Genomic DNA, 217,790 nt, shown 5'->3' with positions numbered 1-217,790 from the left:
GCCAAGAGTGGCAGTGTGATGGCAAGGACGGGCATACTGACCCCTAGGAGAGCTCTCCAGGTGCTCCAAAACCGGGACAAGCAGCCGGTGTCTGCCCTCCCATTGCACTCAAGGGTTTGTGGCAAGGGTGTGGGACAGTCCCGCAGCCATGTTCTACTGTGGGAAGGGACAATGTCCTTGTCACTGCCCCCAAAACAAACAGCTGGCTCCCCGCACGCTGGCCAGAATCTGCCCAGGCTGACACCTGCAGCCGCTGGACGGGGTGGACGGGGACCAGTGGCCCCCAGCACTGGGAGCCTGTTGAGCACCCAGCGTGCTGTGAAAACCCATCACGCTGGTTATGAAACTCCGGTGACCTACTTTACACTCCCTGCTTTTGTTCTTAATTCCCAGATATGGCTGCTCTCCAGATTTTGCCCATCAAGGCAAATTAATTGGAGTAGATCCTAATTTGCTCTCTGCTATTCTTTGGGCAGAAGATTAAATGCTCTGCAGACATTATCTCCCTCTCTCTTTTCTAAGAGACAAACCTGAATTATTAAAAAAAAAAAAAAATAAAAGAAAGAAAAGGGGATAAAGGAAGGCCAAGTTAGGTTGAGTTGATGTTTGAATTCACTTTTTGTAATCACAGAAGAGGCCAGGGAGGCCTCTGCATCCCCAGGCAGCTGGAAGCAGATGGTGACACTATTCTGGGCAGCTGTGTGAGCAAGATGGTGCACGTGGCACAGCGACACGAGGGCCAATCTCCCGGTCACGCAGCCTGCTGCCTCCACCATGCAGTGGTTGCTGAATCCTCCATTCCTTTGCCTAGGGAAATTCCTCCTGGTGAAGCTGCTGGCTGGGGAATGACTCCTCATCTGTGAGGATGTACTTGGGTTTCTCCGGCAGGATGGGCTGGAGCTGTGCCGGGGCCATCAGTGGTGGTGGGATGGCTCTGTGCTCTCCTACAGTCCCCAGTGCCACCATTCCAGTCTGGTGTCCCCACAGAGGAACGTGCCCAGGCACCAGCCTTGCTGGGCAGAGCTGCCTCCAGCATCGCTGGCACCCCAGCACGCTGTGGGGAGAGGGAGAGTCAGGAGCCTTGTGTAGGCTGGAGGACACTGTGTCACAGGGCTGGCAGCTCTCCGAGCTCGTGTGGGGATTTCTGCAGAGCCAAATGTCCAACTTTCCATAAGGAATGCCAAAAGGCAACCTCAATCTCCATGGATCAGATGCAGTGGGAACGGCTGAGCCGGAGTCACCTCTGCCACTGGGGCCGTGCTCAGCCCATGGCCTGGCACCCCGTCTGCACCCAGCTTTGGGGCTTTTTTTCTCCAGAGAGGCATATGGAAAGTTGGATTTCTTTTTTAAGCAGCTTTAATTGAACATCCTCCTCCTCCAACCTCTGCTTAGCCTTGCCGGGACAACCTCTGGCCCAGCATGGCTGCGGAGGGATGGCCTTATAGCTGCATGGGGCTGGGATGCGGCTCAGAGGACATTCAGGTTTCCCGCTTCACCGCATGCCCATTCAATGGCAGATGAGGGACCTCGTCCTCCTCTTCTGGCTTGCTATGGCCTGGCACAGCAGGGAGCCCGGGGCTCCCCGAATTGCCCTGTGCCCTGGACATGCAGCCATGTCCCAGGCAGCTTTGGGGTGCCGGGACATACTGGGGGTGGTGCTGGTCGTTTCCATCTCTCTGCAGGCAACTGCAGCTCGTTGTGCCCCAGTAAGGCTCTGGATTCAGATGGCAGCACTGCAGGCGGCTGTTGGGTGCAAAGGGAGCTCTGGAGTTCCATTGGCTGAGCTCCTGCTCCGAGCACAGTGTGCCCTGGCGCTGGAGCAGGCTGCTCAGGGCTGTTTCTGGGGGAGCTGTGCATCTCCAAGGAGGGAGGATTCTCCACCTCTCCAGATATGCAGCATTGCCCCAGGGGTCCCAGCCTGCCTTTAGCAGCTTTCACAGGAGAAGCTGTGAGGAAGCCACTGGCAGGAGATGCAAAACCCTAAGGGGAATCCATCCTGCCAGAAGGATGGTGGCTCCCAGGAGGGAGCAGCCAGGCTGTGGGGCCATGCCTGCTGCTGCCCCTTTGTGGAGATCCCTGACACTATGGGCTGGATCCTTCCCACAGCACCAGAGGCAGGCTGTGGGTCTTGGAGGGTAGGAGTTGGCGGGGATTTCTGAAGGGGCAAGCAAGGAGGAGCAGGATGCGGCTCCTCTCTCAGGAGAGCAGCATCCTGGAAGGGAGGAGGCAGAACCAGGTGTAAGTCAATCAAGAAACAACGAGAAGGCAACCCATCTGGCTACAAAACAAGCTGTTAGACTGTGCTCTAACAACACTGCTGTATGAGTGCATCAAACACCTGGTATCAGTCCCTTCTTGTAGGAGGGAGAAAAGAACAGCAGGGCTTGGCTGGAGCAGTGCAGGTGGGAGCCCAGTGCCTGGCGGGGCGAGGGGCTGCAGAGCCTGCCCAGCACCTAGGGCTTCGCAGCCCACAGCTGGTGCCCCCAGCAGCAGGATACTTACTGGGCTCATAAACTTCTTGCTGTAACTGGAGAGATGACTCTGAAACGAGTAACAGGTTTCAGGGTTCAACTGACACTGGCCCCAAACTCAAAACAGGTGCCCAAACCAGCAGGCAGTGGATCATGTGGATGGGAGGACAGTTCTGCAAGGTCCCTGCCCACTCTCAAGCTCTGTCCCAGGTGTCACACTTGCCCCCAACCTTCCACAGTGAGCTACGGGTCCTTCCCGGCCTTGTCCCTGGGCAGTCTGCCGGGCGGATATGTTGGTTTTGTGCAGATGTCTGGTGTGATGTTCCCTTGGCTCTGGTGGGTCTCAGAGCACTACCATGGTATAAATAATACAAGAAAGAGCTGCTCTGATTGAAATTCTCAGAAGTCTGTGGTTCTGCCTCAAGAGTTCAATCCATGTTGGCTCTTTGGTATTTTTGTACTGACAATTAGCAGTGGTGATGGACCTGTAACTGCCTCATTTGGTGTTCTCATGAGCCAGGCAGGAAACAAAGCTGTGAGGAAGCAACTAATGGAAGACACAAAACCCTGAGGGAAACTCATCCTCGCAGAGCAGTTAGCCCTGTCCCAGCAGCTGTGGCCGAGGAGAGGCAGCCCACGGCTGTATGCCCATCCATAGCAGCTGGGCTGACGAGGAGAGGCACAAGCTTTTTAATTTGCTGGTGGTATCAAGCTGGGGTGACCTTGAGAAACAGCCTAAAGTAACGGGATCAGCTTTAATAGGGCCACGTGCAAGATTTTACATGTCGGGCACAGGCTAAGCCACCTTCCAGGGACAGTGCAGGGGACATGTGGCTGTGGAAGCACCTCCAGAAACAAAATGTAGGGGTTGTAGGGATGAAAATGTACCAGCAGTGTCATTACTGTGTGGGATGCCAAGAACCGGTTGATTTCCCTCATACAACTCAGCAGATTTGCTGAGCACAGTACAAGCAGCCCCTTCTCAGACCTGTCACACGTTTCTGTACCTTATCTAGAATTACACGGGAAAGAAGCTGATGACGATAGCATGCATCAGCAGCTATAACTTTCATTATGCTATGACGTACTAAGCATTTTAAACAGTTGAAGAGCCCAGGAGTGTTAAAATAAAACCAGCTATTTTTAAAAGCATGGTAGGACTGTGAAAATAGCCCCTCTCCACCTGAACCATCTCGGGAATGACGTGACAGCCAGGCTGGAAAACAAGCCCGACAGTGTCGTGTTTCTGTCTTCCCTGGAGAAAGAAGTGCCGTCAGCGTCTTTGCAAGAAGGTGTCATCCTTCATCCTGCTGCTCTCAGGTCATCTAGGGCTGAAATGTGGAGTGTTTGGTTTAAGGTTGGGGAAAGGGTATGAGGAAGAAAGTCCACCAGCAGTTACCAAGCAAGCCTTGTGGGTTTTGTGGCACTTAGTAGCTGGGGAAAAGAAAGCAGAAAGGAATGTGCCTCGTTATTCTGTTGTGCACAAGAGCTAGCCCACAGGGACCAGGTTTTCCCTGCCAAGGGAAAGGGCTGATGCTTCCGGGCAATTTTCTTGCAAAGGGAGTGTTCTTCCAGAGCCCCGAAGCCCAGCGGGGAGCAGCTCTCCCAGGCGCCGCTGGGGATCCATTTGGGCTGGGCTTGGTTCCAAAAGGGCGGCGAGGAGTTGTCCCTCCTTGGGCAGCGGGTCACTGTGGCTGCCCCTCAGAGGCAGGAACGTGGAGAGCAGGAACACCGTGCCCGTCGGGGGGCCTCCTGCTCAGCCCCTGGGGCTGGGGAGGTCCTGGGGCCCACGGGGCTGAGGGGGGTCCCAGGCCCTGTGGGGTGAGAGGGTGTCCCAGAGTGTGTGGGGCTGAGGGGGATCCTGGACCCTGTGGGACTGAGGGGGGATCCCAGGGCCTGTGAGGGTGCCTGGGCCTATAGAGCTGAGAGGATCCAGGGCCCCTGGGGCTGAGGGGGGATCCTGGGGTGTGTAGGGCTGAGGGGGGTCCCGGGGGCCCATGGGGATGAGGGGATTCCGGGGGGCCTGTGGGGTTGAGGGGGTCCTGGGGCCTGTGGCGCTGAGGGGGGGTCCCAGGGGTATGTGGGGCTGAGGAGGGCCCATGGGGCTAAGGGGTCCTGGGCCCTGAGGCTGAGGGGTGCCTGTGGAGCTCCCAGGGGCCCGTGGGGCTGAGGGGGGTCCCAGACCCCTGGCGCTGAGGCGGTCCGGGGGAAGGGGGCGATGGCCGGGGCTGGTGTTCCCGGCGGTCCCGGCAGGGGGCAGTATTGTGCGGGGCCGCCGACCAGCGCCCCATCCGCCTCGCCGCGGCCCTGCCCACCGCCGCCTCCGCCAATCGCCGCGCGCGGTGTCCCCGCCCCCTCGTCCGTCCGCGGCGCCGGCGGATGACGTCAGGAGGCGGCGCCGAGCTGTGGGCCGAGGTGAGTAGGGGGTCGACTGCCTCGGGGGGCCGCCCGCTCCGCTCCCCCCGGTCCGGCCCGACCTGGCCCGGCCGCTGCTCCCCCCGGCTCGCTCCCGGGGCGCTGGCGGCTCGGCGCCGCGGCGCAGCCGCGGTGCGGCCCTGGGGGGGCGGGCGCGGCGGGCCCCGGCGCCTCAGCCCTGCCGCTGGGCCGCGGGGGCGGGTGGGCTGGGAGGGGGCCCTGGCCGCCTCCCAGAGCGGTCCTCAGACGGGGCGGGCCGGGCCGGGCCGGGCCGGTGCTGGCTGGGCCGGGGGGCGAGCCTGCCGCAGGACGAGCTGCCGGCGCTGGCCCGGCGTCCCCACCCGGGGCCCGAACGGCCTGCTGCGGGATGAGTTAAGAGAAACAATCAAGAGTTCTGCAGATCCCGGTTGGTTTGACGGGTTCTGGCCGGCCACCGGCTCCGGCACAGCTGTCTGCGGTGCTGCAGCAGCCTCAGCCCCGGGTTTACCCTTGGAAACCCACCAAAGGCTTCCACTGCCCACCAGGTGACCGGTAGTACCAAATCTTTGTCAGGCAGTAAGAGGCATGTTTGGGATTTGTTAGTGAAAGCAAAGGTAAGGTGCTTTCAGCAATGCTGCATTGGTGGAGGTGTGGTGTGGAGGTTGCAATGTGTGAGCATTTCTTAACGCAGTTAGGAGCTGGCATCTTCAGATTGCCTTACTGGCATCTCACAGAAAAGCAAAATCAAGTAGCCTCAAGTCATGAGATATTTAATGGGCGGTGGAAGGCCTGCTAGGCCTCGGGTGGGTCAGTCAGGCGACTGACAGCCCTTATCCACAGGGATGCCCCCAAGTATTAAACTGTTCAGGCCCTGATATTTCCAGAGAGGTGGAGGATCCTTCTGAATCAGCAGGAGTTGAGGTGTTGCCCTGCTGAGCCCCAGGATGCAGTGGGCAGGTTGTCCAAGGAGAGAAGTGCGTAGACACTGAAGCATAAACTCATGTTCCTTGCTATCACTTACAACTGCAGCCCAGGCATGCTGTCCTCCCTCAAACAGATTGGCACCTGCCCTGTGTGTGATTTCCTGCTCAGGGGGCTTGTAATGCCCCATTTCTCTAATGCATTAGTTCCTTCTCACAAACTCTGGGGGAATATTACACAGGAGCATTTCCACCTGCACTGACATGGTGTTAAGCATTTTGTTGCTGGCTGTGGCATGGAGTTCTGGGCCTCTGTAGGCTTCGCTGAGACCCTTAGGCATAAGAGGAAGAGCCACTGGCATACTGGTGGTTGATGCCTGATGTCAGTTGATGTTATTAGTGGATTTATATACAATGTTTTAAAGCTCAACATTTGATCCTTCTCATTGGTTTTATCTATGGGTGTGAGATTTTACACAAGTGCTTCTCTATGCATGGAATTACTCTGTAATGATCTCCTTTGTGGATGCTCTCATTCCGTTTCTCTGTTAATACATTGTAAGGTACAATAATGCTGGGGAAACTGTCTGTGGTGGGCATTATTCAGGACTTGCTGTAGATTTTTTTGTCATGGTACTTTCATCTGAATGAATGCCCAGTTACAGGACAGCCCCTGTTGAAAGTCAGTTAAGCTTTCTACGAAGCTGGTTTTTGTTTCTGCTTGCTTGCAACCTAGTATAGGCATGTTTGTACATGGTTGGTGTGCTTGACTTCATGGCACTGCCAGGAGGTCTTCCGTAAGAAGTTACTTTGATGTCGGATTTAAATATTGAATCTTAACTAAAGCCTTGTTTTCTTTCCAGTTCAGATGTAGAGTCTAAACAACTTCTGGGTGTCTCTCTGAAACGTTTCTTATTTCTCCACATAATTCTCCTTATGGAAGACCAGCTGGGGTTCCCTTTCTGCTGTTCATGCTGAATAGTTGCTTGGTGAATGAGCAAAGATACACTTGGTGATGGTAAGGCATACAATTACGTTTTAAGGCTAACAGCTTTTCTGTAGCCTTCTGTGAAGGTTCAGGAACTATATTGAGGGCCTCTGAGCCAAGGAGTAGAAATGTAAAACTGCCCAGCTAACTGCCAGGGCGCATGCAGGCAGTTTCTCCATCTCCTAGCTAGTCATATTGTTTTAATCAGCAGATAAAGACTTGCTGAAATGCAGCTGATTTTGTTCTGTTGGAATACAGTGTGGTGAGCAAGACAAGACCTCCTGGTCTGGAACAGCTGGTAGAAATTCTTTTGCTTCCTACACCCAGCTCCATACAGAAAGCCAGACTTGGTACCTGAAGATGTAAAATAAAGCAACACTGAGTCAGGATGTTAAAAGATGTCATAGCCCACCTTGATTTCTTAGGCTTTGGAGGGTGAAGGATTTGCTGACTAAGAGCTGCTCTGGTTCAGTAAGGCCTGCCCTTTTGCGTGGGATGCAGTGAGTTACACATCTTAAAACTAGCCTGTGTCTGTCTCTGTATTCCCTGCCTCCTGTGCAGTTTCACTGATCCCCAGGAGCCAAGTAACGAGAGGTTTAAGACACCAGTACAAGTTCGATATAAAGAAAATCTTGGATTTGTTAAGTGAATAAGTTGCTGAGATACTTTGTAGAGTTTCTAGTGAGAAATTTCAAAACAGTAAGATTCGGAGTGGCTGCTGTCTTATGAAGTTGAACAGATTAAACAAAATTAAGGAAAATGCTCAACTCTTTCCTTAATTTGATTTTTTTATTAAGCAGTTATGCCTGGACAAGAAGACCTTCAGAGGTCTTTTCCGACTTCAACCACTCTGATTCAGTGCTCAGCTGAGAGCAGTAAACAAACTATGTTTAATAAAAAGAGGTACTGTGTGATTTCCACAGACATCTGTTCTGCCCATGACTGTGTTTTTATGGTGCTACCTTCACTTGCTTGTGATGAAAGCAGCAAAGCACCGTGCGTACTCTGTAGGAAAAGTACAGTGAAAATCCCAGATTCTTAATTTGTGGTAGCATGGCTCTTACCGCTTTTCTTTTGGGTTTTTTTTTCCCTTCCCATTTGAAACTTTACTACCTTGATTACTGTTTGTTTCTTCTCATTCTTTTCCTAAGGTTCAAATGTGGGAATTGCCCCAGATGTGGTTGCTTCTGATGTTGCCCTGGGAAAATGCCTTGATAGGGAATTAACACCATTCAGTGATGGGCTGTGGGACAAGCAAGGTGCTTCCCGAGCCCCCCAAAGATGTGCAGCTAGACCTGGTTAAAAAAATTGAACCTTACACAGGCCACAATGACATATACAAGCATTTCATCAAAGATGACTGTGGGACTGTCATCAAAGCTGGCTCTCCCTCACCTCCACATTACGCTAACCCGTATTCTGGGAACCACCTGCCTGCCCACGTGGACCAGCCTGAGCCCCGCAAGAACAAAGTGGCTAAGTACCGCGCCAAATTTGATCCCAGAGTGACAGCCAAGTATGACATCAAAGCTCTTATTGGGAGAGGGAGTTTTAGTCGTGTTGTACGGGTGGAACACAAGGCTACCAAGCAGCCCTATGCAATCAAGATGATAGAGACCAAATATCGGGAGGGGAGGGAAGTGTGTGAGTCGGAGCTTAGTGTGCTAAGGCGGGTTCGCCACACCAATATCATCCAGCTTATTGAGGTGTTTGAGACCCAGGACCGTGTGTACATGGTGATGGAATTGGCAACTGGAGGGGAACTGTTTGATCGCATCATTGCTAAAGGTTCCTTCACAGAGAGGGATGCTACGCGTGTGCTGCAGATGGTGTTAGATGGTGTGAGGTATTTGCATACACTGGGTATCACACACCGGGACTTAAAACCAGAGAATCTGCTGTACTACCATCCAGGAACAGATTCCAAAATCATGATTACGGACTTTGGACTGGCAAGTGCTCGAAAGAAGGGAGATGACTGCCTGATGAAAACCACGTGTGGGACCCCGGAGTACATTGCTCCAGAGATCCTGGTCAGGAAGCCGTACACAAACTCTGTGGACATGTGGGCGCTGGGTGTTATCTCGTACATTCTCCTGAGTGGCACTATGCCCTTTGAAGATGACAACCGCACCCGCTTGTATCGGCAGATCCTGAAAGGAAAATACAGTTACTCAGGCGAGGTGAGTGTGCCAAGGGTTATGGGGAGGGGAGGTCAAGCAAGAAGCTCTCTGTAGGTGGGTCTTTGTGATAACCAGAAGCTGGCTGTTGTGTGCAGGGTGGTAACATGATCAGAGTTAAAAAAATCTGTAATTCACAGCACTGTCAGGGTTGGGAGGGACCCCTGGAGCCCCCCCAGCCCAGCCCCTGCTGAAGCAGCTCTCCCAGAGTGGGCTGCACAGAGCTGCATCCAGGCAGGTTTGAATGCCTCCAGAGAAGCAGACCCCACAGCCTCTCTGGGCAGCCTGTGCCAGGGCTCCATCACCCTCAAGGTAAAGTTCTTCTTCCTCGTATTCAGAAGGAACTTCTTGTGTTGCCGTTTGTGCCTGCTGCCCCTTGTCCTGTCGCTGGGTGCCACTGAAAAGAGCCTGGCCCCGTCCTCCTGACACTGGCCCTTGAGATATTTGCAGGCATTGATGAGGTCCCCTCTCAGCCTTCTCTTCCCCAGGCTGAACAGCCCCAGCTCTCTCAGCCTTTCCTCATCAGGGAGATTCTCCTGTCCCCTCATCATCTTTGTAGCCTCCCCTGCCCCCCTCCAGCAGTTCCCCATCTCTCCTGAACTGAGGAGCCCAGCACTGGACCCAGCACTCCAGACGCAGCCTCCCCAGGGCAGAGCAGGGCGGGAGGATCCCCTCCCTCGGCCTGCTGGCCACTCTCCTCCTCATGCACCCCAGGATCCCGTTGGCCCCTTGGCCACGAGGTCACCCTGCTGGCCCACGGGCAACTTGCTGTCCCCCAGCACACTCCCGGGTCCTTCTCCGCAGAGCTGCCTCCCAGCAGGTCAGCCCCAGCTGGTACTGGTGCGTGGGGCTGTCCCTCCCCAGGGGCATGACCTTATGCTTGTCTTTGTTGAACTTCATGAAGTTCCTCTCTGCTCAGCTCTCCAGCCTGCCCAGATCTCACTGAAGAGCAGTGCAGCCTTCTGTGGTGTTAGCCACTCCCCCCGTTATGTCCCATCAGCAGCTTGCTGAGGGCATGCTCAGGCCCTTCATCCAGGTCAGTGATGAAGTTGAACAGGACTGGACCAGTCCTGACCCTGGGGAGCACCAGGAGCTACAGGCCTCCAGCTCGACTCTGCCACAGATCACAGCCCTCTGAGCTCTGCCGTTCAGCCAGTTCTCAATCCACCTTTGGACTGAGTCCTTTCCTGTTTTCTGTCTGCTTTCCAAAACTGTTTCTAGTGCAGCATGGTGAGCTCCTTTAAAAAAAAAAATCTGTGCGTGAAGAAAGATGAGATCTCTTCCCATAAAGCAGAACTGGGATGATTGTGGGTTTCTAGCTGGGGAGACCTCAGCCATGGTAAGCTGCTGTTTGATCCTTTGCTGTTGAAACTTGTGCCAGGGTGAGTGTTTGAAATGTAGCGTGTACATACCTAGTTTGATTCTGATACAAATCCAACTGTAGTCTGAAGAGTACCTTTGCTGAAAGACAAGGTTATGGCAAAGGGGCACTTGCTTCTTCAATCTGGAGGCATGAAAGTTTCTGAAATGGATCCCTGATGTCTCCTGAGCTTAGTATGTGACAAAATTGAGGATTGATGGATAGTTTTCTTGGATAACTACGGAACGAGGACCCTCAGGGGATAGACTTTAGGCAGAAGATGGGTGCCCCCACCTTCCCAGAGTCCCATCGCTCTGCAGAACAGTTGGGTGCCAGGCTGACACAGCTCCTGCTAACTTGCTTCTGGTCGTGGTGGGAGATCTCAGTTATCAGCCAGCTCCTCTACTAGCACAGTTGCCAAGTGTTGGCATAACCTCACTAAGAATCACACCTATAGAAAGTGGAGGCATCCTCATTTGCGAGTTGCGTTTCTGTCTATATTCGTCCCTGGAAATATTAAAAAAACCGAAGGTTTTATAACCTCTCAAGCGTTTCGGTTCTAGAACGCCATGACTTTGTGAGATGAAGCCCACTGGGAAAGTGTTAATGAGTGGCTAAGTTTATGATTCTGAAATGACAGTAAAATAACTGTCAAAAAACCCAAGAGTAAATTCTTGATTACTTTTGTATTTTTAGGTATGCCAAGTATGTTGGCATTTTAATGATGGATGGAAGGAGTCTAACATTTTAAGTTTTTAAATGTATTAAACCACTTTAGGATTGTGTTTAAACAAAAATAAATCACTCTGAAGGGTTTTTAGAGGTGTCAGTAAGTCTTTTATACTTTAAAGCTGTCAGGCTAGCTTGTGTTAATAGTTGGAATCTCCAAGTTAAATGAAACTGAGAGGAATATTGGCATTTGCGTAGGAGGCCACTGAGGAGAGCCCAGACTAGGGCCACCGGGTGCTTGTAGGTTGTATACACAAAGGTAGCATGTGCACCGCAGAGAAAGCATTAGAGTATGTTTTGAAAGTGCCAGTGCACAAGCCTGAAGCGTTTCACTTGTTATCCCACCACAAATTACATACTTGAGGAAGCTGTTATGACAGCTATGCATGACGTGAGTGGTTGTTCTGGAAAGCTGTAGATGTTTTACTGCCTGGAAAACAAGTATGTGTCAGCCAGTAGCCTGTATCTTTTGCCCAGATGCTTTCTGTTCTTCTGAAGCCAGGGAACATGGATGCTTTAATTTACCAGTGTAATTAAGCCTATGGCCCTAAATTGCAGGCATGTTTGACTGTAGCCAGGTATTGGCAGGAGATGCAGGAACAGGCTGCCGGCTTTGTGAATAAATTCTAGGTGAAAACAAAGTGAGCCAGAGATTTAGAGGTATCTGGCATGGTTCCTACAACTGTGCCAGCTTTCTTAATGGTGTCTTTTGGACCTTTAAATGCTTCCAAGTTTCTGATGTTCACAGAAAATTGCTCTTCTGTTTTTTGTGGAACACTGGAAGAAGTGGGAAGAGATAAGGCTGTTGATAAGTTCATCAGACTGATGGAAATGGCAGGAGCAGTACGTCCTGGTTTGTTTGGAACAAGAATGGGCAGAGTACTTGACTGTGTTGCAGAAGGTGTCTGTCTTGGATAGATGCAGAAGCAGAGAGCTCGTGGGAACAACTGCGTTTCTTCTCTGTAATGTGAACTTTGATGATGTGAAGTGGAAGAGGAAATGTTAAAAGAAGCCTGCGAAGTGAAGCGCCCAGAGCTGACAGCTTGAGCTGTGCAGCTCAGGCAAGTTTCAGTGGGGAAGGAGGGAGCCGTCTTCCGAGCTGTGTTGCTGTACCATGTCTCACAGCGGCAGTGCTGTGAATTTGCTGAGAATTGGTGCAGAGTCCCACTTTTTGAAAGGTCTGGCCTCAAAACCTGGTCAGAGAGGACAAAGCTGTATTGAGAGAGGAATAAAAGCCAAGACGCATGCTGACCTGAGAAGTAGCTCCGTCTTCTTGAAAAACAAGTGAGCTCATGCCCAGCTAATGTATTGCTTTCTGACTGGGACCCTCTTACCACCACTCCCCTGTTCCTGGAGTGTGAGGTCTGTTTGAAGAGGCTATTAGCAGATCGATAGAAGAGGTCTCCCATAATAGGTTATTCAGGTACAGCTGACATCACTGCTCTGATTATCTCTTGTATCTCCTTCTGTACTTTCTCAGCTGCTTGGAGTGATGGGTAGGGTGAGGAATGAAGAAAAGCTGGCTTTGTAACTTGGCATACTTTTTTTCCCCGAGCATCTCTTGAGTAAGGGTTACGTGGGCTATTGAGATTGCATTTGATATAGCCTGCTACAAAGTCATTCTCTTTCACTTGTTTTGTTAGAACTCGCTAGAAAGAAGATTTGGCAATATTTTAATTGAAGTCTTGGGGATAAAACTGATTTCTGGGGATCTCTTTGTAGCTTAAAAAGTTGTCTGAGGAATAAAGCTGGAATTCCATTCACGGTTTTTTCCTTTGAATTTGAAAGTGCAGAGATGAACATCAGGCCATCGTTATCCTGCTAGGACAGGCTTGCTCTGGTTCTTTTTCAAAGCTTGTCCTTCTGTTGAATACTGATACTTTTATGTTGCTTTAAACACCTGAGAAAATTGCTGGAAGATGTGGAAGATAATATAAGTTATGGTTAAATAGGGAAACTGAGCTAGGGTGTATGTATTGTTCTGGTTTTGATACCTGATCTGGGCAAATAATTTACCCTTTGTGGTCTGTTTTCCTATTCGTAAAACAGGATCAGCTTTTTGTGGTACTTTCTTCATGGGTGGGGTTGTTGTGGGTACATCTCTTAATCAAACAACCAAAAAACTTGTTCTAAATAATGGTGCTAGTGGATACACTGATAAATGTGACGTAAGGAGAGACATATTTGATATATGAAGGAAACTGGTCATTGCAAGGCTGTAGGAGCTCTGCAAGGGACTTAGCCATCATGCAGAGACACGATTGGTTTTTGTGTGGCTTGCTTAGATTTTCCAGTGGTGTTTATTAAAGTTCCTCACCAAGGGCTCTTGAAGGGACTTTGCAGCTCTAATGCGATAGTGGCCTTTGCACAGATCAGCAATTTGCTGAATGTAAGCACAAAGTTGAAATATGTGGTCAGGTCCATGGTGGGGGAAAAAGCAGTGAAGTTGGAAGGATCTGTCCCCTTCTGCCCAAAAGCGATCAGGATGAAGTTTGCTAATGATGTTGCACAGGGGCTAATGATGATGAAAATGAGGTTTCATTTCGTGGTGAAAACGAGGGCTGTGGACTGTAGAAATTTGCCTGAGTTCGAAGAGTAACTGGACAAATCAATGGAGAGAATGACACTAAAAAGTCCCAAGTATGGATAAAGAGGTCCCTAAGCCACAAGTTTTTGAGACTTGGGAGTATAGGGGGAGGGGGTTTGTGTTAATTGCAACATAAGGACTGTTTTCTTGGGCTCTCCCTCTGTATCTGCTGTCGACTGATGTTGGAGACACTATACTGGACTGGTTAGATCTTTGATCCAGTAACCTTCAGTCCTAGGTTAGTCTTGCCTTCTCTCATTTCATCCCTCAGGTGGGTGCTTCATCCCCTCCCAAGAGTTATTGAGCTGAGTAACAGGCAGGCTGCCTGCAGAGCAGGGAGTGCTCCGAGGCTGTGCATGCAGCGTTTGGGACACCTGCCTGTGTGCTGGGGGTGTTCGGTGATCCCATCTGACACTGATGGAGCAGGTACCATGTCTTGTGTGGTTTTAACTTGTGGTTTGGAGGCAGCGTTATTTCAACCAAGTTTGAGAATTGGAAATCAATCCCAAGGCTTATCAACTCCCATGGGCTAATTTTACTTGCTGTATAATAGTTCTTTGGAAAAGCTAGACATGTAAAAAGTGAGGAAGGCAAACATTTCCTGTTAAATGAAAATGCTTTTGAACTCTTAGATTTCAGCCCAGTGCTGGAGTTCCTCTGTAGGTAGGTGGAAAAGCAGGCAACGTATACAGACTACATGGTAATAAGAAGTGCATTTTTGCAGATGATAAAGTTAGTTTAACTTCCCACCCTCCTGCAGGAACATGTTTGTTTGTGGGTTTTGGTTTTTTTTCCCCTTGGGAGAAATGAGTCTTTCTTGACATTATAAATCTATAAAGGAAAGTGTGGTGTGAATTGCATTCTTCTTCTGACTCTATCCTTCTCTGTTTGGTGACTCATTCAGATTTGAAACACGAACACAGAACCTATCTCATTGTCCTGCCTGGCTAGCTTGCTACCTGGTACACTTTCTATGATGGCTTCATTCTGTGACAGCTCCCCTTGCTAGTTAGTGTTGCTGTTTAGAGTTCTGCTTGCTTACTTTCTTTGCACTCCCAACAACACCCCAAGATGCTGTCTTCCCTGTTGCTTCTACATCAGATGTGCAAGGGTGACAGCAATTTTGGGGATGGCTGGTAACACCTCATGTCTAAGTGTTTAAGTGGTTCTTTCTGATCCCATGAGCGTGTGGTGCCTTTCCCTACTGACTTCACACAGAATATAAACCCTTCTGTTTGTTGAGAAACTTGAGTGCCTTTCATGGGAAGTCATGTTTGGAAACATGTCCCCTTCAAATCAAGGATTCTTGAGGGTCTTCACCAAAGTCTAGTTTATAAGGCTTCCTTGGTCTTCATTTAAAAACTGGCCTTTTCTCTCCATCTAAAGAGCTTACCCTGCAGCCTGGCTCTCATTCTAAGTTTGAACCGTTGTAGCATTGCTTTCTCCTGACTTGACAAGTACTTTCTTGCTCTGTTCTTGCACATGTAGATCTGTGCTGCACATTTTTGTATAGCTTGTTTCCTTGTCCATGTCCACCCAGATTTCTTCTTCTCCACTTTTTTTTTTTTTTTACAGTTGGACTTGAGGATCTTAGAGGTCTTTACCAACATGAATGAATCTATGATTCTGTGATTTGGGTTGCCTTCACTTTCTACCTGGGTTCCTTTGCAGTCTTGGTTCACTGGGTCTGTGGATGCTTGTTTGCAGAGATCCTAATGCTGAGAAGGGAGTGCTGTGGTCTGTTAGACTGTCCCTGACATAGATGGCAGCTTCCTAGGATAACCAACAATACTGGAGACTTGTTCATATACATAGGCTTCAAGCAGTTATAATATGGGAAAATAACTAAGATGCACATAAAAATATTGTAAGTAAAATTTTATAATTTTTGTAGTCTTGTCACCTTTTGAAGTTATGTCAAGTCAAAGGAAGGGCACCTATTTCTAAATCTATATGCTTTTATTTATGATAACTTAAGAAACTGATGGCATTCATGAATTGGTTCTGCTTTTTATTTTGCAACAGAGTGGCAAGTGCCAGTCCAGACAGCATCAGCAAAACAGTTGGTCTGGCTTCCTGCAGTACACTGTTGCAATGCATACCACTGAATTTAAACATTACAGGAAAATTTAGGCACAAAGGGACCTCAGGAAGTCTCTGGTCCAAACCTCTGTTCAGGGCAGGGCTAAAGCTAGATGAGGTTGCTTAGCGCCTTTTTCAATCAAGCTTTGAAAATTTATAAGGATGGAGAAGTCACCACCTCTCTGGTCCTTGTCCCAGGGCAGCCCCAGTCTCGTGGGAGAAGTTTTTCCTTTACATCCAGGCAGAATTTACCTGGTTGCAGCTTGACAGTCATCGTTTCCCTTTTCACTGAGCATCTCAGATGTCTGGTGCGGTGTCATCCTCTTTGTAACTGCCCTGACAGTACCAGCTGGTGCAGTTTGATCCCATCCCATTTCTCCAGCTAGCTGAGGTCCTTCTGGATGGCAGTCCTTCCTTTTTGCGTATCAACTCCTCCTCCAAATCTTGGTCAAAAGCAACAGAGAAACGAGTACTAAAAATTTTAATGGTAAAGAGGGATTTGCAGCTCAAATGGCTTCAGAGGAAAGCCAAAGGAGAGGCTTAACATGCAGATTGTGTGGGCATAGCATTTCTTTTTTCTCTTCTTGAGCATTCAGCATCTTAGTGATTATCTGCCCTAGCTTGACGTTGAAAGTGCCAAGTTAAATGCAGGTATTGAGTAAACAGTGCAGGTGCTGCTATGGATAGATTCAGGCTGAAAGAATGAATTGCCATTAATTACATGAACTACCCTAGTAGATAAGTGGAGTAATGTGAGTGGTGTTCCCACAATAACTCAGTCTACGTAAGTAAAGAAACAAAACGCTCTCCTCAGTTTTCCCTGCCTGCAGGTGATCCCAGAAGCAGGAAAAAAGAAGAGTGCTGGCAGTGCATTGGCAAAGGAACTGTGGCCCTATGTTGTTAGGTGCTGCCTGATAGCAAGATTAAAAATATGAAAAGCCATTTTAAACCAGCTGCTGCATGCTTACATGAGTCCTTACCCCAGCTACATCAGTATGACCACAGAGGGTTTCCAAAGTGTTCTTGTAGTTGTCCTCATTGTGCTGGCTGGTAAGAAGACTTGTAACCCCCCAAATCTCTTGTGACACTAATGCAGTCTTACCAACTTTTAATATTAATTTCCTGCATTTATTCAACTTTCTGAAAGACAATGGGGTACAGCTTGAACCCAGGCTTCTTCTGACTCCATGGGGAAACTAGTTACTGAAATGCCTGTCCCTTTGCAAAGGGACTGATCAGTGATTGTGTTATGAGTGGCCAGATTTCCTATCAAATGACAAACTTGTTCTAAAAGAGGCACAAACAATAAAAAAGTAATTATTCTTGGTAACCTCCTTCCCGTAAAAGTTGCAGATGGAGATGTGTAGTGGCAGAGATCCACAGCAAAAAAAAAAAAAACCAACCCAACTTTGTTTTGCATGCTTGTATTTTAGTGTAGAAAATAATTTCCTGTAGGAGAGGAAAGAAAATTGTACTTGCATATCACAAAAAACACCTCTTCACAATCCCTATCATTTTGCAGGAGAGTTCCAACAGTATAGGACAAACATTCTCAAATTTTGGAGGTGGCTTTTTAAAGAACTGTAAGTTTTGCATTGATGCTGCAGCAGGTGGGATCCTTGACTGTCCAGCTGCCAGTCCCGGAATTGCTTCTGCATGTTTGCACTTCTGGTCACTTAGAATTAATTACATAAGCCTAGGTAATTAAAATAAATAAATCTATTTTTTGTTTTGGTGACAAGTATAACCACTTTAGAAAAAAATACCAGTTCAGAAAAAAAATCAAGTTAATGTTAGCTTTACTTTCTATTTTATACTTTGTTTGCCCCAGAAATTTGTCCAGATTTTTTCCTGCAGTTCATACCTATAGCTTTGTTATACCTCATAAAGCTTTGTATAATATGTTATATGCTAATTAAATTGGTTATAGGGTCACAACTGCCTTGAAAGGGGGAAAACTCTCCCTCTGGTGATTTCCCCCTGGTACATGTCTCCTGTTTAAGAATGGCAGTAAGGCAGCCTGTCTTCCCTAGGTTTGGGCTGGAGTATGTGTCCTGGAAAACATTCAAAGCAGATTTAAAAAACTGCCCGGAACAGAGAAGCACCACTGCCTTCTGATGGTCCTGTTGGTTCTGTTTTGTTGGTTTGGTTTTTTTTTCTGATACAGGAGATAGTCATGTATCTACAAGAGGCCAGGAAAGCTAGTATGTGTGTTTCATTTATTGAAGATTTACCTTTGCACGGTGTCCTGTGCTGCCCTTTGCTCTCAGAGGAGCTCCTTGGAAAGCCACCTTATTCTTCTGGAAGTTCTTCATTGCTGAGTGCCTTGGGAGAGTCTGGATGAAGTGAGACCCTTCGCTCGGGGGGGACCTGGGCCAGTCGTGCTGACCGATGGCGTTGACCTCCCTGGCTGTACCAGCCCCAGTCTTTAGAGCCATTAGAAGCTTTTGCAAGACAGTCGTCACCTTGGCCTCTTGTCTTCATGCCAGAAGAGAGAGGAGGTTTCAAACCAGCAGGGTGGCTAATTTTTTCAGTTGTCTTGGAGTTTCAGTGTCCCAGGCAGCTGAAATATAGCATAAGAAGGAAAACAGGGACAGGGCAGCTGAAGGCACAGTTTTAAACCGTATCTGTGGTATTCATTTGCATGATCATACAAGTCTCTGGGACCACGTTTAAGCCTCCTTGGGGCAAGAAAGTTTTTTACTTACAGCAGCTGCTCTGTTTTTTTCCTGTGAGCCATGTTAGATGAGGTGGTAAAAGTGTTTTACAATAGTCCTATTGTTAGAGAAATGCATGCATTTTTTTCTAAAAATTAGGGATTTTTTTTCTATGTAAGGAAGTTTTTTATATAAATTGCTGAGCCCTTTGCCTGGAAAAAGAAAAAAAAATCAATTTACAGAGGAATGTGCTTTTGCATTTCAGATGGCTGTGAGAACACAGTGATTTTTAAGTAGAGCAACAAGAGTGTTGGTGAGATGCAGTCAGATGGCTCTCTGTTGAAAAGGGCACTATACTCTGCTTTGAAGAGCTGAAACACTTGAACAGGATGAAAGCGTGCCTCTCCTAGCCTGGCACAGAACACCGAGGCCAGCCATGTAAATGTACTTCTCTTAGCTTCTGCTCTTTTCTTTTAATGCACTGGGTTAGTGGGTGTGAGTATATGTGGGTTTGTGTCGCACCGTATGTATCTGAGAGCTGAAGTGTTTGTCCAGATCTTTCCTGCTGCAGGAGTGGACATCTTAGGCTCTCTGAAACATGATAAGCTCAGTTAAGCCCTGGAAAATCCTTCAACCTCCTGCATGTGTCATTGACCATGCTGCTGCAATAATTGTGTGCTGTATTAGAAAATACTTTATTTACAAGTAAAGCAACGCCTTTTCCAGTAAAAGGACATTGAAACCTATGTATGCATTTAGAAATTGGTTCCCCTTTGCTTTGGCTGCTTCTTGAGTTGTTTTTTTTAATGTTGTTTCCTCTGCTGGAATTGGTGTCTCAAGGATCTCTCTCAAAATCATTCCTTTTGCCTTTTTACTGTACACTTTAGCTTATGTCACAACTCAGCCATGAAGATAATACCAAATCCCAGGGCAGAGTTAGCAAGGAGAGGGGTGACCTTTCTCTGCATATGTCTTTCATCTCCATACAGCTGCAGTCTGCAACACCCCATTTAGAGTATATTTCACAGAATCTGGCATGTCATCAGGTCAGTGAATTTTCTGACTGGCTATAGTGGCAGGTGAGTTGGCTGGGCTTTCCCTTCCTTTGGGTTTGTGGTTTCTGTGGCTGGAAGCATCTATTAAAACAACAGGGTGGAGACACCACCTGCCTCACAGTGGTGACTTGTTTGCACTGTAATGCTTGGATTTATTCTGGTGTGTCAGGTGGAGGAGCCCAGGCTGGAAGCTCTGTCTAAGCCTTGAACCTCGAAGGCCCTAGAAACAAAGCAAGCAGGAGAGTCTCCATGGAGAAGGGGAGTGTGGTTTTTTCCCAGTAGTTTCATTCACAGCCCCTTTTCCCTAGGGCTGCTCTCCATACCAGTAGCACCTGTGAGTTCAAGGCAGGAGGAGGGGCAGCAGCTGAGCATTTTGGTTAGGATTTTTGGGTGAATTGACAGGGTTTGGAAAAGTGATGCACAGCATGTGGCACGTAATTATTGTGAGGATGGAGGAAGGCAGGAGCCACATCTGAAGCAAAAGGTCTTGCAATAATGCTGTGATTTGACATACTGTATTTCATTCCTGCATTTCTGGGCCCTATAAAATCCTATTAATGGCAGAATAGTATTTCTGCAGAATCAGGGATGTAGGGATAAAGGTTCTGGTAGGGTAGAAACAGAATATTAAGCTCCCTCTATGCAGAATATACATTATTAACAGAAGGGATTTGAACTATCAACTGCCATTGGTGTCTTTGACTCCTTTGCAGTCCCTAAAAACAGACTAGGCAGTTTCCTCTTTTACCTTTTGCTTTCTACCTGTGCCTCAGATGTGTTGTTTTTCCAATACCTTAGTAGGGGTTTGTTTTGAGTGGCAAGGCACGCTGCTGCATGCTTACTTGCTACAGACCAAGGTTTAGCGAGTGAGAACGTCAATTCTGCATCGGAAGAAGCTGTGATCTGCAAGAAATGACTCTTAGCTGCAGGGAGGATGGGGTTTGCTTGACCATGCTACCTCATCTGCATCCAGTGTTTCACTGGGGCTGGCAGATGGGCTATGTTGTATTGAGAGTGCAGGAGGTTTTTACCTTGCTGCCGCCTTGCATTTCCACCAGTGAATGTGGTAGAAACATTGAGTTTCCTAAAAGACCATGGGAAGGAGAAAGAGTAACCGCTTTTACTGCAGCTCTGCAAGCTTTGAGAGGTGATCTGTGCAAACCTGGCCTGTTCTAAATGCAACAGCTGTCCTCTCCTCCCTTTGGGAGATGATGGCTGTGGGGTAGGAGCCTGTGCTTCTGGGCAGAGGTGGGTTTGAAGTTCAGCTGCTCCTGAAGATGGGCTTGTGCTAGGTGCAGCCCTTGAGCTGCAAGCACTCGTCTGGTTCTGTGTCGTCAGTGCTGTGACATGCACAGGAGTTTATCATGGCAGGTTGTGGGGTGAGTGGATGGACATAATATCTTAAACTGCTTCAGCTGAATTTGCTAAATCTGGCCTGCCAAGGACCTAAGGGTGGTATGGCTCCAGTCCATCCTATGGAAATACAAAAGTAGAACAGTGGTACTACTCTAGAGGCACAGGGAGCCCTGACCGACACCTGTAAAACATTTTTAAAGTGAGCTTTCAGGTGGGTGCTGTAAACGTGTTCCACTCTGGAGAAAATTACAGCACCTTCCTTCCTAGCTCCCATCGGAGCCACCAGGCGGAGCACCAGACTCGGAGGCTTTGCAGAGCTGGCACATGGCTGTAGTTCCAGCTGCTGTCCCTGCTGCCCAAAAGCTAGTTTTATTTAATCAAAGCTGAGGTCTGCAAAGAAGGGCTGTGAACATGCACCTTGTGGCAAATCATTTTGCGGCCTGTAATTGACCCTGCCTTAGAGAGAGGCAGTTGAACCTGATATACTTGGAACAACCTGCTATTGAAAGATGTGTCCGTTTTCCTCTGTCCAGCATTTGTGACTTCCCTAGCAGTTGCAGTGTGCTCCTGCCCTAGGATGATACAAAAGAGGAGTCAACCAGCATACATAATGGCATAGGTAGGAAGTCAAGATTTTGTTTTCAAATAGTTAAGATCTCTCTTCAGCTGCAAAACCTGTTTTGGGGAGCTTCTGTTGGTACTGAGCCCGGCAGGGCTAAAAAGGTGCTTCCTAAACCTGGAGTTTTTCTTGGAAGTCTCTTTACCTAATCCCTGAAATCCCTAAATCTGATGAGATTGCAATTGAAGCTTTTGGGCTGGTAGACACAAGGGAACTGGGTTAGTTGTTCTGCACTGGAAGGGGCGGCTCACCCCAACAGCAGCGCATCAGAGCTCCCTGGTTTGGAGCGTGAGCTTCAGGGCTGACGCTTCTGCTGTCTCCATTCTCACCACTCTGCTGCTTTGCCCTCCTGCTGCCCTGAGTGAGTGCTAAGATAGAAATCTGAGGCACGTTTTCCAATACATTTGTTATTTTAAGTGGATGCTTTTATGGATTTTCCTGAAAACTGAGCTTTTACTGATACACCAGATTAGTGCTGATTGGTAAAATGGGAGCCATGCGGACAAGTTGAGGAGAGGCAGAACGTTCTGCTGGTGGCAATTGAGAGATACCCGCTGTTACTGCAGCATATGCTTAACTGCTGGTGCGGACGTATGCCTGGCTGTGTGCCTATAGCTTGTGAGCTTCCATCAGCATGATACACCCTACATATCAAATGCACCCAGCATTTCAGGCACTTTTGAGTGAATAACTGATGAATTTGATTTTTGTACCTAACAAAAGGTAGAATTGAGCTGTCTAAGAGGGGAAGTATTCACATGTTTCCTATCTTTGTCCGTGTCTAAAGAATAATTTCTAAGGGATTCTTTCAGTCTGGTGAGTTTGAGAATGGTTATGTACCTCAGACGTAAGAAAAGTTTCTTGTTATAGTTGTAATGACTCAAAAGACTTCATATACTGTTATATCGGCTGCTGATAGGAATACCTGAGTTACAGTTTCTTATCTCTTTCCACTTAGTCCTTCATATTTTTTTCATTTGCTTTTAGCTTTCCAAGGAAATCTTGATAGCTTTCTTAAGCTACCGTTTTGCTCAAGAGGCAGATATTGCAAAATTAAGGAAAAGTAGCTTGGCTCTTAGATGAGAATGTAAAATCGTTTTATGGCATACACATCTTCCAGAATTCATAGGAGTTCCTGTACCTCTAGTGTTTGGCACAGGGGCTTGGCAAGGCTAGACCTGACATTGGACTTAGCTATTTCATGAAAGTGTTCCACGGTGTCTGAAAAATCCCTGTTTGGAAACCCACAGTAGCACTTGATAGCCTTGCTTTGGAAACCTTCTGTGTGCGCTGGATGTATGCCAGGCACATGGAGCTCCCAAACAGTCAGTATGGGTAAATCCAATGAGTAAGCATGATAACCGTTGTTAACAGAGAATCTGAATTACCCATGTCTGCAGGCAAAGGAGAGGCAGAATTTGAAATATTCCTCATCTTCTGGAAGCAGGGAGCCTTCTCCTGTCCCTTGCTTTGGGCAACCAGCGTTGCCTCACATGTCTTCTGCATCAGCTGATACCTTCTGTGTCAGTGGGTGAGAAGTACTGTGGGGAAAAGGGGGAAACTGTGTTCTCCACTTACTGCTACAAATCATTTTGTCCTCGTCTGCCCTTCATGCTGAGCAAAACTTCTTTGCCTAGAAGCTAGGAAAATAATGTTCTCCAGTCTTCCTGGGGGCAGAAGCCAGCGGACAGATTCTGCTATACGGCACTTTCAAAATCTGCCACGCCACAGGTGAAGCAGGGAGAGCATGGGGACCAAATATTCTATTTCCCCAAACCTGTTGTGTTAAAAAGTGGCTCGTCAACAAAGTAGAATATGTAGTGACCATGGTTCTCTAGAAATTGCCAAAGATCCAGTGGTACTTGGGGGTTTATTGACCAAGCCCAGTGAGGGAGGGGGAGGTATGTTCTTCATATTTGCAGGTGACATTGAATTGGAAGGGCTGTGAAGTGCATTGAATTCCAGATGGCCCTAATGAATTTGAGCAATTCAATAGCAGGTGCAAATGTTTTAAAGTAAGAGTAAATTAGTGCACAAAAATGGGTGAAGAACAGAAGATTAGAAGGTGGTGGCCTGTCAGAAGAGGATCTGCCTATGAATCACAAACTATTATGCCAGACAGCAATATCATACTTGTGGAAAAACACAAATGTACTGAGGTGTATGGACAGAAAGACAGGCTGTGTGTGGTGTAATCCTGCTGTGTTTAGTGGTGGCTGCAGCGTGCCAAGCTCCAGCTCAGACACTTCTAGGCAGTGACCTTCAAAAACACTGCAGGGTAAGCGGAGAGACTTGACAGAAGATCAACAAAAACAATTGTGAGTCAAAAAATCCACACTCTTTGGAAGATTGAAACATTTTTGACTGTTTGACCTAAAGAAAGTGTTGTCATAGCGTTTGCAAATATACAAAAAGCGGCTTCAAAGAGGAAAAGGAATAATCTCTTTTCCAGATTAAGTCAAGCAAGAGCCTTAGATTGCACTTAGAAGGATTCACATTAGACATTTTACAATACTAATGTCTCCCACTCCTAAAAAAAATTTACCCAGAGGATTGCTGAAGCTGTCTTGAAGACCAAGTTAGGCAGTCATCTGTCAGGGATGATGCATCTGTGGTGGATCCTTTAGGGACTGTGGGATGGATTGAATGATCCCTGGATGTCCATTGCAGCCCTGTTTTTATCCTGATTTCCCAAGGAAGGAAAGTTTATGGAATTGTGCTCTTTGTCTTTGTCTCCCACAACTAACTATTTAACTTCTAAGGTCAGTTTCAGCGCAGTTTGAGCAATGTGGAGAATTCAAAGGCCTGAAATTTCTATGAATTTTACAAAATTCAGTGGCTCAGCAGGAGAGAGATCTAAATTCCTATCTTTGCTGCAGGAAAGGTAATTAAGTATCAGTCCAAATTTATCCAGAGAGCTGATCAGCACATGTTTATTTTCGAACGATTTGTGGCACACTTGACCCTGTTAAGTATGTGGGATGGAGCCTGGGCAGTGGTGCATGTAGAAAGGAGGGACATGCTGCTGCCATGGTGGGGGACATGACAGTGCTGTCCAGGGACAGGGAGGAGAAGCACTAGAATCATAGAAACCTCGGTTACAGGAGACCTTGAACCCCATTCAGCTTGAGATGGGACTGTTCCCCATAGTAGATCGTGTTGGCTGTTACTTTGTCTTCCTGAGTCTTGAAAAAGATCTCTGAGGATGGAGATCCCTCACCTTGGTGAGGACCTTTTCCAGGGCTGTACCACCTTTCCCTGGTATCTCCTGATACCAACCTTACAAAGCGCAGCTTCTCCTATTGCCCCTTGTATTGTTTGGACCTGCTGTGTGGCCCTGTAATCCTTGTAACTACTTTCAAATAAATGTAATCTGCTATTAGATTGCCCTTAGACTTCTCTTTGCCATACTGAACAAGCTGAGCTCTTTCCACCCCTTCTTGAAGGCTGTGTGTCACAGACCCCTGGCCATCTTGTCAACTCTCACCCAGATCTTCTCCACAGCCTTCTTCAAATGGGGGATGGCCAGGCTTGACAGTAGTTAGTGTGATTCCACATAGCAAACTGAAAACTTGAGCTTCTTTTTGAAAAAAACAAACAAAAAAAACCCAACCAAACAAAAAAACCCAACCCAAAACCCCAAAGCCAACCAATGCAGGAAAGAACAGGGTAAGATAGAACAGGGAGGAAAAATAAAATCCCATCAGTATAAGATTATAGATGCAGAATTAGGTATGTGTAGGCTAGGGATGTTTGAGGGGTCCCTACTATAATTTTTCCTTGTTGTGTATATGCAGTTCCAGTGACATACTTTGTTGTTCAGCAGGATCTGTCTCCTTCACTGAATAGTTCTGGATGCTGAAAGAGACTGAGAAGATAATAAGGAGAAATGCAGTGGAGCGGGATCCGGAACAGTTGTCCTGCTCTGGTTTCTAACAAAAACATCCCAAATAATGCTAGGAAAGACCACTGTAAACCAGTCACCCAGGACTGAAATGTGCTAAAACAAGTGAACCTACTTCTAGTGTCTCCTGTTGTTTTGTGCACTTAAAAATTTTCTAAGTGGCAATAGTTTATATCCACCTTGCCTACCCAAACCAGCACTTTCTGGGAGAGAAACAGGAATGTCATTAGATTGGGCCATACTGGCCTAACTTGGAAAGCACTTAGATACCTAAACGTGGGCTTTCAGGAAATGCTTGGATGGACAAAGGGACATTTTGCCACCTCTGACCCATGCCTGGGTTGGAATCTGATTAAAATTGAAACTGTGACTAAAGAAGAAAGGAAAGCCAAGCCAGGCAGCGGGGCAGGTGCTGCTCTTCTGCTGGAGCCTGGGCACTGCTGGTGGTTTCAGCCCAGCTCCACACCTGCATGGTGCATTTGGTGCTTGGGTTCAAGGAGCCTCCATGCTGTCCCAAGCAGTAGAGGAGAGCTGCTGCCAGCCAGGGAGCAGGGCACAGTTGGACTAACAGCTAAGACTGTCTTAAGATTTACTCCCCCTCATTCCTTCTCTTGTAAGCACCCAGGGCTTGTGCATCAACAGCTTGAAGCCTGTGGGAGTGTGTGTATGTGGAAGGTTATAAGCTTATCTGTTCACCCTCCTCCACTGCACTAATCGTCGTGATAAAAGATATTCTTCCTCCTGGGGGAAGATTTTTCCTCGGTATCGGACACCGCCGTTTCTTGCTTAAACTGTTACTCTGATTTGGTATGTAGAAACAAATGCGTATTAGCTTCAGTTCCAGTTCTTAGCCAATACATCTTTTTGCTGTGTGAACCTCAGGAAGTTCAACAAGGCCAAGTGCAAGGTCCTGCATGTGGGTTGGGGCAATCCCAGGCACAAATACAGTCTGGGCAGAGAGCGGGTTGGGGGTGTTGGCTGGTGAGAAGCTCAGCATGGCCCAGCAATGTGCGCTCGCAGCCCAGAAAGCCACCAGTATCCTGGGCTGCAGCGCCAGCAGGGTGACGGAGGGGATTCACCTCTGCTCTGCTCTGGTGAGACCCCCCTGCAGTGCTGCATCCACCTCTGGGGCCCCCAACATAAGGACGTGGACCTGATGGAGCAGGTCCAGAGGAGGCCAGACAGATGGTCCGAGGGCTGGAGCAGCTCTGCTGTGAGGACAGGCTGAGAGCGCTGGGGTTCTTCAGCTTGGAAAAGGCTCCAGGGAGACCCTAGAGCACCTTCCAGTACCTAAAGGGACCTACAAGAAAGCTGGAGAGGGGCTTTTTACAAGGGCATGTAGTGGCAGGACAGGGGGCAGTGGCTTTAAACTGGAAGAAGGGAGATTTACATGAGCTGTTGGGAAGAAATTCTTCACTGTGAGGGTGGCGAGGCACTGGCAGAGGCTGCCCGAGCAGCTGTGGCTGCCCCACTCAAGGCCAGGTTGGACGGGGCTTGGGGCAACCTGGGCTAGTGGAAGGTGTTCCTGCCCATGGCAGGGGGAGTTGAAATTAGATGACCTTTAAGGTCCCTTCCAACCCAAACTGTTCTATGATCTCTTAAGATAATTAAGAATGAGAGATCATAATCCAGATCAAATCTGAATTTTTCTTTGGAGAAAAAAAGCACTGAAGATGTCAGGATACCCAGATGTTACGAATAGATTGAGATAGGTGTTCCCAAGTTTAGTTACGGCAAATGCTATTGTGAACTGGTGCTATAGCAATACCGTTGGAAATTTCTGACTCCTTCCACTGCTTGCCTTTTTTGATGACTGTCTCCAGCAGTCTGTATTCGGTGATCTTGTCTTTTCACCTGTATTCTTTAGAGTCCAGGTCTCTTGACCCTGAGTTTTCTCAATATATGATTTCTCAGTCAAGGCAGTGGTTAAAGTCCCCTGTATCTAACTGTAACTTGCTGACATATTTTGAAGAGATGTGTCTGAAGTGATCCAAGCTAAAACCTGGTATTACCCTATTTTAACATACCAGTTATTTCCCTGGACATTACAGTTAGAAGAGCCATCCCTGGCTGTAGAGAAAAGCTTTGTGTTTTGTGGTTTTTTTGTAGCTGCTGTAATTTTATTGCATGTTTCTAGCTGAATACTCAGTGCTTGTACAGGGAAAATCAGCTGGCTATTTCCATTCAGAAAGCTGGGTTATGGAAGTTCACAGCACCAGATGGCTGCGCATACTTATAATGCTGTGGATTATTAAAGGGCTGTTGTATTTTTCCTCTTTCATCCTTCCTTTATTCCTCCTCCCCACATCAACAAATTAATGCTGAATGCTTGGGAATCCGTCCTGTGCAGACTTCAGCACATTACATCTTTTCATTGGAAACTTCTTGTTCCAGTTCTTTTGAAGTGCTTGGTTTTGATCACCTCTTTGCAACTGCTCGTGGGCTGAGCGATGCCCAGGACTGTGCAAGCCTGTCGTTGTTGGAGCCCCAGCACAGTCCTAGGCTGGTTTAGCACTTGACATCTCATAGTTGCTGTGCCCAGCTTGCACTTTCAGAGCCGACCCTTTCCATTTTCTGAAGTCATGTAAGAACCTCCTAAATTAGACAAAACTGCTACATTAGTGTGAGTGTGTGAAAGATGCAATGCAAAGAATACTTAGGGACCTTTAGTAAAAACTAACAGCCTGTCACTTCTCTACCACCAAAGACATCTGAATTTTAAAATGCAGCTATTCTGAGAAGTGGTAGAAAATGATGTGCCCTGCCTCCACCACCACAGATACATGTTGGATTGAGTTGTTTTTGTGGAGGGGGAAAAAAAGCAAGCCTTTGCTGTCCATATTGGTGATACCTGGCTGCCATCTGTGTCCAGATTGACTTTCTTGTTAATGTTTTTAATGGTCCAGATGTCTTCAGTGGGACTGTAAACAGCAGCAGTGGGTGAGCACAGAGTGGAGGTACGTACAGGGACACGTACACGGTTCTGAGCAGCGGTATGGCCAGGTGTGTCTAGAGGTAGAGCTGTTGCAAGCCTTGCATCCCACGTATGTTCTGCAGGGCAAGAAAGGCTTGTCCTGATGTGTGTAATTACCATCCAGAGCAAACTCCTCTTAAGAATTCTGCCTGCCCAGGTCGGGGTGGTCTTTGCAGCTTCTTGAAGCATGGTGTGTGCGTGGCCAGTCCTCACAGGGGTGCAACTGTGTATCTGGTGGAAGATGTACTGCTGACATCTAGAGACCTCTGAAATCTGATTTTAAAAAAATACTTGGGGCAGGGGGAAAGTAGCTTAGAAACCTGAATATAACAGAAATATTTTAAAGAACTAGTGTCCAACAGGAAAATGGGTTAGAAATGTCTTTGCCATGTATTTTAAGGTAAAAACAAGTAAAAAGCCAGCATAAAACAGTTGTCTTGTTATCTTGTGCAGTGGAAGTTTTGGTTACCGCTGGACAGCAGTGTACGCTCCCATCACAGGCAGGATAAAATTCAGGGACTCTGTTCTGGTATCTGAAATCAGCCCTGAAAGCTGCTCAGCCTGCAGGGTGCTGGTTCCCAGCCCCCCGGGTTAAGTTCAGTTGGACGAGAAGACCCCCGTTGGTCACGCAGGTCAGCGTTTCATTTCAGATGTGTGTGTTGGGAGGTCTCTGCGGTGTGCGCCAGGTTCGTGCTCACTTCAGCTGTAAGTGAAAGAGGCGGGTTGGTTGTTCAGACTGGAGAGTAACATGTTTGTTCCCTGCATGCTGGCATGGACAGCGCCTCAACAGCTTTTATGCTGATGTGAATAATAAGCAGCGGGGGGTGGCGGGATTTAGTCACAGAGGGCCTAGCACTGCACAAAATCACCTAGCCTAAGTGACACCTGGGGGGGATCTCTTGCTTTTCCTCCTCCCCCAGACTCGGAGCCTGAGTCTGAATAAAACAGCACACCTGAGAGCTCTTGAAGGCATTGTGAATGAGGCTGCTTTCCCCCGAGTGTATTATCTAGCAGGGCTGAATTCGTGGGTCAGCAGCGTGCCCTGTGTTTTATGCAGCTTATGAGTTCAGGGGATGCTTTTGTAGGAAATCCTGGTGCGCTTTGGAAGCAGCAGCTGTCATTCCTGGGGGGCCAGAGCTACAGATCTCCACCATGGGAGTTTCTCCCGTTGTCATTAAGGCCGTGAGACAGACTGTGGCATGAATTTTGTACTTGAAGTACTGCTAATTCTGGATTCTGTGCCAGTCACTCACCTGGGCTGATCTAGCTGCCTCTGCAGCCACCTGGTGAATCATGCCAAGGAACGGTGGCTGAGAGCCCCTGCAGCAAACTGACCAGAGGCTCCCTGGTTTGGCTCATTGTGGTTGCACAAACCAAACTGTGTTGGCATGGTGGAGACTGCAGCATCAAATGGGGGTGGTGTGCTTATCTTCTGTGGCATGGAGCGTTGCTGTTAACAGTGACAAGGGCACGATACGAGGGCAGTCCCTCCAACCAGGTGCACATGTTCAACCCAATGTATCTGCTGGGGCAGGCTCACTCCCAATAAATCTTTTTTGTCTTGTAAAACTTTAACGTATCCAACTGATGGTTTTCTGTAGTGAACCTGGCAGGAACCTGTCTGCTGCTATAGGGCTTCTCAGCCTCCCTGGTGCTTTGGGATTGGGATGCAGTATTTTTGACCGAAGAGCAATCTTTTGCAGCTGTGATAACATATTTTGTGCTTAATGTTGTTGTAAAGACCAACTGGCAAGGGAAATTCAGGCCTTTGCAGTTCTGGGTGTCCTCATCCTCCCATTAACATTGTCCTTAGAGCTCATGTCAGTTCTCCTGAAAACAACACGTAACTTGAGTACGAATCAGGAAATCAATATGTATTTTTCCTTCAGTGAGTACTGTCAAGACTAAAAGCAAAGCTTGGAAGTTAGAGGACTGATTCTTCTTTTATTTGCACAGGACTAACCAGAAGATCCCTCTGCGGCTTTGTGTCTCTGGAGAAAATGTCAAGAAGCTTCACTCTGTGTGTGTAGGCTTGTGCACCAAGGGCTGTGCCTGTGGAGTTGAGAAGACCTCTCGGATGACCAGGGAGGAGTTGCTGTTGGCTTGGAGAATGCTGTAGTCAGGCTGAAACAGGTCACCTGTTAGAAATGGATCTGTCTGAAATCTGCCAGGTTGCCATCTCCAACTTCATTCATGGTTTCACCAGGCAGTGAAAGAACTATGAGACTTTGGAGTCTGAGCATCAGTGACCCTGTGCCACATGAGTGACTATGTGGTCCCACTTTAGGTTGTCTATGGAGGTGTGGGGTGCTGAAAGGTGTCACCTGGGCCTGGAGGGATGCAAAGGGACAGGCACTCTGACGAGGAGGGAATTCTGCCAGTAACTGCAATTCTTAGATATATGATGTCCATGTACATCTTTACAGCCCATCTTCCTTCCCCTCTCCCTGAGAGGCCTCTTGGATTCAGTTTTTGCATTGGATAACTGCATGAAAGATAGAAGTGAGGAACGGATGACTGCACAGCTCATCTCAAAGATCATGAGTTACTAATTGCTGGTTTTCTGTTTCAAATATCCTCACAGTCACTAGAGAAAGTTCAGCAGGCTTTCCTGCCTCCTAGGGATCTCTGCATGCCTGAAAGTTTGTGCTAGTTACTAGGTAGGTTGTGGCTTTGTTGATTATTTTTTTTTTTTGTTTTGCTTTGGTTTGCTTTGTTTTTTCTGTAATGTAAGGTTATAGTAGTACTAGGCTTTACTGCATCTCATCTCTTCTGATCTCAGAAACCCAGCAGTCCTGCTCCCGTCTGGTGAACAGAGGGGAGAGTGCCTTAGAGCTGTTGTCCTGTAAGCATGAGCTGTTAAGTCTTCACCAGTGCTTCTTGATCATTAGATAAAGGATAGCAAGATGATGGTAAGATACCCTCCTTCACACCCTGCTGAGCCTGCACTGGAGGGTAAAGACAAACTGTTGTTTCCCTTGGTTGTTGCAGGGACCCTCATTATTTCTGCTGTAGGGTGAGCTGTTTGGGTTTACTTACTGCAGCTCTTTGCCCCACCCCCTTTTTTTTTTCCCTTTTTTTTAATTCTGCTGGATTGTGGTGTTAGCCACTCTGCTAAATTCTGGAGTTACAGACAGACATTACTTTCCAGGGGATGTTCAGTCCTCCAACATGAGGGCCAGTAGTCTCCAGCATTAAACTAGCTTGTCCAGTGTTTGTCTCCTGAGAAATGAGGTTTGTGAAATGGGTATTGCACCAGCTATCCCAGACAGAGGACCTGATTGCAGTTGATTGAAAAGCTGGTCACCTGTAGGAGGTCTCTGCTGGCACTCAGCAAGTACCACTGAGGGCCTGCTCAGAATATGGCTGTTTTGTTTTTTGTTTTGTTTTTTTTTTTATGATATGTAGGAAGAGAACAGAACTACTGTAGTACCTTACCCTCTGGAGGAGTGTAGTCTAACAGGGAACAGCACAGAAGTTACACTCAAACTGCATTACATTTGACATCAGTTCATAGAGGAACTGGAGTGCAAGGTGAACAAGTATTGGTGACTTCTCTTCATTTTTGTGGTATTTTTGTGCCACAAAAGAAAGGAACTTGTCAGTGCAGCAGTGAGATTAAAGGCAAGGCTCTCTGATGGGGTTTAGTTGATGCAGTGTTTCATGGCCACTGGATGGAAGCATTTTCCTTCCAAGCCATTCTCTCTTTCTCTTCAGAGGAGCAAAATCTCATCTAGATTGCTTCAGTCCTGTCATGTGAGTGCACCTCGTGTCTTGCACTCATGTCCTTCTTGGTGTTCCCCAAACACACCAGTGTCAGCCTTCCTCAGCTCTTACACAGCTCCTGCTGCTGCCTTGCAGTATTAGTTGGAAGGGGTCCTGGGGTCTTGCCAAGTTAAAACTGCTGTTTTGCCAACTGATGCAAGGTTTCTGGAGAGTGGATATGTTTCTCCAGGGACCAGGGTTGAAAATTGCTACATTCATTCCACTCAGTGCTTCAGTAGCATGCAGCCTCACTTATTTTTAAAGAAAAGGTTTCAGTGAAATAAAACCAAAGATGTGTATGGTGCAGCAGATAAAATCTCTGGCTGCATAAACAGATCAATAAACTGATTTATGTTTGCTGACCAGAAGAAAAATTTAATTGCAAGTACTCCATATTCAATGTTTCTGATGGAACTAGAGTAATTGGAATAATGAGAAATCCAATTTGCTCCTGTTTGGAGTTTATTGTTCTTTAGGTTTCATTAAACTGGGCTGGTGCAATGCACAGGCCGCTCAAGGCTCAGGCTGGTTATTTACAGTTTGTAGGTTTTCAGAATGATAAGTTCTTCATGGATTTCTTCAAATTCTATATTACCACATTGGCCATCTTTTAATATGACTTGGAATGATGGAAGTAATGTTGTTCCTGGTGTTTAGAGTCTCATTTCACCCTCCAGAATCTCCTGCTCTGTGTTGGACAGCCATTGCTTTACTGAAGGTTGAATGCATCTGGATGGCAAAGTAGCTCTCAGGTTGCCTCAAGGTCCAGGCCGGTGCCATTACTAACATGTGCAAGAGGAAATAATGCTTTCCTGCATGTCCTGGAGGTGTATTTCCCAGAAAAGTATTGTTCTGTCAGTCCTCATGTATTTTTCAATTGAGTGCATCTCTTGCATCTCTGTGGATTTAAGTAGAAAAAGAGAGGATGCAGATCCTGGCATGATTGTATCTCTGTGAGGGACAATATTCAGAAAGGTAAAAGGTTTTAGATAAGATGAGAAGAAACATCCCAGGAAAAACCAACAGGGTTGGAGTTGTGTAAATGTGTTTTCTCTATCTGAGTGGGACAAAAGCTGTTTCAAGGTATCTCAGTCATCTCAATCACTGGCAACAATAATGAAAATGGTGGTAAAGAGTTCTTAAATAGTTATTGCCAGGAGAGTAGAATTTTTCACCAGCATATAATACCACTTTGAGTTAAAGTCAGTAAACTGCATAGACATATGGTTAGCCTAGGCATCTCATTAGTGTTATTTGGGGAGTGGAAAACGAGTCCTCTGTGAAGGAGACAGAATGGGGTGAGCTTTCTGTTCTGCTAGGAGGACGAGGTAAGAAGTGATTGGAAATTAATGGGCTGTGGATGAGTCATGATGAATTTGTGGGTTTAACTGTGTGAGTAGCTGATAAATGAGTAAAAAAAAAAAAGCTACAGAACAGTGTTTTTTAAAAAAGTTTTTGAAGGCTAGCCTGGTAAAAGTGGGGGCAGAACCTCTTGTTGGGTGTTGATTGGCTGCGTCCATCTGTGGAAGAGAGAAGCCAAAGGCCGTCCGTAGCTGGAGGTGTGGAGTTTCATGTGCTGGCAGGTACGGCCCTGGTGTTACCTGAGGTTATGCCGATAAAGACCGAACACAGCAAGTTGATTCTCTTCACTGTTATTTAACAAAGGAAGTGCCTTATCCAGAAGTCTGGTAGGAAATCTATAGACTTGAAACACGATTTAGATCACCCCATGGCAGATTTGGCCCTTTGGTTCTGTTGCTATAAATAGCATAAAGGCTGAGCTCTTCAAAGGGTCCGTAGTTCTGCAAAACAGACCAGTGTGTTCAATTGCAATTGTAACCTTTATTGTAGTTTTTGCTACATTTGAAAAGGTTTTTTGCTATTTTATTTATCCTCTTTATAAATGAACACTATAACAAGTCTCTGATCAAAGATTGTCCCTTTTTAGGGACAAAGATTGTGCTATTCTAACAAGCGCCTGTTTTTTTCTTACATTCACTGTCCAAATGCATTTCGTCAGCTAAGAGAAAGTGATTTAATGCAGGTCATGACAAACTAGTTATATCTGAAAGCAGGAAACAGAAAAGCTTGAATTTTAAGGGTTTTTTTTTTTATTAACTGATTTTGTTCTTGAAACGTGGAGGGGAGTGGATTTTGGATGTGATTTCAAAGCGCAGAAGTGGTGTCTGATCTGCAGGAGAAGGCTGTGCTTCCTTCCTGAGCACTCTGGCTCAAAGTATTTCCATCTCTATCTTGAATACATTCAGGAACGCTTGCAGTTTTTTACTCATGTACCGGTATTTTCTTTATATCAAGTAGTTCATGTCATTTTCACTCTCTTCTCTTCCAGTTATTGACAGTGATTGTATAGCCCACTTTAGCTAAACTGAGTAAGCTGGGCTGTTTTAGTCATCGCTTGTAAAATAAGACTTTCTGTACCCTGGTCATTCTAGCAGCCGGTTCCTTAGCTGGAGTTTCAGTTCTTTTTTCCTGGCCATGCCACTGACTGTCCGGGGCCAGGAGCAGTGCTGTAACTGAGCACCTTGCCTTTCATTATAAAATCCTGCCGTGGATTGGCTCTCCTGCCTGGTGCCTCTGAGTCTTTTGGAAGAGAAAATTGCTTTCAGTAGCAATAAATTGCAAACCTCAAAAAAATCAGGACATACCTTTTTTGAACCTTATGCACAAGAAGAGGTAATCATATCTGACCGTACTGTTGGTGGACCCTGAATTTTAAAATAACTGGGTTCTTTTCTTCCTCAGAAAACGAAGAGAAGAAAGACAGAGAATAGCAGCCTTTTCCTTTTTTAACCACACATGCTGTTTCCGTTATTGTATTGAATCTTCACTTTGTTGCATGAATCTGCTCAGGCTTTTTTTAACGCTGCTTAGGATGTGTCAATAGTGGTGGTTTCAGGAGGGGTGAGACCCACACAACACGCAGCGACTGCAGAAACCTGCTCTTGCCAGTGTCCATTCGACACTTGGGGTTTGTATGCTAGCCATACCTGCCGCCTCCACTCCAGCCTTACTGTGGAGTTTGCCAGTTTTCTTCCTAGCTTTGTCCACAGCCCACCCTTCACCTCATGCTAAAGGTGATGTTCTCACGTTAGCACAAATATGGTATTTTGTCAGAAATTAAGCAATTGCAGCATGCGTGGCTGTAGGTGTTTGTCTTGTTTATGGCTATACTTTGGCGTACTGGGGGATATAGGAGAAATATATTATAGGGCTAATTAACTACTTTGAGCTTGTTTCTTTAAAGCTAGTATTTTGTAAAAAAATCCCTTCCCCTTTCCTTGGTAAGCATTCCTGGAAATTCCTTATCTCTAACATTTATATATACTCAGACTGTTCTATGGGACTGTTTCCAGCTGGGCAGAGTTGGCTGTTCCAGGACTGAGCAGTAGCAACATCTCCTAGATTTCCATGTGGGAGCGAGACAAGAGTACCACAGCAGAAAAATTCTCCCTAGTCTTTGCTTCAGGATTGATGCAGAGGTCGGTGCTGGCTCGCTAGATGTGCACCTTAAAGTGAAGGGTCAGAATAGAACCCCAGGGGTCTGGTGCGAGGATCCAGCCTCTGTGAGCAGTACAGCTAGCACTCCGGCAGTCATGGCCTCATCAGATACAGAGCACTTGGATTGGGGAGGGTCTTCAGTGGGATACAGTGACAGTTCTTTTTGTAATAGCTGGATGATTTTGGAAGGTGATGGGAGTGAGGTGGGAGGCCTCAGGGCCAGCACCTGGAGAGGGGTGTAGGTCTGGGAGCCTGTGTGTGTCTGTGGTACAGCAACGGGAGCAAGCACGGGCGTGCAAGCATGTGACTGAGTGTGTGACTGCTGGTGAAGGTGGAGCTGGACAAGGGGGTGAAGGGATGTGGGAGCTGGGGATATGTGTGTGTGTGTGTCTCTAAGGTCAAGGATGAGACTGCAGGAGGGTCTGGTGGCCAGAGGGACCAGGGAAATCCCAGCCAGCTGCTGCAGTGATGGTTGAGTCTTGGGATTGACTGAGATCGCATGTGTGTGTGTGGAGGTGTCTGTACACTTGAGGAACCTGGGGGGACTGGGATCCAAGGTCAGCTACTGGGTGGGCTGAGCGCCGCTGCTTGGAGGGACCCACCCTGCACCTATGCACCTGTAGTCATTTCCCACTAATTCAGCCTCTCCCTCTAACAGCCTTTTGAAGTAAGTATGTCTCATTTTCCTTGGGCAGAATCTGTTGGTTACACCTTGGAAATTTTGAGGGTGAAAGAGACAACAGAAGAACCAGAATGCCCTGAAGTGCCTTTTGGGCATGGGAGGAATTAATCAGCAGACCTGTGCTGGGATGTTTCTTTCTAATGATCTCTTTCATGTTTCAGCCCTGGCCCAGTGTGTCCAACCTGGCCAAGGATTTCATTGACCGTCTGCTCACGGTGGACCCCAGTGACAGGATGACAGCCCTTCAGGCCCTGAAGCACCCCTGGGTGGTCAGCATGGCAGCATCATCATCCATGAAGAATCTACACCGCTCCATCTCACAAAACCTTCTCAAGAGGGCATCTTCCCGCTGCCAGAGCACCAAATCCGCACAGTCCACCCGCTCCAGCCGCTCCACCAAATCCAACAAATCACGGCGGGTTCGGGAGCGGGAGCTGCGGGAGCTCAACCTGCGCTACCAGCAGCAGTACACTGGCTGAACACTGGGCTGGGACCTGCCAGGCGTCTTTTCAGATGTCTTCTCTGTGGTGTAGGTGTGCAGCATCCTTTGCTGTGCACACTCTCAGTGAGGAACATCCAGGTTCCTCCCTCCCTCCCTCCAGGTGCCCCCTGTATCCATGAGGAGGTGTCCCCCTGTGCAGAGGAAAGGGAACCTCATGGTGGCCATCCCACCCTGTGAGCTTGCCACAGGGTCTTGTGCCAGAAACAGGGGCACAGCTCAGAGCCTCAAGTAATACACAAATCAAGGAGCCACGTGGGGAGAAGAGCTCTTTCTGTAGCCCAGGAGCTTGGTTGTTCACAGTTATTTATTAATTCCAGAGCGCTATATTTCTCTCACTTGCAAACAAAAAAAAATCACTTTATGTGTATGTACATGCATGTGTGTGTGCACATACACGTGTGTGAGGGTGTGTATATGTATTTAAAAGTTGTATATACACAAATTTTGAGCTGCTTTAGTCAGACTCTGTGGTGCCTTTGCAGTGAAGCTGGTATGAGTCACAAACAGTTAGGAGTAGGATAGCTCTGACTCACCGGCGTGCTGCCCACCAGTTCCTCGCTGAAGTGATGCCAGGCAGCAGTTTTCCATGATGGCTGGGAAGCTGCGAGGCTTCCCCCAGGGGCTGCCACCCGCCTGGTGACATCAAGGGCTACTCAAGCTGTGCGAGAGCCGCCGTGCAAATTGGCAGCCATGCTGCAGTACTGTGAGCTCGGAGCTGTAGTCCAGTTCCTTTGAGTGCTCCTGAGGGAGGGGTGGGAGGAGGATTATTGTCCTGCAGGAACTTCACGCTATGCAGAGAGATGTCTTTGGCGGGGCAGGTTTTTCAGGGGTTCCTTGCTGTCCCTCTTGAATTATCCTTCCCTTATTTGTAGCAAGACCCGTGCTTCCCGTGCAGGGTTTGTTCTTGCTGTGCCGCACGGCCCTGTCATGCCTGTGACCTGTTACATGTCCTGTGCCCTTCAGACTAGCAATACCGACCACATCACTTCACCAGAACTTCAGTGGTTCCAGGTATTGTTCCCGGTCTGCAGATTTTACAGGGCTCCCCTGCTTTGCATGCCGGCTCTGCCCCAGTGCCACCATCCCTGTTCTGGGACAGCGAAGTGGTGGTGGGAGCAGTTGGGGTGGCTGCAGACGGCTCCATAGCGTCAGGGTGTCAGGGTCGGGGCTTGAGTAGTGGAGGTGCAATCCTAGAGTGTCAGCAGTGTCAGTACCCTGGAGACGTTGCACAGACACCTTAGAGCTGTTAGGTGTGCCTTAGATTCAACAGGAGAAAGCTGCCTTTCGGGTTTCTTTGTGCTGGATGGTGCCGTGGGGGCTTCTTGTAAAGGGGCTTCCCAGGGGAGGTGAGGGCTCTAGAGCCGGGCTTTATGCAAGCCTGCTGAGATACCTTCCCAACTAGTCAGAGCCATAAAGCGGGGCTGGTGGCACAGTCTCAGGGTGGGCTCAGCCTCTTGTGCCAGCAGAGACAAGAGCTGCAGTGAAGGAGAACGCTGGTTCTTGAAACTTCATATGAAGCCATATGGTTTGCTTCATGCTGTGTGCTTGGAAAGCGCTTGCTTAGCTCTGGGCTAGAGGTGAAGGCTGTGCAAGCTCAAGGGGCTGGCGAGCATGGCCTTTCCATCCAGGATTGATGTCTCTGCTGCTGTGGTTTAGTGTCAGCAAGGTTTTAAGTGGTTGGTCACATCTCCAGGGAGCTCTAACTGCACTAGCCACAGCCACTTCTGGTCAGCAAACAGCAGAGCAGTGCTGCTTCAGGGGGAGAAGACTTGAGTTTTCTGTGCTAAGAGAAAAGAAAGAATTTCTAGGGATGTGCTTCCCAGCCCAAAGCAGGGATGGGCTATAACCACCAAGAGCACAGCCTGGGGCGCCCAAGCGTGTGATAGGGAATACAGCAGAGGAAACCTGTGGACAGGCAGTGTATGTAGCAGGGGTGAATTCTAAATCCTTTGCGTCATTGCATATTATTTTGAAAACTGCATTCTTTTCAGGCTGCCCTTCCTCAAGTGGCCATCCTACTATGTCACACACAGTCTTTCTTCCATCAGCATTAAAGATCACAACAGAATTGCTAAAAACTGGGTTTTTTCAACTCTGTGGACTGCAAAAGAAGTTTCTTCAGCTTCTTTTACCTTCTCCTGTAGTTTTCCCTGGTTTGTTACCATGAACTATAAACTAGATGTGATTTCTGACAAAAGAGGCAGCTTGCCACATTTGCTGCGTAAACAGTTCAGTGCCCCTCATATTACTGCAAACAGCTCTCCAAAAGCAACAACTACTCTAAGAGAAATATCAACTGGAAAATTGTTCTTAGCTTGTACATTAAGAGATGGCAGGATGCTCTCTGAGGGATTCTGGTTTTGAGCCATTACTCAAAGTGTCTTCTACATGTTTGGAGCATCACACCCAGGCACTGTGATCTCTTACCTCCTGGATGCTTTCATGGCCCACCCCAGATTATCTTGCCTGTTTATCCTTAAAACAGGTATTTTGCCCACTCGAGGACATCAAACTGATGAACTGAGCCAAGACCTCTTGAACCTGAGACTTCCCTTTAACCACTAGACCATCAAAATGCACAGGCGTTGTGCAGGTGTCTACCCAAGCTGTTCCCTCCTGCATTCTCTTGGGGGGTGGGGGATAAATGAAGGTGGAGAGGAGGTCAGGATGCTGAGCTCTGGTCTGACCAGGGTGGTTTCTCCACCTTTACAAGGCAGAACAGGAATCCTCTCATCTGTGACAATTTTTGCTTTGTTGCTCTTTTCAGCAATTGGTTTTTCACCAGTAAAAGTTGGGAGCGATGTCATTCGTGGTGAGTTTGGGGTGAAATATATTTTGGGAAGCGAGATGTTGCTATATAGGTTCCAGCCAGCGTCAGGTTTTTGTGATGACACTGGCTGGGAAGTAATTTGGCACTTACCTACATGAGTGATGCTGGAGAGCTGCAGCTTGCCCCTTTGTGGTATGGAGATGTCTGTGGTCTTCAGGCATCCTGCTGCTAGGGAACTGCACCAAAGAGGACCGAGTCCATCCCATAAGGGGCTTTGGGTTTTCTAGAAAAAGAACTCTAGTTCTCTTCACAAATGCAATGTTTTTTTATTGGCATGGAAAAATCAGTGTAAACATGGGGAAAGTCTTTATGGGCTGTCCTTCCATCGTTTGGTTATAGCACTCTTGGCTCAATCGCTCTTCTTTTTCTAAATTCAGTATTTGCAGGAACTGTTACACCCAGACAATAACGTGTGGGCAGAGGAGAGATGAGCAGAGCTCCGTCCAGATGTCCCTCCCTTGGAGTCATCGGTGATCTTTCTGTTTTCACTCTGTCTGGAAGACTGTGATGGTCCAACTGCTGTGTTGCAAGGTCAGCTTAAGAACAGTTCCTGGGGTGCTTTTTATGCTTGCAATTGTGGCACCTTTGCAGCTGGGTCTGGGGTGTCTGGGGACAGGCAAAGTGCTGTAATTTTGAGCCATAGTTAGGTGCCTTCAATGTGTCCTCTAAGAAGCTCTTCACTGTGAATTATCTTGATCATCTGTCTTCATATATGTTCCACAGGAGCCTCTCAGTGCTTGATCTGTCTTAAGTCTCAGGAGTTTACATTTTTCAGGAGCGCCTTGTTTGGGGATTTTGGAAGTGAAAATGTCTGAAATGTTTTTTCTGCTCTTTCATTTAATTTTTAAAATCTCCTTCTTTGGCTTTTAACTGGTAATTCTTTATTTGGCTCACAGGGTTTTTTGGAAGACTTTCTCTGGTACTGAATTAGCCAGGAGAACACAGGTAACAAATGCCTGTTCCAGGGTTCGCTGAGCTGCAGACTTTTTATTAGCTGAGGTGCAAATCTCAGGGCGCTTTTGTTTTCCGTACTTTTGTTCATGCAATGAAAATGAAGTTGGAATGACACCTAGTGGCAAGTTGTAGGTGTCCTTGTTCAAGTACAGCCTTAGTTATGTTCCCACTTTCTGGGTGAGATGTTCTTACAAAGAGGAATCTGGTTTTGATGTACTGAGTGATGGTCTTGGAGCACACCTGCAATCCCTCCAATCCCAGGTGTTCAGCGTGGCACCATTTTCTCCTGTACTCATCCTGAAGAGCAGCATTTTAGCCCACAAAGGGATGAGCGTGATTCCGCAGGCACTCGCTGGAAGGGATGCTGATTGCTGGGGAAAAGACGCATGCAGTCAGCCCCCGGTGTCTCAGTGAGATGCTCGCCAGCACCCTGCCTTGGGGAGGCGTCTTAAGGGACACGAGGAGAAAGCAAAGCCTAAAGATGCCAAGGCTGGAATTGGTAGGTTTGGGATTTTATCCCAGCGTGAGACACAATGGTGCAGCTCAAGGTGTTGCTTCCTGGTGTGTTCTGTTTCAAGGAAATGCATTTTTGAGGAGTAAAGGGAATTATGGTTGGTTTTCTTTTGGAACTTAGCAGTACTGTGTAAAACAATCCCATTGTTTTGTCCTGGGAGTTTGGCTGCGCTCCTGGGGGAGAGAATTACAGCTTCAAAGAATGTGGCCTATTGATGCCTTAATTGTTTATTTTTATTTTTTTGAGGGTTATTGGAAATGAATGTGAAAAGGTTTTGCAGAAATAATGTTAGGTGGTCTACACACTTGCATCCAGATTTTTGAGCAAGTAAGGTATTTTTCTGTGTATTTTGCTCAACCAGCAATTACTTGTCCATGTTCGATTTACTTCTCACCCTTCTCAGGCTTCTAGAAAATTAACATGTCAGCCCAGTGGAGGTAGACACACACCCCCCCCCCTTCTTCAATCCAGAAGAAGTCTGTGCTATCACTGAGGTTGTGACAGCATCCAGATGCTCCTGACAGTTCCTGGACTGCATTGTTCTTGGAAACATACAACCGTACGTGAAGGGCAGCTTTATAGCCTTGTCAGGGGTGTAAGCCCAGACAAAAGGGCTCTGACCTTCTGGCTCCAGTGGTGATGTGGAAACCAGCTGCAGTGCAGGGCCTGCGCTATCTATTTGTTTTGGAAATGATGAACCCTCAAACTCTTAACTTCTTTGGAATTTGGATATTTTCTTCTTCTAGGTCAGATATTTTCTCCTCTGGTAATTCACGTTCTTTCTTACACCCTGCTCCATTTCTCAATCCTGTTTTCTACCTGGGTGTTTGGCTGAAGGACTAATATAGTCAACTTTTATATAATGCACAAACTGGAACAGGAGTCATGGTTAACTCGGCTACTGGGCAGCAACTCTGGACTTGGCTCTGCAGGAGCCATGGTGAGTCCCGTAGCAAGGTCAAAGCATCTGTTCGGTGCCTTGCAGGTGGGAGAAGGCTCCCTTTGAGGATCCTGCAGTGCAGGCTCAGCCCAAGGTGATCTGGCACCACGAAGGACAACTGGTGCACAGCTGTTACAGGCCTCTTATTAGACTGTGTGGGGCCATATTCTTCCTTTAAGTGGTGATACTAAAGATTCAGAAGGTTTGAGGTGGGGTAAATGAAAATCTCGATTGTTTGACTTAGTTTTCTAAACTATGAAAAGCAACACAGAGGTTGGCTTTTTGGGGGGATCACACCCTCTGGAGGGGTTGAAAACCATTCTCTGGCAGCAGTGTGAGCCCTGGGGTTTGCAGGGAGGCTGGCTGTGTCCTGGCCTCTCACCAGCTCGGCTTCATCCTGGAAAATATCACAAAGTGCCTGTACCACTTGGCACCAGATACCCAGCCCCAAGCTGCCTACGCCACTCTTGGGAGGTTTTTGGTGCTTTTTTTGACCACTTGGTTTCCTCTTTCAGCCTGGACTAAGAACACAGCTCTTGGGTGCTCCAGGGGCAGGTACCTGCATGTCAGCTGTGCCTTACTGTGTGGTAAATTTGCCAAAAAAAAATGTGAAGCAGCAGGGATGCGCAGTGGCAGTGGCATCATGGAGCTTGGTACCTTCCACCCTTGGTGTCCCTGGGGTGGAGGGAGCTCTGCCTGCCTGATGACAGAGCAGCTGTCCTTCCCCCGCTGTCCTCCCCTGCACGATGATACTGTAGAGCCCTCGTGTGTGACAAGCGAGCTACTCGCTGCTGTTGCAAATATTGTTGCACTGTGTTTGTCTGCTGAACGTGGGAGAGATCCACGGCCCCAGTGAGGTGTGTCGGAAACAAGCAGCTCCCATGTGGACGCCGAGATAACGTGAGTTTTCCTGTTGCCTTTCACTGCGGAAAGACACCTCCCGGGAAGCTCTTGGGGCCAGAGGTCTTCTGGCACTTGCTGTTATTTTTGGTCGCCAAATTTCCGGTGCTGGGTTGGAACAGTTTGGAATTGACTCCGATTGCATCCCGTTAATCTCTTAGCGGGTCTGCTTTGAGAAGCACCAAGTTCTGTGACTTGCCTTTGGAGTCTTGTTTTTTACACTAAGGTCTGGCTTGTAGGATGAGGTCTGAACCATTGTAATTAGCCTGTAACATTACGATTAGAGTGTACAGAATTATTTATTTTGTGTACTCAGTCTGCTAAACATGTAAATGTATTCTGTGTACCCCATCGCTCTGCTGTCATTCCTTCTGGTGCATGGATCGCCCGTGGGCCGGCTGCTGGCAGGCACCGCTTTCCAGGCCAGGAGTGATGGGCAGTGAACGCATCGACAGGATGCTGCTCACCCCTCTAATACAGTCTTGGAGCACAACAAGAAGGTACCAAAGTGCCCGTAAAAGAGTTTGCTGGTTTCTTTAACGCAGCTGCCTGGGGCAGACCTCATGCCGGGCTGTGGTGTCCACAGGGGTGCCCTGGGTGAGTGGGGTGCTCAGCCTCTGGCTGGAAGGCAGGGCTTGGAGGCAGAACAGGCGCTCTGGGACATTTTGTTCACTTTTCTTTGGCTGGAAGCCATAGAAAGCTGGGCCATAGAAATACCTTGGTTTGCCTACAGCAGCTCATCACCTCTCTGGTTTCACTCTGTGCATCCAGATGTGCATTTTATGGACCGTCAGGAAAACCTGTATCAAGTGAAAAACACATACCCCTTCTGAACCACCCTCTCCTGGAAAGGAGGTGATTTTGCAGGGACTGGGGGCCCCATCTCAGCAGTGGCAGGGATGACAGCGACCTGAACACAGTGAATGACCCATAGTGCTGCACTTGATCAGTTCCTGTTTGAAGCTCCACGTGGCCACCAGTTTCTTTTGCCCTTGTGGCCCATCCCCACATCACTGACATCCAGCTGTCTGTAAGGGCATTGAGGAGCTAACTAAAGCCAAAAAAGTGTGCTGCCTTCATGTGGTGGGTTTTATTTCAGGTACCACAGAGAGCAAGCACTCTAAATGTCAAGGCAGACCAGTAGGACCGGTGTGTACTGGTCCAACTGCTGCTGCTGGCCTTTGGGGAGGTTTGCAAGGAGCTCGCTCAGCCCTGTGCCCTTCTCCCCTACGTCCCAGAGGGGCTTTCCAGGGCAAAGGAGCCCGAGCCAGCAGCTTCACAGGTTTCTCTGCAAGCCCCAGGGCCCTGCTGTGAGTTTGCTCCAGTTGCTCTTGCTCCCTGCAGAGAAAACCACTACACGAAGCTAAATTTTACCCATCCAAAGTAAAACTTTGAGCCCTGGGCTGCACTTGAGAAGTTTTTGTTTGTGATTTTTTTTTTTTTTACTCAAGCATAGGGGCCAGACCGTTTGTCTGTACCCTCCATTCATAGTTTATATCCCTTCCCATGGGTATGTCTGTGTAGCATCATGCTTTCTCTGCAACTGCCTCATAGTGATGACAACATTTTGGGGGCTGTGATTAACACAGTAGAGCTTTTATATCACAATCACATCACTGATAAAGAAAAAAAAACCCACAACTTGTGTTGGGTCAGTCTGATCCTGCTCCTCTCCACGGTGTCCTCATGACCAGCTCTTATTTTGAGCTGCCAGGAACCAGGTGGTAATTCACTGACGTGTCTTTTTACTCGCATGTCACCTCGCAAGGTCTGCACCTGCCATTGCCTCAAGAATCTCTTTGGGTGAAAACTCAGCTTTCTTCTGAAAACCTGCCATGTGGCCTTGAATTTTGTTTCCTGCTTCACATTTTCCTTTGGGATGGCCTTCAGTTCCCCGCTCTGTTACCTGGCAGATCTGCACACATGAAGCAGCGTGCTGTTCTCCAGCCGCTGCCTTCCACCTTCCAGAAGAGCTGGAGCTGCTGTCGGCTCTTCTCCCATTCAGCTCTGTGTTCCCAACCTGCTACATGGCTTTAAATTGCCACCAGGGATCTTTTAAGATCCTGTGCACCCACCAGCACCCACCCTCCGTCGCGAGTTGGGGAGGGTGCTGAGCTGCAGCTCCACAGGCCCTGGTGGGGCCAGCTGGTGCTGGAGACCTTGCGGTCGGTGGGAGGACCAGTACAGGTAACTTCGCCCACCCTCAGCGCTGTGGTGGGCTCTGGGCTGGTGCCAGGGTGTAGGTCCATGTACATGAAGACCCCCTGAGCAGCCCTGGAGCCTCTGCCAGCCCTGCTCCCTCTCTACCTACGCATCGTGTCCTGGCTGTGCCCCTTGCCACGGGTCCCAGCTGGGCACAGCTCCGGCACTGGGAAGTGCTGCGGCTTGGGAGAGGAGCGTGGGGTGCCCTGGCCCCCCCTGCGCCTTCCATCCCGGCCTGCTTCACAAGGGGAAAGGAGCCAGAGGCAGCGCTTGGCACAAATGCCGATGCTTTATTACAAAGTGAGGCACCTTGCTTTCAGCTCAGCCCCTTGCCAGCTCTGCCAAGCTCACCACGCCGGGAGCAGCACCCGGCCAAGGGATCCCTCTGTCACCAGCTCTATGCCTGAGAAACAACGTAGTCGATCCAGTTTCGAAACTGGCTCACGCGGGTGTAGATGGCTGGCGTGCGGACATTGCAGTTGCTGTTTCCCCAGGAGACAATGCCAATCAAGGTCCAGACGTTCCCATTCTGGTATACCAGAGGGCCACCAGAGTCACCCTGCAGAGAAGACGCCTCCTGCTTAGTGGCCCCAGCATGTGCTCCAGACTGGTCCCTGCCACCCCGGCCGCGGCCGGGCGCTATAGCCGACATCTCTGGCTCCATAGACCCAAGACCCCACGTGTCCTCCTCCTCCTCCAGCGGGAGTTTGGCTCCTTACCTGGCAGGAGGAGGCACCGACCCCGCCGGCACAGAGCATGGAGCTGGTGATCCGGTTGCCCCAGTACTGCTTGCACTGGTTCAGGGTGATCAAGGGCAGAGTTACCTGCTGCAGGCGGACTGCCAAGGCTTGGGCTGGGGGAAAGAAGCACCATTAAATGGCCCTGGAGTTGGCGGGTCTCCTGGAGCCTTTGGGAGCACACAGGCACCCTGGGTAAGCTCCCACTGTGGCTTCCAAACACGTGGGTGCTGCCATGCAAAGCGCCCTCCCCCTCTGTGCCAATGTACCCCCCCTGCCCCAGGAGGGATCGCCTCGTGCAAGCAGTCCCAAGCAAGGGCGGGCTGGTGCCCGTGCTCAGTCATCCCTGGGGTTGGCATGCATCCACCTCCACCTGTGCTTGCACCAATGCACCCACACACACACACACTGCCCCTGGGCTCCCCCAGACCCTGCAGAGCCACCCAGAAGGGAGGTGGCCACACACGGCCCTCCCTGAAGCTGCGGTGTTCGTACAGTTGGTGTTGGTGCGTCCCCAGCCAGTGGTGACGCACTGGAGGTTGGTGGGCAGAGCCAGGTTGGTGGGGGGCAGGCAGACAGGGGCCACACGGGGTCCCAGCTGGGCAGGCGAGGAGAGCTTCAGCAGGGTGATGTCGTTGTTCAAGGTGTAGGGGTTCCAGCTGGGGTTTGTGATGGCCTGCCGAGAAATTGTGTAACATGCCATCCCTGCCCTGCAGGAGCAGCCCCAGCGCAGAGCTGCAGCCCTGTCCCAGGACTGCAGCCACTTCAGCCTGGCTCACCCTGGACACCGTCTTCACTTGAACAGACTCTGCGTTGGAGCTGCGGTCATATTCCCCGAGGACGACGATGTGGGAGTACGGGCTGCAAGGGGTAAGGGAGTCAGGGGGACACGCGCAGCTGGCACTCGGGGTGGGCACAGCACTGGGGCTGCCACAGGCACAAGGCACTGTGTGCCCAAGGGAAGGCACCGCAGGGAGGAAGCCCCGGGCTGCTCAGTTCCTCGGGTGCTGGCCTCCGAGGCTGTCCCAAATGCCACTTGGCGATGCCCAGCATGCCGCATGCCCCTGTCCCTGCTGGGTGGCACTGGCGTGGGCTGGCTGGACATCGCTCCTCACTTGAATTCGCAGTGGGCAGCCGTGATGACCCAGTTCTCGTTGATCAAGGAGCCGCCGCAGAAGTGGGATCCCGAGCGGGTCTGCAGTGGAAAGAGGGAGGAAGAGCTGGGGCTGAGCCCCCCACAAAGCTGGGGACAGGCAGAGGGTTTCATGGGCCCCCTTGGTGCCTACCCACCTCCCACCCCTGGCGCCCGGCTTGCCATGCCATGCCACCGTGGTGCTTGGGGCAGCAACCCTGCCTGGGGAGCGGGACAGTGCCGTACCTGCAGGGACACCTGCCAGGGCCATGAACCGGGCACCGCATTCTGCCCGTTGATGATCCTCTCACTGTAGTGCACCGAGGGGCTGATGACGGGCACCCCACAGCCTGGCGGGGAGGCAGAGGGGCACAACAGTAACCCCAAAAGCTCAGGGCATGCACACGGGGGCTGCCTGTGCACAGCAGCTCCGTGTCACCATCCCTGGGGTGTCCCGGTCCTGCTGCACCTCAAGTACCTCCCTGTGCCCGCGGGCAGCACTTACTTGAGACAGTGCTGGCAAGGGCCAGGCAGGCAACTGCCCACAGCAACGCCATCCTGGGAGGACATGGCTGTGGCCCCGGGGCCGCGGGCTTTATAGTGGCCAGGAGCCACATGGCTCATGGCTAGGCAGGGTCAAGGTCCCCCTGCTGCCTTCTGCCAGCTGCGGGCAGCAGTGATGGGCCAAACCTGGCACGTACCTCACCCCATGCCAGCAGGGTGGTGGGAACAGGCTGCCAAGAGGCATCCCAGGGTGCTAGGGTTATCGCTGGAATGAGTTATGTCAGTTCTCACCATGGAGCTGGAGAGGGAGAGCACCCAGGGCTGTACTGGGGGCACGGGGGGCTGCTTGTGGGCACACAGCTGGGGGAGCAGTGGGGCTGTACGTGCTGAGATGGATGCCTGGGAGGGTGGCAGGTCACCCTGCCCCCAGGGCCGCTTCAGATCTGTTGGCACTAGGGATGCTTCCCCACGTGGCCACGAAGCCCGGGCCAGCCCGAGCCCAGCTGCACGTTCCCAGGGCCCAGGGCCACCCCCTGACCCTCAGCCCCGGCACAGGTGAGCGTGTCCCAGCGCCAGCCGTGGCAGCTGGGGGGGACAGACACCTTCCCAGGCAGGCGGGAGCTGTGGCCGGTGTGGAGGGCTGGGCAAGCAGGACAGTGGGCACCTCCCCGAGCTGAGGTTGATGCCACCAGCCAAGCATCCCCCAGCACTGCAGCTGCCTGACCCCTCACCCCAGGGCTGCAAAAGCTGGGGAGCTGCATGGTGCTCTCCATCCTGGGCACAGGGGGTACGCAGGTAGTGCCTCCGTCATCCCCCATGGCCCTAGGTGATGCTCCTGGGATGGCACTGGGTGCAGGGGTGATGCTGAGTGTGGGGATGGGTGCCATGCTCTCTGTGCCACCCACACACCCTGGAGAGCAGTGCCTGGACGCTGGTGAGTGATTGCAGAGCTCAGGCCTTTATTTCTGGCAGTGGGGACAGGCAAGGACAGCAGGACCCGGCCTGCCACAAGGGAGGAAGCGTGGCAGAGCATGGAGGTCTCCCAGGATGCTGCAGGGGCTGGGCACAAGGATGCAGGCAGAGGCTTTGCTCCTGCTCTTCGTGTGGCACCTGGGGAGGAGGTGACCAAGGACTGGACAGCAGTGGAGGACGGAGGAAGAGCCAGTGCCCAGGGCGGTGCTGCCCATCACAGACAGGACTTGAACCTGGGGGCAGGAGGCTGCTCGACACCCGAGACACAACCATGATCTCCGAGAGGCTGGAGAGTCTCAGACCCCAGGTCCTGCCTCAGATGCCAGGAGCCGAGCAGGTCGGCAGGAACTTGGAGCCATTCCTTCACACCGGCAGGGATAGGGTTGACGGCGCTACCCAGGGTGGTGAGACTTCCCTGTGCCCTTCTCTGTGGCTGTGGGCCATGATGAGCTGCCCATCACTGTCCCTGCAGGGCCCAGGCTGGGTGAGCGGCATCAGACCTGGGCTGAGCCATACCAGAGGAAGACCTCCTGTGGCCAAAGCCCCCTTGCAAGCCTGGGTCTAGCACAGCTCCAGTCTGCCTTGGCGCTGGGGTAGTAACAGACGCCATGGCCAGGACACGCTGGCCCAGAGGGCCGTCTGGAGACTCAGGGAAACCCAAATACCTCTGTGGCCCCACAGAGACGTGGGCTTACCCCAGCTGCAGCCTCCTGTCCTTTGCTCTGTGGCTCCTCTTTCTCCTGCGGGCAATAGGCCAGACCTGAGCAGCCCTCAATGAGCAATTCAGCAATGGGTTGACTTTCTCCTGACCCAGGTCCCCTGGGACTGGCACTTGCAGGAGACAGCCAGCTCAGTGAGGCAAGGCCAGAGGAGGATGGCATCTATCCAGACTGTCCCCAGCACAGGGCAAGGTGCTGTGTGTAGGGGATGCCACATGTTACCTCTGTTCTCCCCAAGCACAGCCTCGGAGGTGTCCTGTGTGGCCCATACGTCCGTGGGGGGGAGCGGGGAGCAGGCTGTGGGGCACAGTGTCAGGCACACTTGCCCTTGCGAAGGCAGAAGGGCAGCTCCGGCACAGGGACCAGGATGGTGCTGAAGATGGGCCGGTAACTCTCGGGCAGGACCTGGGGGTGCTGCGCCATCATCTCCAGCACCACGTGCCGCACCTCCTTGGAGACGTCACCCCGGAGATCCAGCAAGGTGGAGATGTGCTCATCACTGGGCAGAGAGCAAGAGATGAGTCCAGGTGCTGCTGGCCCACAGCTCTGTCCACAATGCTCATGTCCCACAAACCTCCCATGATCCAGAGAAGCTGAGCTGAGCCCAGGGGAGAGCTGGTACTCTGCACCAGCCAAACTTTAAAATTTGCCTGAAAATAACTCCACAAACCTTGTGAATTTGGTTTTGACATTTTCTGGGTTTCAGCTGATTCTGACATTTCCAATTTGGTGTTTTGCAATTTCTCACATTTTGTTTGGCTACCAAATATAGATGGGTGAATGCCACAGCAGAATTGCTTTTTCCTTTGTATTTTTGACCTTGGGACTTTGCAAGAGCCCCTCTAATCTGGAGCAGGGGAAAAGGAAACCGCAGGGAGGCAGGGGGAAAAAGCTCAGGTTTCTGCCTGCCCTGCAGTGTAACTGCACAGGGTCCAGCCCAAGCTTCACTTCCCTGGGCACACTCACACCTCCCACGTCTCACAGTGGGGCTTCTTACCTGACATCAGGGTACTTGGTGATGAAGCCCAGCACCTCCAGGCTGAGCAGCGCTGGGTCTTTGAGGCAAATCAGCTCCCGCAGAGCAAAGACAGCCTCCAGGCTCTGCTGGCTCTGGTCCAGACCCTGCAAGGGAGAGCAGCCCCACGTGTAAGACCAGAAGGTCACCATGGCTGCTGGTGAGATGCAGCCCAGTCCTCAGTGCCCATGTCGGGACCTGGACCCTTGCAATTCCTGTCTCCTTGCTCAGCATGTCCCACCTGTTGGGGCTGGCTCATGACTCTGCAGCCTCATCAACCTTCACCGGGCAAGGTAGGTGGTCCCCCAAGTCCCTAATGCAGCCAGTTCCTCCCCTCTTGGCCTCACAGCTGCCCAAGCGTAACAGCCACGTCTTGTTCATGGGCTGATGTACCCACCCCATCTGCTGTGGGCTGGAGGGGAGCAGGAGAGTCATGGAGGTGAGCTACGAGCTCCTTGCACTGACCTTGCTGCGCGATGACCCCCTCCCGTGGCACAGCCGTGGCTCCCCACCGCACCCAGGCACCCCTCACCAGTCCACAGAAGAGCTCCCGGAGCTGCGTGGCGTCCTGCAGCAGGCGGTGGCAGAGCTGGCCCCGCTCCTCCTCGCTCTTGCACACCATCTTCTTCTGCATGAGTGCCCGAAGGTACTGGCTCGCCACCAGGAGCTCGCTCTCCATCAGCAGGAGCTGGGCAGGTGAGAGCTGTTAGCACTGGGCACAGCCTGGGTGTCAGACCACAATTGCCCAGGGAAAGGCAGAGGGGAAGGTGGCCGGATACAACACCAAGCCATGGGGACAACCTGCTGGGAAGCGCCCCCAGACAGAGGGACAGAGAAAGTAGGTGAATCTGAGGAAACCCTGAACACCTCTGCATGGCGGTGCCCTCTGGACTGCTCCGGAGGATGCAAGCCCTCTGGCAAACCCAGCAGCAACTGCATCCCCTGCGCCCCAGCATGGCACCCAACTGCCCAGCCTCCCTGCCCTACAGACAAGCAGCCATTCGAAGGACCCCCTGCAGCAACTGTACCGTGAAGACAGGTTTCCTGACATGGGAGAAGTCCTTTGCATACTTGTCAATCACTTCACACATGTTGCTGACAAGCTGGGACCCGGAGAGCCACTTGCGGGAAGGCAGCTGCAGGCAGAGGGGCTGAAAGAAGCACAGGAGCCGCATACAGTGCCCCGGTTCACATCGCTCTCACAGCACCTGCCAGCTGCAGGGTGGCACGACATACCAGAGCCACTGCCTGCCTGCTGCCTGGCAGCATGGCTGCTTTGTCTTGCAAACCCCCCAGGCTCCTGCTGCCAGCCAAAAGTCAACGAGAAACAGAAGAGCGGTCTAGATCAGGAAATCATGGAACTGCCCCTCCCTGACACCCAGAGATCCACGTTTTGGGGCTTTATCTGGGTTGCTATGCCCCATTCAAGGGTAGCACCTGAGGTCTGGGCACCAAGCTGTTATCCACACACTTGCTTTTAGCCTGTCCTGCTAATTTTATTTTTAATTTCCACTCCTCTCCACTTCCCTTGTGTAGACATATCTTTGGCCAAGGGCTTTGATCTCCTGCCCTGCTGTCCTTGCCTGTCTTCCTGCCTGCAGGCAGACATTCCCTCTATGTCTCTACTGGGGCCACAGCAGTCTCCACGCTGCCTGCGAGCATTTGACCCTTTAGCTGCTCCTTTGTTTTCATGCCATTCAAGCCCTACATAGCAATGCCATTAATTTTTCCAGATTTTTGGTCCAGACTCCAGGAAAGCTAAATTTGACTACACTGGCAGGAAACAACTCAGGCAGTCACACGTGCTTGTATCCTCCGCACAGACATTGCCTCTCTACTGTTGGTTTTCTGCCATGAAACAGCCATAAAAAGGAGCATGAGGCAGCCTGGGCAGGCTGTGGCTCCTGGTCTCTGGTGGTTGGCAGTTTGGGGGCCACAAGCCATCTGCCCCAGAGATACAGGGTAGTGCTGCTGCGCAACAGACATTGGGCGAGCTGCAGGCAGTTTACCAAAGCCTAGGAGCCAGGCTGGCAGAGACGTCTGCAGGATGATACCAGGGCATGGGGTATGCGGTGGGGATTCTGGGCAGGAATAAAGCCATGCCTGGGGGTGTAGTCATAGGGCTGTTCTTGCTGGGGCCAGGTTCGTTGCAGCCCTGCCAGCCTCAGGTGCTGTGGACAAACATACCTGGAGGTCCAGGAGCAGCTCCTCCAGCAGCAGCTGGCAGGCTTTCTTCTGCATCCTGTCCAGAGCAGCCCAGAGGGACGCAGGGACTTCTCTGTGGGCAGCATTGGGGTGCAGGGAGGAGACAGAGGAGCTAGGAGAGAAGGGAGGGGACACATAGCCTGGGAAGCATGGTGGGGACACTGGTCCCGCAGCAGGGTGGTGAGGATGTGGCTTCCTTTTGGGTGGTAAGGTTGCTACAAGAGCTACAAGGTGCTGGTGCATCTTACCTGAGAGCCAGGTTGTTGTTGAGCATGGCCAGTAGGTAGGAGACATAGTACTTGGGTACAGTACGGTCCTTCTGGTGCTCCTTCCCACATTGCACTAGGGCTTCCCGCAGACTGCAACACAGCGAGTCAACCATGGTGGGCAGGCAGAGCCCCGGACGTCTTGCCACAAGGACCTGGAATCTGGGATGCTCTTGGGAGCACGTGGACCTCCCACAACCCTCCCAGCTCACTTGGCTCTTTCCAGCTTCTGCCACCAGGTTGGAGAGGGGCAGGCTGTTGGGCAGGGTGGGACAGCGGGACCCGTTCTGGACCTCCTTGAGGCAGCAGGGCTGGGTGCTACTGGAGTAGCACTTGGGGCAGGCAGACCCTGAGAGCTGATGGCCCCCAAGGGCTGAGACAGTAGTCACACTGGCAGACAGGCTGCCAAGCCTCCTGTGACCTGGATGAGCGCTGGGTGCCCCGTGGCAGATCGCCACCATCAGCCTGTGACACTTGGCCATGGGACCCAGGGTCTGTGAGAAAGGGCAGGGGTCTGAGGGGCTCCACTGACCGGCCCAGAAATGCTTCAAGCTCCTCCAAGGCCATGTTGTAGACCTTCTGCTGCAGAGAACTGGTGATCAAGGAAGCCACCTGGATATTCTCATTCAGCATCTGCAGAGGGAGAGTGCGGACGAGTCTGTGAGAGGCTGCAGGGCACAGCTCCCTTTTTGGGGGCTCCCAGTGTGGCCGTGTCCCAGCTGCACTGGTGGTGCTGGGGACCCACCTGCATGACAATTATGGGCAGGGCTGACTGAAAGAAGCCCTGATGGTCTGTCTCAGGTTCCTCTTCCCTGAACCATTCCTTGAACTCCACCTCCAGGGTCCTCTGCATCCACTCAAGCACACTAGCCTGTGGATGGATGCCCACCATGGTCAGCCCAAGAAGTCAGGTATGACCCCGCCGAGACCCAGCACACAGCCCAGCAGTGGGTCCTGCGCCTTGTCCCACAGGCTCATGGTCTCCTGCTGCTGTCAGAGCAGATGCTGGCTCAGTGGTGGTCACTGGGTCCCCGCACGCATTGACTGTCCCACTCACCCACCTTGACTTTCACCACGTATTTCCTCTCCATCTGATCCACGAGCTCAGGGGACAGGAGGGGGCCCAGAGCAGAAATGTCCACTTCTGGGAGAAGGTCAGGGTGACCCATCATCTCCGGGCTGGAGGGCAGAGGTGGGACAGGGCTGGGAAGAACCTGGATTTTCCAGGAGTTCCTGTCTCTCCCCCTGCCCTCCCGGGGGTCATCCCCAGGCAGCCAGAGCCACTCTCCCAACCCACCCGCATGCTGGTGGACAATCCCGCTCTCCACAAGCTCCCCTGCTCGGTTGGTGCTGACCTGTGGTACACACGCAGTGCCCACTCGAGGAGAAGGAAGAGCGCCTGTTTGTCCAGGTCCTCTTGGAGGATGTCCTGGAGGTGGCTGGTGAGGGCCTGGTGGTAGGTGGCCGTGCAGATGCTGAGGATGTTGTAGTGAGCTGGGACACACTGGACCATCAGGTCCTTCACCACACGCAGCTCGGACACGATGTCCTTCTGCAGCGCTGCCAAGTGCCTGGCCAGCCCTGGCCCCTGTGCGTCCATGCGGCTGGCATGAAAGTGGGCTCCTGTGATGGTGTCCTGAAGAACGTGGTAAAACTTCTGCCTCCAGCCCTTTGGGCGGCCAGGGGGCAGGAAGGTGGCCTCCAGGAGCAGAGTATCATCTATCTTCTCCTCCCGCTCAATGATCCTTACAGCGGTGACAAAGAGTATTGGGTCCTCGCGCACCAGCCGCAGGCTGCTGCCCACGATGTCCCACAGCTGCTTGGCCAGGCTCTCGTTGAGCTCCTGCAGGCCACCAAAGTAGGACAGCACAGTTGCCTGGGCACTGGAGAGCCTGCGGAGGTGCAGCTGGGAGAGGATGTTGTCCCGGAGGTGCTCCATCATCATGAGCTCCGCGTGGGCCTCCAGAAGGTGCTGCCCATGGAGCAGCTGCAGGATATGGGAAAAAACCTCGTGGACTGTGGGAGAGGGAGGAGAGATGCCAGAACTGAGTGTGGGGGGTGAAGGGGGCTGGCACCAGGGCCATGGGTGCGGGTTAGCAGGGAGATGGTGAGGGAAAGATCTGGGGCTCTGGGACACCGTGCTGGATCAGGCCCTAGCGAGGCAATGGTATCTGCATCCACGGAGACTTCCCAAACCCGAACAGCAAAGCTGGAGCAACCTGCTCTAGCTTTGCTGCCAGCCCTGCGCAGAGCCCAGAGTTGGACTGAAGCTCTCCCCAGCACCTTCCAGCCCAAATCCACGAGGACTGGCCCAGTGTCTTACCTGAGAAGAGCTGAGGCAGCACCTGGACCACCGAGGCCAGCTGCACATGCTCTGCCATCAGCACTCGCATCTGCTGGAGGCCCTGGAAGCAGTCTGCGCTGTCGAGCAGGGTCCACCGTGCAGCCCCTAGGTCCTGGCACACGCTCTGCACCTCCTGGGCCGCCGACTGCAGCTGCTCCAGCCCCGCACTTACCCCCTCCAGGTAGGACTGGACAGTTGACTGGGGAGCAGAAGAGGACGGAGGGGTGGTGAAGCAGCTCCCAAGGCTGGAGTACTCACATGCCGTTTGCCCCAGCCCCACCAGGTCTCTCTTGCAGGAGCTCTCCCAGCCCCACAGTCACACCTGCCTCTGTCACCATGCCATCACATCACTACATCTCCCAGACCTTCTGCGATGACCCCATCCCATCAGACCAAGCACACCCAGCTTCAGGAAACCTGCTCCAGCAGCAGGAATGGCTCATATGGGGGTGGGGCAAGGGGGACAATGGCTACTGTGCATGAGGTGGGAGAAAGGCATCACTTTGGGGTGACTGAGGCAGCAGGGTGAGCGGTAACCAGATGTTTCCTTTCAGTTTTAAAAGATTACTTTGCTTCTGCAAAATAGTAGCCGGGTCACAGGGCCCCACGTGCCCCCAAGGGGTATTAAGGGCACAAAGCACCTCAGTGGCCACAGGAACCCTCCTCCCGAATAGATTCCCATCTTTTCCAGCCCTGCAGCGGTGCTGGCACATCTGCATGCCCCATCCACCCATTTAACTCCCGGCTCCTGACGCCAAGAAGCACTTTCACGCAGCAGCACCAGAAGCAAGTTGCTTTCTCTGAGGCCACATCACTTAGAAGTTGCCTCCTGGACAATTCGCCCATGGTCAGGGTAGGAGAAACCATCTCCAAAATAATCAGGAGAAGGTTGGGGTGCTCAGACTGGCGTCCTGTGGTTAATTGTTCCTCAGGTTAAACAAAAAAAGGTCACCCTGAGCAGGGAGGTGTGCCGGGGGACTGGGGACAGCCCGTACAGGTGTGTGTAGACAGTGTTTCTCCTGCTGGGCTCGGCAGGCTGGAGCTCTTAGCCTCCCCCAAGCCATGGGGAAGGGAAGCATTTGGTGATGGGATGGGATGGTGATGGGAAGCACTGGCTCCAACACATGGGATGTGCTGAATGCCCTAGGTGTTTTGTTTTGAAGGATGGCTGCAGGCACAGGAGACACATTTACCACTTCAGATGCTGCCCAGGGGTAGGGCAGGAGTTGGTGGTGGGGTTTTTACCAGATCTTTTATCTGAAACAATTGTGTTTCTTCCACCAAATGCCAGCCACAGGACAAGATTTTGCCAGAAGTAGATGCAAAGATGACTCAGCACAGGAGAGGGGATGCTGGCTGGGATCCCTGCTTGGGGAGGCTGCGGGTACCCACGGGGTGGCCTGTGGCAAACACCCACCTTCAGCCGGGACCGGATGGAGCTGTTCCTCTGTGTCTCTCGGCTCCGGTACTGCCCAAGCCCCTCCAGTTTCTCAGGGCGGTAAAACACCCCTGAAGCCCATTTCAGGGCGGCTCCTCTTGCCAGCTTCTCAGCCTTCTCTGCTTCTGGCCACTCCTCATCTGGGGATGAAGCCAGGGGTTAATGAGCACAAGGAAGCCTCTCCTGGAGGGGCAGGAAGGGCCCCTGAGGCCAGAGGCAGGAAGCTGGCCGCCAGCTGACTTCCAAGCACATCCAGATGTGGGAAGCCAGACAGCACGACAGCAAGCGGGTCCTTTTGCAAGGGCCCCCCTGAGATACCACCGCTGCAGACTGGTGTTGTCACAGTGGCTGTGGCAGTGAGAAGGCTGCCCTGGGGAGCTGGCACCCAGCCTGCCAGCTTGGGCTGTCCCCCAGACCAAGTGCATGTCCCCATTGCTGCCCCCAAACACGGTGCTGGGGGGGCTGAGAGGAGTCTGATGTCACCTAGGAAGCCCTCAGCAGGGCTGAGGCTTCAGCAGTGAGTCAGCAGCTATCTCATGAAGGACAGACAGGTTGAGGTGAGGACAGGAGGCTCCCAGTCTCCCAAAGGCACCCATGCAGCTGTGGGGGACCACAGCGTCCCCCTTGACACAGGGTCTGAAGCCATGCCAAAGGCCTTCTGGCCAGAGTGGGGAGGGATGAGAACCAGCACAGTTATCACACGCCAGCCCCCATCCCCAGCGGTTCCATCGTTCCCCCCACCCCATCCCCAGCAACTGTGCAGCCCCGCAGGGATGTCAGCCAGTGCCAAGCCCTGCTGGGAAGCCTGCCCGCACGGGAACCCTCGGGGATGGGGGGGCTTCGGGGGACGCCAGCCCAGCGGCTTTGAGGATAAGCTGTGCGGTGAGCAGCACTGCCCCCAGCGCAGCTATCTCCATCAGGAAGCAGAGCCAGGCCTTCACCCCTCCAAAAACACAAGGCAGCAGCCCCGGCACAGGGAAAAGGTCCAGGGGGTGGCAAGGCAGAGGGCGGGGGAGCCCCCAAACGCGCCGCAAGCAGTAGTATCCCCCCTCTGCCCAGCGCCGCCAGCTCCCCGGGGTGGCCGCACCGTCCCCGTTACCTCTGGGGCTGCGGGCGCGCCCGTCCCCCGCGGACAGGCCCATGGTGTCCGGGCGGCGCGGAGGCGGCCCCCGGCGCTTCCTCAGCCGAGCAGCCGCACTCCTCAGGGCCTCGTTGTGCTCCCGCAGCCGCGCTCAGGACGTCAGGGACGGGGGGGCGGAGGGGCGGAGGAAGGCGCCGGGGCTGCCACAGGCCTGGCCGGGGGGAGTCATCGCGCCCCGTGTGCCCTCACCAGCACCCCCGAGGCGCGCACACGCGGCCCCTCGGCGCGCCCCCTGCACTGCCCCGCTCGCAGCCGGGCTGCCTCGGTGGGGGGCGGCCGGGGGTGCCCACGCCAGGCACCGCGGCCCACCGCCGGGGCCGGGGCAGCCGGGGAAGGCTCTGCCTGCAGCAGCCGGACCCGGAGGCGGGAGAGCTGGGAGAGCCTTCGCGGCCGGGGATGGACCCGGAGACGAGCCCCGGCCACAGGCCGCCTCCCCCAGGCCGGGGTCGGAGGGCCGGGGCCGCGCCGGGGGCCGGACAGCGGCCGGGCGCGGGGAGCAGCAGCGGAGGGCGCCGCGGGACAGCGGCCCGGACGTTTGGCTACGGTACCACAGCGCGGCGGGGGAAGGAGGGACGGACGAGGACACGCGATGCCCGGCCCCGTTTTACCCGGGTCCCCCCGGGCCCTGCCCACGACAGGCAGCCGCCGCTGGCCGTACGGCCGCAGGGAGCCGGGGTGCCGGGCAGCGGGAGGCTCGACGCCACCCACCCCGCACGGAGAGCGCAGGGAGGCCCGGGTAGCAGCGGGTCGCCTCCGGGAGCGGCCCTTGGGCGCCCCCGCCCCGCGCCCGCCCCGGAAGCTCCCGTCGTGCCCCGCGGCCCGGAAGCGGAAGCGCGGCGGGGCTGGAGCCGGCGGCGGGCAGATGGCGGAGTGCGGGCCGCAGCCCCCTGGGGGTGGCAGCGGGGCTGCGGGGGCGCCGAGCCGGCACGAGAAGAGTCTGGGGTTGCTGACCACCAAGTTCGTGTCGCTGCTGCAGGAGGCCAAGGACGGCGTGCTCGACCTCAAGCTGGTGCGGGGGCTGCCGGCGGGTGGCGAGGGGCCCGCCGCGGGCCAGGGCCCTTCTGCTGAGCCAGCGGCGCTCCGGCGGGCCCGGCGCTCCGGGGGCTGAGCCGGGTTTTGAGGGGGAAATCGGGGTAGGGCAGCCCGGTGCGGCAGGCGGAGGGAGAACGGGGTCTGCTGGGGTGCGGCAGAGCTGACAGCCGCGCCAGGGGCGTGCGGAGGGGGCTCCGCACCTGCTGCCTCCTTCCCGGCGGCGCTCCCCGCTCCGTCGGCCTGTCCTAGCCGCTCCGGTGACTCGCGGAGGGAGGAGGCAGCGGACCTTGCCTGACCTTGCAGGCGTTTGTGCGCTTCAGTGGGAACCCCATTTGGCCGTCTCGTTCTCTTCTGCGTTCTTGCCCCACACCAAGGTGCTACCCGATCACCCGCACTGTAACGATCCAGCCCTATAAAGCCTCCGAGACCTATAGAAACAGACACCTACAGAAACTGTTCCTCCCTGCTGTGCTTTGCACCACGGCATACAGCAGGAAGGGGAGTGTGGTCAGATTCATATCCCTTAAAGGTCATCCTTAATGCCTTTATCCTGTGGAGAAGTGCCATGTGGACATGCCTTGCTTCTGCGTTTTGGAGGTTTTCACCTAGAGGAAGTAACTTTGTCTTTGTGGCACGTATGGTACTTAAACCTAGGCCTTTTCTATAGGTGAAGCTCCTTTTCTGTGGTTTATGTAAATACTTCTTACGTGAGTGCGTGTGTGCTTGGACTCTTCACGGGCAGCAGATGAGTGCCAGAAAGCTGTGAAGACACAAGGGCTGGTGGAGTCTCCTGGCTGTAGACTTCTGTCCTCTCCTGTGCCAAAGGGTTGTCTATTTGGATTTGGGCAATATTTTCCTGTTTAAAACGTCCATTAAGTGGATTGGTATTGGTTAGTGTGATTTGATCAGTTATGCGGTGTAGGGTCTCTGAAGTCCCAGTCTGTTACTGTTAGGTAAGAGGGAACATCGTTGCTGTGCTGACCCGCTCTGTATGGTGCCGCTGACATTGTTGGGCCTGGCTGTGCCCACACATGAGTGCAGCACGTGTTAGCCAGTGCTAGGCTGCTGTGTGATAGTGGGAGCAGGTGTATCGGTGCAGTCCGGTGTGTCCAGGAACCTGAGGGGAGGAGAGCCCTGTGAGCAACATAGGGAAGTCCCAGGGCTGCTCAGGAGCTCCTGCCGTACTGCAGTGCTTACTCTCCTCCTGGCTTTGTGTCTTTCAGAGGACTCCGCCTCTTGAAAAGGTGTTGATTCTCTGTGAAGTGGCATCAGATCAGATTTAGAAAAGGCCTTTTGTATGTCAACTTTGCTAAATTGTCAGTTGTGCAGACAGCTCTCTGCATTCCTCTTCTCGTCTCCACCTCTTTTACCTGGAAGGACCACCAAATTTTTAGGCTGCTGAACTAGTGTCTTGTAGCACTGCTTTGCTGCTGAGGAATGGTGATTTTTTGACCCACCATGACCAGGATGGCTGGTCCATAGTGGGGGAGGTTGTGGGGTAAGAAAAGGAATGAAGGGTCAGTGGCTTCTTCTCATGGTCATGGTGACGTTGAGAACATGGCTTTGTAATTTGAGGCGCTGGAGCAAGAGAGGTATGAGATGGCGAGCACAGTGTTTGGCCAGGAGGCAATCTTGACAGGCAGGAAGGAGTGAAACATGACTGAGAGTTTGGAGTTAAGTGTCTAACCTTTTTGCAGGCTGCGGATACCTTGGCTGTGCGACAGAAGCGACGGATCTACGATATCACAAATGTCCTGGAAGGCATCGGGTTGATTGAGAAGAAATCCAAGAACAGTATCCAGTGGAAGTGAGTGACAGAGAAGGTCTAAATCGTTCACAGGTCCCTTCTAGTCCAGGTCTAAGTTACACTGGGATCAAAATACCCTGCTCAGAGCAAGGTTCCTCAGTGGTCTGGGCATGCTTGTACTTTCCTCTCAGCTGGGCTATGCTGATGGTAGTAATGGGGAAAGCCAAAGTACATATGGCATGTCTGTTTTACAGCGGAGTTGTTATTTTGGTACAAGCTAAGTATCTGCAGTGCCTTGGGCTAGAAAAGATGCCTGTCATGGCAGGGGGTGGGGGAGGACTCTGCCAGTCTGCGCAATATAGGAAGGTGTGCTGTGCTGGAAGGTGGGGATGTAGAGTGGGTACAGATGAGGTTTTTTTGGGTGATCTGGCCTTGATCTATGACAGAGGTAGCAGTAAGGGAGATGGCAACCTCTCTGAGAGGTTGGGGCTGGTCTGGGTGCCTCCAGAGGCTGATGCATGTCACTCCTTTTTACTTTGCTCAGAGGGGTGGGTCCTGGCTGCAACACACGTGAAATAGCTCATAAACTTATCGAGCTGAAGGCAGATATAGAGGACCTGGAGCAGCGGGAGCAGGAGCTGGAGCAGCAGAAGATGTGGGTTCAGCAGAGCATAAAAAACGTTACAGAAGACATGCAGAACAGTCGATATCCTTTGTGTGAACTGATTACACTCTCTCTGTGTTTGCTTGCTGGGCTGGAAAGCAGAGCTCTGAGGGCTGGGTTGGTGCTGCCCTACTTGGGGCAGAGGAGTGGTGGTGGTGGTGGTGACCTGTTGTTGCTGGAGGATCTGCTCTAAAGGGTCAGGAGGCAGGCTTTGAAACTAAGGTAACTCTGTCTAGCCTGGGAACCAGCTTTCTTTGCAGTGCATGGCTTCTTGTTTGTCTTTTTGAAGTAAAAAAAACTGTAATGTTTACCAAGGTGAGAAAAGTGTTTCCCTCAGTGTCACAGGTGCCACTTACTTGAGTGCAGGGCCGCTCTTGTGGCTTGCCTGTCTTAGGATGTCAGCTCTGACAAGTATGTAGCTTGCAGACCCCGCCTGCAAACCGCTTTGGTGTGGCATGGAGAGCCTTCTGGGAATAGCGTTTCTTGTGCTCAGGAAGGAAATGCCAGGTGCCCTTTGAGTTCTCTTTCTGTGCAGGAAGCTGCAGCCTTTCTCCTTAACCTTGAAAACATTAGCGTATGTGACGCATGAAGATATCTGCAAATGCTTCACAGGTGAGAAAATGGTGCTCTGTTGTAAAGACATAACACTGCAGTGCAGTCTGTCCCAGCTGCTCTCCTTTCTCCAGGAAAGAGGAGGCAGCAGATCGCAGGCCACCCAACAGCATCAAGTTAAATGTAGCTCTGATGCCATCCTGGGTTTGTGTACCATTGAGTCGTAGCTTTCTTGTCACCATCAGAGGAGGCAGGCAGTTTCTTGTGTTTAAAGGAATAGAGCTGCTGTTCCTAAGGAAGTCTTTTTGCTGGGTGTCACTATGTGGGTGTTTGTGTGTTTTGTTAGAAGCCCTTGATTTTAAGGGCTTGGGTGGAGAATGTTCTAATAATGAGAAAATTTTATTGCATGGTATAAAGTCTGGGTGTAAGCAGGAAAAGAGTATAAAAAGCGGTCCCTCAGCTGCATCATGCCCTCTACCAATAAGAATGCAGGAGGTAGAGAGGAGCAGGACAGAAGGGAGTATGCCACTTGCTGTGACCTCACTCCCTAGTGTACTGCCTTCCTAAAGCTGTGAGGTGCCTGTATAAGAAGCCGTATGTTCTGTCTGTGGGGCAAAAGTGAAGAAAACCCACAGGACTCTCTAGTTTCTTCTCTATTGCCAATTTTAATGATAGTTGTAGGACAAAAAAAAAATCCCCAGTGGCCAGCCTGCAATACAGCAGCCTGCAGTATGTAAACTGTTCTCAGCTGTAGCAGGGGACACCTACCCCTCCTGACCCCAGGCAACCTGCATCTGCTTGCTTGCAGCAAAGGTTGGAGCTACGTATCCTGACCTCCCCCAGTCATGCGTAATCTCACCCGTGTTTGATTCTTTCCTTGTCTCTCCCAAGCGCTCTTCTCACCCTACACTTCATCAGCTTTTCTATTTTTCATCTTTGTCTTTGTGGGCTTTTCTTGTTCACCAGACTTTATGCTGCTCAGGTTCCTGCTGGTAACTTATGCATCACCTCTGCTTTACTGTTTCTTCTGATTTAAGCTAGCACTTTGGGGATTGTGTTTTAGTTTGACAGTGCTTGGGGCCAGATAACTCATAACAGTGTGGAAGAGTTTACTGGAGACCAGCAGACAGCTTATTGCTTGCTTGGTTGATTGCTTTGCATTTTATTGCACCTGTTTTTTGTAAACTGGTTTGCGTCTGAAGTCAGACGTCACCAAAATGTACAAAAACTAGATTTTACTGAGGGCAGATCTTGAATCCCTTCTAGAACAGAGGCTTGATCCATATTTTTCCATTGTCTGTTCAGTTTTCTTGTATGAATATGCCTTATGTCACAATTTTTTCCTCTCCTGAGCATCTGAGCCTTGCAGCAGTTCTTTGTTGGACCTTGTTTGTTTTTGAACTGTTGTTTTTGAGCAGGCTGAATTTCAGCTCCTGGTTTTTCTGATTAACTGCTATTGAACTTGTTTTCTCAAAGTGAGTTAGAGCTTAGAGATTTCTATGCTTGGACTCTTATCAAATATGGATTCATTATTTGGATTAAAAAAGAATAAGAACATGTTATTTTTTAGTGACTGGGAAACATAATTTTCCTGTCTGTTGCTGTGATGCGTTTTGCATTTGCAGAATCAAAAAGGAAGTGGAAACACTGTACAGTGCTTTGTAAAAGTACTGGGATTGTAGCTATCAAAGGAGATAGAAACACAGCACCTGTATTTGAAACAAACCTGGTCTTAATGCTCGAGCTTGTGTCTTTGAGCTTTATTAAGCATTTTTAATGTTTCTTAACAATATATTCCTTAGCTGTAGATTTGTTAAAGGAATCCCATTTTATTGGCAAATCCTGTGATATTTTTAATCCCTGTACCTTTTGCTGATCTGACCTTCAATTGCCTGCCTGAAATTAAGGGATGGGCTCTTCAGCTGTCCACTCCCATTGCTCTGGGCATCTTCTGTGTTAATTGTCAGGTGACACTTAATGCAGAATACCAGTGAAGTGTGAATACTAACCACCCTAAAGTTTAAACATTCATAGTGAAAGCTGCTAACTGCTCAGTCTGAGTATGTCTGATGTTCACAGTGCTGGTATTTCTCTGTTCACATTTCTTTAAACCCGGATATGGGCTGGAAGCTGCTTGCTTCTGACTGCTATGTTATTAGGAGCACAGGTTTTAAGGAGCTGCAGAATGTGAAAGGGAAAGATGCTGTTAGCTGGCTCCCTGTGTGTGCAGGGTCCAATGCAACTAACACCAGGCAGCTCTCCTGCCAGTAGAGACTGGGGTGTGTTCGTTTCAGGTATTAGTGCTCCAGCATGAGGTTGCCATGCTGTTGGCAGCCTAGCTCCCAAGCCATTTGACACCACCTCCCTGCTGGCAGTGCAGCTCTGAGTTGTGTGCTCTTTAGTTTACTATTCACATCTAAAAACCTGTGACAACACTACGAAGGATCCCTTAGGACTTAGATGTTCTTGAATGAATTTAAGCCCTTCTGAGGAAAAGAAAGGTTAGTCCCATTAAGTATGCTGCTAAGAAACTTTAGGGTTGCTTTGTGAGAAACTTTGAAGGTTCATTGTGCCTTAGGCAGCTGGCACATTGGGAGCTGTATGATACGCTCAGCAGCTCGTGTGTAAATAGCAGTCCTCAAGGGAAGGGAGAGCAGGAGATAAGGGGGCTTTGAGGAGGGGCTCTTTGTCAGTGCTTAATTATTGTCAGAACAGTTTGTGCCCACTGAGTGCTGACCAGTCTGTTTTCACAGGAGATACCCTCCTTGCCATACGAGCCCCATCAGGCACACGTTTGGAGGTTCCCATCCCTGAGGTGAGTGATAAATGCATGGCAGGATGCAGGAGTGTGCGTGTTGGGGTGGGGGTTGCTGCTGGATTGACCAGTCGGAGGATTGACGGAGTTGGAGGAACAGGCAACCCAAGGAAGGCTCCAGATATTAAATAATTGCCAGGAAACTATTGTTCGGAAGTATGTGAGCAATTGCAGGAGCGCCAGGGGAGAGGATAGTCCCGGGCATGAGGGCAGTTGTATGTGGAACAGTGCTGACCTGTCTGGACAGCTTGTCTTGCCTCTGGAAAATTCCTATTCTGTTTGAAAAGGGCTTTTAATGTACGGTTGTGTTTTGCTTTTGACTTTTTCTCAGGGCCTAAATGGGCAGAAGAAATATCAAATCCATCTGAAGAGCACAAGTGGCCCCATTGATGTTCTCTTAGTAAACAAAGATGCTTGGAGCTCTCCTCCTGTCGTACTACCTGTCCCTCCCCCTGAAGACCTCATTCAGTGCCAGGCAGTTGCACCCTCAAAACCACAGCTACCACCGCTTGCCCACTTCCAGGAGGCATCTGTTCCCAGCAGCACCCAGCCCTCTACACCGACACCCACCAGCACTCAGGACCATAGCCCTCCCACACAGAAAGCTGCAAGCACAGGTGAGAGGGAGGCTACAGGAGGCAGAAACGGGATGGTGGCTGACAAAGGAGAGTACGTTCCTTGGCCTGGCTGAGGCTGGCACTGCTGGTTGTGCAGCACTGTCAGCTCCCAGCAAAGGGGGCACCTCTGCCTTTGCTGCAGTGAGCCTTTCCTTTTGTCTTGGTTAGTGGGACTGGCTGTGTTAATGGAAATAAGACACTTGGATTGAGGGGGTAGTGCCAGCCTGTAGGAGCGGTGGGGGGGGGAGAGGTTGATCGTGCAGATTTGTTGTTTTACTGTGAAAGGGTCGTTTCAAATCTCGAGTTCAACTTTCAGTTTTAAAAAAGACTGTCAAAAATACTAGATTAGGTTAATTGTAGCTTTGTCCAGCTAAATTTTGAAAGCCTCCAGCAGTGGAGATCCCCAGCTTCCTTGGTGAGCTCTTCCAGGGCTGCAGCACCCTCTCAGAGAATTCAGTTTTCCTGATGTCTGGATCCTTTGAGCTGCATCTTGTGCCTGCTGTGCACATTGCGTTGTTTGTCACCACTGAGGTCTTAATTTTTGTAACTGCCTTTCAGGTAGCTGCAACCTGCTGTTAGATTGCGCTTAGACTTCTTTCTGCCTGACTGAACAAGCCCAGCTCCCTTCACCCCTCCTTGTAGGCCATGTGCCTCAGACTCCTGGCCAGCTTGGTAGCCTTCAGCTGGATCTTCTCCACATCTTTCTTGGGCTGGTGGATGGCCAAAGCTGAACACAGTATTCCAAGTGCAGCCTCAGCCCCAAGCAGGAGGATAGTAACTTCCCTCAGTGTGCTGGCCATGCTTCTCCTGGTGTAGCTTGCTACCTGGCTTGTGTTAATTGCTGTGGGAGCATGTTCTTGGCTTATGCGCAGCCTGGCACCACCAAGACTGCTCTCCAGCAGAACTTGCAGCAGGACCTGGGAGCATTTGCTGGGTGAAAGCAAGAAGCCTCCTTCCTAAGCAGCTGTCTGTGCTTGGCCAGCATCGCCAGTGAGGGCTGTGTCTGTGCTGCAGCTTCTTGCTTTGGGGCTGGTGGGAGGTTACATTCCTTCATGTGTCTGTGGCTCTTTCCAGAATGCGGTGTCCCAGCAGCAGAATCCAAGAGCAGCAGCAACTTTGATCCCCTCGGTGATGCGTCTGCATCAGGCGGCCAGGCGGCCGGGTTAGATACCCAGCCGCTGCAGTCCTCTGCCTCGCTGGACAGCAGCTCCGTCCCACCCAGCCCCTCTACCTCCTTCGAGCCGATCAAGCCCGATCCCACAGGAAGTGAGTATGCACCCTCGTGTCATTTGCTGCTCCAAAAGCAAGCAGGCTGCTGGGCCTGGAGAAAGGAGCTGAACTCTGTTTTGCCTTTGCTGTCAGCCAGACTCTGTAAGGGATGAGTAGGCATTTCCCTCTGAGGGTGCTGGGGAGCCTGGGGAGAAGGTGACTGTGTCATGTCTAGTGTCCTGCCACTTCCTGTGATGTCAGTACTAGACAATCTGTGAGGGACACTTGCGTGACACGTCTCTGCAGTTACATGTAGAATTATTCCCTTTCAGTCCCTTCTGTAGTGCAGGCTCCAATTTTTGAGACTGCACAAAGCTATAGAATTTCCATTTGTCACCGAAAGCACCTTTGTAACTCATGGGGAGTTTTCCTTTAGTAGGGGAGCTCTTGTCTGTTTCCCTTCTTTACTTGGGAATATTTCATCTATCTTTAGTGATCTTGTGGCCTTAATGATCTTGCAGTGTATATTTGGGGAGCTCATTATTGTGCTTGGTGAGGTGAAACAGGCTTTAAAAAAGGAACATTTGAGCTTTATTCCAGGAAATGGCAGGCTGGCCCAAGGACAGAAAAGCATCTTCTAGGCAAGGCACACCACTTTAATGTTTTGAAGCCTACCTTCACTGCAGAAACACTCTAGGTTAGAGGGTAAGAGGAAATCTTATTCAGATGTAGCTCACGCAGTGCTTTTTTCAGGCTTGTGTTTGCTAGCGTGTCTGAGAGAAGCGTGAACTGTCTGTCTTCATCTTGGAGTAATCTTGATTGTGGAACTATGCCTTTGATGTGTGTATAGTTTACCACATCGCAGTGGGCCTGTGCTGACTCTGTGAAGGCATGCCCTCATCCTACAGAAGATACATCGAGGAGTACGGGAGCTGACACTGTGAGGCTTACATACAGGCAATTACTGTAGAGCTGCTGACCGATAATGTTCATGTCCCGAGGCTCCTACAGATTTATTTTAAAGCAGTTGAGCTTAAGTTTCCTATTGCTTACCCTTTCAGCAGAAATATGTGACATGGCGTGTGGGAGCAAGAGTTTCTGGATGGGATTGGATGGTTTGGGTGTGTAAGGAGTACAGTAGGATAGTAGGTGATTATACTGTAAAGCATGTCAAACTCTTCATGTAACGGTGCAAACCATTTGGTTTGTTGTATTTGCAGTACTGGAACTTCCCAAAGAGCTGTCAGACATGTTTGATCCAACGAGAGGTATGTTCAACCCTCACCATGGCTTTGTTCTGTGCCCATCTACCCACAGAAATGGGACAGTTTGTTTTATTCGCTCCCTTTTGGGTTATTTTGGGGATGTGGTTTTGTAAGGTTCTTGTGTTTGTTGGTGGCTGCTGCTTGTCTACTTTTAGCTAGGCACTCTTAAATACCAGTTTCTGTATGTATTTTTCTGTCATTGTGTTGCTAGCAAGCTCTGTTAGAGTTTGCCCTGCAGTGTGCAGATGAGGGCTTTCCTGTCCACCTGCCAACGCTAATCTGTGCTCCGGCTTCCCACGCCCCTTCTCCAACTTGTCTGCACCATGTAAAAGAAAACACCCTGTTAGTCTTGTTTCAGCTGTAGCCTGCCCCCAAGGCCAACCCAAGCAAATAATCAGGGGAGATAGTCTCTCTTCAAGATGTCCCTCAGTGGGTTTGGTGGTGCTAGTTAGTAGTTTTGGAACAATAGGGAAGGGGGTGCTGTTAACTTGTGTCAAGAGTTCTGCCTCTGCCCAAGGAATGTCTGGGTGTCACTGCCTAATGGTGGGACGAACTCCGGGCAGGAGAGGTGGATGAATTTGGTCTAACATAAGCCTAAACTGGGAAACTCTTTTTATCTGCACATTTATTTCCCTTCAGTGCTGGTGGAATACTTTCTAGCCCCACAGCTAGGCAGAGCTGAGTACACACACAAGCACTTTTGTAGTGGTGATGATACATACAACAGCAGCCTCCCTAGTTCTGTGCTCTAGCAGGTGCTTTGTGAAAACGTTGCTTTTGTGTGAAAACCCCGCAGTCCAAATGCACATGCGTGAGCCTCTGGTCTGTGTGCTAGGAGCCCTGGGCCCCGCAGTCAGCCTGGAGAACACCTTTCCTCCTTGTGCAGCACTTGCTGCTGTAGGGTGAGGTCTTGGTAATGACTGAGTACACCTGAAGAGTAAATTTGACTTCACGATGCAAGACAAACTCCTGCGAGGCCCCAGCCTGTGCAGAAGATCTAGCTTAACCCAAACTAACTGTACTATGTGACCATGTGGGCACTATTAAAAAGAAGATGTTTGTCTACAGTAATGTATATTGTTTTATGAAGTATTCTTCCGAATTTGGAGGGGGAAGATAAAGATCCAAGAGTGAAGGACAAAACAGAGGTGACAGCTACAGAGGCAAAGCTCAGGACTGGTTAAAAGCAACACTACAGAGCTCAGAGAAATGGGCCTTGCAGCATGTTCCATGCAGCCTCTCTCATCCCTGTGTGATCCCAGTAATTTTGCCCTGGCACTGGCAGCTGCTTTAAGGGTATGCAGTTTAAGCTGCAAGCGTCTGGAGTACTGCCTTAATGTTTTGTATTGGAATTACTTTTTCTGCATGGTTTTCTCTCTCTTTTAAACGCGTGCTTAATAACTGCTTGTTTTAAACTTGGAAAAAACCTAATTTTGTCACATACATACACCCCCTCCCTGCTGTATTACCAGCCCTGATCTAAGAATGCAGGTCCTGCATTTAATTACAATTTATTGAAGCTGGTATCAGTCCTGTCTAGTTGCTTTGTGTTGAAATACTCCCACCTCGTGGCACTGAGTTAGACTTGTAGGTTCCTGTCCTCTAGGAAATAGCCTGCTGTGGATAAGTGTCTTGAAAATGAGCTTATGGGAGTTCCTTTTATGAAAGCTTATTTCAAGTGTGGGTGTTACATTGTCAGTACAATTAGACTGAGTTAGATACTCACTCTGTTAACTTGGTAAAGGGAGAGAGGCACTCAGAAAGTTTGTTTCAGACGCTTAGTTTCTTAAAGAAACTAAGTTTCTTTCTTAAAGAAAACAGATTGATTTGCATGTGCGTTGTCTGGGTGTTTCTCTGTCTACCCTTCCGGTGCCTTGTCAACCCACTAGCCAAGAATAACAATGCTGGAGGAAGGAATGATTTTTTGGAGATAATTTTTTTACAGTTTTTTGTGGGCAGTAGAAGGGAGAGGAGAGTTAATGGCCCATTAAGGAAAGATATGCAGAGCTCCTATGTTCATTCTGTTTGGCAGCAGACAGACAGCGAATCTGCCAGGATGCACGGCTGGATTAGCTGCAGCATAGCAGTGAGCCAAGGGGAGCAAATTAGGGGGACAAAGGACACAAATCTGGAGGAAACTAGAGGCTCATTAGTTCTGCTGCTTCTGGAACTGCTTGTTTGTTTTTTATTTTTTTCCCCACCCTTAGCAAAGTTGGTGGGTAACTGAGGACTGTGAATATGTCAGGCTTTACCAGCTCAGTTTCTGGTGCATGTTGAAGAATTTCCTTTGGAGGAGCTCGGGGCGCCAGCTTGCATGCCAGTGCTGGGGTAGTGCACTTGAAGGACACTGTCGTCCAGTTGAGCGAAAGCAGTCAGAAACCTCCTGCAGAATTTTTTGATGTAGCTTGAATTGTCTTGACACAGATTTCCCTTTGCCCGCAGCAGGAGGCCCAAGCCTCTGTTTGGCACTGCCAGCTGTGCACGCTGTGCCTGAGCCAGAGGAGGGGGAACAAGGGTGAGGGGCACCCTGGGAGGGGTGGGGAACTACACAGGAGCAGGCCAGGAAAGCAGAGCATGTTGCTTAACCATGCTTGTCTGTTCCCCAGAATGTATGAACTCTGAGCTGCTGGAAGAGCTGATGTCGTCTGAAGGTGAGTCTCTGAGCCTCCCCCTCATGGGGTGGCTGTTCCAGGGGAGGAAGACCATGCTGCATGACTGTACCCAGCTGTCAGTCTTGCGGCTGCAGGCTCACCCGCGTCTTTTCTGGGCCCTGGACACAGACTCTGTTCTGAGTGTCCTGACAGTCCCCGAGAGAGGCGTGAGAACCAGGAGAGCCCATCTCTTCCATATCGCAAGGCTGACTTGAAGCAACCTCAAAGACTGCTACTCTGAGGTGGCCTCCTCGTGGCTCTGCAGCTCAGTGCCCATTGGCAGCTCTTGGGTCAGTGTGGGAGTGCTGAGGTTTGTAACCTGCTGTGGGCTTCTCTTTCCCCAGTGTTTGCTCCCTTGCTCCGCCTCTCCCCTCCACCTGGAGACCACGACTACATCTATAACCTGGATGAGAGCGAAGGCGTCTGTGACCTCTTCGATGTGCCTGTCCTCAACCTCTGACTTCTCAGTGCGGCTGTGCACCTTGCGAACACAGACTGTTTTGTAACTTTGGAAAGTGTCTATTTTTGGATTCCTTTTGTGCTAGAGCTCAATGAGTGAGTGATTCAAAGATGCTCTCGTATGGACTCAGAACCAAGAGATGTGGACTTGCAGGTTGGGAGCCTCCCTGTAGCTGCTGCTTCTTCCTCTGTTGCACGTGTGTGGTGCATGTGCAACTCGCCCTGCCGCATCTCTCTCTCCACTGGATCCTGGGCCTCACTTCAAAGGGTCTGTGTTTTGAGTGTTCCCAGTTCACCCGTAGAGTTTGCCCATGTGCCTCTCCGAGCTTCCTCAAATCTGCATGCCTTGTTTTTTCCTGCACTCCTAGAGGCACTTTGCACCTCCTAGGTACCAGCTGCTACAAGGAGCCCTAATATCGTGGTCAGTTCACAAGTCCGGAGGTAGTTAGCTAGATTTCTCAATGTGAGCAGTTCAGATTGGGGTGGTTATATTTCTGAATGACAATGAGGAAAAGAAAAGAAAAGAAAAAAAAGGCACAAAGTGTCCATTTCTTCCAGTGACTCCAGACCAAGCTGGTATATTTTACAAGAAAACGCACTTTTTTTAGCCAGCTGTGCCTCCTAGTGGGACTCAGGAGTTGAGCGTTCCTAGTAGGACCCAGGAGCTCTGTCTTTCCCTGCTTGTGCATCAGCAGGAATGCTGATTATGCCTTCACCAGTCTGCCGATGCATGAGCCCAGGGGCTCCACTCCTTGTATAGCAGCTGTGCTGTCTCTACAGGGCTAAAGAAGAGGTGCCAGTATATTGGTGGGTTTTTTCCTAATTTTTGTTTTTGCCTGAGTGAAGAGGTGTTTGAAAGGATGAGACTGTTCCAGCTGGTGCCTGTAAGGTACCCCAGGTACATCAGAGCCTGCTCATATTTGCAAATAGCTGTCTTCTCCAACCATTGCACTTGAGCCTTCAACTGTCTAAAAGGTGACCAAGCAGTAACAATTCAGTAGTACTTTGCCGTGACAAGTTATGTAGGTGTTGTCAGAATAGTGCGCTGCTTCACCCCGCCCCCCCCCGCCCCCCCCCTTTTTCTCTCTTGGCATCTCCTCAGGATCAGGCTTTCTGTATATTTGAATTTGCTTCTGTAGTGTCCGTACCCATGCTCCCAATTCCTGATCCTGTGGCAGGTCTTTACCTAGTGTGATGCTTTCTCCGCATCATTTTTCCACAAGGTTTTCCTCATTGCTTTGGAATGGAACGTCTGCTGTTGGGTCCATTTTATGATTATCAGGTGGTACCAGTCTTGGACCCTGTACAGTTTAGTTGGATAAAATGCCCTGATGGATTTGCGTCGTATTTTGCAAGCCCCAACTTTGGTTGTCAGTCAGATGATGTATTTGTGTCTTCAGTTTTGCACATCTTCCTGCCAATGTGGTAGCAGCAGCTGTCCTGCCGTCCCTGCTGCACAAACTGCCGCAGAGGGGGCCAGGCCAGACGCATGGCTGGCTGTTGCAGAAAGGTAGCTTGCAGCCATCCACTTAACCAGCTGACATTTAACTTCTCCGCTTAGCTGCTCACTGCCTGTGAACCACGCAACCAGCTGGAGCACCAGCAATAAGGGATGTAAAGTCTTTAACTCTCGGAGCCTGCAGAGGTGAGCAGAGTATGCGCTTTGGGACCTGTGTCCCCGAGGTGGCTCCGGGGGCCATCCTGTTCTGCGTGGGACTCCTCCAGAGAAGCTGTTCCTCTCTGCAGCCCCGAATCACCCATGTCCTCTTTGGGAAAAGCGTGAAGAATTCAGGAGGAACAGCGGGATGCTCTAGTGTGACAGCAGGCAGCTGCTGCTGGCAAGACAGCTGTGGCGTGGGCCCCCACGGGGGTGAGCTTCCAGCCCTGAGCTTCCAGCCCGCACGCAGCCAGTCCCTGAGCCTGCTCTCTGCATGGGGCTGCCAGATCCCTCGGTCCCGTGTTAGCTGGGCTCCGTGGCTTTGGTGTAGCTTGAGCTCTTCATGTGCTGCCTGGCCCTCACCCTCCTTCCGCGTGTTCACGTTTCCACCCGTTAGATGACCTTTGGAATAGGATACCTAGAGAAAAATTTACAGTCGCAAATGAACTTTTGATTCATATATAAAGATTATTTTTATACTTTTTTTTGCAAGGAAAGAAAATGGCCTGTGATATTTGTACAGTGTTCTCTGACGTGAATAAACAAAAACTTTCCAGAGTTTCCCGCCCCTGCCTGGCCTGCGCCGCCCCTCGACCGGACGGGCCCCCGCACAGCGCAGCGGCTCCTGCGCCCCCCGGGACTGGGCCTGGCCCGAGGGAGGCCCCGGCCTCGCCGCGGAGGTGGGTCTCGCCGCCCGCGTCAGCTCAGGTGAGGAGGCCGGGCCTGCTTGGGCTGCGGCCGGCACCTCCATCGAGGGTGACGGTGGCGGCAGAGCCTCGGGCCGGCAGCGGGGCCCCTGCGGGAGGCGGTGGCAGCGGCGACCCGGAACTGCGGCGCGGCGGGGCGGGGAGCCGAGCGGTGCCGGTGCCGCCGCGGGGGCCATGCCGCCGCCCAAGGACGTGGTGAAGATCGCCATCCAGATGGTGGGAGCCATCCCGCAGCTCATCGAGCTCCAGCAGGTACTGCCCGGCACCCCCCAGCGCCACCCTGGCCCCCCGCCCCGGCTCATGGCCACCCTCTCGCTTGCAGACCAAGCCCCTGGCCTCGGTGCTCAAGGACGTCTGCGACGCGTGAGTACCGCGGTGAGGGCCGCCCGGGCCCGGCGGCGGCTGGCACTCGCCCTGCGGTGCTGTGACCGGCCGCCCATCGCTTCAGGTGGAGCCTGCCCAACGCCGAGCGCTATGCCCTGCAGTACGCGGACGGGCGGCAGACCTACATCACCGAGTCGGTGAGGCACCCCCCCAGCCCCCCCAGCCCTGCTGGCGTGCACTCGCTGGCTCACTGCTTCCTTGCCCCTTACAGAACCGCGGGGAGATTAAGAATGGGAGCATTTTGCAGCTGACCACCTCTCCGGTACATCCCTCCGTCCCCTCGTCTCCTTCTCCACCGTGTGCTCTGGTGGGATGTCCCCCGGCTGTGGGGTGATGCGGTGCTCCAGGCCCTCAGCCACTGCCTCGCTCGGTGATGTATAGCTCGTGATGGGTCCGCTCGGTGCCTGAGACCCAGCAGAAATAACACGGGGAGGAGACCTGTCCCAGCCTTCATTCTCCCTCAGCAGAGCCTGGGGGAGTTTGAAGAGAAACTAAACTATCCTGAGATGCTTTGGACGCGTGGGCCAACTCATCAGGCTTTCTTAGCGTCATGCCAGCTTGACCTCCTTCCTCAGCTCCTCCTGGTCTCTGCTCTGGTGGCTCTGTCTCTTGGTCCAGCTCCTCACCTGGGCTGCTGTAGCCTAAGCCTCCTTCCAAAACCTGTGCTTAAGCTCTTCCAGCCTTCTCCGAGCTTCTCGCTGTCTTTCAATGAGCCCCTTTGGCTTGATTCTGTCCTTCCTGGTAGGACCAAGAAGCAGAGCGGTTGTACAGCGGGATCCAGAGCAACAACTTGGACGTGAAGACTGACTCACTGAAGAAGCTTGCAAGCCTCTCCCAAGACGTTACCTTTGCTCAGGAGTTCATCAACAGGAATGGCTTGAAGCAAATCTTCTCTATTGTGGAAGAAGGGAATGAGTGAGTATCAGAAGAGGACCTTCCTGGTAGTTCTTGACTTTTCTTCTCCCTTGCTAATGCTGCATGAGCTCCATGGGCATTGGCATGGACTCTGTTCGTGTTCCTGGCTTGTCGATCCCTGTGCTGCAGCATGAAGGGCAGTGCCAGTGGCAGGGTGCTTGGCTCTGCAGGCTCCTTACTGGCAGGTAGGTGGTTGTGTCCCCCCACGCTGGCAGCCAGGGAAAGGTCCCTGTGGGTCTGTGGTCCTGACTCCACATGAATGTGCCTAGACATGAAACTCTCACCCCTTTGCTGGCTGGGTCATCTGCAGCCTCATGGGTTTTGCTACCAGGAAACCTCCTGCAATGACCTTAGCCTCTGCTGCTGCTCGTTCCTGCTACCCCAAACGATGCCTCTGCCCTGGGTTTTAGCTGTGAGAGGTCTGCAGGCAGATCAAGAAAACCCTGGTTGCCAAATACTTGTGCCTACTTGACTCTGTCAGGACGTGATGGTGCATCTCCTCTGAGCTCCTGTCTCACAGAGGGCAAGGAGCCTAAAACCAGGCAGCGTGGCATGTGTTTCTTGGAAGTAGGGGGAGGGATTTGGGGTGGTTTGGCTTTCCTGAGGGCTTGACTGCAGTGATCTTTGTACTGTGGTAGCACAGCTTTCCAGTAACTGTTGAACTTCCCCTGCCTCCACTTCCTGGAATGACTAAGCAAAAGCTCCATTTCTTACCCAAGGCTCTCTTTCCTTTCTTCTCCTGCTTGCTGCTCTCTCCGTCTCTAGCTATTTCTAAGGTACCCACCAACGTGCAAGTGTACTCCCATCTTACGGTTGGTGACTGGGGGCTATCTGGGGCCGTCCTCACTGCATTTACTTATCTGTTCTTCCAGTACAGGGGAGATGCTAGTGCACACCCTGAAGGCCTTCATGGAGCTGATGGAGCATGATTTTGTTTCCTGGGAGACCCTTAGTGCAGCCTTCATCAAGAAGGTAAGGGTCTTCTGCAGTCTCCGCAGCCTGTGCCCTTGGGATTCCTTGTTGCCCTCGTCACCCAGGCTCAGCCTGCCATGGACAGATGGTTTTGTGTCTCGTAGGTAGTGAGTTACGTAAATATGAATGCAGTGGATGCATCTATCCAGCAACTCTCCTTGTCCATCTTGGAGAACATGGTGCCTACCAGTCGCCTCCTCTTTGAGCTAGTCAAAAAAGAAGTGACGTTAGATCGTCTCCTTACCCACCTCCAGGTGTAAGTGGGGAGGCCAGAGCACTCTTCGGCTCGAGCACTCTTCGGCTCTATCCCAAAGCCGGTGGGGATGAGGCAAGGGAGGCGATTTCTCCACATCGCTTCTGATTATCCCTGACACAATGTAGTATTGTCCCTTCCTAAACAACTTGTGGGTGGGCAGCCTGTCCTGTCCCCACTGCTGGGGGAGGGATGGACTGGCCTGGAAACCATCCCATTTCCAGGTCAGATTCTTTCATTCATGGCCTTTTCCATTCAGATATTTTAGTTCTTTAAGTGACCTGCCGTTTTTCTGGCATTGGTTCTTCCCTTTCCCCGGTGTATTTAGGAGCAGTAGTGTATTCCCTGCAACTTGGGGGTGATGGTGCTGTTCTGAACAGTCTGTTAAATCCCTCAGCTAAGGGGGGTTCTTTATTCCCTCATCTTTCTCATACCTCTGCATCTTTTCAGTTTGGAGGTTTTCCTTTCTAGAGAATGCAGAGGTTCATGCCCAGGGCTCCTTCCAGACAGTCCTGTCTGTTGCTCACCCTGGGTTTTCCTGCAGCTCCCAAACACTGCACCCATGGGTGCGTGCAGAGCAGTATCTGATCCATCCAGGGCTGCTCTGCAATCACAGCTGTGGGGGCCGTCTCCCCCGCCGGCCCTGCTGTCAGCAGCTGCTCACTCATGGCTCTGTCCTCCCTGGGTCTCCCAGCTCTGTGCAGTGGGGTCCAGCAGTGAAGTGGGGAGAGGACTCTGCTTTGGGGTGGGCAAGACCATCCTCAGAGCTGGTGACTGTCATCCTCATCATACCCCTTCTGCAGGACAGATGCCCAGCTGCAGCTGAAGGCGATGGCCCTGCTCATTGCGCTGCTGCTGGCTGCGACTGATGCTGAGCGGCGGGTAAGGGGCTGTGCTCTGTAGGCAGGGCCCGGGCGATGGCAGGGTGGGGGGCATTGCAGACCCCAGCACCGCAGTGTCCCTGTCACACAGGTGCTCTGCCAAGAAGCCTTTGCTGTCTCACACCCCTTGGAGGAGTTTTGGGGGGGATGCAAGGTCTCAAATGGCAGGAGAGAATTATCACAGCTGGTGGTGGCACAGTGACTGCGATGGCCCTGGCTCAGACCCAGCATCTGGCACATCTGGGCCATCATGGCTGGGCCCCCCTGTGATGGGGTCTTGGGCAGCTGGGCCCTCCACTGTAGTGTTTGTGTTCTCTGGGATGGTGGGGCTGTTAGAGGTGCCCAGAGATGTTTAAAGTCAGCATCCTCGCTCTGCCTCTTCTTGACTGCCACAACCTGTCCTAGAAGCCTGGTGGGGCAGGATCTGTTTGAGCCCGTTTGGAGTGGGATAGTCCTGGCTGCCAGGGCAGTGGAAGCTAGGGGCAGGTCTCCTGCTCACCAGTGTCACTCTTGAGACTCCCTGTTCCTTTCTGTCCCCACCCTGCCTGTGGCATAGCAGGGAAGCGGGTCTGCAGAGGGAACACTGACTTTTTTGGGGAAATGGTGATGTGCTGAGCTGGGAAACATCTCACGGCCTCTTCCATTCCTAGGACATGATGGACTACCTGAGGGAGAAGAATATCAGGCAGTTTATCCACAAGGTGAGGAGCCGGGGTGATGCAAGGGTCTGCTCTGCACTTCATCCTCTGTGCTTCCTTTCCTCCCCAGCCTTTGGTGACCATGCCTGACTGGGTGCCCTGCGTGCCCTGCACTCCTTCCTTGCCTCCTATGGTTGCTGCTGTGCTGGCACCCACATGCCCAGGGTTGTGCCCCTGGCTGCCTGCATTTCAGTGTACCCAGCTCTCGCCCAGCCCCGAGGGGAGCTGCCCACTTCCTAACACCCCTGTGAGCAGCAGGACCTGCTGGGCTGGGGCTGTTGGGCCTGGGCTTGGAGGAACTGGGAGCAGCAGCCTGAGGGAACATCCTGACTCACGGTCTCCTGTAGAATATCATACACAGCTCCGAGCCGCTGGGGGATGAGATGGCCCATTACTTGTATGTGCTGCAGTCTGTCAGCCTCAACCTGTGTGAGCGTCGCATGAGGACCTCCATGGATCCCTACTCACAGGTCTGGGCACTCTCCTTGCAACTCTGGCCCCAGTCTCTTCTACCTGTGGAAGTAGAGGCGGGTGAAGGTTTGCCTTTGGGTGAACACAGCACATTTGATTTCATCATCAGTTTGTCCTGGGAGAACCTGCTTGCATGAGGCTCACCGGCATCCCCTCCTCTCTGCTTTCCCTCCAGGAACAGCGGGAGCTCCTCCAGTCACTGCGCCAAACCGCCTTTGAGTCGGAAGGTGAGGCGCCTGCCAGCAACTTCAGCACTGAGCGCCGGCGATCCCTGTGTGCCAAGGAGTTCCGCAAGCTGGGCTTCATGGTGAGTCTCCCCTGCAGCCCCTCCCCAGCTGCACGCTGGCTTTGCCACCCACCCTGGGCAGAACCTTCTGATGGTTCCCTAATCCTGGTGTCCCTGTGGACACTGATGGGCCACCATGCAGTACCTCCCTCCTGCTCCCTCGTCACTCCTGAACAACGAGTGCAGCTGAGCTCTTGGGTCTCAAAAGGCAAAACCCCATGGCTGCGTTGGGAGGACTCTGCTGCTTGGAGAAGAAAGCAGGAGCTGCTAAATCACATCTTTTTATGTCCTAGAACAACAGCAACCCAGCAGAGGACCTCCGCCGTGCCCCACCGGGACTCCTTGCCCTCGACAACATGGTGTATTTCTCCAGGCACACCCCCAACGCCTATAGCAGGGTGCGTGCGCTCTGCCAGAGAACTCCCTGGCAGAGAGGTGCTGGTGGATCTCCACCTTCTCTCCCTTTCTCTGTTGCCTGTCCTTGGCCAAACCCAGGCAAGGATGTCCTTTCTGGGCAAGTGTCCTGCTGTTTCCCTGTTTCAGATGGAGCTGAGTCCTCCCTGTGTGTGGGAGCAGTCATTTGAGGCTGGTGGCACTAAGGGTCCCTGTAATTTGTAGTGTTTTGACCACAGATTGGCTTCCAGGCCTTGCTCATGTCTGAGCAGACTGGGGCAACTTGGGCAAAACCAGCCAGCGGCTGCAGAGCGTTGGCCATGCTCCAACCTGCTGTGCTTGTGATTAGCTCCCATGCTGCAGCATGGGAAGGGTGCAGCCAGAGCTGGTTTTTGGGGAGACTTTACTGCTTCTGTTTGGGATGGCTTAACCTGGGGGGACAGCTCGACTAGGAAGTTCAGGAGGAGCATGGAATGTCTGAGCCCTGCTGTTGGGGCAGCTGTCTGGGTCTGTGGCCCATGTAATGTGAGGCAACGACCCTCTCCTCCAGTTTGTCCTTGAGAACAGCAGCCGGGAAGACAAACATGAATGCCCCTTCGCTCGCAGCAGCATCCAGCTCACCCTGATCCTCTGTGAGATCCTGCACGTTGGAGAGCCGTGTATGTGTGCACCCCGGCTTGTCCTTGTCCCTGCCCTGCTGCCTGCCGGCTGGCAGGAGCAAAACCACACTGCCAGGGTAGGGGGCTATGTACATGGGGCCACCAGGCCCTGGCGTGGCCAAAGGCAGGGGAAGGGGAGGTAGGGCTGGACAGAAATCCCCTGGAAAAACTGGGAAGTCTGGCATCATCTGTCCTTCTCACCACAGGCTCGGAGGTGGCTCAGGCCTTTTACCCTATGTTCTTCGGGCAGGATCATTTCTTTGAAGAGCTCTTCTGCATCTGTATCCAGCTGGTGAATAAGACCTGGAAGGAGATGCGTGCTACCCAGGAGGACTTTGACAAGGTGTGAGGGGATGCTGTGGCCCCAGATGGCAGCTGGGGCCATGGGGCTGTGCGTAAATGCAAGGGCTCTGGGGGATGTCACCCGACTGGGGGTGACATCCTGGGCCCCGCAGGTGCTGCAGGTGGTGCGGGAGCAGATCACCAGGACCTTGTCCCTCAAGCCCACCTCCCTGGAGCTATTCAAGACCAGAGTGAATGCACTGAACTACAGCGAGATCCTGAAGCTGCGGCAAACAGAGCGGCTGCACCAGGAGGAGACGCTGGCTGTGCCCGTGCTGTGAGTGGGCTATGGGCAGGGGCCCAGGGCTGTGGTGGGAGATGCTGTGGGGCTGGGAAGGTCAGCAGGTGCCTGTTGAAGTGGCCGTGCTCCTCTTCTGCTGGCTTTCACCCCAGGGAGTTGCGTGAGAGGCTGAAGCCAGAGCTCCTGGAGCTGATCCGACAGCAGCGCCTGCTGCACCTCTGCAAAGGCACCCTCTTCCGCAAGATCAGCAGCCGCCGCAGGCAGGGTGAGTGCCAGCCCTCTGCTCCTGGCTGGGGGTCCCGGGAGGGGGTGCTGAGGCTTGTCCCCTCATCCCCTGCCACCGGGGAAGTTGAAGTTAATCTGCAGGGAGCAGCGCAGCACGCCCAGCTCTCTGGGTGGCTTGGGCTAACCCCGGGGTGGGACCAAATGAGGTGTGCTGATGAGGGGGCAGCTCTGTCCTTGCAGGGAAGGGGACCTCAGCAGGGGGATGCTGAGCATTTCCCAATGGTCCCTCTGCCACAGACAAGCTCTGGTACTGCCGCCTGTCACCCAACCACAAAGTGCTGCACTATGGGGGCGTGGAGGAGGGGGTGCACTCTCCCCCCATCGAGAGCCTGCCAGAGAAAAGTAAGTGATGGAGAGAATGAGAGGGTGAGAAGGAGGGAGGGGAGCCAGTGCCCACTGGTACCAGGGACTGAGAGCTGTGCGAGTTCAGGCTGGGGTGGGCTGGCTCTCCAAAGGGCACTGCAGGGTGGCTTGAGCCCACACCCCTCGCCCCCCAAGCTGCGGATGGCTGTGAGCCCCCACACACAGGCTCTGCTGGGCTCTGAGCACCAGGGACCTGGGGGAGAGGAGAGGAGGGCAGCCACTCATAACTCCTCTGCTTGCCCCAGTTCCTGTGGCAGACATGAAGATGCTGCTCGTGGGGAAGGAGTGTCTGCACACGAAGGAGAAGAGCTCTGGGAAGCAGAACAAGGTCAGCACTTCCCACTCTGCCTTGCACAGGGGGCCCAGCATGCTCCCCTCCCCAGCTGGTGATGGAGTTTGGTGGTAGGTGGGTGGTGGTGGATGCTTTTTGATGTGGCTTGAGACTGGAGACCTCTTAGGTCTTCTGGGGCACAGAGGAGGGGGCTGGGAGGCAGCTCCTGCTCTGAACCCTGCTGGGGCTGGAAGGAGTCCCACTGAGAAGCCAGCTACCCCCTGTGCTGTCCCTGCAGGACGTCCTGGAGCTGGCCTTTTCCATTGTGTATGATGTGGAGGAATACTGCCTCAGCTTTGTTGCCCCCACCCGGTATGAGGTGAGCTCCAAGGGCCCACTGGGGAGACAGGCTGCGGCCAGGTGTCCTTGCCAGGGGACAGGAGGCAGGGAAGGGAGTTGTGCCTGTGTGTGTCCCTGGGGTGGGAGCCACAGTGAGGGGAGGGGGGGCTGGCAGGGCTGGCACCAGGGACACCTGTGCTCTGCTTCCCCAGTTTTGCCTCTGGACGGATGGGCTGAACGTGCTCTTGGGCAAGGAGATGACAAGCGAGCGAACACAGACGGACCTCGATGTCCTGCTGTCCATGGAGCTCAAGCTGCGGCTCCTAGACCTGGAGAACATCAGCATCCCCGACACACCCCCTCCCATCCCAAAGCCCCCCAGCAACTTAAACTTCTGCTATGACTTCAGCCACGCAGAGCAGTGAGTTCCTCCCTGTGCCCTGTCCCCCTCTGTGCCCCCCCAAATCAAACCCCTTCCTCCAGGTTCTGTCCCTTGTCACCAGACCAAAGGGATGAGCCCAGGCACTGGCTGGGTGCTTGGGCATGTGCTGCCTGCACCTTGCCCACCCTGGGGAGAACTGCTTACCCTTCATTGCTTGTGTCCTGCCCTCCTGCGAGAGCACAGGGATGAGCCACCGAGCATTGGGCTCCTGTTTGAGGTGGCATGACCCAGCTGCTTTTCCCCCCCTGCCACTGGAAGGCCAGATGAAATACTTTCCAGAGAGCTGAACCCCTCTGTGGTGGCGCTTACCCTCCCCTACTGCAGCCAGGCTTTGGGCAGAGAGGGCATGAGTGCAGGCAGGAATAAAGGTACAGGCAGACCTGGGGCAGCTGGAGGTGGGTGCAGCACTACAAAGGTACGAATCTGCACTGTCTGACTCTCCCCACCAGTGTAGGGGATCTTTTCTGGTTAGGAAAGTGGTTAGAAAAAGGATAAAACACTCCTTTCCACTTGGTTTGGCAAGCAGACGGCATCTCCTGAGCACGGTGTGCCTGCCCAGCCAGGTACCTCTCACACTGAAACTTTTTTTGCTGAGCGCTGTGTGCTCCCAGTCCTGGAAGGGGGCTGTTTAGGGTACAAGCACCCTGTCCCCAGCACTCAGCTGGGCAGAGACTCGCTGCCACCGTGCCTGCAGTAAGGAAACAGACTCAGGTCTGCCCGGCACTTGGCGTTGTGCCAGTCACAGTGCCTTCCCCTGCCCTGGGTGGGTACTTGCACACTTCAGTCATGCTGCTGCACTACTGCACCATGACAAGCTACCTCCTCGCTGGCCCCCATGGCTCCCGCGCCGGTGCCCTGCACCTCCTTGTGCCTACAGCTTCTCCCAGGGGTACTGCGGTAACAGCTGCAGCTGCAGGTTGCCAGGGCTCTGACTGTACCTCTGCCTCCCGCGCATTGGGACAATAAAACATTTGTGGAGAACTCAGGACCGTGTCCTTTCCAAAGGATTGGGGAAGAGGTCGGGCTGACTGTGGGGCAAAAAAGGGCCAAAGTGGCAAAACTGGGATGGTGCTGCAGTGCTGCGGGAGTGTGAAGAAGCCTGGAGGGTGGCTGGTGGGAAAATTTTGTTCCTGCTCTTGAAGAGCAGGGATTGAGTCAAATCGCCTCCGAGGAAGGTGGCCGTGGGGCTCCAGCCGAGGCTGTTCCCAGCTGGGAAGGCCTGGGGCTGCTGCCAGCGGTCCCGGTGACAAGTCGGCCAGGCTCAGCTCCTGCAAGCAGGCCAGCACCTCTTGGGCCTGAGGCCTGGAGAGCAGCATCCTGGCCACAAAGAGGCTGTTCCAAGGGAGGCTGTTCCAGCTTTTGCCCCACGCGTCCCAGCACCTCCCAGGAGCCGGCGGGAGTGGCGGGGCCCTCGGCCTCAGGCCGGGCTCGGGGTGCCCGGGGTACTGGTGGGGACCTTCCCCTACGAGCCGAGGGGAGGCGACGGGCTGCAGTGGGGCGAGCAGGCACTGGCGCCCCGCGGGCTGCACGGGAAAGGCCACAGGGTGGCCTGGGGCTGGGGAGCCGGGACGGCCGCCCCTGCCCCTGCCCCTGCCCCTGCCCCTGCCCCTGCCCCTGCCCCTGCCCCTGCCCCTGCCCCTGCCCCTGCCCCTGCCCCTGCCCCGCCTGAGGTAGGCCCGGGCCACCGTGTCCGGGGCCCTTCCCGCAGGGCACTTCCGGCGGGGACCGGAAGCGGAGCCGGTGCGGCCATGGCGGTGAGTGGCGGGGCCGGGGATGCGGGCGCCCGGGGGCCCGGGGCGGGCGAGGCCGCTGACCGCCTCTCTTGGCTCCGCAGCCCAAGGGGAAGGCGGGGACCAAGGGGAAGAAGCAGATCTTCGAGGAGAACCGGGAGACGCTGCGCTTCTACCTCCGCATCATCCTGGGGGCCTCCGTGAGTGCGGCCGGGGGCGGGCGGGACGGGGAGGGGAGGTCCAGGCCCCGGGCGGGGCCGGGCAGGGCAGACAGCCGTGCCGTGTTCTCTCCGCAGGGCGTCTACGTCGTGGTGAACCTGGTGATCTTCTACCCCGCTGCCTCCGCCTGGACGTGGGTGAGCGCCCGGCCCGCTGCACGGCTGTCTGCTGCCCCGATGGGGGGCACCTGGGTCCGGCCCGGTGGCCAGCCGGCTCCTTTCCCGGTTGCCGTGATGGGCAAGGCCAGCAGGCCCCGCCACCCTGCCCGGGGATCGCGGCTTTGGCGGCTGACGCGTGTTCCCTTGTTGCAGCTAGCGTTCGTCTTCAGCTCCGTGGTCTATGGCACCAGCTACCGGTCCATGAGCTCCATGGCAAAGCCGTCTTTCACAGACGATGGCAGCCTTGCCGACGGGGGAATTGACCTGAATATGGAGCAGGGGATGGCAGAGTGAGTGTCCACACCCGCACGAGTCCAGGTGAGCAGGACCTGCTGCCTGAGCGTGCATGCAGAGCCAGGGGAGCCCTCAAAGGGGAAGGCCAGGCCTCTGCTCCCACCCCAGCTTGCCCACTGGCATGGGCATGGGGCTGCTGGAAGCCTGTAGCCGTTTTTTCTGGGAACGTACCTAAACTTCTTGTTATCTGAGCGCTTGATCTGGTGCGCACTGGTTGTGAGCTGCTGTGTGGGTAGGTCAGCCTGGAACCTTAGGGCTGAGGCACGCAGGTAGGAGATCCCAGACGCATCAGCTGGAGCAGCTTACAACAGTCTTTCAGTGGAGGAACAGCGCTGACATGCTTCTGCAACACACAGATATGTGTTTTCTTTTTAAACCATCACTGCTTGACAGAGCAGAGGGGCACACACTGCCAGTTACTCCATCCTGGCTGCAAACTGACCATATCTTGAACTGTTCTACACATAAGAAAAACCTGCTTTCTGTCCTAGCCAGCTGCTCTCACCTCCTCAGCCTTTCCTGCCCCTTCTGCTTGTGTGTTCCTCGTGTCTGTCTGCAGACAGTGCCAAGTGTTTGCCTGTCCAATGTTCTTGGTGGTGCTGTAACTTTTTTATTCAGTCAAGGAACACGCAACAGTAATCCCTGCAAAGCACTGTTAAATAAAATAAGGAGGTAACAATACTGAAACAGCAGAAATACCTTCTAGATTTACTTGTTTTCCAACGGTAAGCCCCAAAGTAGTTACAGAACACTGCCAGGCAGTTGTGGACACATCAGGCCTTTCTCTCTGTCCTCCCTGCCCTCACCTCTGTCCGTTGGCCCACCTTCCCACCTTCTGCTGGGGTCCTTCAGCACGTGCCCAGTGAGGTACCTGGGGTACTTGTCCCCTTCCCTGCCATGTCCTCGGCCTCCAGTTCCAGGTTTACCTCCACTTTTCCCTTGCTGCCAGGCTTTTGAAGAAACACAGTGGGGCCTGGCTGCCAGCAGAGTTGTCTGCATCACATCAAGTGTTCTTGTGCTGGAAGGGCCATGTATTGATTTAAATATTTTTGGTTTTCTTAACGTAAGTTTTATTTCTGCACCCAGCAGATGCCCAGGGATGTTATCAGCAGTCAGAATGACTTCTGCGGCACAGAACCTGCTGTCTCTGCACAGGATGAGCTCTCGTCTTGTGGTTTTTTTTAGTGGAGTAGTAAATCTTGTACCTGCAGCCAGAGTGACTCAGATAAGGGACTCAGCTGAGGGATGAGGTGTCTGTAAAGAAGGGGTTATTTCCAGTGTGTTCTGTGAGCCAGGCGCTTTATGTCCTTTTCATCCTACAGGGACTTTTTCCTGCTGGTCAGCTGAGCACTTTTCTCCAGTTTTACATTGTTTTGGTTCTGAGTGGAAGTGTTAGGTAGTTTGGATACCCTTTTTTGTGAAACACAGCATGGGGCAGTCAGGTAAGGAAGATACAGAAGTTTGATGCTGTCTGGCCTATCCCCTTAGTTGGGGGATGCCTTTGGGAGATGTATAAGGCACCGAGGCAGAGTGGGTGCCCCAGTAACTGCCCTGTGCCTGTGTGTGATGGTGCTGTCAGGGGAAATGACTGACAGGCGTTAGCACAGGGATCCCCTTGCCTGCTCTGAAAAGGTGGTGGGTACAGCTGTAGCACTGCCGCAGTCCTGGTTGCAGTCGTGGTGCTTCCCTTAGTACTGAGGCTCCAAGGTTTTTCTGCCTGAGCAGTACACTGTTGGGGTGAATTGTATGACACGTTAAAGTGAATTGATGCTTGTCCGAGGCATGGGTTGTGCAAAACACGGAGGAGGCAGACCTGTAAAGACAAAACCTGCGCAGCTGAAGTTCCTATCCTTACCCTGTACTTTTGTACCTGAGCCTGTGCAGAGCCCTCAGCCATGAGTGCAAGTCTCAGTAGTTTAAGCTTGCTACATGAACATGAAGTGTTAACAAACACTCAGTGCTCCTCCCACCGGCTGTGTCTGTCTGGTGAAGTGCTCTAAATTAGCTTTGGGGATCAGGGAACCAGTCTGGGCCAGCGGTTACTTTCAGAAAGCGGTGGATGTTTTCTTGCCTCTCAGCTGAGTGTGCTACAGCTGATGAATGCATGCTCTTTTGGAGCAGCTTCTGGAATGCTGCAGATACGAGGGCATTTCTCTCATGCTGCCTGTAACTGAAACAGATGCTTTGTGTTCCTCTGGGGTTGAGGAAAACCGATCTTGCTGGTCTCTGGGAGAGCTGGGTTCATGGGAGCTCTGCCATCACCCTCCTGGCCTCCGGTGATGCATGAGATTTCTGAACTTCAGTGTCTCATCACAGAGCTATTGATGGTGGATTCTGCACTGTCTGGAGTTGATGACAGTGTCCCAGCCTAAACCAGTTGTTTCTGGTCACTTTGCTTTGTGCTGTGCTGGCCAGAATGAGACGAGCTGTTTCATTACCATTGCCTTTGTTTTCTTGACTCTGTTCTTGGATGTGATTCGAGCGTTTCTTACTCCAGCAGATGATGATTTAATGGGAGTGAAAGTTGGCATATTTCTAACCTGTCATGGCACTCCCTGTGGCTTGTGTTGAAAACCTCATCCCTGTTCACCTCTCTTGGGTGTCAGGTCCCGTCTGCCCCCCCCGCCGAGAGTGGTGGCTGAGGTGTGGGCAGCTTGTTCCCCTCCCTGTAGCTGCTCTCAGCTCTGCCTCAGGCTGGTGGGGAAGACCCTGGAGTCGGATAAGCAGGAGGGGAGGGGGAGACATGTGTCGCTGTAGCTCAGCTTGCAGGTGATGGTGTGCATGTCCTTGCAGCACTCCGGCCCTTTGGTGATCCTGAGTGTGTCTGTCAGCCTGTGAAATGGCACAGGGAAGATTCATGCTTCCCTTTATTGCAGCCAGCCACGGGCAGCTATACTTTATGCCACGATACATGTCAAATTGGCAGGTGCTGGCTTCTGTTGTAGGCTGTGAGGGTGGTGGGTTTGTTGCTGATTCCCCCCCCCTCTCCCCCCCCCATCCCTCAGCTTTCTCAGTGTCCCTTTTCAGAGGGAGCCTAGCTCTTTAGCTCATCAGCTTTATTTCTTTATTTTGTTTTCTGCTCTGATTCTTCTAGATCACCATGTGGGGCAAAGCGCAGGTGCAGGGACAGCTCTTCGGTCGGCTGGGCAGGGTTGCTCCCCGGAGGCAGTGTAGACAGGCTGTGTTGGCAGAGGAGCTGGTGTATTCGGCAGGGGCTAGAACAGAAGGTTAATGTTTTGCTTTTCTTCCCTCAGGCACCTCAAGGATGTGATCCTGCTGACAGCTATAGTCCAAGTGCTGAGCTGCTTCTCGCTTTATGTCTGGTACTTCTGGCTCTTGGTAAGCCCCTGTGGTTTTCCTTATTGCTCTACATTGTCCCTGTCTTTCCCTGTCTTCATGACTGAGGACATTATTTATCCATTTAATTTCAGTGTCCTGTTTCAGACCAAAACTATTTTCTGATAAATTTTTTAATCTCCCTGTCAAATCTTGTTAAAAATGAGGCTGTACAAGGGATAGAAGTCCTGATCCCTCTGGGTCAACCATGCAAAAACTAGGCTGGCCTTGGCCTTTCTCTCTGGTCCTGTGAAAGGGCAGTAAGAAACATGAGGCAGATCAAAGCCATCTTTGTGCTTAGAGTCTTTTTGTGACTGTGACAAACAGCCTGTGTTTCTTCTTGTTTGGTTTTCTCAGTCATTCACCAGCCCAGACTGAGGCCGGGAACTGCTGGACACTGTGCCACTTGGTAGATAAAATGCTGTAGGCTTTGGTCTCCTCTTAACACATCAGACTCTTTCTACTCCTGAAACATTTGTCATGTGCCCCCAGCTAAAACTACTTTTGCAGAAGGACAAAAAGTCTCATGTTAGGTAAAAAAATCCCACAGTTGCTTTGATAAGACAAGGCAATGTTGGGAGCAAAGAAAGTTCTCTCCTTTCAGTCCTTACTCACAAGTTCCTTTCTAGCTGGCCTGGCAGGGGGCAGCCTAGGCTCGCTGTCCCCTGAAGACCATCTCGATCACTTGTTTTTTTAATTCAGAGAAATGCGGGTGTTTTCTGAAGAAGGGAGAGGCAGAATGTCTGGGCAGTTGAATCTTTCTGCATAATTCAGTCCTGATGCTGGTATTTCCATATGTGAAGCCTGATGGCTGTATATGTATGCAAGTTCTTAAACCATATGAAGTCAGGCCATTTATTTTGGACACCTGCCACTGCCTTTGATTTCCATGCATCCTGTGATGCTCCTGATCCAGCCTGTACAGATACTCCAGCTCCTTTGGCTTCCTCAGTAGGTCCAGCCCTCCTGCCTGCAGCACTACCCTGTCAGAGCTGTCCCCAAAGTGACCTGTGTTTTTGCAGGCTCCGGGGCGTGCTCTCTACCTCCTGTGGGTGAACATCCTGGGGCCCTGGCTTACAGCCGACTCTTCACCTGCTGGTCAGGAGCCAAACGAGAAGAAGCAACGCCGACAAGAACGCCGCCAGATGAAGCGCTTCTAGCCCTGGCTGGGGAGATAGATTAACGCTGTCTCTCATCTCCATGCTGTTATTTCATCAGGGATGCGACCGAAACCATTGCAGTAGCTATGCTGCCCTCTGTCATTGCTGCCATTCCACTAGAAAGGCCGCAAGAGACTTCTCTTGGTTGCTTCTTAGCACCAGCCGAGGCCTTGCTCCTTGGGATGACAAGGGGGATGATGCTGGGATATGTGTAAATACCTTTTTAAAGCAGTGCCGTATCGTGTTCCAAGGATTGCAATGCTGAAGGAAATAGTAATAAAAGAGCAGAGTCTAACTGACTGTGCTGGCAGTGCATTCATACAGGGCTGCTCGCAGAGGGGAGTTGATAAAAATGCCAGCGTGTTCTTGGAGACCTGGAGTGGAGGAAAGCAAAATCCCTCAAGAGAAGCAGTCTCATCCCTTCCCAGGCTTGCTTTGTGCTGCCCAGCCTGCTACAGCATCTACACCCTGCAGTTTCTGCGAGATTGGAGCGTGGGGGTGCTGTGAACTGGGCTTGCAGCCAAAACTGGTGCTTTTGGGATTGAGCTTGGGAGGATTGAGCCTGGGATCTCTGGAGCCACAAATTGGCCATTGCTACCTTTGCAGGAGCTCAGTGGGACAAAAGGCAACAAAGCTGAACCCAAATCTACACAGGTTTTTTTTGTTTTGTTTTTAAAAAAAGGCTTTCCAAGGGGTGGCACAGCCAGGGTGCCATGACTGCTACAGCAATCATGTGTTGGAGACCAGGAACAGCTCAGGGCTGCTTCCGCTTTTGCCTACTTTGATTTATTAACATTGTCCTTGCCCAGTATGTTGTTTACACGCTCCGGTGACCCCTTCCTGCTACTGACGCACCAGCCTTGAGCCATGCAGCTTTGCCTGTGCAAGTGCGACACACAGTCAGTGCTCACAGTGGTGCCAGCCTGGCTTTTGATGCTACCCACAACCTTTTGCCCACATACTGTTTCCATTACATCATTTTTATTAAACGCTTTTTCCTAACATCAACCCCAGTCCCCACACTGAGTCCTCACAGCCAATCAGAATGGCTGTAGTTGGGGTGCAGAGCACTGGTTAATTGTGGGCAAATAACTGGGTGGGGGAGGGGAGAGCACAGGTTGATATTTGGGGGATTAAAGTCCTTCCTGCTGCTGGCAAGGGGCATGAGGGGAGGGGTTGGGAGTGGGAAACGCATGCACCGGGCACCCAATGGGTACAGGCCAGCCCTTATTCCTTACCAGGGCTGCCAGGTACAGCCCAGAGCCCCCTGCTGTCTGCTAGCCCCGAGGAGGTGCCCCCACTGTGCTGAGAGCACCTCGGTACACTACGGCCACCCTCCACCCACTGCAACTACCCCAGCACAACCTCCTGCACTTCCAGGGCCCCAGTGCATCTCCCCGCTCTGCCCTCGCTCCCTCTCAACCCTCTTCTCCAGCTCCCCAAAGCCACGTGGAGCCACGCAGCAATCCCCAAAATGCACAGGGTGTCAGGGTGGGAAGGGAACACATCAACACTAACCACACCAGCCCTCTCGGCCATGCTACCCTACACAGCAGTACATGCACAGCGGCCACCTGGGCGCAGGGGGAGGCTCAGGCTCTGTCCTCTCCTCCAGGCTCCAGCCCCAATAAATAGCCAGTAACTGGCACCAGTCACACCCTTGGGGTGCCAGTTGTGGGGGGATGCCCCTCAGTCAGGCAGCAGCTGCTCCAGCTCCTCCTCGTTCAGCCCATTGGTGGTGACAATGTGGTCCAACTGCTTCATGTACCGCTCCAGGTCCTGCATGAAATGGGGGATGCGGGCCTTCTCCAGGACCCCAAATTTCTTCAGCCGATTCACATCTTCATAGGAGACCTGATGGGAAGCAGGGAGATGGTCAGCCCCCAGCCCCCCAAACTTTGACAGATGTCTGACCCTGCTGCAGCCCCCTGGTTCACCCCGTCAGGACACACAGAGACACACACACGCACGTGCACGCCTACAGGGAGGCGCTGGCAGAGCTGCTCAGGGGGGTGCTGGATTTGTGAGGATTTGTGGGTTTGGCCATGCTCTGTCACTGCAGGGACAGGTGACAGCAGGACTGCTGCAGCTGAGGCAGAGGGCCAGTGGCACAGCTGGCAGAGCTTAACCTGCTGGCTCAAGCATGTCCCCCAAGGTCTCCCACGGAGGAGTACGGATTGTCCCTTTCTTCCGTGCATCCTGCCCAGCACAGCCTTCCCCTGCTCCACCGAGACCCGTAAGAACAGGGAAAGCGCAGAGCTGAAGGGCTGACAGCCCAGGGCTTGTTTTTGGGAAGCCGTGGGACTGAGGGGGGCCATAGGAGCTTTGGGATGGGACAGGGATCCAGGATCAGCTGCTCCCCACCCCAGCGTTACCTTTCCAAGTGCAGCCAGCAGCGGGAAGTCGATGGTCTGCCGATGGCGCAGGATGCGAAGGATCCCATCGAGGTAGACCTGGTCCTTACTGAAACAGCCTGGAAGAGTGGGAAAGGCTGGGAAGTGAGAGTCCAGCTCCCCCAAATGTCTGCTGACCGCAGTAACCAGAGTGATGGCACTGGCTCAGGGTGACACAACTGCACCAGGGCTCAGGCATTGCTGGTGCCATGGCCAGGACCACTGGGTCCCAACAGACGAGCACTGAGAAGCAGTGCACCAGGGACCACGGAGGCAGCAAGAGCTCTTTCCTCTCACTAGAATGCTTTCACCCTTCCTCCCAATACATTTATTTTTTTTAAGGGTAAACCACTACAAGAATCTAGATGCATTTCCAGAAATGCTCATTTTTCCTCTCCTTTGGCTACTGCCTCCCCAGGAGCCTGTGTGAGTCACTCCCATCAGACTGCAACCAACTTACGGGGTTCCCTGGGGGGCCTCATCCACGCCCACTTGACCCTAGGCAGCCAAAGAGCTGCTGTGCTGTGCCAGCGTGTAAAAGATCACTGCCATAAAGACAAGTGTAAACCCGCAGGAGCGCGGTGCTGGGGATGGGGAGGGATGCAGGGGTGGGCAGAGCCACCATTTCAAAGGCTGCTGTGCCCACAGGACCAGTGAGACTCAAACCCACCCAACAGCAAAACATCCCCGCCTCTGGTTTGTCTTAAGAACAATAAATTTAAAAAAATCCCTTCCAAACCCCGAAGGCTTTACACCATCCGAGCAGTACCTGGCTGCGAGGTGTCGGTCTGGCCCCGCTTAGCCCGCACGCAGTACTCCCACCGGACACCGGCATCCTGGACGTACTGCTCCAGATCCTGGAAGAGGGCGGAGAAGGAGAGGCGGCTGGCTCGTTCGATGGTGTAGTAGAGCAGGGCTGCCCGCCACAGGAAGGGCTGCTTGCGGAAGAGGACGCTGTGCAGGCTGGCCAAGCCTTCCTCCGTGGGGTTAGCGGGCTTCAGGCTGTACTGCTTGCGGCCCTCAGAGCTGTGCCAGGGCTGGCGGGTGTTGTTCACCCCCCGGATGTAGTGGGTGCCTGGGGAGGGGGAATGGGAGTGAGCACCATCCACTGTGCCCTCCAAAAAGCTGGGCTCTCACCCCCCCTGAGTCACTGGGGTTGAGGCTGAGACCCAGCACCCATGGGTGCCTCTGCCATCCTTGGCTGGAGATGCTGCCATGGGACATCTGCTTGCTCTGGTGCCTGGGGTGGGCAACAGGCACAGCCACATGGGTGGGTGCTGGACACTCCCCACATGGAGAGGCACCCAGGTGGCCTCAACACTTTCCAAAACCCATGCAGGAGCACCCCTCCAGGATGCTCCTTGCAGGACCCAGTAAGTATGACGTTGGCCCGTGGTCCCTGCAGCCCTGGGACTGTTACCTCAGTGACAACAAGAGGATGCTCACAGCATCACCCCACTCTGCCCATCACCCACAGCCACCCCACTGCTGACCGATCTCGTGGCGCAGCATCCCCTCCAGCCAGTGCTGCCGGGCTCCAGCCAGGTTGATGGCCAGTGTCGGCCGGCTGTCCTCCACCATCATCACCGCCTGGGACAGGAGGTCATCCGTGAGCTGCACCACCACCTGCAGAAAAAGAAGGCAACTGCCATCAGCACTGCTGTGGGACAAGATGCTCAGCAGGGTCTTGGCTCTAAGCAGAAGCTGAGATGGTGCCAGATGGTCAGAAAAAGTCACCAGTGCCGTGGTCGGCAACATCCGGCACCGCTGCACCATCACCAGCTTGTGCTGCAGCTCCCCAAAGAAACCACAGAGAGTAGGAGCAGGCAGGGAGAGCACTGCCAGCACTGAGGGTGTACCAAAAGAGATGACCCCACAGGGGTCTGAGGTAATTCCTTTAATCTCTTTACAGCCAGCAAACATGAGCAGGCAGCTCCTGCGTAGCCTCTTCCAGCATCCCTCTGGCTTCAGCATCCCCTGCCCCACCTCATCGCCACAGGCTCCCCACAATTTTATAGCCACACACGACAGGCGTGCTCCAGAGACCTGCCCAGTCCCACCAGCAATGGGATGGCACAGTAAATTTGGTCACCTAAACAACTAACAGCACCCGCTTGGTTATGGATCCAACCTCTAGACACCCCCCAGTAAATATTGCCCAAGGGAACCAAGGCTCTGGCTCCATTTTCATGGACTCTCCTGCAAATTCTCCCTTTCGAGGCTGCAAGACATGGGCAGTGAGGACGGACCCCCCCAGTGCACCCTCCCGGAGGGAACCACGTCTGCTGGCCAAAGTTCACAGCAGGGCCAGCAATGCACGCGCATGACTGGCAAATATCTTTATATAGAAGAAAACGGCTATTTTGGGAAAGCTGGCTACCGCAAGGGCTGGAGCCAAGACAGCTGCTCTACGTTAACAGGATTTAATGTGCTGGCCAAGCAGCATTTTCTGACCATCTGACTTCAGACCTGCAGCATCGCTGGAGGAGACAGCCCTGGAAGCTCTCACACCTGAGGTCCAGCTGCAGTAATGCTCAGGACACCCTTTGGGCACATATCAATTTAATCTCAAAATTCTTCCCCCACATACATATTAACTCTAAAAACATCTATCACTTCACAGCCGACACTTTTCAGGATGAAAATGTGCACACACATTACTATGTGACAATTCTTCTCTTATTTAAAAAGGACAGGAGACTGAGTTTGCTTTAACTCAGATTTATTATTGTGCAAAACCGCTCATGAAAGCCAAGAGCGCAACGTAACAGCAGAGTCTACCACTGGGCAAATGAACAGCATGAAATACTTAAAGACTGCAGTTGCTTACCTGGATTAAAATTTACCAGCGTGAAAAAGAATCCCTCCAATTCTGAGAAAAGACTTGCCAGTTCGCTTCTGACTTATGAGCATCTGTGAGCTTTATTTTTGCTCCAGTAAACAAGTCAAAATAAATAAGGGTTGCAGTTTGCTGCCCTCTCCCACATCCGGCCCTCGGTGACCTGGGACAAACTGAAGCAGGGAACTGATCCAGACTAAAACTGGTCATATGGTCCACCTTCATTTCCAGCAAGATCCTCACACGAGCTCTCACAGGGGGCTCTTGGTGGGGAGAAGACTTTCGGCAGCAGCACCAGCTCCTGCTAACAGCCCCATCAGGGGCTACAACAGGCAGGGAAGGTTTTGGCTTCACCACAAGCAGAAATAAGGAGGTAAGAATGAGCCAGGTTTTGGTATGATTGTAACCAATTCCCATCGATTAGGTCAGCTCCGTGTGATGAGACCATTGCCTGGACATCTGAAATGGCAATCCCAAATGCACCTAGTGGCGGCTGAAATCCTGGTACGTGGGAGGGGATGGGGAGAGCCAGGGGACAGAGTTTAAACCAGAAGAAAGAAGAAGAGGAATACATTCCATTGTCGCAGCGCTTTCCTGTTCCCTCGATGACACTGCAGCACAGAACTGGTGCCCAGACCCTGTGACAGTCCCTGTGTCTTTGCTGCCTGACGTGTGGCTCTTACAGGGAGCCCTGGAGATGATGCACTGTGTCAGACAGAGCTCTGCTGCCAGGATACAGGATGCTTGGCTGGGAGTGGTCCCCAAGGCCAGGTCCACACCTTGCTGCCTTGTCATATTTCACTGCCCCTATATGGAAAAAAACCCACCCCAAAGAGGTTGGAATTTAGGAAACTAGATACAGAAAAACTAACTTCTTCCCCAAGATAAATGCTCTCACTCCTGCTCTGCCCAAGCCTATTTAAAAAAGTACCCCTTCCCACACCACCCTGCTGGCTGCTCCTCTCTGCTTTCCTCCATTTTGCAGTTGCTCATCCTTGGCCAGGTTAAGCTGGCTTCCTCTGGCCACCAGCCTCAGGCGGCAGCGATTCAACAGCTCCAGGGTCCCCATAGGAGGTAGGAGCGGGACCAGCCCAGCTGGTGGGTTTTGGGAGGCTGGTGCTTGCTTGGCATCCCCCGAGCACTTCAAGTTTCCCTTGTGCGAGTTCAAAAGCCATCTCTGAAAACAACGCTTGGAGCACACGTGCAAGAGAAATAATATATAAACCCAGGAGTTTAACCGTATTGGTGGTACACAGATAAATGCTCCACACAGCTCACCTCCTGCTGTTCCAGTGACCTCCAGCCAGCTCTCCCTTCCCATTTGCACTGGCATCTTAATCCCACCCCTGAAGAAATCTCTTTTAATTATAACCCAAACATCTGTCCATCACCTATCCATGGCTTTTTCCTCTGCTGTACTGGGAATGCCATGTCCTGCATCCTATGCCGCATCTTCCCTGCTGTTATTCCAGGCTAGCACCCGGAGCATCCTACCAGGGCTGAGCTTGCCCAATGAGCTGATTTTTATATTATTTGAGGGGGGGGGGGGGGGGGGCTTTATGCTACAGGACAAGTACTGTCACCAGGCTGGGTACCCCCATCTCGCAATGGCACAGGGCTGCTGCACCCACGACCTGCTCGTACAACTGAAGGCGAGCACCAAACGAGCCCAGACAAACCTTGGAAAGGCAAGTGCTGTCCCGCAACCTTCGCTACCCTGCCTGAACAGAAGGCAGGCTGAACAGCCCAAACCCAATTTTTTTTTCCTTTTTCTTTTCCTATCTGCTATCACCATGCACCAGGTGAGCAAAGAGAAATGCAGCAAGTGGCTGGAAAATAAGAGGCAGCCGACGATGCTGAGGGTGCGATGCTCAGCACCCTCGAGGATGCAATGCTCAGCACTGAAACTAGGTCCTGCACAAGTCCTTTTTCAGCAAGGCAGCAAGAACTGAAACGCGTAACAAAGCACTCTCTGGGACCCGGCATCTGAAGGAAGACCCAAGAGCACAGAAGACTTCAGTGTACAACAAGCTGCACACTGCTGGAGGCTGCACACAGAGGGAAGGGTGTAGCTGAAGTAACCTGGCTGGGTTTTCAGGAATCAAGAAAAACTCCAAGCGAGAACATCCCAAAGCCTTTAGAGGAAGAATTCAAGTCAGAGGGAGCACTTCTGATTATTGTTTTTCCTGCTCTCATGATGAAGAAAAGGTAAAGGCAACAGAAACAGCAACACTCAACCTGATTATATGGAGTGGAAACTATTTTTCGCTGTACAAGAGCTCGATGGCATCAAGTGAAGCAGTTAGGAAGCTGATTCAGGACGAAGAAGCATCAGCAATCGGTGCAACCTGCGGCAGGAGCTCTGCGGCGGTTCACGATCAGGCAGGCAAACCAACAGCAGGGGTTTTGCAGGCAGAAACACTCGCCAGCTCAGGAAGGCACAGGGCTCCCATGGCTGGAGAGAAACTCCCCACCCCTGTCCTAAGGATGCAAAGATCCCAGGACAGAGTGGGGCAGGGGAATGAGGATGGAAACAGACTGATCCAGGGATTGGGAAAGACGCTGCTTGGAGAGGACAAAAGCTCCTGCAGCCACGGGTACAGCTGCAGGTTGCCGTATCCCCACAAGAACCGAAAATGTGAACGTGCCCAGGGGCCACCATGGTGAGACAATGGGCAAAATGCCACAATGTCATTCTTCAGATGTCAGCCTGATGACTTCTTAAGAGGCACTGGCTTGGGTTATTTTATTTTTTCCCTTTATTTGACAACATAGAGATATAGCGTTGTTTTTTCTTATGAAAGAGAGGTGCCAAGAGCCCCGCCGTGCAGAGCCAGCTGCCCGGGAGCAATGGGAAGGGACTCTCAGCACTGCTGGAGACTGCAGCTTCACACAGCCCCATTAGCTGCCTGCAGCCCCTCTCCAGCTGCAGCAGCCCATCCACCCACCGAGCACCACTTGCCTTATTCTGGGACCCTCCAGCTTTGCAGATGCTGTTACAACAGGGGCTGTGACTCCAGCCAAAGTCCTGTTACTGGAGCAGCAACACCAGCTCCCCGGGTCTGTGACCTTGTTCTCAGCAGGATCCCCAGCGCATCCTCATGGTCCACAAAGCTTCTGTTCAGCTTTCAGGGATGTGATGATGGAGAAGGAGCTCATCCCCAGGAACTGAGGGACAACTGCTGACAGCCCCCACGGTGCCGGGGCACAGGCTCCTGCCTCTCCCCAGCTCTGTGGCACTGCTCAGGACCTCACATGCCAAGAAAGCACCAGTACTAAGCAGCTCAGAGGTGGAGGGGCACCACCGATGGGATCCCATGAGATGCTAGCTAGCGCTGTTTGGCTCACATTTCACAACCCCGGGGACTGCCACGCAGTACTCACCAACGGGGCCAGGCCTTTCTCTGCTGCAGGCTGGGAGCTCACCGAAATCCCTAGGGAGACCTCTGAGATCTGGCAGCGTCACCTCGGTCCTGAGCCAGAAGAAAAGCAGAAGAGCTTCAGGATCTGCGGCTTGGACAAAGAAGCTTTTGAAGACACAAAGTTAATTATAGTGCAGATACTTACCCACGAGCATGCTGCCTGCAGCGCCGGACAGTGGGATCCTGCCTTCACCCATGATGGGTACCAGGGACAAGGGGCAGCTGCCTGCAGCAACTGCCACCAGCCTGGTACGCCGCCTGCCCCGACTGCCTGCAGGCAGCGACGCAGCAGCGGGTCCGTCTGGGCTAACGCAGCCCCCTGCGCGACAGTTTCTTCCTTAGTTTGTTTGTGGGGTTTTTTAAGCAACCCATCACAATTAGTATGTATCAGCGAAGCAAACAGGACAGCAGAACAGACCAGGCACAGCAGGCTAAAGTGAAGAATCCCAGAGACAGCCACAGGGTGGGGGATACACATCTGAAACCCCCCAGGTCCCTGCCAGGGTTATTGTTTTTGATAATTTAAAATTATCAGCGAAGCAGAAGCTCCGCAGGTTTTCGCCCTGTACAGGGAGCGAGCTTTGGCAACACCGCTGTATTGACAGCAGATGAAACCCTTCCCTCTTCCCTGCACCAGAGCAATTCAGCAAGATTTCTAGCAGGTAGCAACAAACAAACACTTTAGTTGTTTTAAAAGCACTTACCAAAAGTTTCAGATAAAACAGCAATGTACCTTGCATGCCGATGAGCAAACATAATTACTGAACCCTGCATGCCCTTGAGCAAAGGGAAAATTATACAGGGCTGGAAGGAAGCCAGTTGTACACCAATATGGAAGAAAAAAAAAAAAAAAAAAAAAAAAGTCTTTCTGCCCAGCCAGAGCTGAATTTGGGTTAGATTAATGGAGAAGAGTGGAACAGCTGTATTTAATCAATAAAATCAAGAGACAGACCACAACCAGCAAGTCACAAGCGTGGGTCTGTAAGGCTGCCTGGCTGCATATGGGGACTGGTTCTGGGCACTAAGAGGCAGCTGAGTTATAGGAAGAGATCTGCAGAAATCCTTTCTGTCCTAAGCAAAGGTGCAGGAGGAACCAAGGTGCCAAATCCGCATACCAGGGACACCCCCAGGGGGAATCAGGGCAAACCAAGAGGACTGGAGGCGGAAAGTCCCCTGGCCAGGTGGGACCTCAGGGAACCACTCACTCCCGCTTTTCCAGGCATGGAACGCACTGGGTACCACCAAGCAAGTTGATGCTTCAGGGAAATGCTTGTGAAGGGCCCTGTTTGGAGATGGAGGTGAAAAAACAGAGGTAGGAAAAACAGTGCGGCCAAGAGGCAGCGTGAGGAAGGCCCCCCCTCCCCCAGCCAGCACTGCATAGCCTTCTGCCCCGCAGCCAACAGCCCAAGGCAGCCCTGAAAGACAAAAAAAAGCAAAGCCAGGTCCAGAAACCCTTCTCAGCACTTGAACCAGGACAGTGGAAGCACTTTGCCCACACCTTGCTGGCAGAAGGGGCAAAAAACGCCCCTTAACTGAAGCTGTGGGACATCCCACACCAGGTGCTGCTGGGGGCATGGAGAAACTGGATTAAGAGATGCCGAACTTCTGCCTGGCAACCGTCACGTCCTAACCACGGACCTCCCAGCCTTAAAACCCAAGCTTGGGGTTTCAAAGTGCCGTAACCTGGCAAATCCCACAGGACAGTGGGAAATCTCTCTCCCCAGCTTTGCTTCTGGGCATGCGAGCAAAGGCAGCTGTCGGAGATGCCTGCCATGCACTGCCAACAGCAAGAGATGCATTCCCGACAGTAATTGATGCCTCATGCATGCAGCAAAAGGCTGCTCACATGGCCACGCAGACAAGCAGCAGCTTCTCTCCCTCTCAAGCATAAACTGAATATATTGATATACCCTGAAAAAATCACGAGAAATTGGTGGGGAACCAGCACCCATGTCCTAACGCTGGGGTGTACAGTGAAGGCAGCCAAACTGGAGACAAAAGGACACCACGGATCAGAGTAGAAAAACTTCTTTGTACCCAAAACATTTCTTAATCTGAATCCTTTTTATCAGAAAATAAATATTTTGCAGCTGTATTTTACAAGTAACAAAGCAGGGACACAGATTACCTCTCCCACGCAGCCTTCCTTCTGCATGTACTTTCGGATCACGGACCAGATCTGGCACTTGCTCAGCAGCCTCCCGCCTGTGGCGACCTCGAAGCTCTCGTAGGTGCCATACTTCTCCAGGACAGCACGAATGATCCTGATTGCCTGTTGCATGCAGAAACAAAACATCAGTGCCAGCACCCTCCCTGCTTATAAATACACCTTAAAACCCCACGCACAATTAAACCCAGCGGAGATAATCCCCGATAAACGCCTGTGAAGCAAGATATGGTTTTGCAAGATCTAACAAACCAAGGAGACAGAGCCAGCTGGAGGTAGCCACCAGGCCAGACGGACCCTTAAGGCAATCAGCACAACCCACAGGATATTCTTTCTGCTTTTTATCACCCTTGCAAGCATCTGTTGTGGGTACTGGGCAAAGCAGAAGTGAAACAGCATCATCACAGCATGCTACCTCTGGAGGTTAAAGCCATGATTTTTTTCATCTTTTCTGCTTTTGGTGCTCCTTTCAAAGTGTAGTGCTTGCACAAAGGGTCTAGCTTATCAGCCTCCTTTTTACTCTGCGAGTTTCTTGTTGGAGTGCTGGACAGCAAGCATGGCAGTAAGGCCATGCATCACCCTTTGCAGCGATGCTGCTTCCTCCTCCTCCAACAGGGTCACAGCACAACCAGCCTGCTGCACACCAACAGCCTTCTAATAAAAGCAGCACATGCTATCTTATTAGCATTAACATTTATAGAGCATCTATAAAATAGGAGCATTTATTAGCACATTTCCTTCTCCAAAAGTGAGTTTTCATTATAGACATTTTCAAGCAATGACTCTCCAGCCTACTAATATATACTCCAAAGTAGATGATGATGACTTTGAACCAGTTCTGGAGTTTTTCCAGCAGTTTGATTGAATCCCTAAACCTGGCTGAGCTGCCGCCGAGCTTCCCAGCCCAGGACCAAGCGCAACTCCTGAATGGTGCGCACTCTACCTCCTGAGCTGAGCAACCCCCTTTGCTCTGAGAGGGGCTCTAGGCAGCGGCGGGAGCCCTGTGGAGCAGGTCCCTTCCCTCCATCATCCCTGAGGTCACTCAGGACCAGGGGATGGGTGCTCAGCACCAGTACAACACTCAAACCACCCAACACTCTGTAAGAGGGGCTTCATGGTCTGCGCCTGACGAGCAGCCTCTTCTACTGCAGCAGAAGGTCCTGATTTTCCTTCCCTAGACAGTATTCTCTACACAGCTGATTTTTATTCTCCAGTTGCTGTGTCTTTCCAGGAGAAGCTTTGTGGGTTTGTTTTGTGCCATTGGTTTGTTTGGATTTTTTGTTTTGTTTGCTGATCCAGATCTTTTTGGCAGCACCATAAGGTACCTCCTGCTGACAGCAGCAGCAAAAAGAACCATTTCTTCCTCCTACCTCTGCTCAGCCACTTGCTTTCTCCCCGCAGGGGACCTAAAGCATGAAGCCAAGAGAAACCCAGCACAGCTGGTGCCCAGGAGTAAGACAACCAAAGAGCATGCTCCTCACCAACCTCCAGCACACTTCCCGCCGGGCAAAATTCCTAAGATACCAAGTTTAGGTTTAGTGTTCCAAGAGGCTGCTGAGCATCCCCAGGCAGCCCAAAATTGTGCACCCACCATATGCAGTGGGATAACAAATCCTCCAGCCCCAGCTCCATACTGGTGCCGCTCACATTCCCATGACAAACCAGGGACGTGATCTCCAGGGTGACGAGCCTCTGTGGGGCTAGAAGAATCCTTCTGGCTTATTTAAATTTTCTACTAAAAAAATAAAATAACCCCCCCAAGCCCATGCATTGAGGCAGCTGGTGGAGCAGCAAGCTGGAAGCAGGGAGCTGGCACTGGTTTGTCTGCTCTTGTCCAAAGATGCTGGCTTAGCAAAAGGTCCCATTTATTTAAGCTCCATGATTAATGCAGGTTTTTAAACTAAAAGCAGTTTATAGCTAATAGCTGGCAAGGAAGAAGGTTTCCTAAAATAAAAGAGACTGGAGGGAGGTTACTGCAGGGGACAAGCAAAGGAACAGTGACATGAATACTGTCCCATCACACAGTCACCAAAGAACTTGCAGAAACATTGGCAGAAACACTCAACACAGTATTTCTTGCAAAGGGCTTTAGGATCCAGGATGAGACCATTCACACTGGTTATGAACACTTAATTTCGGTCATTTGAGGTAAGGCACAGAGGAAGAATTATCTCAATTATTCATCTTTTACTATATTGAAGTCAACTGTACCAAAAGAGAAAGCAAGGAGAGGGAGAAATAGCTTCTGAACAACTCATTTTACAGTATTACTTGGAGACTGAAATGCACTTAAATGCAGGAGGAAAACACTGAAAAAGCCAGCAAGGTCTTTATAGGAGTCAGACTGTCTCCCCTGCAACAGCATCACTTGCACCAGCTTATCCAGGACAGAGGTACGGCAGGCACTGGAAATGACTAACTGCTTAGAAAGCTGTTTACAGAAAGCCTGAATCATCTGGATAATAATTCAGGCAGAGGTATCGGAAGTAACGCAAGAACAAGTAAACATCCAAACAACAATAAATAAATCCGGGAAGAAGCTGTTATTTGAAACACCAGGCAAAAGCTCCCGGTGAGAAGGTGTACAGAAATGCCTCTGGCACGCAAGCGAGAGGTTTGGTTATCAGGTCCCTTGGATGTGGCTGAAAGTGAGAGAGTCCGTGTGGCAGAAAGGATGTTCTTGCCAGAGGTGGGATCCCCAGCCCCACAGCAAAGCGGTGGAGGGGCACAGTGGGGGTCCCGGCCCCAGGAACAGAGCAAAGGGACAGCACAGCTCCACTGCCTGAGGCCAGGACAGGCTCCTCTGCGGGCAGCACGAACCCACCACGAGCCCTACCTGCTGCCCACGCTGCAACCGGGTGCCGCTTGCTCGCTCGCTGCCATCCATGCACCACTTTGACCCGGGCAGGAGCCAGTCGGGAACGTTTTGGTAGCGTATGGGCATTGGAAAAAGTTAAGTGAAATAATACAGACTCCTTCAGCGGAGCCTGCACCAACGATTATCAGCGCTGACTGCATCTGCTGATGCCTTAAGGATGCTGCCACACCGGACAACCTTTAGGCCCCGCAGAACAATGCCAGACTTAACCCCCGGGGCACTGCGGCCCCCCGCCCATGCAGCCCCTCCACTACCTCTGCGGCAACAAGGGCACAGCAACCCCGGCCAGGTGCCCCCAGCGCCCAGCCAGTGCGTGCGTGCGCCCAAGCAGGGGCCGGCTTGGGTGCTGGCAGCATCATCCAGCACCGGCGGGGCTGTCACCGGGCAGAGCTGTCACCAGGCAGGCGCGGGTGCTGGGGGCAGTGTGCAGAAGCTGCTGAGCGGGGCGAGCCGGGGCAGAGCCGGCAGCGGATGCAGGCGGCCCGGCCCCGCCACGGCACGTCCCGGTGGCACCGGGCCGGTGACGCTGCCCTGCACCAGGCCACCCGCACCGGGGGGTGCTGCCCGCACGGGCGGGGGGAAGGCGGGGAGCGGGGGCCCGGGCTCCCCCGGTTCCTCCCTCCTCCTCTGCCTTCTCCCGGGCTGTGCACTCCATCCCGGAGCCGCCGCGCTGCTCCCCGCGGCCGGGCGGCAACGGCACGGGCGGGGGGCCAGGGGCTCGGGCGGCGGTACCGGCGGTACCGACGGGGGGCGCAGGCGGCGCGTGCCCCGCCCTCACCTGAGCGACGAAGCGGTCGGAGGCGGCCCCGTACTTGTCCAGCACGGCGGCGGGCACCGGCTCGGCGTACTCGAACTGCGGGTCGTAGGCGAAGCTGGCTCGGAAGAAGCGCTCCCGTTCGGCCTCCACGTTGCGCGGCCGCAAGGCCACCAGCAGGCAGGGGCTGCGCCGCCCGCCGCCCTCCTCCCCGCGGCCCCGCGCGATGTGGGGCAGCGAGGCGGCGGCGCGCATCCCCCCGCGGCCCCCCGTGCCTTCGCCCCGCCGCGTCCCGGCGCCGGTTTCCGAAAGGCGGCGGGCTCCCCGCGGGCAGCGAGGCGGCGGGGCGCCCGGGCAGGGGCGGGGCGGCGGCGGGGGGCCCGGGCAGGAGCAGAGCGGCGGGCCATGCCGGGGGGCGGCGCGGGGGCCCAACACCATGGCCTCCGGCGCGGCAGCACGTGGGCTGCGCCGGGCCGACCCCCGCGCCTCCGCCCCGAGCACGCGCCGCCGCCCGCCAATCGGCGCCGCGCCCGCAGCGCCGCGGCCAGTAGGAGCGGGGCATGAGGGTGAAGGCCCCGCCCCGCCGCTTTGAGCCCCGCCCCGCGCGGAGCCCGCCCTGCCCGCGGCCGCCAGCGCAGCCCGCGCCCCGCCACCGGGCCTGCCGCACCCCCGGCTGCCTCCTCAGCCCCGCTAGCGCGGCCGGCCCCGGCGCATCACCACCACCAGCTGTGTTGCCGCCCCAGCTGCATCTCCATCCTCGGTTGCATCGCCAGCCCCAGCTGTGTTGCCAGTCCCAGTTGCATTGCCACCCTGTTTGTATCACCAGCCTTGGCTGTGTCGCCAGCCCTGGCTGCATAGCTGCTCTGGCTGTGTCACCACCCCCAGCTGCATCACCGGCCCCAGTTGTGTCGCCAGTCCCCATTGCATTGCCAGGCCTGGTCACATCACCAACCCTGGCTGTGTCACCAGCCCAAGTTGCATTGTCACCCTGGCCCTGTCACCAACCCCAATCATATTGTCACCCCGCTTGTTTTGCCAGGCCTGGTGGCACTGCCAATCCCAGTTGCAATGCAGAGCATGTGGCTCTTCCCAGCAGCTCCGGGGGTGCCTCCGGGCAGTGAGTGCCTGGTTTTGGTTATGGCTGGCTTTACTGACCCACTCTGCAAGGACAAGGCAGGCTCAGCACTCAGAAGCAAAGTGTGTTTATTATTTTGTAAATCTGCTGATTTTGAGTTGGTCTTGCCCAAGGAGCCTAGCTCACTGCCTGCACGCTGGCAGCTGGCAGAGGTGCTCTTGTAAGCCATACCTACCGTGCCACCCCCATGCGACCTCCATGACTGCCCCGGTAAGTCAGAGCCCACACTCCTTACGTGAGTTGCTCTGTCCCAAGTGAGCAGAGGCTACGGCACCGTGGGCTCCACGGCCTCTAAAGTGCCTAAACGTGGCTTGCTAGCAGCAAGGACTTGTGTGTATGCTGTAATTCATAAGTGTGGTGTTAATGAGCTGCCAGCATGGTTAATTATTCACCCGCTAGTGGGAAGTGACAAGCCTCTGAGTATAATTAATCGCCGTTCCCAAAAGAAAAAACACTCAGTGTGGAAGTGGGTGCCAGCCCATCCACCTGAGCTGTCAGTCATGCTCCTTTTCCTTCCAAACTCAGCTCCGAGTCCTTTGCTCCCCTGCATGGCAGCTTGTGGTGGCTACCAGCACAGAGAGAAGCTGGCCCTTGTTCCTTTCAGTTCTTTTTGGGCTCCTGAAGGACCTTGTGCCCAGGTAGGGTCTTCCCCTCCTTCCCCTCCTGCAGGCTGGATCTCACCTGCCCCCACTGCCCTGGCTCCTGTGGGCTCCCCAGCAGGATTTCATTGATGAAACTGAGCGTCAGGTTGCTGAAGACCATGTTAAGGTGGTCGACCCCTCGCAGCTCCTGGACATGCACCTTCTGCTTTTGCTGGTGGCGCCATCGCTTGCACAGCTCCGAACTGCGTGTGTTGACAGTGTCATCCCCATCGCCATAAATCATGTCCACAGGGTCCTCGTAAGGGAAATGCTCATCATATATATAAGTCTCCACGGTGGGGTAGCCTGTGCCATAGAGGCAATAGGTGTCCACCCCAGGAGGGGGTAAGTCCTTCAGCAAGTCCTTCATGTCCTCCCACATGTACCAGCCATCCTCCAGGTTGACGTCAGTGAAGAAGCGTTGGTAATCCCGGTAGGTGTAGTTGTAGGAGGGTGTGGAGATGAAAACGTGGGTCTCGGGCCAGGCCAGGCTTGTTGGGAACATCCAAGGGCTGGTGGTGGTCATGCGCTGCTCTTCACGCAGCTTGATGTTGGACATGAGTGGGATGCCCTGATTGTCACCTGCAGGATGCACAGGGGCTCATCAGAACCATCATGGAAATGTACCCTCGCAACTGGGGCCCCCTGGGCAGCTGTGCTATGATCAGCCCACCCAGCAGTACCTCAGGGCTGCCTCCTGGCTGAGGTATGGTTCCACCTCAGATCTTCCCCCCCCCCAGCTCAGCCCTGCCCTGCCCACCATCCTACATCCTCTCCTCAGCCGTCTGGCTGCCGATACCCAGAGCAACCTTCCAGGCTCTTCTCTCCGGCATCACACCTCCAGCTGCAGGAGGGCTTGGTGCAGGCAAAGCTGGCCCTGACCAGCCCCGGGCTTTCCAGGACCAGCATGAGCCGGGCCCCATGAGGGTGCTGGCAGCAGGTGGCCAAACTGCACGTCTCCTGCAAGCCTTGGCATTTTTGGTGTGTCTGGAGTCCTAAGACCGTGCAACAATCTCAGATGACCTTTAAAATGTCTCTGACTCTTGTGACAACAGAGAAAACTATGAGGAGGTGACTTAAGGCTGATGCAAGGGGCCAGTTGTTAAAAACTTCAAGCACATGATTGCTAATTCCACGTATTTTGGGAGGCTCAGCTTGTGACTTGTAGATTTTCTGGGCTGTCAGCATTAGGCAAGTGATTGTGGCTTTCTGGGCTGTGGAGAGACTAAAGAGGAACTGGGCTAAGGGAGATGAAAGCCTGAAGACAGAAAAGCTTATGGGGGATGGGCTTTGAGATGTGGGGAGAGCCAAGCAAGTGGTGCACTTGAGTGTGAGTGTCCCTTGGGTGACCTCCATGTCCTCTTCTGCAGAAGAGATGGATGGCCTGCAGCAAAGGTCCAGCAGCCTCACTGTCCTGCATGGATGGAGGCGTGTGCATGGCTGGGGAGGTGGGAGAAGAGGGTGAGCGTGTCCTGGGCTGCTTCCCTGGCTCCAGGATGTGTGGGTGGGTGCTTGGGCTTTGCAGGAGCACCCCTAGCCCAGGAGCTGACCCTATGCGTGGTGCAGGCTGTCTGGCAAGAGCCAGGCTGCAGGTGGACCCTTCTGGCAGCAGTTTCCATACACAGAAACCCACCAGCCCCAATCCTGGAAACCAGAGCAAGCTCCGCAGTGCACCCTGGGCCACTCTCCTGCTGCCAGGGCTGCAGCAGGAACCCTCACAGTGCTTTCTGCCTGCAGCAGCAGCAGCACCAGAGCATGGATGCTGCCTCCACAGACCCCTCAACCATCTGTCCCTCACCTCTTCTACCACTGCGTCCTCTCCCTGCCTACCACCCGCCTTCCATTTCTGCAAGAGGGAAAGCAAGCAAAGAGGTGGCTGCACACAAGGAGTCACCCACCGGACGCCAGGACACGCAGGGGCTTGACGGACCCTCCCCAGGGGGCACCCAGGGAGATGAAACCCCCAATGTACTGATCTTTCCAGGCTTGCGTCTGCTGGAGCAGGAAGTAGAGGATATTCAGGTTGCCCAGGCTGTGCGCGATGAGGAAGACACGTCGCTGGTACTCATCATGCATCTCCTCGATCAGTGCCTTCAGGTTCTGGAAGTATTCGGGCTGCTCCTCTGCAGATAAGAGGGGCACCAGCTCTTGGCCACCTCACTCATGGCCACAGGGCTGACCCTAGGAGCCCCAACCAGAGAGAGGTGTGGGTGCAGAGCCTACAGGTGCCATCACACATTCACACGAGAGCACTGCGAATCGCTGGGCACCCACTGCCACAGGTACCCATCGCTGTCCCGGGGTTCCTCCACACCAGCCGGCTTACCCAGCCCCTGAGAGCCATCCTGCTTCCCTCCCTGCATGGGTGGCCTGCCCACAAACCCCGGACTTACGGGGCCCAACCCTCCAGTCATATGGGGCTGCCCGGACCGTCTGGTCCCTCACGTAGCCGTTGTTCACCAGGTTCTGCACCAGGGTATGCAGGTAACCTATGGGCCAAGAGAACAGGTGGGAATTAGGTCTGTGGTCTTCTCCTGTCAACCTTTTCCACCCTCGTCCTGGTCACGGACACAACGTTCTCTGGTGGCTCCAGCTGGAGGTAGTGGCTCCACGCATCCCATGTGCACTGGGGCCAAGTGTGGGGTGGTCCCTGCCAGCACTCGAAGGGACCATGTCCCCGAGGCCAACATCCCTCACTCCCAGGTGACCTGGGCTCTCTGCACAACCAGTCCCCACTGGAGACATGGGGACACCACTTGCAGGGAGCAGGTGGGATGCCCAGACACCCCATGCCTCTCCCCCTCTCACCTGCCAGCTTGCTCTGATCCAGGTATTCCACGGAATAGGTCTTGCCGAAGCCAGGCACACGGATGTGCACCCCCGGGGCATTGGACATTTTCCGAGAGGTTCGGTTGTACACCACCCTGCGGGGACAGGGTAGAAAGTAACAGAAGAGCCATGTCCCTGCTAGTGGAGATCACTGAGTGGCAGCTTGGACCTGAGCAGCTCTTTCCAAGTCTTGTGTGTGGATGGGGAGGTGGACTGGTGCCAAGCCAGCATCCGTGCCAGTCGCCTGGCACCTTGGGGCAGGCTCTGACGGAGCAGGCAGTGGCAGCCCCTTGCCCTGCAGCCGCGGGCCGGGTGGCAGCATCTCCGGTGGGTGCTGAGGATGGTCTGGCTGGGCACAAGCACGTGGCAGGGACATGGGAAAGGGATGAGCGCTTGGAGCAGGAGCCAGCCAGCTGTATTCCTAAACAGTTCCATGGTGTTCCCATGGCTTTCCATGTGTGCCAGGTCACGGCCAGCAGGGGAGGAGAGGGGAGGGAGATCCCTGGTAGGTCATTTCCCCGGGGAGCTTCCGGGGTGGGAGTGAGCGGTACCTGGTGTTATCGATCCAGCAGTCAACTCCCACTGGCAGGAAGGTGTTGAGGTTAAGCCAGATGGTGAAATAGTCCTCCGTTTTGCGGTAGCACATCCAGTTCACCACGTCCGGCTTGTCTAGCTTGGCTTCCAGCTGGTTCCCGAGACACCCGGGCACTGGAGGCACCGCAGAGGGAGAGAAGAGCTAGCTACAGACCCCATCCCGCTGGCTCCATGGGGCTGCCCAGCCCAGCGCGTCCCCTGGCCCCCCAAGCAGGACTCCCCTGGGGCTGCCCAGCCGGGGATGCCTGCAGCACCCTCAGAGAGCAGCCTGCTCTGCATAGCAGTGAGGGTGCTCGGAGCCCGCAGGCGGGGTGAGCATGGAGGTGGTGCTAAAAACACATCCTCAGGGACCCCTCGAGCAGCCCTTCCCATAGGGTGACCCCCAGAGCTGCCAGCCTTGGCCCAAATGTGCCAAGCCCCAGCAGCACGAGGCATCCCAGGTTATTGCCCTTGCCTGGCTGCATTTCCATCCTCATCTCCTCCCACCCTGCCCCACCACATGTTCAGCACCTTGTCCTGGGGTAATGGGACCATTCAAGGATGCACAGGGTCCCCAGGGAGGTGAAAGTCACCCTGCTGATGGCTCATGAAGCCCATGTACTGTTTTCCTGAACTTTAAACCCTCTGCACAGGCTGAACAAGGTCTCTGAAATAGCTTGGCGCCAAGCGGAACTGTACACTGGAAATTCAGTACAAATAGCGTGTATGGTAAACACAGCGTGGTTTTTACAAGTTCACAGGTGACATCTGCGACCTGGGCTTCCTTGATGGAAGGTGACCATCACTGGAGTGTTTGGTCTGCCTCTTCAGTGTGGTTCCCAGCAGAGATAGGAGACCCATCCCGGTGCCACCCCGTTATGTGTGCCTGCACTGGGGACAGACAGCATGGGGAGCATTCCCAGCTGGTGTGCAGGAGCGAAGAGCCAGCTCCTTATGCCAACGCTGACCCCGAGGGTGACAACAAGAGGTGAAGGGACTGCAGGGGACAGTGGCTGCAAGCCTGGTGGAATGGGAGCCCTGGGTGATGAATCTTGTGCCCCAGTGGGTCCCAGGACTGTCCCACAATGCACAGCTGGAGATGGTGTGGACCTTCAGTGCTACTGCAGGCACTGTCTGCTATATGTCCTGCATAAGGCGCTTCCCCCAAGGACACCACGAGCTGCTTTGTGGCCTAATGTCCCTATAGATGCCTGCCCTGTGCTGTGCTTGGACCCAGACCTGGGCTTTGCTGTGGCTGTGGGACCTGACAAACACGGCAGGGTGGGAGCCATGCCACCTGGCACAGGGGCTGAAGGATGCAGGTGAGGAGCATCTTTGACCTGAGAAGGTCCCCACCAGCCTCAGGTTTCCCTGCACCCTGAAGTCCATGGGCACAGGTGTTCTGGGGAGTGGCAGTGCTGTCCCTGTCACAGGGTGCGAGGGCAGCCTGGCCTAGAGATTCTCTAACCCATGTCACCCGCAAACCCGTGGTGCCTGCAGCATGGCAGGGGCATGGCCGAGGGGTGCAGGGACATGTCTGCAGCCTCTGAAAGCCTCGTCCCATGCGAGAGGGGACAAAGATGTAGTAGTTGCCTCCCTCAATCTGCTTCACAGCTCCCTCACCTCACATCTCCCCAGGGATACGGAGAGGGTCTAATCTTGCCTTCAAAGCACCTGGTTGGGGATCAGGCCATGCAGTGAACCCTGACATAGGAGACCCCAGGCAGGGATGGGCAGAGAGGATCTCCCCAGGCAGTGAGAAGAACAGGACCATGAGCTGCTCTGATGGCTCCCGAGGGTGCACAGCCAGCATCCCTGCCCCCGGCGCACAGCCCTGAGCTCTGCCTCCCTTCCAGAGGACATTAGGTAATTATTAAGGGAGTTCCTGTGGGGGCAGAGGGGTTATCGATGGTCCCAAGGGCACTGGGGGTTTCCAGGACACCCGGCCCAGGGGGATGGGCTACACACGGATGCCGAGTGGCACATGTGGCAGCCGGACCCAGCTGGGCATGGGGCAGAGGCTGAGGCTGGTACTGGGGACACAATGAGATGCTCTGACCATCACAGGTTGTCCCGAGAAGAGGCACCTGGTGATGGCCAACCAGGGCTTCTGGCCACCAGCATGGCCACGGAGGACCAGCCCCAGGACACTGAGGCTCCAAACACTGTCCCCTGCTCTCTGATGCCGCTGGGAAGGGAGTTTGCAGGGATCAGCCTTTGGCAATGCAGCAGGGGTGTTCTGCTTTTTCTCTTCTCTTTTTAAAGGGGAAACTCAGCTTGGTTCAAATAAAAGGAGAAAAACCCCAACTCTGCTCAGCAGAGGTTTTATGGCAAAATCCTAGCTTGACTCTCCAGCAGTGGCACAGGGGACAAAGGGAGGCAGAGCCAGGCAGGGTGGAGGTACCAGCTGGTGGCTGCTGCTCCCACCTCCCCGAGGAGATGCCCCAGCCTCTCCTTTCACCTCCCCGGGCACCTCTGCCTGTCGACTCACTCCCCTGTATGCCATCCCCCAGGCAGGATGGACGTTGGGTGGCATATGAGATGCACGCCCTTCTGCAGCAGCAGAGGATGACTTAACCATCACCTGGGAGTGGTCGAAGACATGGGACGGTGTGGGCTTTGGGGAAGCAAGAGGTGGTGGATACTGGCCCACTGCACCAGTGGCTGCAGCCGTGGGAAGCAGCAGACAAGGGTGTGTTGCAGCCCCCATCCCTCTGCTAGCAGAGTCCCCCCAGAACCGAGCAAGCCCTGAAACACCCTCTGAGCTAGCTGTTAGATATTAGAGCCCCATGTGCTTTCTGGGGTGCCCAGCCTGTCCCCCAAGCTCTGGGCAGCTGTGACCGGGGCATAGCCAGCCCTGCATCCCCAGTCCAGCAGGTGGGAGGGGATCTGGGAGCTGTGTGTCACCCCTCCTTGCTGGCTCCAGCTCCAGCCTGCAAAGGGTCACTGCAGCCACAGCACCCCAACCTCACCACTGGCTCCGGGGGGCCATGTGGCACCCAGCGTGTCCACCCTTACCCCGTGTGCTGCCTGTGACAGCCTGACCTTACCGAGTACCACGGGTGGCGTGCTGTTGGTCGGGGGCGCTTCTGGGGTGGTCGTGGGTGGGAAGAGGACATTGAAGAGCCAGAACTGGGACGTGGGCTGCAGGAGAAGCGACAGCGTCAACAACACAACCCTGGCGCCGCTGCTCCCCATGGCGAGCTCAGCCAGGATCCTCTGGACGTCTCCAAGAAAAACAGCCTTTTATATTTTTTACGCAGGTCCAGCCAAGAGGCACCCGGGCTGCAGGGGAGGGGAGAGCTGCAAGGGGCTGGCCATGATGGGGAGGAGGGACGGGGAGGGCCGAAGGACTGGCCTTGTGGCCATGCCATGCCCTGCCAAGGCAGCCCAGCCGTGCCCAGGGGCTTTTTGCGCCCCCAGTACCCTGCCTGGGGGTGCTGGCAGAGTGAGCACGTAAATCTAGCAGCCTCCTGGTGCCTCAGCATCCCTCCACTGTGTGCTGCGGTTGTGGCTGCAACGCGCTTCCCCCTGCATGGTGTCCCTGGGGTAACCCATGGGGCTACTCAGGGCTGCCCACCCCCTGCCTGCTCCCTGCCCATCCCCTGCGCGCTCTCTGCCTGGGTGAATACAGCACCTCTCAGTTCCTCTTGCCCTTGGCAGTGCAGGAGGATCTGGGCTGTTGACGTGGCCAGGAGGTCCCCAAACCTCTGGGAGAAGACATCGGGGCTAGGACAGGTGAGGACACATCTGGGAAGCCCCTCATGCCACACGGCAGCAGCACATCCCCCAATGCCACCCTGGACACTGCCCCTTGCCCCACGCCCCCCTGCCCAGGCTGTCCCACACTGTGCCCCCCTGCCAGGCGCTTGGCCCTGGGACCCTGCAACTCCTGGCTGCTGCAGGCTTTGGGTTCCCACAGGTGACCCCTCGGTACCAGCCCTGGCTGGGGGGACCCCCTGCAGCCCCCAGCCTGCACAGGGAGGGCTCTGGTGGCCCTGCCTGCACCGGGGACTGGGGACCCTGGGGAACCCTGCACAGGACAGAAGGGGCCAGGGGGCAGGGGGGGCGATCCCAGGTGCCCCTCCCCAGGAGGGAGGAGCCAGTCCCTTCCTGAGTCCCCCTCCAACCGTCCAGCCCCTGCCCAGTGCTCACCCTTCCTGGAGCACCAACTGGGAGCTGCTGGCAGGTCCCCAGGGATCCTGGGGCACAGTCCAGCCCTAGGGGGAGGAAGAAGAGGGTGACATCTCTGCTTCAGGTGGGCTTTTTCAGGTGTTTTTGCGATGTGCAGCCAGAGTGCCTGCTCTGAAGGCATCTGTGCTGCGTTTCAGAAGGAGGGGGTTACGAATCCATGTGAGGATGCAGAAAATGGCTCCACGTGCCCATGCAACCCTCACCTACTCCTTTGGGAGACTCCATCCCCCTGACACAGCCAGTATCCTAGTGTGCCCAAGCCTTGCTCTGCCCCAGGAAAGCCTTACTAACCCCGCAAAGGAAGGATGAACAAACTGACTGTGGAGATGCCGAGGTCAGATCCAGGGTGCAGGGGCTGCTCATCCCATCTCAGGGGTCAGCAACACCCTTGGGCTGAGCTCTGTGGCACCAGCTGAGCATGCAGGGCTCAGGGGAGGAAGGATCTGGGGATCATGCTCTCCTTGGCAGACAGAAACCTGAGGACACCCAGGAAGCATGAACAGGAGCAATAAGAAATCTCTGCTCACCTCAAGTCCTGCCCCATCCTCCACCTTTGTCAGGCTCTCCGCCCTACAGCCCCTCACTGGGCAGCCCCTTGCTTGGCAGGGTGTCTACTTACCCCAGGGCTTATTATGGCAGAGTTTAACTTTTCTTCTTAGAATTGTTGGTCTTTGCATTCAGACTGGCAGTGATGCCTGCACAGGGTCAGGGCTGTGGGCAGAGGAGATGCTCTCCTTGCTTTGGGCTGCCTGGAGAGCCATGTGCAGGGCTGTGTGCCCAGGGAGGGGCTGTGCAATGGGGGAAATTACTTTTTTATTTATTTTTGAAATGCATTAGCAGAAAGTCAGCAGAATGGCATGGCCGTATGCCTGGCCAAACCTCTGCCCCTGAACCTGATGCTGGCTGGAGAGGCCAGAGGAAAGCATTTGAAAAGCAGAGGTGAATGGTGCTGAGCCATGGTGGTGGCCCAGCTGCTCATGGGCTTGCTCCAGCCTTCCCAGTGTGCTCCCGTGGGGCAATGGGCCGGTGCTGAGCGGAGGATGCTGCCGGGGGGAGTTCATGCTCACCTGGAGCATGGCCTTTTGATCCTCCGGGTGCAAATCCTTCCTATCATCTTCCTTCCCAGCATCTTGCTGGAGCTGGGCCCTGCGGCAGAAAGTGCTGCCTCCCACCTCCTCTCACTCCGTGGGGATGGGAGGCGTTCCTTCCCTCTGGACCAGGAGAGGAGCAAAAGGCTTCAGCAGAGTGGGCTGGCTTCAGAAAAGTCATCCTCTCCTGCTGAAGGGAAGATGTCTTCGGGTCCGTCGGACCCACCCCTAGCCGCCCCTCTCCCCGGCCGGACCCCCCCCTCCCCCCGGGCCGCCCCTCTCCCCGGCCGGACCTCTGCCTCCCGCGGGTGGCGGTGCAGGGGCGAGGGGCGGCGCAGGGGCGGAGGGCATTTCACAGCCGCCCCCCCAGTCCCTCGCCCGCCCGCCCGCCGGCGCATCTCCGCGGCACCGGCGCCTTCCCGGGGCGCGTCCCCGCGGCAGGATCGGGCCCCCGGCGGGGCCAGCCCGGGCCGTGCCCCGCAGCCGAGTGCTGAGCCCGGGTGTGCGGGGAGCGGGCGCTGGGCGGTTCACAGCCCGCTGCGGCTGCGGTGCTGCTTTTCTCTTCCTCCTCCGCCTCCTCCTGCTCTTCCTCCTCCGCCTCCCCCTCCCCCTCCTCGCTACTTTGGCTTTTGGCTCCCCCCGGGAGGACAAACCCGGTGCTGGTACGCGCCGGGGCAGGGCGGGGGTCCCGGGGGTCCCTGTCTTGCAAGGCCGCCCCCCGCTGCGGTGGGTCCCTCGGGGCGGGCCGGGTGTGTCCCGCGTTGTCCCCCCGTGCCCCAGCGAGGGGGGGTCCGCGGGGTCCGTGCGGAGCGTCCCGCCCCCCCCGGGCGGGAGCCTGGATAGCTCAGCTGGGAGAGCATCAGACTTTTAATCTGAGGGTCCAGGGTTCAAGCCCCTGTTCAGGCGAAGGCGTTATCCTTTAGGAGCCCGTGAGCCAGAGCCTGCTCCCCCCAGATGCCCCAAGCCACCCTCCCCAGGAGCTGGGGTCCTGCTGGCTCCTACTTTTGCTGCGTGCCAGGACCAGAGGCGATGGGCACACACTGGACCACAGGAGGTTCCCCCTGAACATCAGGAGATACTTTCACTGGGAGGGGAACAGAGCACTGGCACAGTTTGCCCAGGAAGGCTGTGGAGTCTCCACCCTTGGAGATGCTCAAAAGCCACCTGGACACAGCCCTGGGCAACCAGCTCTGGCTGGCCCTGCCTGAGCAGGGGCTGGACCAGATGACCTCCAGAGGTCCTGGCCAACCTCAGCCATCCTGTAATTCTGTTGTCTACCATCCCAAACCCACTCCAACCAAAGCAGAGCCCTGCGTCGTTTTAAGGATGGCTCATGTGAGAACAGAGGCAGCAGCAACCCATGGGGCCACCACACTGCTTCTGTACATGTGCACATACACTTCAGGTTATTTTTGCGAAATAGAAAGTCTTTTAACAGAAAATTGAGTGATTTTGGTTGAAAACTATCCCCTCTGGGATTCTGACGTTTTCCAACCTGAACATCCATCAGCTACTCAAGCACAGTATGTTATTCTTCAGATAAGCTTAATGGCCTTATAGCCCAAACTGACTTTCTGGGGGGAAAAAAGTGATGGAGAAATTATGTATTTCCTTGTGTTTCTGCTTTTCAGCTGTGTAAAAGTGGGACAGGTACTGCTGCTGATAAAGGTCAACTTCTCTAGATGTTTGTCTTCTTTCTGTATTATCTTTAGAGGGGAAAATGGTTTTTGAGCTTGTTCTTAGTAAAGAAAGATGTGTTTTCAGTAAAAGAGTAAATGAAGATCGGAGGGTCATGAAGTTGTGCAAGCAGTGCCCTGTAAACTGCAGATCCTTAAGGTAAATGTGTCACGAGAATTTTGCTCTCCATTTTGTGATACAGAGAAGGTATGTAAGAAAAATAGTTTATCTGGTGGAATGAAAAATCCTCCCTCTCCCCCTGCCAAGCACAAGTCCTGCAGATACCTGAGCCAGCCCGGGTGGCAGTAGCCCCCCGCTACTTTCAGGTGCCCCCCCAGTGGTGGGTCAGCTGAGACTCGCTGCCTGGGTAGAGTCTCCTTCACCAGCTGAGCCCCGAGTGCCACCCGTGTGCTACCTTGGGCAGCTCGTTGTCATTTCTTCTTTGAAAGCTGTTGTCCAGCGTGAGTTCTGCACAGCCGTCAGGAGAGGGCACCCGGACCAAGCGAACGGGTGTCTCCACGGTCTGAAGGGTCCTGAAGAGCCAAGGCAACAGTTTCACAGGCTCCCTCAAGCTGAAGCCCCTCCTGGTGCACCCCAGAGATCTCCACCTGCCTCTGGCTCCCCGACCCACAGTGTGTCAGGGTCACCCCTAAGCTCGGGGCGGGGGGGCTTCGCCTCTATTGTGAAAGCATCCCTGGAGGTGCTGCAGCCACAATCCTGCTCCCCAGGAGCTGGGCGTGCTGGTAGCGTGGCTGATCCTCCTTCTTCAGGTGATGGCTATGGCCAACCCTTCCCAGCCTGGAGGGCAGGGGCAGGGAGCTGAGCCATCTCCTCTCGCTCTGCAGAGCAGCCACAGCATCTCCTGGTCCCCTTTTTTTGCAAACCGTAGAGGAAGCGTGAGGGAAAGGTGGAAAGGTGGGTGGTTTATTCTCAGTTCTCAAGCTTTGCCTGGAAAATGGAGAAGCTGAAGTGCTTTCCCCCAAGTGTCACTGATGCCCCACAGGACAGACCCTGTGCAATGACTACAGGTGGGGAAATCATTGTAGGCATGAGTCTGGCCATGCTTAGGAGCAGAGAGCCCACCCGAGCTTGTGGCCCCCTCTGAGGGCACGGGGTCTTTGCAAACCACCCACCTCCTCCTCCTTGCAGCTCAGCCCAGCCCGGCCTTGTGCACCGGGTGGCTGCCAAAAGTATTGCTGTGACTCGGATTCGAACCGAGGTTGCTGCGGCCACAACGCAGAGTACTGACCACTATACGATCACAGCAGGAGCCCTGCCACACGCTGGGACCACAAGGAGGAGAGCACCTGCACTGGCCCCTTCCCTGGCACCGGGCACCCAGCCTGGCCCAGAGGAAAATAAACCCCCCCACACACACTAATTTATTAAGGCAGCTACAAACAGACTTGGATGCTGCTGCTCAGAACCTCAGTCACCTCGAACGAGGCTGTAAATGGTGCAAAATGCTGATAATGCCAGGCTGGTACCCAGGGATCGAGGCTACTGCAAAGGACAGCGCTGTCAAGGGGATATCGTGCCATGGGGCATCATACTATAATGCAGCAAATTTAGAGTTATAATAGTTTCAGCTAAGTCTAAGTTATATGAGGTGAGTAATTAATTTCTTAGTGTCATAAGTGTGTGATGCAACAGAATTGCTGCAATTTGGTTTAAAAAACAACAAATGGTAGCAGGATCTCCATGGGGAGCTGAGTGATGTGGGAAGGAGCTGGACAGGGAGGTCCCGGTAACATAGGGTGTCCTCAGGGCACCCTTATCCTTCTCTGTGCCTGCTTCACCCAAGTGTAAGCATGGAGCTTGAGACAGCAGCACCCAGGACTGAGCATTTCAGGTGGGTTGTGCTGATGCTTTACCCCAGGGCAAAGTCCCGTTGCCCACCCCCACAGCCATTTTTTGGCTGGGAAGTGTCCCCCCTCCTGCCCACCCATGCCCCAGGTCATGCTGGCACGGCGGTGCCTCTTCTAGGCTGCCCAGAACATGGTGACGAGGTGCATGGCTGCAGACTTCCAAGACAAGGGCATCTTGTGCGCGGCCATCCATCCCGGCTGGGTGAAGACCGACATGGGGACGGAGAAGGTACTGGGCTGTGCAGGGGAGGGTCAGCAGGACTCCTGCTGTGCCCCCAGCTCTCAGGGAGGGCAGGGGCACTCAGGGCAGGGGATGTTGTGTCATGCTGTGATGCCAGGACCATCTCCTGGGGCAGAGCAGGCAGGGAGCGGGCAGCACGTGCCAAGTGCCAAGCACACGGGATAGCCAGCCCCGTTGGCACCCTCAGCACGGACAGCAGGGGGGTGGCAGGGGGGGGAAATGCCCCCACGAGCACCGTGGGTGCTGCTCCCCGGGCCATGCACCCTCCTGCCTGCCCAGGGCCGGCTGCTTTCCGTGCTGCTCGCAGCCTGCAGCAGTGACACTGGCCCTGTCCTCCCCTGCAGGCGCCCCTGATGGTGGAGCGCAGCATGCGGGGCATCCTGGCCGTGCTGGCCAGCCTCTCGCAGGACACCTCCGGAGCCTTCCTCGACTGGGCAGGGAGCAGCCTGCCCTGGTGACGGGCGCGCAGGCGGCACCTCTTGCCTGCGCCTCAGCCCCCCACTCGCCCCTTGGCACGGGCCTCTGCTCGCCCCCAGCCGCCCCGGGCTGCCAGGGAGCGGGAAGGGCATGGGAAGCAGCTTCGCTCCCCTTGGCCGGCCCACGCGCGGCCCTGCAGCCCCCTGTACCCCCCACCTCTGTAAACACCGGGAGCTGATACCTCTGCTCTGTCTCTGCGCCCCCAGCCCCAAACGCCTGGGCTGAGCCCAGCGCATGGTCCCTGCACGCTGCCCGCGCACGTCTGTCCGTCTGTCCCACCGCGGCCGAGCATCCCCCAGCTGAGGGGAGAGGGCAGCTGGTCCCTGTGCCCCCAGCCCCTCGGGCACCCTGGGCTGAACACCCGGGTGTGCCCCGCAGCTGGGCAGGGGGAGAGCCGGCCCTGTGCATCAGGACATCCCGCCTTTCTCCTCCAGGGAGAGGGGCTCTGTCCTGGCTCCGGTGCCTCCCGGGGGGCACGTCTCTGGGGGTCGGTGACGGTGTCACTGGACACACAGGCTGCGACTCATGGGGACACCAGTGACAGCTGCGGGTCAAGCGGGCAGCTGGGGCACCGACACAGCCCGCGGTGATGAGGGGGTGCTCGGGCAGGGGCCTGGCAGTGCACAGCATAGCCGGGGGTCTCAGGCAGGGCTTTATTGAGGATGCAGGGCAGGCGGGAGCAGCGGCCAGGGCCCCACTGCCAGGAGTCTGGCCGGCACCTCACCAGGGCAGGACCTTCCCTTCCCAGTCCAGGAAGGTGCCGGTGTCCTTCTCGGAGAGGGAGGAGAGCACCTTCAGCATCCCTCGCACGCTGGCATCCACCGTCAAGGGGGCCTGCGGGGCGGAGGGGGAGAGGCAGCCCCTGCCCCAGGGCTGGCCAAGGGCTGCCCTGCAGCAGCCGGGGCCAGGGGCAGGAGCCGCTCGGAGCACCGGGAGAGCCGAGGGGATGGGGCCACAGGCACCCAGGACCAGGGCAGGGGACGGGGCGGGCAGGGGCTCAGGGCAGCGGCTCCCTCCCACGGGAAAACCGTCCCAGGGGCTCCGATGGACCCGCCGAGGTGAAACTCCTACCACGTTTCCGACGGAGTCCCCCATGTCAGTTTGCACCCAGCCAGGGTGGAGAGCAGCGCAGAGGACACCGTGCGCCCGGTACCCCAGGGACTGGCACTTGGTCAGCATGTTCAGGGCAGCCTGCGGGGAGACAGGGCAGGGTCGTCGGTGGGAAGGGTCGGCTGGCTGCAAGGGGACATGTGCAGACCCTACTGAGGGCCAGGCACAAGAATGTGCCATGAGAGGGACCCAGTGACTGATGGGACCTCAGCCACGGTGCAGAGAGGTGCAGGAACTGGGAGAGGAAACATTTGAAGGTTTGTGGAGTTGTTTGCTAAGAAGGTGAGACCCTTATTCAGTACAGCACATACCTTGCTGCAGCGGTACGAGACAGCTTGTATCTGATCCCATAAATAGACTTCCTTAATGGAGCCCCCATAGCTGGATATGTTGATGACGGCTGCCTTGCTGCAGCTTAGCCCTGAGCCCGGGCTCCCTTGGGCAGCCTTCTTCAGCAAGGGCAGGAACGCCTGCGAGGAGAGAGGAGAGAGGGGCACACGTGGAGGGGCACAGGGGAGGACCAGCTCCTTCCACAGTGGGCAACATTGGCACCAGCACCGGAGCATCCTCCCTCCTCTTCCCCCTGCCCCAGCCTGCCAGGCTCCAGCTCCTGAGCTCCAGCCCACTGCTCCACGAGCCTCTCACTGACCGAGAGCCCATCAGGCACCAGAGCGGAGGCAGGACCCCCTCCCACCCACCCTTCGTGCCCCCTGGGACAGCCCAGCTCAGGTGAGGGTCTCACCTGGCCCAGCAGCAGGGGCCCAACCGTGTTGGTGGTGTAAATCTGGGTCATGTTCTCTGGCGTCTCGTCATCAAGTGTGTTATTTATCACCATCCCAGCGTTGTTGATGAGGAGGTTCAGCCCCGAGCCCCCCACGTGCTCCCCAACTCTGGCTGCAGCTGCCTTGATGCTGGTGGGGTCGGTGACCTCTGCAGAGCTGATGCAGGGGAGGTCAGCACCCACGTCCCCGTGCTGGTCTGGGATCCCCTGTGTGTCCCCCAGGACAGCAGCACCAGGTGTCCCCAAAGGCAGCGACCTATCAGTGTGGCTCCCTTATGGCACTGGGCTCCCAGGGTGTGCACAGCACCAGGGCACTTGCCGGCACTGCACGGGACTGTGGTGCCAGGTGGAGAGGGGAACCGGGGCGAGGGACCCCCACCTCGGGGCACCTACCGAGCAGGATGATGACCAGGTTGGCGTGATTGGAGGCCACATTCTGTAAGTCCTGAGAGAGAGGGCACCGTGTGGGTACGGAGAGGCAGGAGGGGCTGCGCCGAGGCTCAGCCTTTCCCAGACAAAGCCTGTGTCACGCCAGCTCTGTGCCTGCACCCAGCACCCTGCTCCGGCTGTCCTGCTCCCGACGGATGGGGCTCCATGCCTCCCACACTTGCTACATGCCACTGTCCCCTCTGCACATCCCATGCACAGCTGGTCCCACCACTGTCCCAACCCGGCCGCCCTGTGCTGCAGGTGCCCAGCTGCAGCCCAAGCCCTTTGCAGACCCCCTCCTGGCTCTACCCTGCCGCCCTGGCACCCAGCGCCCCCCCCAGCACAGCCCACTGCCGCCCAGCCCAGCCTCACCTGCGCTCGCTGCCCCCTGGGGTCTCGGCAAGTCGCAAAGACCCACTTGGGTGGGTTTCGCATCCCCAGGAAATGCCGGATGAGCCCCAGGCCGATCCCCCGGTTGGCCCCCGTCACCAGAACGGAGTGGATGCAAAGCTCTCCCATATTGCTTCTCCTCCCTCTACTTCAGCTTGTGTTGTTTGCTCAGCTCCTTAATGCTTCTTTATAGCGTGCTCCACAGCCACCCCACCCACGCAGGGCTTGCACAAACCTTTGGCTCCAGGTACAACCCCTCCAGCTCTTCAAACTCTCTATGACAGGGATCCTGGATGGGATCCAGCCTCATTACCAAAGGGCAAAAATCACTTGGCATTATCAGGCGAACTCAAATGACCTTGGGAAACCTGGCCCTGTAATCGAGGAGAGGCTGTTGTGGGTGGGAAAGGAGGGAGCAGTATGTGAGGGGGGCGTGGGATGCTCCATGGCTCATAGCTTCATGAGCGTCCTGTGGGCTAGACGGACTTTCCACATCATACCAGGCTGTGCCTCAGAGAACACGAGCAGATGTTCTCTGCCTTACCTGGCCTCTTCCAAGCCAATGCCCATTCAATGGATGTCCCATGAATGACCCATGGAGCGGTGCCCACCCAGCATTGTCTACTGGCAGAAGTGGACCCTGCACTAGTTGCACATCACCACACTGCTGCTCAAGCGCTCCATCCCCTGGGGTGCAGCCCTAAGTTGAGCAGTCCCTCTGCCTGGAGCCCCAGAGGACTCAGGTGGCCAGGATGTTCCCCTGCAAAGAGAAATGCCTTGCTCAAAGCCCCATTCTCCACCTCACCCATACACGTGGGGCACTGACAGTTCTGTGCTATCACCAGTAAAGCCCAGTGATGTGCAATACCTCAAGTGATGTGTTACAGATTTGCAGGGCTGGGGCTGGTGTGTGTGCATATCATCTGTTCCTGTTCCCCTGCAAGTGAAGACACGCACCCAGAAACCTCTTGCCAACCCCTTGCTTTCATGTGCTGAGTCCCAGAGCCATTGCACGAGCTTCTGGGCAGCAATGGAGACACTGACACTGCTGATGGGTCACTTTCTCCCCCAGAATGTCTTGGCAGTAGCGTTAAACAGAGCCGCTGCCTCCCAGCTGCAGTGCCAGGGGAGCCCTCGTGCTCCAGCTGCAGCTGCTTTCCTCCTCCCCACTCCTGCTCATTTTCTGGGGCTCAGCTGGCAGACACTGTGAGGCAGGCACGTCCTCCCTACAGACCTGGGTCCATCCTGCCCAGCGCATCCTCCCCAAACCCAATAGGGGGGATGCAGCTTGGGGCGGCGGTAAGGATGCCCATTTTATGGTCCAGCTATGCCATCCCCTCATTCCTACACTTGCTTCTGACTTGGTCCTGCTCTGAGACTGCAGCATTCTCATATTGCCACTGCATTCACCTTCCCCCCACAAAAAAACCCCTACTTTGAAGTATGGATGTGCCGAAGTTCGGTCCCAGGGAGCCCTCTGCACCTCAGGCCAGTTGCATGGTCACCACAGTGCCACCAAACCAGGCAGTTCTGCCCTGCCTCAGTCACCTCCCCATCTAATGTTTGGGTAGCTGTCTCAAGGGCTCAGTCACACAGAATCACAGCATGGTCGGGGCTGGAAGGGACCCCTGGAGCCCCCCCAGCCCAGCCCCTGCTGAAGCAGCTCTCCCAGAGTGGGCTGCACAGAGCTGCATCCAGGCAGGTTTGAATGCCTCCAGAGAAGCAGACCCCACAGCCTCTCTGGGCAGCCTGTGCCAGGGCTCCGTCACCCTCAAGGTAAAGTTCTTCTTCCTCATATTCAGAAGGAACTTCTTGTGTTGCCGTTTGTGCCCGCTGCCCCTTGTCCTGTCGCTGGGTGCCACTGAAAAGAGCCTGGCCCCGTCCTCCTGACACTGGCCCTTGAGATATTTGCAGGCATTGATGAGGTCCCCTCTCAGCCTTCTCTTCCCCAGGCTGAACAGCCCCAGCTCTCTCAGCCTTTCCTCATCAGGGAGATTCTCCTGTCCCCTCATCATCTTTGTATCCTCCCCTGCCCCCCTCCAGCAGTTCCCCATCTCTCCTGAACTGAGGAGCCCAGCACTGGACCCAGCACTCCAGACGCAGCCTCCCCAGGGCAGAGCAGGGCGGGAGGATCCCCTCCCTTGGCCTGCTGGCCACTCTCCTCCTCATGCACCCCAGGAACCCGTTGGCCCCTTGGCCACGAGGTCACCCTGCTGGCCCACGGGCAACTTGCTGTCCCCCAGCACACTCCCGGGTCCTTCTCCGCAGAGCTGCCTCCCAGCAGGTCAGCCCCAGCTGGTACTGGTGCGTGGGGCTGACCCAGGCTCTGAATGCCTCTAGGTACAACGGAGGGGAGGATGCTGCCACCAGCCCCACCCAAGGTAGGGATGGAGCCCCGTTACGGTGGCAGCACCTCCTGTGCTTCTTCCATCTGATGCAGCATGGCCCAGCTGCATGAGGGATCGTGCCTCCCACCCCCACCTGCCCTCACCAGGCTCTCCGCCAGGCCACAACTCAGGTGGCCACAGCACCCATTGATCCAGCACCAGACAGGTGAGTAGTTTTTATCAAATTAGCACAGACCACATCTAGATCTGGACATCATGCCTTCGAGAAATATTCACATCAACAGCAATCAGTTCTTTCCCAGATATGCTAAAAATGAACTGAACGCATATAAAGCATGTTCCTTTTCCAAAAGGCATATTTACAAGCAGCAGTGATTTAAGGACATATTTTGCAAGTAGAGACATGCCACAAACCACAGGGGAAGGCTTCTCTGATTTGTTTTTGCTAGGTCTTAACACAGAAGTTTGCAATTTCTGTGGTGATGGTGCTGAAATATTATCACCACGTATCTGTTAGAGAGAACTGAATTTTGTTCATCCCATCACAACACTTTGGTGTGAGATACTAAATCTTTTGATACACCTGTTCCACCAGCTGGATCTGGCTGCACGTCTCCCTCCAGTGTAATTCCCCCTGTGCCCCAGCACGTGCAATACCCCGCACTGCATGTACCCCCTGCACACGGAGAGCCGCAGCCCTCCTCTGCTGCCATAGCAAGCAAACTCTGTCTGCAGATGTTCAATTGCCTTCACATCTGTCGTGGTTTAACCCCGGCCAGCAACCAAGCACTACACAGCCAGTTGCTCACTTCCCCTCACTCAGAGGGATGGAGAGGAGAGTCGGAAAGGAATGTAAAAGTCAAGGGTTGAGATAAGAACAATTTAATAATTTTAAAAGAATAAAGATGTAAGAACAATAATACTAACAATAATAATAATAATAATAGCAAAATGGAAAGGTGGGGAAAAAGGGTAAAGCAAAAGCCGCGCATAGCAAGAAAAGCAAAGCAAGGAATCCATTCCCCACTCCCCACAGGTAGGCAGGTGCTCGGCCATGCCCAGGGAATCAGGGCTCCATCACGCGTGACAGTTACTCGGGAAGACAAACACCATAATGCCAGGTGTCCCCCCCTTCCTTCTTCCCCCAGTTTATACACTCAGCATGACGCCATATGGTATGGAATACCTCTTTGGCTAGCTTGGGTCACCTGTCGTGGCTGTGTTCCCTCCCAATTTCCCATCCCCCCCCAGCCCTCTGGCTGGCAGGGCCCAAGGAACTGAAAAGTCCTTGATTTAGTATAAACATCACCCAGCAACAACTAAAAGCATCAGTGTCCTATCAACATTGTTCTCACATCAGAGCCAAAACACAGCACTGTACTAGTGCTAAGAAGAAAATTAACTCTAGCCCAGCTGAAACCAGGATAACATCCTTGGAGCAAAATTTACCGATCTGTTTTACTCAGTGTAGACCCAGAGATAAAGCCCAGAGCACGTGACAGAAATGCACACAAACGCACCATGTTTCTGCTTCAGTGAATGAAAAATAGTCATTGTCAACAGGTGATAGCCAACGCTTCCTCCTCTGGATCCTGGCGTAAATGTTCCCTGCCAACATATTTGTTTAGTTCCCCTGCCGTTATTAAGACTTTGCCTACAGGTACAATACCAGCACGTTAAGCACATTTCGTTCACTTGGGTAACCTCGCAGCAACCAAGACTTTTTTTTACCCTTCTACTGCTTGTAGCTTTTCTTGCATGGCAAGGCGCCTTTCTGTGATCCCCCTGGTACCTTCTGCACCAGCACCTCACGAACTGCTCTTGCTTGATGGCCACCCAGTGCTGTGCTGTCCAGCTTCCAGGTGAAATACTCCTCTGCAGGAACACGACAGCCATCGGGTCCTTCCCTCCTGCACAGCTGCAGCTGGCGTTTGGGAGCTGATCACAGACCTGCCCTCCTGCCCCTTCCTCAGCCTGCCAAGTCCCTGAGCTCTACACATTTAATTTTTTCCCAGTTTTCCCTCCTGAGGCCAATCAGACCTCCTGCTTTGCTGATTCTCCACGTTGGGCTGAGACACTTCTTTTGCCTGGTGAGTTCCTACCCCTTAGCAGCAGTGCAGAGCTCTGGGTCTTCCAGCTCCTGCCTCCGACTGATGTCCCCCTGCGGACCCTGATGGTTGTCCCCACTTCAGCACACCTCCTGGATTGCAGTGCTGCTTTCAGGCTCTGATAGGTCATTTCAATAGCCTTTTCTACATTTTTACTTTTTAATGACCACAGCTATACTTGCTCATATATGCCATTTGAGTGAGAGTTCTGCTCCTCCAAACAGACCTCCATGGTTTTCTTCTTCTAGGCAGAGGATGAGGCCATCACCCACGGTCTGTTAGAAACCTCCACAGTGCCTCAGAACCTGACAGCATCAGAAACAAAAGAATAACTTTTTACATCTCCTATTTTTGCTGTGTCATCGCATTTTTGCAGCTTTCCACTGTTTTGGAGTTGGAACCTGGTAAGACGGACTTTGCCCTGGGATCTCATGCTGCGCCGCTGGCACGAAGCGCTGCTTCCCGAGGGTCCAAGCCCAGCTGCCAGCCTTGCCCTGCTTACAGCCAGCCGTGCTGCTGCCATCGCCGGCCGCTGGAAGGGACCTCGGGCCAGCTCCCAGCAGGGGCTCAGATGCTGCTTCTGCTCTGAAATGTTATTGCATGGCCCAAAACTTGGGCTGCGCACTAAGGTCCTTCTGCACGCTCCCCTCCTGCAACCCCTCAGGCAGCTGCTTTTCCCAGTTGGGGGCTTTCCATCTCATCCCACCGGGAAGGCTGAGCACCAGTTTGCCAGTTTTCCCAGTTCCTCCACTACCAAGTGGCTGAAAGCTGAGGCATGCTCACGCTTACCTGGGCATCTCCATGAAGGGCCATGACAGTGCTGCTTACAGCAGTAAGCAGGAATGGGCTCCTCTTTCCAACCCCGGGGAGCAGGGGGCAACACGATTACCTTTAGTACATTTAATGCAAGTAAGAACAAACTCGCTACTATTTAACAAGCCTATTTGCTCCACAGTGCATTCAGGGCTGTTCCAGCCACGTTATCACATGTTAATCATTTGCTGAAGAATCAATAGAGAGTGAGGAATGAATCAAGGAGCAGGGTAAGACCTACCCAGCCCTGAAATTGTTTGGAGCTGAGCAGGTCGTACACCCAACTGACTTGGGTTTTTTTCCAGCTGAAGAGGATTAGTGACATCTCATTGCAAAGGGATCTCACAGGTGAGAGCCTGCAAAGGGCAGGGGTCCAAGTAAGGTTTCTCACGGCCCCTTTCCATAGCTTTGCCATTTTCCCAGCAGACCAGTGCAGGTTACAGCTGCATCCTTGTATCAGAGCCGGCCTGGAGCCCAGGAGCACAGACCGCTGGCAGCAGGGAAAGCAGATGCAAAGCCTGCAGGACCCTGGCAGGGCAAATGGTGAGAAGAATCCAAGGCAGAGGCAGGTTTCCAAACAGCCTCTGCCCAGTGCAGAGAACAGCTACAGGAACCACTGGGTCTCTTAAGATCCAGATGAACCTGTGGGGAACTGTACGCCACTTGTGGCTACCTCAGGCAGGGAGTAAAGACGTTCCTCCTTTTCCAAGCTTCTGGTGGGTTCTCAGCAGTGAGACTTGTTCATCCATAGGGAACATTCCTGCACCACATCCTGTTTCTGTGGGATGCGTCAGGGCAGGACGTTACTTGTAAGGCTCAGGTGGCTGTACCAGGGGCTGCTGCATGGAGAGGGCTCTCGCAGCTGGGGTCTGTGGGGACATGGGGACAGCAAAGCTGTGTCTGCAGGATGCCAAGGTTATGGATGCCAAGAATGCCCCAAGGTTAGGTGGGGCTGAGGGCAGCGTTTATACACTCAAGCGCTCCAAAATTCAGTAATAACAGAATTGGGCTTTACCAGGCAGCAGGAAGTTACTGAGGCCTGCTGTAAAGAAACGAAAGCACTTGGGTCAGCCTTTGTTTTTTGGTTTTGTTGCATTTCTCTTTATTACCTTCTAGAAGCCTCACAACAGTTAACTAACAAGATTTTTAAAAAATAAATATAATCCCCTATTTGTGACATGAACTGAGGCATAAAGGTGGGTGAAGCAATGTCCATGTTGGGGAGCATCCCGTTCAAGCCTGTCTTTTTTCACAGCTCATGTTTGTATTCAGAACAGGCTCCTGCTGCCCTCAGCTGTGGCTGCACATGAACCGTCTCCACACAGCAGATCACAGGGGATGTCTGTATCCAAGGCTGTTTGAAACAAGTACCTGGGAAGAGTTTGTTAACGTAATTTGCCTGCATTGTGCAGGCTCTCTGTGGAATAGGTGGCCAAAAGCCCACTCCTCGGTGCAGTTCATGGTGGTGTTTACTTGTGCCCCGCTGTCCTGGTTTGCTACCTGTCTGCCAGTCTTTGCAACAGATGGAGCAGCACTTCCAGTGACAAGCCACCTAATTAATGGCCTCAGCACAGAATGAGGCAGGAAAAGGAGAATGGGATCTTCAATCCAAATACATGCTGTAAGGACAGTTTCTGTTTCTTAGTATAATCCAAGATTTATATCTAGTAAATTCCAATTTCTGTATCATTGCTCAAAGCAAGAAGGTTCTCAAAGCGTTTTATATCCCAAAGCAAACTGGGCAGCAGAAGCTCTGGAGCTGCAGTGGAGCAGGATAAAGTTCACACAAATCACCTGATGCTACCACCAGACTATTTAGTTTCCAATTTTTTTATTGGTATTAGAGTTGGTTTGTCTAGCATTTGGCAGACAAGGATGAAAATAAGCAACAGAGCTAAGGGTGCTCCTATAAATCAGAGCTGCTCAGTCATTACTTCACTGTTGAGCTCCTGGCTGTGTACTATCAGTAACGGGATTTTAATGTTGTTTGTGCATCTGGTTTTCCATATAACAGCTGAAAACAAACATCAACACCCACCCTGGGCTGGTGGCAGAGCTGGTACACAGGCCTCCAGCTGACGCTGATGGCTTCTTTCCTGTTTTCCCTTTCCCTTCTCACCCTATTGCCCCATCCTCAGATGCCACCAAGACTTTTCTTTGCTTTCCTCCTTTCCATGGCGAATCCAAGCAAAACGTCCCCCCGATGCCACAGCCCCCCTCCCCCCCCCGGCAGCCCACTTGCTCAATCGATTGTGTCTGGCCATCATGGAGCGAGCGGGATCAGGTGCCTTCACAGGTCTGTACCTGCCTGATAAAACAGGGGGTGCGGCTACCTTCCTCCCCCACCTGGGGGAAATCGAAGGTGCTGGGGCCCCCACCCCAGCCATGCTGTAAGCCTGCACCCCAGCCTTGGGAAGGGATGGGGGTCCCTTCTAGCCCCCCTAGAGCATCGCTGCAGGACCACTGCTCCTCGCCGAGGGGGGCCGCAGAACTGGGGCGCAGCTGGTGCTGAATGTTCGGGGGGAAGGGGAAACGGGAGGCTGCGGGGTTGGGGCTGGGGGCAGCTGGGGCTTGGGGGGCAGAGCTTGGCGGAGCGGGGCGGCCAGGGGGCGGGGCGGCCAGGGGGGCGGGACGGGGCCGGGCGGCTGGGCGGGGGCGGGGCCGGGCGGGGGCGGGGCCGGTGCGGGGCCCGGGGGGCGGTGCGGGGGGCGGGACTGTGCCGGGGGCGGCGCGGGGACCGGGGCCGGGCGGCGGGGCAGGGGGGGCGATGGCGGCGGTGCGGGCGCGCACGGTGCTGCTGACCGGCGCCAACCGCGGCATCGGGCTGGAGCTGGTGAAGCAGCTGCTGAGGGCGCCGCGCCCGCCCGCCTGGATCTTCGCGACCTGCCGGGACCCCGAGGGGCCGCGGGCCCAGGTCAGTGCGGGGGGCAGGGGTGTCGGCACCGCCCCGGGCACGGGCAGCGCCCTTAGTGACACGCTCGGTTGGCTTCGCCGGCGTGACGGGGGCGGCGCGGGGCTGAGGGTCCGGTGCCTGCGCCGTGCCCTGCCCGCTGTGAGCCCGCCCAGGGGCCGCCGCGCTGCGGGCGAGGGACGAGCCGGGCCACCCGCCCGCGCTGCGGAGCCTCCTGAGGCCACGCTGGCTGCGCCCCAGCTCGCCCGGCCGTGCTAGCGCCCGGCCCGTGTGCCGCCGGCACCGCGCTGGGCCGGGGCAGCGGCGGGGATGCTCCTCTGCCCATTCTGCGCCGTGTTACCGCTCTCTGGGGGTTCGTTAACTGGTGGCCCGTGGGGCCGGGGAATCCCCGCTCCCCCGCTTTCCACTTCCCTAAGATGGGAGAGACTCTCCTGTGTCCCGTTGGGCTCAGGTGGGAGAGGCTCACCCGCCTTGCTTCAGCAGGAGTCCCAGCGGCTTTCCGCAGGGCCAGCTGCAGGTTTTCTCTGCTTGCCCGTGACCCGCTGCCACACCGGCAGGGAGATCTGCTCTCTGGTGGATCCTGGCTCCAGTGGATCGGTTTGCCTCACCTCGCAGCTCGGCTGTACGCAGGGGTCGGTGTGGTGCGCGGCAGGGATCGTGCCTTCGGAAGTCCTTGAGATGCTCTTCGTGTGCTCGCTGCCACCTTTATCCTGGCTCAGGAGCAGGGACAGTGCAGTGAGAATCCGCCCTGCTGCCAGCCCAGGGGTGTGCACATCCTGCTGTTGCTGGTGCCCGAGCTGGTTGGGTCCAGGCTAGCTGAGGTCTTACTTTTGCCCCATTCTCACAACCCCACCCCTCCACCCCCCAATAACTTGCTGGATTTGGGCACTGATGAGGTCAGAGGACTTCTTGCAGGGCTGGACTGGAGCCGGTTTCTCCCCAAGGTGGTCCATGTGCATCGCTGTCCAACAGGGGATGCTTCTCTAAGCCCTGTCCAACTGTGGTAGGGTGAGGACAGTGTCTTCAGGGTGCTGCTGCTGAAGTCCATGACCACAGGAGACCGAGGACAGAGTGATCCTCCATCAGGCTGGTGCCACATCGCTCCTCCTGCCCCTTTGTGCCCAGATCAGGTGTTGGGGTGGGTGAGGTCAGATTTATGCTTGGATGGTGTGAGGCTGTTGAGGCCAGCAGCTGGGCAGAACAGGAGGAGAACCATCTGTTGGCCATCACAAACCATTTAGATGGGGTTTCTGTCTTTTCCTGTGCTCAGGAGTAATATGGAAACACAGGGTCTGGTGGGGAAGCCCAGAGAATGGAGGTGGATCACAGCCAGTGCCAGCAGCTCTCCTGCTCCGTGTTGATAGGATGGGTCCCCTCACAAGAAGCCACCAATTTGTGTAGCATCTCTGCAGCATTCTCTGTGGGATTGTTCATAAGAGGCTTCTAGTTCTATTAGTGCTCATTTTAGATGCATTGAATGTGGTATTTTGGTTTCTGTTGCCTAAAACCTGCTATAGTTGAAGAAGGCTCAGCAAAGAGCTGCTAGGAACTGCGAAGTTGAAAGTTTGCATTCTGGAAAGGGCTTCTGAATCCTCCATTTTGGTGAAAATAATCAATAAATATGTGCCGAGAGGCTTATTTCACTTGAGGGTGTGAGATGCAGTGTCCAGAGCAGAGTGGATCCTGGGAATGAGCTATTTGGATCCAGATGTAACTTCCCCAAAGGTCAAGTCTGATGCTGGCACTCAGCCATTCCTCCTCCATCTCACTTCCAGCAGCCTCTGGGAGACACTTCTGGCCATAGCCCTGGCCAGTTTGCATTGTTTCCCGGGTGAGCTGGTCCTTAATAGTTTGCTCTCATCCTTTGCTGTGGCTCTGGCTTGGTGGTACACACAGGCCCTTTGGGAGAATGGCCATAGTATCCTGCAGCTGTGGCTGCGCTGTGCTCAAAGCCTGGAAGAAGCCTGAGAACCTAGGCAGATCACCAGTCCAGCCATTCACAAAAGCTGAGTAACATCTGGAAGAAGTTTCCTTAGGGGTGGGCCATCACTGGTGCCCCAGGATGGTGCTTGGCATCACCTCTGCCTTGTGCTGGCTGTTTCCATGTCTCTTTGCAGGAGCTGAGAGACCTGGCATCCAAACACCCAAACCTGGTTCTTGTGAAGCTGGGTAGGTTCACCCTGCCTCTGAGCTGGTAAACTCAGCTGTGCTTGCACCATTTCTCCCTCGCTCCCTGCCTTCAGGCTCTACATGGGGGATTCTGTAGAGCTGCTTCAAGTCCTGCTGCCAGAAGCCCAGCTGCTCCAGACCTGTCTCAGCCCCGGTACCCCATTCCCTGGAGCTTCCTTACCCCACAGCCACGGGACCAGGAGGTTCTTCAGACCCACTCTGGGCAGCTTCCAGCTTCCCCAGCCGAGTGGCTGCGTCCTTGCTCTACCATGCAGCTGAGCTGCCTTGATCCCAAGTCCCAGGCAGGACCAGGAGGGCTCCGGCAGGAAGGCGGCTCCTGTGCGATCGGCCCTTGGAGCTGTAGGACCTGTCAGAGCCACTCCACAGCGGGTCCCAGCACAGCCCCTGTGGGGACTGTCCCCCTCAGAGACCACGCCGGGTTCTGCAGCGTGGGAGCCACAGCGGTGCCTTGCCACCGCGGGGCTGCCCCCAGAGGGGCTCTGCCCGGTGGGCTACCCCCAGGGCACCCAGGGTCGGGGTCCTGCTGCTGGCGGGGCGCCCTGCGCTGGGGCAGGGGCGCAGCTCGGCGGCTCGTGGTGCCGGGGCGCGGGGTGCTGGTCGCACAGCGCCACCTGGTGCCCGCAGGCGGAAGGCCACGCGGGTCGGGATGCGTGAGCTTGTTCCTCAGCATCCGACCCTCCCTCTTCTCCCCAGCCCCCCCGCGCGGACCCCCGGCTCTCAGACCTTCTCTTCCCCTGCAGACGTGGCGAACCCCTCGGCTGTCACTGCCGCTGCCAAGGTGGTGGAGGGGAAGCTGAACGGCGCGGGCTTGAACCTGCTGATAAACAACGCCGGCATCTACACCCCGACCGCATCACTGGAGACGGTGGACGCTGAAGACATGATAAGAACGTACAAGACCAATGCGGTGGGGCCCATGATAATGGCCCAGGTATGGATGGAGCTCGCCATGGAGGGGGAATTTTGCTCCAGCTTGAGGGTAGCCTGGGCTGCCTGTGGTCACGATGGAGGGCTTTGCCAAGTTTCCCAGGGCTGCAGGAGGGAGGGGACCGTGCAGGGCTGAGCTCCCAGCCCAAGCCCTCTGTAGCCCCCATGTTGTGCTGGGCTAACTGGGAGCAGGTGAGCCACTACAGCAAAACACCTGGGCTCTCCTGGCCTCCTGCTGTTCTTCCCCATCCTCCCTGCCCTTGCAGTTGCCATAAGTGTGGCTGGCTCGAGGCACAGGCATCCCATAAGGTTGCTTCTCCCCAGGTGTTCCTGCCCCTGTTGAAGAAGGCTGCCCGGGACAGTACAGAAAAGGGACTGAGCTGCAGCAAGGCAGCCATCATCAACATCTCTACCATCTTGGGGTCCATTGAGAAAACTCCCGAGTCCTTCTTCCACCCTGTCATCTCCTACCGCTGCAGCAAGGTATGGGAGACTGGAGACCTGCTTGTGCTCATGAGCTCGGTGGGAGTCAGCGCTGCCCCTTGCCTGGCATGATCTCAGGGAAGCATCTGAGATCACGAGATGGAGGGCCTGATCTGTGCTCCCCAGGCTCCCTGGGCATCTCCGTGCCCAGCTGCTGCCCACCTAAGGGAGACACACACTGTCTCTCGAAGACCTGGCATTGCTTGTTCTCCCTCACTATGAGGCAGCGATGAGAGGGAGCCTGGTGTGCGGAGCTTTTTATCACCCATGGCTGATGCTTCTTCCTTCCTCACCCAGGCTGCTCTCAACATGCTCACCAAGTGCCAGGCTCTGACCTATGGGGAAGCCGGGATCCTCTGCGTGGCACTTCACCCTGGCTGGGTGAAAACTGACATGGGCAGCCAGGAGGTGGGTTCCAGCTGAGTGGGTTGAGGGGAGAACCCATGGGGGGAACCCAAGCCTACAGACTTCCCCAGGAGTTGCCTTGAGTGACTGACATGGCTCTTGGGACGAGGGATCCATGTGAGAATGAGCTGCCTCTTGGGCTGCAAGTTGCCTGCCTCTGTGCTGGGCCGCTGCAGAATGTGTGGGTGCTGCCTGGGAAATAGCATCAGCACATATCCAGGGTGAGCAGAGGCTGGTCTGGGAGGGAAGGTGCTTTGGGCAGCCTGGAGATGCGCAGACAATCTGAATCTGACAGAACAGGGCGGAAAGGAGCAGCGTGATTGCATCCTGTGCCCCCTTCCTTGAAGAACAGCAGGTCCGTGAGGTCTCCCCTCATCCTGCAGGATCCCTGTTTTGGGGTGGGGGTGGTCCCTGAAACACTGGAGTTTTGCGAAGACTGCACGTAGTGTCCCACTTGCAGCATGGATCTCTTATGTGTCCTACTGGGTTAAACCTGCAGCTGGCTTCCCAGCTGGAGCCACCTCTGCCCAAGCCATCAGTGAGCACAACAGGCTTGTCCCACCTCCCACGGCCCCCTGCTCAGTCTGGGTGGAAGGAGCCCGCTGCCGATGTGCACACACTAAGCGGGTGCTGGCGGATGACTGGGAGTGATGCCAGTTCTCGGCCCTGCTCCTCACTTGTGCCCATTGCAGGCTGACCTGACAGTGGACACAAGTGTGCGGGGGCTGCTCTCTGTGCTGCCGATCCTCTCTGAGAAACACAGCGGCACTCTGCTCAACTGGGAAGGTAAAGCTATTCCTTGGTGACCACTGTCTGTCCCTGCGAGGGACCCTGCAGTGCCAGGGGACTCTGTGTGCCCTGGAGCACCGGGATGCTCAGCCCTGCAAGGGACCTACTTGGGACTCCACCGAGCGTGCAGGGCAGCCTGTAATCCCTGCCTTCATGTTGCTAATAAAGTCAATTAGTACCTGTGCCTTCTCCCTGCTGAGACTTTCTCTGCCTTGGCCTGGAGCTGGTGCCTTCAAAAACTAACCCAGTGTTATAGCAGTCTGCCTGCCTTGCCTTTGGCTGCTCTGAGCCAAGGGGAGGTCCCAGGGAAGGTGGCCAGCCCAAAGCCCTGCTGTCCCTCCTGACTGCTGAATGTGCCTGGGTCTGCCTGGTCTCTGCGATGCTTCCACCCCAAGCACAGTATGTCTTTGCTACAGATTTCTTGTGGGGAGTTTGTGCTGGACATCGTCTTTGGGAGCAGTATTAGGGCTGGAACGGGAAGGCCAAGCACCACAGTCAAGTTTGTCAGTTCCAGGCAGCCAGCTCTTCCCATGGTGGAGCCCCAGCTGGGCACGGCACCCCTGGGTGGGGGAAATCTGGTCCCATGGGGGAGCACAGCATGGGAACAGCACTTCTGTGGGATGGAGGAGCTGGGAACCTTAGTAAGATGGGCTGGGCAGCCCTGGACTGTGGGAATTTTGCCCGGGAGGTGGTAACATCCCTGAAGGAAAGGACTTTGGGGTGGTGCTGGCTTTTCTCAGGGGGTTCTACCCATTCTGGAAAGAGCTTCTCTTTGGGGAGCATGGGGAAAAGGAGCTGGGGCTCCTGCAAATCCAAGCCTAGGCTCAGGTGGGCAGAGCAACCTGGCTTGGAGAGGCAAACCCACTGCTCCTTCCCTCAGGCCACCACTTCCTCCTCCTCCTCTGGAGGATCGGCTGCACCTCCTCTGTCCCTCTGGGTCTGGCTTTCTCTGGGGTTGTGCCTCTCCCTGTAGCGGGGGCTTGCCTGGCAGCACCAGCTTTGCTGGGAATTTCGAGGCCATGCACGGCTCTGTGAAGGAGCCCCCCTGTTTCTCAACCAGGAGCACAAATGCTGAAGCCCTCATCCCCTGCTCCAGGCAGACAGAGCATCAGGGCAGACTCCTGGGCTGGGACCACGTCTCTGCCCCACTGAGGTGAGCTGTGCTCCAGGAAGCCCTGACACCCACAGCCCAGTGAGTCACAGGCACCAGAGAGTTTTTCTGCCTTGCTGGCTCCAGTTCCTCCCAAGGCAGTGGCATTTTGGTAGCAGCGACTTTTAAGAGGCTGGGTGGGCAAGGGGACAGCAGGGGGTGTCTGCAGCCTGGGCTTGGGGACAGGGTGCCTGTGGCTGGAGGTAGCAGGGCTGCCAGAGCTGGGACCCCTGTGCCCTTGTACCCCCTCTTGGGGGTCCCAAGCAGCCCAAGTGCCCAGTGAGGGGTAGGAGGAGAGGCAAGATGCCCCTGTGAAATTCAGGGGTGCTGGGAGCATCCCCAGATGGAGACAGTGTCCCTTACTTTGCAGGGACTTTCCATAATGGAGGGACACGTCCTTTCTGAAGCAATTGCAGGAGCTGGGACACCTGGGTGCCCACTTCTCTCCAGGAGCTGGGGCTCCGCTGCCCCGTCCCTGGCATGGGGCTAATGCCAACCCATGTCTGGCTGTGCCAAAGGAGGCCAAGACCCTGGGCTGCTTAGAGCTCACTGTCTTCCCCATGTGCAGGCTGACCGTGCTTTTCCAAGCCTGTGCTGTTCTTCCCAAGGCCCTTGGGGGCCGGTGCTGCCAGCACAGCTGTGGGGAACCATACCCATGCAAGGGACCTGATGCTGCTCGGGTGCTCCCTGGCGGGGAGGTGCTGGCCTTGGCTTTCCCCTCCTGGGCTCAGCTCAGCAAACAGAGCCATGCTAGAGATGGGGAGCAATGCTGCTGCCCTGGCCAAGAGCTGCTTCATCCTTGGGGAACCTGTGAACCATCTGGGCTCCAGCCACCTGATTTCCCATGCAAACGCTCACTCATCTTTGCTCTTTTCTTTCCCAGCTCATACCTGTGGCCAGAGGAGTCAGGGCACCTCCCCGAGCATTTGTCAGCACTGTGATGGCAGCAGGAGGAGAGAAATCCCTCGTGAGGAATGGCTATGGGACAGGAGCATGGGTGAAGGGCCTGATCCTTCAGCTGTATGGCTGTGCTCAGCCTAGCAGTGCTCCACAGACATGGCCAAGCCTCTACTGAGCGCCCTTCCTGCCCCTTGGCAGAGGCTCTTCTGCCCTGGTTGCTCCACACAAGCCAGCTGGACCCAGCCAGTCACCGTGGGTGGCTGTGCCCATCTCCATGTTCCTCCCTTCTGCCCCATGCCATGTCCTGGATCCTTGTGGCTGAGTTTGGCAGGGATCCCATCACTGCCCGCAGGCAGCTTATAGCCCCCACTGTGATCATTGCCAGCCCCACAATAATCTGTCTCCTCTGGGAACACAGGGAGAGATGGGACTACTGAAAGCTGGGAGAAGCTTCATCAGCTTGGCTGATGGTCTGCAGTGCTGGTGACACAGGATGGCTGCCCACCCACTATGGCAGTGGGGTTCTGGCTGAGCTCAAGAGGCTGATAAATCTGTGAGTATATCTCTCTGCCCCCAGGGACCTGGGACATCACAGCGTGGGCAGGTCACCGGGGGCGTGAGTAGCCCTGTGTGCCAGAAGTGGGAGAAGGAATAGGAAGCTCTGCAGGTGAAGTCCACTCTGGCGTTACTGGAAGCTCATCTGCTGGGGCTGAGAATAAACCTTGAGGGGCTGCTGGATGTTGAAGCACCATGAGCATCAGCCTGTAGGCAGCCGGGGCAGTGGTCTTTCCTTTGGGTGCTGGGACCACAGGCTAATTGCCGTGCAGAGCCAAGTGACGGCAGGTCAGTCCAATCCTATTTTTCAAACCAACAGGAGGCTGGGGCAGGATGACCCAGCTTGGAGCCCTGCAACAGGGAATCACCCTTGGTGAGTGCTTTGCCATCATGAGGGAGGCTAGCTGCTCCTCAGAAGCCCATCCTCCTCCAAGACAAGGCTTATCCCAGGGAGCACGTGCTGGAGCTGAGCTGCCAGGGACTGTGCCAGCTGTGGTAACTTGGAGGCCAGGAATGCCCGAGCACCTTAAGGTGCTCCAGGACATGTGTTCCTCAAAAAGCCTCAGTGAGAGGACAGATGGGCAGGTCTCCCTCCTCAAACACTTGCCAAGTGGTGCTGGCTTTTCCTTTGCACAAGTTCTGGGTGTTTGTGCTCATGCAGCTGATTATCTCCGTTTCCTCTCCTGCCTGATGTTTCCTGCCGTGCTTGCTCCCTTTTGCCGGCTTTGTGTCAGGCTTATCTCCTGGCTCTGGGCAGTGTCAGACCTCAGTGCCCCCCCTGCCCACCATGAGGGCAAGACTCAGCCCTGGGTGCCATGCCCTGTGTCCTTTCAGTGGGCTGCAGCACAGCACTCCAGGAGACACTTAGAATGTCAGCTCTACCTGGCCATTTAGCAGCTCCTTGGGAGCATGGGCAAGCTGGGACAGAGCAAGGGTGGTTTAGGATCCATTTACCTTTAGCAGCTGAGCCGTCTCTATTCTGAAGCTGGGGGACAGGTGCCAACTGGCCCCAGTGCGTTGCTGCAGGGGGCTGCTGAGTCCAGCAGCAGCGAAATCTGAGCAACCCCTTGGGGACCCTTCACACAGGGGTGCAAGAGGGCACGGGGACACATCTGGGGACTTCCAGGGACCACAGGCAGGGAGGTGGTCACCCAGAGCAGCTCAGACTGCCTCCGCCAGCCCCTGTGGGGCCATAGTAGCACTTGGGGCAAACGTATCTCTGCTCTGGGGAGCCTGGCAGCTCTCCAGGATTGACCTCAGTGGTGAGGAGGGGCCATATTTTCCAGGCTTTTCCACCAGCTGCCATCCTTCAGACCAGAGCCACAGCAAATACTTGTTGCACCAGGAGCTGGGGTCAGGCAGGTCCGTGGGGAGGACATGGGGAGTCCTGGCAGGACTTGCCAGGATGAGGGTGAGACCCATTTGGGGAGGCAACGTGCCGTGCCCGAGTGGGGCAAACAGCAGCAGGCAGAGCCCCCATGACAGGCAAAGCCAGCTCCAGGAGGAGAGGGTCAAAAGAGGAGGCTGGGAACGGAAAAGGGCTGTTCCTGTGACACAGATGCAGCTGTGGAGGTGGAGCAGCGGGCAGGAGGCAGGTCACAAACAGCCAGCACACAACGAAGCGCTGGGACAGCAGCCAGTGTGGCAGGGGTGGCCAGCCGCAGCAGCTCCAGGTGTGGCAGACCTTCGCTGGCCAGGGCAGGACTAGGAGCAGAGGCAACTAGAACTGCAGGGGCCTCAGCCAGGACCTGCAGATCCCCTCGGCAGGAGTCTTCTTCCAAGCTCTTCATTCTGCCAAGGTGTGGGCATTGTCCATGGCATGGGGGGGACGGGGCAGCAGGATAGTCACGGTGGGGACATTCCCGTTCCTGGTGGCACCGCGGTCCCATGACTCAGGGTGCCTGGTGACCGTTTCCAGAGCCACCAGCAGTGGGGAAGGCTGGATCACCTGGGGACATGCAGTGTCAGGGGGTGCTGGGGGCCAGGGTTGCCATCGAAGTACGGCACCCAGCCTGGGAGCATGAGAAACGTGGCTCGGGAGGAAGCACATCCCGGTCCGTGCAGCACATGGGCTGCCGAGGAAGCCAAGTGTGGCTAGCAGATAAAGTGCTGAGGCTTCCTCCGGCATGGCCGCAGCTGTGGGCTGGGGTTGCTCCATCGCTATCTGCCCCCGCGGAGCCCCGTGCATCCCTTCTCCCGGTTCCGGTTATCGTTAGCCGGGAGGAAGCAGCTCACCAAGTCCCACCTCGGGCTTTTAACCTGCTGCTGCCCGGCCTGCTGCTCTCTGCTGCCGCCAGCCAGGGATGGGAAGGCTCCGCAGCTGCCTGGGAGGATGGTTTGGCACTGGGAGCTTGCTGCAGGCTCTACCACCCTGGGGACCAGCAGGTTGCCCCTGAACCACGCTGTATCCCACAGCCACTCCTGCAAAGGGCGGACGCTGGTGTTGCTGTTTCTGGGTGCAGAGAGAAGGTCCTGAAGGCTTCAGGTGCCAATGATTCCCTCCTTGTTCTCTCTTCCCCTTTTAGCTGGTCAGGTCCTGCCTGTTGCTTCCTCTGGAAGCCCCCCTGGTCTGCTGGGGGGACACCATGGAGGCAGCAGCTTTACTAGCTGTGCCCAGATTTAACCCAGATACCCAATAAATGGTTTGGAGGAAATTCATCTTGGGGAAGAAAATTGCAGCACTCCACCAGCTTCGTTTGATGAGCTGGGGTTTAACTGAACCCCAGGGTCACCAGAGGTGCTACCTGCCACTCCTTGGGTAAGTGGAAATCAGACAGACATCCCAGCAACCTTCTCCAGATTGTTGTCTTCTGCAACTGAACTCTCCCAAATTTTGCTTCCCCTCCACCCCCCTTCCCCTCCTTCTTGTCTGGCAGGGAGGGGACCTTAGTGTCCTGTTGGCACAGGCTGTGGCTGTGTCCTCCCTGGTGATGAGCGCTGTGGGACACCTTTCCTGAGCATTGGTGCCCATGCAGGGGCAGAGGTAGGTTGCCCAGCTGCTCAGCCTGCCAGAGTGATGCAGAGATGTTCCATGTCTCCTGTAAACCTACGGCATATGTTGATGTGCCCATAACACTGCCCAGTGCCCCATGTGCACCCCCAGCACAAACCAGCAGCTGGTCAGGGCTAGCCTGCTCCGTGCCCTGGGGCCCTGGCACAGCCACATGTGAATCTTAAAAAAAAAACCACATTCAGGTGCTGGGTGAGCCACGCTGCCGCCTGAATGCCACATGGGAACATGCACGCTGGGTTGCAGCGAGGTGCTCACCCATCCTGCTGCAGCCGGGCTGCTGCCCACAAAAAGGGTGACACCACCAGAGCGAGCCCTTGGCCGTCAGACCCAGTGCAGCTTTGAAGGGTCCTGCTGGGGCTTTGGTGCAGGTCAGCCTCTCCCTGCTCTTCCCCGGCACCAGCTGGGCCTGAATTTCCAGCTCTGGCAGAACAAGTTCCTGGGAGGCTATGCCTGGAGCTGGTGCTGCACTGAGCTGCCAGCGTGCCTGTGCGGTGCCATGGGCAGGGACGGGGGTCTGCAGGGGTGGCAGCTGGGGTTAAGCTGCCCAGGGCATGCCATAAGCTGGGGGGGCCTCCCTGCTGCTCGCCTGCAGGGCAGGGCTTGCTGGAGGGGTTGTCCCCTTGGTCCCGGCACATCAGTACCCAAATGCATCTGTGCAAATGTGGTGAGTGGCACAGGGACTTCAGGGATGTCCTTGGAGATCAGCAGATACCCTTCCCACCCTCTCTAGCCACATGGGTTTTGTCCCAGTCTTGGCCAGGACATGGCTGGGTCCCCCCACTCAGGTCCCAGCCCTGTTTCCCTAGAGCATCCTTCCCCCCTTGTTGGCTCTAGGGAGTGGACTGAGACCCAGTGATGGCAAGAACATGGATCCAAGCTCACTTCGATGAGCTCTTCCTGCTGTGTCCCTCTCCTTGGAGCCAGGGAAGTGACGCTGGGGAAGAACTTGGCTCCTCTTGTTTGTTATTACAGGATAAAGTTACCCTTTAAAACAGAGCCAGTGCTGCCAGGGCTGCATACCATCCGGGAACATCACTCCTTCCAAGGGCTCCAACACACTTCTTGTTATTGTGCTTGTTGCAGAGCCAGCCCGCTCCCAGCCCTGGGCACAGTGAGGGGGAACCAGATGGGGGGATCCACAAAGGAGCCTTGAGGCTCTTTTCCCACCCTGGGAAAGCTGGAAGCAAAGGAGAAAGGCTTCTCTCCAGAGAGGGAGAGCTCTTCTGGCTCTGGGATAGGTGGGGAAGAAGGACCAGGGAGCAAGGGAAAGGCAGGGGGAGCTGGATGTGGCTGGAGTGTGCTGTTGTCCCCCCACAGAAGGGCTAGGAATGCTGCCCTCCCTGTGGCTCAGCTGGGGACCCTCTCAAGTGGACAGACCACTGGTTCCCACTGGGGAAATCGCTGTGCATGGGCAGGGAGATGGCATGCAGCTGGCACCCATCTCACCACCCTACGAGTCCAGCACCAGCTCGGCATTGCCAGGCAATGTGCAGCCAGGAAGAGGGGTGGCTTCTGCTTCGAGCTCCAGCCTCTGTCCCTGGCAGTCCCAGATCCAGGGGACCCCCTCTCCTGTGAGCTGGCACCCCTGCGCCCCAAACTTTTGCAGACATAGGGGTTCCTCAACAGTACCCTGGCCATCCCACCCACACCATCCCCCCTGGAGAGGGCTGGGGGCTTGCTTAGGGCTTGACTCCTCCCTACACTGAGCCATGACGTGCCTGTGGGGTAGAGGGGAAGGAAGCCGGCCTGGTGGAGCTGAGCCAGGGAGAGCTTCCTGGCAGCGAGCTCCAGCCTCCAGCGCCTTCCATGCTGCTGCAGATGGCTCCGGATGGGATGGAAAGCAGAGGGCTGCGAGAGCCCTTTCCAGCCATTCCCCAGTCCGGCATCCACCCGCTTGGTGCTGGGTGGGAGGTGAACGCCAGCTGGTGACACAGTGCTGGGGCCCTGACGCTGCTGCGCCAGCAGGGTGTCGGAGGGAAGCCTGACTCATTGCCGGCAGGAGAATATGAGACTTGGACATGTAAACAGAGCTGGCCCCGGCGTGCGAAGGCATGTGACAGACACAGGAGAGACCGGCTGGAGCCACGGCCCAGGGCTGGTGGCATCCACACATGTGCTAGAGGTGTGTGAGAGGGGGCTTGGCCTGCAGAGAGCCAGAATGGGTCCGCTCCCACGCCCTCCTAATGCTCAGGGGAGCATCACTTGGGTGGGGAGAATGCAGCAGCGTCTGTGCTATCAGAATGTCACCCCTCTGCCAGCCCTAAAAGCAACCAATTTTACCCCTGGTCTGCCTGTTTGGCTGTGACCACTTTCTTCCAGGGACACCCATCCCAGTGGGGACAAATCTGGACCAGCAGCTCAGGACAGGCAGAAGAGGTGCAGGATGAGGGCAAAGCTCCTGAGATGCCATCTCGTGGTGCCAGTGCCAGGAGCAGAGTGCAGCTTGTGGTGTCAGAAGGTGTCCCTGCATCTTCTCTTCTGAAGGGATGCGATAAGCACAAAAGTGCTGGGCTTGGGAACATGGAGGCTCACCTGGTGCCTGTTCCCGTCCCAGGAGCACTGATGGCTCGGAAACTTCCCAGCTGTCCAACACGCTCTCCAGCGCATGATTTCCCCTTGGGTTTATATGTGCCTTGCTGCAGAGTCTGGGCTGGGAGAGTTGCAGGCCAGCGGGGAGAGGAGATGATTACAGCCACTTCCTATCCTTGCTTACCCTGTGCAGCCAGTTTCATTTCCTTAATCCCCATCCCAGCATTTTCTTTGTTGTTTTTGGAGGGGAGGGATCATTTGCTGAAGGCTGGTGCGCGCTGCAGGGAGTGCGTGCACGCTCTGGGAGACCAGCGTGGGTGCCCGCTGGCTGGCCCTGCATGGAGCCACGCTGTGCTTTTGGGCACAGCGGGTGCTGCTTACTACGGGATGGGGACCCCACTTCAGCAGTGCCTGGGACCACCATGGAGCAGATCAGGGCACGCGTGGTGTTCCCTGCGCTGCTCTGGGAGGACCATGTTTGTGTGCATTTGCAAACAGCTCTGCCAGACATGCAAACTCAGCCTTGCCAGAGCATCCCATGCTCTGAATTGCCTTTTCCTCTTGCGTCCCCTATGGCACCAGCGTGCCTGGCCTGAGCCAGCTTTGGGGCAAGGTATTTCTGCCGCAGCCGATTCAATGAGCTTTACTGGGTGCAATGCTGAAACCTCAGGCTGCTGATGCTGCACCGTGGCCAGCCGTGCCAGCATCCTTGCCACTGTCTGTCTGTGCTGAGCTGGGCTGGTTGCTGGGCTTACCCATGACCTCAGCTTTCCTGCTCAGTGTCAGACAGTACCCAAGGGACTGCAGGAATCTTGTGAATCATGAATACTTTTGGAGTGATTCCTCCTCTGGGGTGTGTGTGAGATGGTTCCTACTGCGCTGAGGTGGGAAGGCTGTCTGGTTGCAGGAGGTGACGTGGTCCTAGGGCACATTCAGTGCCCCCAGGCTGAGCCAGTGGAGGGGTTGGAGATGCTGCCTGCCACCTTCCCAGTGTGGAGAAGGGAGACAGGAGAGGGGACAGCCGGCTGGTGGCCATAGGGAGAGTCTGGACTAGCCCATGGTGCCCTTCTGCAGCTCCTTGCCTTCCTTGGACCATGCTGGAGCTGAACCTGGTGCAGTTGCAATCTGGATGTTCTGGCTTTGCTGCAAAGCCCTGACTTGCTGCCTGCTTGCCAGCCAGAGTCAGGGCTAGTTGGCTGGCACCCAGTGCCAGCCAACACCAGGGAGGTTTATGGCCGTTCCAGGGATGTCCTTGCCTCCTTTCTCCTGGCCCTGCAGGCAGGCAAAGTGTGAGGACAGGCAGCTCTGCCCCCCAGAGAGGGACAGGCTGGGTCAGGGCTGTGCCCCAGACTGCTGCCACTTGAGCGCTGGCCCTGAGCACACCGGGGAAGGGTTTCCAGCAGCACTGAGGACCTGCTGGCACAGCCCTTCCCTGCTGCTGGCCAGTTCCAGAGCGTGGCTGGGGCTGATGAGTCAGCTGGAGCGGCAGCTCCATTGCTCATGCTGCACCAGCACCGCCCGGGCTCCCTTAGCTTTTTCCCAGGTTGTGTTCCCCAAAAAATGAGCAGCTGGAGGGATGAGAAGCCCAGAGCCGGGATGCCAGATGCTCAGCTCTGAGCCTGCGGCAGGGACCTGCCGAGCTGAGGCACCTCAGCTGCTCTCGGGAGTGACAGCTGGGCTCTGAGTGTGCTCAGCACGTGTGGCTGTCCTGGCACAAGGCTTGGGGCTCTGGCCTGCCTTACTGGCTTGCTCCAACGCTGAGCAGGAATGCTGAGCATGCAGCAGCTCCAGGGCAGCCATGGAGGGAGGCAGGCAGGCTTGGAGCCAGGGCTGGCCTCCTGCCCTCGGGAGAGAGGGGAGAGGAAGATGTGGCTGCAGGCCCAGCCTGCTGCGAGAAGAGCAGTTTGGGCAGAGACCCGTGGTATGGGGCTCCGCTGATGGCCCAGACCTTCCTCTGCATCACTGCAGGCAGATGCAGGCAGCAGGCACAGCTGGTGGCTAAGGCTGCCAGGGAGAGGGGAGTGTGCTTGGAGTGGTCCTGGGTCACCAAACTCCCCAGTAAGGTGCGATCTGGTGCTGGGAGGTGCTGGGCGATGCCTGCTGCTGCTCAGACAGGGTGCCCTTGCGCTCAGGGACTCCTGCCTCACCAGCACCCAAAGCATGGGCAGGGACAAGAAGCCTCCTCCAGTGGCTGGGGCCCAGGACTATCCCTATCCATGCTGGGAAGGTTAACCCTTGCCTGCCCCTAGGCATCATCCCTGCTTAAAAGCAGGAGGGGGGTTTTGGGGAGCAGGCAGGCCAGGGGGTGCTGTGGGGACTCAGGCGGTGAGCCTGCCCTTTTTATTTGCAGAGCTGGTCTGCGCCAAGCAAGCTCCTGGTGACCTACAATAGCCTAAGTGGTGTGCCAGCCCGAGCCTTGGCAGAGGCAGTGTTTAGCTCAACATCCCCAGCCTGGCAGGGCAGGCAGGCGTGTGGCTGAGGGAGCAGTGCTGCAGGCAGCCCTGCTGGCCCCAGCCTCGCTGCGCTCCCCCTCTCCCGATGCCTGCAGAGCAATGCAGCTGCTCCCTGCCGTGGCAGCAGCAGCCGGGAACAGTGGTTTACCTTGCAATGGTGCTGTGGGTCAGCCCGCCTCCAGGCACCCCAAATGTTTACTGAGGGGGTGGTCAAACCCTGGAACAGGCTTTCTGGAGAGGTGGTTGGTGCCCCAAGCCTGTCAGTGTTTAAGAGGCACTTGGACAGTGCCCTTAATAACATGCTTTATCTTTTGGTCGGCCCTGAAGTGGTCAGGCAGTTGGACCAGATGATTGTTGTAGGTCCCTTCCAAGTGAAATATTCGACCCTATCCGACCCTGTCCTATCCCACTCTAAATGCTCACTACCTGAAGACAGACCTTGCTGCAAGAGAGCTGGTAGGACCAGCTTGGTGGTCTTCAGCTGGGCTGTGTGATCACAGGCAAGCTGTGGTGGGCACTAGGCAGCCCACCAAGCCAGCTGCTCACCTGCAGCCTGGGGCACAAGGAGGATCAGAGGCAGCCATGCAGTGCTTCCAAGTACCCACTGCACCATGCCAGTTGCAGCTGCACGCCAAGGCCCCATGGCCACCTTGCTGGTGTGGTGGCAGGTTGGCAGGGAGCCTGCAGAGGTGGCCAGAGTGCTGACCCAGAGTTGGTAGGGCTGGGAGGACTTGGTGAGGGTGACCCAAGGGACTCCAGGAGTTTCGAGGTCACCAAAAGCTTCCTTTGAGTGCTACATGCAGTCAGCTTCCCCCTTATTTTTTCAGCAGGAGCCCTGGCAGGGACGCTGGCAGTGTGTCTGTATGGGGCAAGTCCCGAGAACTCAGCAGAACATCACTGCATGGACTTTGACCATCCACACAGCCTGCTCAGTGGTGTTAGCAGAGGAGGTTTCCTGCCTCCCCCCAGTTAACCTCACCCCCCAGCCCATGCAGCAAGATCTGGCTGGCCTTGGAGAGCTTCTGGGGCTAAGTGAGGTGGTGACACCATCCACAGGGTATGGGTGGGATCCAACCCCCACTTGGCCCATGTGGGATGCTGGATGAAGTGATGACAGTGTGGCATGGCAGTCCTGACCACACCAGGCATGTGGCAGGCCATCCTAGTGGGACAGGGACCGGGTGGCGCTGGTACCTGGGTTGGTTGATCAAGCAGCTGGCTTGATGGATCCACACACGCTCTCTGCGTGTCCATGTTGGCCCTTTGGTTTGCCTTTTCCCTGGTGGCTATGGGACCTGCTGTTCTCTCTCCCATCTGTGCATTGCTTCTCCTTCCCTGTATAACTGGGCCAGCCTGGAGGGGTGGGCTGGGAGCTGGGACATCTCGGTTCTTACCAAGCATCCTTGGCAGCAGCAAGCACTCCACCTTCAGTGTGGCCCCAGGAGAGCAACAGGGGTGTAATGATTTCCTCATCGCTGACATTGCCCTGCTCTGCTGAGCTCTGAGACCTGATGACGGTCTAACTAGTGCTTTTGCATCATGGGGCTGGCTGGAGTGCTGTGTTGCCTCGTCCTTGCATGGAGGATGTCTCACCAGGGCTGCAAAGGCATCAGTCCCATTTAAAACTGGGTCGACTCAATATGATCTAGGACAGGCAGGAGAAAGATGAGCTTGGGAGGAAGGAGAGGGGCAGGTGTGGTGCTGCAGAAGCGTGGCTTCCTCTGGCCCCTCCATCTCCAGGGACGCGCAGGGGTGTCAGGGTCTAGGACCTGGACTGGCGGGGCAGGTCCGATCCACAGCAGCCACGATGCTCCCTGAGGAACCCAGTGCCATGTAACCGCAGCGCCCGGCAGGGTGGCAGCCTGCATTCGCAACAGCGAGATGCGGCCCTTAACTGGGGACACTGCGAGCTCTCCTCTGCTCTTTCCCGCTGGAGGCTGGGGGGGCGGGGGGCGGGCCGGTGCCTATGCTTTGCTCTCCCGGGGTGGGCCGGCCGGGGTCGGGGCGCGGGGGGAACCACAGAGCCGGGAGCAAGTGTGCTCGGGCGCCCGTCCTGGCGCTGCCACCGACCAGCACAGCCTTGGCCATGTCACTGCGCCGCCCGGCCATGCCACCCCCGCTGCCAGCCGGCTGTGCCACGGGCCAGGGGTCTTTCAGGGAGCGGTGGAGCAGGGGGTGCGGGGGGGGGGGTGCGGGCTCCAGCCGCCGTCTTCCCGGCAGGAAGAGCCAGGAGGGCAGGCAGCCCGGGCGAGGGGCGCTGCGTCCCGCCGGGGCTGGCGGAGCGGGGGGGTGGGCGCGGGACCCCCGGCCGTGGCGGCGGCGGCGGCGGCAGCGGGGGAGGCGGCGCGGGCCGTGCGGCCGCCATTGGCGCTGGCCCTGCCGCGGTTTCCTGCCGAAATCACATGGCTCCCGCGTTTCCATGGAGAGCGCCGGGGTGGGCGCTGCCAAAGCTGCCCGAGCTCCCCGCTTGCTCCCCGTCCATGGGAGTGGAACAAAGGGGATGCACCGAGCCAGGCCCACTCTCGCTCCCCGCCTCGCCCCCCGCCTCGCCTGGGACATGTGAGTGCCGCCGGCACCCCTGCACCCGTCCCCCGCCCGGGAGGCGCCGGCCGCGGGGGCAGCGGGGCGGGGGGAGCGGGGCGGGTGGCTTTCGAGCAGGGGCTACACCCTCGGGGGGGCCACGTCGCCGTCCGCCACCGCCTGCCGGGAACCTCGCCCGCCGCCCGGTCCCGGGGTGGGCGCCCGGTGCGCGGCTGCGGCGGGCGGGGGTGGGGCGGGGGGCACGGCCGGGGGGCTCCGCTTCGCTCCCCGCCGCTCCCGGGGCGTCTCCGCACCCTGCGGCAGGGCCGGCACCGCGGCCGGGGAGGGACGGCCTGACCGCGGGCTGTGGGGGCGAGCACCCCTCGCCATGTCACCCGGGGTGTGTGTGTGCCCCGGCCCTCGTCCCTGGCTCCTTCGGCCGCTGCTGCGCTCCCGGGTTTGGGATGGCGCCGGCTGTTTTCCTCTGCGGCGTGGGGAGCCCTGCCCGGGGCCTCGGAAGGGCCGCGCAGGGGGTAGGGCCGGGCGGGGGTAGGGGGCACGGCCGGGCCCTGCGGGCCAGGGGTAGGGCCGGGGGCACAGCCGGGCAAGGGTGCAACAGGGAAAGCGTATGGCCAGGCAGGGGTAGGGGATACGGCCGGGCAGGGGGTACGGCAGCACAGGGGGTACAGCTGAGCAGGGGGCATGGCCAGGCAGGGGTAGGGGGCACAGCCGGGCAGGGGCAGGGAGTACGGCTGGGCAGGGGCTACGGCCAGGCAGGGGTACAGCTGGGCAGGGGTATGGCCGCTGCCCGCAGCCATATAGGGCCTTGCCCGAGTGTCTGTGGGCCACCACAGCCATCGGTCCTGGAGGAGGTGCTGCCCCCCATCTCCCCCCCGTCATACCCCTGCACCCAAGCAGGGCTCCGGGGCATGGGGGGCTCCGGGGGGACCTGGGTGCTCCATGTCAGCTGGGTGCTGCCTCCTCCTCCTGGGTGACTGAGGGAGGAATGCTCAGAGGAATTAATGAGACAGATCGCGCTTTGTTGCTGGCCCGATCCTTCTATCTCCCGCCCTCCCCACCCTGCCAAGAAGTGCTTGGGAAGGCCTCACACCATTAACTCTTTCCCTGCCACATCTCTGGCTGTCCCAGGACTTGCAAGCAGCCTCGGCGGCTTTTACCCTTGCCAGATTCCCAGAGGAGACTGCTGAGGCCACTGGGATGTCCTGGCCTTCCTATAAACCCTGGGCTGGCTGAGAACCTACCTCTGGGCTGGTGGCTGAGGACCAGCCTTGCCGTGTCCCCTGGGCAGGGCTGGCTATGACGCCGCACAAAATCGAGCAGTGCCGGGCTGGCAGCCCACAGCGTTGCTTGTCCTCGGCTGGCAGAGTTCCCTGATGCATCGCTGCAGGCCCCCGGGTGGAGAGGAGCTGTGGTGGGAGCTGGTGTGGTGGTGGCCGAGCCCCCGTGGAGGACCTGACATGGTGGGGTTGAGTGTGGGAGCACGGGCAGCGATGGGCAGGGCAGGGGTGGGGTGTGCTGGGGTGCAGCCGGTGGGATAACTGTTGATCTGCATCAGGGACAGTGGTGGGGACAGGGGCATCCCTTTCCAAACCCTGCCTGAGGCTCCTGGCCAGAGCTCTTGCTTTCCCCAGGAGTCTACCCAGGGCGGGCATTGTCCAGTCCCTGCTGCCACCCTGAGAGGAGCTGGGCAGGGGCGTGGGGATGTCCCCTAGGGGTGCTGTTGTGCTGAGCACTGGTGGCCAAGGCTTGGAGGGAGTGTTGGGAGTTCCTGCTGTGTCTCTGACTTAAGGGACAGGACCTGGAAGACCCCTCGCCGGCAGGGAGCTGGCATTTGGGGTCCCCAGGGGACAGTGAAGGCAGAGCAAGCCCTGGCTTTGTGTGGGTTGAGGCCATTGCCAGGCTGGGACGAACTCCCTGCCTTGTGCTTTGGGTTTATTTATAGGGCTGCCATTTATATCGCTTCTATTTCTGCTGCCGTGTGGGGACGATGCGAGGAAGCGAGGGCTTGAGTCTGACGTGGCCCTGGTGCCTGGATGCGGGGTGCCCGGCCCCTCCAGCACAGGATGCTGCTGGGGGCGATGGTGCCAGCCTGGCTGTGGGTAGAACCTGGCTCAGCACAAGGGCTGGTCCTTCTCCACCCCTTGGGGCATCATACCTGCAGAAAAAACTCCACATATGATCTGCAGCGTTGGGCTGTGAGGATTTTTTTGAGCTGGCTTTGATGGTTTCTGCAAAAAATAAAGTCAGAGGGGTTGGCACTGTGGTAGGGGTGACCATCTGCAGATCTAGAACTGGGCTTTCCCAGACCAGGACTGGCTCTTGCCTGGCCACAGGTCACCTGGTCACCCACCATGGTTCTCCAAGCCATGACGGTGGGTCTTTCTGCCAGAATTGACACCTTCTGCCTCTGCTAGGTCTCCCCCGTGGCCAGGAGCTCTTTGGCCCCTCACCGGATTGGTGCCTACGTGCTAGCACTCATCTCCCCAGCCTCTTTTGGCCAGCAGTGACTGCTGCCCGCTGCACACCTGCTGAGCCTGGCCTGCGCCCTTTTGTGCCACATTTCCAGCTGTGGTGACATTCCCACCCATGCAAGGGTGTCTGTGTCAGGGGACTGCTTGTCTGGGAACAGCCTGAAATAACTTCTCCATCACCTTGGTTTTTAGTGCGGGTGCCACCAGGGGACCGTGCTCATGTGACTGGTGGTTTCTCCAGGGGCTGAGCTGGGTGGGCACAGCCTCAGTGCTGGTGGTCCTGGGGCCAGCATGGAGCAGTCAGGGAACCTCTCCAGGACTCAGTGCTGGCAGGACATGGGGTCTCTGGGAAGCCAGTCCTGTGTCCCATGGAGGGCAGGGAAGTGGGAGTGTCCTTCTGGGGAGTCTGGATTTTTCTTCTGCCTGTACACGGACTGGCCATGGCTGTACATGCGTGTCCAAGCACTGCTGCCAACAGAGAGTTTTGTTTGCATGTTCAGCTATTGTGGTAAGGGTGGGGATGCCCGGGGCAGCTCTCCCGGCCTGGCTAGAGGAGGGCATGACAGGGACACCCCCAAAAAGGGTGCGCTCGGGGCGTTACACCCGCATCTCTGCCATGTAGGAGGGATGGAGGCAGCTGCCCTGGCTGGTGGAGCTGAGCTGAGCATCCAGGGAAGTCCCCTGAGGTGGGGAGGTGACTGGCACCCTGTGTGGCCAAGGGGCTGTCCCCTTCCCTGCACCCGCTCCCTGTCCCTGGCCAGATCAGGGACAGAGATGCATTTAACTCAATTACTGCCCAGGCCCTGGCAGTGCTGGCACAGCTCATGCCCTTCCTCTGCCCTCCCTTGGCAAGGTGTCCCTGAGCTGGCAGGCCCTGCCGGGAGCCGTGCAGGGTGCTGTGAGGTGCTCGGAGATGTCTGATGCTGCATGCCCATGTCCTCCTTTGGTGTCCTCTGCCACCTTTTGAATGCACGACCCCACCTCCTGCCTGCTCCGGGCGGCCTCCTCGTGGGTGATGCCCAGGATGGTGCTGTGCCGCACGGCTTGCCTGCGCTGCCCACAGTCGGCTGCCCTTCACAGGGCTGCAGGCAGGGCTGCGGAGGGGCAGGGTCCCTGCAGGGTCCCCGGGAGGAGCACAGCCTGGCTGTCACCCCTTTGGTGGGGAAGCCTAGACATCCCTCCACTCTGCGTGGCAGTGGGGAGGGGAACGCCTCTTCCACAGTTCCCGGCAGCTTTAGCATGGCTTTCTTGTTAACCTTTAATGAGAACAAACGAGCTGGCATGGGCCGTGGCTGCGGGCGCGTTGCCTGGCCATGTGCCGGGCACTGGCTCCACATGGCTGCCAGCGCAGTGGAGGCTTTGCAGAAGGCTGGTTGGTCCCAGGGTGGTGCCAGGAGCGAAGCTTTTCCCCCGGGAGAAGAAGCAAGGGGTGAAAAGCTAGGCTGTGGCCCCCTGCCCATGGCAGCTGCTGGGTAGGACTCTGCCTGTCGGTGGGGAGAGCTGGGGGATGGGCTTCCATCCATCACATCCAGGCGAGACAGGAGACATGGTCTTCAAGCAAGTTCTGGAAGGCTGGGTTGGAGGTGAGTCCCCCTGCACCATACTTTGCAGCGTGCTGGGCTGCTGGCTCCCCTCCATGGCCACGATGCCAGTGTGGAGGCTGCAGGCAGGTGGGTGACAAGGTGCCTCCATTTGCCAGTTGTGGGGTGGTTTTCCCTTGGATGCTGCTCGCAGCCAGCTCAGTCTCACCAGCTCTTCCAGCTGCCCCCAGAAGCACGGGCACTGTGCACCCCACCCGGACACCAGGACGAGAGGGTGCCCTGGGACGCAATGCTCTTTGGTGGCACTGCTGCAAGCCCCAGCTTGCCAGGCCTGGCTGTGCCTGGCTCCAGAGCCACACGCCTGAGTGCCTGTGGTGGGGCAGCTATGCATAAGGGAGTCCCAGGTGCTTCTGCCTTGTGGTGTGCTGGCCCTGTCCTGCACAGGGACCAGCAAGGAGAGGACCAGGTCTGGGCTGGGGAAACAGCCCCACAAGTGGCTCTGCCTTTAGGGTGGGGGTTAGCTGTCTGGGAGTACCCCATCTCTGTGAGCACCCCCCCCCCAAGACTCTGCTCCATGCTTTTCCCTCTGAACCTGGCCTGACCTTGCTCTAAAAGCAGCAGCAAACAGGAAAGGAGCCTGGGAGGGAGGTGTCTCTTCCTGCCCCAGTGACGTCGTGATGGCAGCTGGTCCCCAGCCTGGATGGAGCTGGCTGTTCCAGCCTCTGGCATTGGAGCTGGAGGGGGGTGCCAGGCCTGGATACCCTAGCAGCAGGACCCATGCAGGGACCTACAGCGCTGGAAAGGGGTGACATCTGTGCCACAGACTCTCCTGGTTGTTTAGGGTATCCCTGTGCTCTAAACAGGGAGTTGTGGGGCCAGAAGGTGCTGCTGGGGTTGGCGTAGAGGGCAAGTGGGCCTGCCACGCTTCCCTGTGGGAGCGGGACCCCGTGGGGAGCACAGCATCCTTGGTTCCTGCATGGGAATGGCACCAAACATCTTTTGAGAGCCCTGTGAGGAACCCTTGGGGCTCTCCTCTCCCCTCTGAGGCTTTGGAGACCTGGATGACACAAACTGGGGGACATTTGAGCAAGGAGACCCTTTTCCTGGTGGCTCCTGCGTGATGCAGGCTGCCCAGAGGGATGCGTGGGAATGCATACCGTGGGAAGCCTGCAGTGAAGCCACGGCGGTTTTATATATATATATAGTTTTTTAAAAAGCATTGCAGAAGCGAGCAGCAGGGCTGCTGGCACTGCTCCCTGCAGTGGTGTGAGCATCAGCTGCCTGCTCTGCCCACGGCTTTATGCCTGCCCGCGGCAGCGCTGGGGCGAGGGGCTGTGCCTGGAGCATCCCCCCCCCCCGTTAAGGGGAGTGGCAGCGGCTCAGGGCCAGCGGTGCATTGGGCAGGGCGGTGTTTGCTCCCTGGCTCGAGCCTGCCCTGGGTGTGGGGGAAAGGGGATCTCCGGGGGGAGCAGTCTTGGGGCCAGCTGGCTGACATGAAGCTAGTGTGGCACGTGTGGCTGATGGGGGGACGCTGCAGTGCCCGGCTCAGGCTGCCGCCCTGCTCTTCCCCCCTGCTTTAAACCTGGAGAGGGGCTGGGGGGGAGTTTGCACCGCAGCAAGCTGCAGCGGGGCCCCCTCCCCTGTGACCGTGCCTCAGTTTCCCCAGGGGGGCGATGGGGAGGGCAGGATGTGGGCTGAGCCGTGCTGTGCTCCTGGAGCAGCCGGTGCTGGTGGGGCCCCTTCCCTCCAAGGGGGGATGGGCACCCTCCCCCTGTCCCTGTCCTCCGGTCCATCCGTCCTCAGCCCCTGAGTCAGGGCCGGGGCTGCAGCGCTGGGCAGTGATGTCAGCCCTCGGGCAGGGGAAGCGTGGGAGGAGACTGCGGCCCGGGGGGGAGCCCTGCGGCCCGGGGGGAGCCCTGCGGCCCCAGCACGGGCGGGCGGACGGACGGCATGAGAGAGCAACAGCTGCCCGGGACGCCGACCCCAGCCCGAGCAGGACGTGCTGCCGCTGCCCACCATGAACGGCAAACCGAAAGGTACTGAGCACTGGCGGCACCGGGGCTGGCCGGCAAACGCTCTTGATTTGGGGACCCCCAGGTGTTTGAGGCTGTTCCGGCTGGGCTTGCGGGGGGGCTGTTTTGGTTGAGCGGTTTCCCCAGGAGAAGAGCTCTCCCTGCCAGGGGCACCAGGGACATGGGCACCCACCACCTGCAAGGGACATGGTTGTCACCTCTGTGTCCAGCGATGGGGTGTTGGGGCAAGGTGCCCGTGGCAGGATAAGGCCCGCCAGCTGCCTGGCCTTGCCATTGCCCATGCTGAGGCCCAGGCTCTGCGCCTCAAGGCAGGAGAGGGGTCACGACTGCCTGCTGCTCCCCGGGCAATGCATGCGTCCCCAGTGCCACGGCACCATGGTTTTTCTCAGCAAATTAGTTTTCTCCCTCTCATGTGTCCATGTTTTGTCTGTGGCTGCGCTAATGAGGACAAAGAGAGCCTGGCTCCATGTCGAGCATCCCTGGCACGGTGGCCCCGGGGGATCTGGGCAGAACAGGGGCTCTTGGGGCTACTCTTGCGCACAGGGGCAAGTTGCCTGGGAAGAATTTGAGGGGGGAAGCTACTGGTACGCAGCAGGGCACCCTGGAGGTGAGCAGGCAGTAGTGAAGGTGGCATGTGGGACCTTCACAATGTTATGCTAGCCCCGGGAGGAGGCTTCCAAAGGATCTCAGCACCTCAGAGAGTGGTCTCAGCCCACTCAGGAGCAGGGTCTGGTGCCCCTGGCTGGGCTGCAGTCCCATCTAGCAGGGCACGGGGGGTGAGCTATGGTCCCTAGGCTTCCAAAGCCATGGGGATCCTGGCTGGGTGCTTGGTCTGTGCCTCTGGTGGTAGGAGACCCGCTTCACTAGGACCATGTGGTCCTGGACTGGTTCTCAGGAGCCATCCTAGAAAACAGGTTGGGCTTGAGCACAGCCAAGCACTGATGAACCCCCGGCCCCTGCAGTGGCCACCTCCCTGGGTCCCAGTTTGGGGCTTGCATCCCCCTCTGGCTGCAAACTGGGAGCCCGTGGGATGGGTGGCAGGGTGGGAGGCTGCGAGCCCCCCCCCCCCCCCCCCCCCCCCCCCCGGGGAGCCAGCTGTGAGTGTCTGCCTGTGCCTTGCCCTGCCCTTCCTCGGTGATACTTCGCAGGGTAAATAAGCACTTCCTCCAATTCTTCCCATTTGCAGCTCCTTCCCTTTCCTGCCGCCCTCCCACTCGGCCCAAGGAGCCAGCTGGCCTCCCGGGGCTGTGAGGGTGGGTACCGCTGCCATGGACCCCAGCACCATGGGGCCAACAGCAACCAGCACCCATCCAGCCCCTGGCTCGTGGCACCCAAATGGCTATCCCCTGCTCCAGCGGGGTCTGCAACCCCGGGGCTGGGAGTTTGGCTCCCTGGTAGTCACAGGGGGTCAGGATGCCATTCCCTGAGTCATCCTGCTCCCAAACCCCCCCAGTCCCCCTCCTCGCCCAGCGCAGGGGCAGGCAGGGGGTGTCCTGCCTGCCTGGAGGAGAGGCAGAACATGAAGGTCAGGGAAGAGGTGGCTCCCAGGCTCCCCGTGACCAAGGTGGCATGGCATGGCATGGCATGGCATGGCGTGGGTCCCCGGACACTCCTGTCCCGTGTTCCGGGAAGGGACGGGTGGTGGGAGGGAAGAGCTGCTGCAGCCCAGCCGGGAGCCGGCCAAGGCCCAGCTGAGGCCGGAAGGGGCTGGTGGGGGGCCGGGGTATGCGCGGGGGCTGCAGGAGCTGCAGGACGCAGCTGTGCAAACAAGGATGCGCGGCAGGGCTGGGGGGAGCTGAGCCAACAGCTGGGGTTCGCAGCCTCCTGAGGTTGGCCCTGCCAGGCACCCAAGGTTCACTGGAGCGTGCTGGGATGGAGGGGCTGTGACGCTGGCATGAGATGGCAGGACACTCCACTTACCACAGACACCACAGGCAGGATGGACTGGCTCATGGCCACTGTGCCATGCCTTCACTGGGGGGACAGCAGTATGGGGGGGGTGTACACTGGTACCCGACTGTGCCAGCGAGGTGGCCACAGTGCCATTGGCATAGGGACCACAGCCCAGCCCTGCCAGCCTCTCCTGGGGAAGCCCCTTGGGTAGCCATGGGTGCCCTCCAGGGGTGCTGGAGGGTGCTGGGTCTGGCACCCTAGGCGTCGCTGGCCTCCAATGGGTGACTTTATTGGAGATGCTGGTCCCGTGGAGCCGTTGGGGCTGAGGATTCGGGGAGAGCCGGTCTGGGGCGTCTCCGACAAGGGCAGTGTTGATACACCCGCTGGAGCGACCTGGGGCTGATGTCTGAGTGTCGGAAACAGAAACCAGCTGGGACCAACCCAGCCGGTCGGACTGCCCCCCCCCCCCCCCCCCCCCCCCCCTCCGCCGCTCAGCCCGGCATTCCTGGGATCCCAATCATCTCCAGAGCACCGGCTGTCGGGAGAGGAGCCGGCGGCCGGGCTGGAGAGCCCTGGGGTGGGCTCCGGCACCCCCGCCGCAGCACCCGCCAGCTGCTCACAGCTGCTGCTCTGCCCCGGGCAGCGCTGGCCGGGGCCGGGGCGGGTGGACGGACGGACAGACGGGGTTGTTCTGCGCCCGGCGGTCTGCGGCGCAGGACGGCAAGGTGAAAAGCTTGGTCAGGAGGCAGCTTTGTTAGCCCCAAAGCCCTAATTAAGGGCAGGGGGTGGTGGGGCTGGCAGGGGCTGGGTCTTCGGGGCAGGACCTCTGCGGTTCCTTCTCGGGAGAGGGAGGGATGTGGCTGGGGGCTCAGCCCACAGCAGGGACACGAGTGTGCCAGTGCTCTGCGTGGTGCCAGCCTCTGGTAAGCCTGGTGCGGGGCTCAGCAGTCTGGGTGAGCCGCAGTGGCCGGCGGCTCCTTCCAAGCGTGCCCCGGGCCCTGCTCCCCGCGGGGCTGGCCATGCTGCTGCGGTACCAGGTACCTCTTATCTCGGTAATGTCAGGAATGCACCGCGCCAGGGTTTTTTCCTTCACCATGAGCCAAGTGTGCCAGGAGTGGAGACCACGCACCCTGCCTGCCCTGCCTCATGCAGGCAGCTCTGCCCACCGGCACCTGGCTGGCTGCCCACCTGTGCTGGGCTCAAGCATCCCTGGGGCTCCCAGGGCATTGCTCCCACAGAGCGAGGTTTTGGTGTCCCCCTCCCTGAAGGGGGTTTGGGGCCCTGGCATGCTGCAGGGTGCCAGCTGTGGGGATGCAGGATGCTGCGGCAGACAGGCTGGCACTGGCAGGACCTGGCAGTGCCCGTGGCCGGCTGCTGGGCTGGTTGGCAGCAAGTGCCACGGCTTGCGCAGTCTCTTGGTGCCAACTCATGTCTGCACTCACCCTGCCAGTGATGTGGCCTCGTGTTGCAGTGCATTGCGGTGGGTGTTTGGGGGAGAGCTGGGTCCCTGGGCTGGAGCACAGAGATGTGGTCCCATCAGCAGCTGCTGTTGATGGCACTGCTCCCCGTGCCAGCACAGGAGGCTCAGGTGCCTTGGAGCATGACCCAGTGCAGTTGCAGGTGGCTGCAGGAGCCTCTGAGCTGCTTGGGCAAGTGGCTGGGGATTGCTCTGACTCCTGGGGAGTTGTGCTGGGGCACTGGTCCTCCACAGCACCCCCAGCATCCTTCTCCCCTGCCACATTTTCAGCATTCCTGCCCTGGGATGCTCTCAGCATCCTTTTCCCCCAGTGCAGGCTCCTGCCTCGGTGACCCACTTTAGAGGACCCTGTGCCCCAGATGGCGACATGGGCTGGGGAAGGGTGGGCTGGCAGGGCTGTGCGCACCCCGTAGGAGCTGTGACCTGCGCCACACATAGAGAGCCCCACCTTTGGGGTGGTGGGTGCTTTCCCTATGGATGAGCCACTGTAGCGCCAAGCTGGGCAGCAAGCACAGGTGCCATGGGCCTTGCTCACTTGGTGGGGAGCAGATTAAAGAGCCCTGCAGAGAGTAATCTGCCCAGGCCCTGCAGGTCAGCTGGGCTTGCCAGGGATTACAGCTCCTTCTAATTAGCTTAATTGGGACAGTGTTGTCCTGGAAACTGGAGGGACTATCACCCAGATAACACCGAGGCGGTGGGACCAGCGCAAGAGCTGCTCCGTGGTCCTGAGCTGGGAACCCGATGGACCTGCTGCCTCCTGGCCCCGCTGGCACAGGGGTCATTGGCAGTGACTGGCTCTGACCCCGAGCGGCCCCAGCTCGTGCCTCGCCCGGCCATGGCTGTGAGGTGGCCAGGAGCGCAGCACCAGGCAGATGGCCGCTGGCGGCCGAGCAGGTCTGTGCCACGCAGGGTCGGCTGGAGCCGGGCTCTGTTGCGCCGCGGAAGGAATGGGGATGGTGGTGGGACCCCCAGCAGCGCTTGCATCCCTGTGCCATCCCTGGTGCTGCTGAGGCCAGGGGCTTGCTGCCCGCCATGCTGGGGGCAGGAGGAAAGGCGGAGTAAGCCCCTGACGGTGTGGGGAGCTGGCTCTGGCCCCATCTGCCAGTGGGGGAAGCTGCGTGCCCCTGGAGCCCTGCCTGGCTTTCCGTGGCAGCGTGTGTGACTGCTGGGCACGAGCCCACACGGTGCCCGGCAGCTCCTGGCTCCCCAGCCCACAGCTTGGCTCTGGGGTCTGGCAGGGACAGAGGGGTTGAGCCAGCACCAGTGGTGACTGGGGTGAGATGGAGCATCCAGTACCTGGCTCCTGTACGCTGGGCTCCTCTGTGTGCCCCGCTGGCACTGCTGGGGTGTCGAGGCCAGCAGCCCCACAGCCCCTGCTCTTGCCTTCTGCTTTGGGCTGCCCTTGCCAAGCCCTGGCCAGGGCTGCAGCGATGCTCTCTGCAATGTGGGGTGGCAGCTGGGTCTTGGCCCCAAAACTCAGAAATCTGCTCCATCCTGGCTGGCATCGACTGCACTGACTGTGGCGGGGACAGGCAGGTACCGGCAGCAGTGTCAGGACTCCTGGCACCATCTCTGGCACTGCCAGGAGCAGTGGGCAGGGCTGTGGCCACCGTGGGGCTGGCCACGTGCTGCCTGTGTGGACTTTCCAGGGTCCGGCAGGGAATGGCTCGGCCTTTCCTTCCGCGATGCAGAGCTCCTGGCAAAGGAGCCAGGACTTTCCAAAGTGCTTTGTTGTGTGTGGGTTTCCCTCCTGGTTGCTGGAGCGGGTGGATGCGAACGCAGAGACAGCAAAGGGCTGCGTGGCTGGGTCCAGCCCCACGCCCTTCCTGCCCTGCAGTGGGGTGGCACGGGTGACAGCCGGACATGGGACAAGGTGGGGCTCAGGAGGAGGTGGCCAGGCTGGGACACAGCGCAGGGTTTGCCACTGCCATGTCTGGGAAGGGCCATGGTAGGCACTGGGCATCAGCCCCTTCCTTTGGCTCCCACAGGAGCTGAGCTGGGACATGTCCGTCTGTCTGTCCCTGCTGAGTGCTCACTGTGTCCAGAGCCCTGCTCCACCCAGGGCAGGGCACCAGCAGCGTCCTGGGGGCAGCACAGGACCCGCGTCCCTGGTGCCACCGGGACTGTCCCTGGGCTGAGACGGAGGGAAGGCTCCCAGCCCATCATGGCTGCTGTAGCCACCCTGGTCCATGGGTGCCCTTCTTGGTCCTGGTGGCAGCCCTGCCTGCGTGTTTCTCCACCCTGCTGCTGGTGACTCGCTTCTCTTGTGCCCCTCAGGGAGGCCCTCCAGGTCACACTCAACGATGTCCCTGTCTGTGCGCCCGCAGCGCCGAGTCCTGGTCACCAAGATCAATAGGAGCCAGTCCTTCGCTGGAGTGAATTCAACAGCCGACCGGCCCTTCAGGTAGGAGATGGGTGCTTGTGCTGCTTGCCACGAGGCATAGGGACAAGCTTGGGCATGGTGGTGGGACCTGCTGCGCATCTCAAGGCACCTTCCCAACCCGCTGTCCCAGCATGTCTTTCAGGGACCTTTGTGGTACCCAGGGGATGTTGGATGGGGGGGCTGCAGGTGGCATTGAGGCCAGATAGGAGACAGAACCCGTCACCCCCCCCTTCTGCTGTGCTGTGTCCCAGGCTGGGTGAGGACCTGGCAGCCCTGCAGCTCCTGCCACCCCACGTGGAGGGGGCAGGTGTAGCTCACCTTCATTCTTCAGCCAGCTCTTGAGAGCTTCTCTGTGACCACCTCTTGTTTAATGGGTGCGGTGGAGGAGCTGGGGTGGCTTTGAAGCATTGTGTCTCAATGGCCTCAACATCCTGCGGCAGCCAGTTTTGGGGTTTGAGTGCTGGCGTGAATCAGGGGTTCCTCTGGGTCATTTCAAACCTGTTGCTGAAAGGTTTTATTGGCTGCGTATCAGATGTGTTGCAAGGAGCAGCCATTCCCTACTCGTCCTTTTCAGCCACTGGTGATGTTGCAGTCCCATCATACCCTTCCTCCTCCTCTCTGCTGAACCTCATGTCAGTGAGAACCACCCCACACGCTGTGCATCCCTGCCACCCTCCTCTGTGCCACCCCTAGCTCCTGGCTGCACTCTCACAGGTGGTTCTTAGGACGTGGACATGCTGTGCGTTTGGGTTGCGAGACTATGGCATTTGAATGCTTTTAATCCCTTTTCCTAGCACCCAGCTAGGCTCCTTACCTCCCAGTGCACCCACCAGTGCCAGGGGAGAGACATCTCTCAGCCAAATGGCTGGGGAAGGCAGCGCCAGGCTGCCTTGCCAGGTTGTGGACACTTTCACTGGGTGGGCACGAGCCCAGGCAGAGCCTCCCTGTGCTGGGAGCAGTCCTGCAGCCCTGCTCGGCTCTCATCCCCAAGTCCTGTCCAGCCTCTGGGCCAAGGGACACTTTCCAGGCCACTGGCATATCGCTGGATCTAGGGGCTGCCATAGGGGCTTGCCTGGGGACAGGGAAGAGGGAGGGCTTTTGGATGCCCACAGCCAAGTGGCTCATGCTTGTGGGGGATGCCTCCAGGGACCACCCTGGAGGATGGGAATGAGGAGGGATGGTGGAAATCAAGCACTGACCCATCGCTCTAGCTCAGGAGGAGGTCAGGACATTCATTTCCCCCCACCAGTGATTAGGGGAAGTCTTTTGGCCACTCCTGCAATGAGTGGCATAGGATGGGAGGTCTGGCCCTGGGCTGGGAACTGAGGAGTGTCTCTGGGGCACTGGTGGTATGATGATGCCTTGGAAGGAGGAAGGGAAGAGCCGGTCTGAGTGGGGCGTTGCTCACTGGGCTGGGGAGCGACTCCCTTGCACAAGGCAGGAAGGGTGGTGTTTGGGTCCTGGGTTCTGGGTTGGCATCCCTTTGGGTCTGCCGGCGAGGTCCCTGAAGCGGTGGTGGGGCAACAGGTGGCCAGCAGCTCCATGCAGCAGGTTTGGTGACATCTGGAGAGGCGCAGAATCAGTGAGGATGTCCCTGCCCCATGTCACTGCACTCTGTGATGGGGTGACAGGGCTGCCTGTCCCCAGGATGCTGTGGTGCTGCCACCCACTGGGATCCCTGCCTGTCCCTAGGAGCACACGATAGCAGGCCAGCAAGCAGACGGTGGCATGTGTCACCCTGCCACAGTGCCCAGACCACAGGGAGCACCTCCGTGCCCCTGGCAGCCTGGGGTGCTGGGGATGGAGTAGGGCAGGGCCCTTTCAGAGGGTGGCCAGGGCTGGGGACGTCCCCATGGGCACTCCAGGAATGCAGCCTGGCTCCAGCTGGTGCCTTTGCTCTCCTGACTGGCACCTGGGACCCCAGCCCTCTGCGGAGGCTACCCTGTGGCCAGCCTCAGACCCTGCTGGGACGGGGTTGCCTCCCCGCTCTTCTCCACTGCCAGCTTCACAGGTTCCTCCTTGTCCTTCCCATGGCTTTGGGGCAGCCGAACGCAGCTGGGGGGGCTGCAGGCATGTGGTGCAGGCAGTGCTGCCCAGCCTCACGGCCCTGTCTCGCCCAGCCCCGCTGGCTGGTTAAACTGGCTGCCGAGGATTCTTGGGAGAGGCAGGCAGGTCTGGGCGGACCTGGCCTCCATCCCAGAGCTCCTTCTTGCCTCGAGACAGGGTGCCTGGCAGGCTGGGCACCCAGGCAGACCCTGGTGCTGTGTGCTGACCCCAGCTTCCCAGGGTTTGCCTGTTTCTTTCCCCAGGAATCTCTCACCCTTCACCCCCACTGTCTCCCGCAAGACTGGCTCCAGGGTCAGTAGGATGTTCTCAATGTCCCACAAATCCCCACCACCCAAGGTGCCTCAGCCCAACCGCCTCGACGAGGTGTACGAAGCTCTCAAGAAAGGTCTGACGTAAGTGCTTGGGCTCCCCATGGCCGGGTGGTTGGAGGCAGGGAGCCCCTGGGGGGCACGGGGACAGCTTGCCATGTGGGTCAGGGTTGGCAGCTCTCTGCTGTCACCAGGCAGGGACATGCCAGGTCTCCTGGGCGCAGTGCCTTGGGGTCCCGGAGCTGTGTGGGGTCCCACGTAGAGGCACACACGGGCTCCCTTGCCTGAGTGCTGGAGCGGCAGCTGGGGATGCAGGCCCAGATGTGCTGGGTTGGTGTGGGCTGTGAGTGGTGGGAGCCCTGGGCACAGTGTCCCAGCCTGACCCCCGTGCTGTGGTTGCCCCAGAGCCTACCTGGAGGTGCACCAGCTGGAACTGGAGAAGCTCAGCACCCAGATCCGTGAGTCCAAGAGGAATTCGCGCCTGGTGAGTGTCGCTTGGGAAGAGCCTTACTGGGAGCAGTGCTTTGGGCAGACGGCTGGGGTTGTGGGCACAGCTGGGGCAGCTTGTGGTCCATCTGTGTCCCAGGGCAGAGGCTGCTTGCTTCTGTGGGGACGTCAGGGGCCAGCCCAGGCTCTGGTGTTGGGCTGCACAGGGCTCCTGTCCTACTGTCATGCAGTCTCCAGCCCTGGCTGGATGCTGCATGTCTCCACCAACATGCTAAGGGTGGTGGATGCAATGTGCTGGGTCTCCTTGGGTGGGCAGAACTGGCTTTGTGCTGCGTCTTATCCCTCTTCTCTCTCCTCCAGGGCTTTCTCTACGATCTGGATAAGGTAAGCAGGAGGGTCGGTGCCCTGTCCCCCTTGTGTCCCCCTTCCTAGTGCCTGGGATGTGCTGCTGCCAGCCCCTCCCCACCTGCAGTGCCCTGCTGTCTGCCCCTCGTCCCCTGCACGGCAGAGTGCCCGTGGGGTGGGATCAGGGCTCTGTGGGCAGCATGGGTCCGGGCAGGGGATAAGCAGAGACAGGCAGGGGCTTGCAACCCACTTTGTGTCAACAAAAGCTCTTGTTGGCGAGTGCTGAGCCTGGGTTAGCTCTGAGGCTGGGAGAAGAGCACCCTGGAGCCCGGCGTGTCTCCTGGGAGACAGGGGAGGCTGGAGGATGCTGCAGCACATGGGTGCAGGTGCAGCCTCTGCTCTGTTCAGTGCCAGCTGCCACCCTGCGCCTTCCAGGAGGGCTGGTGACCAGGACCCAGCACAGGCACACAGCAGGGCACATCCTGACCTGCAGCTCCTCTGCGGAGCGGTTGGGCTGCTGCTCACGCCGTCTCCTCTACTTTTCCAGCAAGTGAAGTCAATCGAGCGCTTTCTACGTCGCCTGGAGTTTCATGCTAGCAAGGTGAGAGCTGGGGACCAGGGTCATCTGGGGGCAACCTCAGTGCAGCGCTGGGATGGCTGTGCTGTCCCCTGCTCTGCCTCTCACCGCAGTTCGGGCCCATCCTTGCAGATAGATGAACTCTACGAGGCTTATTGCATCCAGCGGCGGCTGCGTGATGGAGCCCACAACATGGTCAAGGCTTACAGCACGGGCTCCCCAGGCAGCCGGGAGGCACGCGAGAGCCTGGCCGAGGCCAGCAAGGGCTACAAGGAGTACACAGAGGTGAGGCAGTGGGCTGGGGTGGGCTGGCAGGGTGCTGGGTCCCATGGGTGGCTGCTAATAGGTGCTGTCCATCCATCTGTCCCCAGAACATGTGTCTGTTGGAGAATGAGCTGGAGAGCCAGCTGGGCGAATTCCATGTCCGGATGAAAGGTAAGGAAGGCGTCCTGCTCCGTCCCTGGCCTGCTGCCTGCCTGCCTGCTGTCGCTGACCCCTCCGCCTTCTCTTGCAGGACTGGCAGGCTTTGCCCGGCTTTGTGCTGGTGACCAGTATGAGGTTGGTGGGACCATATGGGTTGGGATCTACTCTTCTCCTGCCCTTGCAGTCTGTGGGGTGCCTGGGGGGTGTAGGTGGGCACTGGTGTGGAGGGCATGCTGCAGGGCGGTGGTGGGTGGCATGGGTCCCTGGCTGTGCCTGGGAAAGTGCAGAGAGCACCCACCACCCTAGTGTTGTATCTCCCCCACACCCACATCTCTGCATCCCCAGATCTTCATGAAGTATGGGCGGCAGCGGTGGAAGCTGCGGGGGCGCATCGAGGTGAACAGCAAGCAGGTGTGGGACAGCGAGGAAATGGTTTTCTTGCCCCTCATCACTGAGTTCCTCTCCATCAAGGTATGGTGCAGAAGTGGGCAGGGATGGTGTGGGCCGGCTGCCACCCTGCATCCCGGCAGGGCTTCCCTCCAGGACCTCACCTAACCCTCACCCTCACCAGGGTGGGAGGAGGCTGTCTGGTGGTGCTGGTATCCAGGCACACAGCGTGATGCAGACATGGCATGGATAAGACAAAGTCACAGTCTTCATCTGTTCTTATCCCTCTCCTTCTGCAGGTGACAGAGCTAAAGAGCCTGGCCAACCACGTTGTGGTGGGCAATGTGTCCTGTGAGACCAAGGACCTCTTTGCGGCTCTGCCCCAGGTAGTGGCTGTGGACATCAACGACTTGGGCACCCTCAAACTCAGCCTGGAGGTGACCTGGAAGTGAGTGTCTCAGCAGGCATTGCTGGTAGCATGTGGCAGGGCTGGGGATGCCTGGTGTGGTGTGGCCAGAGGTGGCCTGCCCCAGGCTCTCCCCCATCCCAAAACTGGGCTGCAATTATGGAAAACCAGAGCTGGACCAGATGGGGTCCTGGTGTCCTGCTTGCTGCAGAGCAAGGCCAAGACTCCCCCCCAGGCTGGCACTCCCCCTCACCTCCCTGCTCTTCTCCCCAGCCCCTTTGACAAGGATGACCAGCCCTCGGCAGCCAGCACTGTCAACAAGGCCTCCACAGTGAACAAGAGGTTCTCCACCTACAACCAGAGTCCACCCGACACCCCGTCCCTGCGGGAACAGGCGTTCTACGTAAGTGCGGCGCCAGGCAGGAGTAATGTGGGAGGGGTGGCCCGTGGAGGGGTCGCGTGGGGACGTGCCCAGGCTGCATCCCAGAGGGTGGCATGGCTTCGGCACAGGGGTGCGCAGCTCCTCTCCAGCCATCCGGCCATGGCTCCCCGGCACCGGCTCCTCCCGTGCTCACAGCTCCTCTTCTCTCTGCCCAAGAGGCCGGGGCGGGCGGCCGACAAGCACGGTTGGTCCTTGCTGGACATCTTTCGGGAGACACTCTTCAAGAAGCTGTCTCAGAGCTGCTCCTGCGGCGACGTCTCCTCGGCCGAGCTTGGGAGATGGCCGCAGCAGGGCCGTGTAAGTGTGAGGGCTGGAGCCGGCCAGTAGCTTAGCCCAGCAGTGTGGCCATCCTGCAGTAGCCGTAGCCGCTCCTTGTCTCCTGCTCACTAGCCCTCGCTGACGCCCAGAGGCCTGATCCTGCCAGGTGGGGGTCTGGCTAGCCCTGATGAGGCAGTCCCCCAGCTTGGTGAGCCTGGGTGGCGGAGCCTGGCTCCCTCTGGTCTGCATGCCCTTGTGCAAGAGATGGGCACTAGTGAGTAGAAAGCTTGTCCATGTCCCTGCACTGGTGGCATTGGCATGCTGTGCCGTGGCATTGGCATGGTGATGGTGCTGGTGTGGCGCTAACAGGGTACTGGTGTGGCACTGGGTCAGTGATGGTGACCCACTGGCATGGCACTGCCGTGATGGCCAGCGCTGCCTCCCATGAGCTGGTGCTGGAGCTGTTGCCATCCTCGCAGCTGTGGTGTGTTGGTGGCCTTGCCTCTGCGTCGCACCCTGCAGTGCTGGGGCTGGGGCTGGCCACCATGCTGGGGAGCCACTGGCAGCCTGGGGCTCCAAGCTGTGTGTGGCTGGGCCTGGGGAGATGGACACCCCCCCGGTGTGGGTTGCAGAGCAGGGCTGGAAGAGGCAGCTGTGATCTGCCAGATCCTCACTGCTCGTCCTGCTGCGCTGGCAGAGCCGGGGTGGTGTGGCAGCCTGTGCTGGAGGTCACAGCTGCCTTGGTGCCCCCCAGCTTGGCTGGCTCTGCTGCTGGTGAAGGGAAGGCAGCTGGAGGAGCAGGGGTGGCCAGGGGGCTTGTCTGACACCATTTTTCCCCCCTCCCCAGAACATGCTGCGGCGCCAGGAGGAGCTGGAGAATGGCACAGCCTGGTCCATCTCCTCAGAGTCCTCAGATGACTCCTCCAGCCCACAGCTGTCCGGCGGCGCCCGCCATGCCACACACAAGCCCATCGTGCAGCCCGAGGTGCAGGCGTCCGCCCCCGCCATCGAGATCTCCTTCTCCCAGCAGCCGGAGGAGGGGGCCGAGGGGAGCGCCGGCATCCCCCCTGCTGGGAGCCATCTGGAGGAGCTGGGCAACAGTAAGAAGGAGACGGTGGCCAATGGGCATATGCCCTACTCCCGGACTCTGAGCCACATCAGTGAGGCCAGCGTGGATGCCACAATGGAAGCCAAGGCTGCAGAGAGCCCCTGGGAGCTTGCACCCAGCCCGGAGGACCCGAGGATGGGCGAGCAGGATGCGGACCCCCTCCCTGGCGCCTCAGTGGCAGCTGCCATGGCAAGGCAGGACAGGGGTGCTGAGGCCAAGCCCCGCGCCTCCGTGGCGTGGGCTACCTCCTGTGAGGTGGAGGCCAGTGGGGCCGAGGTGCGGAGCCAGGTACCAGCACAGGGTGGCTGCAGCACCGGCATCCCCTTGGCACTGGCACAAGCCTCCGTGGAGGAGAGCCCCGTCCCCACCATGCCACTGCCTGCCAGCGTCCCTGAGGTGCCACGGGGGAAGATGGTGGACTCAGGTCTGGAAGAGGCCATCAGCCTCCTGGGCTCGGCCCTGGATGACTATCGGGGGCAGTTCCCAGAGCTGCAGCCCCTTGAACGGGAGCTCAAGCGCCTGGAGGAGATGCTGCTGGTGAGGGGCTCCCAGCAGTGCCCAGGGCAGAGGGGGATGGGGCCATCCTGGCTGGCAGTGCCCAGGGATGCGGGTGGCAGGGCCATACCGGCTGGCAGTGCCTGGGGACATGGGGGATGGAGCCATCCCAGATGGCAGTGCCCAGGGATGCAGGTGGCAGGGCCATCCCGGCTGGCAGTGCCTGGGAACAAGGGGCTGGAGGCACTGCTGGCAGCGCCCAGGGATGTGGGTGGCAGGGCTGTTTTGGCTGGCGAGCCACGATCTGACCCCGTCGTGCCTTCCTCTGCAGCAGAAGCAGGGCGTCTTCCTCAGCCGGGCCTCCAGCATCAGCCTGACAGTGGAGCATGCGCTGGAGAGCTTCAGCTTCCTCAACACCTCCGACATGGAGGACTCGGAGGGCTCTGAGGAGGAGTCCCTCCAAGAGGAGAGGTGTGCAGTGGGGCCCACGGGATGGGGCGTGGGGCAGGATGCGCCCTGGGGCAGTGAGGACAGGGCTTGCCCAGTCTGCCAGGGTGCCCAAGCACATTCAAACCAGCCCATCACAGCCCAGGGCAGGTCTGGGTCAAGAAGCAGCAGGGTCCGGCCCTTCCCGTGGCATGGTGCCACCCTGCATCTTTCTATGGGGCTGGGCTGGCAGGCAGCCCCCATGTCCCTGGGACCTCCTCCTTTGCCCAGTCCTGGTGCCATGATACTGTAGGTCCTCCAGGAGCTGCCTGGCGGGTGGGGAAGGGCCAGGTGCAGGTCTCCCTGCACTGACCCGCTGCCTCGGTCTCTCCCTGGCTCAGGAGGGCTGGCAGAGCCCGGCGTGGCAGCAGGGCCCCCAGTGCTGGCGAGATGGGGGCAGACGACACTGGCATGTGCAGTGGCTCCGAGGCCAGCACTGACCCCATGAGCACCGGCAACGAGTTCCTGGATAAAGCCCTGGTGCTTCACCTCAACAACTGCAACCGCCTGCTGCTGGTGAGGAAGGGGCTGGGGCATGGTGGCGGGAGACGTCCAGGGGTGGGAAGCCTTGGGGTGGGTTCTGGGTCCCTTGTCGAGGGGTCTCTTGCTGCAGCACAGAGGCTGTGGTGGGGCAGTGAGCTCTGTCCCTGAAGTCGCCGGTGTGGTTGTGCCTTTGCAGAAGCTGGGCACCTTTGGTCCCCTGCGGTGCCGGGAGATGTATGCCCTGGACAGGCTGCTGCAGGAGGCGCAGGTGCTGGAGATCGTCTGCCAGCTGACGGAGGAGCGAGCAGGAGCAGCTGGCTCTGCTGCCGAAGGTAAAGACATGTGGCCAAGGGGACCGTCCATGCCACCCCAGGGGCTGCATGGAGCCCGGTCTCCCCTCGAGCACGGCTGGGCGGCAAGGGGCCAGGCCAGCCAAAGGGCAGGAGCCACCTGCCCACTGCTGTGGCCCGGGGAAGCTTGACAGAACCTGTCCCCACAGTGGTGCAGTTCTCGACACGCAAGGAGGGTGTGCTGTCCCTTTGGGACCGCTGCGTGGAGCTGCCCAACATCTACACCTGCCCCGTGGAGCGGTTCCTGCAGGTGCTCAGCGCCCAGTATGTAGCACCCATCAGTGAGCAGCACCCTGGTCTGGCTGACACGGGTGAGTGGGCACCTGGGCTGTGCAGGGACAGAGCTGCCAGCCTTGCTGGGTGACTGTGAGTGGGGGTCTGTGGACGCTGGGAGCCCGTAGAGGGGTGGCTCACCCCAGCCCTTTCCCACAGTGTGTGTGAAACTGGTGGAGGATGTGCTGAATCGGCGGCTGCCCCGGCGGCCTGGCAGCGCCCAGGGTGAGCAGGTCACCATCTTCCAGTACTGGAGCCACTTTGAGTCACTCGGTGCCCTGGTGCTTGACACCCATATGATGGAGCTGGCAGAGGAAGGTGGGTCGTCGCTGCCCCCCAACCCTGGCACAGGGTGCCAGAGGGGAGGGTGGCCATAGGGGATCGCCCTGCAGTGCTGCCATGACCACCTCCAGGTCTGATCCAGTGCACTGCCCGCTCCTCTGCTGCCTTCCTGAGCACCCCGAGTCCTTGCTGTAGGTCCCCAGCATCTTGGCTTGGGTAACCCAGCAGCTCCATGCATTGGCACCCCATATGGCACTGGTGCAGGGTGCGCGGGGACGGGTTCGTGACGGCAGCAGGGGCATCTGGATGATGCAGGCAGTGCTGCTGGGCTCCCTGCACCTTGGCTCAGCCGGCGGCTCCCCACAGCGCTGCTGGCACAGAACCTCAACTCGGACGACCAGGACGTGGTGCTGCGTGCCCTGAAGCGCATGCCCGAGGGCCGCCTGAAGAAGGAGGGACTGAAGGCGCTGAGCCTGCTCCTGGTGGAGGGCAACAGCAAGGTGGTGAGCGCCGTGTCAGCCCAGCTCCGCAGCTTGGCGGAAAACCCTCGCTTCCGCCAACGGGTACGTGCTGGGCAGGTCAGGGATGAGGTGGGCTGGTGCCACAGCCCCCGAGGTGCTGCCCCCCGCTGCCGTGGGCCGCGGCACTGACCCCCCATCTCCCTCAGGCCCTCGTGTGCTACCTGGAGCAGCTGGAGGATGAGGAGGTGCAGACACGTGTGGCGGGGTGCGCAGCGCTGGGCTGCCTGAAGGTGAGAGGGACGTGGGGTGGAGGTGACAGAGCTGTATCTTGTGGAGGAGTTGACATGTGATTCTGGATGCACCTGCACAGCCTCCTGCTCCTAGGAGAGAGGAGCTGGGGGTGCCCCCAGTGTGCCGGAGAAGCAGGAAGGGAAATGGGGAGGCAAGGGACAGGATGAGGGACTTCCCTGTGCGATGGGGCTGTGGTGCCCTGTGCTGCCATTCCCTGGGCTTTGTCCCTGCTGCCAGCCACACTCAGCCCCCTTCTCCCTTCTGCAGGCCAAGGAGAGCATTGAGCAGCTGGTTTACCTGTGCCAAACTGACAAGGAGCCTGTGCGGGAGGCAGCCAAGCAGAGCCTGATGCTGTGTGGTGAGTGTTCCACTGCTGCCCTCGGCTCCCTCCCCACCCATGGCACCCCGAGCGGCATCTCCTAGGGCCAGCAGCGCCCGTGGGACAAAGGGGTCCCAGGCTGGTCCCTGCCTACCCTGTGTACTCTGCCCCATTGTGCCCCAAGCTCTGCCAGGCAAGAGAAGCTGGCAGCAGGCAGCAAGGGCCAGGCATCCCGTGTCCACAGAGCACTAAGCCGGGTTGTTATTTATTATTTGCTAGATGGCACTGAGAGAACCATCTGAGTGGGTTTCTAGGCCTCCAGAGCGCGGCAGCTGCTGCACAGGTTGGGACATGTGAGCCGTCCTCCTCTCCCCGTCCCTGCTCCTGCTGCTTTGCTCACGAATGTCTCCGTCTTAGAGCCTGTCAGCCATGTCACGTTTTGGAGTCTGTGTGTCTTGGTTGTTCATAGAAGGTGCTGTCCCTGTGGCACCCTGGCACATGTAGATGCCTTGTGTCCCACGTCCCAGCAGACTGTCCATGTCACCATCTCTTGCTGGGGATGGCCACTGCTGTGGTGCCAGGCAAAGGTCTTGGAGCCAGCTTTGTAGCATGGATGTGTGCATCCCCTGTGTGTGCTCGGGGGTCCTGGGGAAGCCCTCAGGATCCCTGGGCCAGTGCATGCAGATGTGCACAGCTGTTTTGAGACACTGGAGCTGGTGCAGCCCCAAGCCTGGGTCCCTTTGCCCCACGCCAGGCTCTCCATGAGCTGGCGCTCCTACAGCCCAAACGTGGGTGACCCCGGCCCCGTGTGGGCAGGGGTAGAGCAGACAGTTGAACAGGATCTGCAGCATCTGAATCAGGAGCTCTGGGGGCTTTTTGCGCCAGATCCCAGCTGGGACCTGCCCAGGGGTGTGCTGAGGAGGATGAGGGAGGTCTCTGCTCCGTGGCTGCAGCACGCAGGCTCAGCGCTGCCAGGCATTAGCCACGTCTCCCTGGAACGGCCGGGGAAGGTGGCTGGGGATGGGCAGGGGCCAGAGCTGCTGCAGTGCAGTTCACTGACCACAGCCTGTACTTGCAGGGGAAGATGGTAAATCAGCTCACCGGCGGCTGGAGGAGACCCTGGACAGCCTCCCGAGGATCTTTGCCCCAGCCAGCATGGCCAGTACAGCTTTCTGAGATGCCACGCAAAGCCACCTGCCGCCCCCGGAGGGCAAGGGCACCGCTGGGCCGCCCGGGCACGGACCGGGGCCGGCCAGGGCCTGGCAGCTCCCACTCTCAGCAGCACATCTCAGCAGCACACCGCAGTGTTACCCCGCCACGGCCGCACGCTGCCTTACGGAGCACCGCACGCCACACCCCCTGCCCCTGGCCAGTGGCCCGCGGGGTGCCACGCACGCACCCCCGCGCAGGGGGGCTGGCTGCACATCCCACCCTCTGATTGCTATTTGAAATACAGCGGGAGCCCAGCCTTCCTGCCCTCCTCATTGGCCACAGCCTCGGGGACCGAGCGGCAGGGACGAGCGGCAGGGACACGTACGGGATCTCTCTGCCTCCTCTTGCCTTCCTCCTGCTCGAGGGCACGTGCCCTGTCCTGGAAGGCCCTGCACTTTGGAAACCATGCCGTTTCTTTCCAGGAGTTGCCTGGGCTGTGGGGACTGCTGCCCTTTGCCACCTGAAGTCCCCAGGACTTAAATAAAACAAAATATGAGATATTAATATATTCTGCTGGCGTTTCTTCTTTCCAGCTCCACGTGCTTCTGTCCGTCCCCGGCTGTGGCTGTAGGGAGCATAGTGAGATGTGGCCCCAGCCTTTCCTGGTCTGTTGGCAAGCGCCTCGGAGGGCAGGGGCAGGAGGAGCAACAAAGGGACGGACAGACGGAGGGACAGAAGCTGCCACCTTTTTTTTTTGTTTGTTTGTTTTATTTTTTATTTACAGATTTTTGCAGAAAAACAAAAGCAAAAAAATCTTTTCTATGTCTCTATAAATCTATATATAATGTAATTACAGAGAACAACTAATTTTGATTTTAAACTAGAAATAAAAACAAAACTTTAATGAGTGATGGTGTCACTGTGCAGGTGTTTCTTTGGCCCCACGGCCCAGGGGCAGGGTAAGCAAGTTGGGATCAGCGCAGCAGGCTGGAGGGTGGCAGCGGGGCATAACTGCGATTTCTGGCATTGCCCTGCCCTGCATCTCAGCCACCAGCAAGCTCCAGCCTGGGCCAGCATGTGGGGCTGCTGGGTGCCTCTCGCAGCCAGGTGTGCTGGAGACCCAGCAGAAGGTACAGAAGCCTTGGCCCTCCTGGCATGGCACAACCAGGGCAGAGGATCACCCTGGCCATGCATGGAACTGCGCAGTCCCACAGCACCCTCACTGTCCTGCCTTGCAGGGGTGCCATCACTGTGGCAATTTGAATGCCATTTCCAGTGTTGTCCTTATAAATGTGCAGATGAATGCTTCTGGACCGAGGGACAAAGCTGGGCTCAGCTGGGCGTTTCTCAGGTGCTTGGACAGCTGAGGATCAGCACTGCTCCCACAGTGGCCTTTGGTTTCACCAAAAGGGGAGCAGGTTTCTTCTTTTTGGCAGTGGAAGGAGTTTCCACCTTCCCTGAGCTTTGCAAGAGTTGCCGAGATGTTGCCAAAATTTGGCTGCTGGGCATGGGAAGTGTCACCCAAGGTGGCTCAAGGTGGCTGTGTTGAAGCTGTACAATGGAGATGCCCAGCCCTAGCTTCTACTGTCTTCTGTACCTGTGGTGGAAACGCAGCTGAACTGCTTTTTCAGACCTGTTCCCATAAGGATTTGGCACCTCTTGGTGCAGGTCTCATCAGTGAGCCACAACGGATCAAAGACTCGCAGAATAGTTGCGATGGGAAGGGACCTTTGGAAATGCTCATGTACTCCCTGCTGCTCAAAGCAGGGTCAGCTAGAGCTTGGGTCCACATCTGGTTGGGTTTTGAGCATCTCTGAGGATGGAGATGTCAGAACCACTCTGGCAAGCCCATGCCAGTGCTTGACCATCCTTACAGAAAAAGCTTTTCTGGAGTTCTAACTCGAATCTCTGTACTTCAGTTTCAATTTGGTGTTTGGTCTTTCACTGGGCACCACTGAGGAGCATCCGCCTTCTTTAGCCCCACCAGGTATTAACACACATGGAGAAGAACCCCCCATGCCGGGGCCAGCCTTCATTTTTTCCAAGCTAAACATCCCCAGCTCTCTCAGTCTCTTCTTATAGGACAGCTGCTCCAATCCCTTAATCATCTTAGTGGCCCTTATGATCCTGGGAGGGGAGTAGGTTAGAGTAGCAAAGATGCCCCGGATGGCAGCAGAAGGGACCCCTGTGGCACTGCCTGCCACCCACCAAAGCAGGCAGTGGTTGCAGGGGCACTGCCAGCATGGGTAGAGCTGGAGATTTACAGCCCCCAGGCCAAGCAGCAAGTCCATCAGTGCTTCCCAGGGTTTCTACGCAAGTGCCAGTAGGTTACAGCCTCCACGTCCTTCTTCCTCACCAGAGCAGAGATTTTTGGCCTGGCTCAGGCAGAATGCCACATGCAGCTGGACACACAGGGCAGGGCCATGCTGCAGCCCCACACGAATGCTGCAGAGTGCGTCATGGTACATGCGCAGGGTGTCCCAGGTGGGACACTACCTCAGCGTAACCCCTTTTGGGTGCAGATTTACCTGGGATGGTGGCAAGGGGGTAACCAGGAGCCACTTTGCTGTATCACTGCTCACTTAGCCTTCTTTCACCTACCTTGGGAACTGGACAAACCACAGGAGGGAAGAACAGTGTTTCTCCCAAAGCGCTGCATTGCACCGCCAGCTGCAGGCAGCAGGAGATGTGGGATATGGGTCCCAGCTGGCATGTGCAACCGTGGATAAGAGCACCCAAGTGGTGGAAAGTGGCTCAGCCATCTTAGATGTTTTGGTTTGTTTTTCCCCTGAGTAACCCCTGCAAATAAAGCCAGCCCAGCGCTCCAGCAGTCAGAGCCACAAAGTCAATTCACTCACCTGCGTGTGAGTCCTCCTTGCCCTGCCGAAACCCAGCCCCGTCCCTGCAGTGCAGCACCACCTGCCAGGATAAGTTACACCTTGGCTGTAGCGAGACTGGAGCAGGAAAGCAGCCTTCCGTCAGGGCGGGCAGGGAGCTGCAGGTCAGGACAAAATGACTCTGCTCCTGGAACTGCAAAGAATAACCTCATTATTTATGTGGTTTTAAGAACATCTAGGGAAAACATCCCAAGGAGATTAATTTAGGAATCTGTTGCCCAGCCCCTTGTCTTAATGGGTCTATGCCAGCACTGCCAAAGACCTCTGCCCCATGGACACTGCCAGGTCACCTGGAATTGCAGGACTGCCATTTTAACTGGAATAAAGTTAAAAAAAAAATTTTTGATTTTTGGACAGCACTCACTGAAGTTTGCATCCTGCTTAGGTTTGGGGTGGGGTTTTTGGTATTTTTTTTTAGGGTTGGGGAGGAGTAGAACAACCATTACAAGAACCAGCTGTTTGAAAGGAGGCAGGGAACTCAACTTTTCCTTCCAGGATTTAACATCTCCTCAAGCCCTTGTGCAGGAACTGCAGCACTCCATGGGGTGAACTCCCTGGGAGCCACTCTCACAGCACACGGGGACAGACACAGCACCGCAGAGCTCGTTTTGCAGCAACGTGCTTGCTATTTCAAAGGAGACCATGTGCCAGCACCACATTTGTCAGCCAAATCTGTGTCAGCGCTTGAAACATCTCCCTCTCGTATGGACGTGCTCGTGCTCAGCAGCTACTTGCTTTTCTTGCAGGAGCTGCAGCCCGTGGGAGGGTGTCTCTGTCACGGTTACATTACCCATGTGCTCCGGCTTTGAAAAGACATTCCTTTTCCCCATTTACTGCTGTTTTGCTTTTAGTTAAATGCATGCATATGGATTCTGGAGCAGTCTTTGGTATCAGTTTTTACTTGCTGGTCTCAGGGTAGTATCCTGAGGAGCCCCTGCAGATCATCAGCACAAAATAACCAATCAGTTTATCATACCCTTCTCTTGGATGGCATCGGGGCTGGTGCAGGCTGTGACACCAAGAGCACCCACCAGCCAGAATGACCCCAAGCAGGTGCTGCCACTTGCACCCACCAGCCAGAATGACCCCAAGCAGGTGCTGCCACTTTGGAGCACCACAAGCTCTGATCACGCCTCATGAAATGACTTAAACCTGGATGTCACGCCATTTTTAGGGGGCTTTAGTTTGGGAATCTCTGGTGTGAGCCGCCACAGCGTTGGACCTCTCACCTTATCCCAGGCTTGTATGAAATCATGTTTCCAAGGCATTCACCAGGGCACTTAGAAACGATTCAAACAGCTAAGCAGTCTGCATTGAACCACAGCAAAGCAACAACATCCTCATGATCATTGACATGTTCTTCACAGGGCTGTCAGGCACATACATATGGGCTTGTTCTCCGAGGGCCACTCCTAAGGTGACAGCTGGGGCCTCATTTCACACAGAGACCAAAGCGTGCTCCAGGCAGCCTCCAAAACTTCATTTAATGCTGGCTCTCAAACTCCACTACTGCCTGAGTGAGGAGAGCGGTGGTGACTCCCGAGGGCTTGTACAGCGTGAGGCTGATGGAAGGACAGAGCTAGGAGGAGCAGGGAACGAGGCAGGTGAGCTCACTCAGGACCTCAGCAAGGTGGCCAGGAGCTCCTTGGCTTTGGTTCTTGCCATTCTGCTCACAGGCAAGGTGTCTCTGGGAGAGACCTCACTCAGGCCTAACTTTTCTAGGAGCGTCTGCTTCTGGGTGGCTAATTCGGACAGGCTTGGAGGATGATTTTCAGGAGCATCCACAATTAGGACTGAAGCTGAGGGCTTGAATCCTCTGCAAATCAGCTTGAAAGCATCTCCAAGTGAGGAACCCAAGATCAACATGTCAGGGGGGGCACTTCTGGCTGAAGTCCAGGAATGGGTGCTTGCTGGAACAACTTCCGTTTCCTAAGCAGTGACACTCCGACTACCAAAGACAAGTGACCGTTTGTCACAGGATGGCTACAAACAAAAGGCAGAGCACTCATTTACCCCCAGCCCTGGATGCGTATTTGAAGGAACATAAGAAGCAATTTTACATAAAGCCAGTGCTCCTCTCCATTTTGATTTGTGCCTGAACTAAGTTTTTAGCTTAAGGCAGGATTCACAGCTACACATGAAATATATGTCATTCTCCCCAAAATTACAGCATGAGAATTGATGGGTTGGCAGCTTAGAATATATGGAAATTATTTTTTTTTTTTAAATCACACCACAGAATCTCATTTCCCCAGAAATGTTCTCAGCAGATTCTTCATGCCATACTGAATTAATTTTCTTTTACAGCAACCCACCTAGTGGACGAAGGGAAGGCAACGGACCTGAGGCTTTCTGGATTTTAGCAGTTTTTCATAGTCCAACAGCAGCTGGACTCAAAGATCCTTGTGGGTTCCTTCCAGCTCAGCATATTCTGTTCCTATAATTCAAATTTCTCAGGCAATGAAGACCCCAGAAGTCATGGTTGTGGGCTACACATCGTCACTTCTCTAATTAATGGTCACTTTTGCCATTGCTTTGTAACTAATATTTTCTCCTTCAGCCAAGGCTGAAGACACAAAGCCACATCCTTGTGACTCAACACAGCTGGTCCCCCCTGGCTGCTTGGTGAGCTACAGTTCCCTCCCTGTAAGGAATTAATGGACTCAGCCTGGTGTCATAATCATCAGCAGGCAAATTGGACTCGGTTGTCAACAGCCCCAAAAGGAGTATCGGCGCCTACAATGCAGCCCCACAGCACTGCCCCCGGTGCTCTGCTTCTTTGCAAGGACTGGGAGAGCTTAGGCAGGAGAAACCCGTAAAGCAGCGTCAGGGCCCTTCTCACTCACCACCTCTCAGCCCACCCCCCCTCATCATGGAGCAGCAGCCTGCTAGACCCTTCTCCATGACACGGTTCAGCAATACACAAGCATTATTCAGACCAGTATTTGAAGCCATAGTTTATGCATGTTAACATATGCTACATTTGTCTGATGGTTTTGTTGCTTGCTAAGCAGGTTGGGGTTAAGCCCAGGCAGTCAAACAGCTTTTACTCTGCCCTGCAGTGATATCTCAAGAGGCAAAAAATTGAGGAAAGATTTTTAACATCAGTTTCTACTGTAACAGCCTTACAACTCTTTTAGTCCTATCAGCACAGGTTTGTGTTGAAGTCTCTCTATACATATAGTCTTCTCTCTGAATTCCTGGCCTTATTGTCTACCAGGGACTGATGGAGGAGTAAAATGGAGCAAAACTTGCTCCTTCCTTCCAACGTATATAGGTTTTGAACTATTAATATTTTAACCCATTACTCTGGCTCTATTTCACATGCTTTTATGGAAAGAAAATACAAAGGGGATGCAGCATGAGCTCATAGAATTCTCCCCTCAGCTTGCCTGTCAATCAGCTATGGGTCTGCAGCAATGTTACTGAAGATGAAAAAGTATGCTAAACCCAGAAGATTCAGCAACACAGGAAACTGCAGAAAATTAAAGACATGCAATCCCCTGTGCTTTCTCATACAAATTTGCCTATCTTGCTATGAACGCTGTGGCTGTTTCCACCTTTTTGGTGGTGGAGGGGGAAAGGTGCAGACAGCAAACGCAGCACATCCAGCTTCTGATGGACAGGACCTGACCGCGTTAATTCCCCTAGAAGCTCCCTGCGAAATACCTGGCACCACATTCACAATTCCTGCAGCACTGAAGCTAACTCGAGCAGTTTGTCCCACTTGATTACAAGCTTGGCAAGTCCCAAGGTCCTTTAAAACCACCAGGCAAATACCGTCTAAATCCAGTAATCTGTTGGTATTTATACAATTGCACTGCAACCTCCTGGCGATTAATTCATAGCAGTATTGCCCCCTCTTCCAAGAAAAGGTGAGAGGAAAAGACTGTCCTTCTAAGAAAAGCATCAGTCTTTGAGCCAGCGACCCCCTCCTCAGAACGGCGGGGGGCACCTATTTCAGCGTGGGTTTTTGCCGCGGCCCTCCCCCGGAGCCGAGGCACAGCCTCCTACTCGGGTGGGCCTCGGGGTTCCTCCTGAGGGGCTGCCTCAGCTTACGCGAGGGCTGGGAGAGGCGCGCAGGGCCGCGGGCGCTCGACGCCGCCCGCCGCTCGGGCCGCCGGTGCCGGAAACACCGGGGACACCGGACCCCCGCGCTCGCAGCGGCCAGGGCACCGGGGGCGCAGCAGAGGGGCGCAGCAGCCAGCAAGGCTCGATAGGGCCCGGCCCGGCGCGGCCGCCCGCCCGCCAACGACGCGTGACGCAGTGACGCACGCACAGGCGCACGCCGGCTGACGCCGCGGGCCCCCGCGTTTGAAGTTGGCGCGCGACGCGCACCCTCCCGGGCCCGCCCCACCGCTCCCAGCCTGCCCCGCGCGCCCGCTTCCCCGCGCGCCCTCCCTCCCTCCTCCCACCCCTCCCCGCTCCGGCCGCCGGCCGCGGCAGCCGCGCTGGCGCAAGCGCACTCCGCCCGCCCGCCGCCATTTTGTGTCCGAAGCGACTGTGGAGCGATTAAACCGCGGGCTGGTGCTGGGCGCTAGCGGCGGCCGCGGCGGGGCGTGCGGGGCGCGGCGGCTCCGCGGGGCCCGTGGGCGGCGCGGGTCGGCGGCGGGGCCCGGCGGCCGGAGCGAGCTCGCTGGGGTGCGGGCGCAGGTAAGCGGTGGCGGGGGGTTTGCAGTCGCTTTCCTCCGGCCTCTAGGTGTCACGATGGGGCTCCGGTTCGGCTGGGGCCCCGCAGCGGCCGCCGCCGGGGAAGCAGGGGGCTTTGTCTCCCTCTATCGTCCCCAGCGCGGCCGGCGCCTGCCTGCCACCGCCGCCATTCCCCACAGCGCGGCGCTGGGCTGCGGGCCCGCCCGGGCCTCCCTTCCCGCCGTCCCCGCCCGGCCGAGCCGGCGGCCGCGACTCCATTTTCTTTCCTTTGTCTCCTCCGCCCCGCCACCGGGGCTGATTACCGCCCCCTCCCCTCCCCGCCAGTCGCCGGGCTCCCCCCCCCCCTTCCCTTCCCTTCCCCTCCCGTCCCTTCCTCCTCCCTTCCCCCACCTTCCCCACCCCGCCGAGTCGGGTCGGGCTCGCTCCCCACCCGCCCCGCCGCCGCTTCCCCCCCCCCCACCCCCCCACCCCGCCTCCGCCGCCTTCGCGCGAACCTCTGCGGGCCTCGGCCCGGCGCCCTCCGCCCGCTGCCCGTGGCCTCCCTTGGTGTCCGGCCGGCTCCTGCCCGCGGGGCGCTGGCGGCGGCGGCGGCTGCGTGTCCCGCTCCTGCCGGCCGCCGCCTCGCTGCGCTGCGTGTGCTGCGGAGTGAGAGGCGCTGCGAGGCGCAGAGCGGGACTCGAGCTCCCTCTGCAAGGCAGGCTGAGCAGCGCCATGCAGCACCGGGGCGCGGGCACGGCTGGGGGGCGCCCGCTCTCGCCGCGCTGCCCGGCCGCCACCCCCCCACCCCCCCCTCGCCTCTCGCTCCGCTCCTGGGGAGCGGGTGTCCCGCCGCCCCCCCCCCCCCTCCCCGGGTCCCCGCGGGGCTTCAGGCCCCTCGGCGGCGCGGCCGGGAGCGGGGCGCAGCCGGGCACCCACCGAGCCGGTGACAAGTTGTGTCGCTTGCTTCGCCTTGGCCCGGGCGCCCGGTGCCTGCCTGGGGACCCAGCCCGAAAGCCCGTCGCAAGCCCCGGTTTTATCCCGGTTTTATCCCATTTTCTTGCATGGGGCTGTTCTGTGGCCAGCCGGACGGGGAGGCACAAAATCCGGTTCTTTTTGTGATGCAGGAGAGGAGATCGCACATATTCTGTGTGTAGACAATTTGCTTTTTGTTCTCAGCGTCAACTTTAAATTTCTTACAGTAAATGTCTTGACGCGGTACCAGATTCGGCCTTGCTGTCGCTTTGTGAAATGACTTTGATGCAGGAAGGGGTTTTGTCATGTTGTATGCATCCTTTTCTGCTCGGTGTAATCCTTAGGGCTTGCACGTTGGTGAGAATGAGCTCGCTTTTCTGTTTGTGACTTCCTTTTTTTGTTTTTTATTTCACGCAGCTTTCCCCCTCTTCAATAAATGCACGGCAGTTCCTCACCTCCTGCCAGTTACTGAATTTTGGTAATACACTCCAGAGGTGTTGTTAGAAGTACCTGAAATACTGTTTACCACTTCCAGCATACGTGTGTTTTGTTTCAGTGCAGGAAGTGTGTAAATATTTTTCTCAAGTTCTGGTTCATTCTGCTTCTGCAGAGCCTGTTGAATTTGCAAAGGAGTCTGTTGGGTATAAGACACAGCTCTGTATTGTATTCAAGCTGTGGTTCTTACTTGAGCCGTACCGAACATTCCACTTGAGTATGGAAGACATCATTAGAACTGAAGCAAGGAAAAGAGCAGTTTTAGCATAAAAGCAAGCCTTGCTTTGCCCTCATTTTAGGTTGATACATGTTTTTTTTTACTTCCATCTTGCGTTTCTTCTGGATGTATAGAGCTAGCTCAGTTTTAATGTCCTCTCTACTTACACTATACATGAGAGAGGTTATTAGGATGAACAGAATGGCTTCATTAACGCTCTTGAAACTTTGTGGGATATTTTGGAGGAGCAGTGTTAGAACAGAAGGTGTGAAACTTGAGGCTCCCATAGCCTCAAGTGGCCTTGCAAACTGAGGTGGTACAGCGAGTCTCATCCAGTTTGGACAGAGCTTGGGAAACTGCCACTACGGCGTTAAGCTTTCTGGCAACTTGTGCCTGCAGCGTTATTGAGGGAAAAAAGCTATTTCAAGAACTGCTTTTCATATTAGTGGGCTTATCTAGAATATGACTCGTAGCTAATTTGTGTGTATCGCTACCGCTCTTACAGCTGCAGGTTGATACCTGCCTGACCCATGTTACTCAGCACTAACCTGAAAAAAATAAGTATACATGATTACTGACTTGCTTAGGAATTTCTGCAGGGAGCCTACTCCGGAACGTAATTTCTTCTTTTCCTTTTAGTACTGCATGTTGAAGAACAACTGCTTTTTCTGACAAAGATTTTTTGGAAGTCAGGTGTTGATCATTATTAGGCTTATCTGCTCTCTCAGAAGAGCCGGCCTATTCCTTGCCCTATTCCTCATGCTTTGGCAGATTCTTCATCACTCGTAATGGCAAGCTGTGTTGAGTTCTGACCTCTGGAGAGCTCTTCCTGCTCTGATGGGCTTTTTTGTACATTAGCTGTTTCAGATGTATTATATATATTGATTCTGTTTACATAAAAGCTCTGCGATTCACTCATCCTGGCAACTCTTGCTTCTCTCACCTCTTCTTTACCAGAGAGGGAATGCTTGAGGGAGTATTAGAGCATTGGGATCACAAATGCTGTTTCTTCCTGTGCTTGCATGTGCTTGAGAAATACGTGCCATAAGGAACAGCTGCTGCTGCTACCCGCACACATGAAGGCACGCACACACTGGCTGAAGTGCTGGTCATCAGCTTCCACACTGGAGCTGAGAGAAACCAAAGCCTTGACTCAGTGGTTGTTCTGTTTGTGTTAACTCACTGAACTGTACTGATTTGTTTTCTTAACTTTAAACCTCTCTTCATCCATTTGGCTCTAGTTCAGATGCCCAGTTAAGTCTGTCTTGTACTAAACCTTGATGTTTTAATACAGTATCAAGCTCTACTGCTCTGCAGTGCTACGTGGTCTTAGAGATGCATACAGTTCCAGAAAATTTCGGGGGTTTTTTCTTCAAAGGTTATACCTACTGATCATAAAAGCAGTCCAGAACACAGCTTTTGTTCTGTCATATTTTTTGCTGAAATTTAGAAAGAATCTCTGTCCTGTCTTGGGTACGGTAATGGAAGATGTTGCTTTTTTTTTTTTTGTACTGTGGGCTATTTGAATTGTGTTTAACAGACCCTGTTTTCCTGCTCCTCCTGCTTCTCAGTGATGATCCGTCATTCTTCAGGAATTAAGTGAGATATGCTTATTTTAGACATATTTAATGTGAAAACTAACCAACACCTGCTCAGCTGAGTGATCTCAGTATTTTCTGATTAACAAAAATAACCTTGAAAGGAAGAGTACAATGAACATGAGGTGGGTAGGGAGTTTTATATTTCAGGTCGTATTAACATGCAGGTAACTATACACTGACCAACTTGGTTTTGCTGTCTAATATAAATGAAAGCTAAAGTGAAGTTTCCCCTCATTTAGTATTATAAATATTTGGAAACTATCAAATCTTAACGTCTTTTCAATATGGTTCTTAACAGGTGAAAATACAGAAGTAGTGCAGAAACAGCTCTCAAGAACGGTGCAGGTAATGTGTGTTGCTTAGGGGAGATCTGTGATAGAACGAATGGATTCCTGAAGAGCTGTTCTTTAACTATCCCTATGTCATATTGTGAGTCATAGATGTTTACAGTTGCATTTCTTATGTAAAGGTCTGGTTTTAGAGACCCTTCAGTTCCAGCCTTTGTGCTCTTTGCTGTCAGCTACCTGAGGATTTTGGGGTGCTGTATGAAGTTGATATTAAGAGGCGAGGCCAGGTATGTTTAAAAGCATTGAAGAGCAGAAGTAGTGCAGTGACCAGTTAGGAGATGCTGACCAGTTAACATAGAGGAGGGCTGATGTACTGGTAGCAGTGCAGCAAGCTGTGCTGCAGGGTGTTTTCTTCACAGCCCGTGGTTCAGGTAGTGTGGCCGAATACATACTGTTTTGTCAGTCAGCTGTCGGTGTCGTCTTATTTTTCTGCCATAGCAACAAACTCATGAAGTTTCTAAAGCTTCATGGGTTTCAATGGAGAGCTTCACTCAAATGGTAAGAGACTGTGAACTAAGTTCAGCTTATACTGAAAGTCTTACTTTACCTCTCTTCTTTTTTTCCCCAGAATCTAAGAATTTCTGTTGGCATCATTGAACTTGTCAAATTCTAACAAAACAGAAGCCAAATCACAGCTTGTTTGGAGCGTAAAATGCACCTTTGTCTGTATTATTATGCATCATGATTAGAAGCTTGTATGTGTCTCAAAGATCAGCAGGTAAAGTAGCTATCTGTAAAGTAGAGGAGAAAGTAGTTTGGTCCAATTATATACAATATATTACTTGCCATAACTAGGATGTCAGAGTAAGCCTTACTCCCACTTTCAGGTATTTAGAATGAGATTGCTGTTCTGAAAGCTTCTGAAATTCCCGTTGTGGGGTTTTGGTGTGTGGTTTTTTTTTTTTTTTTTTTTTTTTTTTTTTTTTTTTAACAAACCAAAACGCAAACACAAGGCAAAACGTAAAACAAAAAACACCCAGAAAGCCCACCACCAAATAACACTGGGAGGTGAGAGATATGTTTGCCTTGGCTAAGGTATTTTTTTCCACTTCTGACACTGGAATATCCCTAGCTGTAGTACTGGAAGGAATATTGTATAGCTGATGCACTTTGGAATGCTAGGGAAATTCCACGAGGTCACAGAAGTGCAGATGTATCACTATTAGAAGGAGGTGGAGTGGATGGACATGGCAGCTAGTCATGCAGTGCTGTGCAGACACCTGAGCTACCCTGGGTATTTGATTAGCACTGCATGCTGATCATGCATGTATATGGTTTACATTATTACCAGCTCTCCCATTTATTCTTGATACAGAATTTAGTTAACAGGGAGAGAAAAGTATGTAATTATTCCTTGTAAATAAGGCTTTAGGGAAAAAAGGGCTTGTTAAATTTATTACCTGACTTTTTTAAAGGTATCTCTCTTGATGTTAAGGATCTTAGAGAATATAAAAATCAATACTAAATGTCTGTAAATGCGATTCAGCTCAAGATAGTTCAGGAATAGTCTGGGGGTGTACAAGACTGAATAGTTTCCATGGATGTTCAGCAAAAACTGGTAATTGCTTGTCAGTTTGTTTTTGTTACTGATTTTGTTGGTGCAAAAGGTCTGTTGATTTAAAACTTCTGTGTGATAGAATTGTGGTTCATGGAAAAGCAAATGGCACTAAGGCAACCGTTACGATTGTCAGGTGATGTAGGTGCATGCTAAGGTTGCCCTATGTCAAGTTGGAAACAAGGTGATTCAGCTGAATTTAAATCAAGGCACATGGTATCCCAGAAAGTTGTGGCTGAGCTGCGTTTTGGAGTCATAGTGGATGAATAGCTCAAATGTGAGTTTCTAAGGTGATGCTGTGACAAAGAGGCTAATGTAGTTCTCAAATGCAGTAATGGAATGAGTTGCATTCTTGCCTGTGTGGGGTGGGTTGAAGTCATTACCAAAATACTATGTACAGTTCTGGCATCAGCACTTAAATAAACAAACAAAAAACTACTTTCTGCAAGGGGGATTAATCTCCAGTTTGATGGAAATGTAAGCAGTAGTGCCATGCAGTGAAGTGTTAAGCGTTAAATGTGCAGCTTTTCAGCATAGCTGAGAGGTGACTTGATTTAGGGTCCTCAGATACCTCCCTGGCAAGATAATACTGGATATTAATGAGCTTTTTTAATTTTGCTGACAAACGCAAGAAGAATTTATAACTGGATAAGTTCAAGTTAGACTTTTAAGTTTTTCACACTGCCGGTGATTAACCATTGGATTATGATAGGAAGAGTGGTTGTGCATTTCTTAATTTCTTAACATCTTTGAATCAAGATTGTGGCAAAAAATTCTGAATGTTGCTTCAGCCAGCTGCAAGTTACTGAACTTCTTTTGTTTCATATACGTTTAGAGAACTGTAATTCCTCAGAGGTCAGACTTGGTGATCAAATGAATGGTGATCATGCCAAAGAAAAGAGATGGGGAGCAGCTCTTCTTCTGTTTCACCAGCTTCCCTCTTTCTGAACAGGGTAGGTGTAGGACTTCTCCTCAGAAATCTGGAACGTGCTCAAACCAGCAAAATCTTCTGCACAGGAGAAAGTAAGCAGGTATTGGTATATATTGGAGGTGTGTTAAATAGCGTCCCATATATTTAGTCCAAACTTGTGACTCTAAAAAATCCTTATCTGTGGCTGCAGTGTTAGTGAGCTGTTGGTAGGATGGACGTTGCTTCTTGGCTGCCAGGGCACAGTGCTGGCTCGCGTTCAGCTCGCTGTCTGCCAAGCAGCCTTAGGACCTTGTCAGCAGCGCTGCTGCCCAGCCAGTCACTCCCAAGCCTGTATTGCTAAAGGAGTTCTTCCTTCCCAGTTCATAGCATGGAAGACGCTCAGTGAGGCTGAAGCAAAGTGATTTTTATTGAATGCACTTCAGAAAATAATAGCTTTGTAAAATTACTTTGTGTTAAAATTACTTATTGAATCATATCTTATATATTGTATGTATATATTACATGTATTGTGTGAAATTAGTTTATATGCAGTGATCCTCATTTCGAAATGGATGCTGAGTAAAGTACTGAATTAATCAGGAGTGAAACTAGGGAGGGTAAAGCTGTGGAAGAAGGATTAACCAGCACTTAATAATTTTGAGCTATGATAATGCATCATGTGTGGAGACTTGACACAAATGTTTGACACTTTCTGAGCTCCGGAGTGTTACAGTGAGTAGCCTGATGGTGGACTGAGCATTTCTTGGTGGAGATGGCTGAAAGGACTTTACATGTATTACATATGTTAAAAAAGTGTGAAGGGGAACATGTAAGCTTGAGAACTGTCTTAGCTGCAGAGCTGACTTGCATGTAATCCACGTGCTCCTCTGGATGGTAATTTCAACAGAAGCACCTGGTAATTGAGTTTGGCAATTCTGGTTTCTTCTGGCTGTTTGTAAGAAGGCAGGTAGCATAGCTCTGCTGCTACCACTTCTGTGTTCTTTGTAGAAATTCATTCTGTCCCGGCTTGATTGCTGTTCTGGGGTGTGGTTTCTAGCACTTGCACAAGGCCAGCTTTTTAGGTAGATGCAGGGAGTTTTGTGGTGAGCGTGTAGCTTGTAGGAGGAAGAAGTGGGGAAAACACACCACAACTGATGGAAAATCTGTTTTGGTAAGAGACCGTTTAGACGCTGTAGGTTTGGAAAGGTATCAGCAGATCCAAATGCAGAGATCCCCAATCCCATGCCTGGGCGTTGGGATGAGGGTGGTAAACCACAGACGTGACTGATGGTTCTCCCTATGCAGCGTTTCCAGTTTGAGCTGTTCTAGGCAGACTGCTGGACTAAATGGACACAGATCTCTCCTTGTAGGGCTTTTTTTTTTTTTTTTTATGTTCATGCTGGAGAAAGGATTATTTTTTTTCTCTTTTTCCCCAGCTTATTGACAAAGGCTATACAAGTGTGTTTACAGCTCTTGCTATGTTGAGAATAACACCACAGCATTTAGGGGAGTAAAAGTCACGGCTTCCCATGAAAATTAGGTTGGCTTGCATCTGGACTGCTGTGGCCCCATCTCTTCCCACTTGCATGCTGGCAGTTGCATCACCAGGCAATGAGTTGGTCAGCTGAATTTGCTTCATGGGGGCAACTAGATGTAAGTGGGTGTGGAAAAACTGCAGTCCTGAGTTTGATTTAGGCTTTTGTGGAACCATGCCCCCAAAATCTTGAGATAAGTAGAGGCTTTCTATAGAAGTAGTTGAGACCACAAGTAGTAATGGCCAGTATTCAGATATTCGTAAATGTTTCTTACTCTGTTGAAATAGAACAGTAAACTTTGTTGTATGCTTAAAATCAGTGTCGAGAGAATTGAATTCTCCCATTGTTTAACAACGAAAGAGATGTTGTTGCTCTGGACTGGCTCCTGGAAGAGCTTTTCACTGCTGTAGAACCAGTAGTGATTTTTGGCCAGTTACTTCAGCTTCTTGTATGGTTTCTCCGTCTCCTTGTACTCAATTAGCAAAGCTGTTTCCTTGAAACCACCTCTAACATCCAGAGATTTAAAATGAAAGCAGGAAATGCTACTGTATTAAAAATGCACGCCTGTGTTGGGTTGTACATACTTGATGTAAGTGTAACAATACTACGTTTTAAAATAGTAGCTTTCTCCTATGTGCTAAACTGTTTGCAGTGGAGGTGTAATGTAAACTTTAATTTTGCTTTTCCAGTATGTACTACAAGAGAACCCTTTATAGAGACACTTGAGTTTTCAGATTACATGTTGGAAAAAATTAAAATGTTCAAGGCTAGTAGTTTCAGTCAAAGCTTATCAGATTATTAAAGCCTTTTTTCTTTTCTTTTCTTTTTGGAGGATGGAAGAAGTTAGTGTTATCCAGCATTCCTACTGAGTATATAACTTACTGCCACTTCTGATCTTTGAAGAGAGGTTTATCGCTTCCTGTGGCGATACCGAATACTCAAAAGGTACTCATTGATTACTTGATCCTTGCCTGCTTTCCGTATTAATGCACTCTTCTCCTTTCGGCTCAGGAATGACTACTGTTGACTGCTACCTAGAGCATTAGATGAACCTAGAGTAGTTTATACTTGGCTCCTGTAGTGTGTGTGGAAATAGTTTTGTCTTGTTGAAGCAGCTGCATCCTCTCCCTGTTCTACCAGCATTTTGACCTACATGAAGAAGAATTTGGCAGCTTCCATGACAGTGTGATGGAGCAGATTATCAAATATTCAGATGTCTGAGTTGCTTGACATGACATCTGTAATGTTTTTGGAGACATCGGCTTTGAGTGCCTTGTGCAACAAATCCTTAGGGATGTTTTTTCTCCGGCTCCACCATATTCAAAGAAGGGAATAGCACTGAATGTTTGTCCTGCTGTTATCAGTCCATCTCTCCCTGGTTAGAAGTATTTGATTCAGTGCAGTTATTGGTTGGTACGATAAGTTACCACTGGTTCTTCTCCCAGAGCAGCCTCTTCAAACAGTCTGTCCCGTGCTGGCAGCCAGGGAGTATTTTCAGCCACCCGCTGGCACTCAAGATACAACCTCTTGTTAAGATTTTGGAGAAAAGAGCCCACAGTAGTCCTTATTTCCTCAAAGACAGATAATTTTTTGTATTGGTTTATATTTACTCACTGTGGTCCTGGGTTTTCTCCTTCAAATTACAAAAAGTAGCGACGTCCCTTGTCAGTGTTGCTTCTGCCTTTTCTAGTCCTTGTAGGAGCCTTGTCTGATATGGGTCTTCGTACAGCCCTTCTTTGACTTCATATCACATGTGGTTTTGTGTCTCCTAAACAGGGATACGACAAGCCTGTGCTCTTCTAATGCTGTTCTCCTAAATGCTAGGCAGCTTTGTACATTCACCGCTCTGAAAGTGCAGGTCACTAGTAGATGGCAGAGAATGACTGTACTTCTGCACGTTAACTGAAGAACTGGTCAGTGTTTGAGATCTTGCCTAAGTGTTCCAGGTCCTCTAGAACTTGTGTGGAAGTGAATGCTGAGACCAATAAATCTTATGGTCCTAAGGGTATCGTATAACTATGCAGCATAGTTATAACTGCATAAATGAAAAAAAACCCTCACTGATCTGTGTCTGAAGTGTATCTTTCATTTTATATAGTGCCAGAGAATGGTAAAATAATTTGAGTTGGAAGGGACTTCTTCTGGTACCCTGGCTCGATGCAGGGCCATCTTTGAAGTTAATGAGGTTGTTTAGGGTGGCATTCAGCAAATATTTTCAGTAGCTGAAAGATCAGAGCTTTCACAACATCCCTGAGCAACTGACTCCAGTGTTTGACCACTCTGTTGCAGCTTGCCTGTTGCATCTTGTCCTTTCACTGTGCGTGTCTGAGAGTGTGGTTTCATCTTCTCTTTGCTTTCCTGTTAGGTAGCTGAAGGTAGCAGCAAGAGCTCCCCTGAGCCTTCTGCTGGCTGGCTGTGCCAGACTGTCCTTGTAGCTCTTGTGCTCCAGCCACCTCATTGTTTTGGCAGCCCTCTAATGGGCTCTTTCCTCTGTGTGCTAAGCTCAAAAATGGACACGTGGAGCATTTTAAATTTGCAGCTTATCCCTGTTTTCCTTCAAACTTATCAAACCTTGCCCATATGTCAAAGATCTGATTGGAATGTGAATTTGTGCAAGGTGTCTTATGCCAGAAAATATACTGGATACTATAACAGGAGTAACCGTCTTTCCGGTAAAGGTGGGTGGTAGTGGCTTTCCTTCCCTCTGGGATATCACCATGGAGTGAATCAGAGCAAGTGTGCCTTGCATTTTTGAAGTATGTATGTTTGCAATGCTGGGAAACTGCTCCTTGGGTTGTACGTTAGTAGGTTGATATTTTTTAAAGTGGTGTCCGAGCTGCTTGCCTCAAAACATCACATCAGAAAACTCCAGTAACTGATTCTCTAAGCAGAGTCAGTAATACCTTGTAAAGAGAAGAGTGATGGTAGTGCCTTGCATTAACTTGCCATCAGTTGTAACCTGCAGATGACCCTGTAGACCATTCTGAATTTGTGTTGTCTGTAGTGTGGAAAAGAACTGCAGCTATTACTGTTATGTTTCTCTTTTCCGCTACTAAGAGCGGAACAAAACAGATCTCTCCACTGTCATTTGCCAAGCAGAAGATGAGGTTTGAAAATTAAAAGAAATTTTTTTCTCGATTTAAAATTTCAGGAAAACCAAAGTTAGGATGAAAGAATAGCAGTAGATTAAAGGAAACTTCCATTCAATTAAGGACTGTTGGAGGGTCCTGGTGTGTTTCTTCCAGGGTGATACAGTTCCACACGGGAGGTGTTCACTTAGCACCAGGTGTCTTCTGGAGAAGTCCTTCACTCTTCTTAAGGCTTTTCTGTGTTAATTTACGAGTTTTTGGAAATGGTGGTTTTCCTCAGGATTACAAGTCAGGCATAAAAACTCAGCTACTAACAGTAACTTCTTTAATATGCTTACCGCCACTGCATGCAAGCTCTCACCAGCACAGAGCCTGGCGAGGATGCAGCTAGCATCAGCAGTCTTAATGTGCCCTTAGCAGTGGAGCACACCTCATGTATTCTCTGAGCATCCCCTGCTCTGGTCAGCGAATATGTATAGCACGTGTTATTTTTACAGAGTAAGTTGTAAGTAAGAGATCAATTCCAAATGTTTTTCTAAAAAGCTTATTATTACTGAGCAGCTACAACTCCAGCAAACTTCTTATCAGTAGTGCTCTCTGAAGCTGATAAGCAATTAAAAATAGACTTGCCAAGGAAAAAATGCAGCCAGAACCCAGACTTTACCGTCTTGTACTACATAAATGATGGAAGAACTGGGGTGGCGGGAAAGTACTTAAATTCAAAGGGTGTAGAACTAGTGTGAAATTCAACACTGGCCCGCATCGCTGCGTGGAGCAAGAATACATGCCTCGCTGGAGAATTACTCCTGTGGAGTTGCTTACTGTTCCCAGGCTTTTTAGCATGTGTGCACATTGAGGACTGAAAAGGATTACAGATGAGTGATAGTGTGATGTCTTGTAAATATTTTAGTTCTGTAAATGTGAATATTTTAAGTTCTTAATTTATAAGGGTAATGAAGCTAGCTTTGCAACGCTTTGACAAGCTGAGGCTGTTTTTCTGCAGGGTAACCAAGGTTAGAACTGGGTTAGAGCTGATTTTGTTACTTTATTGATAGTGTTACTTGCTGCATTGACAGTATGTAGTAGGTTATACTTGCTCTTGTTTACACCCCTTTAACAATAAAAACTGCTTTAGTGTTGTGATTTGCTGTTCCACAGCGCAGGAGAGAAAGGCCATCTGAAGTAGGCAGAACCAGCTCTAAAATGTCATATTGCACTCTTAATTTGACATGGGGCATGCAGAGTTTTAGGTTGTAGGAACTGCAGATGCTGGAGAGTTTGAGAAGAGGTAAAGAGAGGAGTTTGTAAAATGAATTCGTTCTTCCTGGTGGAAAGTTTTGAAGCAGATTAAAATACTCTTGGTTTTGTTTAAGGCTTTTTTGATAAGTGAAGGGGTCCTCAAGCAGGGATCAATGTTCTAAGAGGTGTGAGACTACGCGTTTTCTGTTAAACAAGCATTAAATACTCAAACAGTGCTTCCCCCCCTCCCCTTCTCTTCCCTTTCTTTTTTATTTAGTGTCACTAGTACGACTCATCTGTTCTGTTCCAGAACATCAAGAGCTGCATGAAGAATAGCCAGCATGAAGAGAACAAATCAGTCCAGGCAGAAGTGCAGAAGTATCAAGAACATAAATGTAAATTAAGGGGTTTTAAAGCGTGGTATGCATTCCATGCCGAGGCAGTAGTTTCCTGAACACTTAAAGCTTTCACTGTGCTGGAAGAAACCCTCTTGCTGTACTTCTCTTTTGGCTGGCCTGAGTGTTTGGGCACACCAGAGGCCTGGTCTGGATGGAAATAAGTATCTTTTTGGCTGGGTGAGTTCTGGCCTGGATTAGTTTCCTGACCAGTTAACTGCAGTCTTAGAAGTGCTAGCGCTAACATGAAGAGTAGTTGGGGTGATGTGGGTGGGAGCGAGTGGGCCATTCAGAGGCAGGGATGGCTTCTCTGACAGTTAGTGTGCTTGAAACTGAGGCCTTACTCCTGGTGGAAAGTGTTTTGGTTTTTTCCTCCAAGGTTGAGTGCCTTGGTGGGATGACTTTTTTTTTTTTTTTACTTAATTTGCTTTGAAGGTTGATTGTAACGGCACTTTTGGGGCCAAATGTATGAGAATATTTGGAACATGAGTCCAAATGAATTAGATGTGTGTATAAAACAGGTTACTTAAAACTTGGCCATGAGGGCCACTGTCTAGGGTTTGTCTGGGTTTGATTCTATTCACATCTCTTCCAAAACTTACTAATTCAGAAGAACTTCCCTGTGATCTGTGATTAATAAGCAAGGATGACTTAATTTAGCTCCAGGAGTTGGTCTTGCCCACCACCCTTCTACCATAGGTGCTTTCAAAACTCTTCTGGAATTTCCTGTCCCTGCTGGAACAACAGCAAACTGCACCTCTACATTTGGCAGCCTGACATTAAGTTAACTAGCACTGACTTCATGCATCAGGGTGTAATTTGTGAGGTGGCTAATAGTCCCTGCATGGGCAGCTGTTGTTCGTGGGGTAGGACGTACTTTACCATCCCAGGGATGAGCACCTCCTGCTCCTCTGATTCGAAGCCTGAATTCCCTTGTCCAGGCAGAGCATCGCTACTTAATGAGTACATGTGCAAAGATAACAGCTGTTCCCCCCTCAGAAGTTTGAATACTTGTTTTCCTCTAAGGCTTCATCTAGATCAACAAAATCCAAATACTTGTAGCTTATCATGAAGTCTCCAGAATGCCATGAAACTTGTTGCACTGCTTTCTTCTCAGGTGTGGTAGTGTCTGGTGTTGCCGTTTTGGTATCATGCAGCACTGCATCAGATAGCCAGAGAATCCTGTTCTGGTCAGACAGATTTTGAAGAAACACCTGTTTTTGCTGTTAGCAATTTGCTAATAGCTTAAGTGAAACCCTAATTTAATGTGTAAGGGGGAAGATGTCCACAAATACTTCTTGATAAAATTATTAACCTTTTCCAGTATCTCCCCTACAGTATTAGACTTTACTTTTTGTGGCAATGGAATGTACAGGCTGTTTTAACCTGAAATAGTTTTACGTTCTCAATTTATTATCTTCAAGTGTTTTCAGTGGTCTTTTGTGAGCTACTTCATCACTTCTATATTATGAAGAACTGTAAAAGGGAGGGACTGGTTCAGTTTTATGATCTAGTATCAGATGAAAATTAATTCCTCTGACTCCTATTTCTAAAGTGTAAATATTTTACACCTGATAAAATTGCATGTTTGTCCTTCTGAAATGAACTGTCAGGTTAGCAGAACAGAATACCTTTCTTGAAATATTAAAAAGGCCAGAGTTTCCAAAAACATAATTATGGAAGTGTTTAATTCACATTTCTCTGCTTTCACTGGAGAGGTCTGTGTATGACTAAAGAACTAGTGTAATCTGGTGAGACTGCACTAGCGCTATTGGAAAAAATAGGGGAAAACTTAAAACTAAAATGTAAAATAATGTTAGCTAGGAATGGAAGGAGAAGTTAAGGAAGAATGGAACAAGGAAGGTTTAAGGACAAGAATTATTACTGAAATTGTCCCTACTGCCTTCTCAATAGAACTTTAATTCTCCAAACGTAAAGGAAAAACAAGGAAAAAAAAAAAAATTGTTCTTCTAGAGATAAAGCTGAAATGCTTCCACCAGACTGCCTTCTTCATTAAGGCGTACCATGTCAAGTTAAGAGTTAGTTATAGCCCAACTGACTTGAATATGCGTGGGATTTGTCAGTAACTGCAGTGATTCTTTTTTTTTTAATTATTAGTATTATTTTTCTTTACAATGTACGTTTCAAGCAGTTGACATTATTGTATTAAGCTTTCCTCTCAGATCTAGGCTACAGCTTATGATGGCGGAATTAGCAGTGTCAGTTCTGGGTGAGCTGTGGTTTTGGGGCCTTTTGCCACCATCGGGTGCAGGGACTAAGAGGGAGCTTGTTCTGCAAACAGCTGGGGAAAGGCGGGGAATTGAGTTTCCTTCTGTCTTGCTGGGTGACCCTGTATGTACACTCTGTTTTCATGTCTTGCACCATGTGTCTTCCCTTGAGTTCTTGATCCAGAGCAAGAAGTTAACTTTATCCTGAGTAACCGCAGAAAATCGCAGGGTATGCTGCTTGGTGACTGAAAAATAGGGGTCATGCTGAATGAGGGTTCTCATCACTTTGAGTTATTTAATGAGAAGTGCTGAATGTTTGAAAGAGCTCTGCTAAGATCTCTGGGCAGGAGCAGCAGCTGGGAAGATTGCTTTTGTTGGTTATAGAAGGAGAGGAAAAAAGAAAACGGGAGGGAAAAAAAAAAAAAGGCTGGAGGTAGTTGTAGGAATGTCGCAGGATGCATTTTGATTCTTATTCAATACCAAGCTAGGTGTGGGTAATGAATGTCCTGTAGCCAGGGAGATGGCTTGGCTGTGCTCTCGAGAGTTCATAAGGGTAAAAGCTAAAGTTTTATTTTTGATAATGTCTGGTCCAAAATGTGCTACTTTCACACAAGTAAAAGGTAAGTTTGGTTCACAGTTAACAACTAATTGAATAAAATAGTAGTGTGTGGGTTTGATTATAGTTAAATGGTATTGAATATAAACAGGAAGGCGCCCACAAACTGGCTGTGCCCCAGAAGGTTTGCAGGATGCTGGAGAGAAGGTGATTGATTTCACTGTGGTGTGTACTTGGATGGCACGAGGTTGAGGGACACAGCTCAGTGTAGCCACCCAGCTCCTGGGATGCAAGGCTCTTGGTGCTCTGGTTTGCCTAGAGCAGGTGCTGCTGCTTGCGGTGGCCCTGGCACTCTTAACCTGCTCCCTTGACTGTGTCTGCCCACGCTTTCTCGTGGGGAATTGGACCAGGAACCAAACATGTTCTAACATAATTAGTTTTTCCCTGCATTAGTTTTTAGCTGGAATTAGTTCTTGATCGAGTTCATTATGGTGAGTGAATTATTCTATCAATGCGAAGAAGGGAAAAGGTGAGAGCAGCTCTGCCAGCAGCAGCGCTGTGTTTTCCTTCTTACAGGGATTATGCAATGATTATGCAAGTTAAGAATGTTGTCTCCTGTCTGGTTAATGGAGGGAGAGGTGGGTTCCTCCAGATGCTAATTTAGTGTAGGGATGCACTTACAGGCTTTGAATCACTCTCTGGAAGAATGTATCCTTCTCCCTGCCCTGTTCAGGGAGGCCAGCCTTCCAGCACTGACACCTCTGTTGGGTAACCACCAACAGCACTTCAGACACTGCCAAAGCTGACTGTCTGAAGTGACTGACCTTTGCAGGGTCAGTACTTAGGGAAACCATCCTTCTACAACTATATGTTTGCAACTGCACCTATCTTTCCTGTAGCTTTTTTTACATATTTCCTGGGGCTTCTTCACATTGACAGGCCACTTTTTGTACACAGAAAAAGCACAAGCATTTATTAACCCATGATGAAGTTAACTCTTCTGTTCTAGGTTTCTTGCTTTTCCTTTTCCTTACTCTCTCAGAGGTGCTAAAAGATTTCTCAAAGTAATTGCTTAATAGTGGATTAATGAGAATGTCTTGGTTTTTTTCCATTTAAAGCTTGTAATAGATGCTTGTGAAATGGTGTATTTGATTGTTTTTATTTTCAGCGCTAGTGTTATAAGTGGCAAGGAAGAAATGAGAAAACAGCTGACAGTAGGCACAGCAGTCATAACCAGTGGCTGTGGATTTTAATGCAGTAGGCTAATGAAAGCTTTAAGTTTCCAGCATGAGAAAATTACTTAATAGAATAAACTTATCCCACCTTTCTAGTTATTGTGTTTTGTAGTAAATCTTTAATGTTTTGCATGTGATTGTACCATGAAAGTATTCTGTCCCAAGTTGTTCATAGGATGCTACTTGTTCCTTAAAGTTTTGAGCTTTGTCCAGTTGTTTCACGTTCCTAGGCTTACCTTTAAAACGAAATAGAAGAAGGAGTTGGTTCCCTCTTTCACTTGTTCCTAAAGAGTTAAATGCAAGATTCTTAAGCTTTTATACAACCTTTATTTATAATTGGATGCTTAAGTAACTCAAACCCTGTTAATCTTCTCTATTTCTGTGGGCAGTTAGCAACAGAATTGGATGAGAGTCTAGTATGAAATTCCAGCCTCTACGTCTGTATCCACAGGATAACCTGTGGGTCTTTGGCTTTATGCACAGCTAGCCTGTTTGGATCTGGCTGAGTCTTTTCTCTGGGATGTAGTACCATGGCTGGACTGCTCCTACAACACCTTGAGCTGGGAAGCTTTATAGCAGTGTCTGTGATGTGCTGAGACCAAGCTAGCAAACTGTACTTGGATTTCATGGCCCTACACAGAGGTCTCCAAGCATCTTCCTACCGCTTCCATAATGGTGTCAAGATTTTTTGATTCTGGTGCCATACCGCATGGAGAACAAGAATTGGTGTGCTTTTAAACTGAGAGAAGGAATCTTTGAGAAGTGGTTGCACATACACCTAGTTCATACTCTGCATTTGTTGCCTGTCTAGGGGTACTACTGGTATGCCCAGGGGACTGGAGTAATTACAGTGAATTGGAGCAGCGCTAGGGAAGGCTATACTTAATGCTTTGTGGTTTATGTATATCTATTTGCTTTAGGAAAATTACATTCATGCCATGTTCATCTTTTATCAGAGAAGCCCTGCTGGAGGAAATGGAAAGGCTACCTGTTAAACTGCCTTGTCTTGGACTGTGCTTTGCTGGGAGGCTTCTCAGAAGAAAAATAGGGCTATTTCATGATGGGGAAGGAGAATGACCAAGACTCCTGCAGTTACTTTGCGTCCGCTAATGTCCTTATGTACTTATAGACAAACATATTGACTGCAAGCAGGAAGAAAAAAACACTAAATGCCCACTTGTCCATAAACCCTGTTGGACATCTTTATTTTTTAAAAAATGTTTTCCTTGCTTTAAGTGGCAGAAATCTGCATAACTGTAGCCTCTTCAGTGAAGTTTTTACTTACTCTTCAGCTTTTAAAGGTTCACAGGGTATGCAGGAGAAACGTGTCTCCCCTGTTCTAACATGATGCTTTATTTCTACTCCCATATCAATTTTAATAAGTGGGTAATCCATAAGTGTCAAAGCCATGACAGTTTTGGAGTAGGATGTGGATTGACTTTTCAAAGTGTGAATGTGTTGCAGGGTGTGGTTTTATTGCTTGCACTAATGTAGCTGCTGATATTTTCATTATTCTGTGAATGCCAAAAATTTACTGACAGCTAGGATTTGGCCTCATTGTTTCTATTGATTGGTTTGTCAATTTTTTTTTTTTCAAGTGAACTGTATATTACAGCACTAAATCTACTTTTCAATTGCTTTGAATGTCCCACAGTGTTTAATGAGACTGTGCCTTGTTTGGCAAAAAATAAACAGTTTGTTGTTGTTTGGTCCATGAAGCTTGATGCAGTTCAGAGTTTGTTTTTTAAACATTGGCTGAGAGGCAGGCAAATGCCTCTTTGACAGTAGCTTTATTATAAATAACCCAGCCAGAAAAACATACAGTGGCACTAACCATCCTAATATATAAACATCTGTCTGGGTTTGTACTGTCTGCGTTGACATCTACAGCAAGTTGTCCTTAATGCTTCTCCTATGGAGATGAGTGCTGCTGTCAGCCTGCACTGATTGAATGCTATGTTCCTCAGTCTTTTTGTGTTGTTGTGGTGAGTTTTACCAGCCTTGCTGTACTGGAAGTTTTCTTTAAATCATGTTCCTGAATGTTAAGAGTTTATACCTTCAAGCTGTGTGCTTTGGTGGTTAAGTGTGAGGCTTTCGGAAGGGACCTGGAATGGCAAAATACTGTGTTGTAGCTTGGCTGAGGCTTTATTCTGTGCTGCAGCTAGGAGGGCTGTTGGCATTAGATCGGTTTCCTTTCCAATGATTAAGGTGTTGGTTGTATCAAATGCATACCCCATCTTATTTCTGCTTGGTTTAGGTTTTTTTTAGATGAGCTGCCTATTGGTTATTTGAGAAAACTTAGGTCTGTTGCTGTCACAACTGTTTACCTGGCTAGTTGCATTGTGACAGTGCAATGCGCTGTTGGTGACACGGCGTGTCTTCTTTGAGTTGGTAGAGCCCCTTGCGCACACATGTGTGTGATGACTAGCTTGAGCTATTACATGGGCATTGTGTTGACTTCTGATGTTGTTTGGTCTCTCCTTGGCTACTCTTCTTGTTGTGGAAGCTCATCTCTTTTGTTTTTTTCGGTCTTGATTTACCAACTGTTAACTGCTGCTTTGTTTTCCTTTTTAGATTCAGTTATTGTGGAACTAAGCTGTTAGGTATAAGGTGCAGTAACTGGTAGGAAGAGAGAAGATAAAAGCCAGAAACAAAAGGTTGGGAGAATGGTAAGACAAAGTACATTCCAGCAGTTTTTATTCCTAGTGTTCTGCGATAATGGTCTTAGTTGTAGCAAACAACACGTGTTCTCTGAAATACTGGAGGCTTTTTCTCAGAATTTGGGTGTGTCATTTCTAGGAGTGTAAATCTGTGAAAAGTTGAGGAGCAGCTGCTTTATTAAAATTAGCGGAGGGGGAAAATCTTCAGCAAGCTGCAGGATCGCACCCAGTGGGTTGATGGTGACTCCTGCAATAAATAAAAAACTTACCTCTGAAATCCACTTTGTGAAAAAGGAGGATTAAGTTATTTTTAAAAAAATAAATAAAAAAAAAGCTAGCAAATAATTTTAAGACAGAGTGACTGATGGAGAATTGGTATGGACTTGGCAGTGCAAAGCTCACGGCAGCAGAGATGGAGAGTCTTTCCAGAGAGCTTGTTCAGTAGGAAAAGAGCCCATGTGTTTTGCTGAGTCCCCTTTCATCTCTGAAGCTGTGAGGCTGTCCTCTGTCCCCCCAGTTATAGAAGTACTTTAATTTGAAAATCCATGCTTCCTTGGGAAGAAATCTTGGCAGCTTGACAAGATTTTTGAGCTGATCAAGACCCCTGTATACTACTTTATTTTTATGGTACGTGGTTACCATAACCTGGAGTGGTTTGTAGTTTTCCTTAAAATACTGTAACGTTTCCCGTGCTGGCCACAGCCTGCTTTAAAAACGGTCATTTTCAGATTAATTTACATCTAGTGAAAGGAACGGACCGTAGTGCGTAGCATGGGAGAGGCAGAAGTGCATGCGCATCCCTATGCTGAGGTCGGGAGCGCAGGACCCGCGTGGGGGAGGTGTGGGAGCGCGCCCGCTGCGCTGCAGTGCGTGCGGCTGGCCGCTGGGGGGCAGCCGCGCCGCGCCGTGCGCCCGGGGCCGTGCCCGGTGTGCCGGGTGACCCCGGGCTGAGTAGCCCCTCTTAGGAAAAAAGGGAGCGGGAAGAAACAGGGCTGCCTTAGTTCCGTTACTGAACGGTTGTAAGAGTCCTTGTGCTTATTTCACACACGTGTGCACCCCTCTCTCTGAGCTTCCTTTAAATGCCGTCGTGCCTGCAGGTGGTGATTTGGCCTCGGCCGAAGGCCGTGTTCTCGGGCTGGCAAACTTTCCTGGCAGTGTGAGCCATGTGCCAAAGTCTTTGTGTACGTGAGTGACCCATTCCTTGGTGGACACGGGACTTTCTGACATGCAAGCCTGAGATGATCCATCCCTTCCTTCCACTGGAGGACCTGCTTCTGCAGGATCCTAGAGGACACTGGCAAATCTTGGCCTGTTGGCTTGCTTTCAGGTGACTTAGCAGGCTTGTTACCAACTTTGATATTGGCAGTTATTGTGAAGGTCCTTATGAGAGCTCCACCTCTCTCAGAGCTGCCTGTGCTTGTATCGAGGTTGCTGACCTCTGCTCTGTTCCTCTACAAGGCACCAAAATGGAATTGCATTAGCTCTGCAGATGGGCTTTTGCTACTTTTTCCCTCCATCTTAAATCTTTTATTACCCCTCCCAGCCATTTACCACATTCTTACATTTTGTTTAGCTCAGTCCTTCCTTTTCTTGTTCAGAGACTTGTAGTCACCTGAAAAGGCTGCTTCTCTCTCTCCAGATACTTGAGATAATTGAAAAACAGTTTGCTCCAAGTGTTTCGTGGTTGCTGTAGGCCAAAGACCAGTTCGGTTCTGATCGCCTGCTGGCTAGTGTTAAGTACTTGCATCATCTTGCGTGCTTCAGCTGTTTGTCCATATGGATTTGCTCTGACTTGAAAAGCTGATGGGTGACAAAGGACAGGCGAGGCTGGATCCCTGCAGGAGCGTACGAAGCCGTGTGCCGGATCGCTGGGGTTCCGGTGCCCCCTGGAGATGCTGCTGCTGCAGCGGGATGCATATCAGGACAGCGCGTTAATAACGGTCCTTGTCTGAGCAGGCTGAGGAACAATGTGAGCTAGATTGTTCTCACAACAGAAGCGGAGGATACTAAAAAAGGCAGTAGAGTAAAAGCAAGGACTCTAAAAATAACAATCACATGTCTTGTGATTCTTGAAGCTAATGAAGACTGACAGCTGTTTCACGCTTCTGTATGTAAGCCTGTGTATTTCAAAAATGAGTATGCAAGATCAAGTGTGGATACTTGAAAGTATTATGGTGTGAGATTTAGGTGTTGAGTTCACAAGACAGGTTAAATACATTCCGTTAGCTAGTCCTGAGGGGCTAGTCAGTTGAATAGGAAAATGCGGCAGCCTCTTACCAAATCTGGAATTTGAATCAGAACTTTTATCACACGCTTAGCGAGTAAACTGGCATTGTTGTTACTTGTTTCAGCAGTAAAATTGACCTTGGTACCTTTTTAACACTTCAGTGAGGGATATAATAAATTGTATCTTGATGCAGGGAATGTATTTGACATGGTTGTGGAGTCTGATTTCATTTTCCCAAAGTAAACCACTTGAAACAGCAGTAGAATTACGAAATACTCCTTTACTATGATTTTCACTATTTTCATTTGGGGGAAAAGACAGCTACAAAGTGATAACTTCTTTTAGCTATTACTAGTCTTGAAACAACCTTCCTGCAGAGCAAGTACGCAGGAATTTCATATTTTACCCTGGCCGCAGAGAATAATGCTGAACGGTCTGAGGAGGAAGAAAATCTCAATGTTATGCTTGTGTGGATCTCTTCTCAGAATTACAGTTAAGGCCCACAAAAATACTGATCTTTGGTATTGTTTGCTTATGACTGTGTGGATAAATTTAACCCAGGTACCATGAGAAATCATCAGAGCACACCAGCTGAGTCCACATCATTTTAAGTTTAAGTAAAATTTTGACCTGAGCCTTGTCTGCCCACTGCAGCTCCTTCGGCCCAGAGAGGGCACCATGCATCACCCTCTGCTCTGCTTGGGGCCAGGCGGTGCCCAGCAGTGGGAGCAGGAGTTGAGGTCCAGGCTGCATACACAAAATACACTTAACTTGATCGTGCCCTTTTTCTTTTTGTTGTTCAGAGAAGTTTAAACATCTAGGAAATAGTTGTTTGTTTGACATGAAACAAGTGAGGATTAATTTCTTGTGTTCAATTCTTAGTGCTTTTTCTTTCTGGAAGAGTTCTGCAGTTCTCAAATGTAATACTTTCTTTAAGGTTGGCTTTTTACTTTTAACAACATGTTATTTTTGTACCTTTAAAATATATAGCCTAGGACTGCCTCTGATATTGGTAAGCTATGTGAAGTGACTAATTAAGCTCAGTAAGGAGTAGTGCTGCTGTATGTCTTGCCTGTGGGATCTGTGGTCTTTGAGAGACGGGAACATGCATATCACTTAATTTCTCTTCCTTGCTTTCCTTCCTTTCCAAGAAACCAGTACAGTTGTCTCCCTTCAGGCAGCATTCTGTGATTGCCCGGGTTTGCAGTGGCGATAGGCTAGTGGAGACCTGTGGTTCTCAGATCCTGGTTTCTGAAGGGCAGCGGCATGTTGCCACTGTTGAGCTGGTTGTTTTCATTTAGGCCTCTTCTCCCTCTGGGGGGGTATGTGCGATGGTTAAAATATGTTGGATGGTGAGCAGCATTCATTCTCTTTGTTTTCACAGCAGGAAGGTGAAATGGAAGGTGAGGCAGTCGAAGCTATTGTGGAGGAATCAGAAACTTTTATTAAAGGGAAAGAGAGAAAAACCTATCAAAGACGCCGTGAAGGTGGGCAGGAGGACGATGCTTGTCACATAGCACCAAACCAGGCAGATGGAGGTGAAGTAGTACAGGATGTCAACAGTAGTGTGCAGATGGTGATGATGGAACAGCTGGATCCAACTCTTCTTCAGATGAAGACTGAAGTAATGGAAGGTGCAGTGCCTCAAGAAACAGAGGCTACAGTGGATGACACACAGATCATAACACTTCAGGTTGTTAATATGGAAGAGCAGCCTATAAACCTTGGTGAGCTTCAGCTGGTCCAAGTACCTGTACCAGTGACTGTACCTGTTGCTACCACGTCTGTGGAAGAACTTCAGGGAGCTTATGAAAATGAGGTTTCCAAAGGAGGCCTGCAAGAGGGAGAGCCCATGATCTGTCATACCCTCCCTTTACCAGAAGGCTTCCAAGTAGTGAAAGTGGGTGCAAATGGTGAGGTGGAGACACTGGAGCAAGGTGAACTTCAGCCACAGGAAGATCCCAACTGGCAAAAAGATCCAGACTATCAGCCACCAGCCAAAAAAACAAAGAAAAACAAAAAGAGTAAGCTTCGCTATACTGAGGAAGGCAAAGATGTGGATGTCTCAGTGTATGACTTTGAAGAGGAGCAGCAGGAGGGTTTGTTGTCTGAGGTCAATGCAGAAAAGGTGGTGGGCAACATGAAGCCACCTAAACCAACAAAAATTAAAAAGAAAGGTAAGCTCCCTAGCGGCAAGTGGGTTTTGAAAATGTGTGTGTTATGGTGGGATGTGATTGCAGTATGATTGAAGTGACTGGGTAGATGCAAGTGGGAGGAAAGCAGGCACGCCCAGTGTCATTTACTCTTTGTATAACAGCGCTGAGCTCTGTTTCTTGGGTGAACCTCCTAGCTCCTCCATCCAGGTTATATAAGGGGCTCATTTTTCTCGAGCATGATGCTGTGGTATTGGTATTCCCATATAACTACAGCTGAAAATATTCTTCTCTCTGCTGTAATACTGACGTAAGAGTTTGTGCACACATGGTTTACATCAGGAACCAACAGTATAATTAGTTCTGTGGCTTTTTTCCTAACCAGTTGCTGGGTAAGGTAGGTGGTGCAAAATACAGCGATAGGTATGTTTTATTTTTCTTAAAACTGTAAGTTAAGGAACTGTTTTTAGAGTGGAGAAGGAACATTGAGTGCTGGCATACTAATAAAACTTGAATGCAAGCCAGCCATAGGCAATGACTGTTCCTAAGTATATGCAGTTGGATTTCATGGTGCATGGGTCACTTCCAACTTCAGATATTCTATGATGGTTCCTTGTAGTAGTTAAGTCCCCAAGAATCTTTCCTTTTCCCTGCTGCTCTCTTACATTATGCAGTAGACCACAGTACTGTGAAGAATTAAGATTATTTTCTTCATGCCTAGGTGTAAAGAAGACATTCCAGTGTGAACTGTGCAGTTACACTTGTCCGCGTCGTTCCAACTTGGACCGCCACATGAAAAGCCACACTGATGAGAGACCACATAAGTGCCATCTCTGTGGCAGGGCTTTCCGGACAGTCACGTTGCTGAGGAACCACCTCAACACTCACACAGGTACTCTTGCTTTTGCGTACATGGCTTTTCAAGGATCTGCTCTGTTGTTAGAACAGAAGTAAACCCACGATGGATCTATCTTAAATCTAATTCTTATGGAACAAACTAAAAAGAGAGAAACTGTGCAGTGCTGCTGTTTGTTTCTCATACAAATGCAGCTTTCTGCCTGGTCAGGTAGGTGCGCAGCTTGTCCTGTGTACAGGGATAAAACTGTTCTTGGGCTTGATGTGAAATTACCTGAAGTTACAGAAATATTCGATTTGTCTTGGGCATGACTAGGAACTGTAGCATGTTTCTGTGCTTCTTACTGATTTTCTGGTATAAAACTATGGATAGTTGAACTGTAATTAGACTTAAGCTTGTTGTGACTTTTCTGCCAAAAAGTGTAATTCATATCCCTTGTTTTCTCTATGTACTTCTGTTATGTCTGACTGGGTGATTTGAAATTTGTAAATGACCAACTGATACAAAAACAATGGAGTCAGTTTCCTTGCTGATAGGATACTAATTCTCTAAGATCTTCAATCCATTAGTTACACAAAAGCTCAGACTCTTGGGTATTATTTGCTGACCTAAACTTTCACAACATACAAGCAATGTGGCTGATTCGCTTTAATTAAAAAAAAAAACAACCAACAAACCACCACAAAAATTCTGTCCTGTATTTTCTTTTGACACTAAATCAAAGTCATCATCTTCCTGTTTCACTGCGAACAATTAGGTACTCGCCCTCACAAGTGCCCGGACTGTGACATGGCCTTCGTGACCAGCGGAGAGTTGGTTCGGCATCGCCGCTACAAACATACCCATGAGAAACCATTCAAATGTTCAATGTGTGATTATGCTAGTGTGGAGGTATGTTGGTTAATTGTTACAGTGCTGAATGCTTCCTTGCATGCCTCAAAGCTTGTTCAACATCTCTTATAAACTGCTCTTAGACATTTCCTCTTTGCCCAGTTGTTTAAGAGGCTCTGAGCAAAAAAAGTTATAAACCAGGTCTGCTCTGGGGTTTCCTCAGTTAATGAGAAAACAGTTTGAGAGCATTTATGCATAGAAATCCTAGGTGATGCCCACTTCCGCTTTGGAGATAGCAGTGTTGTCGTTGTGTCTTAAATTATTTGGCCTTTAAGATGGTTGCAGGAACTGTAGTGTGCTCCATGTTGAAGGGAGCAGCCACCTCATACTGCAGTAGGGCGTACCTTCAGACAAGAGGCACCCTCCCACTTTAGAAATGTGCATCCTGCACACTGTCTGTTTATGCCATTAAGGTGACTGTAGCCAAAACTAATGAGCCTTTGCCTCAGTATTGGTGAAAAGCAGTTTTGCTAATACTGGGTGATTGTCTAATTTGCTTGAGCAGATTAAGCTTCCTTGAACGCTGTCCCCTATGCAATATTGTCCTGGTGCATAAGTAACAGCTTTTATATTGTGATTGGAAATTTGAGCAAGGTGATAAGCAACATAATTTAAAAAAAAAAAAGGATGTCTGCAGTGGAAGAAGGCTACAGTAGGAGAGCTTGAGTAGGGGCTGTGAGCTTTTTTCCTAGCCATGCTGTGACTGCAGTGCTGTAATTCCAGGTCCTGTGGTTTGAATGCTGAATAAATTGTGTTGCAGTGGTTTTCATAGTATGAATTAGGAAAGAATAATCAAGTTGGTCCTTATGTGAGCTCTTGCTGCGTTTTGTAGACATAGGTTGGTAATTAAGCGGTGTGGTCAGGCTGAAGTAGAAAGTGCCTTAACATTTGTGTTCTTGCTGACCTTTGAGCTGGGTTTGTACCTTCTAAATAAAAGCAGGAGAGGAAAGGAATTAAGTCACCCTGTTGATTGGAGGCCAAGAATTCTGTCGTTCTTGGTAAGAAATTGATTTATCTTACCTCTCAGAGTAACTGGAGAGGACCCAAGAAAGCACCCTATGGAGAAAGAGGTACTGTACGTGGCATGCTAACCCCCTCAATGTTCTTTGGGTGCGTGCTTTCCCAGAACACTTTCTTGGGTGTTTCCAGAGTACTTTCAGATTTTAGCATGTCTTCAGATGCTGAGGTGAGCACAGGACATTAAGTCAGGCTGCACTGAGCGTGGGAACATGCTTCAAGCAGGACTGGGAATGAGGTTGGGAGGTGGAGTGGAGTGGGCAGGAGCGAGTGGCTGTGGGCAGTGTGAGAATGGCATTGAAACACGCTTACTTGGTCTAGTGGCAAGATAAAAATAACAGACTACCTTAAACTCTTGACTGATTCTTTATACTTTTGGCAATCTGACCTGCTCCATCTATGCTAACTTCAGTCTTGCTTTTGCCTGCCAGGTTAGCAAATTGAAACGCCACATACGTTCTCACACCGGAGAGCGTCCGTTCCAGTGCAGCTTGTGCAGCTATGCCAGCAGGGATACCTACAAACTGAAGAGACACATGAGGACCCACTCTGGTATTGATTCCATATTTTGTTAGTGTGGTGTTTACATTTTAGTGTCAGAGTGCTGAGGCTGCACACAATGTGTGCCAACACTTAAACAGCAAAAGAAATGCTATTTTGTAGTTTAATATAAAACCTTTTTAAAGTCTGTAGCTGAAGAGAATGCACCATGATTTGTTAGCGCTAGTAAATTCATAAGCTGATAGTAATTGCCGCACTGAGATACGAGCTTGGAGGATTCAGATTTCCAGTCTGTGACATGATAAAATATATGCACTTGTGGTATGAACAGAAGAAACTTCCGTTATGAGTGTTCCACTTCCAGTTGAAGATTGTAACCATTTACAGTTCATGCTTGAATGTAGTTGCAAAACCATCTCATGTATGCTAGTTCATAAAGATCCTAAATTTTTTCTTCAGTAGAAGTCAAGATGGTTTTAGCACGGGATGTTACTGGTGTGCAGTGTACTGGGTAAATGAATCGTGTTGCTAAAACTGAAGGGGGGGGGGGAATGCCCTTGCATGTATGCATGAGCATTCAGAATCCTGGCCCCTCAAAAAATCTGATGCCGCTTGCTGTTTTCTGGCAGCCTGCACGTAGGTCTTTCATGCATTTCTCAGAGTAAGTATAATAATTTAACTTGTTTGCCTAAAGGTTGAACTCAGGTCTTTTTGTAGAAGGATGTGTACTGGAGCTAAAACTTATAGACGAAGGGACGTTATTGAGCGCTTTTTAGTTACAGTTTCTATCAACTAGCTGTCTGTTGCAAGTTTCTGGGAGGTTGTTCTGTTTGAGGCTTCTTGGTGAGATTTCTTTTTAACAAAAGCACTTGTGCTATTTTTTTCCTTCTGTTACTGAAGGAGAGAAGCCATATGAATGTTACATCTGCCATGCTCGCTTCACTCAGAGTGGTACCATGAAGATGCACATTTTGCAGAAGCACACAGAGAATGTGGCCAAATTTCACTGTCCTCACTGTGATACTGTTATAGCAAGAAAGAGCGACTTGGGTATGTATTTCACAAAAGTGGCCGTTTGGTGAAGATTCTACAAAACACTTATGAGAATTAGAGTTCATATAACCCAACTGCTGTCTCTTAACCTAATGCTTCTGGTACCTGTGTGACATGAGGCACAGGCTTAGATGTGTACCCGGTATATACACACTGTTCGCTTACAATAGCTGCTGCAAACTATAAGAATTTTTTGTTTCTTTTCATTATTTGAAAATGTAGCATGTTGTCCAAGCATATGAAGCAAGTTACTGTTTTCAGGCCCATAGATGCAAGGCATTTATCAAGCTTGGGCTGAGGTTACAGCTGTATATGGATTGGCACCTCAAAAACTGAAAGGTGACTTTGCTTGCACGTTGGAGGCTATTGAGTTTCATGCAGAGATATTTTCATCAAGCTAAAGGTTTGAATTAGATGAAATAATTTAGTTTTCAGGATGTGGAGCTGTGTGCTGCAGGCAGAGTAGGAGAGACTGAGTTGTCACAAAAGCCCTGAGTCCTTGCAGTGGGAAAGTCTTGATCTGGTGAGCAGTACGCAGTGTGATTCTGGCAGGCAAGCTTTTTTATATTCTACGAGAAGATGAAAGATAGTATCGTGCCCAGAGCAGCTGAGGAGAAGGAAGAACCCACGATTTAGCAGAACTTTCTGTCTATAAACAGAATATCACCCAAGTAATGGGAAGGCAGGCTTCCTTCCAGTAAAGACGAGCGTAGAGTGCTACAGTGAGAGGCAGTTTGAGAGGATGGCAGTCAGCTGATGTAAGGAGCAAACAGGCTGGTTTACAACGGAGGAAAACGTGTCATTATGAAGAATTTTTCTTCTATTAATACTCTAATCTACCCTAAGCTACCTCATGCAGCTGTGATGTGTTTTTAGTTGGAGGATTTTAAAGAAGTGACTAGAACCTCTGTTGGGGATTATCTGCTGGTATCCCTGTTGCCTTCTAGCCCTGTCACTCTGACTTCTAATCCTGCAGAAAATACTGTTTCTACAGTGTATTACCTAGCTTCTGGTTGTATCCAGGCAATTTGGAGTAGTCTTGAACATAACGGTCCACCAGATCCTTTATTATGACAGTCATATGTTATCAAATGCAGTTGTATCAGCACAGATTGCAACTTATGACCAAATCTAGAATTCCATGGAAAACACTTGATGGTGTTTTTGTGCAAGACCTTTCTGTCTAGAACTTGTTCGGGTTGCTTTTATTTATGAGTCTTTTTGGTTTTTAGTTGAATCCTAGATTAACTATTTTACTTTCCTGGCTTGAGTTCAAGAGTGTGTAGAGGGAAGATAGCTAAGGGGTCTAGTCTGTCATGCTTGGAAAACCATGGTGATTAAAGCCTTTGATTCTGTTGTTCCTAGGTGTCCATTTGCGAAAGCAGCATTCCTACATCGAACAGGGCAAGAAGTGTCGCTATTGTGACGCTGTGTTTCATGAGCGGTATGCCCTCATACAGCATCAAAAGTCTCACAAGAATGAGAAGCGCTTCAAGTGTGACCAGTGCGATTATGCATGCAGACAGGTATGCTGGTGGGACTGGCACCCCCTAATAGTGTTTAGAACAGGAGCTAAAAATATAAGGTGGAAACTTAATCCGTCATGTTTGACCAGCTTTCAAGATGAAATCAGATCTCTGAATCTTTTGAAGGGTGTGAAGGAAGGTTCAGTGGCCTTTGCTTGTTGGTGTAGTGCTCCCCTGTAGAGAAGCACGATCTAAGTTGTATCTTGATGTATCTGTTGACAAAGGCATGAGTCCATCTAGAAGGGAAGTAGCTGGGACTGAATTGTGCCACAATCCAGAATTTCTTGCGTTCCTGCAGAATCATCCCTTCCTTGATATTAAGGTTAAAGTTTTGGCCTCCTCTTAGCTGAAATTCACTCTTCTGTATCCATATGTCTGAGTTCTCAGCTTTTCCTGTCTTGCTTGTCCCTGTCAGGAGCGGCACATGGTCATGCATAAACGGACCCATACTGGAGAAAAGCCTTATGCCTGTAGCCATTGTGATAAAACCTTCCGTCAGAAACAGCTTCTTGATATGCACTTCAAACGGTATCACGATCCCAACTTTGTCCCTGCTGCCTTTGTGTGCTCCAAGTGTGGCAAAACATTCACTCGCAGGGTAAGAGAGTACACTGTCTTGAATTGTGGGGTTTTGGGGTGGAATGAGGCTTCTAACCGAGGGGAAGGGAATACGTTTACCCAAAAGGAAAGGTGGGTGGGGTACAGGGCACTATACTGATCTTTTAAACAGGACACATCTTTCCGAGAGGAAAAGAGAAGAGGGGGAGACCTGGTATAATTCAGAATTAGTACTGGCATCTGTTAGTGTCGACATCATGAGCAATGTGAAAATACAACTTCATGAATAAATTAATGGTTTACCCATTTCCCCTAAATAGTCTTCCTTGGAAAAAAAAAAAAGCCTTGTTACCAAAAGCACGTTTGAAACTAGAGCCAGAACGTCTGTTCTTGAATTCAATGCATGTTGTATTTTTTCTTATGTTTTTGATCTTCCACCGAGTAGAACACAATGGCCAGACATGCTGATAACTGCTCTGGCCTAGATGGTGGGGAAGGAGAGAATGGAGGAGAGACAAAGAAGGGCAAGCGTGGCCGGAAGAGAAAGATGCGGACTAAGAAAGAAGATTCCTCTGATAGTGGTAAGAAACAGCTCAGTATGTGCTGAGGATTAACGGGCTGGTGACTCACTGCGTTAGCTGGTAGTTTGCCCATTCTGCAGGTTTGTTCTGGCTCTTGCAAGGCTTTTATCTCGTTGGCAAGCATAAAACGGTAGTACATGGCCAAGTGCAGAGGTGAGGACAGTATGGATCCTGCTGTCCTGGGCCTTTTCCAAGACAGAGTTGCTGAAAAAACCCCAGTCTGCCACACCTTGCCTAGGCTGTGCAGCTCCTGTCCTGTTTGTTCTCTGTGATGTTGTCTGGTCATGTTTTCAGTGTCCCAAAAGCAGCTGCGTGTGTCTGTGACGCGCTGCATGAAGTGGTACCTGCTCTGGCTTCGCTGCTGCTGGGTATCATCATGTGGCATGTCCAGACACCCAGCTGCTGGAAGGCTGGGCTGCCTCTGTGGGGGACGGCTGGCGGCACCTGGGAGAACGGTAGAGGTGGTGCTGGCCATCTGCGGCCTGTGGGGAAGGGCCTGCTGAGACAAAGGGTGGAGGAGCTGGTGATGTCTTCCACTTCACAGGTGTGTTTGCACGTGTGTTGGTATTAGGGGACGGCTTTGGGGGCAGGGGGCTCTGACCTGCCGGACAGTGCGCCAGAGGATGGGTTAGGTGCAATTTTTAATAGGGTGGCTACTGTCTGTAGCCATCGCCCTCGCCGCAGGACTCTTTGTGAAGGAGAAACTCAGCCAGGGTCCTCCCTCCTGGCAGAGGGAAAACTTGGTTATATCTTTAGCAGGAAAATCCAAGCAGAGCCTCGAGACCAACCAGTTCAAAGATGATTCTGCAAAAGCAATGTTGCTGATCAGTCTTTTATCTGGAGTGCTTTATGTAATTAATCAAGGGGTGTTGCTTGGGAGAACAGAGATCATTTTGGCTAGAGAATGTGTATCTGAAATCCTTATGTGGCAGCATGTTTTAGAAGACAAGTATAGTCAAATGGTATGTGCAAACCTGACTGCAAAACCTCTACAGAAATAAGTGTTTAAACTCATGTTTGTGTAGATATTTGAAAAAAAAACTAAGTTAGTTGAACATAGCATGTGTAACTAATTGTTCATTTAAAATATGAAAAGATTGTGGAGGCAGAGCAAAATAACTGCCTTGATGGAAGGTAATTAAAAATGTGGGATTCTGGAGTATCTGGGTTTTTAATATCTGATTTGTAGCTTTTGTGGGAGTTTAGCCCATTCTGAAACCCCAAACTTTAGTTAGGTGATATGGTCTGGGTTCAAAACAGTTTTTTGGGGAAGCTGGTCCAAAGTCATGCCTCTTAGGTAAATTGATGATGAGCATTGTGTGATTGTGGCTCAGACACTATGACAGGGAGAGTCCCTTCAGCCTCAGGGCAGTTGTCAAGTCTGGGCTCACTTCCTCGGGAGTTATTTGATAAACATGAAGAATTGACTGGTGTGAGCTCAGCAGGGTAAGAAAGAGGTCCTAACTGCATTCTCAGGAGAGTTGCCTTACTTAGTAGTGTGTTTACCCCTAGATCTGCAGTTTTGTGACTTTTGGCAACTGCTAAATATCTAAAAATGGTGAGCAAAGCTGTGACAAAACAGACTTGTCTTGTGCTAATGGGAAAAGTACCAAATAGCAAACGATAATTTTGTCTCCCATCTGGCCTGTCTACCCGACTTTAGACAGACTGTGAGTTGACAGGCATTGAGTTGAGGTGGGGGAAGTAAAGAAGGTGTAAAAGGTGGGACCCGAGAAATCCAGTAAATGAAAGAAATTTGGCTTGGGAGTATTCCTTGCATGACCGTGTAAAATAACGCAGCGTATACAGAGGCACATATATGTAAGGGGCAGTTTGTTTGAGGTTTGCCCCCCTTTAACCAGATAACCAGAAGTACGCCTTAGGCAACAGCCCTTGTGTTCATGAGTGAAGCTGCTGGTTTATGCAGTGGACGCCCTTACAAATCTGAGGGTAATCATTTTGCTGTCCAAACAGCGTTACCCTGTTCAACATCTGCTGCTGTTATTTGTCTGCTTTGGTTTTGCCCGGGGGCGTTCTGAACACGTTGGTGGCGCGAACCTAGTAAATCTAAGGAGTGTTCTGAAGAATAACATGTAGAACAACAATAAGCTCAGGTGACAACATAAGTCTCAAAAAAACCACAGCCTGCAATGTGAACTGCTGGGTTGGAATCGGCTCCAAAACGCAGTGAGGTGCAAAGAGTTGATGTAAATAGGAGGTGTGCCATCTTAAATTCTTTTGAGTTGACAAGGTCTCATCAAATAAACTGCGTTCGACCTGTCCTGCCTCTGAAGAGAGGTCTTGGGGAAGATCCTTTTGGTCACTAGTTGGTATGTTGATAGCTGTGGAAAGCATGGTGAGTGGTCTGCAGACCTGTGCTCACCTGTGATGCTTAAGAACTCCCCAGTTTTGTGGTGTTCTTCCATATTCAACTTGAGATTTGAAGGGCTTGGACGTTAAGTACCAGTGTCTGGGAGCTGCTACCCTGGTTTTCTACATACTTCACAGAGAAGGACTGAGGTATGGCATTACTGTTTCTTGAGGTCTAGGGAACTTGCTTGTGGATCCCTCTTGAGTTCTGGTATTTTATAGAGATACTGTAGTGGCTGCTACTGATGTTTACATGTGCCTGGCCCCTTTTATCCTCTCGCCCCTCTATTTTCCCCATGCTCAATCCTCTCCAAATCACCTCAGCCGCTGCCTCTAAGTACCCTGTAAGTAGTCCTCTGTGATCCAAAACTGCCTTTCCCCTGCATCCCATCATGTGTCCCACCCCTAGCCAGCAATTCCCCCATACCCTTAGCCTGAAAGGTCATCCGGAGAGCTGTTCCTGGTGACTCATGGTGGTGGGTTTCACCGCTGGGGCTGATTGCTCTCCTGGAAGTGGCCTGGACAAGATGTTCCTCAGAAGTTGATTTGGGTTCCCCTCCATTGTGTGCCCCGGTGGTCCTCTGAGTTGTGCAGGTGGGACTTAGATGGGCCAATAGCTCCTCTGATGGGCCTGGGAAGTAGCCCAGCAGTGTATTATTTGGTCCCACTCCTGCCATTGTCTCTCTGGGTTCCTGTGTGGATGTGCAGAGGAGCTTTTATTGCATGACCTCATGTGACCATGTTTCCTTTTGCTTTCTGAAGGACAACTTGTTCTGTCTAATAGGAGGGTAACAGACTAACAGCCTCTGCCACCAGCTTCTTGACAAAGGCCGTGTTTGCCTTTTTTGTCAGATTTGACTCTTTTTGGATGAAGATTTGACGGCAGTTCCTGTAGATGGATGTGTTTCATTTTTGTTTAAACTGAAGACCTAACTTGGTACCGTGTTTCTTACAGAGGAAAATGCTGAACCAGATTTGGATGATAATGAAGATGAGGAGGAGACAGCGGTAGAAATTGAGGCTGAACCAGAAGTTGAACAAGAGGCTCCTGCACCACCTCCCAGTAAGAAACGAAGAGGAAGACCACCAGGCAAAGCTGCCACCCAACCAAAACAATCCCAGCGTAAGTCACTAATTGAAGCTTATGTTAACAGTGCTTGCTTGAACTGCTTTTTCCTTGGATTTGGCAGTTCTTGTAGGAAGCTACTCCCCCCCAAGTGAGCTTACTTAGCAAAGTAGAGACAAGTACTATCTACTTTTTAAGAACTCGTCTTTTACATGATGTTTGTTGCAAGGGTTTCCTAGTCATGAGAGAATGTAGCCACCTCAGACTGTACTAAAAGGAGAGGATGTTATTTTTTCTTTAAGTATTATTCCATTTCATATATGTGCAAACTGCTTGCTGCTTTTTGCACCAGTTACGTCTCTAGTAGCGTATGGTTCCTGGTAAAGCAACTGTAGTACAGTTGCTGTGATATGCTTACCTATGTAGACTTTTGCAGATCTACATAGGCACTGTATGTATGCTTCATACGTACGAATGTGCTTCAGGCCTGTAGTTTTGAGCATAGCATCAGTGCAGAGATTGTTGCAACTCTGCAGAGTTTTCTCTGTAAGAATAGACAGCGGTAACTGTGCAAAGTCTAAGCAAATAAATGCTAGGAACAAAGCAGGATGGGCAGACTTGTTCCTTCAAGGGGTAGTGGCTTGCCTGCCTATTCAGTGCTGCAAGTGTGGCCTTCTTAGAATTACAGCCTGTGGAATCATTGTATGCGGAATTTGTTGCTAGCATCACGGGATTCCCCTGAATTTGAAGTTTTGCCTTACGCCCATACATTGATGTGATCTCGTTTGATTACTCTACAAAATCGGTTGTTTGAATAATGTCTTAATTTCAGAAGGCATACTGGGACTGCTGCAGGGGTAGCACATCTTCATACAGGGGCAAGGAAGGAGATGCTTGGATGAATGAGGCTGGTTGAATCACTCCCCACTAATGTGGGAATGTGAGCTGTGGGCCCATCTTCCCTTGCCGTCGGAAAGTCTTGAGTATCTACTGAAAAGTTAACTGATGAGATGTGCAGGCCAGCTCTGGAACCAGTGAAAAAAATAATCTGTTGTTTCCCTCCTCCCGCTCTGTTTCTGCCCTTGTAGCTGCAGCAATCATTCAGGTTGAAGACCAGAACACTGGCGAAATTGAAAATATTATAGTTGAAGTAAAGAAAGAACCTGATGCGGAAACAGTAGAGGAAGAGGAGGAAGCTCAGCCTGCTGTAGTGGAAGCTCCCAATGGAGACCTCACTCCTGAGATGATTCTCAGCATGATGGACCGGTGATGGAGGAAGACCATGCTGGCTCACTGAACTGGCCTGGGCTGTGTTTAAGCGGCTCAAATCTATTTTTCCTTTTATCTTTTTTCTTGGCTTTGGGAAATGCATCATTTTAGACCATTTTACCAAACATACTGGGAAATAAAATTTCAAAATGATGTTAGAATGTGATTTAACTAGAACTTGCTGTTTTATGTTAGCATTACAGGACCATGGAACATTAGGAAATATTTCGGAGTCCTTGAGGGTTTCCTGTGAGATGCTTGATTTAGTGTTGCTCTGAACCGCATTGTAAAGCTGGTCCAAGGGCCATGTTTACATGCACCAACTTTTAATATACAAAAGTGGAAGCCTTGACTAGAGTAGGTGGTAAGCCGCTCCGGACTTGCCCTTCCAGTTCCCAGAGTCCTCGAGCCTCCTTCTCTCAGTAGTGTTTTTAACTGTACATGCAGACTTGGGAGGTTTCTAGACTTTTAAAATGTTTTTTGCTTTTCCCCACTGACTAGCTCCGGTTCTCCAAGTCAGCTGCACACGGTAGTTTTGGCATGCTCCATCTGGTTTATGTCCTTAATATGCTTTGCTTTCTGCAAAGCATTTCTGTAATGGTCAAGCTTGTAAATAACTTTTTTTACATTTTAATCTTTTTCCATTAATTAAGAGTTATGCAAAAATGCAGTTTAAATAAACCCCAGTATTTTAATTCCTTTCAGACTAAGTGATGAGAATTGATAGAGTGTAAATGTTGGAAAAGCTGTTGATAACCAATGACATAGAGAAGAGACGTACCCAGACTATTGCTTGCAGAACAAGAGAAACCCACATGTGAAATCTGGTTTTGAAGCACACAAAACTGGCATTTGAAACATGTATAATTAACCTTCTTTTTGAGTTATAATTTCACGACTACATTTTCTTTGCTCTATCTTGTAGTTGTATTTTGTGTTTGAATTCTATGTTAAGGCAGAAGTGGTGATTTATAAGTGGGTCACTGCAGCCCTCAACCTGGGCCAGGAAATTTAATAGGTCAGTAATTATACAATTTTGGATCTCTGATAAAGACAAAAAAGGAATAATGTGAAATACAAATGATGCCTGTATATGGACTGTCACATGTTAAAATATGTAAGCTTTTTATAGAGCCTCAGTCTTGCTGATTTCAAACAAATTTTTCTTCTATGTATCGCTTTTAAGAGAGCTATCAGTTTAGCTATCAGACTCTAGGTTGATGCATTTTTGTACTTAGCTGTACTGTGTGATATTTTTCATTATTTTAGGAAGCCAACATGGGGAAAAATACTGTTATAAAATATGTAATGGGGTTTGAAAGCTGGGAAGGAGAATATACTGCTGTACAGCTAATAAATAATAATGGATTAACATGTGTGCTCACTGGCTGCTTTCTTTGTGTATATTGATGGTGTGAGCTGGCAGTGATCCCCAGCCCGTAAAGCTGCTCCTCCGAGAAGGATGCTGTGCATGTTCCCTCTGCCCTATGCCGAATGCAAGGTTGTCTGACACGAAATGTGGGTGTGCTGCCCGGTGCTGGCCGCAGGTGACTGCATGTGTAAGTGTTACTACTGCAGTGAAGCCTGTGCGTGGTCCCCGTCGCCTTCCATTGTGTGGCAGGGGTCTAAGCCGCTCACTCAGCGGGGGCTGCACGGAGGAGTGTGTAGCGGAGAGGCAACGTTAAGATGTGCCAGGCTGAGGATGTGGTGTTACACCTTGAGCTAAAGGCATGTGGGAGTAGTTGTTGCTTTTGTGTGTTTGGCTGTTGAGTTTAAATGACTGTAGCTGATGGTTTAGATAGCAGGAATGCTATTTCTGTTTCATTTTGGAAAATGGGGCTGATACGTAGGTACTGAGTTTCTGTGGTGTATCTTTTCTTAGTTAACCTGTGAAAGTAGCTTAAAGAGCCAACTGAGAGTTAAGCAGTCGGGTGGCTGTGCACTGTGTAAGTTAAGGGTAGTACCCCTCGTGCTGCTGCCTTCAGAATGGGAGTTGATGCAAATTGCACAATACTTTTTTAAAAGAAAATCTTAAAAAGCACAAGAGCTGCTAGACTTAACTAGTCAACAAACGTGTAGTGACTGTTATCTCTGGTCCTGAAGGATGGTGGGAGAAGCTGCCCAGGGGCCGATGCCTGCAGTCCTGAGCCAGGTGGAGTCTTGTTTCGGGGAGGGGAGAGGTGAGTGTGAGGGCTGCTCTGGCACGAAAGGACCAGGTCTGGCTGCAGAAGCTGATAAATCCTCGAGTGCTTTCTTGGTTGGACAAGGACCTTGTGTACTCAGAAGCCCAAGAATGTTTGTAGTCTTTGATCCGCTGGTGGTGCAGCAGGCCTGGGGAGGCGAGGCTGGTCTCCAAAGGTGGAGGCTTCTCTTGTGCTCGTCTGAGGGAATGATTTCTAAGCATCATTTTACTGGGGACTGCTATTTGAACTTTCTCCAGAGACCCAAGTGAGGGTTTAGTGGGGATGGGGGCAGTCATCCTGCAGCCATCCTCCGTTCTCCCTCAGCCAGGCATGCTGCTTTGCTCTGCTGACCCGGTTTCTCTGTGCTTGCTCTGTCAATAGTCCCATTGGGCAGCCGGGTTTTGCTCTGTGTGGGCTGCGGCTCTGCCTTGGGCAGGTGTCCCTGCTCGGGTGCCTCTTGCAGGCATCTGGGCTGCCCTTGGAGCTTCTCTGGAGAGATGCAGAGCAACATCCCAGCCTGCTCCTGAGGGCGTGCATCCAGGGCATCTCCCTCGGGCCTGAACGTGGACAGAACGACTCGGCTCAACCCCAGTGCTGGTACCAGCAGTAGGAAAGCTGCGTCCTGGGTCATGAGTGAAAAGCCAGGGCTCGTATGGACCGAGGAGCATCGCTGCCTCAGCCAGCCACTTGGGCTGCTGTCCTGGGGACATGCTGGAGAATGGCATCAGGACGGAGAGGGGCTGAGACTGGCTCCACGCGACTGCTGCAGCCAGCTCTTGGCTTCCAGAGGCTGAGGACTCCCCAGCTTTGTGGGACCAACCCCTTCTGCACTCCTAAGGGCGGGTCCGAGCCCACTTCTCTAGCCAAGGGTGCCAAGAATGAGGCTTTGTTGATGCAAACCGTGGCATGCTCGCTTCTGCCTCCCTGGTGGAAAAATTAATGATGTCTTTCTACTCTTTTGTCTTCACATCATTGTAGCAGGTGAGAAGATGACATTGGGGGACAGCTCAGGGAGACTAGGGCAGGGTGGCAGCTGTTGGCAGAGCCTCTTAAGAGCTGGGGGACACAGGGACATGGGGACACAGGGACACCCTTACAGAGCGGTCCATGTTTCCCAAGCTGCCTCACTCCTGCAAGGCTCATGGAAGGTGGGCAGAATCCAAACCGGTGCTGGCGTGACCGCAGGCTTGTGGACTTGGCTGTCCCACGCTATCCTGAACTGTGGTGGTGGGCACAGGACAAGAGCTGCGGTGGGTTTGCTGGTCTGAGCATGCCTTTAGGAGCAGACTGAAACATGGGCCGGAGCTCTGCAAAATCCAAGGAGGTCTTCAGCGGGAGGTCAGGCAGGTGTGGTGGGCAGCCAGCGTGGGCAAGCAGGAAAGGGAAAAGGAAGCATGCAGAGAGTGGAAGCAGAGACGGGCTGCCCTGAAGGAGCAGACATCGCTTCAGTGTGCAGGGATGGAGTTGGGAGAGCCAGCGCTCAGCTGGAGTTGGACTTGGAGGAGCATGTGAAGGACAGAACAGCTTCTGTATTAAGAAGAGCTTCAGCAGCAGCAGGAAGGCTCTGGAAGAATGCAGGCCTGCTCCGTAATGGAGCAGAGGGCTTGGTGGCAAAGGACATGGCAAAGAGCAAGGTGTTTGGTGCTGCCCTTGCCTTGAGTTTGGCTGGTGAGGTCTGTCTTCACACCTCCCAGGGTCCAAACCTAGTGGTGGAGTCTGAGGGAGACATCGGCAGGTGCTGAGGAAACCAGCCGATGTCACTGCACTTGGTCATCTTTGAAAGGTCCTGGTGATCCAGGGACATTTGTGACACCTGGAAGAAGACAAATGGCCCACCCGTCTTTAAGAAGGGTAAGAAGGAAGCTCTGGGGATCTACCCCGTTGCATTCTCCACAGAGGTGGCTGGCTGTGAGGGCAAGGGAAGAGCAGTGAATGTCCATTTGGGCTTCAGTAAGGCTTTTGACATGGTCTCCTGCAGCCTCCTTACAGCAGAATTGAAGGCATAGGGGCTGGAGAAGAGGATTATTGGGTGCATCGGAAGTTGACTGGGCCACCATGTTCAGTGTGGTCAGCAGCACATCTAACTGGTGCTGGTTGTTCCTGTTCCTCAGGGATCACTTGTAGGGCCAACCAGTCCCATCTCAGCTCCCCATTGCAAGGAACCAGCGTGAATTGGGCAGAGGCCCCCAGGGCAGCTCCCACCACAGCACAAGGTGGACAAGGAGAGGCCATGGGACACCAGTGTGACCAGCCTGGAGGAGAGAAACTGAGGAGGACCTTAGTGCTGCCTGCAAATAGCTGGTGGGTGAGTGCGGAGAAGATTGAGCCAAACCCTTTCAGGAGGTGTTGCAGCAAGAGGGCAGGAGACAATGGAGACAAACCGGAGCAGAGGAAACTCCATCTGGAATTAAGGAAAACCTTTCTGACTGTAAGTGTGGTGAAACATTGGAAAAGGTGGCCAGAGATGTTATGGGGTCTCCATCCTTGGAGATGTTCTGGTCTCAGTTGGGCATGGCCCCGAGCAGCCTAACTAGCCCAGTGCAGAGAAGAAGGTTGGACCCAGAGGTGACCACCACCCAACGCTGCTCAGGTGATGGTGGTCTCTGGTGGTAGGTGAGTCTGTAGTGGTCGTGAGCCATGGGAGAAGCTGTCAGTATGAGAGCACACAGGACGTGGTCACTGGGATGGCACCTGGGTGCCCATGTCAGCACAGCATGGGAGGTCTGGGCTGCGGGGGGCTGTGGGCAGAGGAAAGGGTGAAGTGGTGTTCTGGAGCCAGGGTAAAGAGCTCCTACTGTTACCCCCAGAGCATGGTAAGTGCTTCACCTCCCCAGGGTGATCTAGGGATGGAGAGGAGCACCAGGACCTCCTTCTGGGAAGGTCCCGGTACTCTAGGATGGAGCTGAAAATGCCCAGCCCATGTCCTCTGCAGGGGGAAGGCAGAAGAGGTGGGTTGCTCTGGACATCCTGACATGCCTGGGCTTGCACAGCAGCAGGGAATGCTTGGCACGTGGATGCCTTCCTCTGCCCCACGCCTGGCGCAGATGTTCTGCTGCACTGGTGCTCAGCCTGTTCCTGTATGTGGGACCCAGTGTTCTGGGCAATGAGCCTGGGATGCAGCTTGCCTGGAGCTCCTCTGTGCTTCTAAGCTTCAATAGAAGCCATCTTCTGATGGGTGCAGTGGGGCAGCTGCTCTCTCCACATCCTGAATATCCTTGTGTGACAAAGCTGGGATCTGGTGCCCTTTCAGAGTTCAGATGCCAGTAGGCTGGTCTCTTGGCATCCTGGAAAAGCCATAGATCCAGCCACGACTGTCACTGGCGGACGCTGTCGCTGTTGGGTGGCACGCAGGTGGCGCACATCCTGTGCCCTTCCTCTTCCTGGTGCTCATCTACCTCTGACGTAGCTCAGGAGGCTCGAGGAGGTGCCTTGGCAGAGGCTGGTCCTTGCCCTGAGCCACGTTCTCCCCAGCCAGCTCCCCGCTGCTGTGCTGTGGTTGGGCTCTGTGGAGACGCTGGCCCTGCAGGGAGGTGGCTCCTGCCTTCACTTTCACGGCGAAGGTGGTTTCAGAAGCGCTGTGGCCCCAGATGCGTGCAGCAACATCACACAGCCTTTCCAGGGATCACCTTCTCCTGAGTTACTCCACATCTGGGAAGACTCATCTGGCAGCCCTTGGCTGGCAGATTGCGGCTCGGGCAGCCTGGAGCTTGGGGGGTCGTGAAAAAAGGTCAGTTTAGGGGGACAAGCTGGCACTCTCTGTCCCAGCTGATGCTGGTCACGGGGACCCAGGCTGCCA

General features: G+C 53.6%; 12 protein-coding genes, 2 long non-coding RNA genes and 2 other non-coding genes across 59 annotated transcripts; 9 read left to right on the top strand and 7 right to left on the bottom strand.

The window, feature by feature from the left end:
• The first annotated feature begins 4,841 nt into the window (after positions 1 to 4,841).
• PSKH1 (protein serine kinase H1) lies at positions 4,842 to 43,228 on the top strand. Of its 5 annotated transcripts, none has more exons than XM_056360866.1 (5): positions 5,162 to 5,479; positions 6,649 to 6,803; positions 7,925 to 8,956; positions 10,175 to 10,292; positions 36,404 to 36,542. In XM_056360866.1, exons 3-4 carry the CDS (start codon positions 8,012 to 8,014, stop codon positions 10,256 to 10,258), a joined length of 1,029 nt encoding a protein of 342 aa, XP_056216841.1. In that variant the 5' UTR covers positions 5,162 to 5,479; positions 6,649 to 6,803; positions 7,925 to 8,011; the 3' UTR covers positions 10,259 to 10,292; positions 36,404 to 36,542. The 5 variants fall into 5 exon arrangements, 4 of the variants coding, with proteins under 4 accessions (XP_056216839.1, XP_056216840.1, XP_056216841.1 ...); XR_008825703.1 differs by lacking the exon at positions 10,175 to 10,292 and adding an exon at positions 40,471 to 43,228 and having other exon boundaries at positions 5,168 to 5,479; positions 36,404 to 40,105; XM_056360864.1 differs by lacking the exons at positions 5,162 to 5,479; positions 10,175 to 10,292 and adding an exon at positions 4,842 to 4,886 and having other exon boundaries at positions 36,404 to 43,228.
• A 2,126-nt stretch (positions 43,229 to 45,354) lies between these two features.
• Positions 45,355 to 48,251, bottom strand: CTRL (chymotrypsin like). Of its 2 annotated transcripts, XM_056360868.1 has the most exons (7): positions 47,459 to 48,251; positions 47,200 to 47,303; positions 46,937 to 47,016; positions 46,601 to 46,682; positions 46,317 to 46,497; positions 45,804 to 45,937; positions 45,355 to 45,643 (listed from the first exon to the last, which is right to left on the bottom strand). In XM_056360868.1, exons 1-7 carry the CDS (start codon positions 47,568 to 47,570, stop codon positions 45,482 to 45,484), a joined length of 855 nt encoding a protein of 284 aa, XP_056216843.1. In that variant the 5' UTR covers positions 47,571 to 48,251; the 3' UTR covers positions 45,355 to 45,481. The 2 variants fall into 2 exon arrangements, 1 of the variants encoding a protein (XP_056216843.1); XR_008825704.1 differs by having other exon boundaries at positions 45,508 to 45,643; positions 45,804 to 46,682.
• Positions 48,252 to 48,396: 145 nt separating this feature from the next.
• On the bottom strand, positions 48,397 to 57,655 carry EXOC3L1 (exocyst complex component 3 like 1). 2 transcript variants are annotated; one of them, XM_056360860.1, is made up of 13 exons: positions 57,516 to 57,655; positions 56,396 to 56,556; positions 54,958 to 55,177; positions 53,990 to 54,650; positions 53,696 to 53,813; positions 53,380 to 53,505; positions 53,167 to 53,267; positions 52,617 to 52,727; positions 52,351 to 52,480; positions 51,192 to 51,314; positions 50,696 to 50,851; positions 50,146 to 50,270; positions 48,397 to 49,647 (listed from the first exon to the last, which is right to left on the bottom strand). In XM_056360860.1, exons 1-13 carry the CDS (start codon positions 57,556 to 57,558, stop codon positions 49,461 to 49,463), a joined length of 2,262 nt encoding a protein of 753 aa, XP_056216835.1. In that variant the 5' UTR covers positions 57,559 to 57,655; the 3' UTR covers positions 48,397 to 49,460. The 2 variants fall into 2 exon arrangements, with proteins under 2 accessions (XP_056216835.1, XP_056216836.1); XM_056360861.1 differs by lacking the exons at positions 56,396 to 56,556; positions 57,516 to 57,655 and having other exon boundaries at positions 53,990 to 54,621; positions 54,958 to 55,141.
• A 491-nt stretch (positions 57,656 to 58,146) lies between these two features.
• E2F4 (E2F transcription factor 4) lies at positions 58,147 to 72,781 on the top strand. The gene is made up of 10 exons (XM_056360862.1): positions 58,147 to 58,566; positions 60,287 to 60,396; positions 60,881 to 61,044; positions 61,571 to 61,612; positions 64,306 to 64,367; positions 64,699 to 64,984; positions 66,059 to 66,250; positions 67,414 to 67,461; positions 70,065 to 70,109; positions 70,454 to 72,781. Exons 1-10 carry the CDS (start codon positions 58,147 to 58,149, stop codon positions 70,567 to 70,569), a joined length of 1,485 nt encoding a protein of 494 aa, XP_056216837.1. The 3' UTR covers positions 70,570 to 72,781.
• On the top strand, positions 70,690 to 82,112 carry ELMO3 (engulfment and cell motility 3). Of its 6 annotated transcripts, XM_056360853.1 has the most exons (21): positions 70,690 to 70,836; positions 72,783 to 73,184; positions 73,255 to 73,295; positions 73,381 to 73,453; positions 73,528 to 73,578; positions 74,062 to 74,231; positions 75,104 to 75,203; positions 75,308 to 75,459; positions 76,260 to 76,338; positions 76,988 to 77,038; positions 77,383 to 77,505; positions 77,682 to 77,813; positions 78,086 to 78,190; positions 78,736 to 78,844; positions 79,051 to 79,187; positions 79,300 to 79,463; positions 79,580 to 79,692; positions 79,950 to 80,054; positions 80,321 to 80,403; positions 80,645 to 80,725; positions 80,898 to 82,112. In XM_056360853.1, the coding sequence occupies exons 1-21, from the start codon at positions 70,690 to 70,692 to the stop codon at positions 81,108 to 81,110; spliced, it is 2,631 nt and encodes an 876-aa protein (XP_056216828.1). In that variant the 3' UTR covers positions 81,111 to 82,112. The 6 variants fall into 6 exon arrangements, with proteins under 6 accessions (XP_056216828.1, XP_056216829.1, XP_056216830.1 ...); XM_056360854.1 differs by lacking the exon at positions 78,736 to 78,844 and having other exon boundaries at positions 79,095 to 79,187; XM_056360855.1 differs by lacking the exons at positions 80,321 to 80,403; positions 80,645 to 80,725; positions 80,898 to 82,112 and having other exon boundaries at positions 79,893 to 80,028.
• A 735-nt stretch (positions 82,113 to 82,847) lies between these two features.
• On the top strand, positions 82,848 to 88,319 carry TMEM208 (transmembrane protein 208). Of its 2 annotated transcripts, XM_056360851.1 has the most exons (6): positions 82,848 to 82,881; positions 82,962 to 83,057; positions 83,154 to 83,213; positions 83,388 to 83,524; positions 86,783 to 86,867; positions 87,887 to 88,319. In XM_056360851.1, exons 1-6 carry the CDS (start codon positions 82,876 to 82,878, stop codon positions 88,022 to 88,024), a joined length of 522 nt encoding a protein of 173 aa, XP_056216826.1. In that variant the 5' UTR covers positions 82,848 to 82,875; the 3' UTR covers positions 88,025 to 88,319. The 2 variants fall into 2 exon arrangements, with proteins under 2 accessions (XP_056216826.1, XP_056216827.1); XM_056360852.1 differs by lacking the exon at positions 83,154 to 83,213 and having other exon boundaries at positions 82,861 to 82,881.
• Positions 86,874 to 87,720, top strand: LOC130159334 (uncharacterized). The gene is made up of 2 exons (XR_008825701.1): positions 86,874 to 87,397; positions 87,567 to 87,720. It is a non-coding gene; the product is annotated as an uncharacterized LOC130159334 (long non-coding RNA).
• Positions 88,320 to 88,983: 664 nt separating the features above from the next.
• On the bottom strand, positions 88,984 to 102,981 carry LOC130159332 (microtubule-associated tyrosine carboxypeptidase-like). 2 transcript variants are annotated; one of them, XM_056360848.1, is made up of 6 exons: positions 102,502 to 102,981; positions 98,807 to 98,950; positions 91,911 to 92,043; positions 91,187 to 91,492; positions 90,400 to 90,497; positions 88,984 to 89,878 (listed from the first exon to the last, which is right to left on the bottom strand). In XM_056360848.1, the coding sequence occupies exons 1-6, from the start codon at positions 102,913 to 102,915 to the stop codon at positions 89,714 to 89,716; spliced, it is 1,260 nt and encodes a 419-aa protein (XP_056216823.1). In that variant the 5' UTR covers positions 102,916 to 102,981; the 3' UTR covers positions 88,984 to 89,713. The 2 variants fall into 2 exon arrangements, with proteins under 2 accessions (XP_056216823.1, XP_056216824.1); XM_056360849.1 differs by lacking the exon at positions 102,502 to 102,981 and adding an exon at positions 101,682 to 102,447.
• A 682-nt stretch (positions 102,982 to 103,663) lies between these two features.
• On the bottom strand, positions 103,664 to 110,946 carry LCAT (lecithin-cholesterol acyltransferase). Its single transcript, XM_056360712.1, has 6 exons — positions 110,706 to 110,946; positions 107,634 to 107,790; positions 107,062 to 107,177; positions 106,647 to 106,742; positions 106,152 to 106,376; positions 103,664 to 104,835 (listed from the first exon to the last, which is right to left on the bottom strand). The coding sequence occupies exons 1-6, from the start codon at positions 110,851 to 110,853 to the stop codon at positions 104,213 to 104,215; spliced, it is 1,365 nt and encodes a 454-aa protein (XP_056216687.1). The 5' UTR covers positions 110,854 to 110,946; the 3' UTR covers positions 103,664 to 104,212.
• Positions 110,947 to 113,770: 2,824 nt separating this feature from the next.
• TRNAK-UUU (transfer RNA lysine (anticodon UUU)) lies at positions 113,771 to 113,843 on the top strand. Its single transcript has one exon. It is a non-coding gene; the product is annotated as a tRNA-Lys (tRNA).
• Positions 113,844 to 115,808: 1,965 nt separating this feature from the next.
• On the bottom strand, positions 115,809 to 115,880 carry TRNAH-GUG (transfer RNA histidin (anticodon GUG)). Its single transcript has one exon. It is a non-coding gene; the product is annotated as a tRNA-His (tRNA).
• Positions 115,881 to 117,839: 1,959 nt separating this feature from the next.
• On the bottom strand, positions 117,840 to 125,327 carry LOC130159268 (C-factor-like). 6 transcript variants are annotated; one of them, XM_056360717.1, is made up of 8 exons: positions 125,156 to 125,327; positions 124,593 to 124,671; positions 120,146 to 120,301; positions 119,485 to 119,536; positions 119,053 to 119,240; positions 118,622 to 118,780; positions 118,272 to 118,391; positions 117,840 to 118,034 (listed from the first exon to the last, which is right to left on the bottom strand). In XM_056360717.1, the coding sequence occupies exons 3-8, from the start codon at positions 120,245 to 120,247 to the stop codon at positions 117,921 to 117,923; spliced, it is 735 nt and encodes a 244-aa protein (XP_056216692.1). In that variant the 5' UTR covers positions 120,248 to 120,301; positions 124,593 to 124,671; positions 125,156 to 125,327; the 3' UTR covers positions 117,840 to 117,920. The 6 variants fall into 6 exon arrangements, with proteins under 6 accessions (XP_056216692.1, XP_056216690.1, XP_056216693.1 ...); XM_056360715.1 differs by having other exon boundaries at positions 120,146 to 120,284; XM_056360718.1 differs by lacking the exon at positions 124,593 to 124,671.
• Positions 125,328 to 127,915: 2,588 nt separating this feature from the next.
• On the top strand, positions 127,916 to 133,068 carry LOC130159270 (C-factor-like). The gene is made up of 6 exons (XM_056360721.1): positions 127,916 to 128,093; positions 130,208 to 130,259; positions 131,021 to 131,211; positions 131,532 to 131,690; positions 131,988 to 132,098; positions 132,788 to 133,068. The coding sequence occupies exons 1-6, from the start codon at positions 127,947 to 127,949 to the stop codon at positions 132,899 to 132,901; spliced, it is 774 nt and encodes a 257-aa protein (XP_056216696.1). The 5' UTR covers positions 127,916 to 127,946; the 3' UTR covers positions 132,902 to 133,068.
• Positions 133,069 to 145,876: 12,808 nt separating this feature from the next.
• Positions 145,877 to 170,091, top strand: RIPOR1 (RHO family interacting cell polarization regulator 1). 3 transcript variants are annotated; one of them, XM_056360679.1, is made up of 23 exons: positions 145,877 to 146,043; positions 157,718 to 157,844; positions 160,133 to 160,282; positions 160,604 to 160,682; positions 161,006 to 161,029; positions 161,538 to 161,591; positions 161,700 to 161,852; positions 161,939 to 162,002; positions 162,082 to 162,125; positions 162,336 to 162,461; positions 162,677 to 162,825; positions 163,057 to 163,186; positions 163,382 to 163,522; positions 164,331 to 165,128; positions 165,418 to 165,557; positions 165,914 to 166,088; positions 166,252 to 166,387; positions 166,555 to 166,716; positions 166,838 to 166,996; positions 167,327 to 167,523; positions 167,628 to 167,711; positions 167,980 to 168,070; positions 169,110 to 170,091. In XM_056360679.1, exons 1-23 carry the CDS (start codon positions 145,887 to 145,889, stop codon positions 169,205 to 169,207), a joined length of 3,438 nt encoding a protein of 1,145 aa, XP_056216654.1. In that variant the 5' UTR covers positions 145,877 to 145,886; the 3' UTR covers positions 169,208 to 170,091. The 3 variants fall into 3 exon arrangements, with proteins under 3 accessions (XP_056216654.1, XP_056216656.1, XP_056216655.1); XM_056360681.1 differs by lacking the exon at positions 145,877 to 146,043 and adding an exon at positions 151,950 to 152,073; XM_056360680.1 differs by lacking the exon at positions 145,877 to 146,043 and adding an exon at positions 156,122 to 156,334.
• A 65-nt stretch (positions 170,092 to 170,156) lies between these two features.
• On the bottom strand, positions 170,157 to 177,524 carry LOC130159271 (uncharacterized). Its single transcript, XR_008825684.1, has 3 exons — positions 177,225 to 177,524; positions 172,042 to 172,213; positions 170,157 to 170,780 (listed from the first exon to the last, which is right to left on the bottom strand). It is a non-coding gene; the product is annotated as an uncharacterized LOC130159271 (long non-coding RNA).
• Positions 176,525 to 213,185, top strand: CTCF (CCCTC-binding factor). 24 transcript variants are annotated; one of them, XM_056360683.1, is made up of 15 exons: positions 176,594 to 176,733; positions 180,910 to 181,059; positions 182,732 to 182,927; positions 185,174 to 185,286; positions 188,947 to 189,064; positions 199,355 to 200,147; positions 200,845 to 201,015; positions 201,737 to 201,870; positions 203,319 to 203,439; positions 204,289 to 204,438; positions 205,807 to 205,967; positions 206,383 to 206,565; positions 206,971 to 207,106; positions 210,432 to 210,599; positions 211,631 to 213,185. In XM_056360683.1, exons 5-15 carry the CDS (start codon positions 189,011 to 189,013, stop codon positions 211,810 to 211,812), a joined length of 2,253 nt encoding a protein of 750 aa, XP_056216658.1. In that variant the 5' UTR covers positions 176,594 to 176,733; positions 180,910 to 181,059; positions 182,732 to 182,927; positions 185,174 to 185,286; positions 188,947 to 189,010; the 3' UTR covers positions 211,813 to 213,185. The 24 variants fall into 24 exon arrangements, with proteins under 24 accessions (XP_056216684.1, XP_056216669.1, XP_056216660.1 ...); XM_056360684.1 differs by lacking the exon at positions 176,594 to 176,733 and having other exon boundaries at positions 180,912 to 181,059; positions 182,732 to 182,849; XM_056360687.1 differs by lacking the exon at positions 176,594 to 176,733 and having other exon boundaries at positions 180,912 to 181,059; positions 182,732 to 182,919.
• The last annotated feature ends 4,605 nt before the right edge of the window (positions 213,186 to 217,790 follow it).

The sequence above is a fragment of the Falco biarmicus genome, chromosome 15 (assembly GCF_023638135.1).
Source record: "Falco biarmicus isolate bFalBia1 chromosome 15, bFalBia1.pri, whole genome shotgun sequence".
In the NCBI taxonomy this organism is placed as follows: Eukaryota; Metazoa; Chordata; class Aves; order Falconiformes; family Falconidae; genus Falco; species Falco biarmicus.
This window is presented reverse-complemented; position numbering and strand designations above follow the sequence as displayed.

Excerpts from the sequence above, each read along its gene's own strand:
- LOC130159332 (XM_056360848.1), bottom strand. The coding sequence starts at position 102,915 with ATGGTGTTGGGCCCCCGCGCCGCCCCCCGGCATGGCCCGCCGCTCTGC. Across the intron at positions 98,951-102,501 it reads CCGACCGCTTCGTCGCTCAG|GCAATCAGGATCATTCGTGC; the intron begins GTGAGGGCGGGG and ends TGCATGCAACAG. Across the intron at positions 91,493-91,910 it reads GATGCTGCGCCACGAGATCG|GCACCCACTACATCCGGGGG; the intron begins GTCAGCAGTGGG and ends CCCCCTCCCCAG.
- PSKH1 (XM_056360864.1), top strand. The coding sequence starts at position 8,012 with ATGGGCTGTGGGACAAGCAAGGTGCTTCCCGAGCCCCCCAAAGATGTG. Across the intron at positions 8,957-36,403 it reads AATACAGTTACTCAGGCGAG|CCCTGGCCCAGTGTGTCCAA; the intron begins GTGAGTGTGCCA and ends TTCATGTTTCAG.
- RIPOR1 (XM_056360679.1), top strand. The coding sequence starts at position 145,887 with ATGGCTCCCGCGTTTCCATGGAGAGCGCCGGGGTGGGCGCTGCCAAAG. Across the intron at positions 166,388-166,554 it reads AGCTGGCTCTGCTGCCGAAG|TGGTGCAGTTCTCGACACGC; the intron begins GTAAAGACATGT and ends CTGTCCCCACAG. Across the intron at positions 167,524-167,627 it reads ACCCTCGCTTCCGCCAACGG|GCCCTCGTGTGCTACCTGGA; the intron begins GTACGTGCTGGG and ends CATCTCCCTCAG.
- LOC130159268 (XM_056360713.1), bottom strand. The coding sequence starts at position 120,039 with ATGGGAGAGCTTTGCATCCACTCCGTTCTGGTGACGGGGGCCAACCGG. Across the intron at positions 118,781-119,052 it reads GGCCCCTGCTGCTGGGCCAG|GCGTTCCTGCCCTTGCTGAA; the intron begins GTGAGACCCTCA and ends CTCTCCTCGCAG. Across the intron at positions 118,035-118,271 it reads GGGACTCCGTCGGAAACGTG|GCCCCCTTGACGGTGGATGC; the intron begins GTAGGAGTTTCA and ends TCCGCCCCGCAG.
- TMEM208 (XM_056360851.1), top strand. Across the intron at positions 83,058-83,153 it reads GCATCATCCTGGGGGCCTCC|GGCGTCTACGTCGTGGTGAA; the intron begins GTGAGTGCGGCC and ends TTCTCTCCGCAG. Across the intron at positions 83,525-86,782 it reads ATGGAGCAGGGGATGGCAGA|GCACCTCAAGGATGTGATCC; the intron begins GTGAGTGTCCAC and ends TTCTTCCCTCAG.
- EXOC3L1 (XM_056360860.1), bottom strand. The coding sequence starts at position 57,558 with ATGGGCCTGTCCGCGGGGGACGGGCGCGCCCGCAGCCCCAGAG. Across the intron at positions 52,481-52,616 it reads AACAACAACCTGGCTCTCAG|CTCCTCTGTCTCCTCCCTGC; the intron begins GTAAGATGCACC and ends CTTCTCTCCTAG. Across the intron at positions 50,852-51,191 it reads TCAGGAAACCTGTCTTCACG|CTCCTGCTGATGGAGAGCGA; the intron begins GTACAGTTGCTG and ends TCACCTGCCCAG.
- CTCF (XM_056360694.1), top strand. The coding sequence starts at position 189,011 with ATGAAGAGAACAAATCAGTCCAGGCAGAAGTGCAGAAGTATCAAGAAC. Across the intron at positions 189,065-199,354 it reads GAAGTATCAAGAACATAAAT|CAGGAAGGTGAAATGGAAGG; the intron begins GTAAATTAAGGG and ends TTGTTTTCACAG. Across the intron at positions 205,968-206,382 it reads GCGATTATGCATGCAGACAG|GAGCGGCACATGGTCATGCA; the intron begins GTATGCTGGTGG and ends TGTCCCTGTCAG.
- CTRL (XM_056360868.1), bottom strand. The coding sequence starts at position 47,570 with ATGTGGCTCCTGGCCACTATAAAGCCCGCGGCCCCGGGGCCACAGCCA. Across the intron at positions 47,017-47,199 it reads CCTGGCAGGTGTCCCTGCAG|ACCCGCTCGGGATCCCACTT; the intron begins GTACGGCACTGT and ends TTTCCACTGCAG. Across the intron at positions 45,644-45,803 it reads TCGGTGCCTCCTCCTGCCAG|GGTGACTCTGGTGGCCCTCT; the intron begins GTAAGGAGCCAA and ends TCTTCTCTGCAG.
- LCAT (XM_056360712.1), bottom strand. The coding sequence starts at position 110,853 with ATGGGGAGCAGCGGCGCCAGGGTTGTGTTGTTGACGCTGTCGCTTCTC. Across the intron at positions 107,178-107,633 it reads TGCTGGATCGATAACACCAG|GGTGGTGTACAACCGAACCT; the intron begins GTACCGCTCACT and ends CTGTCCCCGCAG. Across the intron at positions 106,743-107,061 it reads GGATCAGAGCAAGCTGGCAG|GTTACCTGCATACCCTGGTG; the intron begins GTGAGAGGGGGA and ends CTTGGCCCATAG.
- LOC130159270 (XM_056360721.1), top strand. The coding sequence starts at position 127,947 with ATGGCGGCGGTGCGGGCGCGCACGGTGCTGCTGACCGGCGCCAACCGC. Across the intron at positions 131,212-131,531 it reads GGCCCATGATAATGGCCCAG|GTGTTCCTGCCCCTGTTGAA; the intron begins GTATGGATGGAG and ends GCTTCTCCCCAG. Across the intron at positions 132,099-132,787 it reads CTGACATGGGCAGCCAGGAG|GCTGACCTGACAGTGGACAC; the intron begins GTGGGTTCCAGC and ends TGCCCATTGCAG.
- E2F4 (XM_056360862.1), top strand. The coding sequence starts at position 58,147 with ATGCCCGGCCCCGTTTTACCCGGGTCCCCCCGGGCCCTGCCCACGACA. Across the intron at positions 61,045-61,570 it reads AGACATGCAGAACAGTCGAT|TAGCGTATGTGACGCATGAA; the intron begins ATCCTTTGTGTG and ends CCTTGAAAACAT. Across the intron at positions 66,251-67,413 it reads CAAGCCCGATCCCACAGGAA|TACTGGAACTTCCCAAAGAG; the intron begins GTGAGTATGCAC and ends TTGTATTTGCAG.
- ELMO3 (XM_056360853.1), top strand. The coding sequence starts at position 70,690 with ATGGACTCAGAACCAAGAGATGTGGACTTGCAGGTTGGGAGCCTCCCT. Across the intron at positions 73,579-74,061 it reads TGCAGCTGACCACCTCTCCG|GACCAAGAAGCAGAGCGGTT; the intron begins GTACATCCCTCC and ends CCTTCCTGGTAG. Across the intron at positions 80,055-80,320 it reads CGAGAGCCTGCCAGAGAAAA|TTCCTGTGGCAGACATGAAG; the intron begins GTAAGTGATGGA and ends TGCTTGCCCCAG.